Source organism: Equus przewalskii, chromosome 5 (genome assembly GCF_037783145.1).
Source record: "Equus przewalskii isolate Varuska chromosome 5, EquPr2, whole genome shotgun sequence".
Classification (NCBI taxonomy): domain Eukaryota; kingdom Metazoa; phylum Chordata; class Mammalia; order Perissodactyla; family Equidae; genus Equus; species Equus przewalskii.
This window is the reverse complement of record NC_091835.1, coordinates 64434167-64722524: the sequence shown is the minus strand read 5'-3', so window position 1 is coordinate 64722524 and position 288358 is coordinate 64434167. Positions and strand designations below refer to the sequence as shown.

Here is a 288358-nt window from a genome sequence, read left to right as displayed (position 1 = left end):
TAGCAAATCACTTCCTTTTTCTGGCCTCAGCTTCCCCAATGATAAATATTAGGGCCAGACCAGCTGAGCTGTAAACTTCCTTCTAACATCACATTCCGTGGTTTATTGTGTCTAGTTCAATAATATTTTTTAAATTCTCTTGTTTGGGATATAATTAGTTATGGACAAGAGCAATGGCAGAGAAATCCCCAAATCATGATGAATTCAAAGCCAAATAGAAATACGTTTGATAGCAGATTAACGTACACACTTTTGTTCCACTTAGATTATTTTTTTCAAATATTCAGATTTATTTTTAAATTATCCTTTAATTGAAAAATGATCTGTGTTCATTTTTGTTTATTCCGCTCATTCTTAGACTTTCTATTGCTCATTTCTTTGACTTGAGATTCTGTTAAAATCCTGGAATGGAATGATTATTGATTTATGTCTGTCTCTTTCCAAAAGAAGCTTGGAAGTGGCCTCTTGGCGCATGGGTGGCAGTGGTATTGAGAGAACTGGCATTGTTATCCTCTTGGTCCTTCACCTGGCCGCTGGTGCTGTGGGATTTTCTGATCCTTCCCCATGCTCTGTTTACTGTTTATATTTTAACTTCCAAACTCTTCAATTCTGAATTCTTTCTAGTTGATGATCTTTAGAAACATAATTTCTGAACCCATCAATTGCACTCTGAAGATCCAGTTCTTTCTTAAAGGTAGTTCTAAATCCTCTGTTTGATTCAGGTATACCTCAATACAGCGACCCAGAAGAAATGGATCTTCTTTTCCTCTCCTTACCTGGTTTTTAAGCAGGTAATTTTAGATGCTATTAAAATTGAACACACAGATTTGAAAATGAGTGAGCTCTTTAACAAAGAGCAAAATATAGTCTAACAAATGAGACGCAGCATCATGGCACATTTTCTTTATAGCAAAAGATTGGAAATCATGTAAATGTCCAAAAATAGGGACTTGATTAGACAAGTGATGGGACATTTATACATTGGGTTATTCCTGTGCTATTAAAAATATGTTGCAGAAAATTATTCTGTGATGTGAAAAAGTGTTCTAATTGTATTGCTAAATGGCAAAAGCAGGGTGTGTAACAGAATTTACAGTATAAGTCTTTTTTTTTAATTTTAAGATTGTGTGCAATGCATAGGAAAGAAGACTGAAAGAATATAGACAGAAATATTCACAAGGACTGTGTACTCGGAAAGTAGGGAATTCTGAGTAATTTTAAATCTTTTTCATGTTTACTGTCTGCAACTTCCTAAAAGTTTCTACAACAAGCATGTATTATTTTGTGATAAGAGAGGAAACAATAATACAAAAATAAATTTCAGATGGATGAAATAGTAAGTGTAAAAATAAAATAGTAAAAATCTTAGAAGAAAATTTAGGAGACTATTTAAAATGTGGGAACAGGAAGATCCTGCAAACAAAGATAGGGAACCCAGAAACTATAAAAGAAAAGATTTATTTGACTTTATAAAACTTACAATGTTTAGTCTGATAAGAGATGCCATTAAGATAGGCACAAAAAATAGGCTGAAAAAATATTTGCACTGCGTATAGCAGATAATGGGTTAATAGCTACAATATACACAGAACCTCTACAAACACATTAACAAAAGAAATCCAAACAACCCAGTAGTAAAATGGACCAAGCATATGGACAGGCAGACCACACAAGTGTAAAGACAAGTGGCATATGCCAAGATGTTTCATCTTCCTAGTAGGTAGGCAAATGCAGTAAATAAAAATGAAATTTTTGACACTCATCAGAGTGGCAGAAATCAGAAAGACTGACAATGGCTAATGCTGTCTAGATACAGAAGACAATCCTCTCAGTGTTGCTGGTGGATGTGTAAAATGTTTTAACTGTTTTGGAAAGCCATCTGGCAATAAAACGGAAAGACATTTGTTCCAGCAATCTGATGGGGACCACGTTATCTCCGTCTTCTAACATTTTTTCCATGTGGAGAGAGCTCCATTTGAGGACTGATCCTGGCTCCCCTCCACCTCTCAGACTCTCTTCAACAGCTGAGGAGTAGTGAATTATCCCATTGGTAAATTTGAGGATCTGGAACTTGGGCATGTGTAGCTCAGTCCCTCGCCTTCCCTACTGGTAGAGAGCATATGCTCTGATATTTTCTTGGCCACATGGTGAGCTCGAGGTCAAATCTCTGCTCCTTTAGGGGGCCTGAGCCTGGATGGGAGGTGGGTGTGTGGTGACTATAGAGATGAGTTCCTTAGATTTCCCTTAGAGATAACTTGCTGTGAGAAGCAGAACTGGTTGGTTGACAGCCTTTAGCTGCTACATCTTCAGATTTGCCACAGCACTCATGCTCAGGCCATGCTCTCCCCAGGCTGGACAGTCTTTATTCTGGGGCCCTCCAATGACCTGGATGAAACTTTCTCAGTCTGAGACTTTTCCTATCCAGTCCTTCCTTCCCCCTTTCCTTGCACAGATGTCAGACCCATATTACAATCTGAGGGCTGTCCCTGCTTAGTCCTTCTCTCTTTCCCTCTTATGCTTCAGAAGTATTTCTTCCAATAAATTATTTGCAAGTCTAATTCTCTCCTGGTGATGGCTCCGCAGAGGACCCAAACACACAAGTGGTAGCAGGAGTGATTTGAGAAAGCAGGCAGCAAGATGGGGTCGGGCTTGGATCATTTGCTGTTGGCAAGGAAGACCATGTGTATCAGTTTCCTATTGCTGCTGTAAAAAAATTACCACAAACTTAGTGGCTTAAAACAATACAAATTTATTATCTTAAAGTTCTGGAAGGTAGAAGTCCAATATGAGTTTCATTGGGCTAAAATCAAACGTCAGCAGGGCTGTGTACCTGTTGGAGGCTCTGAGGAGAACGTATTTCCTTGCCTTTTCCATCCTCTACAGGCCACCAGTATTCCTTGGCTTGTAGTCCCTTCCTCCATCCTCGAAGCCAGTGGGGTAACATCTTCAAGTCTCTCTCTGACTCTGACTCTCCTCTCTCCCTCTTTCACTTATAAGGACTCTTATGATTACATTGGATCCATCAATGTGTAATCCAGGATAATCTCCCCATCTCAAGATCCTTAGCTTAATCACGTCTGCAAAGTCCCCTTTGCCATGTAAGAAAATGTCTTTACAGGTTCTGTTATTAGGACGTGGACACCTTTAGTGGGGGGAGGCATTGCTCTATTCTGCCTACCATACCATGTAATATATAGGACACCTCTGTATGAGGTGACAGCCTAATTGCTAAAAATTTCACTGTTGGTCACTTGGGTGGGTGGGGAGAGCCTCGATGATTCAGATATTTGAAATGCAGTGGGGAGAACAAATGCATATACGGACATTGGTGTTGGTTGGTGTTTAGAGGTTGTATTAATGCCCCACAGAGAGATAATGAGAAGCTGAGTGCTGTTAATAAACCTCTAAAGGCTAAATGTGAGAGCTGGAGGGCCTCCCTGTAGGGGCTCTCTGGGAGTCTACAGAGGCCCTGTCCCTTCAGTGGAAGCATGGGTGTAGCTGAGGAGCAAGTGCAGGACTTAGTAGTTAGAATCAAGGGGCTCCAGAGGCCATTAAATTCTCAACAGGCAAGTGTGTGGTGCTAAGGGCAGGGCCCTGGCTGGGAAAGCTTGGGACCCCGATATATGGGGTTAGGACATCTAGGTGATGCCCACAGGATTGCAGCTCTGTAGACTCCTCTGAACCCACAGCACTTTCAGCCTACCCTGTCTATGAAGAGTGAGCACTTGCCCCATGTGGGAAGACAATGCAGAGGCCTCGCCTCCACAAGGCAACAGGTGTCCCTCTGGGAAGATGCTCCTGCTGCCTCTCTTGAATGCCAGCATGATAATGAGGGTTAACTCCCCCAGAACCCAGCTGGGGATGTGCTGGGCCGGAGAATGGAGGAAAAAGATTATACCTCAAAGGAATCAGCAAAAACTAACCAGCCATACTGACAGGGGCCAGGGTAGTATGCTGGGAATAAATTTTGATGGAGCTTAATCAAGAAGGCGGAACATAAAACTAGATAAGCAAGAATTCACTAATTAATTAATTAATTAATTTAAGGGAACTTTCTCAGGACGTGCGATTTAATACTGGCGAAGACCCCAGTGTATGGGGCAAACTTGCTGCTTAGGGTGGCTCTTAGAAACCTGGGCTGTGGCCAGTGGCCTAGCTGGCTGGTCAGGGGCCTGGAAGGAAAAGGATGGGCACTATTTCTCAAGGGGACCACCAGTGCCTTGGTGGCAACTGGACTACATTGGATTCCTTCTGTCCTGGAAGGGCCAGTGGTTTGTCCTCACAGGGGTAGATACCTATTCTTGGTATGGGTTTGCCTTTAGTATCTGCAAAACTACAGCCAAAACTCATCCAGGAGCTCTGAGAATGCCTGATCCACCAGCGTGGAATCCAGACAGCACAGCACAACCATGGGCCCCACTTCACAGGAGGTAAGTCAAAACTAGCTGACTTGGACATATTTCTACAATGTATTACGTGCAAAAAGCCAGATCTAGAGAAGTGTATATATAGCATGATCCCATTTTTGGAAAACAGACAATGACAGCCCCACGTCATATGTATATCTATGATTCTGGCAGCATGGAGATATCGTGAAACGATACATACCAGGTAATTAATGCAGGTTACATGTGAGTTGGGATGGAGCAGAGAAACATCCAGTAGAGAGGGGGAAGTCGGGGTCGGAGGAGGTTTTAAAAAAAAGACTGCATTAAAAAAAACTGTCCATGATGTAAAAGAGTATTATGATAGTATCCCATTTGTACAAATTGCATGAAAGATGGCCACTAAAACATGAATAGTGGTTGTCTTAAAGTAATGGAATTCCAGAATATGCCAGATTCTGTCATCATCTGTTGCTTTTTGGCAATCAGTCAGTCTCCTACATGGAAACCTCTGTCCCTTAACCGCTCCGGTTTTCAACGTTTTAATCTGTGGAGTAAGAGAACTGAACCAAGGCTCCTGTGATGTGCAAAGGCAGTAATAGGGTTTCAGTCTTTCAGTTTAATTTAAAACAGCTTCATTCAGCACAGCAAAAAAGCACTGAATGTGTACTGTGTGCCAGGGAAGTCACAGAGTGCTGGCGTGTGGAGATGAAGAGACACAGTTTTACAGTATAGAGGGTATCTTAGTCCATTCAGGCTGTTATAACAAAAATACCATAAACTGGGTGGCCTATAAACAACATACATTTATTTCTCACATTTATGGAGGCTGGGAAGTCCAAGATCATGGTGCCAGCAGATTCAATGTCTGGTGCAGACCCAGTGCCTGGTTCATAAACAGATGTCTTCTCTCTGTAACTTCATGTGGTGGAAGGGATGGGGGATCTCTCTGGGGTCTCTTTCATAAAAGCACTAATCCCATTCATAAGGGCTCCACCCTCATGACCTAATCACCTCCGAAAGGCCCCACCTCCAAATACCATCACACTGTGGATTCGGTTTCAACATATGAAGTTTTTGAGTGGATACAACATTCAGACCACAGCAGAGGATGAATCATATCCAATAACAGATTAATTTAGTATGTGTGGGAAGTGCTGTGATAAGGGTATTACAGGGTGGTATGGGGTCTCAGGGTGTGGTGAGGGGGCAGAATCTAGGAAGGATAAATGACATTCAATAGCTCTCCACCCCCACCTGAGAAAATGTCCATTTTCTTTGCCTTAGGGATATGTGATATGATCTCAACTACTTTAAGAAAAACAGGGCCTAAAATAAAGATTGAAAGGAAATATGTCAAAATCTTGACAGTGGTAATGAAATTATGGGTGGCATTTCCACTCCTTACTCTTTTCTATATTTTCCTAATTTTTCCCAATGAGTATGCAATGGGAAATATTTATCTTGTTTTGGTTGGATTATATCAGCTCAGGATGGTAACACTTCCATCTTACATGCATGAAATGCTCTCCTATAATCAAAATGAGGAATTTATCAATTTTTACTTAATATGGTCAGCATAGTAGCTGAAATCTTTGAAAATATGAGTTCGTGATAGAGAACTAGTAAAACATGTCCTTAATAGTGAAAAGTGGGGAAGCCACCAGACACGAACCCAAAGATGTTTTCTGGCTCTGGGATTCTAGAGAGAAAGCCCCGGTGTTCCTCTACGTGTGCCCCTTTGACATGATCTCTTCTAAGAAAAGGTGTGTTGGGTTGATCTGACAGTTATCCATCGATCTCCCTGCCAGGTTTTCAGGCCTTTGTAGATTCTTCACAAACCTGGAAGCCCACACAGTCATTTTAATTCTTTCCCAGAGCAACCCTAAGAGATTGGCATTTTATGTGTCTGGAAATGGAAAACCAGAGGTCAAATGATTTGTCCAAAAAGTTTCAGAGTTAGAACTAGATACTAAAATTCTTAGTCTTCTTTCATCCATAAGCCTTGAAAATAGCTTCAGAGCTGTTGCTGACAATCTCTTTGCTGCTGCTGGTGTTTCAAATGCAGGTGGTATCCAGTCCAGGCCCTGGCATTACCCATCAAATACCTGCCCCTAACCTCTCTCCTCTGTGAGCTGCATAGCACCTGCTTCCTCTGCCATGATACTCATCACATCTTAACTAGAATTACATACTGTCTATCTTTCCCAATAAACTATAAAATCTTTTTCATTGCTTTTCTCCAATGCATAGGACAATGCCTGGCACAAGTGATAATTAATAAATTGATGTATAAATTAATAAATAAATATGTGACTTTGGGTCACGCAATGGCCAACAAACATTTAGTGTTTAAAATATGCCAAGCATTACTTTAAGTGTTTTACATGTATTAACTCCTTTAATTCTCCCAACAACCCAAGAAGGTAGGTACTATCATTACTCTTATTTTATACATGAGCAAAGTGAAGAACAGTGAAGTTAATTAACTTGCCGGGTCACACAGCTACCATGCTAGAGTGGTAGAGTTGAGGCTTGAACCCAGTCAGTCTGATTCTGGAATCTCTGCTCTTAATCACTATTCCCCACTGCTTTGTTTTTTTTAAAACCTCTCCTAATGACTCTCTTTTATTTTATTTATTTATTTATTTATTTATTTTAAAGATCGGCACCTGAGCTAACAGCTATTGCCAATCTTCTTATTTCCACCCCCCTTTTCTTCTTCTTCCCAAAGCTCCCCAGTACATAGTTGTATAGTCTGCCTGTGAGTACCTCTGGCTGTGCTATGTGGGACGCTGTCTCAGCCTAGCCTCATGAGCGATGCTATGTCTGCGCCCAGGATCCGAACCAGGGAAACCCCGTGCCACCAAAGCAGAGCACGAGAACTTAACCACTCAGCCACAGGGCTGGCCCCTCCACACTGCCTTTTAGCTTTTTAAGTCAGTTAATCTCTCCATATCTTAATGTTTCCAGCAGGAAAATGGATTAAAATATTTAATCACTGGATTGTTGGATGAATTAAAAAACAAAAAGAAGTACACATAAAGCTTTGTACACATTAGGTATTATTACTTTTATAGTCATTAATTTTTTTCATTTTGGTAAGGAAGACTGGCCCTAAGAAGACTGGCCCTGAGCCAACATCTGTTACCAATCTTTCTCTATTTTGTATATGGGACGTCGTCTCAGCATGGCTTGATGAGTGGTGTGTAGGTCTGTGCCTGGTATCCGAACCGGCAGACCCAAGGCTGCTGAAGCGGAGTGTGTGAACTTAACCACTACGCCCGCCATTGGGCCAGCCACTTATTATCATTAATATCTTATCAATAATATTGTTAACCATTAAATATCACTTTTCTACCAAGAAAAATAAAATGTTATGATTATAAAAACATATTGCTGGGTAATTGACAATATCAGTGGATTAAAAGCTGTGGCTTTTTAATCATAACTCTTCTTTAGATTTTCTGACTGACTTTAGGAAAATAATTTCTCATCACTTTGTTGGGTTTCATTCCCCTATCCCGTAAGTGGCATTTGCCGCCTGCTCAATTTTTTTCATCAATTATTGGACTTGATACTATTCAGGGAATGTCTATGGAGCTTTGGGGTGGCGACTGAGCCAGGGGATTTACAGTCTTTCTCAGTGAGAAGGGAGAGAGTCTCCCCCTAGTGTTGGTCTTTGTGCAGCAGGATCTGAACCCACTTGAGGCTCTTCACAGGGTCTTTTTGGTTTAGTATAACTCTCACGACCAGAGTGTGACTTTTGGACCTAAGAGCTCAGAGTCCCAATTCTAAAGCAGCAGAAATGGGGATTCACCTAGCATATTGTGTTTTTTATGAAGTATGGATGAATGTATCCACACACTGGCAAATAGCTATATATCCATAGATGTTCTGCCCAGTTTTCTTTTAATCGTTTAGTTTTAAGATGCCTCACCCTTTATCAGTTCAAGATTAGTGGTAATTACTCTACGATCTGGTGCAGGGTTGACTAGAGCAAGACTACAGCAAGTAAAAAAAAGAAACTAGTTTTCATTGGGTATCTACTGAGTGACTGGTTCCTTAACAACCATCATCTTTTCAATTCACATAATTTTTAAGGCCGGTATTAGTCTACCCGTGGATATGAGGACTGAGGCTCAATATTACACACTGAATACGTGATAAACGCAGTCTTCAAACTCAACTCCAGGACTTGTGCTCTGTCCTTTACCCTCGGCTGCTCCACCTGCTGCCCGTGGCTGCTCAGGGGCCCATGCAGGGGCCTCAAAGTTTCCAGCCTCCACCCAGCAGAGGCTGACACCTCGTGTTTCTCTGAATTCTTTCCTCCCTTCAGTTAACTTACCAGTCCTAGTACCCATAGCTTTCGGGCTCTGTACTTTGATAGTTAACCTGATAAATTGCCAATGTTACTATTCATGGACGCTATTTTGCTTTATGGATAATACTCTGAGAGTGTCTTCACCCAAAAGGGTGGTACCATAGATAGAACTGTAGGAAATTAGAGCTAGATGGGGTGTTTTTGAAAATATCCTTGTTTTAAACAACCTTAGTCTTTGGAGATCACATCTTTCAAAACTAGAGTTTCTAATGGCAAAATAATAAAATGATGCTTGCTGGTGAAAAAGAAGGCCTCTTATTATGTCTTAAATCATGGCTCTTTCATTCTGCAGGTGGGACCTGCCAGGCCAGTGATTTGTGATGGGCCTATGTATTATCTTATATTCTCCTAGCAATTTGGCATTTAACTGGAAGTAGGCAAGTGAGGGGAGAGGAAGGTGGGAAGATGTTTGGCAGTTGGCCAGCTCTGTGAGCAAGTTTTGGGTTTTGTGGTTCTCTAGTTATTTCAGTGAATAAAGTGTCCCATTCATATAGCCTGGACTGGTTATAAGCTGGCATTGAGTGATGGCCAATTACAAGTTATTCACATTTGGATCGATATCCCAGACATGAGCTCATTAACCCCAAACCCTATTATCTCACACATGTGAAGCAGCTTGTTTTTAATGTGACGACATTCTCACTGTCTACAAACCTGAGTTCTGATGTAGTAAAAAGCCTCAGCAGATTAAGCAGAAATAAGCAGCTGTGTTGATATCGACACAACCAGTGAAGTGATATGTGCGAACTGATAGATGTCTGCTTGTGCCACTTAGGGCTGCACTTGAGAGTTGATGACTTTGGTGAATTTCCTCATCTTATTCCCCATCTCTTTGCGATTCCAGCTCTTCCTGGCATCTAGAAATCTCTCTTCTTTTAATGTCTGTATCTTATGAATCCCTGTCTTCAAGTGGTTTCTTTATTTTCCAAGACATTGGTTTTTAGGCCTGTTGGTGCTACAGCTTTTATCTATTTCAATCTTCTTTGCCTCTCTCCATAACTATTTTAATCAATGGGCAGACTTTCTTTATGGATGGAATGCTCATACCTCCTGAAGATATATCATTGTAGCTATGAGAATCATTTATTCACATGCTATCCGGTTTTCCATCTCTGCAAGAGCAGGCACATTTTTCTTCAAACCATTATCTCTACAGCTGATGAATGGAACCCAAAATTAACCCTGAATTACATGGCTACACCTCACACTTGCCTTTTATTTAGGGGATCCTCTTTGAGGCTGGCCGCCTCATCATCCCTTTTGTGGTCCTCAAGTAAGGAGGAAAAGCTTTGACTTTTTACTAAAACACTTTAGAAAAAAAAACAACCCATAGACTAATTTATTCTGATCTGACCCATGATGCCATCTCAGTGGTTCAAAATTTAAATTTTGATTTCACAACATTTAGTATTATAGGATCATCTTTTCCTCATCTATAAAATGGAAACTATCTACTCAGCCTACTCACACAACTATTGTGAATAGTAAATGCATTTGCAAAGTGTAAAATGCTATGCAAAACATAAATATATATACATTTATCAGTGGGTCTCATCTGGGGATACTTATGCTCCCCAGAGAACATTAGCAATGTCTGGAGATATTTGGGAGTGTCAAAACTTGGTGGAGGTAATACCACTGGCATCTAGTAGGTAGAGGCCAGGGATGCTGCTAAGCATCCTATAATAAACAGAACAGCTCCCCAGAACAAAGAATTATCTGGCCCCACATGTCAATAATGTCAAGATTGAGAAATGCTGAATAAAGAGACTATGGTATAAAAAGCAGAAATGGAGTCTTGTTTGACTATCATCCCCTCTCCTGCTCCTCTCCCATGTCCAACTGAACTTATAGATACTTTCCTAACTCATCTTTCTTTATTGTGGGCAAGCTGAATGAGGTAATGAAATGGTAGTGGACTATGCCAGTCCTTCTACAGGTCATTAGGCAGAAGAAGCAAATTTGATAAACACTATTTTTAATTTTTCTTGTTAATTAACAAACATCACGTAGATAACTTCTAGTTGCTGGAAGGATCAGGATGAGCAGTTATTCTATTTTTATTTCCATACTCTAATTCATCTTTAGTGCAATGCCTAGTCATTAAAGAATAGAATCCTACAACCTAGGGTGGGTGCCAGAGATGCCTGTTTCGCCTTCTGTAGGTCAGTGACTCAGTCATCAAAGACAGACGATGTGTGGGGCTGGCCCTGTGGCCAAGTGGTTAAGTTTGTGCGCTCCGCTGCAGGTGGCCCAGTGTTTTGTCAGTTCAAATCCTGGGTGCGGACATGGCACTGCTCATCAAACCACGCTGAGGTGGCGTCCCACATGCCACAACTAGAAGGACCCACAACTAAGAATATACAACTATGTACCAGGGGGCTTTGGGGAGAAAAAGAAAAAAAAAAAAAAGACAGATGATGTGTACTCTTTCTGCCTCCTAACTGCCATCCTAACAACGATAGCCAGCATCTACTGAGCATTTAGAGGCTCAGGCACTTTAATACATTACCTTATTTTGTCTTCACAACAACCCTGAACAATAGATAGTTGTGTCATGCTAGTCAAGATCTTTTTTAGAACTTTTAGAAAAAGTTTAGAAATAGAACTTTCTGCAGATAAAGCTCGCTTCCACTGCTTGTTTGCTTCTCCTAAAAGGCTCAATAAATAAATAAATGTTGACTCAGAACTTCCTATCTGCAGGGCTCTTTGAGAATTCAATGACATTTCCTTCAAGAAATATAAGCTTTAGCTTGAACATTACAACCCCAATCCTTACAAATACTATACAACCAGTAAATGGTCTGAATGTCCACTAATAAGGTAATGGTTATATAAATTATAGAATAGGTCTTTATAAATTGACACAGATAGATGATCTCAATACAGTGAGTTTAACAAATAGGCTGTTTGTGGAAGAGTATGTATAGTATAATACATGTATGTTGCAAATGTATTTACACATTCTTAAAGAAGCAAATTGTTATGTGGGAGGAGTTTTGCCAAATTGTGTATCATGGTTATCTTTGGGGCTAAGATTACAGAGAAACATTCTCTTTCTCTACATAATTTAAATCTTTTATAATGATCATGTGTCATTCTAAACAGCAATCAAGATATTTCTATTTAAAATATACAACCATACAAATTAATAGTAGCTCAAGATAGCCACGTAAAATACAATTTATCACAAAGTGGCAAAAACAAACCAAGTAACAGCTAAAATGAATTGAATGCCTCCTCTGTATCTGGTGTGGTTCTAAGCATTTTACATACATGAAGTTATTTAATCATCACAACAGCTCTATGAGATTGGTCCAATTTTTATTCCTATTTTACAAATAAGGAAATGGAGGCACAGAAAAGGTAAGTAAGTTGCCCAAAGTCACAGAGCTCGCATTTGGTTGAGTCAGGACTTGAACTCAGGCAGTCTGGCTCCAGAGCCCACAAGCTGAATCTTCACCAGGAAGCGCCAGGTGAATGGCACCAGCGAGTGCTAGAGGGCTTTGAAGGGCAAGGGACTTAAGGTCACTCTGGGTTCTCTCTGGAGGTCATCACCAGGTTCCTACCAGATGATAAGCCCCTGCGGGTCAGACCCAGTGTCTGGGCACCTTTATTTTGCCCTCAGCACCCAGAACAGGGTCTTCCCCTTAGAGCCAGCAGGTATTTGACACATGCTTGTTGTATTTAAAGTTTTTAAATACAGTAAGATTAGTCAGTGTTCTGGGTTTGATTAGAATCCATTTCCACCCCTTTTCATAGACAAACTCTTCATGTGGAAAAGGGTTTGGCTGTTTTGTGCGTGGTCGGAGGTGAAGAGGCAGAAGAGGTTAGAGAAGGTGTGGATTTCATAAGTCATTCAACGTGCATTCTTTTTTGTGTGTGTGAGGAAGACTGGCATTGAGCTAACATCTGTGCCAATCTTCCTCTATTTTATGTGGGATGCTGCCAGAGCGTGGCTTGACAAGCAATGCTAGGTCTGTGCCTGGGATCCGAACCCGCGAACCCCAGGCCACCTAAGCACGGCACATGAACTGAACCACTACACCACCGGGTGGGCTCTCGATGTGCATTCTTAAACACTCGCCACATGCAGGCCGTGTTCTGGGAACACACCAAGACTCACAATGTCTTGGTTTTCAGAGAGTTTCCATCTGAGTGGTGAAGGTTGTCAGAAATAAACTGGGAAAACATCGGAACACAGTGTTCGACCCTTCAGGATATCACAAACCCAGGGTTTCAAGAGTTGTATGAAATGTATATTTTGTAATAAATAAAGTCCTACTTTAATAGGTAACTGGTTGAAAAAAGTTCTAATATCAGACCAGTCACTGGTGGTGTATTATTAAAACAAGGAAATTAAACTTAATGGCACCAGAGGGAAAATGGTAAGAATGATTTTCTGGTCACGTGTTATTAACCATAATAAAATAGAGGAATGGTAAGTTGGGGAAAGGCTGGTTTTTCATACCCTCAAGGCAGGGCACAGTTAGCAGGGGACCAAAACTGCTTCTTCTTTCAGCTTAACTCTTTCCTGGGCTTTAGATAACACCCCAAGTATATTGGTGACTTTGGTATTCCTCGGGGACATCAAATCCACCTTAAACAATTCTTGTACAAGCCTCACAGTTACTTGATGTTGTCCTTGGAGACAGAAAATAAGCTTTTACCTCTCTTCTGGATTCATTTTCAAAAATGATTCTTGGAAATGAGTTTTCCTTAGACACATTTATATATAATGACAGGCTAATATCTTACACACCATTACTGTATGTAATAACAGTGTGACAAAACTGACAAGAACTAGACTATCGATGTAAGGCAATTAGCTGCAGAGGGAGAGTTATCCAGCAGAAAGGATGAGCATCATCATGCCGTGTGGTGACTAAGTGATGAATGTGGACATCTCCGGAGGCAAAGTTTCAAATAAATGAAATTTATCCTTATGGCCCCACTTTCCTTTTTTGGCATACGCTTTCCTGCTGCCAAGTCCTTCCTGCCGTGGAGAAAAGTCCTAGCCCAGAGCCTAAGACTTAATAGGTAATCAATAGCTCTTATTGAATGGATGGATGGACTCATTAACTGTGAGGTATAAGGAGCTCATCATATCGCCCATCTGAGTTTTGGACAGTGCTTGTGGCGGGAATGAAGGGTTAATGGTGGGATTGTGGAGATCAGTGAGGAGATGTTTTTAGACAGAAAGGACTTCTTTCTGGTACTCTTCAGGTCCTGGTACAGTCCAGGGGGTGGGGAGCAGTGACTCAGTGAGCAGACTCTGGAACTGGACTGTTTGGGACTGAATCCCAGTCTGCCACTTTCCAGCTACGTCATCTTGGGCATTTTCCTCAGCTCTGAAATGGGGTTAATAATCTTATCTCCCTCATAGGGTTGTTTTGAGGATCAAATGGGTTAATTCACGCTGAGCCTGCCATATAGTTAGAGCTCAGCAAACAGTGGCTCTTCTCCGGTTACTTCCTGTGCCAAGAGGAGCCATGGATGACTGAGGTTCCAAAGACAGGGAGCAGTCAGGTGTGGATGGAGCACCTCCACCAGTGACAGGCACAGGGCTCATGCTGCCCCCTTTTTCCCTCACCCCCTTCCCTTCTTGAGAGCTCAAGGATGGGAGATGGGAGAAACATCATCTCCTGCTTGTCCCCTGGCTCCCCCGGCGCCGGTCACACTGCCTCCTTACTTTTCCTCAGACACACTCTGCATCTCCCGGCGTCAGCCTCTGCACTAGCTGTTTCCGCTGCCAGGAATGCATTGCCCCAGGTGTCCACAGGGCTAATTCCTTCCCCTCCTTCAGGGTTTTGCTCAAACATCACTTCTACTGGAGGCTTACAACGACCACCCTGTGACAGCTGCACCCACCCTCTCATCCTCAGGGTTCCTGATACCACTTAACTCTGCTTCTCTTTTTTTAATATCTTTCCCCACCTTTGAATCCACTCTACATTTACTCATTTATTATGACTATTGTTTGTGTATTCCTCCCCCAACTGGGAGGTAAGCTCCTACAGGGCCGGGCTTTTTGTGTTTGAGGGTCGTTGATGTGTCCCAAGTGCTACAACAATAGCCAGTGATTTAGTAGCCACTGAAGAAATATTTGGTGGCTATATGAATGGTTAAAATGAATGAATAAACTGCAAAGCAGTTGCAAGGATAAATTGAAACGTAAAGACTAATCACCATCCGCCCAATCACCTAAGCTGGAAAACCTAAGAGTCATCTTTGAATCCTTTCTCTCTTTCCTCCTCCACATCCATCAGGTCACCAGGCCCCGGAAATATCCTTCAATCCACACCCTTTTCTCCATCTCTACATCTGCTGCTTCATTAATTCTTACTGAATTCTCTAACGCCAATATTTTCCCTTCTCCTCCAGTCCTTGCTACATCCTGATTCAAGGATTATTTTTGTAAAGTACAGATTTGTTTACCTCACTCCAGTACCTAAAAACCTTTAATGCCTTCCTATTAACCCAGGATGAAATCCAAATGGACCCTAAGCCAACAGCTCTGCCACTAACAAACCCTGTGAGGTAGGTAAAAAATTGCCCCCCACACATGCATGCACACACACACACACACACACACACAATGTCCATCTCATAATCCCCAGACCCTGTGAAGATGTCAGGTTACATGGCAAAAGGGAGTTAAGGTTACAGATGGGATTAAGGTTGCTAATCAACTGACCTTAAAATAAGGAGATTAACCTCGGTTATCTGAGTGGGCCTAATATAATCCACAAGGGTCCTTAAAAATGAAAGAGGGTCAGAAGGAAACATGACCACAGATGAAGGTCAGTGTGATGTGAAGTGAGAAGGACTTGAGCAGCTGGCTCTGGAGATGGAGGAAGGAGGCCACAAGCCAAGGATATGGGCAGCTTCTAGAAGCTGAAAGGCAAGGAAATGGATTCTCCTCTGGAGCTTCCAGAAGGGAACGCTGCCCTACTGACACCTTGATTGAACTGGGTGAGATCTGTCTCAAACTTCTGACCTCCAGAACTGTCAGATTATAATTCGTGTTGTTTTAAGCCACTAAATTTGGGGCAATTTGTGACAGCATCAATAGAAAACTAATACACTATGTAGCTTTTTTGCCTCCTTGGGCCTAGCTCTTTGAGGCTACACTGTAAAACAGGAATAAATGATATCAACCTTTTAAGGACATTGTGAGGATTAAAGATGATATTTGAAAATGCCTAGCCATGCCCCACACGTAGTAGTTGCTGGATAAATAATAGCTCTTAGCTCTTGTCATCATTTCCTTCTAAGCCATGCTGTCATTTCCAGGCACAACCCATCATTCACTCTTTGATATGCCTACAGGAACAACCCAATGCCTGTCTAGTACTAAACTTCTCATCCTTTAAGGCTCAGCTTAATATCCCCTCATTGGACAGGACTTCCCAAATCCCACTCCTATTCCAGGCAAATATAATCTACTCTCTGCTTCCTCAACTCCATGATTCGTACAATAACTATGTGAAGTAGGTATTATTCTTCCCAGAGGCTTGGACGAGGGTGAGGCAAGCAAGGTGCCTAGGGTACAAAACTGAAGGAGGCACTCACTCTTAGGTTTGCACAGTGTCTCACATAACTCTCCTTAGTCCTAGTCCCAGCTAGTCCCATTTTATTAAAGAGGAAACCCAGGTTCAGGGAGATGAAGTGCCTCGCTGGTAGATGGCAGAGGGGACAAAGCCTGTACCTTTACTATCCACAAGCTCCTAGAGCAGAGTCTGGCGCACAGCTGATGCTCAACAATTTGTCAAAAGAATGAACTCAGGTGGTAGGATGGGTAGCAGGTGGGCCCGATAGTTGATATAATAGTAGTAATAATGATGATGATGCTATTTATAAATATCCAACCTTTACCACATGCGTACTATGTGCTAGACACTCTGAGAAGTGCTTTGCATATAACTCTTCTCAATAGCTCTACGAGCTAGGCACTCGTATTATGATTTTCCTTCTAATACGAAGCAACTGAGGCTTGGAGAACTTAACCCACTTTCCTGAGGTCATGCAGATAGTAAGTTTTCATTAAACCTGCACGTGAACATGCGGAATCTGGCTCAGGAGCCCTCAAACTTGATTTCGTTACTTTCGTTTCAAAGGACTGATGGAGTATTTTGTCTCCCTCAGAATAATCAAAGGCTGGTTACCCTTCTAAGGGTTAGCTCTGAAGTTTCAAGGGTCTGCTGGTGTTTCCAAACACCTCTCAGGAAGACAGGCCTGTCCTCTGTCGGCAGGGCCGACGTAGGAATGAGAGATTTAGGGAGGCATTGAAGCTGAAGGAGACAAACTCAGGAGAGCAGACACGCCACCCCGTTCTTGTGAAGTGTGTTTACTCGTCTGTTATGAGCTCACTCTAATGCAACTTTCCTTTCGGTGTAATAAATTGTATTAACTTTATGCTTGAGTGAGTTATCTCTCAAAATAGAAAAATGTGTAGTTCCAGGAGTCTTCTTTCATTTACACACGGAAGTCTACGCGAGTTTAAAAAATGGATTTTAAGAGCCTCAGTGATGGCTAAGAAATTGCTATTTCACTCTTGAAAATTGCCTTTTCTACCAGAAACACTGAGCAAGGAAATCAGACCATCTGATCTTGCTGGATTGGAAAAAATTACTCAGGCACTGAGATGGTCTAAAAAATTTGATCCCTGTCCCCCTTGGCAATATGATAAAAATTAAACCTCAGGTTCCTTCATTAGAAAACCTAATAAATAGCCTAACATAGGTAGCAAAATTATATCATTTCTTTTGATGAAAGAAAGCACCCAAGCCCTCTGAGCCTTTTTTCTCTATTGTGGCAAGATTCAGATAACTCTATTGAAGAGTATGGTGAATACTGGAAGCCTAAATAAACTCATAAGTTGAGTATTAACTTTTTCTACGCAAAGAGCGTAATCTCCCACCGTTAGACCACAGCTACCTTACTTAGGTCTGATGACAGACAGCTGTAATGATTTGGCTTTTTCCCTACAATTTGAGTAGCCCAAGTCCTACAGCAATGCCCAGTCATTCTTATTTTTAATAGCTACATAAAATTAGTGGCGCTCCCCTTTACACATAGCTGTGGGAAGTTAAAGATCCTCCCAAGATTCTCAGTGTGGGAGGAAGTGCCTGTGAGCTCCTGGTTGTTGACCTTCACCCTTGATTGCAAATACCTGCTGGCAACACAATTTTTGATCACTTCTTGGTGATCTGCCAACCCCTGGCCTCTCTTTCTACTGCTTCATCCCAAGCATGTTCCGCTTTCCTCCTTTGCAAAAGCCCCTCCAGCAATGCTATAGAATGTAATGGACTTTTACTGAAAGTTAAGGACTCAGTGGGAAATTAGAGCATAGAGCAGGAAGCAATCCAAAAATAAATATTAGGATTTCTGGTTTCCAAATAGGGCGTAGAAAGCTGGAAAGAGTGTTGCTTCCACCCTACCAACAAGAAAAACTTAAGTAATTGATAAAATCATAAATTTTCTTGAATCTATCAGAAAATTGAGTTCACAGGGAAAACAACTAGCATGAAGTCTGAGGAAAGTCAGGGGTCTCCAAGGAGAGGCAGAGTACCAGCCCTGGCACAGTTCAGGAGCCACCATACCAGCAGGTAAAAAGAATTTGGTTAAATATTTTCATAAATTGCTAAAGGCTAGGGGTGGGCTAGTGCAAGAATGTAGAACACCTGGCAGCCACACAAGCAAGGAAAGTCCACATCTACTCCTAGGCCCTGCTTTACCAGTGTTCACAGTGAAGGTTAGGCAGGTGGGAGCCTAGAGAAAGCCCACCTTAGTCATGCAGGCTTACAATGGGGAAGCAGCTCCTTCTGTAGAAAAGCCATGAAGCTCTGCCTGGATTCTTTTCTCTTTGAAGAATGAAGGCCTTAAGACATTGGACGGATTCTTGGTGGCCCAGGATTCGCTGGTTCAGATCCCATTGTGGACACGGCACCACTTGGCAAAAAGCCATGCTGTGGTAGCCATCCATGTATAAAGTAGAGGAAGATGGGCATGAATGTTAGTTCAGGGCCAGTCTTCCTCAGCAAAAAGAGGAGGATTGGCAGTAGTTAGCTCAGGGCTAATCTTCCTCAAAAAAAAAAAAAAAAAAAAAGACATTGGAGGGAGAGCAGCAAACTCCGAGATCCCTAGGGCATTGTGAAGACCCATGTGGCTGAAGGGTGGGTAAAAGAAAAAAACTCCTCTATTTCCAGAGACGGGGCAAGAAACCATCTGACCCAGGACATTAGAGGTCTCTCACAGCTCTTAAACCTGGGTGAGAGGTAAGATCATTAAGACAGTCTTCTCCCTGAGATCCAGGGACACAGAGCCTGCTTAAGACTAAAGGGCTAAGACAACAAACAGTACCCCTCTCCCTTCCCCAAACGCCCACTCCCACCAAGTTGGAAAGGAGCGAGTAACAAGCATCAACGTTCTTCTTCTGGGGACAAGGCAGGTCCTTTCTAAGGCACAGGTACACAGGTAAGACATAAAGATGAAGATGGAGCAGGGATGTTGAGAAAATCCCTCTGTCAAGCCAGCCTCCACATAAGTCCAAAGTATTGCTAGAGGAGTTTGAAAAACGTGGTGCATTGAAGGTAACCAGAGCAACAACGAAACCCAAACCCAGCTCAACTCCTGACTAGATTCTCTAACCAACTCTTACACCCTCTTGCCCACTACACACACAAATACACACATGCAGACCAGTGACCTAGCAGAAGTAAAGGTGTGCCCATTTCCAACTTCCAGGCATAAATACTGTTTACCTCAGTCTCTATTGTGTTTCATATGATGTCCAGCATTCAACGAAAAATTATGAACATGTAAGAGAGAAAATTCACTCTTAAGAGACAAAATAATCAACACAATCAGACTTAGAGATGACTCAGATGTTGGAACTGTTGGACAGGGCATTTAAAGCAACTATGATTAATATGTTAATGTTACTTTTGGAAAAAATGCACAATATGCTTGATAAGATGGGGGATATCAGCAAAGACATGGAAACTATAAGAAATAGTCAAATGAAAGTACTAGGGGGACAACTGTGGTAGCAGAGATAAAAAATACCTTTGCCAGGCTTATCAGAAGACTAGACACAATAAGGAAAGATACAGTGATCTTGAAGACAGGTCAATAGAAATTACTAAAATGAAACACAGACAAAAAGGGGTGGGGGAAAAAACAACCAACCAGAACTGAGCATTCAAGAGCTATGGGACAATATCAAACAATTTAACATATGTGTTTTTTTGGAATCTCAGAAGGAGAAGAGAGTAAGGACAAGGCAGAAGAAACACTTGAAGAGATAATGGCTGAGAATTTTCCAAAAATAATGAAACATGTCAAACCAAGAAGCCCAGAGAATGCCAAGAAGGATCAATCCACATCTAGAGCACCATATTCAAGCAACTAAAAATCAAAGATGAAGAGGAAATCACAAAGGCATCCAGAGAAATAAAACACATTATATACAGAAGAACAAAAATAAAAATTCATAGATATTTTAGTTTGCTGGGGCTGCCATAATAAATACCACAGACTGAGTGGCTTAAAAAACAGAAATTTATGGGGCCGGCCTGGGGGCATAGTGGTTAAGTTTACATGCTCCACTTCAGCAGCCCGGGGTTTGTGGGTTCAGATCCTGGGTGTGGACCTAGCACAGCTCATCAAGCCACGCTGTGGTGGCATCCCACATAAAATAGAGGAAGATTGGCACAGATGTTAGCTTAGTGACAATCTTCATCAAGCAAAAAGAGGAAGATTGACAAGAGATGTTAGCTCAGGGCCAATCTTCCTCACCAAAAAAAAAAAAAAGAAAGAAAGAAAGAAAAAAGAAAAGAAAAGAAAAAACCCCCCAGAAATTTATTTTCTCACAGGTCTGGAGACTAAAAGTCCATGACAAAGTGCTGGCAGGATTTGTTTCCTCTGAGATCTCTCTCCTTGGCTTGCAGATAGTTGCCTTCTTGCTATGTCCTCATGTGATGTTTCCTCTGTGCATGTGCGTCCCTGGTGTCTCTCTGTGTGTCCACTCTTTCTGTTCTTATAGAGATACCAGTCAGATTGGATTAGGGCCACCCTAATGGCCTCATTCTAAGTTCATCACCTCTTTAAAGGCTCTATCTTCAAATACAGTCACATTCTGAGGCACTGGGCATTAGGACTTCAACATATGAAGTTTGGGGGGCAGAGTTCAGCCCATAACAATAGACCTCATCAGAAACTATGCAAGCCAGAGGACAATGAAGTCTTTAGAGCACTAAAAGAAGAAAAAAGTTCAACCCAGAGTTCAGTGAAAATATCTACCAAAAATGAAGAAGAAAGAACAAAACAAAAACTGAGAGAATTCATTACCAGCAAGCCTGCGTTACAAGAAATGTTAAGTGAAGTTTTTCAGGTTGAAGAAACATGATACCAGATAGAAATCTGGATCTACACGAAAATGAAGATCTCTGGAAATGGTTAAAGTGAAAGTAAACATGAAAGACATTTTTCTTAGTTTTAATTGCTCTAAAAGGTAAGTGACTGTAAGGCAGGAGCAGTATAGTTTGGTTTAAAAGCATGTGTAAGAGTAAGAGATATGAAAACAGTAGCACAGAAGACGGGAAAAAAAATTGGGAGTATACTGTTGTAGGGTTAAGTTCTCATTCTAAACATGAAGCAGTATTATTTGAACTTGTGTATTATAAACCCTACGGTAACCACTAAACGCTTTTTTTTTTTTTTAAGATTGGCACCTGAGCCAGCAACTGTTGCCAATCTTTTTCTTTTTTTATCTACTTTTTTCTCCCCAAATCCTCCCAGTATGTAGTTGTATATTTTAGTTGTGGGTTCTTCTAGCTGTGGCATGTGGGATGCTGCCCCAACATGGCTTAATGAGCAGTAACATGTCTGCGCCCAGGATCCAAACCAGTGAAACCTTGGGCCGCCGAAGCGGAGCACACGAACTTAACCACTCAGCCATGGGGCCAGCCCCTAAACATTTTTTTAAATAGATTTTTTTTAAAGCCAAGCAGGAAGAGAAAAAGCAGGCCAAAAGTCCCCGTAAAGAATAGACAGAACAAACAGAAAACAGCTTGCAAGATGAGGAACTGTAGCCCAATCATGTTATTAATTATATTAAATGTAAATGGTGTGAATATACCAATTAAAAAATACAGATTAGAAGAACGGATTTTAAAAAATGACCCAAATGTCCATAAGAAACTCATTTTAATAATAATGACATAGGTGGGTTGAAAGTGAATGAATGGAAAAAAATAGACCATGCAAATATTAATCAAAAGAAAGCTGGAGTGGTTATATTAATATCATACTAAGTAAAATTCAGAACAAGGATTATTACCAGGATAAAGAAGGACATTACATGACGATAAGGGGTCAGTTTACCCAGAAGGCATAACAATCCTCAACGTGCATGCACCTAACAATAGAACCCCAAAAACTGATAGGACTGGAAGGAGAGATAGACAAATCTACAATTGCTGTTGGGGGCTTCAGCACTCCTCTCTCAATAATTGATAGAACAAAGGAGCAGAAAATCATTAAGAATATAGAAGACCTGAAGAACTCTATCACCCAACTTGACCTGATTGACATTTATTGTACACTGACCCCCAACAACAACAGACTACACATGCTTTTCAATTGCACATGGAAAATGCACCAAGATACATCATATTCTGGGCCATAAAACAGACTTCAGCAAATTTAAAATAATTGAATTCATACAAAGTAACTTCTCTGATCATAATAGAATTAAACAAGAAATCAATAAGAGAAAAATATCTGGAAAATCTCCAAATATTTGGACATGAACCAACACAACTCTAAAGAATCCATGCATGGGCCAAAGAGAAAGTCACAAGGAAAATTAGAAAATATTTTTAATCGAATGAAAATAAGTATATAAAAATTTGTGGAATGTAACTAAAGCAGTATGTAAAAGGAAATATATAGCATGTAATTATCAATAAACATATTTTCCTTTCACCATCATGTTGGCCATGACCACCAATGCTGTATTCAGGAGTAAGGGTAATAGTGGTATCCTTATCTTGTTCTTAATCTTAACAGCCATGCCTTTAAAGTTCCTCCATAAAGTATAATATTAGGAGTTTTAGTATGTAAATTTTACCAAGGATGTTCTTTACTATTCCTAGCTTATTATTTTTTTCATCTTAATAGGCATTAACTCATCAAATGTTTTCTGGCATCAACTGAGTTAATTACATGACTTTTTTCCCTTTAGTCTATTAATGTCACAAATTACAATAATATATTTTCTGATATTGATTTTCTGATGATGTTCCTTACATTCTTGATTATGACATATTATTTTTAATACATTTTACTTCATTCTATAATTTTATTTAATATATTTAACTAACAATACCTTTTACGTGTTAAGCGTATTTAACATTGTAAAATTGATTTGCTGATATTTTTCTTAGGATTTTTGAATCTACATGCATAGGTAAAGTGGAACTATAATTTTCTTTTTGAGTTCTCCTCACTGTCTTTCTCCTTAGCTCTCATCATTTTATTGTGCTCACTTTCTCCCAACAAAGTTGCTTCCCCGTCTTCCTTCTCCCTCAAGTCTAGAGGTCTCCCTTCTGGGAATTTTGATGCAAATGGAAAATTTTTGTTAGTTATTATGCTGAGAAATTTAGTTTCTTTACCCTCAACAGTCTCATTCCAGGATAAACCCAATGTGTTGTCATTCACAGTCAAAACCCCATTAATGTGTTTCCCTGGGTTTCTTTTTTAAGTTCTACAAAAAATCAGCAGCAGCTTTGAAATGACAGCTTTTCTTTAATACTTCAAAATTCAAGATCACATTTTAGAAAGAGCTCAGGTCAGAGAACTTTTGCTTCTCAATCTAACCGATAGTTTCTATAGTGGAAGGGTGCACCAGAAGATTTTGTCCATTCCCAGAGCAAATCCTTGGAGGTGTGGCCCCACCGTTACATCACAAACTAGTTGGTCATCCAAGTGGAAAGGGGGCTACGTGAGGGAAGCACTCTTTAAGGACTGGTTGAAGGACTCGTGCTTCTGCTTCTTTAAAAGAAAAAAAGGAGATATTCGGTCTTCCATTTCTTGAAACTGGTAGTGCGTTAATTCATTTCTTCATTCAACACATATTTTACGGCCCACTATGCATCAGGCGCTTTTCTAAGGGCTGAGGATAGGATGCTAAAAAGCAGTAAAGGAAACAATAAAGGAACTGGCTTAGGGAGTTTAAAATGTAGTGAAAGAGACAGGCTCACATGTATACATAATTCAAAAGCAGGTGGTGATTTTCTTGGGAGAAAAATAATTCAGGTAAAGAAGCAAAAAAATGGCATGGGATGCTATGATGAATTATGACCTAGAAAGGACTCTCTTAGGCCTTCTTTTTCTGTCCTTATTCTACTCCTTATTCCATATCTTTCCTTCACCGCGGAGGAGTCAACATGAATGAAGTGGGGTAGCAGCCAGGCAGACGCCTGATTGAAGAGGCTTGCAGGGGGAAGGAAGAACAAATACTCTGATGCGTGTGTATAGTGGGCGGGTGTGGGGAGCAGCAATGTGGCAAGTGTGGCTGGAGCCATGTGAGTGAGACAGGAGACAGTGCAGGGCGATCGAGTCTGAAACACAGGCTGGGGCCAGATGGCATAGGACCTTGTAGGCTGTGATAAGAAGGTTCTAGAGTGCCTGCTTTCCCTGAAATGCCATGGGGGACTTATTCTTGGACACACACACACACACACAGGCGGGAACACGCCCAAATGTAACTTTCAGTAAGTAGAGTCTTTGGGGGAGACTGCTGGTTTTGTTGTGTTTTTTGTTGTTAGAAAAACCTTTTTGTGCTGGCACAAAGAGAAATTATGCGAGCTGGATAAATCCATTGCTGGCCCTGCAAGACCACAGGGAGGCTGAATAAGACTGGGGTCAATGTAGGGCTGCTTCGGGGGGATTCAGAGACATATCATATGCCTAAGTTCTGGGTGCAATAGCGTTAATGGGGTCACTCTGGTGTTAAAAAAAACAACAACAACAACGCTTTTTTTCCCCTCCAGATTACTACTGGTTTCCCTTTTGTGGCAAAGAGGCATCTGCTTCTATGTATAGAAGAGGCTTCAGGCCCTGAATTATAGTGTGGTAATTCATGCTTAACTGTTTGAATGGCTGCATAGCCGTCAGCTCTGCATCTCCTAATGCACAAGATAGTAATTATTAGGCTATCATTCACACTGTGTGAATTCTTATTGCTTATCTTTCTTGTAGGATACAGATAGCTGGGAACATATAGTGCCTGCGAATGACCAGTATGCTCACTCAAATAAGATTAGGCAGGCAATTCCACATAACAGCGAAGAAGGGAAGAGAGTAAAGAGAAATAACCAAATGGCCTTTGAGAGACAGGGATTATTTTTCACAAAGTGCATTAACTAATTGACAGCGGTAGCAATGGGTACGGCCTGCTCATATGAAAACTCTCTATCAAACCTTTAGTCCCTCTTGGAAGGAAAAACTCCCATAAACTAAACATGCAGCCTTTCACAGAGATTGTAAAAAGCACTGACATTTGCCTGTGAATTTGCCTCTATATCTGACAAAACTTTTGTGATCGATTTGGGAAACCCGTTCTTTTGTCACAGCTTAAGGAAAAACCTGTAGTGTCTTTTGATGGTTCAAGAACCAGAACTTGTGAAACCATGGGAGTAACACAAATTGGTAGAAAACAATAACATTCTCACAGCTGGACCATCTGGTGGGTTATTCAGACATAACCGTGTATATTACTGAACGGCTGCCATAAAACACTAGACGAAGATAAGAGCTGGCATCTACTTCTCATTTTCCAAGGATTAAATTGCCTTTAGTTCCTTAAGTTCTGCAAATGAAGTCTTCATTTGCAATGGTCTCAGCATCTTCCAAAATGTGATCTTTTAAAACAAATTATGATGCTAGGAGACTTCGGGACAAGAACCTTAAACCTTCATTGTCAGTTCTGTGCCAGTAAAGTATGTCTTTCTTCAAATGAATGTCATGTGCTCTACTATACCTGGTCCTGTATAAAAAGCACCTTCTGCTTTTATTTATCTTATTTTTAAAAGCTCTCCTCTCTTTAGCATAGCATAGTATGTACAAGAACACCTTTGATACCATGTTGCCAGTGTGTGAATCCTGGCTCCACCACTTACTGAGTATGAGGCATCTTAGTTATCCTTTTTGGGCCCCCTTTCCAAATCTTAAAATAGGGATAATAGGGGCTGGCCCTGTGGCCAGGTGGTAAAGTTTGACCACTCCACTTTGGTAGCCTGGGGTTTTGCCAGTTTGGACCCTAGGCACGGACCTAGCACTGCTCATCAGGCCATGCTGACGTGGCATCCTACACAGTACAACCAGAAGGACCCACAACTAGAATATACAACTACGTACTGGGGGGCTTTGGGGAGAAGAAGAAGAAGAAAGGAAGATTGGCAACAGATGTTAGCTCAGGTGCCAATCGTTAAAAAAAACAGGGATAATAATAGAGCTTAACTCTTATGGTTGTTGAGAGAAGTAAATAAGTTAATTGAGAGCTTAGAACACTGCCTGTCACATAGTGAGCACTACACAAATATTAGTTCTCATGGAAACAATAATAATAATCATTATTTTCATGGCTAAGTTGAATTGGAAGTAGTCTCACCCTCTGGTCCTTTCTTGATGGCCAGCACAACGGTTTATACTTAAAGAGGTCTCAATAATAGTTAACTAATAAATCCAGATCATATTAGATAAATATGAACAACAGAAACAACTCATTTATTCTGCTGCTATTATGTAGCAGGCACTGTTCTAGATGCTTTACAGAGTCAACAGGTATTTATTGTCTCCCGAATGACTTCAATATTGGGGATTCAGCAGTGAACCAAACAGTCTTGGCTCCTGTTCTGTGAGGTGGGTGTTATTCACATTATTTTGCAGGTGAAGAAATTGAAGCTCCTGGATTTAAGTAACTTGCTTACTACCACACTTTTCGTAAGTGGCAGCTTCCTGAAGAGCTGTCTGACTTGAAAGCCCATGTTCTAACCATTGTATTTTGCTCTCTCCCTCAGCTGAACACATAGTCTTTGAGATTCAATAATACAAGCCAAATTTGTGACATTTTGAGCACCATAAAGCATGATGTTGGTAATGGGTTGTAATATGTTGAATGAAAAAAAAACCAACCCTGAGTTATAAAAGAGGGTGGGATGGAAGAAAAAGAAAGCTCTTCTTTAGCGAAGAATTCTAATTAATATGTACACAGCATGACAATTAGAAAATCACCATTTTTCAACCCACAATTTAATAATCGATTATGGCAAAGATTAATAATAGATCCTAAAACCACTGGATAAAAGTTTATTGGGGATCTAGTTATTCACACAGTCTGAAAGAATCACCCTACAGATTACTTATTAGTTATAAAAGGAAAAGGCATTCTTTACAATGGATTAAATTTAGCATCCCCAGTAATAAGTTCACCTCGTGCAATGCAGTAGGGAATACACCGTGTTGTCTGTGTAATGCTCCTGCAATAATCTGACTCTAGTCAGGAGGAAACAGTCATACCAATTCAGAATGTAGAATAGATCTTCTGTAAGACAATTGGCCTGGACTCTACAAATACAATGTCATGAAAAACAAAAACAAAATAGCAGGCTATTCTACGTTAAAACAAACTAAAGGGACATAGCCAAATACAATGCTAAAGCCTTGATTGGATTCTGGATCAGAAATTACAAAACAGTTATAAAAGACATTTTGGCGTCAAAAGGGAACATTTGAATATGGACTGTATATTAGATGATAAGTTAAATTTCTTGGTTGTGGTAATGCTGTAGGGGGTTATGAAGGAGAATAACTTATTCTTAAGATAAACATGCTAAGTATTTAGGGATAATGCGTCATGGTGTCTGCAGCTTAATGTCAAATGCTTCAGCTCTAAATGCGTGTGTTTATACACATAAGGTATATAGGCACATATATAATGTGTAATATATCCATACATATATACATAATACATGGAGAGAGAGAAAGCTTAAAGAAGCAAATGTGGCAAAACGCTAATAATCTAGGAGAAGGGTACACAGGTGCTTGTTATATTATTTTTTCAACTTTTTGAGTGTTTGAAATTTTTCAAAAATTAAAAGTTGGGGGCCAGCCCTGTGACAAGTGGTTAAATTCGTGCACTCTGCTTTGGCGGCTCAGGGTTTCGCCAGTTCAGATCCTGGGTGCGGAGATGGCACCACTCATCAAGCCATGCTGAGGTGGCGTCCCACATAGCACAACCAGAAGGACCTACAACTAGAATATACAACTACGTACTGGGGGGCTTTGGGGAGAAGAAGAAGAAGAAGAAAAGATTGGCAATAGATGTTAGCTCAGGTGCCAATCTTTAAAAAAATTAAATTAAAAAAATAAATGAAGGTTGGGAGAAAAAAACACAAACACTGAAATTCTTTACAGATGAAGTAAAGCTTGGCAACATAACGCCTCCAGTAGCAAAGCTAAGCAAAGATGAAGTTCTCTCCTCTGGTTCTCGGAAGAAGGTCTACCCCATAATTCCCAAGTTCACAGGTCTTTGCTTCTATTGATGAACAAAGTTTAATTAGTGTCTCTGAATGCAAATTTCTGAGAGGCAGAATCTAGTTAATCTAGCTTTGGTTCCAGTTCAGTCTAATTCTGGATTAATCACCACTGGTAACCAAGGTGTTTGGAACCTTTGAGCTCGCACAAATGTGCTGTGGGGCCTGTCCCTGTGAACAGGAGGGGAGATTGAAGGTACCTGCTGGCCAGACTCCCTGGAAGGGACCCTCTGTGACAGAGGGTGGCTCCTCAGCTATGTCGACACAAAGGATGAGTAGGAGTTTGCCAGGAAAAGACTGTGTAATGAGTGGCACGCTCAGATAGGAATAGACTCTGCTTAGGCGTCATTCTCCGAGGTGGGAGCATCTCCACATTTTAAAAAGATGTAACACACAAAAAGAATACCCATCCACCCATTCAAATGTATGCTGTTTATTTATTAACAAATTTCACATTTATTCTATTTTACTAGTACTTTATATTACAAAACACCCACAAAGATAGAAATTAATATATTTGAGATAAAATTGAATATAAATAAAATTTCACGTATTTTCTTCTCTCACTCTAATATTTTAAGCACTCCATTTTGCAAACACTTCAGTGGCTGTTACCTAACCTGGGACTCTTAGGAACATCTATACATATATTTCTTTACCAATACCTGAAGGTGCTTTTAATTTGATTTTATAAAGAAAAAGGAAAAAATCATTAAAATCTTCAAATCTGTATACTTTAGACTAAATTGTGTCATTTTTTATAAATAAATATTATTTTCCTCTATCAATGTCTTAAGCTCATTAACATCTGTGTCTTTTCTCAAAATAAAATAGGTGCCTTATCTTGCTTTCCTTCCCATTGGTCTCTACTTCTCTCTCCCACCCCCCCTCCATTTCAGTATTCACTATAGTTTTCACTATGTACTTTTATGGATATATTATTTAGTTGTTGTTTAGGCTGGTGATCTGCAAGCTTTTTAAATCATGTGCCCATATTAGTAAAAAAAAAATTGCGCATGCACACACACATACACTTAATTTTAAATTATATGACATACACTATATTAATAAATTATGGACGTTATGAAAGTTTCACTAAGAAAATTTTTAGAAAGGAGATTAAATAATAAATACAGGTAAATGTTTTAATATCTTTCTATAGCACACCACCTGTTTTAATCACGTTTCTACAGAGAAACCAAGAGAGAGAAAGAGAAACTGATTGAGATTTTAAGTAATTGGCTTACACAGTCATGGGGGCTGGATGGCTGGAGACTCAGGGAGGAGTTGACATTGAAATTTGGGTCCAATGGCAGTCTTCTGGCAGAATTTCTTCTTCCTTAGGGGAAGCCAATCTTTTTCTTAAGGCCTTCAACTGATTGGATGAGGCCCACCCACATTATGGAGGGTAATCTGCTTAGCTCAATATCTACTGATTTAAATGTTGATCTTATCTAAAAATTACCTTCGCAGCAACTTCTGGATACATTTGAACAAATATCTGGGTCCCTTTGGCCCAGCCATGTTGACACATAAAATTAACCATTGCACAGCCATAACTCATGTTGGCCTGGCATTCATTTGTCCCACTTTAGAGCCCATTGATTTGACAAACAATAATGTTTACCAAGTTATCAATGCTATTTCTTCCCATCTCTTGATCCTGTCTCTTGGATTCATTTATCTTCTTATTGGATTGTTTCCCTTAAGAGTGCTTGCAAAGTGGGTCATGTGGTAAACTTCTGGATTATGCTTCAGTATATCTTTATTGTGCCCTCACGTTCAAACAATAGTTTATCTGGATATAAAATCCTGGTTTCAGTAAATTTTCCAACAAAACTTTGGAAACGTTACTCCATTACCTTCTTGTATTGAGTGTTGTTTTTGAGAAGTCTGATAGCAACCTGATTCTTGTTCATAGACAAGTGATTTGCTTTTCTCATGAGGGGGCCTTTAGAATGTTCTCTTTGTCTTTGATGTTCTCAAATTTCACCATAATGAATCTAGTTGTAGGTTTTTTTGTGTATGTTTTCTGTGAGTTCTAGTCTCTGTGAGTCCTTTAAATTTGGGGTCTTTTGTCTTTTCATTTTTGGTTATTATTTCTTCCATATTTCCTGCCCTGCCCTCCCATCCCAATCTACTTTTATCTCCTTGTATGGCTTCTGTTATATAGATCTTGACATTTTTACTGCTTTCCTCCGTATCTTTTAAATTTGTTTTTTATGCTTTCTCTCTTTAGTCCTTTCTGATATTTGTCAACCTGGTTTTTCAGCTCACCAGCTTGTTCTTTGGTTCTATTTATTCTGTCATTCAATTTATCGATTGAGTTTATTTTAAAAGCAACGTTTTTTATATCCAGTGTCTCCAATTGGTTTTCCTTCAAATTGCATTTCCTGCTTCATGTTTCTAATATTCCCCCTTCTCTCTCTGAGGATTTTTATTTTACATATTTTAAATTCTTATTCTAGCTGATCAATTAATTCTGCTTTCTCTTATATAAGTTGTTTAATTTGCTGTTTTTCTTTTATGGTACTTGTGCTCCTCAGGTGTCCTATTTATACTCCTGACGGTTCATGGTCGCTGCGGTCTACCAGATCTCTTGGTGGTACTGTGCATGTCGGGCGACAGACAGGCAGAAGGCACAGGTCTTAGTTTGTATCCACCTAAATGAATGGAGGGAAGGCATGAATTAGGATGTAGAACCTCTAGTATTGTAGTCATTTCCTTTTATCTCCCCCTACACACACACACACCCACACACACACACACACCAGGGACCCTGTTCCTTAGGGAACCTCTTGGTAAAATCTTTTCAGTGCCCTTTTTCCAAGGCTACCTCCCCATGTTGTAATGGTCTGACCTGTAGTGGGGTAGAGAAAGAAGATGCTCAGGGGCCAGCTAGCCCACCTGCACCTCTTATCATCCACCCCTCACTCCAACCAGGCTCTAATACTGCCGTGTCCTTACTCCATCCTCTGGCTGGAGTCAGGCTGGTGTTGCTGTATCCTTGCTCTCTGGCTCTCCTTTGTGCTAGGCTCTCATTTCCTCCCCAAACTGGGACTCAATGTCTCCCCAAAGATTTTTCAGTGTCCTTGGATCCACTAGCCAGTCTCTTGCTTTCATGGCATATTCAGAGTTGGGGGTCAGAGGAGGGAGTCAGTGCTTTTTTGCCATCTTGCTTCACTGGTAGCCAGTCATAAATAATCTACATTTATAAGCATAGCATAGGCTAGAAGTATGCTGGGCGTGTTGGTCTGGGTGCTGCCCAGATTCTCTTCCTCCTATGTTGTGCCGGCTCTGCTTCATTCAGGGACTTGTTTGGCATTCCACGCTGGTCTACACAAGGCTGATCTTTTCTCACAGAGCATTATCCATCTCCACAGCCACAGTTGCTCAAAATCTAGTCCTTATCTGGGAGCATTCTTCAATTGTATTCACATTTGTCTGGTTCAAGGGTTTTTATACTGATCTCTGGATAGGCTGTGAATCTCCTAAAGTTATATGTAAAATCTTTGACTGTGTTGAGAGAGTTTGTAGCTTTCCTTGGATATTGAAAGGATTTGGCATTCTTTGAAAAGATAACCGTTAATATTCCAATTACTTCCTTTCCAATTTGCTATTTCATACATGTATTAGCTAGAACTCCTGGAGGTGTGACTCTTCTCTACAAAATGGGGACAGAATAGCCCTGGGACGAGGGAGAAGAGAGAAAAGCGGTGACCAGAGGCAGGGAAACTGGTGGTAAACAGCACGGACTTGGGCACTGGATTCCCTGGGTCTGAACCCTGACTCGGCCATTTACTTACTCCATAACCTTTGGCAAGTTACTTAAACTCAGCTTTTGTAAAATGGCAATGATAATAGTTATCTTTTATATATCATAGAGTTGTTTTGAAAATTAAAGTAAATTAAAAAATAAAAAGCACATAGAATGGCTCCTGGCATCAAGTATGTAATTGCAATTATTTTTATTATTACTAAACCCCCAAGGCTTCTAACTTAGGGGGCTGAGTAGACGCTGATGCCATGAATACTCACCTTTGTATCCTGTATAGGTCTACCCCAGTGCCTTGCACATGGGAGGAATTTCATAAAGGTTTGTTGAATGGGACACAATTGAATCTCTGCGTTGAACTTCTGAAAGCCCATTTCTATCCTCTGATTCAACTTGCCTACCTCCGTCTAGCTTGCTCTCTCTACTTCAGGACACTCTATTGGATCTGCAAGAAACCAGAAAGTTTGGGAATCCAGCATTTAGGACAGGAAGAGAAAAACCAGGAGGTTAATGTCTATGAATTAGCCAAACTGCTATTTTTTAAAACACTTATGGGGTGGGAGAGGAATGGAATCAGTAAAAGTTGCATCCTAAAAGTTTTAAATAGTCTAAGAGAAAATGTACTTATTTCTCATATTTACTAAGTATAAGTCTATGAACAAGTATTTTGAGTACTTCTTGTGTTCAGAAATTACTATGGGGAAAAAAGAACTGAAAGAAGAGAATGTCAAAGAAATTGAGAACTTGGGTTGTGTCTGTATGTGTCAGGGTTCTCCAGAGAAAAATAACCAATAGAATGTGTATATATATATAGAAAGAGATTTATTTTAAGGAATTCACTCACATGATTATGGAGGCTGGCAAGTCCAAAATCTGTAGGGTGGGCTGGCAGGCTGGAGACCCAGAGAAAGGCTGATGCTGTGGTTCAAGTCTGAAGGCAGTCAGACTGAAGACCCAGGAAAGAGTCAATGTTGCAGTTCAAGTTCAATTTCCTCTTGCTCAGGGGAGGTCAATCTTTGTTCTATTCAGGCCTTCAACTGATTGGACGAGGCCCACCCACATTATGTAGGACAATTTGCTTTACTCAAAGTCTACTGATTTAAATGTTAATCTCATCCAAAAACACCCTCACAGAAACATCCAGAATAATGTTTAGACCACATATCCTGGCACCATGGCCCGGCTAAGATACACAAAATTAACCATCACACTGTCTTTAAGTACGTGAAAAGAAAATTGGGGTCACACACAAAGCAATAAAGAAGAGTGAATAAGGGCAGGTTTTAGATTCTGAAGACTTGAGTTCAAATCCTGCTTCCACTCCTTGGTAACAGGGTGGGGACCTTGGGGAAAAATACCACAGATGCTCACATTAGGCAAACCTGGAAATAAAGTGAGTTCTCACTTTCCTAGTAAAAGGATCTCAAAAATATGTTTTTGGTCAATTTAAATATATAAACATAAGAAAAAACATTCAATTGTAAGATATAATTTGTGATATTTACACATTTGGTTACATGTACATTTTAAAAATTCTATTATATATGAAATAACTTATTAGTTTATAAGTATTGCTTTTTTTCGGTCTCATACTTCATGAAATACTTTGGTTTAAATTCTCCCCAAGCTTCTTTGACATCTATGTCTTTGTCGTTTCTTTGGTCACTTGTCTGAGCTGCCTCACACAGCTTTTCAGAGTCTATCTTCACACCATCCAAACTGTGAGAATCCAAACTTTTTGAATCTGTTTGATGCTCTCACTAGAAATTTTATCCCACTCCGTAAGTATACATTTGCATGACATTAGGAAGGTGGATTTTTAAATTCATTAGTGAACAATCATTATGTTTACAACATAACCTCTTAAAATAATTTAAAAAGAGTTGAGTCATGAGCTTTATTAGTTGCCTACTTGGAGTAATTAATAAATTTGTCCTAAATTTCTTTGCCTCTTTTTTTCTAAACCAATGCTACCAGATAACTTTCATGAGCACCCAAAACTGGTACCAGTTATGATCATTTCAGGTAAATACGTCTTCCTCCAGCTATTCTGACGTTCAAAACTTAGTAACTAAAAAAGTCCTCTATAATATGGGAGGACTTTCTGCAGAATTGAATATGAAGCAACTTTTTTCTGATGGATAATTTTGGGAAAATATATATTTGGACATATATGGTATTTATTTTTCTTCTATGGGGATAATGGCAGTAATTGCCTCATCGGGTTGTAATGAAGATTACATGAGATAATTTAAGTAAGTCCATTGGTACAGTGCCAATGCATTGTATGGGCACTAAAAGGCTTATTATTATTATTATTATTAATAAGCAATGTGACAGTATGTTGTAGATGTCCCCTTCTTGCTCCGTCCTATAAGTGAGAAACGAGACAAGATGTGCTTGGAATTCTTCTTTTCTTCTTTTTCCGGTTGTGGATTCGGTGGCAGCCTTGCCTTGACAATGCACCTTCCTCAAAGCTGTCAAAGATTTCACCGGGGCCCAGAATGCGTCATGAATGTGACCACCAGTTGCAACCTTCTGCTTGCATCCCCTTAGGACACTGTAAAAAGTGGTTACGTCCTTCCTTATCTTGCTGTATTCGGGCAGCTGTATTTCCTAAGTAACAGCTGCTGCTGGTAGACAGTTTTCTCAAACAATCCAAAATCAGGATCCTATGAGTATGATTAATTACCATGAAATAGTCTTGTTTCCTTCTGAAAGGGTGTAGACTTCTTTTTTTCATTCAATTTAGCCCCTTAGGCAAAATTGAGCTAGAGAAAAACATCTTCAGAAGTCACTTTTCTTAAAACTTCTCAAAACACAATAAAGAGAGCAAACCACCCTTGAACTTGCTTTGTAATAGCAATAGTAGCAGAGTCATTATTTTAGCACCTCTGTAGTTTGTGTTTCAAGGGAGGGGCGAAAAGCTTGTGTCACTCTGTTGTTCTCCCTATTTTTATCCTGAGACTATGAAAAGACTGGCCAATTACAAGAATAACAGCAAACTTGGAATTTTTCCCGAAACTGTTATCTTCTTCATCCCATAAATTTAAAGATCAATCTGAGAACAACTTGTTTTGCAGTGTGATTCAAGGAAGTGCGATTATGGGGGTGAATCAGGGGAACCTGACAACGTGATTTCTTGTCACATTAAAAAAAGTACTGTCCTTATGGTTCATAGAATGAAGGGTACTTTAAGGCAATTTGGCTCAAGTTCGGAGAATATTTCACTGTGAGAATGGATTTTAGTTTAACGTGGACAGCAGGCAGACAGATGTGTATCAGAAAGCATCTGCAGCATCTCAAAACTAATTTTTCATGACCAGTAAGGTATAAATATAGTAATGTTTCTCATTTTAAATTGTCATTTACATCAATCAAAAATATGCTATATTAGGGAAAAAAATTCACAGTCTATAAATAGTACTGCCTTGGAGTCCTCATCTTACGGGTAGACGGACAGTTGGTGGGGATTCTTTTCCCTGATTATGAGCTTACCTCCAACCGTCCATGCAACATTTAATTTTGGTTGTCTCGAAAGCACATTTTACTCCTCATCCTCTCTCCCAAACATGGTCCTCTTCCTGGATTTCCTCTCTTTGTATGTGGCACCATCATCTATTTAATTGAACGACACATAAACCCAGAAATCATCCGCGACACCTCCCTCTTCCTCACCCCCATATCCAATCCATCTTACTTTTCCATTTTTCTTCCTCTCCACTGAGACCATCCTAGTCCAAGCCACCATCAGAAGTTACCTGTCTTGCCACTGTGGCTTTATGTTTTAAAGGTACCCAAAGTTTGTTTTAATCGGGTATGGTAAGACCTGCAGACACAGAAATGACTGTCATGAAGGAAGAAGTTGATAGTCACAGATCTCTAGAAACAGGAGGCATAGCATGCCACTCAAGGGGCCCACATGAGGAAGCACCAGGATGGTCAGGAGGCAGAGGGAGCGAAGGGAAAATGTGGGCAAGAGCATTTATTATGGTTTCCAAGGGAAGGAATGGGTGAGGCAATGTGAGCAGGCTTAGGATTGGCTAGTTTGAATAATTTCAATGGTTTCTGGGGCATGGGGTTCTCCCTAGTTGTCTGGTACCTGGCTGTGGGGTGATTAGGGCAGGTGGATAGGGGGTCAGAGTATAAAAGCCCAATAAAGGAGATGGTTTAGGATTCAGGCTTTGGATTAGTTGGTTTGCATATGAAAGGAGCACTTGCAAGACAGTCTTGACTATCTCTAAAAATTGACTAGCCCTTGGAGGGGCAGTCTCTCCAGGGCCGGCAAGGCCCCAAATGTCAAAACATCAGAAATGCACAGTTGATACACTTGGAACCAGTCTCCTTGCATCCACTCTCCCTCACCAGAGTGAAAGATCCTTTAAAAATGCAAATATGAAAACATCACTCCTCCATCCTAAATCCATCAATAGCTTCCCATGGCTCTTCCTAGAAGGTTCTGAGTGATCTGGTCTCTACCTATCTGTTGGACCTACCTCATTTTGCACCCTCTTTCCTTTAGAACACCACCCATTGTTGCTTGCTTTCAGCTCTTTAAATGGGCGTGTTTCCTCCCTGGACCTTTACATGTATGGTTCTCTCTGAGTGGAACATTCTTCCCCACTTCCTCTTCCGCATTTTGGTACCTAACTGCTCCGGAGCTATCAGCTTAAGCATCACTTCCTGAGGCACATCTTCTCCTCCATCCCCAGACCAGGGCATGTTCCATTTTAGACCCCCACAGCATTTCGTGATCCTCCTTCAGGGTACTTATTAAAGTTTGTGATTACGTGCTTGTTGGTGTGATTAATTTCTGCCGCCTCACATTGTGTTCCTGATTCCTAGCGGAGTGCCTCAATAAATGTGGAAGCCTTCAATAAATATGCGTTGAATGAGTGAATAAATGCCAGTCCTGGTTTAGGCTATAGACAATATTTTCAACTTAAAGACTGAGTTGGAAAAACAGAAATGGTTTTCCTGAGACTGCTTTTTAGAAACACTTGAGGCCAATGTGTAATTGCTCTGAGCGATGTGTTATCAAAAGTGATGGGAGCCACACCGAACTGTCTCTACTGGGCATTGTGTGTCATGGCAATAAGACATCTGACATGATTTGAAACATGAAGGAAATAGATTGTGAAAAGTCATAAATAAATGGAAGTTTTTCCCCTTCTCAGGAGGATCGTCTGAAAATTGTTCTGAGTGGTCAATGGCATGTTTTATGGCTGACTCTTCAGGGAAGATGAGAAAAGGTGGTGTGTAGGAAGATCTTTTCAGATTTATGTAGAAAAGGAAACTTCGACTTGATTTTCTTTTCATTGCTCTTTATAAAAAGTTATCTATAAAAACATGACACAATATTAACCATTTTCCAGATGTTTATGATGAGGAAAGAATCCAAAAAATACAAGCTTCTATATACTGGATTAGCTAAAATTAAACTTGAGGTCTGGGTACTCTGGAAAGAGTGATCGGATTTCAAATTTTAAAAAAGATGGAGGATGTCAGATGAGTAACCTAGCATAACTAAAGTGCCACAGAACAGAGCAGACAATTCCCTGTCAAGAAATCTCTCCTATCCTAACGGGAGATGTCAAAGCTCTTTCCTTTATATCATTTCTGAAAGCACAGTGGATTTTTAAAGTCTTTTTTATAATACGGCTCTGCACATCCCCACTTCTCCCTCTCTGGGGCTTATCCTCTCTTTGCACAGAGGAAGCAATACAAAAATTTGATCAGATGACGCAGAGAACTGATGTAATAAACCGGATCAGATGTCAGGACTGGATGGTCATGGTAACTGTGGGGTATATTTCATCTGCAGAATACTTTTGTTTGTCCTGCAAAGGGCTTAAAGTTTTATGAGGAGTTTGCAACACTTAAAATTAAGAGACTGCACATTAACACACATCTCTTTAATTGGAAAATGGGACACTCTCAGAGTCCTGAGCCTATGTTCCCACATGACCCTGATGCTCTTGCTGAGCAAAGCCCTTAAACAGGGCACATGCTCTCCAGTGTGCCGGTGCCCGTGCATGGCCCTCGTCACATTTTTATATTACCTGCCTGGCCCCTGCAGGCATTTGACTTTGTGATTCTTAAAATATATGATACAAGCAATTACATCAATTCTCCATTTGCTCTGACTATAAAGAAGGTCTTTTTATAGCCTAATCCACCTAAAGAGCTCCTTTCTGAAATCCAGAAGACTAGCACAATTTACAGTGAGCAGAGTGCGATGACATATCTTGTGGGTCCCTTCTCTATGAAGCTTCAAGTACATAATTCTGTTAGACCTTATTTTCTTAAAGATTTAAAAAACTTACTTCTTACAAAATTGTCAGGTGTTTCCCTTCATCTTTGTGGCAAAAGAAGAAAAGTTATTGGGCTACTCGATTCCTAAGATCTAAAAGACAGAATGCAACAACTGTTGATAAATGTCACTGGGCCAGTACCCTAAGAACCTTAGCTTGTGAATACTATAGGTTGTTATGAGAAAAATCACAAATGGGCATGATACGTACCTAGAAGCTAGTCCACGACTGTTTGCTTTACCTTTCACTTCTAGATTCACCCTCAAATACCTGGCAAAAATTAGAATAATTAGGCAACCTAGGACAAGAAGGATGTGGAAGCAAAATAATGGACCAGGAAGAACATGTACAAGTAAATCAAGAAAAACACCACATTGCAGCTTGTATTCCATGGGGTGAAACTGTTCTAATGTTAGTGTATCCCTACTATTCTTACTCATTTCCATAGTGATGAACAGTTGAATTCTCAAAATTGGAAATTAGATTATTTTCCATTGTATCTTTAGAACAGAGAATAGAAACTAGAACATAATAGGCACTCAAGAAACTAGAAAAGTAAAAGCGGCTTTTTAGACAAAAAAACATACATACACACAAGTGAATTATAGTCATTTTGTGAAGGATAGATCAAGGTTATAAATACTGTTAAACATTGAGGTAAATTAGACTACTTTTTTTTAAAAAAAAAACTCTGAATGTAATGATGTGGTGAATTGGCCTGGTTTGTGTCCTAAAACTCTTAGACTCCTAAAATGGTCATTTCTCCACCCTCATCCATGGACGCTATGGAAAATCATAATGTCTCTCCTTCTTGTGCCATTTTCTTGTTTTCTACCTTAGAGCATTGCTCTGCATTCTCTAGTATCCTTTATCTCAATATTTATTGACTGGCAAACTATTCCCAGCCTATTCCGTAGTACTGTCACCAAAAAAACTGGTGTCGGCAGAACCGCTGACTTGGTTGGGTCCTGCACAAGGATGCCTGGCCACAAACACTTGAAATCTAATCTCTCAGTGGCTGCAGGGAGCCTCACCATCTGATCCATCCTTCTAATTGGTCACCTTCCTCTACTCCTATTTTTACTGATCTTGCACGTTGACCAGCATGGCTGCCTTAGCCTATTTCTATAACTTATTTGCTCAAGTGTCTACCATAGACTTGGGCTTTCTTGTGTGTTTCTTTGTTCAAAACAGAACAAAGACTTCTGTTTTATGGTTCCACATGTAAGGAGCTTGGAAGTCACCACACCATTCCAACAACAACTAAAAAGCTTAACAGATTGAAAAATCAACAAGTCTTCTAGGGTCCATAAGAAAAGACAGGACACAGGGCAAATTATGGCCCCAAGGTTGGAAAGACAGACAGGCAAATACAGAAGGACATGTCTTGCTGGAGCAGAGACTCACAAGTGGGAACTGCCACAGGAACCAGGGCTGGGGTAAGAACACCTGAACTGTTATTTAGAACCATGCTGTTTAATCTCCACTTATTTGGGGATTTTCCAGTTATCTTTCCGTTATTGATTTCTAGGTTAATTCCCTTGTGATCTGACAGCAGACATTGTATAATTTCTACTCTTTTAAATTTGTTAATGTGTATTTTATCTCCTAGAACGTGCTCCATCTTGACGAGTGTTTCATTTGAGCTTGAGAATAATGTGTATTCTGCTGTTATTGGATGAAGTAGTATATCCAGTTGATTGATGGTATTTTGAGTTCAACTATGTCCTTACTGATTTTCTGCCTGCTGTATCTGTCAATTTCTGATAAAGGATGTTGAATTCTCCAACTATGATAGTGGATTCGTCTATTTCTCCTTGCAGTTTTATCAGTTTTTTCCTCGCATAGTTTGGCACTGTTATCAGGTGCACACATATTAAGGACTTTTATGTCTTCTTGGAGAAGTAACCCTTTATCCCTGATAACATTTTTTGCTTTGAAGTCTGCTTTATTTAAAAAATTAGCTAGTCTTGTTTCCTTTTGAACAAATCTCAAGGATTTGAAGGAAAAAAATCTCAAGAGAAATTTTAAAATATATTGGGCTAAATGAAAATGACAACACAAATTATCAAAATTTGTAGGATGAAGCAAAAGCAGTGGTTAGAGGGAAATTAAAAGCAGTGAATGTTTATTTTAGAAAAGAAGAAAAATCTAAAATCAGTCATCTGAGTTTCCATGTTAGGAAACTAGAAAAAGAAGAGCAAATTAAATCCAAAGTCAGCAGAAGAAAGGAAATAATAATAAGAAGAAGAGAAATAAAGGAATTGAAAACAGAAAATCAGTGAAACCAAAAGCTGATTCTTTAAAGAGATCAATAAAATTGATAAGCATCTAGACAGGCTAATGAGAGACCATAGAGAGAAGATATAAATATAAATTACTAATATCAGAAATGAAAGAGAGGACATCACTACAGACCCCATGGACATTAAAAGAATAATAACCAAATACTATGAACAACTCTATGCCCACAAATTTGATAATCTAGATAAAATGGACTAATTCTTTGAAAGACACAATCTGTCAAAACTCGCACAAGAAGAAATAAACAACCTGAATAGGCCTATATATATTAAAGAAATTGAATCAATAATTAATAACCTTCCAAAACAGAAAGCACCAGGCCCAGATGGGTTTGGTGGTAAATTCCACCAAACATATAAGGAAGAAATTATTCCAGTTCTCTACATTCCCTTTCAGAGAATAGAAGCAGACGAATACCTCCTGACTCATTCTATGAAGCAAGCATTATCCTAATACCAGAAGCAAAGACATTATAAGAAAAGAAAACGACAGACCAATATCTCTCATCAATTTAGTTGCAAAAATCCTAGACAAAATATTAGCAAATTGAATCCAACAATGTATAAAAAAAAATTATACACCATGACCAAGTGAGATTTGTCCCAGGTATACAAGGCTGATTCAACATTTGAAAATTAATAAATTTACTCCATCATATTAACAGGGTAAAAAAGAAAAACCACATGATCATATCAATAGATTCAGAAAAAGAATTTTAAAAAATCCAGCACTCATTCATGATAAAAACTCTCATTAAAATAGGAATAGAGGGGAACTTTCTCAACTTGATAAAGAATATCTACAAAAAACCTACAGCTAATATATAATGGTGAAAAACTTGAAGCTCTCTCACTAAGATCAGGTACAAGGCAAGGATATCCTCTCTCACCACACCTTTTCAGTATGGTTACTAAAAGTCCTTGCTAATGCAATAATACAAGAAAAGGAAATAAAAGTGATACAGATTGGGAAGGAAGAAATAAAACTGTCTTTGTTCACAGGAGACATGATCATCCACGTAGAAAATCTGAAAGAATCGACAAAAAAAAACTCCTGGAACTAATAAACGATTATCATAAGGTTGCAGGATGTAAGATTTCTATACAAAAATCAATTGCTTTCCTATATACCAGCAATGAACAGGTTTTTGAAATTAAAAACACAACACTGTTTGCATTAGCACCTCCAAAGAGAAATACATATAAATCTAACAAAATATGTAGAAGATCTGCATGAGGAAAACTACAAAACTCTGATGAAAGAAATCAAATAACTAAATAAATGGAATGATATTTCATGTTCATGAATAGGAAAACTCAATATTGTCAAGATACTCGTCCTGCCCTACTTGATCTATAGATTCAATGCAAGCCCAGTCAAAATCCCGGAAAGTTATTTTGTGGATATTGACAAACTGATTCCAAAGTTTATATGGAGAGGCAAAAGATCCAGAATAGCCAACACAATCTGAAGGAGAAGAAAAAAGTTGGAGGATTGACACTACCTGACTTCAAGAATTACTATAAAGTTACAGTAATCAAGACGATGTGGTACTGGCAAAAGAACAGGCAAATAGATCAATGGAGAAGAATACAAAGCCTAAGAATAGACCCACACACATATAATCAAGTGATCTTTGAAAAAGGCACAAGGCAGTACAATGGAGCAAAGATAGTCTTTTCAACAAATGGTGCTGGAACAACTGGACATCCATGTGCAAAAAAAATGAATTTACCCACAGAACTTACACCCTTCACAAAAAACAACTCAAAGTGGGTCATAGAAGATAACATAAGAGAAAAATCTAGATGACCTTGGGTGTGGCAATGAGTTTTTAGATACAACACCAAGAACACAATCTATGAAAGAAATCATTAATAAGCTGGAAGTCATTAAAGTCTGCTTTGTGAAAGACAATATCAAGAGAATAAGAGATGACACAGACTGGGAGAAAATATTTGCAAAAGACACATCTGATAAAGAACTGTTATCTAAAATATACAAAGAACTCTTAAAACTCAATTATGAGAAAACAAAACACCACAATTAAAACAGGGGCCAAAGACCTTAACAGACACCTCACCAAAAAGGATTTACAGATAGTAAATAAGCGTATGAAAAGATGCTCCACATCAGGGGAATGCAAATTAAAACAACAATGAGATATCACTACACACCTATTTGAATGACCAAAATTGGAACACTGACAACACCAAATACTGGTGAGGATGTGGAGCAACGAGAACTCTTATTCACTGCTCATGGGAATCAAAATAATACATCTACTTTAGAAGGCATTTTGGCAGTTTCTTACGAAACTAAGAGTACTCTTACCATATAATCCAGCACTCGCTCTCCTTGCCATTTACCCAAAGGAGTTGAAAACTTATACCCACACCAAAACCTGTATATGGATGTTTATAGTATCTATATTCCTAATTGCCAAAACTTGGAAGAAATCAAGGTGTCGTTGAGTACGTGAATGGATAAATAAACTGTGGTACATCCAGACAATGGGATATTATCCAGTGCTAGAAAGAAATGAGGTATCAAGTCATGAAAAGACATGGAGGAAACTTAAATGCATATTACTAAGTGAAATAACCCAATCTTATTCCAACTACATGGCATTCTAGAAAAGGCAAATCTATGGAGACATTAAAAGGCTGTCAGAGGTTGGTGGGGAGAGATATGAATAGGCACACAGAGGATTTTTAGGGCAGTGAAAATACTCTATATGATTACTATAATGGTGGATACACGTCATTATATGCTTATCAAAACCCATAGAAAGTACAACACCAAGAGTGAACCCTAAGGTAAACTATGGACTTTGGGGGATTATGATGTGTCAGTGTGGGTTCATCAGTTGTAACAAATGTACCACTCTGGTGGGGGACATTGATAATGGGGAGGCTATGCATGTGTGGGGACAGGGGTTTATGGGAACTCTCTGCACCTTCCTCTCAATTTTGCTGTGAACCTAAAACTACTCTTTAAAAAAAAATCTTTTAAAACAACAACAAACAGAATGCATTGATCTGGTTGGCTCAGATTTCTCAGTGGATCCCTCTTTCTTTGAGTCAAATGTTCACTTCTCACACCTTATGTTCTCGGAGCCCACTGTCCATTCAGCAGGAGTCAAGGGTAAAGCAGGATGTGATGTTGTTTTAGACTGTTGAGGCTACTACAACAAAATACCAGAGACGGGGTGGCTCATAAACAACGGAAATTGATTTCTCACAGTTCTGGAGGTTGGAGTCTGAGATTAGGGTGCCAGCACGATCAGATGAGGGCCTTCTTCCCAGTCACAGACTTCTTATTGTATCCTCACATGGCAGAGAAGGGTAGGAAGCTCTGTGGGGTCTCTTTTATAAGAGCATTAATCCCATTCGTGAAGGCTCTACCTCATGATGTAATCATTCCTCCTAATACTATCACCTTCAACATATGAATTTTGAGGAGACACAAACGTTCAGGCCACAGCAAATGACATAGGTGGAAGTTTGAGCAAGAGGACCACCCTGAATTTAGTCCAGCTGCAGCTAAAGGATGTGTGCCCCTCCAAGGATATAAATGATGGACGATACCACTAATATGGCCCTGTATGGAGCTTGAGCAGCAATGGCAATTCAAGTATCCAACTATCAAAGTTTGGATGAGGCTTCCATTCGCTAGTGGTAGACGGAGCTATAATATTCAGATGAGGTGATGAATAACGGTAGCATGGTGGCACATCAGACCATTAGCACCCAGAAGAGGTGAGAATCATTATGGACGGAGGAAAGGCTCCTCTGCTGTAGCAAAGTAAATGACTGAGGGGATGGAAATTCAAAGCTCAGCAGTTCAGATGCTCTCACTGTGACTTACAGCAGTGCTACACAAAGTGTGATTTGTGAGCTTGATGGAAATGCACATTCTCAGACCTAATGCTGGCCCTAATGGATCAGAATCTCTGGTAGTGAGGTCCTGATTTTCCAGGTGTTTTGGGTGCACACTGAAGTTTGAGAAGCCCCAGCTTAGTGGACAGAGTCTTCCTTACCCAACTGAAGACTACCTAGAAGATGGGGGAAGGAATGAACCTGGGAGAGATGTGAGTGGGTTAGTTCTGCGATTTGAAGAGAGAGAGATCTTTGGGACAAATGGCAATTTAAAAGTTACATCCCAAGATTTGTAAGGGGAAGGCCATATACTCTTGAGAGAATGTTGATGTAAATAAGGAGCTGAGCTTCCGGAAAATTAGAAACTTCTTGAAAAGCACGTCCTTCCTTATACATCTGGAAAATCTGAATTGATGCATGAGGTCAGAGATAATGAAGTCCTCTAGTCATGCCTCTATGAGTGGAATCAAGGAATCAAGGTCATGACTTAGGAATCATAGACCTCCAGACACAGACCTCAAGGATACCACACTTACCAGAGAATGTTCTATGGGGGCCCCAGGTAGGGTTCTCCAGCTATAGCAAATGCTCAAGAATTTTCTCCCCAACACAACTTCTTATGAAAGATTTTGTAGAAAGTAAGGCTATGTTTCTTTTTATAGTTTATGATTATCACGAAGACCTTTCTGATTTTCTCTGGTGGCCTGGGAATATATAGATAAATAATTGTTTCATGACCTGAGTGGATTTTTTTTTAATCTGTACTGGTTTATCAAATAGAATGTGATGATGTCTATGAGCCAGGCTGGGCACTTTCCTAGAAGCCAGGCTACTTGACAGAATTTTTTTTTTCTTGAGGAAGATTCGCCCTGAGCTAACATCTGTTGCCAATCTTCCTCTTTTTGTATGTGAGCAGCTGGGACAGCACAACCACTGACAGATGAGTGGTGTAGGTCCATGCCGGGGAACTGAACCCAGGCCGCTGAACGGGAGCATGCTGAACTTAACCACTAGGCCACCAGGGCTGGTCCTTGCCAGAATTTTTTAAAAGCTGTTGGTTACTGCTATTCTCTGCTTGTATTTCCTGCTCTACCTTACTCCTAAAATAAATACAAAGGACCCCAGATAATGTCCGGTTACCCTTAATACCGTGGAAATAGACAAGATGACCCAAATACTTCCTACACTGTGTGATTACATGAAGATCAAACTGAATCAGAGCTTTGTCATTTCTACTGGTTGCAATTATTATACATATCTTCATCAGTTCTTCAGTAACATTCTATCACGGCTTGGCTAATAAAATTGATGGACCTTGACTTGTAATATTCACAGATGCCAACAGAACTGTTATTATAGCCATGGTTATGATAAATTAGTTTTGAAGATGTATATTTGGAAAGGATGCTTTGTTGTTAAATACTGTACTATAAGTCCAGGTCCACATCTGTCTGCAGCATGGCCTCAGAAAATATTGATTTTAAATTAAGTATGACATTTAATCTTTTCTATCATAACAGAAGACCATAGGAAACCAAAAAGGAAGATAGAGGTTGGGCTTTTGAAAAGAAATGAAAAAAGATGTGACAGTAGCTCTTAGATAAAACTGGGTGACATTTAAAAGGTAACCCATTCATGAATTAATGAACGTAGATGGCATATCTTTTAGAAAATAAATCTTTTTAAATTTTGTGAACAATCTTAATTGATGAGACAGGTTATGGAGAAAATGAAATTGCATTTATAATTTATCATTTGTGTTTCATTGTCCTTAGACAACGCTGTGTGTGAGAGGATGTAAAATTCCACTAATCTCTTTCCAGCATCAAACTGATGGGATCTCAGAGTAGCCACAGACATGGCTGATGGCTGGATCCAGTAGGTCACAGTTATCTCCTCAAATCTACTTGATAGAAACCTGAAATAATAAGTTATTTTACATAAATAAAATCTTCGAGAACCATAGGAAACTTTTCATTCTTCCAGTCAGACAGACTTAACCAACAACTTGCCTTTGCAAATGATGGCTACTCTTTCAAGCCCTGATTCTGGGCTGTGGGTGACCTTCATTAATAATTTGATATTTTAGTGAAGTTATCTGCAACATATTTGAGGTTGCATGACCCTGGTATATTATGTTTTTGGCTGGAATCCTTTGTGTCAGACTGAAGACAGCCGGTGTTGGCCATTTCCTTTTCCTGATAAAGGACATCTGAATGTGAGTCAGGGAACTATGGTGCCCATCTCCAATGATCAATCCATCAGAACTTGCCACACAAATCTGCCTGGGTTTTGGCCATGTTGGTTGTACTAACTTAATTAAATTTGAGAAAAAATTATTGAATTTATACTAAGTGCAAAGCACTGTGGAGGATGCGAATACTAAAATACATAATACAGTAAAACATAAAAATGACAAGTTGTTGTTAGATCTTCATTGTTTCCAAAGGATTGGCACATTCATTATCTCATTTGACCTTCTCAACAACTCTTATCTCTTACACTTGAGGAAACTGAGACCGAGGGAGGTGGAATGACATGCAGTGGCATTGGTGACCAGTCCCTGGTGACAGGACACACTAGAACTAACTCCCACACCTTGTGATCAGAGTTCTCATCATCACTCTTACCTCTGCCCAACTTGCAACACAGCAATTGATTCGTTGCCAGCCCCTCTTTATTGATGAGTACCATGTGGTGGAAAACATCACTGTACACAGGATTTCCTGGTTGCTGAGCCACTCTTCACCCTGGACGTGAAAGATGCTGCCTGCCAAGTGAACCCGACCCAGGAGGCGAGAGGTTTATGGCATTAACAGGTGCACGTCAAGTCGTCATCAATCATCGTAACAGCGCTGCTCTCATTCTTTTTAACCTTGCTCTGAAGTGTGATGCCTTTGTTAAGACTCAATTTTGGATGGAAGAAAAACGTTTCTTTCCCAAAGAGCACACTTACTTTATCAAATGGAGTTTTGGACGACAAAACCCACTCCTTCCTTGACTCTGTGTGCAATCCTCTCCCTACAGCAGACTGGAGATTCTTACCCAAGTCCATCAGACTTCAACATTTAGCTTCTTATTAACATTAGCCCCAAGCCTAGGAGAATTCCATGATACTCTTTTTTCTTTTTTACTTTCTTATCTAATCCATCAGTAAGTTCTCATGGCGCTTTCTCCAAAATCTATCCCTTTTGTCCAACCATGTCCCATCCTCTCCCTTGCTACCAAGTGACCAATACCTCAGCCCGCCCTTCTCTGGTTGGAACTGTCGCTCTAACAACTCCATTTCCTCTCACTCTTGCCCCCATTGCTATCTAGCCTCTACAAGGTGATCAGAGAAATGCTTTTAAAAATGTAAATCTTGTCATTCCATCTTTAAAATCTTTCTCTAGCTGTCCACTAACATTAAACTAAACATCTGACACCTGCCAGCCCTGTCTACCTCTCAGCTCTCATGGCCTCCACTTCTCTCTCGTGCATGCTGCTCCAGCCACACACTCTATTCGAACATGCCCAGCTCCTTCCCATCAAAGGGAGGCTGAAAAATGCTCCCACCACCACATATATCCGTGTCCTAATGCCTGGAACCTGCGATGTTATCTTATATGGCAAAAAAAGGGGGGGGGTGTTTCCCCCAGATATGATTAAATTAAGTATCTTGAGCTAGGAAGGTTGATTATCTTGGATTAGTTGGTGGGCCTTAAATGCCATCACAAGAGTCCTTATAAGAGAGAGGCAGAGGGAGATTAGACAGACACACACAGAGGAGAAGATTTGAAGATGCTGCTCTTGAAGGCTGGAGTGATTCAGACACAAGCCAAGAAATGCTGGCAGCTACCGGAAGCTGGGAGAGGCAAGGAGCAGACGGAGCATGGCCCTGGGAACACCTTGTTTTCAGATGTATAGCCTCTAGAACGATAAGAGAAAAATTTTTGTTGTCTTAAACCACTAAATTTGTAGTAATTTTTTTACAACAGCCACAGGAAACTAATATACCGTCTTTGGGCTTTTATAGTTCCTACTGCCTACAACTTATTTCTATGAAACCTTCTTATATCTGCCTATTTCTTGTTCCTTAGGACTCAGTTGAAATATCACCTCTTCAGGGAGGACTTCCCTGACCGTTGGAGCCAAGGTAGCCTGCTCCAGCCAGACATTCTGTATCATATCACCTGTTTCATTTTCTTCAACATTTTGGGGGAGTTATTTACATATATTTTTTTTCTTTGAGTTGCATACTCTCTTCCTCCAGCACATAAAACAGTATCTGGCATGTAGTAAATGCTTACTAAATATTTATTGAAGGAAGAAGAAAAGAAGGAAATAATACTATAATTGCTTGGTGATAAGGAAAATATTATTTAATAAACATCTGAGCTTTCAAAAAATCTTCGGCTTCTGTAGTGAATGTGTTCTACTACAGATAGAGCTGCCTATGGAGCAATAAATAATTATTTATTTATAAACAAAATACCAGGCACCCAGTTAAATGTGAATTTCAGATAAACATGAATAATTTTTAGTATAAGTACGTCTTAGTGTATAATAACTAAAAATTATTCGTTACTCAAATTCAAAATTCAGATTTAGCTGGGCATCTTGTTTTGTTTTGTTTTTACTTAATATGGCAACCCTAACTGTAGAACACTACAGCTCTGTGTCATAAACAGAGATTGTTATCCTCTCAGGAGATGAGAGGTAAATTTTTTTAAAAACTCCTCCTTTGAAAATCTTTGTCACGCGCTTATTCCTCGAAATCTTCGAACTATACATATATCTATAAGTTTATCCTTTTGTCTTTGAAGGAAAACTAAAGATGTGCTTGTTTATTCACATCAGCCAGGGAAAGGAAAGCATCCACTCCTCCAGAGGGAAGCCCAGATGGTTTCAAGTGTGAATCTGCATGCATGACGCCAGAGCTGGGCATAGGTAGAGTCTACGCTATTGACATGTGTGAACGCAATATGAGTACCTGGGCTCTGTTTTCATTCCCTGCGTAAAGTGCATTTGTCACAAAACTTTGTACATACATCCTTTTACTCGCCAGCTCCCCCACCTTGTGGCTCTTGGCTGGTAAACAGACAAAAGATGGATTGAGAGAGGGGATGAAATATCATTAGGGCTTTCTAGTCATGGCCAACTTGGAGATTGGGACCTCTTACCACCCATCCCAATGGAAGACAGTAGAACTGCAGAGCACATCCCCACTCCATCCGTGAGAGGGAGAACAGAGCCCAGGCGGCCTTGGCAGGGGCGGTCCCTGCTCCCTGTGCTGACACAGAGACCAGACGAGCAACCCTGTGCCTTGAGAGCAAGAGACCTTGCATCAAGTGTGCAGTGGCTCTTAGCATGCCAGGTCCACTCCATAGAGACCGTGGCCTCATGCCTATCCAGTCTGATCAGTCAGACCTCCTCCCATAGGGAAGGGAAGTCAGGGGTAAGTAAGAGGGGTGGACACTCCCTCTCTAGCACTTCCTTGTCACAGAGAAAGCGTATGTGCACATTCCCCTTCCCTTTGGGGCAAGGCAGGAATATGAAAAGAGGAACCTTATTACTTCTCCCTAAACTGCTGCTTCGGGAGAAAGCAGTATTTACAGGACAGAGTTGTCAGTACTGTTGATGGAAATGACCAACCTTTAAGGCTGCCAGCATGAGAGATTCTCTGGGAGAACTAAAAGCTTCCACAGAGAAGCAGAACTGTTTGAATGCCCCCAAAAAGCTTACTCCAATGGCTGTGTTTACCTTGAAGTCCCTTGGAAATCTAAAAATAGGAAGTTCTGTGTTGAAACGCCACCCATCAGTGAGGAAACAGTGGATGCCAGCCATCCAAATGTAGAGCCTCAAACTCTATATCTCAGTTTACCTACAGTCAAACAATGAGGGCCTCAATTCTTCTTGATTGAGCTCTTGATGAGTATGCCCATCACGATATAGGTAAACACTCTCGAAGAAGGAATTCAAATAATTACTAAAAATATAAATCCATCACTAGGGGCATTATTGTTTTCTTTTAATAAGCAAACAAAATTCCCCTCAATCATCTCAGCAGAAAGGGAAATAAAAGAAGTGTCTTACCAAGGATCCACCCCCAGCCTTCACAAATTTCCCTGGAATTTGTTTTTTTAAATAAGACCAGAGATTATCACAAAGACAATTTATTTTCTATTCAACACCAACTTAGAATAAGTTTTGTGATTATTTTGTTTTCTGAAATGCATTAATTTCACATTTTAAAGAAGACACTGAGCCCTAGTGGTTACGAATAGAATTAAGTATATTTTTCAAAGACTCAAATTGCAAGAACTGAGCCCGAGGTAAATTCACTCTTCTGGATCATTGTTTAACATTTCCAACAGGAAATTTGTCCAACTCTGCTCTGATGCCTTAAAGAGATAAATGTAAAACTAGTGGCTGAGTCTGTGCAATTGGATTATTTTATTTGCTTTGAGAAGCCATAAGATCTGGATCAAATTGTGTAGAAGATGATTCTCAAGTTTAGCTTCACAATACTTTTTATGGGCTTCTCCTTGTGTAAATTTCTAGCAATATTTGAGACTCCTTAAAGTGTTTTACATTTGAAAATTCTCTATATGGTATAATCAACTAATTAAAAGAAAGATTAATTGTAAAAAGCAATCTCATAAATTTAAAATTTTTATTGTTCTTTCTAATTAAAAAATAACGTGTATGTTGTAGGGGAGGAAGACAATTCCTCTACCCCCTAGGTCCTTCTGGCTGGTCTAAGAATTAAATTCACATGAGACAGAAAAACAAGAGAAAATCAGACAAAGTTTAATAACACATACATGGGAGAGACCCAGGAAAACTGAGTAACTGACTCGAATGACAGAAGCCTTCCACCTTCAATACCATCTTCAGATAAAGACAAAGGAAGATGTTGGGGGTAGCGGTTTGGGACTCCAGAGAGGAGGAAGGCAATTTACATGGAGATGGAAATGCAAATGTTTGTTAAACAAGAGTTTGCAGGGCCATTTATAGACAATGTGACCCGAGAGACACATTTTACATTATACCACAGTTTTCTTACAGTAATTGCTCCTTCCTGGAACAGGGCTTCTAACTTGAATTCTTTACACACTGAGTGGGAAAGTCAAAGTTTCTTTCAGAGTCTTTGCTCTTAAAAATAAGGAAAGCAAAGAGACACATTTTGGGGTGGCCAATTCTGATGCCCCACAATGTTCCTTGTAAAAATTTCGAAGTGTATAAAGTAAAAAATAGAAATTTCCCCTCCTTCCACTCCAGTTTTATGCTCCAGAAATACCCATGGTTAACAGTTTGGCATGTATCCTTTCAGATTTTGTTTTCCTATGCACATAGAAACATATATGTAAATTTATTTTAATTTACTTTAATCTTTATTATGAAAAATTTCAAACTTGAAAAAATTAGAATATTATAATGAGCATTGGCTCAATATGCCTATTGCCCAACTTCACCTGTTACCAATTTTTAGTCAATCTTTTATCCGTACTCCCACTCACTTTCTTCCATCCCTCCCTGGGTTATTTGTAAGCAAATTTAAGGCATAATAACATTTCATTAGTAAATACTTAAGTATTTTTCTCTGAAAGATAAGGACTTTTGAAAACCATTGCCACACATAAAATTTTCTAAATAAATAACTCTTAAAGAACATCAAATACCTAGTGTTCAAATTTTCCCAGTTATATATATATATACACACAATTTATTTTTATATATATTTATTTATTTATATAAATTTTTATATATATTTATATTTATAAATATTTATATATAAATTTATATATATCTAAATTAAATTGTGTGTGTGTGTGTATATATATATATATAAACAGAACCATACTAGACATAGTGATACATAATTGCAGAAAAATTTAAACTTTAACAAAAGACATTAGAACAAACAATGTTGTTGGGATCCAATAGGACTTTTGAGCTTACGTGTTAGAACCCTCATTAATTTATAAAACCCTACTCATCTGAGGCCAGACTTAAGGCTCCCTTCCTGCATTAACAGCTAGTGATGTCAAACATCTTTTCATGTGCTTATTTTCTATCCATGTATCCTCAGTGAAATGTCTCTTCATGTCTTTTGTCTATTTTCTAATTGGATTGTCTTTTTTGTTTATTTGTTTTATAGTGCAGTTTGAGAGTTCTTTGTATACTAAGATATGACTCCTTTGTCAGATGTGCGGTTTGCAAATATTTTCTCCCACACTCTAGCTTGTCTTTTTATCCTCTTAACGGGCTCTTTCACATAGCAAAAGTGTTTTATTTTGATGAAGTCCAATTTATTGATTTGTTTTCCTTTATGGATCATGCTTTTGGTGTCAAGTCTAAGAAGTCATCACTGATGCCCAAAATTTCTCCTATGTTATCTTCTAAAAGTTTTATCGTTTACATTTTACATTAAAGTCTATGATTGATTTTGAGTTAATTTTTGCATAATTTCTCAGACTTACCATGACGTTCACTTTCTCTATGCATGTCCAATTGCCCAAGTACTATTGGCTGAAAAAGACTTTTCAAAAATTGCTTTCTGCACCTTTGTCAAAAACTAGTTGACAGCCCTTGTGTGGGGCTATTTCTGAGTTCTCTATTCTGTTCCATTGATCTATGTGTCTATTGCTTAATATAAATTTTCTGTAATGTTTCTAAATATTTCCTACCATACAACCTAACCACCTGTCCACGATAATTCATTACGGTCCTCAATCAGGGCGTCTTACTCATTGTGTTCCTGGGGTAAGTTTTTTGGTCTGTCAAGGAGACACAGAGAATCTTGAATATTATTCTGTTCTAATGGTATGGTGTGAATTTTCTTGTGAAAACATTTCATCTCTTTATCAAAATTTTTTGAAATTATCAAGAACAGGAAAATTTCAAGTTCATCCTCATGTCATTTATTATTTGATGTTTATGTAGTCCAAATGTCCCATGTATCATTTCCTTTGAATACCCAAATTTCAGTAACGTGAGTCCCCTTTCCATTTGTCTATAGAGAGTCCATTGTTTGTTTCCCTGAGTGTCTCCGAGAACACTCTCTCATGCTTGCATGTTGCACCTGTATACCTGGTTGGCTGTCACTTTAGCTGACCGTCTGGCCTTGACCTCTGCTTTGCTCTTCTGCAGGCTCCTCTCGAAGCATTGAGTTAGATTTTCTTCCCACTGCTGCAGTTCTCTCTACGCTCCTTTGCTCAGGTGTGGGCACAGAGGTGCAGGCCTGTCCCTAAATTCCCGCCATAGTAGCTGGGACCAGGCTGCCTGTTTAACGAGACCGTTGAAAGCTTGAATACAATGCAGAGGATTGCGGCATAGACTGTTTGAAATCACATATGACCATACTTTCGGGGTCCCAGGCTCAAGCTCCTCCACAGTCCCCCACCAGACACTCTCTTCTGCCCCTGGCCTCATCTGCCCTCAAGTTGCGGAGGCTCCCTGCTCTGATCCCGGGAGTGGTGCCCTTGAGCTTCTCCCCTTCTATACTTCAAGCTGCTGGACTCGTTGAGGCTCCAGAAAAGAAGCCATTTATTTCATAGCACAGTTTAAGCCCCATCTCCAAGTATTTTTTTCCTGAACCAGGTTAACATCTTCCCAGATTGATCGATAGTTGAAATGATGTATTTTTGTTTTGTTTTGTTTTGTGAGGAAGATTTTGTTGGCCCTGAGCTAACGTCTGTTGCCAATCTTCCTCTATTTTATGTAGGATGCCACCACAGCATGGCTTGACAAACAGTGCCAGCTCTGTGCCTGGGATCTGAACCTGTGAACCCCATGCTGCCAAAACGGAACATGCGAACTTAACCACTACACCACTGGGCCAGACCCAAAACGGTGTATTTTTATAAGGAGACCTTACTTCTTACTCCAAGGGGTTGGCCCTGGAGGGTCCACGAAAACAGTAGCTTAGCATCTACAATAAGGAGTCTGACTCCATTTGTTGATGTTTGACTGCAGGCAGTTCTTATGCCTCATCCTTCCTTCTTCCGCTTACACCCCACATCTGGGAAAGCTGATGAGCAAGTCTGAGTGCTCCCTCCTTTAGGATTGGGGGAGGTTCAAACCATGCAAGTCTTTGTCTGTGCAGGGGACCCCACACCCCAGCTGCATCCCCTATCCACAATAAAAACCCAAAGCTAGTCTCATTTTCTTTCTCTCCTGAGCCATTTTGGGCCTGCCTGGGAGGCCTGCCTTGCATGCCCCAGCTTCCATTGTGTAGCAATACATATCCTCTTCATACCCTCTTGGTGTTTGTGTGATATCCTCAGTTTTGACACCCAAAACAAATTTTGGGTGGGGGTCCATCCTGCAGAGGCTGATTCTCGTGTCACAATAATATCAGAATAAGTCTCAAAAACACGTCAGAGGATAGTTTAAGTTTCAGCAGTCCTTGCTCTGCGGGCAGTCCAGTGCTTTGTAGGGTTCCTTCACAAGCAAGAGGGAAAGAGGCGATTTCATGTCTTGTTTTACATACGCAAGATGCACAAACATTCCCAAGAGTAAAAACTAAATTTCAGATATTGTAGCGTCTAAATTTGTATTTAGAATGTACCCATCTTCCTAAGGAAACAGCTGATGAGAATCAACTCTACCCACAAAGAAAATGATCTTTTGCCTTATTATTCAGATCAGAAGCCCTATCTACTCTGGAATATGAACCTTACCTTTTTATAACCAAAAGTCCTATTAAAAGCTTTCCCTCCAAAAAAGAAGTAATCTGTTCTTGAAGTTAAATCAAATTTTTACCTGCAAAGAAATAGAAAAATACCTTACAGCCATAAAATAGCAAGTCCCGCTCTGCCTCTGAGCCTCCTCACCATTGTCAGCATCGCTTATACTGCTCAAGGTTCCAAAAAGTAATGGGTTTTAGTCCCAGAGTGAATTCAGAGTCACAAGGGGAAAAAAACCACCTCCACCAAAACCTAACCCAAAACACTTTCATCCCTTGAGCTTCCATGAATAACTATAGAACCACCAAATTTAACCGAAAATGTTATTTTCTTCCGTGAATCCATACCTAATTTCCACTATGTGAGTTCGCTAAGGGATTGATTGGTCAAGACTTATTTAAGAAGATGATCTAGGTAAGACTGAATTTGTTCAAAGGTAATAGGCATATTACTTTCGGTATTAGTAATAGACAAGAATACTAGAATTCCAGAAACATGAATACTTTCCAAAAAAGCTGGCCTCTGTTAGGTATCATACCTTGAGGACTGTCTTATTTAAGCTTTTGCGTTGTAATTTCACTAGGAAAATCAACTCCCAAGCTAGCTGAGGCATGAGGACCTGGAGTTTAAGAACTTTGCCCATGATTGCCGTTGTCAAGAGACAATAAACAGAAGCAGTAGCCACAGAGAGGAGACTGGGGAGTCTCAACCACGAAGATGAACACACAGCTAGGAATCACTAACCACATACGGAAAGGAACATCGTGAAAGAGACTCACAAAGAAACTTAAAAGTCAACACCTGAGCAAATAGAATTACTAGCGTGCAAAAATATCTTATAAAATGTCGTAATTAATGTCTTTAGAGGGACAAGAAAGGATATTATATCCCAAAATGAGAAGATCCTACTTTTAAAAACAGCCAATTGGGGATCCTATAAATATAAACATAAATATAAAAAACCGTCAAGATAAATAATTAAATGATATATAAACTGATGCGGGGTCGGTGAGCCGAGGAGTCGAAAGAAAGATTTCTTAGACTCTCAAGATCTGGCAGTACTGCTCTTTTATTTAGAGAATAGTATAGAATAGCATGGGGACAGGACCCATGGGCAGGCAGAGCTGGTGTGTGGGGACAGGACCCACGGGCAGTCAGAGCTCCTGCTGCTGCCCCGAGTTGAGGGTTAGGGCTAAATTTAAGGCATGGGTATGTGAGTCATCTCTTTACAAGACAAAGGAAAAAAAGTTAAAATGGTACCAGTGCCGGTAGGGTCCGGCCATTGGGTGGTCCCACAACTTTTAGATAAGAATCAAACAGGAATGAGTAAATGGCAGAAGTCACCGCTCAAATATTATCTTCAGCTAAAGACAAAGGAGGATTTTGGGGTGGGGGTCAGTTACATGAGGTTGCCAGACAGTAAACAACTTAAGTACTTGCCTTCCCCATTAAGAGTTTCCAGAGATAAGGCCATCCCCCCTTCCTCCTGGCGCAGAGAGGGAGGCATGGAGATTTCCTCCACAAATGCAATTGTCTCTGATCAAAGGGCAAGCAAATTCCACTCCTCGGAGCCTGGTTCTCATCTGCAGTTTTAAAATTAAGCAGCCTAAAAATCCTCATCACAAACTGTTTTAAAATTAAGCAGCCTAAAAATCCTCATCATAAACTGTTTTAAAATTAAGCAGCCTAAAAATCCTCATCATAAACTATCAGTAGGAGAAAGAGATAAGTAAAGATCCAATTAGAAAGTGAGACTATTGAAAATTACTAAGGAATTCCTGCAGATTAGAAAGCAAAAGAGAAAAGGTAAAATAGAGAGAAAAACAGAGACACCGAAGATGGCTCCCAAAACTCCCATATCGGTATGGCAGTTGCTGCAGAATGGCAGGTGTTGCAGAAGAGAACACAAAGAATCAAGGAGAGGAAATATCGGAAGAATAACAGAAACGATTCCCCCCTAGGACATGAATCTTCAGATTGATAGTGCCCACTAAAGGCTGGGGAGTTGAAAAAAGACCCAGACAGATACATTATAGTAAAATTTTGCATATCAAAGATAAAGAGAAAAGTCATAAAAGTTTTCAGTGAATGGTGAAAACAAAACAAAGCAAACAAAATAACTGAGGCTCTCTATAAAGAAATGAGAGTCAGGATTTCACGCCAAGGAAGACTACACTTCTTCCAAAGAACTAACTTTTATTCCCCTTTCAGTAAAAGAATTATGAAACCTATCATATTTCCCTTTTTGCCCTGGCTGACAGGAAGCTATAGTGATTAAGCACTGGATCCAGGTTAACTAATAGGCTAGAATATTTTAATTTATTTTATTTTTTGGTTTCTGGCTGTTAATTACTTTGTCTATTTTACTAATATTTTGTATGTCTTTAAAATTTTCAATTGAAGTGCAATGCACGTAACATAAAATTTACCGTCTTAACTTTTTTTTTTGATGAAGATTAGCCCTGAGCTAACATCTGCCACCAATCCTCCTCTTTTTGCTGAGGAAAATCTGCCCTGAGTTGACATCCATGCCAATCTTCCTCTACTTTATATGTGGGACACCTGCCACCACGTGGCTTGATAAGCGGTGCGTAGGTCCATGTGCCAGTGAACCCTGGGCCCAAAGCAGAGCGAGCGAACTTAACCACTAAGCAACCAGGCCAGCCCCCATCTTAACCATTTTCAAGTGTACCATTCAGTAGTGTTAAGTCCATTCACATTGTTGTGCAACCAGTCTAAACAACTCTTTTCATCTTTAAAAAAACTGAGACTATACACCCATAAAGAAAGAACTCCCCATTTCCCCTCCCTTCAGTCCCTGGTAACCTCCATTCTACTTTCTATCTCTGTGATTTTGACCCATCTAGGTACCTCATATATGTGGATTCATAAAGTCTAACAGGATGACTGGTATTTCTTCCTGGTGAATTCGTCATTATATAATGTCCATCTTTCTGTCTTGCAACAGTCATTGACTTAAAGCTATTGTGTCTGGTATTATTATAGCCACCCCTGCTCAATTTTGGTTACTATTTGTGTGGAATCTTTTTCCATCTTTTTATTTTCAACCTATGCATGTCCTTAAATCTAAAGTGAATCTCTTGTAAACAGCTTCTAGTTGGATCCTATTTTTTTTTAATCCTTTCTTCTAATCTATGACTTTTGATTGAGGAATTCAATCCATTTGCTTTTAAATTATTACTGATGTGGAAAGGCTTACTATTGGCATTTTGTTATTTGTTTTCTGTATATCTTATTTTGGCTTTATATTCCTCATTTCCTCCCTTACTGCCTTCCTTTTTATTTTGTTGATTTTTTGTAGTGACATGTTTTGACTCTCTTCTCATTTCTTTTCTGTATGTTCTACAGATATTTTCTTTCTGATTGCCAAGGGGATTCCATAAAACATCCTAAAATTATAATAATCTATTTTAAACTGTTACTAACTCAAATTCAACTGCAAACAAAAAGGCTACACCTTTATATCTCTGCCCCTCCCCACTTTATTGATGCCACCAATTACATCTTTGTATATTGTGTGCCCATTAACATATTTATAATATATTTTATGCTTTTGTCTTTAAATTCTGTAACAAAATAACAGTGGAGCTGCGAGTTAAAAATACAATAGGGGCTGGCCTCATGGCCTAGTGGTTAAGTTTGGCATGCTCCACTTCAGCAGCCCAAGTTTGGTTCCTGGGTGCAGACCTACAACACTGGTCATTCCTACAATGTTGTGGAGGCAACCCACATACAAAATAGAGGAAGATGGCACAGCTGTTAGCTCAGGGTGAATCTTCTTCAGCAAAACAAACAAACAAACAAAAACAATATACAGGCATTTATGTTTGTCCATATATTTACTTTTACCAAAGAACTTTATATTTTCATATGATTTCAAGTTACTGTCTAGTGTTCATTCATTTCAACTTGAAGGACTCCCTTTAGCATTTCCTGTAGGGCAGATCAAATGATAATAAACCACCCAGTTTTTGTTTATCTGGGAATGTCTGAATCTCTCCCTCATTTTCAAAAGACAGTTTTTATGGATATAGTGTTTTTAATTGATGGTTTTCTTCTTTCAACACTAAATATATCAGGCCACTGCCTTGTGGCCTGCAAGGCTTGTGCTGAAAAATCTGCTGATGATGTTATTGAGGATCCCTTATACATGATGAGTTACTTCTCTTTCGAGGCTTTCAAAATTCTGTCTTTGACCTTCAACAATTTGATTATGAGTCTTGGTGTGGATCTCTTTGGATTTTCCTATTTGGAGCTTGTTGAGCTTCTTGTATTTGTGTGTCTATGCCATTCCTCAAATTTGGGGAGTTTACAATCATTATTTCTTCAAATAAGTTCTCTGTCCCTTTTTCTCTCTTCCTTCTGACACTGCCTTAATGTGGATATTGGTCCATTTGATGGTGTCCATATGTCCCTTAGGCTCTGTTCACTTTTCTTCATTTTCCTTTTTTTTTTTTTTGCTCCTTAGATGTGATAATTTCAAATTTTTTGTCTTTAAGTTTGTTAATTCTTTCTTCTGACTGTTCAAGTCTTATGTTGAACCCCTCTAGTGAATTTTTCAATTCAGTTATTATATTTTTCAGTTCTAGATTTTCTGCTTGGCTCCTTTTTATAATTTCTACCTTTTTGTCGATATTTTCATTTTGTTCCTATATCATTTTCCTGATGTTGTTTACTCATCTGTCCAGTTCTCCTTTAGCTCACTGAGTATATTTAAGACAGGTGTTTTAGGGGCCGGCCCTGTGGCCGAGTTTGTGTGCTCTGCTTCAGTGGCCCAGGGTTTTGCCAGTTTGGATCCTGGGCGTAGACATGGCACTTGTCAGGCCACATTGAGGTGGCGCCCCATATGCTACAAATAGAAGGACCCACAACTAAAATATGCAACTATGTACTGGGGGGATTTGGGGAGAAAAAGCAGAACAAAAAAGTTATTTTAAAGTTTTTGTGAAGTAAGTCTGAGGCCTGTGATTCTTTAGTTTCAGTTTCTGGAGTATTATTTTTTCTTTTCAGTTGGCCATGTTTCCCATTTCTTTGTATACCTTGTGATCTTTTTTGAAAATTGCACTTTTGAAAAGACAGTACCTCACCCAATCTTTGTGGATTGGCTCTGTGCAGGGGTAAACTTTCATTAATCAGTTCAGTGTGAAGGCTCGGGGTCCTCTCAGGCCTGTTCTGGGGATATGTCTTCCGGGTCCTGTGTTGGTGCTTTTTACCCAGTTTCCTCTTGTAAACAGCTGCTTTTAAGTGTCTTAATTTCCTATAGTCTCATTCCTGCTTCTTCTCAAGGCCTTAGAGGCTCTGTTGTATTCCTCTGCCCATAATCTCTTGACCCAGGTGTCCACAGGTCTGCAGTCTTCTTGCAGCTCTCATGTGTCACAGTGTGCACCACTGCTTCCAGAGGCCTCCAACCTGATATCCTAACTATACCTCCATTCCTGTCTGTGCCCTGAGTGAGGGGAGACAGAAACCAGTCCCCCAGGCATCCCCTAGATAAGCCAAAATGTGGTAAGCAAGTTCCACTCTTTCTTTCCATCCCAAGGGAGGAACCAGGAATTGAGCATCCTCCTCCCAACATACCTCAGTCCACTGGGGAGGAAGTGGGGCAATGGTGGGCAGAAACACTATGAAATTTCCTACCCTTTTGAGTGTGAGTTTTTCTCAAGTGTTCACTTATTTGCTGCAACTATTTAACTGGCTTCTAGAATTATCACAAAGCTACTTTGGACTATAAGTTGTTTATTTGGAGTTTCTGTGGGAGAATGATGGTGTGGAGCTTACTAGTCTGCCTTCTTGCTGATGTCACTTGCCTGTCTAAGACTTCTGATGTAAGTAAACTTACATCTTTTTTAGAGATATGTCATAAAGAAATTGAATAAATAAAAAAATTCACCTCATTTAAAAGGGAAAGAAATTATGGAATATTAACGTATTTGTGCTTCACATTGTTGAGTAGAAGAAACTAAGATGTTCTTGAGAGATTAGTGCTCAGAGTGAGAGCAAACAAGTGCCAAAGACACAGTGAATGGCAGTGGTTTGGTTTTTTTGTTTGTTTGTTTTTTGTTTTGTGAGAAAGATTGGCCCTGAGCTAACATCTGTGCCAATCTTCCTCTATTTTATGTGGGATGCCACCACAGCGTGGCTTGACAAGTAGTGCTAGGTCCATGCCTGGGATCCAAACCTGTGAACCCTGGGCCGCCAAAGTGGAGTGTGCAAACTTAACCACTACACCACTGGGCCAGCCCCAGTAGTGGTTTAAATAGCTATAGACCAGATGGACCAGAGTTTAAAAAGGGCCTCCAAATAACCTTTAGTTTAACAGAAAGCAGTAAGATACTCTTTAGTGACTGTGCTGTAACATTTGGAGATTACTTAATTGGTGCCTAAGAGTTCTTGTTTTAAAAAATAGGCTTTTTATCCATTAGGTATGTGTTCATTTGCAAGAAAAAGAATATTATCTATCAATGAGTGGTTTAATTAATTTGGTTACTTTTCTCATCTAAGAAATCTAGAGATAGAAAGATTTAGGTGTTGGTTTAGCAGCTGAATGATGCCAGAATGTATGTTGGCATTCTTCTGGCCTTATCCTCATGGTTGAAATTGGTTCCTGTTGCCACACATTCAAAGCAGAAGAGAAAAAGTTTGTGCCTGTTATCAGACCCTTTATCAGGAAAGCACGCATTTCCCAGGAGTCCCTGGGAGACTTCAGGTTACAGCTCATTAGCCGCAACATGGTCACATGGCCTTCTTTGATGCAGAGACTGAGAAAGTGAGCCTGCATTTTTCAGCCTGTGCTGCGGAAGGTGGCGAGAGAGAAGGGGAGGTGGGATTGGCTCTTGGGTAAGCAGACTGAGCCGTGTTTTCCCAGGGGTATTTAATGAGCAGAATCCCACGTGATCCTCAGGTAAGGAAGCAAGAAATTCTAATATTTATTTTTTATTTAATACCTTTATTTTATCACCGACTTCCTTAGTCTCCAGACTATTCAGATAGAAGAGAGCATACACAAAGTATATTCCTCAATAACTATTTTAAGATGAGATTTCGTATTTTGGAGCAAAAGCGTATATTACTTGTTTCCCCTGTTAACAATTTTAATAACATTACGACCTTTTTGTTAACTCATTCAACCGACATTTATTACGCCTCATCTATGTGATAGTAATTATAGTGGATACTGATAATCAGAAATGAATAAGATCCCTAGCCTCAAGTAGTCCATAGTCCAGAAGTTAAACACTTTGGTGTAAACAATTACATACATACAGTTATAATTTGTTTATAAAGAGAGGATTGGTGGGCATATATGGTGATATGTATATCCAGCTCTGATCATATACATATTCTTAGTCTGTGGACAATCTTTTGAGTTTGTCAGTTTTTCTGGGAGATCCAAGGAGATTGGTTTAGAGATAACTCAAAGTTCCTTAAGCAAAGTCACTTTATGATGACACTACCTTTCTTTAATCTTTATATTGTCCCTGAAGTCACTGAAGCCTGTAGTTCTCTTATATAAGGTTAGTTTACCCAACTTGATGATAATACAGCAGTTTGAATTTAGGTACCACTGCTATGTTTGAAAACTGAGAATGTGATTGGCTTTTAGCGTTACATCTTAAAAGGATTGGTGAGTTACTATGCCCAGTTCACCTGATGTACCTGGGTCCTGAGTAAGAAGAGGAATTCAAGTCAGAACTGCAGCTGGCAGACTGAGGCACTTCGCTTTAGGGCCTCTGAGATCTGCTTCTCCCAAACAGACGACATGGAATGGTTCCGCCTTCACTTCTCTGCTTTCAGAAGCTCCCAACTGCCTGGAATCATGAGAAACTTCAATTCCTCTTCTTGGCTAGGAATCTTGTCCTCTTTTCCCCATTGGATTACATAAGACCAGGACATGGCATTAATGCCTGCCTTTCCTTACCTGAACATCGTGACTCTGTGTCTCTGGGGAAAAGTCCCTGGTTTAGGATGGAAGCCTATGACTCCAGCCCATGGCCCTAATACCGTAGTAGTAGAGTCCTTGCGTTAAGAATGGTTTTTACTTTTTTAATTGGTTGAAAAACAAAAGGAGGATATTTTTGTAATATGTGAAGGTGATATGAAATTCAAAATTCTGTGTCCACAAGTAAGCTTTTAGTGAAACACAGCCATGTTACACATCGTCTATGGCTGCCTCTGAGCTACACTGGCAGAGTTGGATAGTTGCAACAAAGACTATCATCTGTAAAGTATAAGATACTATCTGGCCCTTTATAGAAAAATTTTGCCAACCACTGATTTAGAAGAAAAATCTCCACCTCTAGATATAGGAACGTATAATCACACTGATATATGAAATAACCAAATTGAGATTGTATATCACCTGTCAATCCAACAGAGTATAAGGGCATTGGCACAGCACAGTGGTGATTGATATTTTTAGTGACAGAAGTTTTTTCAAATAATTTTATTTATTATTTATTCAGTGTGAAACTATATACATATTTACTACATATAATATGTATATACACTACATATATAATATGTAATATACACACACACACACACACATATTCTGGAATGGTCTCTAAGGTCCATCTGGTGGTCTCTAAAGTTCAGTAGCCCTAGGTTTTCCCGAGTCTCAGCCTCTTGCAGTCTAGGAGTCTATGCTCTTAGTTAGAAGGACTCTGTGTCCTTCCTAGGAGGAGCTCTGTGTGACCAGGAGGTTCATTGTTCCTATCTCAGTAAATGGCACTGACATCTCTACAAACCGAAAACCTGCATATCGACCGTGATGGCTTTTCCTCTCATTCATCCACACACTCAATCCACCACCAGGCACCATCAGGACTATCTCCTAAATGTCCTGCTCAAGTGTCCTTACCTCTCCCTTCCCACCGCCACCTCCCTACCCAGTGTTACCAGCACCTGGACTCCTAGAAAACCCTCCCAATGATATCATTGTTCACTCTTGCTCCCCACAAACTGGAGCTGGGGCAACCATGAAGCAGTCAGAGTAGGCTTTTAAAAGCACAGATCTGGTGTGAGATTCCCCGGTTTGAAGCCCTTCAGTGTCTTCGCCTCGACTGCCTCTTCAGGCCCATCTCTTACTTCTCTCTGCCTAGACCCTGACCGTCTTGGTATCCCCGCAGTTCCTTCGTTGAGCAGTGCTCTGTGCTACCTCAGGGCCTCCACGCCTGCTGTCCCTTGCCTTCTCAACCTCTTTGCCTAACTACTCCTTTTCATTCTTTACTTCTCGGTTTTCATTTACGAAATGGAATCCTGAGTACTTATGTTCTAGATACTGTGTTAAGAGCTCAGAATACAGGTATGGAGAAGACTTAGTAATGTCCCACAGCCCTTATACTTTAATAGGGGATACAGGCACTAAACAAATAACCCTCACATAATGAATTAATTACTATTGTGATAAATGCTAGGAAGCTGAAATTCAGGAAGACTTCAGAGAGTAAAACAGGGGTATTGATCTAATCTTGGAGGCACAGGGAAATCTTTGTGGAAGTGGTATTTAAGTTGAACCTCATAAAGTGAGAAATGATTCTCTAGGTAAGAAAGACAAGAGAATTCCAAGCCAAGGGAAAAGCATGTACAAAGGTCCTGAGGCTGCAAAGAAATGAAATTGGTCCAGTTCCAGAGTGTGAAGAGTAAGAGAAACAATGACTTATAATTAGCTGAAAATAAAGAGTGGGCCCAGATCATGCAGGGTCTCATAGGCCCTGTTGAGCATTTTGGCCACTGAGGAATTTAGGCTTGTGTCCCTTTCTCCAGAAACCTTCCTTCACTCCCCACACTGGGTGAGGCAACCAGTTCCCATCCTGGCTCTGACATCACACACACATCGTTCCATAGTCTCTCCTCTTCTCTCCTGGCCTTATTGTCTTGTCTACTCTCCCTGCTGGTCCGAGAATTCCATGAGAGTAATGGAGTTCTCAGGTCCCACCACAGACTTACTGAAAAAACTCTGGGGGTGCAGCAATCTGTGGTTGAAAGAGCCTTCCAGGTGGTTCTAAAGCACATTCACGTTTGAGAGTCACTGCCCTAAAACATTGCTGTCTTTCTAGTTTAGGATTTTATTTATTTTATTTATTTTACTTTTTTTATTTTATAGAGAAGAAAACTGAGACAGAAAAAAGTTAGGTACTTTGTCTAAAATCACTCAGCTAGAGACCAGAACTTTAACCCAGAGAATCTGACTCCATTTAGCTTAGGATTTTAGACCACATTAAGTTCTGGTTAGTTGTTTACTTGTCAGCATCTCTTTTTAGAATGTAAGCAGCCTGAAGGCAAGCAGCAGATCTTATCTATTTTATCTCCACCACAGCGAAACAAAGCGGCAAGGAAGTACTGGTGTGCTGGCTAGTTGATGCTACTCCATCTATTCCTAACACAATTTAAGGTTTCCTCCTCTGCAAATAAATTTATTTGAAAAGGAGGGAAAATCATATTATATTACATTATATTATATCATACATTATATTACACTATACTGTGTTACATATGTATCTCACTCTAGTAATTAATTCACCTGCAATATTCCTGATGCTGAATCCTGGACTTGAATCGCAGAAACCTGCTAAGAAGAAAGTGTTCTAAGGGGAGACTGATTCATCTTGCCTCATTAAGATTTAAGATTTTCAGCAGTACTTCTCAGACTTTGATGTGGATTTGAGTCACCTGGAGATCTTCTAAACTCTCATTTCCTGATTCAGTAGGTCTGTGGAGGGGCCTGAGAGACTGCGTTTCTCACGAGCTCCCAGGTGATGCTGATGCCGCTGGTCTGAGTGGGCCCGAGAGGACAACCTATCTTCTTGCAAACTGGCTTTGAGGCTTCTTCTAGCACAGGGGCGTTTTGCGTGGGGTACAACTTCTTTGTGGCATTTTTATTCAAGCATGGGTCAGAGGCCCTAGCCAATGGTTCTCAACCCTGGCTGCACTTTTGAATTACCTGGAGAAGCTTTTAAAAAATACCAGTGCCCAGACTCTGCTCTTGGGGAGTCAGATGTCATGAACCACTGCCCTAGGTGAGGAAGTCAAACAGGTGCAGAAATTGCTGCTCCGTTCTGCACAGCAGATCCACGACAAGTCTGCCTTGGAGAAGTTTTTCATCTAAATGGTAAGACGGTACAAGGCATATTAAGGACTTAACATGAAAATTATTAAAAAGAAAACTATAAGACAAACCTTGCTTTTGGTATAAAGTGTAACAGACCGCCTACTTCTTAAGATGGAAACCAGCAGGTAGGCCTGCTAACATGTGCGCCTTTCTCTGGAAACACTCCTGTGGAAACTGTCATTTGGAAGAATAAAAATCTTGCCTACTTGCCTGGATGATGAGGTAGGCCATCATTATTTGTGTAGTATGGCACATTTTTAGATATTAAGCTGGAGTAGATTGGATTATGTTCCAAGTCTATATTCCCTCCCTTGTTATAGAATTACAAGACACCCGTGCCTTTGTTATATGACTTTGTATTGCTTCCCATAAGAGCAGAGAGAGTATATTGCCTTGTCTCAATGATGTTGGGCTGGGCCAATGGAACGTCATAATACTTTCAAAGTTCTTGAGTGATTTGCTCGGCTCCTTGTACTGCTGCCATTCCACAATAAGATCACACCCAGGAAAGCAGAGCTTCTGATTCTCCCAGCAGATCTGGGGTGCAGCTCAGACATCTGCGTTTGTTAAACATTAAACAGGTAATTCACTGACTTCCCAGTTTAAAGGACTAGAAAATAAAACAGATAATGTAGACGCATTTTATCCAATACATTTAAGTTCTCTTAATCAGTTAAACATCTGAAATACACCTACCTGGTTTCATGATTTCTGTAAAGGAGTTGTCACTGTTTGATTGTAAAATAAGGACACAGTGGTTAGTGTTTCATAAAGTCAAAGTATTTAATATAAAGTCTTTATTTTGAGAATGTGATATTTTCTCTTTTTGGTTTAAATTATTTTATGAAATCATGGTGATAGTTGGTTAGCTATTTTTTTCTTAGCAAAATAAAAAGTTGGAAATTGAAAGCTGAAAATCTTATGCATGTTCCTAATTTTGGTGGAGTACGGGGGTAAGTGCAGAGTTTTCGTGGTATATGAATCCAAAACTTTTACAGTCTATTAACTTCACTCAACGTGGATAAATCAAACTGAGAAGATGAATATTAGCTCAGGATTAAACCAACCCGTAGTCTGGGGTCCTTCACCAGTGGCTGACAGGACAAGCAAATATGCCGTAAGAGAAACCCATCCTAGTGAGGTGTTATCCCTGAGGGCCATATTTGCCATCAGGTTGTTTAGTGTGTGTGAACTTCATCTTCAGTTGGTGAGGCTTCTCTGCAGAAATTGAGGATGGCTAAAACAGATTTCAGTCAAGCAAATGCAGTATTTACAACCAACCATGCCTAGTCATATAAAAATGTCAAAATCGCTCTTCCCAATAGTGTTATAAGGTGTTCTAAAATGATACGCTGTTAATTCCTCTTTCTGGGCTTTCTAGCTGACTGTCAAAATAATGGTAATATCACCTGATATCTTTTCAATATTAAAAAAAGTGGTAATATCTTGACAAATATGCAGTACTGCAGAATTGAGACAAATTGTACCAGTTGGCTCTGATTAGAGTCCTCTATTCATTGTTTGGAGGGGTATGAACACCTTCGCACCCATGAGGCAGTTGCAATGTGGCAAAAGCACACTGCTTGGGGACAGACACAACCTGGCCACCTGTGTGACCTTGAACAAGCCATTTAATCTCTCTGGGCCTCAGTCTGTTTATCTACAAAAGCAAGGGTTTAGATTAGGTGGTTTTTAAGGAGTTACCAGATAGGAAATTCTATATTATTTACATTCGTGTAACAACAACTCCAAATGAAGAGAAAAAAATGAGGTTAGTTTGGCCAAGTTATTCTTCACCATTTTCTTGGTAACGCAATGTTTTTGTAAACAGGAAACAGAGCCGCAGAAGGATTAATTAACTTGCCCAAAATCACATAAATACTTTACACTTGATCTTTTGAATTCAGAATTTTAAAGTGTATATAGATCTATTTTTCCAAAAGAGCAGCTTCAAAAAATTCCTATTATCTAGATTTTATTTTGGGCAGATGTTAAAAATTATTTTTACCCTTTTAAAGTGGATTGTTACATCCAAGGGAAATTTTCTGACTTACAATAAAAAGTGAATTATTTCTAAATACTAAGTGCCCTGACTTTAAAAAGTCATTAATCTTCCCTTTAAAAGATAAACAAAACCTGGGGCAGCCCCGTGGCATAGGCATTAAGTTCGAGTGCTCCCCTCCTCTGGCCCAGGGTTCACCAGTTCGGATTCTGGGCACGGACCTACACACTGCTCATCAAGCCATTCTGTGGCAGCATCCCCCAAAGAAGAACTAGAAGCACTTACAACTACATACTGGGACTTTGGGGAGGAAAAAAAAAAAGAGGCAGATTGGCAACAGATGTTAGCTCAGGGCCAATGTTCCTCACACACAGAAAAAAGCATACCTTTTAAAAATAAATAAAAACCAATTCAATAAACTAAGAAACTACTCCTCATTTTTTCCTAGTTGTTATTGCACGTGGGTATATGTGTATGTGAGTGTGTATGTGTGTATGTATATGTGACAGAGAGGAAGAGGTTAACACACAATCTTGTTTTCCCCCACCACTTTTTACTCATGTTCATTATAATATAGGAATTATCTGAGCTCTATAAAACGTGGCCCAGACGAAACCCCACTATCCTCAGCTTTCAGATAAGGAGTTTGAAGCACAGAGGTGTTAATTGACTTTCTCAAGGTCACACAGAAAATTACAATCAAGGGGATTAGAATGTAAGTTTCCTGACCCGGCTGTGTTTCTTCCATCAGGCGGTTGTTCTTTCGCAGAGTCTGTTTAGATTACCCATTCCTTTGCAGGACTTAGGGGCTCTTAAGAAATGCATCATCATTAATCACAGCATCCTTGGTCACGGGTACATGTGGCATTCCCAGCTAACAGATGATGTGTTTGAACAGGAAGTTAGAGAGCTTATAGCATAAAATCACAGGAAAATAAACTAAGGTGTGAGGACAGCCTGGACTTTTACTAACAATCAAGCTAGGGCTTTCTCATCGAGATTCCATTTTTTCCCCTAGGCTGACCACTCCACTTCTACCAAACGTTTGTTTTTAATCTGGTGCTGTCCCTGGGACTATATTCAACGGCATAAAGACGTTGTCTCTTCTGTTTGATTTTTTTTTTCTGCTTGGTAAAAGCAGATTTCAGTGTATTTTGTAAGAACTCCTTTGATGGTACTGTGCAAATCGTTTTCAGACGTTTCCCCAACCCTAATTAGAATATTGTTTTATTACACTGCACATTTCCTAAATCTCACACTAATTAAATGTATATTGTACTTCATTATTACCAACAAACAACTATCTGTACTCAAGATTTAGGGTTGTGTACTGCGGTGGTTGACGACTGTATCAGCATTTCAATTTCAAATGCGTTTCAGAGGTTTAGAGCTTATCTGGAAAATTAATTGCAGCTGAAAACCTGGCACAGCTTGTGCTTACACAGACCAGCCTGGGGCCCCCCTCCAGCTCCCGGCTCCTTTTCCTGGAACAGCTGCCAGGGGAGTGGAGTGAGGAGTGGAAGAGAGGGAAGTAAAGGGAGGACGGATGGGGGAGAGTGGAATGCCATCCCTTTCTCAAAGCTTTCCCACTGATCACTGGAATCTGTCTGAAGGGGAAATGAAAATTCTTCTCTGCCTAATGAACAGTCAGTGGATGAGGTCTGTGTTCCCAGCACTCCATTAGCAAGCCAGCCAGGTGTTGGCTGTGGTCAACACTGGCATCTTTTTCTTTTTGCTTATTATTTTTTAGGCAAAGATTTCAGGGGTTTTTTGTTTGTTTTTAGTTGATCTCAGCTGCAGGTTTTCAAGATAGGGATGTATTTGTTGGCTTAGAAGCAGATGGATGACCCTTGAAGGCAATTGAACTTTTTCCTGCCAGCTTGTCCCTCAACTTTTCCAAAGGGAGGCAGGGAACAATAAGACAACTACTCTCGCTAGTGGCCTTGCAACCCACGTGTTCAACATTTCTGCTTTGTGAGTTTAATTGAACTCCGCCTAGAAGCATGAAAGAGCAGCTTTTCAAATAAATAAACCAAGAGTTTACCTACTTTTGTTTTTGTACTAGTCTACCAGGAAGTTCCTGGTAAGAGACGAGGAACTCAGCTTATTCTGAACATTGAAAAGCCAAGTATCCCTGATGAACTCAGGTGCCGTTTGGTTGCAAGGAGAAGAAACAAACACACCCGTTTCAGCATAGGGAATCGAAGAGCTGGAAGCCCAGCTGAACCTCATGGGAGTCTCAGTTGTAACCTGGGAGTCTGTAGGGACAAGATTCCTGTTCTTTTCCTTTCTCTCTTGCCCATGCTCAGCTTCTCTTTCTCTTCGCGGTGTATTTCATTTCTGCCTCTTTTAGGACATCTGCTTCTCACTGTGGTATCGTTCTCCTTGCTTGCTCATTCATCCACACAGTCTCCAAACTCCCAGCCTTGAAGGTGTGTGTGACTCTCCAGTTCCAGTGACTAACACCAATAACTACAGTTTTGTTATCTCAGTTTAAATTATTAAGAGAGAGGCTCTAATCGACTCAGCTGGGGTCAGAGGTCCAGCTCACACCGAATCAGTTTTGATGGGGGTGATGGCACCATGTCCACTAGATACATTACTTTTGCCAAGTCTCTGAGAGCAGCATTGCTAAAGAAGAGGGTGTAGGCACCCATCCCAATTATGGTATAGTAGCACCCAACATTATACACACACATAGGAAATAGCTTAATGACAAGCAAGTAGTATCATATTTAAAGGTAGCTAATATAAAATAGTTTAATTCAATAGTTCTTAAGTATTAAAGGGCTTGGGCCAGCCTGGTAGTGGTTAAGTTCACATGCTCCGCTTCGGCAGCCTGGGGTTCGCAGGTTCAGATCCTAGGCACAGATCTAGCACCATTCGTCAAGCCGCGCTATGGCAGCATCCCACATAAAATAGAGGAAGCCTGGCACAGATGTTAGCTCAGTGACACTCTTCACACACACACAAAAAGGATTAGAGGGGCTAAATACCCTTGGAGGTCTTCTTAAAAATGCAGATGCCAGGGTTCCTTTCAGAGATCTGATTGAGTGGGGTGGCAAATAGGAATCAAGACTTTTTAATAAGCCGTTCAGCTGAGTCTGGTGAAAGTGGTCACATACCTCATTTTGAGAAGCCCTGGTTTCTCAGCTGAGTCTTCACGTGTATTCAGGTGTAACAAGTGATTAGCAGTGAAGAATTTCTTTGATGATACTAGTCATGGTAGTGCACAAGGACTTCTGACTCCCCCAGAGTGACTGGAGCAGGTTAGGTGGTGAGAGTGAACTGGGTCCTAGATCTGAGCCTGGAATGGGATTTAGTGATGTGGGCAGATAAACACTTCAGGAGCCTATTCAGAGAAACCCCAAGTGCTTTCGTTTTACAAGACGTAGTTCCTGTTTGAAAAATAAAAGGTAAGTTAATTATGAAATGACATGGTCGTATTAATAATGCCACGCCAGTCAGCGCTACAGTGAAACATGCCAGAGGTGATTACGTCAGCCCGCCTGGGGGGACTGATACTAAACTGTCAGGAGTGACATGAAAGACGTTGTAGTGCCATTACTCCTACCTCACAGGAACATCATCAGAGAGGGTAATTTAATTTCTTTCATCCTTGTTTCCAGGGTTTCATACCTTCCTGAAAGTGCTAATTTTAAAGAGCACAGATTTATAATTTTTCATCCCCAAAGTTAAAAATACACTCCACCTTTGCCAGCTTGCTGTTTCATGTGTGTTTCAGAATGGTTTCAGGTTTGCTGTTGGGCCAAATATCTACCTTGCAGCACCCAGCGTTCCGCATGCTTTATTAGATGAAAAAAACAAAGCAGTTGAGGAAGAACGAAATTAAAAAGAAATTAAGATATGAGTTCGGTACAGCCAAGACATCATCTTCTTTCCACATGAGCACAGGGGGTGCCCTTCCAGGCGCGCACAGGCGTGTGGCACCTGTGTTCACTTAAATGATTACACATTCAACAAAATTTGAATGTGTGATGTGCAATCATTTGAATCGCTCATTATACATTAAAATAAACTGACACAAACACAACTCGTTCTCTGCTGCTTTGGAGAAACTAAGTAAATTAAATGAAAGAGCGAAATGAAGGTGATGCTAGGCTGAAGATCCCACATACAACAGAGGCAGAAAATTCAGAATTCTGTCTTCAACCGGGAACAAACACCTTTCAGCGTTGTGTGCAGTTGGTGAGGCAGCAAAAGGATGGAGGATGTCTGCTCCCTGCCCTGGACCACCACACCTGGGGCTCCCAGGCCACTTCCGTCTCACGGGACTTTGGGCTCTAGCCCAGAGGACCACGTAGCACAAAGGGAAACAGAAGGAAAAATAGTGAAAAAGGCAAGTGGAAAGAATGTAGGCCTCAGGGGAAGTACAGGTGTTTTCCCCAGCTCTCCCATTATAATTGTCTATGATCACTGTCTCTTTTTTTTATGGCTAACGATTTCTACAATCCGCTTGAATGGGCTTCTGACCCCGTCAATCCACTGAAATTGTTTTCACGATTTACCATCTTGCCAAATCCAAACGTCCCTTCTTTCTTCCTTTTCTTGACCTGTCAGCATTTGAGATGGATGACCCTCCCCTCGCCTGAAGCATCTTCTATTGCCTTCCACAAGAACACACTGCTCTACTTTCCCTCCTTCCTCAGACAATGCCTTCTGAACCTCCTCCTCCTTCCCTGATCAATGTTGAAGTGATTGACAGGTGCCAGAGTTTGGTTTGGCGTGATCTTTTCTCTCTCTAGGAGATCAGATCCAATCTTACACATGCATGCAGCTGAGTCCAAGCTTACATATCTAGGTCTCAAGGCAGCCCTAAGCTCCACATATATATATCCAATGCTCACTTGATATCCTGACTTGGACGTCTTATTAAGATCTGAAACTTAACATGAAGAAAACAGAACGCTTAATTTTATACTGACTTCTTCTAAACAATATCATCTCCATCCACCTACTTGCTTAGGCAAAAAAATATGAGTTATTCTCAACTCCTATCTTTCCTTCTTTTCATCTCACATCCAGTTTGTTAGCAAATTCATTCAAGACTACATCCAAAAAATGTTTCCCGAATCCATCTGGTTCCATTATCCTTCATTTTCATGACTGATAGCTGTCTAACAGCTTGTGCCTATGTTCTGGTAGTAGCCGGGATGTTCTTTTTCCCCAATTTTCTCTGTCTTTACTGATATCACCCTTGTCAATCCACCATCATATTTTTCCTGGCTAGTACAACTGCCTTTGAACTGATCTCCTAACTATACAACCAGAGCATATCTAAAATACAAATTTATATCTAAAAATACAAGTCGGATTTGACATTTCCTACTGTAGCTTCCTATTACATTTAGAATATAACTTGAGCTTATCATGTATACAAAGCTTAAAAGATCTATTCCGGAATTCTATGGTCACATTTTCTACAATTCTTAATTTCACAAAATGTTCTTTTAAAACTTAAATCAGATTCCGTCATTCCCCAGATTAAAAACCTTCAAAGTCTAGTAATCTTTACCACATTGTACAATGTTATGTCTGTTAGGAATATTTTTGGCTCCAAGTAATGGAAAAACTGATTAATGGTGCTTTGAACAAAAAGGGATTAATTTTTCTCACAGAACAAGAAATCCTGAGGAGGCGGTTGGAGGTATTGGCGCAGCTGTTTAACAATTCCATGAAGTAATCTGATTCTTTCTTTTTTTTCCAGTCATCCTTGGTATGTTGGCGTCTGACCTTATGCTTGTTGCCTCATGGTCTCAAGATGGCTCTTACAGCTCCAGACATCACATCTATATCATCCACATTCAAGGTAAGAAAAAGCTAGATGAGAGTTTTACCAGCAAGCTCACTCCTGCTCTAGAACCTTTGCACTTACAATTTCTTCCAGCTGGAATGAGTTTTCCCAAAATTTTTGTATGGTTTGCTCCTTGTTAACAATTCAGGTCACAGCACAAATGTCATCTCAGAGAGATGAGTTACTGATTCCAAGTAGCACCTCCTAGTGTTCAGGATTATTATTTGTTTGCTTTTTTCCTTATAGAAATCTGTGTTTGCTAGGGCAGCGGTAACAAAGTGTCACAGACTGTGTGGCTGAACGTCTTAGTTCAGGCTCCTGGAACAAAAATACCACAAACTGGGTGGCTTAAAGAATAGAAATGTATTTTTCACAGTCCTGGAGGCAAGTTGATTCCTGGGAGAATCCTCTTCCTGGTTTGCAGAGGGACCTTCTTGTGTCCTCACACGGCGGGGAGAGAGAGAGGGAGCAACCTCGCTTGAGTCTCTTCTGTTTTGTTTTTTTTTTTTTGAGGATTGGCCCTGAGCTAATATCTGTTGCCAGTCATCCTCTTTTTTTCCTCCCCAAAGCCCCCCAGTACATAGATGTGGGTTCTTCTAGCTCCTCTATGTGGGACGCCCCCTCAGCTGACTTGATGAGTGGCGCTATGTCCACACCCAGGATCTGAACCGGTGAACTGCGGGCCACTGAAGCAGAGCACATGAACTTAACCACTCGGCCACGGGGCTGGCCTCTTGTGTCTCTTCTTAAGAGGACTAATCCCATCGTTGGGGGCTCCACTCTCATGACCTAATTACCTCCCAAAGGCCCCATCTCCAAGTCCCATCGCGTTGGAGATTAGGGTTTCAACATATGAGTTTCGGGGAACATAATCAGTCCACAGCACTTAACAGAAATTTACTGTCTCACAGTTCTGGAGGTTAGAAGTCTGAGGTCAAGTTATCAGCAGGGTTGGTATCTTCCGAGGGCTGTGAGGGAAGGAGCTGCTCCAGGCCTCTGTCCTCGGCTTGCAGATGGCCGTCTTCTCTGTGTCTTCACCTCATCTTCCCTTTGCAAGTGTTCATACCGAATTTCCCCTTCTTAAAAGGACACCAGTCACATTGGACTAGGGTTCACCCTAATGACCCCATTTAACTTGATTACCTCTGTAAAGACCTTATCTCTGAATAAGGTCATGTTCTGAGGTACTGAGGGTTAGTACTTCTACATATGTATTTGGGGAGAGGGCACAACTCAACCCACAACAAACTAAGTAACTGTGTGCTGAATGAATGGATGGATTTTAATCACAGCCACTATTTACTGAATGTTTACAATGTGTCGAGTCTCCATGGAGCCCTCTCTCCTATCTCCTTTGATTCTCACAATAACTCAGTGAAGAAGGTACTACATGTATTTCCTTATACAAATGAGAAAACTGCAGCTAGAAATACAGTGAGTACTATGGTGGTAGAGAGAGTAGTATAGCGGTAGAGGGGAGGCAAGGAAGAAAAGAGAGGCTAGGATGTCTCCAGCAAAATTGTGAGGAAAACATCCTTTGAGACATCTTCGTTACATTTGATTGGTCATATTGGATTATGACTAGACAAGAAAACTGAAATAGAGTGTTTAGACGGGTCAGCAAACTTGTTTCTGTAAAGGGCCAGAAAACATGTTTTAGGTTTCCGAGTTGTATGGTCTCTGTCACAACTACTCAGCCCTGCCATTGTCACGTGAAGCCGCGTAGATAATGCATACACAAATTGCTGGGACTGTGTTCCAATAAAACTTTATTTATACAAGCCAGTGGCTAGCCAGATTTGGCCCACGGGCCATCGTTTGCTGAAGCCTGCATTAAGGAAATTCTCATGTTGATTCTTTTCTTTTGTTTTCCTAAAAGTGAATTAATTCTATGAATGCAGAACAACTGTGCTGACCTGTTGTCTTTGAGACGCCCAGCGCTTGCTTCCCTCTCTTAGATAGGGTTGTAGTAAACCATTCAAAACCTGAGAGAGACGCTCAGAAAGTCCACAAATGTCCTCTGTGATGTTCTCTCCTCTGGGAAATTCTGTGCCACTTCATGGTACAGTGTGAACTTATTTCCTTAGAGATGGTGGAGGAGAGCCACTCGGGACAAAGGGACAGAGGTACAGAGCCTGTCAGTCTTGAGTTTCATTTCTGGCTGAGAGATAGAGATGGACAAACATATCACTTTGGTGCCAGTTATTTAAATTCTCCATGAGTTGTTTTCTTTCCTGATGAGGTCAGAAAACAAAACTTATTTATCTAAGAATGTAGTCCTTATCAAACCTTAGAGGTAATTTGGATAAACATACTCGATAAATAGGCAGGGTAAGAGTAACCCATTTAAGGATGCTGAAGAATTCTCCCCTCTTGCCTGAATATTTATGTTTTCAACTTGTGAGTTCCTGGGCCCCTTAAACCTTTGATGAGTTTCTTGTATTTTCTCCTGATTACAGGCCTTAAGGACTCAGCCTGATTTTTTGTTTCTCTTCTCACTATCTGGCCTGCCCCAGTCTAGTTCTTGGAGTTCTTTGCTCAGGTCTAGTCTCAGAACAAGCTGGAGTTTCCCACTGCCCCACGCTCCACACCCCGGTAGCAGTATACTTATGGACCCATGCCCATCTCCTTTTAAGTAGTTTACTGCTCAAGCAACCTGGGAAACGAAGAAGAGCTAAGAGAAGTGAACACAGGAGTTATATGTCTGATAAAGATTTTTCAGTGGTGCACCCTCATCTAAGACTCCTCTATGTTTTCATTTTCTTTTTTAAGGAAAAAAACATTGAATTTTTTTCCTTATTACAACAGTAACACATGGGCCTATAATTTTGGCAATGTGATGGAGTAAATAGCCTGAACAGCCACCCAATAGAAAACTCCTAGGAATGCTAGATAAATTATAACAAATATCCTTTAAACACATAGCTGAAATCATGAGATAGAAAAATCTTCAGGAGACAAAATGAAAGAAGGAGCTGGAAACTTGTGAGGCAAGTTCATCCCGCAGCACCGACTTCCCGGGGAAACATTCATCAATTTCAGTAACCAAGAGGCTTTCATTTTAGTGGTAGAACAGGAGATAGAAGCCAAGGCTTTTAGACCCAAGCAGGATGGGGAATTGGAACTTAGAGCTTCCTCTAAACCCAAGATCTCGAGGGATACATTCTGAATGAAAGAATGGACTAGGAAAAAATCCACCAGCTGGCAAAGAGAAATGACGAAGACACTTGCTTATCGTGGCCTAAGCTCCAGGTTGAAAAAAAATGTCTCCCCTGATATAAGGGAGGCCTTCCCACTGTGGGCTTGGGATTTGACGTTACACTGCCTGAACGTCTAGGAAACCCTAGTCTGAGGAATTAATGTGGTTCTTGTTTGAGAAGATGCCGGGGCCCCTGGCAAAAGCAAATGCCCATCGCCCATAGCGCCTTGTCTCCTTACTCAGGCTCTCCAGGACTCTTATGATCAAACCCCAAATAAGACTTCACAGTTCAAAATTTCAGAACACGTAGGAAATGACCCATTATGTGTGATGATATTAGCAGAAACAACAAAAAGCAAAATTAGATACCCAAGACCTTCTGATGTTGAATTATCCAATACAGAACATAAATTTAAGTAGATTTAATGCGTCGTTGGCCAGTACCATACTGATTACTGTGCCTTTAGAGTTAAATTTTGAAATCAAGAAGTGTGAAAGCTTGAACTTTGTTCTTTTTCAAGATTGTTTAGGCTATTCGAAGTCCCTTGATATTCCATATGAATTTTAGGATGGATTTTCCTATCTCTGCAAACAATGTCATTGGGATTTTGATAGAGATTGCATTGAATCTATCGATCACTTTGGGTAGCAGTGATAAATAATAATAAGTCTTTCAATTCATGAGCACAGAATGTCTTTATTGGTGTCTTCTCTATTTCAGCAATGATTTGTAGTTTTCAGTGTACAAGTCTCTCACCTCCTTAAGTTTATTCCTATTTTATTGGTTTTGATGCCATTGTAAATGGAATTTTCTTACTTTCCTTTTCAGATTTTTCATTATTAATGCATAGAATGCAAATGATTTTTGTGTGTTGATTTTTCTATTCTGTAATTTTTCTGAATTTGCTAGTTCTAAGATTCTTTTTGTGTGGAATCTTTAGGATTTTCTAATATAAAATCATATTTTCTATGAACAGATAATTTGAATTTTTCCTTTGCAATTTGGATGCCTTTCATTTCTTTTTCTTGCCTAATTGCTCTGGCTTGGGATTCCAATGCTTTGTTGAATAGAAGTGATGAAAGTAAGCACCTTTGTCGTGTTCTTAGAGGAAATGCTCTCAGTCTTTCACTATTGAGTATGATGTTAGCTGTGGGCTTTTCATTTATGGCCTTTATAATGTTGAGGTAGTCACCTTTTGTTCCTAGTTTGTTGAGTGTTTATATCATGGAAAGGGATTAAATTATGTCAAATGCTTTTTCTGCATCAATTGAGATGATCATGGGTTCCCCTACTCCCTTCTTTTGTTAATGTGGGTGTATTGCATTGATTAATATTTGTATATTGAAACATCTTTGCATTCCAGGAATAAATCCCACTTGGTCATGGTATATAATCCTTTTAAGTGTTGTTAAATTCTGTCTGCTAGTATTTTCTTGAGGATTTTAGCAGCAATATTCATCAGGGATATGGTTTGTAATTTTCATGTAGTATCTTTGTCAGGTGTTGGTATCTGGGGAATGCTGACCTCATCAATGAGTTTGGAAATATTCCCTCCTCTTCAGTTTCTAGGAAGAGTGTGAGGAAGATTGATGTTAATTTTTCTTTTGTGTGTTTCTAGAAATTTGTCCATTTCATCTGGGAAATTCAATTTGTTGGTGTATAATTGTTCATAGTACTCTCTTATAATCCTTTTCATTTCTGTAAAAATCTATTGTAATGTCCCCTCTTTCCTTTCTGATACTAGTTATTTGAGTCTTCTCTCTTTTTTTAGTCACTGCAGCTGAAGTTTTCTTGATGTTTTTGAACAATCAACTCTTGATTTCATTGATTTTCTCTATTAGTTTTTTATTCTCTATTTTGTTTATCTCTGGTTTAATCTTTATTATTTCTTTCTTTCTGCTAGCTTTGAGTTTACTTTCTTTTTTTTTTATTTCCTTAAGGTAAAACTTAGGTTTTGCTCTCAGATTGTTCTTCTTTTTTGATATGAGCATTTACTGCTAAGAATTTCCCAGTTAGTACTGTTTTCACTGAATCTCAAAAGTTTTGGTATGTTGTGTTTTCGTTTTCATTTGTCTCAGAATATTTTCTAATTTTCCTTGTGATTTCTTCATTAACCCAAAGTTGTTTAGGAGTGTGTTGTTTAATTTCCGCATATTTTTGGGTTTTCCAGTTTTCCTTCTGCTATTGAATTAATTTCATTCTTTTGCTATCAGAAAAGATACTTTGTATAATTTCAATCTTTTAAATTCATAAGACCTGTTTGTTGGCCTGATGTATGGTCTATCCTGGACAGTGTTCCATGTGCGTTGAGGAAAATGTCTATTCTGCTATTATTGGGTGAAGTGTTCTATGTGTGTCTGTTAGGTCCAGTTTATGATGTTGTTCAAGTTCTTTCTTTCTTTATTGCTCTGCAGCCTGGCCTTTCTATCTGTTATTGAAAGTGGGATATTGAAGTCTCCTACTATTTTTGTAGCACTGTCTGCTTCTCCTTTCTATTCTGTCACTGTTGGCTTCCTATATTTTGGAGCTCTGATGTTTGCTGCAAATACATTTATAATTGTTACATCTTCTTAGTGAATTGAAAATTTTGTCATTATATAATGTCTGTCTTTGTTTCTTATAACAGTTTTTGACTTAAATTCTATTTTGTCTGATATTAGAATAGCATTCCCTGCTATCTTTGAGTTACTATTTGCATGGAATATCTTTTCCATCCTCTCACTTTCAGCTGTTTGTGCCCTTAGATCTAAAATGAGTCTCTGTATCATTCTGTCTAGCTATGTCTTTCGATTGGGAAGTTTAATCCATTTAGGTTTAAAGTAACTAGCGATAGTGAAGGATTTACTATTGTCATTTTGTTATTTGTTTTCTGTATGTCTTATGGCTTTTTTTTTTTTTTTTTTTGCTGAGGAAGATTTGCTCTGAGCTAACATCCACTGCCAATCTTCTTCTATGCTTTGTATGTGAGCCACCACTACAGTATGGCCACCAACAGATAAGTGGCATAGGTCCATGCCTGGGAACTAAACCTGTGCTACTGAAGCAGAGTGCGCCAAACCCAACCACTAAGCCACCAAGGCTGGCCCTGTGTGTCTTAAAGCTTTTTTGTCCCTTATTGCCTTCTTTTGTGTTTAGTTGATGTTTTGTAGTGACACATTTTAATTCCCTTTTCATTTTCCTTTGTGTATATTCTATAGATATTTTCTTTATGGTTACCGTGGGGATTACATATAGCATCCTAAAGTTATAAGTATTTGTTTTAAACTATTATCAACTTAAGTTCAGTTGTGTAGAAAAAATCCACTCCTTTACCTCTCTGCTCCCTTTATGTTATTTATGTCATAAATTACACCTTTATATATTGTATGCCCATTAACAGAGATTTATGATGATTTTTTGTGCATTTTTTAAAAATCCTGTAGAATAATAAAAAGTGGATTTATGAAACAAAATCATGATAATACTGCTTTTTATATTTGTCTATGTTAACTTTGGCAGAAAACTTTACATTTTTGTATAGTTTTGAGTAACTGTTTGGCGTCCTTTCATTTCAACTTGAAGAAGTCTCTTTAGCATTTTCCTAGGGCAGGTCTAGTAGTAATGAACTATCTCAGTTTATATTTATCGGGAAATGTCCTAATTTCTGCCTCATTTTTGAAGGATGGTTTTGTCAGATATAGAATTATGTGTTGACAGTTTTTCTCTTATAGCACTTTAAACGTATCATCTTACTGCCTTTTGGTCTGTAAGACTTCTTCTGAGAAGTCTGCTGGGAATCTTGAGGGTCTAGTGTAAGTGGAGAGTAACTTTTTCATTGCCCCTCTCAAGATTCTTTCTTTGTAAAGTCATTAGACAACTTGATTATAATGTGTCTCAGTGTGAATCTCTTCTGGTTTTTCCTACTTGGAGTTCATCGAGGTTCTTGTATTTGCATATATATGTTTTTCCTCAAATTTGGGAAAATTTCAGGCATTATTTCTTCAAATAAACTATCTGACTTTCTTCGCTTCTTTTCCTTCTGAGATTCCCAGACTGTGTATATTGGTCTGCTTGATGGCATCCCATAAGTCCCTTAGATTCTGTTCACTTTTCTTCATTTGTGTTTCTTTTCGCTCCTCATCCTGGGTAATTACAAATGACCTATTTTCAATTTGCTGATTTTTTTTCCATCTACTTATTTGGGTCTGCTAATGAATCTCGCTAATGAATTTTTCAATTTAGTCTCTGTGTTTTTCAGCTCCAAAGTTTGTTTCTTTTATATAATTTCTATCTCTCTGTTGATATTCTCTTTTTGTTCAAATATAATTTTCCCGATTTCTTTTGGTTCTTCATCCATGTTTTTCTTTAGCTCTTTGAGCATACTTAAGACAGTTGTTTTAGTCTTTGTTTAGTAAATCCAATGCCTGTTTTTCTTTAGAGTTGGTTTCCGGAGATTTATTTTGTTTCTTTGAATGGTCAGTGTTAACCTGTTTCTTTGTTTTTCTGTGTTTTTTTTTTCTTTATTACATCTGTCTTTAATCACTTCTCTATATGATTTATAGAATGGTCAGCACATCCATTTGGAGAAATAAGTTATAAACATGGCAAGCAAATAACACTCCTAAAAACATCTCTGTTGTTTGATTTTAATTTTTTCCAGCTTTATTGAGATATAAATGACATAGAACATTGGGTAAGTTTAAGGTGCACAATGTGTTAATTTAATACACTAATATATTGCAAATTGTTTGCCACCACAGCGTTAGCTAAACCTCCATCATGTCACATAATTACCATTTCTTTTTTGTGGTGAGAACATTTAAGATCTATTCTCTTAGCAACTTTCAAGTGTATAGTACAGTATTACTAACTGTAATCACCATGCTGTACTTTAGATCTCCAGAATTTATTCATCTTATAACAGGAAGTTTGTACTCTTTGGCCAACATCTCCTTATTTCCCCCACCCCCAGCCCCTAGTAATGACCATTTTACTCTCTGTTTCTATGAGTTTGGCTTTTTCAGATTCCACAAAGAAGTGATATTGTACAGTATTTGTCTTTCTCCTTCTGATTGATTTCAATTAGCATAGTGCCCTCAAGGTCCATCCAAGTTGTCACAATGGCAGGATTTCCTTCTTTCTTGTGACAAACAATATTCCACTGTATCTATATACCACCTCTTCTTTATCTATTTATCTGTAGAGGACACTTAGGTTGTTTCTGTACCTTGGCTATTGTGAATAATGCTGCAATGAACATTGCAGATATCTCTTTGAGACCCTGTTTTCATTTTATTTCAATGTATACCCAGAAGTTGTGTTGCTGGATTATATTGTAGTTCTATTTTCAGTTGTTTGAGGAAACTTCATACTGTTTTCCATAGGGGCTTCAGCAATTTACATTCCCATCAACAGTATACAGTTTCCCTTTTCTCCACATCCTCTCCAACACTGGCTATTCTTTATCTTTTTATCATGGCCATTCTAACAGGTGTAAGGTGATATCTCATTGTAGTTTTGATTTGCATTTCCCTGATGATTAGTGATGTTGAGCACCTTTTCATGTACCTGTTGGCCATTTGTACGTCTTGTTTGGGAACATGTCTGTTCAGGTTCTCTGCCCATTTTTAAATCAGATTGTTTGGGGTTTTGTTGCTGTTGAGTTGTCTGAGTTTTTTATATATATTGGATATTAACCCTTTATCAGATATATGATTTGCAAATATTTTCTCCCATTCCATAGGTTGCCTTTTCATTTTGTTGACTGTTTCTTTTGCTGTGAAGAAACTTTTTAGTTTGATGTAATCTCACATTAATTTTTGCTTTTGTTGCTTGTGCTTTTGGTTTCATATCCAAAAAATGATTGCCAAGATGATTATCAAGAAGCATTTTTCCTGTGTTTTCTTCTAGGAGTTTTCTGGTTTCCATTCTTATTTCTAAGTCTTTAATCCATTTTAAATTACTTTTTGTGAACGGTGAAAGATGGGGATCTATTTTCATTCTTCTGTATGCGGTTATCCATTTTTTCCAGCATCATTTTCCCCATCGAGTGTTTTCGCTCCCTTGTCAAATATTAGTTAACCATATATGTGAGGGTTAATTTCTGGGCTCTTGGTTCTGTTCCAGTTGGTCTATGTGTCTATTTTTATGCCAGGACCATACTGCTTTAATTACTACAGTTTTGTAGTGTAGTTTGAAATCAGGAAGTGTAATGCTTCCAACTTTGTTCTTTCTCAAGATTGCTCTGGCTGTTTGGGGTCTTTTGTGATAACATACAAATTTAAGGATTGTTCTTTCTATGAAAAATGCCTTTGAAATTTTGATACAGATTGAATTGAATCTGTACATGTCTTTGAATAGTATGGACAGTTTGACAATATTAATTCTTCTGATCCATGAACACAAGATATCTTTCCATTTGTGTCTTTTTCAATTTCTTTCATCAAAGTCTTTTAGTTTTCAGTGTACAGATCTTTCACTTCCTTGATTAAATTTATTCCTAAGTATTTTATTATTTTTGATGCCATTGTGAATGGGATTGTTACTCATATTTCTTTTTCAATTCATTCTTAACGTATAGGAATGCTACTGATTTTGTATGTTGATTTTGTTTTTTTTTTTAAAGATTTTATTTTTTCCTTTTTCTCCCCAAGGCCCCCCAGTATGTAGTTGTATATTCTTCATTGTGGGTCCTTCTAGTTGTGGTATGTGGGACGCTGCCTCAGCGTGGTTTGATGAGCAGGTCCATGTCTACGCTCAGGATTCAAACCAACGAAACACTGGGCTGCAGGCAGTGGAGTGGGCGAACTTAACCACTCAGCCACGGGGCCAGCCCCTGTATGTCGATTTTGTATCCTGCAACTTTACTGAATTCCTAGAATAGGTCTAAGAGTTTTTTGGTAGAATCTTTAGAATTTTCTATATGTAATATCATATCACCTGCAAATAAACTCAATTTTGCTTCTTCTTTCCCAATCTGGATGCCTTTTATTTCTTTTTCTTTCCTGATTTCTCTGGCTAGGACTTCCACTATTATGTTGAATAGGAGTGATGAGTGTGGGCACCCTTGTCTTGTTTCTGATCTTGAAAGAAAAGCTTTCAGTCTTTCACCATTGAGTATAATGTTAGCTGTGGGCTTGTCATATATGGCCTTTATTGTGTTAAAGTACTTTCCTTGTATACCCAATATATTGAGAGTTTTATCGCGAAAGGAATGTTGTATATTGTCAAATGCTTTTTCTGCATCTATTGAGATGATCATATGATTTGTATCTTTCATTCTATTAATGAGGTGTACCACCTTTATTGATTTGCTTATGTTGAACCATTCTTGCATCCCAGGGATAAATCCTGCTTGATCATGGTGTATGATCCTTTTAACATGCTGTTGAATTCAGTTTGCTAATATTTTCTTGAGAATTTTTGCATCTATATTCATCAGGAAATTTGGTCTGTAGTATTCTTTTCTTGTAATGTCCTTATCTGGTTTTGGTGTCAGGGTAATGCTGGCCTCATAAAATTAATTAGGGAGTGTTCCTTCCCTTCAATTTTTTGGAAGAGTGTGAGAAGGATTGGCATTAATCCTTCTTTGAATGTTTAGTAGAATTCACCAGTAAAACCATCTGGTCCTGGATTTTTCTTTGTTAGGAGTCTTTTCATTACTGATTCAAACTTCTTACTCATTATTGGACTGTTCAGATTTTCTATTTCTTCGTGATTCAGTCTTGGTAGGTTATGTATTTCTAGAAATTTATCCATTTCTCCTAAGTTATCCAATTTACTGGAGTATAATTGTTCATAGTAGTCTCTTATGATCCTTTGTATTTCGGTGGCATCAGTTGTAATGTCTCCTCTTTCATTCATTTCTGATTTTATGTATTTGAGTCGTCTTTCTTTTTTTCTTAGTCTAGCTAAAGGTTTGTCAATATTGTTTATCTTTTCAAAGAACCACCTCTTAGGTTTCTTTATCTTTGTTGTTTTTCTGGTCTTTCTCTCATTTACTTCTGCTCTGATGTTTTTATTTCCTTCTGCTAACTTTGGTTTTAGTTTGTTCTTTTTTTCCTAGTTTCTTAAGGTATAAAGCTAGGTTGTTTTTTTTTTTTTAATGTAGCTGTTTGTTGCCTTAAACTTCCTCTTAGAACTGCTTTGCAGCAGTTTTGATATGCTGTGTTTCCAATTTTATTTATTTCAAGATATTTTTGGATTTCCTTTTTTTCTTCTTTGAAAAAAGTTCATGAGTGTATGATTTAATTTCTACAAATTTGTGAATTTTCCAGCTTTCCTCTTATTGTTGATTGCTAGTTTCATACCATTGTTGTTGAAGAAGATACTTGGCATGACTTCAGTCTTCTTAAATTTGCTAAGACTTACTTTGTGACCTATCATGATTTATCCTGGAGAATGTTTCATGAGCACTTGAGAAGAATGCATTCTGCTGCTGTTGGATGGAATGTCCTCTATATATCTGTGAGGTCTTTGGTCTAAGAATGGTTCAAGACCAATGTTTCCTTCTTGATTTTCTGTCTGGATGATCTATCCATTATTGAATGAGGGGGAATTGAGTCCCCTACTATTATTGCACTGTTGTCTTTTTGTCCCTTCAGATCCTTAGTATTTGCTTAATATGTTTAGGTGCTCAGATGTTGGGTACGTATATATTTATAATTGTTATATCTTCTTCATGAGTTGACCCCTTAGTCATCATATAGTGACATTCTTTGTCTCGTTACCATTTTTGGCTTAAAGTCTATTTTGTCTGATATAATTATAGCTACCCATGCTCTCTTTTGGTTTCCACTTTTATGGACTATCTTTTTCCATCCCTTCATTTTGAGCCTATGTGTATCCTTAAAGCTAAAATGAGTCTCTTATAGGCAGCATATCTTTGGATGTTATTTTTTCAATCTATCCTGCCACTCTCTGTCTTTGGTTTCAGAATTCAATTCATTTATACTTAGAGTAATTATTGATAGGTAAAGACTTGCTAATGCCATCTTATTAACTGTTTTCTGTTAGTTTTGTTGTTCCTTTCTTTCACTCTTGCTTCCTTTTGAATTGATGATTTTTTGTAGTGGTATGCTTTGATTCCCTTCTCTTTATCTTTTGTGAATCTACTGTAGGCTTTTTCTTTGTGGTTACTATAAGGCTTACATAAAATATCCTATATGTTTAACAGTCTATGCTAACAATTTAATCTTGATTGCATATAAATGTCTACCCTTTTACTTCTCCTCCTTTTATGTTTTTGATGTCACAATTTATCTCCTTTTACATTGTGAATCTGTTAACAAATTATTGTAGCTATAGTTACTTTTAATATTCTTGTTCTTTAACCTTTATACTAGAGTTAATTGGTTAACACTCTACCGTATTAATGTATTAGAGTATTCTGAATCTGACTTATACTTACCTTTACCAGTGTATTGAATATTTTCACATGTTTTTGTGTTACTAATCAGTGTCTTTCCATTTCATCCTAAAGAACTCCTTTCAGCATTTCTTGGAAGGCAGGTCTAGTGGTGATAAATTCCCTCAGCTTTTGTTTGTCTGTGAAAAGTATTTATCTTTTCTTCATTTCTGAAGACAGCTTTGCTGGGTAAAGTATTCTCTGTTGGAAATTTTTTTCTTATAGCACTTTGTATATATCTTCCTGCTCTCTTCTGGCCTGGAAAGTTTCTGCTGAGAAGTCCTGTGATAGCCTTATGGGGCTTCTCTTGTAAGTTACAAGCTTTGTTTCTCCTGCTGCCTTTAAGATTCTCTCTTTGTCTTTAATTTTTGATAGTTTTATTATAATGTATCATGGAGAAGGTTTTTTTAAGTTGATTTTGTTTGGTTATCTTTGAGCTTCATGGATTTGGATATCCATCTCTCTCTCCAGATTTGGGAAGTTCTCAGCCATTATTGCTTTCAATATCCTCTGCCCCCTTCTCTCTCTCTTCTCCTTCTGGAACTCTAATAATTCTCTATTTTTTTCTTTGGATAGTACTCCACAGATCACTGTGTAGGCTTTCTTTACCTTTTTCCATTGTTTTTGCCCCTCTGATTTGAATAATTTCAGTTGATCTATCTTTGAGCTCATTTATTCTTTCTTCTGCTTCATCACGTCTGTTGTTGAAGCTCTCTGTTGAATTCTTCAGTTAAGTCATATTCTTCATCTTCAAAATTTCTGTTTGGTTCATTTTCTTGTTGTTGTTGAGGAAGATTAGCCCTAAGCTAACATCTGTTGCCAATCTTCCTCTTTTTGGCTTGAGGAATATTTTCCCTGAGCAAACATCTATGCCAATATTCCTCTATTTTGTATGTGGGTCACCATCACAGCACAGCTGATGAGTGGTATAGGTCTGTGCCCAGGATCCAAATCTGCAAACCCAGGCCACTGAAGTGGAGCACACAAAACTTAACCACTAAGCCATGGGGCCAACCCCTGTTTCGTTCTTTTTTATGTTTTTTATATTTGCTATCTCTGTTAAACTTCTCATTTTGTTCTTTTATTGTTTTCTTGATATTGTTATATTGTTTATCTGTGTTCTCTTGTAGCTCTTTGAGCATCTGTAGAACAATTATTTAGAATTTTTTGTCAGGAAACTCCTGGATCTCCATTTATTTGGGGCCAGTTACTAGAGGTTTACTGTATTCTTTTGGTGGGGTAATTTTTCCCTGATTCTTTGTGATTCTTGTGTCCTTGGAGAGGTGTCTGCATATCTGAAGAAGCAGTCACCTCTTCCAGACTTTATGGGCTGACTTCAGTAAGGAAAGACTTTCACTTGAAGGTGGGAGCATGCTGGGGTGTGCTGTGATCACGGGTCTAATGGCATAGGGTGCCATGTGTAGGGGCATGTGGTGGCACTGGGCCCCAGGGGGCTTGATGTCTCTTCAGCTGAAGCTGCTAGGGTCCATAACACTGACAACTGTGTGGTACTTGGTGAGCACTGTGGTGGTCTGCAGTGGCTGCAAAAGCTGTTGGGGTTCTCAGTGGTGCCTTCTTGTCCAGTGGCTAGGGACCAGGGTAGACAGCAGTGGTGACTAGAGCCAGTGGTGTGCACACACTCAACTACAGGGACCAGCTGCAGTTGAGCATATAATGTCAGGGGCCAGTTGCAGACACACATGTAGTGATGGGGGCTAGAGCAGTCAGCAAGGGCCTGGGTCAACTATAGGGTCACTGGCAGCTGTGTGGCTCTCGCTGTCGGTGTGCTCTCCTGTGGCTGTACAATCTTCCCCTGGGCATGTGCACTGCAGTGGAGTCTGGTGATGTGCATCAGGCCAGCAGTGTGCAAGTGCACAGCTGGAGGGGCTAGCCCCAAGTGTGTGCATGGTGGTGGGAGTCAGCCACAGAGGTCTAGGCTGGCATTTGGCACTCACGTCTAGGCCTGCTGGTGTGGTTCCTGGGCTTTGGCTGCTAGGGGGGCTGATGGGAGTAGGGAGCAGGCAGGCATCCGCAAATGCAAATACCTATGGGGTGAAAGCTGGTGAAATCTGCAGGGGACCCACAGGAGCTGGGCTGGCCATTGGTTCCTTCTTCTGCGGTGCAAACTGCTGAGTTTATCTGTAGAGCAGGTCACTGTAAACCATGATCACTTCTGTTGTGTGGCTGCCCCTGTAGTCCCTGCTCTTTGTCCTTGTTTCTACCCATCACTATACATCTCAGCTTTGCCCATCTGGGTGGGGTGAAATTGAAGTGGGATCTTCATGCAGTCTCCCAAAGAGCTGGGGAAGCTGGATACTCACCCCACTCTCTCTTTGCCAGTGAGGGGAACTCTTTCTAGGTGTGAAATTCCCTCTTGGGCCTGAGCAATGCTGACTTGGGGGAAAGGGATGATGCAGACAAAATGAAGCTGGTTGTCTTCTCTTTGTGTGCAGTTATTCTCAGGTTTTTTGGTCCCATTGTGTTGCTGAAGTTTCTTCAGTGGACTTCAGAGCTCCCTCAGAGCTGGTTTTGTCCATGGACAGCTGTTTAATTGTTGATCTTTGTGGTGGGAGGATGGAGGCTGGGGTCTCTTACATCTCCCTCTTGGGGATGTCACCTCCCTGGTTCTTTGCATGCCTTGTGATCTTTTGTTGAAAACTGGGCATTTAAACAACAGCCACCCCTTCCAGTCTTTGCTGACTGGCTCCACGAGGAGAAAGATATCCTCTAATCCAGCCAGTGTGAAGGCTTGAGGTATTCTTAGGCCTTTTCTGGGCATGTGTCTCCTCCAGGCCTGTGCATGTGCTTTTTCCCCCAGGATCCCTGTATACACAGGTGCTTATAAATGACTTAATTTCCCTAAGAGTCTCACCCCTGCTTCTTCTCAGGGCCCTAAGGCTCTATTATACTCTCTTGTCACCCAGTGTTCGCAGTCTGCAGTCCCCTTGCACTTGTTTTTATGGCCAGGTGCCCAGCACTGCCATCCATGGCTTTCAACCCAATATCCAAACTTGTTATTCCCCTCTGAACTCTGGGTCAGGTGAGACAGAAACCAGTCCCTTGGACAGCCAAAAGACAGGCCAGAATGTTGCAAACATTTTTCCTTTTCCTTCCTTCCAGTAGGAGGAAAACTGGAATTGGGTACCAGTTCCCAACCATGCCATGGCCCATCAGAGAGGGGGTGGGACAAGGTTGAGCAGAAACATCACAAAATGTCCTACCATTTCAAGTGTTGCTTTTTCTTGATGTGGGTGTTCACTTGGTTGCTGTGGATCCTTGACTGGTTTCCAGAGCTCTCCGAAGCAATTTTAGTCAGTCTGTAGTTGTTTATGTGATGTTTCCTTGGGGGAATAAGGACCTGGAGCCTCCTCTTCCATGATTGCTGATGTCATTTGAGAAATAAGTTTTTTTTTTTAAGATTTTATTTTTTCCTTTTTCTCCCCAAAGCCCCCTGGTACATAGTTGCATATTTTTAGTTGTGGGTCCTTCTAGTTATGGCATGTGGGACACCACCTCAGCATGGCTTGATGAGCAGTGCCATGTCCACGCCCACGATCCGAAGTGGTGAAACCCTGGGCTGCTGCAGCAGAGCGCTCGAACCCAACATCCAGCCACAGGGCTGGCCCGGAGAAATAAATTCTTAAGTACACATAGAATATTTAAAAAATATCTTAGATATCAGTTTAAAAGTAAAGTCTTGACAAATGTCAAAAAATAAGTTTCACAGCATAAGAAACTTTTCTTGCTATAATGTAATCAAGGTCAGACTCGATAATATACAGGAACTGTTAAAAATTTCAAATCACACAGTAAAATATCTCTTAGATAAAAAGGAAATTAAACTACCTTTTAAGAATGAAAGTGACATAAAGGCATTTCAGATTAAAAAGCAAAGCAAAACATGAACAAAAATTTTAAATACTTAGAATTTAACAACAAAAGCTCTAAATATAAAAGCTTGTGAGTTGCATTTAAAATGGGATTTAGAGGGAAATTTACCATCTTAACCGCCAATATTAGAAAATTAATGAGCCATGCAACACTACTCTATCTCCAGTATGTAAACCAATGCCTGCCACAAGGTAGACACAGAAATATTTGTTGAATGAGTTGTTGAATTTGTTGAGTGAATCTAACTTAAGAAATTAAGTACATAAAGAATAATACAGAGTAAACCTCAAAAAAATAGTAAAGAATAAAGTAGGTATTATGGAATAGAAAGTAAAGACATAGTAGAGTGAGTCAGCAAAGTCAAGAGTTGGTTCTTTCAAAAGTCTGATTTCATGGAAAAACCTCTGTCAAATATGGCAGTCAAACCATATCTTGCATATTCTGGTGCTTATTGTTTCCAGCAAGGCTGAATGAAAATGAGAGCCAGCATTTACCTGTGAGTGTTTGTTTAAAGGCCCAAATTCAAATGCCCACATGCCCAGACAGACTCCCTTTTACTTCTCTTATGGACGAGGAGTAACAGGACACCAATATCGTGATGGCTTTGCTCAATCTGCCTGCCAGTTGGGTCTGTCTCCAATTGGAGGAACCAAGTGAGAGCGAGTCATGAGTACCAACACAGCGGATGGGTTCAGGAGTTTGTTCAGTGCAGCATTTGAATATGGGAATTGAGAGCTTCAGAGTCCCAGATCCATTTCATTGGCCTTTTACATTGCCCTGTGACAAAATCATTGGTAACCCATCTCTGAAGGCAATTATAGCTGCATATGGGACCGTGACATACTTCAGTGTTGGGCTGGTTGTTGGTGGCTGGCAGAGAGCTGTCAGTGGTGGCTGGAGAAGTAGCAATGTCTGCAGTAAAGAGATATAGGACACAATTCCTCACAGCTCACATCAGGACTTCTGACCACCTCGCCATTGTACCAAACCAACACCTCTAGCTTTAAGCACCTTGATTTGGTATCTTGAGCTATCAGTTGTCATTTCCATTTTAACATTATTCTACTTTCCTGGGTACACTTCCTAAATCTCTTGTCTGGAAAAATCTGATATTAAGGAAGGTAAGGCACGCATTCATTCAAGAAGTATTTATTGAATATCTACTCTCTGCCAGGTCTCCTATAGATACAACAGTGAAAAAATATACTATCCTCCTTGTTTGAAGGAAATATCTTTAATGAGATTGCTCCCTGCATATGGCTTGCAGGATCAATGGACAGCCATGTTTTTGTATTGGGCCCCTAAATGGCACTAGGATTTGCAGTTCTGACCACTTTTTGCATGCTAGTCCAGTAATATTGCTGGTCACATTTCCTCCCCTGAGACCCCAAGATTTCCAAGTAAAACAGCTGGAATCCAAAATATATACAAGATTATGTGCTAAATGTGGCAGGATACACAAAAGAAACCATAGTAGGCCTCATCAAGTTATGCAGCCCAGGGCAGACAGCCGGGAAATAAAAACCAAGAGCTCAGCAGGCATCAGGCACCCATGAGAGATTTGTCTGAGCAGAAGCACAAACACAGCCCTGGTGTTGGAGCCCGAGCTTCAAGAGAAGTCATTGACATTGATCAGAACATGGATTTCACATGCATCGAGAGTGGAAAGGGCTCAGTGGTTTTCTCTGCCACCCTCACACTTGAAATTTTACTGTCCGAATCAAACATGAATGCCGTGGTTGGCTCTGGTTCAAATTCTTATTATGATAAGCAGTGGTTCTCATGCTTTTTGGTCGCCAAACCCCTTCATACTCTCACGAATTATTGAGGACCCAAAACAACTTTTGTTCATGTGCATCATATTTATTTAGTGTATTAGAAGCTAGAACTGAGAAATGTAAAACATTTACTTAATAATTTTAAAATAATGACAATAAACCCACTGCATGTGAAATATAAAATGTTTTAATGAAAAGTAAGTGTCATTTTCAAAATGTGAGAAGAGGGAACTGTCTTATATTTTTAATGTCTGGCTAAAGAGAAGACAGCTGGATACTGCTAACTGCGTCTGCGTTCAGTCTGGGGCCCCATCCCGTGTCATGCAGCCTCTGGAAACTCAACGGTACACTCAGGAGAGAACGAGAGCGAAAAAGGCAAATAATGTCTTCGTATGAATATGAAGATAGTTTTGCCTTTGTAGACCTCCTGAAAAGGTCTCAGACCCTCCCAAGGGAACCCAGATCACACTTTGAGAACTGCCGTTCTAGAATCTCATGGCTGACCAGGTGCTTTCAACATAGGTCAATATTGCTCAGACTTTCCCACCCAAGATCCAACGAGGAGAGGAAAACAAAGGTAGAACCCAGGGGTCTGGAGAAAACAGCTCATCCTAAGCATGGAACTGCTTTGAAGATTGTTATATGAAAACATTCATTCACATTTTGCCTTCCATTCCATAACATATCTATGTTTGTTTTAATATGACCATTTCTCCCCTAATTATGGAAACACTCACCTCCAAACCCCTATTCGTCCTGTGGTCTCTTATACTCCCTGGCACACTGAACCCAGTGTGAGACATTAGGGACTTCAAACTGACCCTGACTGGTGGGAACCATTTAGTCCCATTTTTGGATTAGGAAGCTAGAGCCTAGAGAGGTTACATAACTTAGTGGAAATAAAGATTAACCAAATGAGAACAAGTCAAGTCTATTTATTCAGAGCTCCTATAGCAAAAGAGTCAGTCACCCTCACTTGTGTTTTGGCAGAGACTAAAGGCAGGCAGAGGAGTGGGAAAGCTTTATAGAGGAAAAAAGGGAAGGCTTTCAGGCGTGCCCTAATGGGAGGCTGTTGGCATGGGGAAACTGAGGCAGGCTAACTAGAAGTGGGGCTTCCTGTGTGATTGGTTAGGGGAGCATATTTGGCTTCCTCTGGTTGGTCCTAAGTTGGAAGTTGGGATAAAAATTAGGGAAGCTGTCAGTTATTGGTCAAGTCGTGCCCATTTGGGGCTGATGGTTTCAGGGGTTATGATTTGACTCCCTAGACTGTCACTAGAGATAAAACAGTCTGACTTCCTACAAGTCTGGCTGGTTTCCCGGTCTGATTATGGTTGATGAGGGCTTGGTTTCCTGGGCTGGTAGCTGCAGGTTGTGGGGCAGCGTTCTATTTTTATATATAGTCTGGCCATTGTTCACTTGTATAGTCACTTGTCTCCCTGTAACGGAGGGTGACGGGGAGGACATGGCCTAACTGGCTTCGTGAAAGGTATCCTCTAAAGAGAAGAGCAGGACAAAGAAGAGTGTGCCGTTCCTCCCCTTACAGCTTCTTGGCCACAGTTGGTGGGACACTGGAGAACTTGAAAAGGAAATGGAATAGACAAGATTTATAATTGCTATTTCTGATATACTAAAGCATTTCATTAAGTTTGCAAGCTGAACCAAACATTCAAAGGTCCCTTAAAAAGTGGTAAAAATTTGCTAGACTTATGAAAAGAATGGGATTTATGAAAAGAGTAGGATTTGGGCTGAACTTAAAAGCTTAAGGAAAGAACTAGCTTGTCTCGTCTGCAAGTTTAATACACTGAATATACTTTTCTAAAACCAAAGCAAATCTCTCAAGTCTCTTTTGGGCAATAAGATTGCCTTGATGGCTCCAACTACCCTTCCCTGGCCCTCTGGGGAGTGGCTGGGCTGGCGCAAGGGCAGGACTTAGGTTTCCCGCACAGCCCTTTCGTACAGCTTGGGATTTCTTAACATGTTGCATTTCTTTCAAATTCATATACTTCTTCTATCATCATTTTTTTCAAGCTACTTAAGGTTTGTCTGCACTAAAACCATGTTGGCAGTGAGATAACGTGTAAATAAACATTGGCATGGTGCCTGGTGGGGGTCAGATACATACCAATTATTGCAGATCTCAGCATTCCCCTCAAAGGAGAAAAGGGTACTTTGCTTAAGAAATTAACTTCTAGTTGCCCCTTTGCTGGACTTAAAATCCTCGAAGGGAAGAATAGCATTATTAATACCGATCCCAACAGCAGCATTTAGGGATCAGAAAAGGCTTCTTCCTGTTGGTCCAGTTATGGATTACATTTGACTTAGTTTTATTGGAAGCCTAATGAGATATAAGCTGGTCAAAAAAAAAAAAAAAATCAAAGGATGGAATGAGTTAAAATCTGGATTATATGTAGTCCAGGATAAAGAAAAAAAAAAAAGGTTGATCTTTGTAATGAGATTTTCCTTTATATTCTTCTCCATAATTTCCTCTTTCTATACCCAGGGCCATGGCAGGTCCAAACAGAGCTTTTCTGAGACTTATTAGAGACTTGCCCTCTCCGGGTGACACTGCTCCCTGTGATCTGGCTTAGCAAGCAAAAGCCATCTTTATGAATTAAAAGCCCCTCTTCCTCTCATGGATGCAGCCTGACACTAGGGCACCTGGCGTGGCGAGCAGAGCTGGGCTGGGCTTCAGCTCCCACCTGGTCTCAGGCTCTGTGCCCAGGACAGGGCTCAGTCCCAACAGCTGGATGCAGCAGCCCTGGCAGAGACCCCGTCCCCAATTTCCCCAGAAAAATCTTTCAAAGTCAGTGTAGGCTGTGACAATACAATTTTAGATATCATCTACCCAAAAGTGCACGTTTATCTAAATGATAATTGGTAAATGGATAGATTTGCACTCTTTCTTAAAACCTTTAAGAAAATTAAGTACTGAGTAGACCACAGTATTGTTTTTAAAAATGAATTTATTACAATGTTCATAATTATAAAAGAACATTAAAATGCAGAAATTCACAAAAATTGGAAACTTTACATCTTATGCCATAGTGTATGAAAAGCATCATGAATGTTGTAGTTCTCCTTTAGTTAAGCCGTTCATACATTGTAACTTTTCAAACACCTTAAAATGTAATATGAACATGGGAAAATGGTACAAGAAGTGTTTCAACAGCAGAGCACATTCTGCCCCCCTATTGTGAATTGATGCTTTCTGAAATTCACGTGCAATTAAGAGAGAAGACTTTTGGTGACCAACAGTTTACAAGATGGCTTTGTTTTGTTTTCAAACAAAACTGATAGCTTTCCCTTTCTATTGGCGTATCTAAAACATCCGAGGGACGTTAAAGAAAAATCCCCTGAGTATTTTCGTCCAATGCTCAATCCATTAAAATTCACAGGCATTACAACAGAATATAAAACTACACGTCTCTAGTGGTTAACACTGGGCAGGTCTAGGGCCAGATTTTCCCTTCATAGGTCTGCTGCCACACCCATCCTTTTTCCAGGGGTGCTGCCCCTGCTCACATTTATAGATCCAGCCCACAACTGCCTGCAGACACAGCCCCACATTTTTCAGCACTGACAAGTCAGCACTAGACTTACATTAACACTGTCGGTGTCACGGGTGACCCTGGGTCCCTCACTACAACGTAGCTGTTTGGGAATATTGGCAGTGTCATACATCACACTGCTGCCTTTAGAAATGTAGAGGTTTTCCCCCTCCTGTCCACAGAAGCGTATTTTAAACTATAAAGACGATTTATGAAAGGTGACTTATGAAAACACAAAGGCACAATTCTTTTGAAGTTCTATTTTATATACAAAGAGATAAGGCAAAAACATTTCCTTTTCTATGTGTCCATAAAGAATGAATAACTGCGAAATCCAACACTAGGATATAGTCATACACGTCGGAGAAGAGAAGAGGTAAGAGGAGAGGAAGTGAGGCCACTTCCAGGAGCAGTATCAAAGGTGAGCAGGAAGGAGCAGTAAGAAATGGCTTCCCCGCGGGAAGAAATTCATTTCTCACTCCCCGTGCAGTCAGACCTCACACGGCCTGTCATGAATGCACTCTCATCATCCTGTTATCATTATCAAGAAAGTTAGTGGAATGTCGTCCCTGATCCACTGGGACAATTCAAAAGTCTAGAATACTGCTTTGATGAGCCCTACATAAATACTGTTTTGTCTTGTTTTGTTTTAACATTCATGGCAGGCATTTAGAATTGTGACCTGGAGTTAAGCTACTCTACTATAACAGACCTCTAAATCTCACCGAAACGTGTTTCATTTTCCTTTGCTGCTGGGATTCTGAGTGGCTTGGCTCCTGGGGCACCTGAGCATTTAGCAGCATCCCAGTGGGTGGTGGCCCATCTAGCAAGAGCCTGGTGCAAAATGGCCTCTCCTGCCCCCAGCATGGCCCTGTTACAGTCAAGGGTGAGGCTGCGGGCCCTGTCTCTCCTCCAGAGCCTACCAGAGGGCCTGGCACCTGAAAAGGCAGTGAAGTGCAGACAAGACCGATGAGCTGAACAAATGAGGGCTAGATACACATGGTGGCAGAGGAAGTTACCTCCAGCTGGTGGCAGGGTTTGCGACCAAACCATTTTCTTTTGTTACCCTTCATGGCCTGACTGGCCTTAAGGGAAGCTGGAAGCTCAAATCAAATTCATTCAGAGTCACTTGTCTTGATTGGGAATAATCTAGGTATGCTCCTGTCTCTCCCCCTCCCTCTCCACACACACTCTCCTGGTGCAAACATGCAATTACAAACACGTTACTGGGCTGGGAACAAGAGAACGGAGGGTGCACGGAGCTGCCTTCCTTATGGCAGATGCTTTGGAATGCTGATCACCTGGACAGGAAGAATCCCTGCCCAAAAGCACTCTCCACACAGGAACACGGGTGGCTCACAACGAGGGCACCCTCTGTTCTCTTAATCATGTGCAGCACCAACAGGTGACAATGGCTGTGTGGTAAGCCATTGATGATGGTGCTTGTGATCTGTAATCCTGGACCTCCTGTATCTAATGAATAAAAGGCAACTGGTGGGAAATTGATGGGCTTATCTTTTCTGGACCATCATGTTGATAAAAATGTAATTTAATCACTCGATTTCATTTTTTTCAAGAAACTACACATCTTTAGAAGAGGTAAATTAATTATCCTAATCAATATGAGTTACAGTTCTATTTGAATCTGTACCTTTCCCCGCTTTTGTCATCTAGTCCCTTGAGATTTGCAAAGCAGTCAACAGTGATTAGGCATAGAACATTCTAGGAGCGCTTCTGGAAGATAAATGTGTCACTGTGGATTAGCATAAATATGCCTCAGAACCTTGCGATCTTTACTCCAATCATTAAGAGTATTTCTCTACGACGGAAAGACAGGCCAAAATGAAGACTGAAACTATTTCCTCTTATTCACTGAGGATTCCTTTCTGTAGGGATGTGATAATACACCTAAATACTGTGAATTCTTGAGTCTGTCTGCCACTTAATAGAGCATTCAAACTGAATTCTGAACTAGCTATTTTTAATCACACAAAGCTAGCATGTCTAGTTTTTAATGATGACACTGTAAGGGAAAGATAACTCGGGAACAGATCTGGCCAAGCGAAGAAACGAAACCCTGCCTAACAGTAAGAGATCATGTGCTTGAGAATAGAAGGGCATGAATGTGATCAAACGGAGGGAAAAAGGAATCCATTCGAGAAGGAGTGGTTTTGAAACACACTAAGAGACTTTTTCTGTTATTGAAATTCCAATCTATCAAAAAAAGGTCATATTTTTGGTTTTCTAGGTGATTGGCATTATGGTCTTCTTGATCGACGTTTTATGTTTTCCAGTTCCTGTATCACTAGCTGAAACTGAAAAACAATCTACATGAAAAAGGCAATAGTTAAGACTCATATTTGCCAAAGTGATTTCACTTAAACATTCTCATTAGTGATTTATAATATATTTGGACAGAGCTAAATTCTTTAAAGTGCTTCTCAGAACATAAGCTCTTATTCTACTTTTGGTCGTAAATTGTTATCTATTACTTCTCCCATCCTCTCAGCTATGACCCCGAAACTTTTTGTCATATCTTTGAGGTGATTCTCATGAAGGAGCTTTTGGGTTAGGTATTTTTCTCTCTTGATCTTGCTCTTTGTGCTTTTCGATACGTCTGGAATTGCATATGAAATGAAAAATTTCACAGAGTAGATGAGATGCTGAAAGAGAGAAGAAGAAAAATGTCAATCACAGAGAAATGGAGGGAAATACAGAGTTCCTTTCATTTATTTTTGCTGGTCATTAGGGCAGTATATGTGGGCAAGGTGGTGGGCATTCTACATGTACATCCAATCTCTTCCACCATAATGTGGCTCTGCCAAGGAGTTACTTTTTTTTTTTTTTGAGGAAGATTAGCCCTGAGCTAATGTCTGCTGCCAGTCCTCCTCTTTTTTGCTGAAGAAGACTGGCCCTGAGCTAACATCCATGCCCATCTTCCTCCACTTTATATGTGGGATGCCTACCACAGCATGGCTTGCCAAGCGGTGCCATGTCCACACCCAGGATCCAAACAGGCGAACCCTGGGCTGCCGAAGCAGAACGTGCCCACTTAACTGTTGTGCTAAGGGGCCAGCCCCAGGAGTTACATTTTGTTACTTTATAAATTTCAAGAATACTATTTGATACGTAGAAATGAATATATCTAATATCTCTTTCACTTGCCATGACCTTGACAATGCTGTGGTATTTTTTGTGTGTGTTCCTTTCCCACCTCATTCCCAGGCTTCTTCCCCAAAGGTAAAACACTATCCTATCTGTGTGAGTATATGTATATTGTTTCTTTTCACTTCTGTATAATATTCCACTGTTTGAATATGCTATAATTTATTTGTTCCCCTATCAAAAGGTATTGGGCTTGTTTCTAGTTTTTGTGTTAGAAACAACGATGTTGGGAATGTTCTTGTGCTTGGATTCTGGAGTGTATTTGTGAGAGTTTCTCAAGAGTATGCACCTAGGAGTGGGACTGCTGAGACCCTATGTTTCACGGATGTTCAATTTTTCAGGATGGTACCAAAGTATTTTCCAAAGCAGTTATACAGCTTACACTCCCAACGGCAGCATGTAACAGTTTCTGCTGCTCTGTATCCTTGACCACACTTGTCATCAGACATTTTTTAACCAACGTAATGATTATGAAATCAACTTGCACTTTGGTCTGACTTTGCATTTCCCTGATGACTAATGAGGTTGAACACCTCTTCATTTATTCACTATTTAAATATCCCTGACTTAGCAAGGGGATCGAGATAATATACAAAAAACATAATTAAAAACAAATAAATTATACATGGTGTTAAAAAGTGATAGGAGTTATGGGAAAACAGTAAAGCAGAGTAAGATTATTGTGAGTGTTATGGTAGAGGTGAATTTTATATAGATTTTATATAGATTAGTCTGAATATGCCTCATTGAGCAAAGACTTTAAGGAGGTGAGGAAATTAGCCATGCTGATATCAAGAGGAAAGACATTCTAGGCAAAGGGAATAGCCAGTGCAGAGTCTATATGGTGGAAGCCTGCAGGATGTATTCCAGGAATGGCAAGGCTGGAGTGAAGTAGCAAGGAGGAGAGAAGTGACATCAGAGAGGTAACGGAGTACGACTAGATTGCGTAAGCCCTTGTAGGTCATTGTAAGGACTTTGGCTTTTACTCTGAGTGAGATATGATGACAATAGGGAGCCCAGTTAAGAGACTGTTGCTGTAATTCAGGAAAGAAATGATAGTGGTTCCAACCTGGGTAGTAGTGGTAGAGTTGGTAAGAAATGGTCAGATTCATGATGTATTTTCAAAAGGAAAGCCAACAGGACTGGATGTGGGATAAGAGGAACAGAGAAAACAAGGAGGACTTCCAGAATTCTGGTCTGAACAACTGGAGATGGAATTGCCATAATTGAGAGGCAGAAGACTGACTGTGATTGGAACAGATTTAGGGCAGAGTTGGGAGAAGACTATTATGAGTGGATTTAAGAAAATATGGGAATTTGGGGCAGTAGATTTGAGATATCTGTTAGATTTCCAAGCAGAAAGTTCAAGTAGGCAGTTGGATTCATGGGTTGAGTTCAGAAGAGAGGCATTCTGGAGATACCCATTTGTGAGTCATTGGCATACAGATGGCATTTAAAGCCAACGGATTGCATGAGATCACCAAGGCTGACTGTAGAGAGAAAAGAAGACAACCAGAGAATGAACCCCAGGATCATTAAGGAGAAGGGAAGGAAGGGACTGGCAAAGAAATTAAGAAGTTAAAAATATGTCTTCCTGGAGTCAAGTGAGGAAGAGTTTCAAGGAGGAGAGAGCGATCAGCTGCGTCAAATGCTCCTAAGTTAGGTAATGTGAGGGTGGAGAATATTTTGAGATGAGAGAGAGATTAATGTTTGAATGAGGAACATTACATAGTAAAGAGGCAAAAGTAGTTGTAGGAAATAGAGCTTTGGGTTTTTTCCCAACTATTTCTGAGGAAGGTAATATTTAGAGATATGTGGATTTTCTATATTACGCCATCCTTCTATTTCTGGGATAAAGCCAATGTGGTTTGATGCCATCTCTAAAAAATAATTGCTAGATTCAGTCTGCCCATTTTAAAAAGATCTTTGCATCTAGGTAATGAGTGAGATTGGCTTATAATTTTCTTTTCTCTTTCTATCCTTGTTTGATTTTAGGATGTAAAAGGAGTGGGAGAGTATTTCCTTTACCTGACCTCTGGAAGAATTTGTCTAAGATTAATCTGTTGTAGAAAGTTTGGGTATCACTCTCCGAGAAAACCATATGGCCTGGTGTTTCGTTGTGGAAGGATTTTTCAATTACTCAAAGTTTTCCTATAAGTCTAGGTTTGCAGCTCCCTTCTTTAGCATTTTGAAGAAACTAGACAACTCTCTTCTGGCTTTCACTGTTGCTGTAATATAGTCTACTCTCATTCTAATTTTAATTTTCTTTGTCCGTCATCCATCTTTTTTCTCTGCTTAATTTTAAGATCTTATCTTTGGTGTGCTGCATTTTCCTTACAATGAGTGTAAATGTGGACTTCTTTATTCTGTTTGATATATATTGTGCTTTCTGCTCTGTGAACTGATATCTTTCATGTATTCTGGAAATATTTTAGCTGTTAACTCTTAAAATATTGCCTTTCCTCTATTATCCATTTTCTTCTTCTATGATTTTCTTCTTTTTTTAAAGATTAGCATCTGAGTCAACATCTGTCGCCAATCTTCTTCTTCTTCTCCCCCAACCCCCCCAGTACACAGTTGTACATTCCAGCTGTAGGTCCCTGTGGTTGGGCTACGTGGGATGTGTCCCCAGCATGGCCCCACAAGTGGTACCATGTCTCCACCTAGGATGTGAACCCATGAAACCCCGGGCTGCCAAAGCAGAGTGCGTGAACCCAACCACTTGGCCACAGGGCCAGCCCCCTTTCCATGATTTTTTTAAGGTAATCCTTATTCTTTTTTCCATATAGCTTAACCTCTTTTTCATATTTTCCATTTTCTTATCTCTCTGTGATGTGTTCGGGCAATTTTTTTCAGACCTATCTTCCAATTCACTAATTCTCTCTTTACATTTGCCTAAACTTCTGTTTAATCCATATTTTAATTTTTCATTTTGACAATATATATTATGTCAAAGTTTTAATTATTTTTCAAAACTGCCTTGTAATTTAATTGTTTCTTATTGTTTGCTCATTTTTGATTCTGTCATTTATTTGTTTAAACATTTTCATATATAGTTAATTTATATTCCTTATCTGATAATTCAAACTCTTAAAGTTACTGAGGGTCCAAATCAGTTGTTTTTTTCTGCTGAATCTCATTCATGGTTTTTTTTTTTTTTTTTGAGGAAGAATTAGCCCTGAGCTAACTGCTGCCAATCCTCCTCTTTTTACTGAGGAAGACTGGCCCTGAGCTAACATCCTTGCCCATCTTCCTCCACTTTGTATGTGGGACGCCTACCACAGCGTGGCTTACCAAGCAGTGCCATGTCTGCACCTGGGATCCGAACCGGCAAACCCCAGGCCACCAAAGGGGAATGTGCGAACTTAACTGCTGCACCACCAGGCTGGCCCCTCATTTTTCTTTTTAAATTTACCTTTGTCATTGTTGATCTTTGATTGTAAGTTCATATTTGATTATCTCAATCTGAGAAAAACCTAGGATCTAAATTGAAGAGACTTTTCTCCAGAGAAGGTATGTATTTCCTTCTCCTCTGAGGCAAACTTAGCCTTTTTTGGGTCCCTGGATGAATCCAAGAGTCTCAAGTTCAGCTCTTCCACCTCACTTCTGACCAAAGGCTTGGTCTCCTTGAGCTTTTAGATGGAGGCACTGACAATAGCATTTGTTCTCAGAGCATTTCTATGTTAGCCCATCACCGTTTTTTCCCCCCTTTTGTAGATTCTCCTCCCTTCTAGTGAGCTCAAAAATGCAAAGGAAATTATGTTTTAAGTTGACTCTAAATGTTTTGTAGTGGGATGGCCCCTCACGTATCTAGTTCACCATGATCTCAAAAGCAGAAGTCTAAACACTTTGGCAACTACACATTTGAATATAAGCTCGTGACTCTTGCTGATATCTCAGATACTGTACTTCAGGAATCCACTTACGATGGTGAGCTAATGATGAATTACTTTCTTCTGTTACCGTTCGGTAGCTATGTAAAAACTACTAGAAAAATGACCCATCCCACTTCTTTCTTGCTAACAGATTCTGATTGTATTCAGAGCAAACCAAATACCTCCTGTCTCAGCCTACTTCGCTGCTGGGAGGAGCCCTGTCCTATAGTTCTAGCCAAGGAGATGTAGGTAGAAGCCTGCTCTGGGGGCTTCGGCAAAGCATTTTCTTTCCCGACAAAAGAAACAGACATGGCGAGCATCGCCCTCCTCCTTCTTCCTGCCTAGAACATAAATGCGTTATCTGGAGGGGGAGCAGTCACTTCACAACCATAAAGTGACACACAATGAGAGAAAATCTAGAGAATCAGAGATACCATCCATCTATCAGTGAGCAGTATTGATTCAGGAGCAACCACCTACTTCTAGTGAGCTTTGTTACGGGAGAGAAATCAACCCTAATTTTTTAAGCCACTGTAGATGGGCTTTCTGTCTCTTGCAGCTAAATGTAATCCTAACTGCCCACCCCAATCAAACAACTTCTGAGGCTCTGGAGTTTGGTGGTAGTTGTCACGCAGTGTAAGAAGGAAAGTTGGCCAGATCAATTTCAAATTTATAGCTGCTTTAGCTATCTTTTAGAGCTAGTTAACTTTAGGGATATAAAAAGCTACCGTAAAAAGGTAGACTATGAAAATGCAATAAAAATACCTAATTCAAATTAAACTATTCTAGTGATAAAAGTTTCAAGGGCAGAGATCACATCTTATAGCCCCTTCACAGTCTAACATGCAGCCCAGTGCTCCAAATAAAACAATGGCACTCAACACTGAATTGAAAGGAACCAAATCCCCCTAAAACATAACATGCTTTTAGCTTTTAAAGCTGATAACCAACTTCATTTAATTAACAAGAGCATGATGGGTATCCTCAGGTCAAATCTGATTAATAAATGTCCTAAAATAATGACTAGTAAGAGATAAGTACAAGTGGTACATTTTAAGTCAGAGTTGGCAACACCTGAAGCTAGTAAAAGGTCTGCAAATATACTATCTTACAAATGATTTCAAGGTATACTTCTCCTACCTCCATGACAATGATAAAAGCCAACTTGGCTGCGATCACGTGCCAGTAGTAGATGTTGTGTTTATATTGCTGTGGGTGTCCAGGAGGGTACCGGAAATCACGATACCTGGAAACAAAATGGAGGCATGTCAGGAGATTGTTCTTTTTGATCAAATACTGTAACCAAGGGCCCATTGAAAGAGGGGTCATCTTTAATGCAATGCTCTGTTAAATCGGACATCAGTTACAGTTTCTCCAAGAGTTTAATTTGCTGACAAAACCGTGAAATAACTATTCCAGTAATACATCATTTAAAATACAATAGAAAGATGATGGTAATGACGGACTCCATCTTTGTAAAGAAGAACCAAAGTATCTCAAAGTTTTTTGCCAGAGTTTTATCCCTGCTTTCTCAAAAAAGGATAACTGAAACAATTTAGTGTATTTTCAGAAATGTGTCTGTAAATTTATTTATATAATGGTGTCATCAGGGTCCACTCAGCTATGGGGTTCTCTCTCCCTAAAGAGAGTACTACGAACTTGTTATAATTTTTTTACCTAATCATTTTGCTGTCAGATGTCATGTGCCATTGTTGTTAGTGTATTCCCCTCAGGTAGCATATCTCTAATTTTCTGCCTGTAACTATTAGACCTAGAAGAGTTTAATTACTCTTTAGAATTATCTAAAGTAAGATTCACAAGCAGATTCAATGTGGGACTCTGAAGAGAATCTACTGTGTGTAACTTTGAAACACTGATTTGGGGCTTATTTCTGGTTTCTACATTGCATTGTTGAGAATTTGAATCAGAGAAGGCTTTGAGTTGAACTATATAAATTTTAAAGCCTCCTTTAGGTTTAAGACTGATTAATAAAGAAGACTCCATGACCTATGGTCAACAAACTATATCAATTGGGAATTTAGTTAATGTATACTGTCCACAGTTGTAAGGATACTTACCAGCCATTAAAATCAATGCAGACAGCTTTGGAATATTTTCAGAGAATACCGCCAGGCTAGGCTGAAGTATTTACATCTCCTGTCTTTGTATTTCTTTAAGTGAGGAGGCTACTTTGTCATCATTCAGTATTATCAGGTTGTGCTTGAATAACCTACTCGTCAGAACAACTGAATTATTTTGCTTCTTGGAACTCTGAGAGCTTCTTCATTTCTAAGATACAAGACTTTTCTCTTGGACCAGAATCCCCGTAATCACTTGAAACTCTCATCTTTAAATGTTGCTTTATGGTTCGACTTGAATGTTCTAACCCCAGTCCATATTAATTTTTATATCTTATCCTTTTTAAAGTTTGATTGAAAAGAAAGTTAGGCAAAAATGTCTCTAGGAACCTTATTTAAATGATACCAAATAGAATTACATTACATTACAATAAAAAAGATGAAGTGCGTTTTTAAACATGGAAGCAGAACTTGCCTGCATGTGGTATGGTCACCAAGGTCGGAGTCTAGATTTTCACGGCTTCTCTCTGTGAAGTCCGAGGTGTTGAAGATGGAGAGCGTATTGTTGATGTACCCCTTCATGGTGTAGTCAGTGTGGTTCCCATAAGGAGGCACAGAGAAGGACCAGTAATACACCAGGCGGGGGATCATGTCTGACGTGAAAGCAATGATCATGGCCTGTGTTGGCAGGAAAACAATAAAGGTGGCATTAATTTAGAGCCTTTACACCTATAGTTAACAAATATGCCAGAACGACATTTTCATCATTAGATTTTTTTAAAATTAAAGATTCAGAAACCTTAATCCATTTCTGTCAAACGGATGTAAATAGTGAATGTCCTAAAGTCTTTGAGCAGCTGCTTTAAAGGGGAACAGTTGCTTTCCTCTTGGTCTTCAGTTCTAACCAACGTCCTGAAGTCCACTTGCAGTTCAAAAGCAAAGCCTAAGAGCTGCCTATTATGTTTCTTAAGTACGATAAGAATAATTGTACACTAGGGTATTGTGGATGACTCAAGAGTTGCTTTCAGATATTGTATGTAAATTGGTATTTTCAAAAATTAGAGTATAATAAAATTCAATCAACTATGGAGTTCTACTTGATACAATTTTAATCTTTTATGATTTAGAAGGCCTTTTTGTATATGTAATACTAAGGTCAATATTATGAAAATAGTTTGTCTTTATATAATTCCCTTTGGAGAGTAAATAATTGATATAAAACTCATTTTTTTTTATCACTTGCCTCTTAAAAATAGAAAGTAAACTCCATAATATATTTTCCTTGATCAAAGTAAATAATGTCCTTCAAATGCATACTTTTTTCTCTATACTATCTTGACTTATTTAGACAAGTCAACCCTAGTCTGATTTATTTCAAACTCTGCATATATATTTATGGATGTTGCTTCATTAAAGAGCAATAATTTTTTATTAATTTTAATAAAATGTAGGTAGCAGGAAACTATATTGGAGTTGTTCTATTCACACAGTCTAGCAATGATGTCTCTTTTGTTAGATCTAGTGTCTGAGCCTCTGAACTGCCAAAAGATTAGATGGATAAAGTTATGAACATAATAAATTATCAAATAACAAAGAAAGTTTAGTGTGTTCCCAGATTAAAGGAATAAATATGAGTCAACCTTAAACCTGGGTCTGAGTCAGGCTGACATCTATTAGCATGTAAAGCTATTGTGAATTATGTGAATTTTCTCTAAAGTTCTTTAATTTCGGCTTTAAACTCTCCAATGAATAAAACTGGTTTGAAGGAAGGAGAAAGTGAAGAATATACCTGAATCCAAATTCTATGTGACAAAACAAAGCTAAATGATTCAGTCATTTACTGAAACAGAAGAACAGACATATTTTGGGCACAACATAATTTTTTAGCAGTAGTCATTTGAACACATGCTTTAGACACAGTGAGACCACACGCCAACCAGCAAGATCTCAGGCAATGCGAGAAAAACAACTAAGGGGCTTTTCTATTGCGAAATGCCACCCCCCACCGGAACCAGCTTTGTCATTTCCTCTGAAGTGAATTTTGTGTGTGTGTGTGTTTGAGCGTGCGTGCCTGTTTATCAGTGGTGGTGGTGGGGGGGGGCGGGTAAAGCAAGAATATTTCACTTTCTCCAGATTTCAATAGATTAAAATCTCCTGTTATCACTTAACTCAACGAAAGCTTTTTACAGAAGCACCTGCAGATGCGCTTCAGGAAGCTACAGAAATTCCAACAAGGAAGATAATTCTATTGTCTCCTGACAAGATACCTTTTCCTCCTGAATTGAGCTGCTCTGAGACACGCTGCAAGAATACAAATAAATGCAGTGGGCCTCATTTCCCATGCTGTTCTGAACACAATTTTCCATTTATATCAAAATAAATTAAAATTGGTCTTCAATAGCAGATGCTCTGGCATGATACAACAACGTCAATTCAGCTTATTTATTGAACAAGCAGCTTTAAAACGAATGATTTTTACATCAAATGCCTGCTGGATGTCCATTCTCATCTCTGGTGGCCATTCTCTTCTTCCTACAGTTAAAAGTTCTCCTATTATGGAAAGTTAGCCTTTTTTGTGCACATTAGATTGTGGAGGCACACCTTAGGTATGTGAAAGGTTAATATACATGTTTAATTCTTACATACATGTATACAAAATATGCAGGAACTGCATCTTGGAAGCTCTAACGAATCCTAATAATATGGAAAAAAAGATTGTCCATAGTTTAATCAATGATCTAATAAGCAGTTTTCCTTGAGTATAATAAAACGATACCTAAGTTATAAGAAAAAACGACGAATGGATTAAGAACCAGCATGACCAATTAGCGGGCGTGTGTGTGCCTGTGTGTGTAGACACACACACATACGCATAGGGTAAGCTTGGAAACACAGCCAATACTCCGTCTGTGCTAATGGAGTGGAGCCATGCTGGGGGGACCAGGAGAAGGTGCCTGACACAATCAAAGCAGAACGTTTGAGGAATGGGGAGTCTGAGTCAATTGAATTTTCTGGTTAGCTGAAGGTCAAAGAAAAACCCTTTTAGTTCCCAACCTTGTTGCTTAAAATTTTCCTAAAGCACAGAAGTAGACGTTCCTGCCTTGCTTAATGTTGTATAGCATATTGAACATGACAGATTCATCCTTTTATGACTGTGCGACATGAAAGGCCTCAGTCTTCATGTTGCAGCACAGTGGATGTTGAAGGAGTGGGCTATTGGGTAAATGGAAACTGACGTGATCTGCAAGCTGTTTTTTGTGTGTGATCTGCAACTTTCCCCAAAAAGTAGGGATAGCATGCAATTCAAATAAATTAAGCATTCTTGGGGGTGGGGGTGGTGACAGCTGGGTTCCAGATAACTTGTTTTATTTTGCAAAACTGTAACCACGGTCCAGACAGTGACACTTTGTAAAATTCTTGTGCCCCTAGTTTGGACACCTGTCAAAGTCTACACAGAGTCACTGTTAATGATGATGAGTAATGAAGATGATAAAATAGCAGCAGCTGACATTCCATGAGGACCAGGCTCTGTGTATTCTCTGCATTAACTCACTGAATTCCCTACCCACCCTTTGTGGTATATAATATTCTTAAAAGATGTGATAGGCAATTATTCAATTTACAAATGATAAAATGAAGCTTGGAAGTGTTAAGGCCTGCCCCAAGATCATGCAGCTGGGAAGCGGCAGTGCTGGGAGCTGGAGCTCGGGTCTGATGCCAGAGTCTGCAGGGCTCAGCAACCTCCCGCATCCAGGGGCCTGACCCAGACAGACACTGCCGAGTTCTCTTCTGTTTCTACAAGTGTTGATGGGAAAAAGCTGGGGACTCAGGACAAGTGTGGCTTGATTAAGAAATTAAAACTGGGATATCCCTTTTTTTTTGAGGAAGACTGGCCCTGAGCTAACATCCGTGCCCATATTCCTCTACTTTATTTGTGGGATGCCTACCACAGCATGGCTTGCCAAGTGGTGCCATGTCTGCACCCGGGATCCGAACCCGAGAACCCCAGGCCGCCGAAGTGGAACTTGCAAACTTAACCAGTGTGCCACCGGCCGGCCCCTGGGATATCATTTTGTTAGGGACTGTGACTGGGGCGTGAAATTGGCAGTGAAAAAAGGGAGGAAATAGCCCTGGTTTTAAGGGTACTTCTAGGGAAGGAGGTCCCCTGATGGGCTGGCATGGGAACTGCTCTGCCTGAGAGCTCCCTGTTGGCCTGTGCAAAAAAAAACCCCCAAAAGACTGTTTGCACTGGTCCATAATCAACACAGGTTATAAACAACTGAATTCTGTTCCCTCACAGCTGGGATATATGCAGGGTGTGAGGCTGCTTGGTTAAGGAACAGAAAGCGGTTAGCAAAGACCAACGAGTGGGGTGGGGAGGAAAGACAGGGCCAGCTCTAAACCCACCTCTTTGCAGAACCTCAAGCGATTTGAAATGCACAATGTTTATACTTCGTCATCAAATAATTCATGTTTTAAGTTGATAGTTTGAGATATATAGTAAAATATGATGGAATGACAGCTCTTATTCTAGTCATAAAACTCTAAATGGATGGATTTCTCTCTGCATTATAAAAGCACTACTGGATAACTCCTTTTATAGTCGTGAGGATTGAAGAGTTAGGACTTATTCTTATTACTATTACAATGTTTCTATTGAATAAAAACTCTAGCAAATGAGCAACAAAAAAGGATAAATGGTCACTCTTAGCAAGGGCCTCTGTAAAAGGTCTTGACTTTCTAAGTCAAAAATAATAATAAACAAACAATTAAAATACATTAAAAAAAGAATAATTACAGTTCTAAGAACTATGTCATGTAAATGGACAACGGTATTGGCATCTTCCTCTCATTTTAAAAAATACCAAACATTTGTTTCTTTAAACAGCAACCCTCATGCATTTTTGGACTTTCCGAGGTCTTCACCCTGTGAAGCCTAGGTTTACTCACATTGGTCACCACAGCCAGAATTGCTATTCCTTGCATGATGGGCTGCCATGCTCCGATGTCTTGGGCTTTTTCTGGCACCATGCGTCTATACTGGGTAGTCATTTTCCACGCGTCCACTCTTATTTCCAGTATATTGTTCACCAGAGCCAACAGAGGGGCCAGTGGAAAAGAGGCCACAAATAAGGTGACGAACCCAAACTGAATAACTGTCAATGGAATGGACACACATCATGGAGTGGTGGATGGATGGAAGGACAACATATTTTCCTTTACTCTTATAAAGAAAGAGAAGGGCAAACAACAAACTAAATCCCAAAGAGAAAAGACATCCGGGGTCATAATAACATTCAACAATAAAAGAATCCAAACAAAACACAAATATGAAATCTCTGGAAAGAAGGCTAATTATAGCCTGCTTCTTTCACGTGTATACACTTAATAGGAATAACATATTTAAAAATTTTCAATCAACCAAAGTTATTTGCTGGTAATAAACTTGGGACACTCTAAGCACATTATTCATTCTCAGTGTTGAAATAATAGAATGTTGGAAGATTATTTGTGGTTTAGGATTTTAAAAAAAGGAATATTGTGGAAGTATCTAACGAGTTAAAAAGAAATAAGAAATGTACCTCTGGGAAGGCTATGCTTAGAGAATGTTGGAGGAAATATGCTGAAAATAGGCAAGTGAGCCAGCTCCCCTGAGTCTGTGAATGCGAGGGCAGCACATTCAGAGAATTTGTGGTATTATTACAAATCACGGAAATGTACGTGATAAAAGTGTCTTAACAAGTCAAAACATAATCCTTCTTTAGGAATTTTTATCTTAGAGTTGTTGCAGTCTATGTGGTCAAAGGACGTCAAAATTCAAGTGGTAGCTTAGGAGTTCTTTTCTCCTTGTCTGTAATTTATTGGCCTCACTATATATATGGGGCAGCAGAGATGTGGGGTCAGCTATACCATGGAGAGGTAGAGGTCAGAAATGATCAGGCCAGAGATTTAAGAAAGAAATTTTTGCATTGTAGACCCCTCCCTCCTAAGTCGCAGACCTTTAAAGTAACCTGGTTAAGGTACATAACTAAGACTGGATGAGAAGAAAGGTTACAGCCCCGTAGGGCTAGTGCTCAGACCAGGGACAGGGACCCTCTGGCCAGGAAGGGCAAGACTGTGGAGGGGGTGTCTAGGTAGGAGGAGCCAGCATTTGCTTCAGGTCTGAGACTCCAGGGTGTGTGCTGCACAAGAGCAGACAGAGCTGGAAAAATCTGGCAGGTCCACAGGTCAGGCAGGAGTCATTGTATTCAGGAAAGTCAGACAGGCAAGGACCAGAGTTAGTGATGTCATACAGTCAGCGGCACAACACTGAGCAGTGAGGTCAACATCTGCGTCTATGACTCATCCGACCTGAAATAAACTCATCTGTCCACAGGGGCCAGGCAAGTTAGAGAAATGTGTGGAATGGGTGCAGTGAGTTGTGGTAAACTGGCAAGTGCATGTCCTAATGAAAGGGAACACTCATAGTCGCCATCTTGGAATGAGGGCCCAATGTTGCAAAACTCATTATTCGAGAGAAGCCAGAAATTAGGACTATATTTATTAGCAAAAAACCCAGTTAAAAATCCCAAAGAAAAAAAAAGATACCATTTATAATAACAACAAAAGCACACACCATTTAGGAAAAAATTAGAAATGTTAAGACTGTTATGATAATTGACTTAAAAAAATAAAAACAAATGATGAATGAATGAATGGTAGGATGTACTATACTCTTAATTGAGTAGACTCAACTTTGGGGACATATCAAATGTTTTTTCTCTAAAATATAATTTAGAATTCGAATGCAAGTTTAGTTAATAGTCCCAAATGGATTTAAGGAAAAAAGCTGAAAGGCGATGCTAAAGTTCTTCAAAAAATATACACAATGACACAAGTAAAATAATGAGGAGGGATGTCTGAATTGACAGTATTAGGGAAATTCTGAAAAAGGAGAAAATGAGACCAGCTCTAGGAGATATTAATGCATATTATAATGCTATGGTTTTTCAAAGAGTTTAGAACTAATGCATTAATAGATAGTACGAATTAAGCAGAATAGACGTCAAGAATAGACGCAGATGCTCATGGGATTTTAATATATTATAAAAGTGATACTTCAAATCAGTGGATTCAAGTATTGGAGCAATTAGCTAAATCACTGGAAAAGCTGGTCTGCTGTCCTCACTTTTGACACCAAAATAAATTCCAGATAGATTAAAATTTTTTGATTAAAAAATAAAGCACCAGAAAAAACCAACATGGTATAATCTGTTCTGATATTCAGGTGAGAAGAACTTTCTGAACAACTTTTGAAAACAAGAACAACAACAAGAAAGACCTATTAATTCAGCAAGACCAAAAACACCCAGGGTCAAAACAAAGATAGCCCTTGCCTGGGACATTTTCATGACCCTATATTGTGCTCTCATACTTTTTATGCTTTTCTCCCCGCTGTACAGTCAAGTTTGTTGAAGTACCTACACTGATTATTTCTCTACTACTCACTCCCTCTTCAAGGCCCCATGCCCTGCTGTGGTCCCCACCACTGCGCTGAAACTCCTCTCGTTAACTGCTAGTGGCTGCATATTCCAAAGCCAGTTTACATTTTCAGTCCCCATTTCTTTGATTACTAGGCAGCTTTTCATATGGCCAAACATTTCCATCTCTGTGGAATGTTTTTCCTCCCTGATGGTTTTACTTAATTTTAAAAAGCCTAGATGGGAGTGTGTGTGTGTATATAAGCGTATGTATTTTTTTAAAGGCTACTTAGCTACAGCGCTTCTTCCGCTTTCCCCCCACAGTCTAAGCAAGTAAATGTGGGCTCTAGTTCTTGCTTCCCCCATGCCCCATATTTTTCATCATGCTCCTTTTAGTCAGTGTTCAAATGCCTGTTAAGCAAAGTTATTGCCTTCTAAGCCTTCTCTGTATTGATACAACTAGCTAGATTTCTTCCAACTGTTCTGCTATTCTCCCTTCTCTTTGTGGATTTCTCTTGCCCCATTCACCCTTTAAATACCCCTTTTCCCCATGGCCTCATCATCGATTCTCTGCCTGGCATGTCTGAATCACCCCCAGGGCCTCACCCACAGCTCCTCTGAGCTCCTAACTGGCAAATCCAGCTTTCTAATGGACAGCGTCTCTCAGATGTCCCATAGACACCTCACACTCAAGATATCCAACACTGAACCATTTCCTCAAAACCAGCTCCTCTCCTTAATATTCCACCTGGCATATTTAGGCTCCTTGAAGTTATCTCAACAATTCTATTCCTCACCTGCCATACTAGTTACCTCTTTAACACCTAGCAAATGTGTCTCCCTAGCTCTACTCCTATCCTCTCAGCCTTGATTTAGGCACTTATCACTTGTAGTCTGAGGTACCTAGCGTTAGCCTCCTGAAACAGCCTCCTCCCACGAAATATAAACTCTACCCAAAATATCATCTTTCCTTCTGCTGCCAGAGGAATCTGACCTTCTTCAACATAAACGTTACACAATTCTCTTGCTTACAAATATTCTTATGTATCATATTTCTTTAAGGATCAGTTTAAGTCCCCTGGCTAAGTACACAAGAGCCATCATGACACAGCCCTTGCTTACCTTGTATTTCCACCTATGGATCCTTTGTTCTAGCCATATTTACTCGCCATTCTTGGACCTGGCCAAACTGTTTCATGTCCTCGTACTTTTAAATGTGTCCACCTCTCTGCATGAAATGTCCATTTTCCCCACCATACTTTAGGCAGCTAACTTCCATTCACCCTTCAAAATCCAGTTCAAATGTCACCTGCTCTAGGAAGTCTGATTTGCATTCACTTTCCTAACAATCCACCAAGTACTCTCTACCCCTCACTTGGCTCTGTGAGGGCAGGCACCAAGTCTTACTTGTCTTGGTATTCCCAGCAATTGATACAGTGTTTGGCATAGCAGGTGCTTAATAAATGTTTACTGAATGAATGAATGAATGAATGAGTAAAGAGATAGGAGGCCTCCAAAGCCCCCCAGTTACCTAATTGCCATTTTGGAAAGCACATCCTGCAAAGATGAGGAAACACCATTGCACGTGGTGAGCAGAAACAGAGCAGAGATGAGGGAGGAGGGGGATGGCAGGCCTGAGTGCTGGGAGTGCAGGGGTGGGTGCAAGGAGATGTTGAGGAACAGTTGATATTAATTACAGTAAACTAATGGAGAAAATTATATATGAAGGCCACTGCTTTAACAGGTCTTTAAAAGTGAACTTGGGGATGAAGGAAGGCAAGGTCAAGTTAACATGGCAAGGGTGGAAGAGGCAGAACCAGAGACAAACAGGGCCCACTTCATCGCTTTCAAATCTGCTCTGAGACCGCACTTGAATTATGGGCCCTGGCCCCTGGGAAGGCATCACCAAGTGCTCAAGAGACTGGTGTCGGTGCTGTGTGGTGCTCTAAGTCTAAAACGGTACCTTATGGCTTCCAGATTTTAAGACTGATTATTTCTCTTATGTTCCGTGTCTGAGTTCTCAGAAGTCAGGACCATACACTTAGGGAGGCAGTTTTGGTTAACACCCCAGGGTTACTCTAATAATTTCAAAGGATGGTCAGAAATTCACTAAATAACATAAAAAAGAAATTTTACTCAGTAAAAACCCAAAACATATATGCTATATAGAAGTTGGTGGGGGTGGCTGGGGCAATGTTAATGTAAACTCAATTAACAGTTGTATGTGTATGCTGAAACTTCAAACTCAAGTCACTTAAATAAATATTTATGAGTACTAGGACCAGGCTGTGGTGCTCCAGTTGAGGACTGAAAGATGCAAAGGCCTGGGCAGCTACCTCTAAAGGACTAATCTAGCCAGGGAAAGACGCATGCACACCATCACATACCATCAGACAGGACTCAGGTGCTGTTAATGCCTAGAGAAAAGAGCAGCAAATCTGTGTGAAGGGCTGAGGGTTCCTGCTGAGGCTTGGCAGGAATTCCTCAGGTAGAAAAGAAGAGAAAGGTATTTCAGGCAGAGGCAAGTTCTAGTTCCCTCTGTGGGCAGAGAGGAACAGAGATGGTGGCTGGGGGCAAGGCCTACGCAAGGGGGAGGGCTCCAGGGTGGTCTGTCAGAAGACAGTTCCCTTCAGCAGCTGGGAGGCTGATTAAAAAGGTAGATGGTGGCATCATTAATGAACACGGGAAAAACAGGAGGGAGGAAACCGTGGCGAAAGGAGCTCTATATTTATTTTAGAAGAACAAAAATAATTCAAGAGGCACTTGAAAACTCTATACGAACTAAAAGAACAAAAAATAGATTTCACTCTGGTGCTGAATACAGAATAACAGACTGCCTGCTCTCAGAAAAGGATTAATTCTTCTAATTCCACATTATTTGGATAATAGAAAAACAATTTAATAAATCTAAAAAATATGTCTCTAACAGTTGTTATTCCATCCTTTCTTGTAGGGTAGGGTGAGGCCAAATTATTTACTTGGTAATTATTTTCATGAGATAATGAAACTCTAAAAGTCATATTAACTTCTCCCCAAAGCATGACCATATAACTTTTCCTCTCCGTGCCATTTATTTGACTGATCAAGTACAGAAAAATAGCTTTTTTCCAAGGTTTTTTTTTGTGCTAAAATAACAAATGATATTCTGCCCCAGAACGTCATTATTACTGATGCTGATAATAGCTCCAATAAGAAATATTTACAATTATGACTCATTTTGGAATAACAGGTAACTGTAGTCTTTTTGAAAAGAAACAGAACAAATAAATAAATAAATATAAAGCCTACATTATGCACTGAAGCTACACCCTTAATCGAACCTGGTCATGAAACATTAAAAAAGCAAAAATGAAATTCAAATCAGACTCCAGGCTGCAAAGTGTTGTTGACTGAAGAAGCTAAAGAGGAACCTTTCACTCACCGAAGGAAGCAGATGTGTTTCTACATATAATGTATATTTTTAAAAGCAATTATTTTATATATAGAATGCGATTTAATAAAAACCACCCTCTATCTGTAGACTTGTAAACAGGAACCACAAGGGGGGTAGCCTTTGCAAACACGCCAACCTGTATGCAGAAATGCAAGGCCTGTCAACCAAGGTGTTGTACTTCCTGTTCTATTCTCCTAAGTTTAAAAAAATTGTAATTTAATGCAACAGTTAGCTGAAAGGGACAGATGCAAAACACGTAAATTGTTAGCCTTCTATTAGATAGAAACGTGTCATGCGTAATAGAAAAGATGGTGTTTTCCTATGAAATCTATTTTGAGATGTATCCATTTAAAGGCAACTGAGAGCTCAAAACCAAGTGCAAGTGAAGAGAAACAGAGCCCAAGCAAATATCGCACAAATGGGCAAAGACATTCAAGTAGGAGGGGAACTGTGCTAAATCGTAATTCCAGACCAGCAAAGAGGTTTTGAATTCAAGCCAGTGATTAACCATGAGGTCACTCAAGGAACCAGGCAGAAACCACTGGCCAGAAGAAATAGATAGCTATTCACACCTCACAGGCTGTCAAAGGCAGGTGTGAGGTATGAAAGGGGAGACCCTGTGATCATTTCTGCCACAGAGCAGCAGGCTCCTCCAGGCTTTCTGTACAGGCTTACTTAAACGACCCGGTTCAGAAGTGTATCGGCCAACAGCTGCGCCTGCATGGACTCCAGCCCAAGCTGAATCACATCTAACAATAGTTCTGAGTTCATTTTCAGACAACACTGCTCAAATGCTCTGAGAAATAATGGTGAATGTGTACTTCAATGAATATTCCATTTCATTGCTTGGTAATAAATCTTTAGCTTTCTACAACATAAATATTGACAAAGATACACACAGTCACCTTATTGGAAAGCCTGACTGTATAATTTTGTCTAGTGGAGAAAAACATACTCCTCTTCATTTCAATATGCTGGAGAATTATTTGGCTCAATAATGGGTGCTCTTGGGATCCCAAACATGCTCCAATGTAATTTATATCACGTAAAACTTCACAAAGGACTTACTCATTTCAAGATATTCATAAAATAACCCCAGTTTTCCCATGAGCTGCAGGTGGTAGTCCTGTTCCCATCGTGGGGTCTTCTTTTCTGTGCTCGAAGCCGTGAAATACAGTCTACATATATTCATGACCCAGCTGCCAAAAAAGATCAAATTATACATCAGAACATTATCAGACCAAGGTCATCAAAGTATTTTGCTGATATCTGAAGCTGAATACATAATCTTGTATGTATATAACTACACAAACTTCTTGTTTTCATGCTAAATTTTTTATTTCTGCCTCTCTACCCCAAAATATTTTGAAAAATAGTACTGACTATACACCTGGGTCTATCAAAATTCTAATTGCTATTTTTTCTCCTACCTCCTCTCCATGGGGGCAGGTTGATTTTTAAAAGATATTTTCCCCCATTTGATTTAGTTTTTTTTTAATTTCCATCTTATTCAAAATGGTCTTTCCAGTAGGAAAATCAGCAGAGAAAATAAAAGACAGACATGGTATGTGAGCTGGTGACAAGTGCTGTGCAGGAGAATAAAGTGGGGCAAGGAAGGGAGAGGGTCTACATCTGCGGTGGGGGGGGGGGGCGTGGGGGGGGACGGTGGCAGGGAAGGCCTGGGTAAGAGGGACATTCCAATAAGGGTGTGACGGAGGCAAAGGGGTGGAGGGAACAGCACTGAAGAGCCCTGGAGGCAGGAGCAGGCAGGCCTCCCACATTTGATGGACAGCATAGAGGCTGATGTGGTCCAGGGCCAGTAGGGGGTTGGGGCCTAAGAGATCACTGTGAGGATTGGGGCATTTTTTACTCTGAGGGAAGTGGGGAGCCATTGAGGGTCGGTCACTGAGAGAAAAGTGACATACTTTGACATTAGATAAAACAGGTCCAAGACCCTATTTTAAGCCGAACAAATCAAGGACCAGAGAAGTGAAATGCCTCCTCAAGTCAGAGTGAAGAACCAGAAGACACAGCCTCAAATGGCGGCCCGGCGCTCTGCCCACTACTGGATACTGCCCCCCCCAGAGCTGTCTGCTGTCTTTCTTATGTGTTATGTTTTTTCCTTTCTCAAAGCCTAGCGTCCCAGATAAATGCTTTCCCCTTCTTTACAGCCATTTGTCCTGAAAAGGAATCAGCGTTGGCAGTGAAATGAAGTGTGCACCTGTAGCCTAAAGAACCGTTGTCCCCTAAAGCAACAGCTGGCTTGTGGTTTACTCGTGGAGCTCATCAGAAGAGGCACAACAACAAACAACTTCAAATACAGATAGAAACATCTGGCTAAGCTTTGGCTGATTAAACACCACGTTTGTATGGATTTCAAATTCAGACAATGAGAAGGCGTCACACTCCTGTCAAGACGGTTGTGTACGCTGCCTACAGGCACATGCACCGTGTAAAATATGAGTTAGAGAGAGCTCACTGTGCTGGGTTTCCCACTGCTACTGACCTCAGTGTTAACGTATCACTGACCTCTCCCCAAGGTTTATTAAGGGGAGATTTCTCTACAACGGAATATGCCCCTGGCTTCACAATCTTTCTCCACTTCTTCCTCTTCTATGACATTGGGGACACAGCAGGAGACTGTGGAAAGTGGACGGGATATGGACTCAGACACTCCTCAATCTGGACCCACACTTCATTGCTTACTTGCCATTTAACTTTAGTCAAGTTCAAATGAAGTTGGGGGATAAAAACCTGCACTTCCCAGGGTTGCTGTTGGGATTAAATGATTTAAAACAGGTAAGGTATTTAGCACACTTCCTAACACATCAAAACCCGCTGCGTGGAACTTTTCTCTTGACCAATACAGGCTATGCTAGCTGAAGCCAACCAGAAATAAGGCTTAAGTTACTTAGACTCTTGGCTTGGGGACACAGTGCTGTCTGGATTGGTGGATCCCACATCAGCACCATCAGAATGACATGCAAGGCTTGTTGATAGTGCAGCATCCTATACCCCAACCCAGAGCTCTGGAATCAGTCAAGTCTGAGATAAGGCCCCAGGTGCCAGATACTTCTTCCCCCCACCAAGGCCAGCAGCTTCCTCCCTTTAGCAGGGGTTACAAAATAATTTTCTTAGGAATTTACCATGCATATTAACATAACAGCAGCAGAATAAGTTGCCCTTCACTAAGTACTTGTTATGTGTAAAGCACAGTGTGAAGCATTTTACACCTCATTTTGTCTTTGTATCTACATTATCATGCTTAATCCACACCCTACAGATAATCACCATTCCTGTTTAGGACATGCTACAGTATTCCTACTTGCTAATTTTGAATACAAGCATCCTTCACTAACTGAATCTATTTCATTCTCGAGTTTACTGTTCCAGAACTTACAGAGTGAGTGTGGATAGTGAGGGGGACCTGTATTTAGGATTTTCTTATTGTATGTCTCTGGTTCATCCTCTAGCCAAATCATATCTTGAGAAGGGATATTTTCTCTCATAGCAGTTCACGTTTTCTTATTATATAAGTAGTGCAGTGCATACCCATTGTAGAAAATACAGAAAACATACCAAGGAAGAAAATTACAGCCATCCATTATGTAAACACCAAAGGATGATGCTCTTGGCATTTTGGATATTTAACTCTATTTTCCTTAACTATTTTTTTTTTTTGAGGAAGATTAGCCCTGAGCTAACATCTGCCGCCAATCCTCTAATTTTGCTGAGGAAGACTGGCCCTGAGGTAATGTCCATGCCCATCTTCCTCTACTTTGTATGTGGGATGCCTGCCACAGCATGGCTGGATAAGCAGTGCATAGGTCCGCACCTGGGATCCTAACTGGCAAACCTCTGGCCGCTGAAGCAGAATGTGCAAACTTAACCATTGTGCCACCGGGCCGGCCTCTATTTTCCTTAACATTTTATCATAAAAGTTTCTCTCTCTAGAGCGAGTTGCTTAATGCAGGAATTGTACCAGCCTTTCGTCAAGTACAGAATAAAATTCCCAGGAATGCTCAAATATCAAAATACTAAGTGAGGCTGGGAAGACCAAAGAGCTCTGTGGTCGTTCTCTGGTTTCTACAAACAACTCTATTAATTTACTGATGTCATGTATTTGAAGCATGTGAGTCACTCCCTCCCTCCAGTGCTTCTGACTGAGTGCCCACGCAATGCCAGGTACTGCCTTCGGTACTGGAGAGAGCTCAAAGGGAACTGGATCACAGGGCCAGACAGGCTTCTTCATTTGCTCCAAGAATCCTAGTCAAGGACTCCAAGTCGGGTCGGGAGGAGGAGGAAGTAAGTTGATGGTGAAACTCACATCACTGTGTTCCTTTTGAAATATTTAAATGGCATGAAATCAGCCCTTGACTTATAAGGCTTGTCTCTCCCTTGCTATGTATTTTTGGGATGGATACAGTTTCAAGTAGCAAGAGTGACTGATACATCTTTGGCATGTTAAGATTTTGCCTGAAAAAAGGAGGAAGGAAACCAGCATTTATGCAAAGAGAAGAAGCAGTGGAGAGAAGAGCGCAAGTCACTCTCTAATTTGGCTAACACTTAGCATTCCCAGCTTTCAAACAAGGGAAAGATAATTCAAAACCACATTGCCTAATATTTTAGGCCAGGGGTAGAAACAACTGAAGGCAAAGTTCAGGTCACTGTAATTTGCCACAATGGAGTAATAGAACAATTTTACTTGAAGGTACAAACAGACCATGGATACGATAACACATCCTTTATTTTAAAATATTTCATGTGATCAAGTTTCATTTCATATGAATTTCTCAGCACCTGTTTAGGAAATATACCCTCCACACCTAATTTTTTAAATCAGAAAATTGCTCACTGACAACCAATTAGTCATGAAAATTTAGTGTTAAATAATTAACCTACTTGCTTCAGAAAATGCTTTTTAAAAATCTGAGTTAAGCCTTTCCTCTATTTATTTTCATATAGAAACACAGTGTTTGCGCATGACCTACCTTTACTCATCTGGAAAAATCTGAATATGAGCTCAACAAAGGTAAGGGACACAGTAGGGTAAAAAAAAATATTAACTTCACAGCTAAGATCAGAACCTTGTTTTGGGAGGAGGGGGATGTCTTTGTTTAGAGACTGACCCTGCTAATTCACCTTGAAGATGGACGATGAAGCCCTGGTGAAAAAATATGAAAGGACACACTGAAATCCAGAGATTTCTGCTCTATAAAAATAGGAAGAAAAGAATTTCACTGCTCTACAAAGAGAATGAACAGAAACTTAGTAATGGGGAGAAGAGAGAAGAAGAAAGAAAGTGAAGCTGTATGTGGTAGAGGGAAGACAAGTAAAATGGCAGGAGACTGGAGCCTACATAGACGGGTGATAAGTTAAAAACCAAACCAAACCAAACCAAACCCCAGTTGTTTAGTGGGATGAAAGTCTTTAAAAAGATGGAGGTTTTTTTAAATTTCAAAATTAAAGTTTTTTGAATTTCTGCCTCCGTGCCCCAAACATCAGTAAAGCATGCTTGTGTGAGTGGTTGTGGAGGATGCTAAGGAGAGGGGCTACACTCTACATTCAGGTTGGCCCAGAGTAGAGAGTATAGATGTGGGAGCCAAGACAGAAGACAGATCAAAAATTTTGTGAGAGGAGAAACTCAGAGCCAGAAATTATCTTGAAAAGCTAAGTGTGACAGGCAGAAAAATGCCCCCCCCCCCCAAAGATGTCTATGTTAGGTTATGACGTCTATGAATACGTTAGGTGACATGGCAAAGGGGAATTACGGTTGCATATGGAGTTACGGTTGCTAATCAGCTGACTTTAAGAAAGGGAGATTATTCAGGTGGGCCCAAGGTAATCCCAGGGTCATTAGAAGTAGAAGGCAGAAAAGAAGGGAGAGGAGGGGAGATGTGACAGAGCGGAAGAGTCAAAGACATGCAACGTTGCTGGCTTTGAGATGGAGAAAAGAGGTTACATGCCAAGGAATGTGGACGGCCTCTAGAAGCCAGAAAAGGCACAGAAACAGATTCCCATAGAACCTTCAGGAAGGAACCCAGTCCTGCTAACACCTTGACTTTAGCCCAGTGAGACCTGTGCCAGACTTCTGACTTAAGGAACCATAAGATATTAAATCTGTGTTGTTTTGTGGTGGGTTTTTTTTTCCCTCCTATGACCATTAAGTTTGTGGAGATTTGTTACAGCAACAATAGAAAACTAATACTGAGCTCCCAGAAATCGCAGGTGGCATTGGACCTTCCACTAATATGGGATCAGGCTTAAACTAAAATTTAAAAGGACAGTGTGACCTTAGCTAACATACGTTCTTCTCAAATCTTCATTTGCAAAAGGGACATTAAAAATAAGGATAGTTTGGAAGATTACGTGAGATATATATGATAGTGACTAGCACATCCTAGGAACTCAACAAACTACTATTACTTATTTTTAAAGATTTCATTTTTCCTTTTTCTCCCCAAAGCCTCCCTAGTACATAGTTGTGTGTTTTTAGTTGTGGGGCCCTCCAGTCATGTGGCATATGGGATGCCACCTCACTGTGGCCTGACGAGCGGTGCCATGTCCATGCCCAGGATCTGGACCGGCAAAACCCTGGGCTGCCAAAGCGAAGTGTGCGAACTTAACCACTCGGCCACGGGGCCAACCCCTACTACTGATTTTCAAATGCATGGTATAAAGGGAGGAGAAAGTTGTGAGAAGTTGTGGAAATACTTAGTTCACGGCTCTAACAAGGGCCACCCCTCAAAGGGCTACATCAGTCAGCCACCAACAGCTAACAGGGCTAATAGGCATAAACTATAGCAGGTGGGGATTTAAGGTAAATATAAAGAAGGAGTTTTTAAACTTAATAATTAAATGCTGGATTTAATGGTGTAAACATATTTACACCATTGGTTGGGATCACCTTGTATGGAGACCTTTAATAACCATAGAGTCTACTCTATTTTAACATGGTTTTTTTAAAAAATTTTTTTCTTTTTCTCCCCAAAGGCCCCCGGTACATAGTTGTGTATTTTCAGTTGCAGGTCCTTCTCGTTGTGGCATGTGGGATGCCTCCTCAGCATGGCCTGACGAGTGGTGCCATGTCCGCGGCCAGGATTTGAACTGGCGAAACCCTGAGCCACTGAAGCAGAGCGCATGAACTTAACCACTTGGCCACGGGGCCGGGCCCCAAGTCTACTCCATTTTATTTTTTTAATTTTTTTTTTAAATTTTTTGAGGAAGATTAGCCCTGAGCTAACTACTGCCAGTCCTCCTCTTTTTTGCTGAGGAAGCCTGGCCCTGAGCTAACATCATGCCCATCTTCCTCTACTTTATACATGGGATGCCTACCACAGCATGGTGTGCCAAGCAGTGCCATGTCCACACCTGGGATCCGAACCGGCGAACCCCGGGCCGCTGAGAAGCAGAACGTGCGAACTCAACCACTGTGCCACCGGGCCGGCCCCTCTACTCTATTTTAGAGGTGGGCATTCCGCTGTGCGGAGCTGTAGGTAAATGACTTGCATGGGTGGGCTGTTTTATCACTTGTCCTATCCCCAAGGTCACACAACTTAATACTCACGGAAATACCACCTCTAGTATGTTATTCCAGATTGATTTTCCTCCCATGATTATTGTCAGCTGCGTTGTCAATTCAAAGAGACAGCCACCTGGATCACACTGGAAATGTTAAGAAAATCTCATTTAAATTTTAGACGGGTCTAACATGAAATAGCAATTTTATTTTTTCTGATATTCTGTTTAGACTAAAATAAAATCTAAGGAATATACAATGAAAAAACTGTTCATCGGGAAACTGAGAGAAAACATGAAGCAACTTCGATTGTCAAGAGAATACAATTCTATATTCATACCTCTTCATTTCTGTATTTTCCCAGCCAATAAACTGGATCTCCTGGATAACCCACAAATTTGCCCTTAAAGAATGCAATGTAGAAACATGAAGAGTAGTAGTTGACAAACTGGAATAAGAACATCTTCATGGTTAGGCTATTCTCATAATCAGTTTGGGTCCTTGGGAGTTCTGTAATTAAAACAAAGAAAAGTAGGATTTCAAAATTGTCAACAGCTTTGAGATCCTAATCAAAGACACTGATACATGAGTTAACATGTTAAAAAAAAAATACAATTCACAGTTTCCCTTAAAGCTGTTTTGAATTCCTTAATATAGCTACTGTGTTACTTCCAAGTTCACACATTGTTCTAGGAGTTCCCCCGCCCCAGGAATATAATAGCCCCACAAGGCAGAAAATATTCAACTCTTCCTTAAAATTTACAAGCACAATGCTATCAAATAAATTGACAGAAAGTTACTTTTGAATAGTCTGCTAAATGTATTCTCTTGTCTTCCTGAATTGCAGTAAGGTCGATCTGTTGAAGAAAACAAGCAAAACAAGGGGCAACTTACTCGAAGCGTTTGGGGAAGATAAAATGGGAAATGGGTCATCCTCCTAGTTTAGGATTTAAAGCGGTCTGATCATTTTTAGGAGATGACCACCAAGCAGACCATTTGGAGAACGACCCAGGCATATGCAATGTGTGGGAAGCACGTAACTCAGGCCACTAAGCAGCTGCCTGGGATACAAGCCAGAGAGAAGAAACATTTATTACAAAAGCCAGCGCTGATGAGAATGGATCTATATTAAAATGAACAGCATGGGGGGGGGGAAGGCACGCAACAGAGTGATTACTTGTCCTCTCAGCAACAGAGGAGCATATTTGCCCCTGGAACCATGACACTATTCCACTTATTTGCAATAAAGAGACCATTTACTTTCAACAATAGGGTACATGATCTAATGTAATTGAAAATATTATTCAGCACTGATCTGTTTACACAGAGCTTGGACATTATAATGATGTCTTTGCTTTGTCCCTTTTAGTAATGCAAAGCTGTAGATAATTCATTTCCTATACAAGCTAGAGAAAATATGTTTACACTTGAAATTTGCTAAAAATTCTAACATCCTGGAATTAAAATGCCTAAAAGATACAGTCTCTATTTTTACCAGGTCCTAAAAATGTCTTAGGAATGACCTAAGCTATTGTAGGACCTTACCAAAGTTAGTAATCATGATTGCCACTTTTTCATACATCATGTTCAGAATCACGATGATGATGAAGCTGATGATGGAAGCAGTAATGGTCGTGGCTGTCTGTGGAGTCAGATATTTCTGGATTGGGTCTGTCGTATTAGAGGCCTTGGGAAGTTTTGCATAAAATACTATGAACACCGACAGCCTGTAGACAATGATCCCAATAACTGAAGCGATGATCAATAGGACCTGAAAACACAAGAAACACAGCAGCATGAGACACAGCCATAATCATATTTCTATACTTAAAAATTGGCGTCACACTTAAATGGACAAGGTGCATGTGTGAAGTGATGTAAATTTCATATAACTGCCACAAGAGAGATGCGAATCGGGCATGTTAAATTCCAAAGAAAGGAAAAGGAATGATGGAAGTCCAAAGAGAGTATACCCACTCAAGTAAGATGTTAACAATAGGAGAAATTGTGTGCAGGGCGTGAGGGGTATATGGGGACTCTGTACTTTTTGTGCAATTTTTCTGTAAATTTAATACTTTAAAAAAGAAGGTCCATTAAAAAAAGAGAGAATGTATCTTCAGATAGCGTAAAAATGGGATTAATGGTAGCAGGTTCTGGTAGAAGAAAAAGGTTTCTGTATAGCAGAACCAGTAAAAACATCGCTTCTATAATTACAGATTTAGGTTATGAATTAGTGTTTTTGCTCAGTTATAATCTATAAAGGGGATATGTTTCCTTCCAACAGAGAACTCATCGCTGGTTCAAGGGTCAGCAGCCGCTAGCTCTTGTCTTAACAACCCGCAGCAGGTGAGGTTCTGAAGGGGACCAATGAAGATGCAGAGGTGCCCGAGGTCACTGCTGGAATGGCAGCAGGTCTCTGCTGATAAAAGCTTCACCCATTTTTCACACTTGGATCTTAAGAGTTTAAGCTGGCAGTTATTCATATGTGACTTTGCACAAGATTCATTTCATTAATCCACTGTAGTTTTGACTGCACACACCCAGTGTTGGTGGGGGCGTCCGAAGCATAGTTTGCACGTGGTAGAATTTCACTGCCCCACTCGGTAGGTTTTCTCTGGCCACTGAACAACACAGATTAAAGGTCCCATTTTGAAACTGTTAGCCCTGCATCTACTTTCTTGGACTTACTCCAGAAGCAGGTACTCGATGTGTCCGACTGCTCGTGATAACTACCACAAGAGAGAAAAGCTGCGAAGAATGTGAAGTTCAGGACCAAGTGAAACATGTCATGTTGTTTACAGTCACCGCGGGAGGCCTGCGGAGAGCAGTGAAGGGGGTGAGTCCAACCACAGTCCTGGAGCCTTTGAATCCCAGCTCTGCCACGAGCTGTGGGACCTGGTGCAAATTACTCACCCTTTTGGGCTTTAATTTCCTCATCTGTATAATGCGGGGATAACAACAGCAACTACTTACAGGACTGTTGTGAGCATTCAGTGAGTTACTTTGGGTAAAAACATGGAGCACATTAAGCCCAGGCACATGAAAAATACCATATAAAAGTTAGCAATGATTTTGGCGACCAAGTGTTAGCAAGATGCTTTTCCTACTTGTCGAGCCACCAGTTTGTAGAGAAGGCATTATATTTCCTCCTCTAATCTCTCTCATCTCCTTTCCTTCATAGTTAAGGCTTAACATTTGCGAAAGGAATAACATTTTTGTGTGTGCATGAGTGTATGTGAAAATTAGCCAAGGCTGACAAAAATGTGCTACAAGAGAAAATATATCAAGTCTTCCTCACTCAGCACAACACATACAGGCCATTTGATGGTATGTATTTAAAAAATTATCTTCATAATATTTCAAGTATTAAGTAATTATAGTCATTAAGATTTTGTGTGTGTGTGTGTGTATGTGTGTGTGTGTGAGGAAGACTGGCCCTGAGCTAACACCTGTGCCCATCTTCCTCTATTGATGTGGGATGCTGTCACAGCATGGCTTGATGAGCGGGTACTAGGTCCGTGCCTGGGATCTGAACTGGTGAACCCTGGGCTGCCAAAGCGGAACATGCAAACTTAACTACTATGCCACTGGGCTGGCCCCTCTTAAGATTCTTTAAATGTTTACTATTCACCTCAGTACACATCTGTTTTTTAAATCCCCACAACAGCCCTGTGAGATAGGTAGTATTACACCTCCTTTACAGATGAGGAAATGGAACCACAGAGAGATTAAGCCCCAAATTAAGCCAATAGTAAGCGAAAGAGCTGAGATACTCAAAGGTTCCAAAGACACGCTAACCTTGACATGGCACTGCTCCCACATGGTTTATGAAATGAATTCTAATTCATTTCAGAGCTTTTACAAACTCGACATGTTTCCATACTTCTTTGGGGCACTTGATAGGTTCAATATTTCTTCATAGGAGGCTGGGAAGCTTTTCATTCTCCTTCCTCAAGTTTCTTACATATCTTTTCTGATTATAACTTTAAAATACTTTTCTGATCATAACTTTTTATTTTTTTGAGGAAGATTAGCCCTGAGCTACCATCTGCTGCCAATCCTCCTCTTTTTGCTGAGAAAGACTGGCCCTGAGCCCATCTTCCTCTGCTTTATATGTGGGACGCCTGCCACAGCATGGCTGGATAAGCAGTGCATAGGTCTGCGCCCAGGATCCAAACTGGCAAACCCTGGACTGCCAAAGTGGAGTGCACGAACTTAACTGCTACACCATCAGGCTGGCCCCCTGGTCATAACTTTATTGCATGCTTATTAAGGAAAATTTGAAAGTACCCTGTAGTGGATACTGCTTGCTTTTGCAACCTTGGATCTGTTCCCAGTCTTAGAAGAGGACCCAGTTTTTTTTTTTTTGTTTTTTTTTTTTTTGGTGAGGAAGACTGGCCCTGAGCTAACATCTCTTGCCAATCTTCCTTTTTTTTTTTTTTCTCCCCAAAGCTCTCCAGTACATAGTTATATACCCCACTTGTAGGTTCTTCTAGTTCTTCTATGTGGGATGCTGACCCAGCATGGCTTGATGAGCGATACTAGGTCTGTGCCCAGGATCTGAACCAGCAAACCCCAGGCCCCCAAAGCAGAGCATATAAACTTAACCACTCGGTCACAGCACCAGGCCCAGGATCCAGACTTTGCTTCCAGGGAATAACTTCTTCTCTACTTTCAGTCCTGTGGTTTGGGCTGGACTCGACTCTGGGCTCCAGAGGTAGATCCTGATTGGTTTGAGACAAACAGGTGTTTCATCCTATTGGCCTCAGCAACTGATTCAAGGACTGATAATATAAGAGCCACTGAGATGTGAGGAGATATCTGCCAGCTCCCATGGGGAAGAAAAGCTTCCTCTGTCAATAGAGGAAGATGCTAAAAGAGACCTCTCTTGGCTTGAATATGATGTGAGATCTGGAATGCTGCAGCCATTTTGTGACCATAAGGGAGAGCCTTGAACCACCATATTGGGAGACCACTAGGAACAGAATGAAGACAGAACAAAACATAGCCGTTGATGTCATCTGGGCCGCAGCATCTGTCCTTGACTGAAGCCATACCTCAAACCTGGGATTTTCAGTTACAGGAACCGATAAATCCCACTCACCCCCATTTTTGTTGCTGTTGTTTAAACCAAGTGGAGATTGATTTTCTGTCACCTACAATTGAAAGACTCCTAACTAAAAAAAAAAGAGAAATAGGAAAAAAATGTATCTACATCTACATATAGGCATAATTCCTTCATAACATTTTTACACGGCAAAAATTTTTCATGGACATACTTTTCATGGCCACACAATACCCCACTGTATGAAGGGTTGGAAGTAGGATATTTTGGCTGAGATGTAGCTGAATTAGTGGATTAAAGCATATGAATATATATTTTTTTTTGAGGAAGATTAGCCCTGAGCTAACTGCTGCCAATCCTCCTCTTTTTGCTGAAGAAGACTGGCCCTGAGCTAACATCCATGCCCATCTTCCTCTACCTTCTGTGTGGGATGCCTACCACAGCATGGCTTGCCAAGCAGTGCCATGTCTGCACCCGGGATCCAAACCAGCGAACCCCAGGCCGCCGAAGCAGAACATGTGCACTTAACTGCTGAGCCACAGGGCCGGCCCCAGCACGTGAATATTTTTGCCTCGTGATATGTACTGCCAAACTGCTTTCTAAGAAGGCCAGAGCACTGTCAAATTCCAATAGCCTAGGTGTGAGAGGAGCTCATCAATACACTTCATCCTCACACACACTGAGCCGTATCACTTCAGAAGTGAAAAACTGTCCTTCATTTTAATGTGCACTGATTCAATTACTATTGAGGTATGACACATGCCATGATATTTTTTTCTCTTCTGAATGTCTATTCATGTTTCTCTGTCTCCTTAGCTCCTGGGACCTTTGGTGTTATCTTAGAAATGCTCTGGACTCTATGTATTGAAGAGATTATCCCTTTGCCCTATTTGTTGACAATATTTCTTCTGATGTTTTGTTTAAACTTAGGAAGATTTGGATGTATGGAAATCTTTAAATATTTCCCTCTGAAATTTTTTCCATTGCTATTAAGTTTAGAAAGTCTTTTGACATCTAGAGACTGTATAGTCACCAATATTTATTTCTAGTTTTTTATGGTGTGACTTTTTTTGAATGTTTCTGGAACTTATTACAGTATGTGGTTCATAGTATGGTTTCAGTCTTTACTTTTTCCCTCAAATAGCTAACAAGTGTTCCACTACCATCTATTGAATAATCTTTACTTATCCCACTGATTTATAATGCCTCCCTTCTCATTTGTTAAATTACTATTGATAACAGGGCCCATATCTGGGCTTCGTGTCCTATTCACTAATCTGGCTATTCTTGAGCCAATAAACTCTCATTATATTACTAATTATTATATGACTAATATGATTTTACCAATAATAAAAATTAATTTCATAAATTGCGATATTTTAGAAATAATGTCTTTTTATCTAGAATCATTTGTTTTAAGACTTCTTTTATGTCTTTCAGTGGTTTTCATGTTTTCTTTGATAGTTCCTATTATCTTTTGGTTAAGGCTATTCCTAGACATTTTAATTGTTAATTAATTAATTTTAATTGTTACCGTTGGAAAATTTTAGAATTCTTACTGCCTCCCATTTGGTCTCTTCCCCAGAAACTGGAAAATCCCAAAGCATTGATCTGATTTAAACAAATGAGGTGAAAGAAATTCAACGAACCACTAAGAAGAGACGGATATTTTGAAACCTCAAGAGTAGCTCCATGTGGTGGCTAAGTAGTTCTCTGGAAACAATTCTCTCTGAGGCTACATACTTTCCAGCTTGGCTTTTCGTTTTTCTTGACATTTAAAATTAGATATTAAAACATCTGCGACGGACTCTTACCCAGAACAAGACAGCACTTGCACACACGGTCATTCGTATACATTTTCCGAAGGCAGTAAACGGAATGCGTTCCTCCTCCTAATTAAAACAAAAAAAAGAATTTTAGTCAATCAAGGGATTCACTCCAATGAAATGATTTTTCTTCTGATCAGTCACTAAATCCTAGGCTTCGTGTTTTAAAAAATTAGTTTTCAAACATAGCCTCCTTACTTTAATTGCGTGTTGTTTGTTAACAACTTCAAACAAACAAACAAAACACGAGCAGTGTTCATTTTCATAATATTTTCTGAAAATGTAAGCGTGAATAATAAACTGTTTATTTGCCATGACCTGAGCGCCAGAGTCTGGTATCTGACAACGCCAAGCTGTAAGTACACTCCTGAGCTTGTCTTGGATTTTAGAAGTGGCTACCATGATAGCACAGGGCCCATGCAAGACAAAATATTTCATGGCTGTCTGCAAATACCAGGTCTCCATTAGGTGTTTCTTAGTTGAGCTTTATATATTAATTTGGTATAGCTATGAACTTTTAGAGTTTCCATTTTATAGTTTATTATGACTATATTTAAAATTTTCAGAGAAGAAATCAATACTTCTCAAGATTTACCAGGATTGTAAGAGTAGCTATTGTATAATAATAGCTGCCAGAACTTACACGGCATTTACTCTACGCCAGGTACTACTCTAAGTAGGTTCTATACATTAAGTCAATCAATTCTTACTAGCATCATGTGAGGAAGCAACTCTATTATTCCCATTTTACAGTTGAGGAAACTATGGCAAAGAGAAGTTAAACAATTTGTCCAAGATCATTCAGCTAGTAAGTTGCTGTGTTCAGATGTGAATTCAGACAGTTTCGTCCCCAAGACTTCACCGGCACACTACAGGCTTCTCTAAACCAATGGAGGAGGCATTAGCAACAAGAGTAAAATGAGGAAGAAAGATCAAGAAACTTGAACCTTCATCTTCACTTTTTTAACAAGCAGTGTTCCAATGGAAATTTGACTCACTAGTTGACAATTTTAAATTTAAACTTGGCAGGTTTAAATTACCAGTTGACTTTTCTTCAGTATTTTACCTACATTGCTAATATTATAAGCTTTTGTTTTTCAGTACTCAAGACATTATGAGCATCTAATTTTGTCTAAGTTTCAGCCTTTATTTCTGAATGTACAATCTTTCAACAACATACGCTTTGACTCTGTCTTCCGTAGTAAACAGTGGGAACTACTCATAATGGGGATTATTTAAAGCTTATTATATTGTAAAAGACAAGTGTCACCTTCTGTTGATAACCTCATTTTTTCCCATTTATAAAATGAGGAGGTTGAACTGTTCCCTCTAGTCCATTTTAGAGCCAACATTCTGTAAATCTGTGATTCAGTTTATAAAATCTATAGTTGGAGACATTTTCAGATGCTCTTGGTAAAAGCATTTTCTTTCCAAGAGTTATTCGTATTCAAAACCTACTGTCCCTATGCTGATAACTGCAAGTACAATCAGCTCTACATTTTCTGTTGATGGAGAGAAGCAATAATGCAGATGATTCGAAGATCATCTTTCAACTGGCTTTGGAATATTTATACAGAGAGATATATAGTTTTATTTTTTATTTTGCAGCAGCAAATTTACCTTTCCCATATATGAAATGTCTAGTACAGTGCCTGAACATAGTTAGACCTCAAAAAATGCTTCCCTTCTTCCTCCATCCTTTCTCCAACCTCAGGAGAAAAGCCACACTATACTGTGCACGTCCCAACCGGAAGGTGGAGCAGTGACTGAGGCTTAGTACAACATAAAGGGGCATCTAGTCTAGGATGAAAAAGAGGCTGTAAGAACGAAGGTGCATGAGAAAAAGTGAGAATCAACTATGAAAACCAATGCTCTTTTCTTACACATCTATATGTCATAGAGTCTAATTTTTTTTGCATTTTTTACTGGTATTGTGAAAGAAAGGACATAAACCAATGCATCTTTTCTTAAGCATTTATGTCAGAGTCGAATTATTTTTTTTCATTTTTACTGTTATTATAAAAGGAACCTCATTTCTCTCCCATGTCCACTGTTCTGAGCAGTGCATCTTCACCTTGGCTGCAGATCAGAATCACCAGAGGAGCTTTAAAAAAATCTCTCTGCCCAGAACACACCCCAGGCCACTAAGCACCATCAGAGTATGTAGTGATGGAACCCAGGCATCAATATTATTTGAGGTCCCTGGGTGATTCCAATGTGCAGCCAAGGCTGAGAACCACTGCAATAAACAGACTAAATTGCATCTAAATCACATCCTCTTTACCTGAGTAATCTCATTGATCACCACGTGAGTACACCGTGCCTCATATTCCGGCCGGGGTTGTTCTTCCTGCTGTAGCTCAACAGTGTCCCATTCATACTCAAGCTCTGCCTGGCGCCGCTTCCAAAACTCCAAAAACAAAGTGACTAGTGAAGAGAAGGAACAGCATCATTTGGATCTTCAATGATGATTGATGGCTCAGAAATCTGTACTGAATTAATATTAGTTATCCATAATACTTTTGCAATATGGTCAATAAAATCTAATTAATAGATGCTACTAATATTTAAAAGAGACAAATGAGTTAATGTTTATTCTTTAGAAAATGATGATAATAATTATTCAACTTGGGAAAACAGACTGTAGCTTATGGGAAAGGTAATAATGTGATGGTCAGACGGCATGCGAGTATGTCTAATGCTAAAACATCTGCTACCAGCACTTTATTGCCAACTAAAAAACACAAATAACCATCATAATTCAAAAGCCGTTTATGGTCCCTCCTCCAGTCTGCTCTTGCCTACATCCCTCTCCGTCTCTTCCCTCCTAGGGGTCTGGCATGGGGGATGCTTTAGTAGACACCAAATCTCTATGTACCACCACTCAAGCCACCCCAAATTAAAATAATTATATTCTTAAATATGGAAAATTGATATTTTTCTCAATGGTGTAAAGTATGAATACAATAATTTTTAGAAATCTTTATTTAACACTTGCAACTTACAATACTAAAAAAAGACATTACAAGTTAACTGAAAATGTAGTTTCAGATTAAACCCCTTGGCCCTTCTTCCAAGCAGACTGCTACCGCTAAGCTCTTCCTCTACAGAAATTCAGGAATTACCACTGTTTCATCCACAAATAGTTTCTGAGTCTCTACTGTGTGCTGAGAAGAAAGAGAAAAAAGACACAGTCCCTCCTTGAAGAAGCTCCTAGGTGAAGCGATAGGCACAGTTGAGGGTTATGATAAAGGTAAGCACAGGTTGCTTTGGGCAGACAAAGCCAGAACACGGAACCAAGGCTCTCCCAGAGGAGGGGACCACTGCGGTGACTTCTGAGATGACTAAGAGCTGATCAAGTCAAGGTGGAATATTAAGGCCGCTTCCCCCCAGGGAGCTGCAAGTGCAAAGGCAAGGAGGCCACAGAGAGCCTAGTCCTTTCCAGGAACTGCAAATAGCCTGGAAGTGAGCACAGGGTGTGATGAGGAGGGTGGGGCAGCCAGGTGGAGAGAGCCACGGGGGCACATCACAAAGGACCTTGCGTGCCTTGAAAGGAGTTCCGATTTTAACTTAAAGGAGGAGGAGACGTTGAAGGTGGTCTAGAGAGACCTACTGGCAGGTATGCGAGGAGGCCTGCTTTGGCCGGGAGAAGGGAGAAGATGGCATGTTTAGCAGGTAGGGGAATGGATGCAGGTGTGATAGAAGCAGGGGGAAGAGGTCAGCTAGGTTTCTGGCTTGGGCGATGTCCGAAATTCTAGTGCCATTCCCTGAAAGAACAAGGGCAGTAAGGGAAGAAGTCAGAGAGGACAACTGGTTCAGTTCTGATCAGCTGCCTGTGGGCCACAGAAGAGATGTCCAGTAGGCCCCAGTACTGGATGAGATCAGTAAATGAGCCGTGGAGGGGTAGTTCTCACCCTGGCTGCACACGAGAAGCACCTGGGAGCTTTTAAAAAACACTGAGACTGGACACCACCTGAGATTCTGACCTTATTGGTTTGGAGTCAGACTTGTGCCTTGTTTTTTGTTTTTTTAAAAGCCCCACTCAGCAGTCAGGGTTGAGCATCACTGGCGTAGAGAGCCAAGAGATGCTTGCCTGAAGTTCTGCAGAGCCTGCAGCGGGCAGCCTGGGATGCAGGAGCAAAACCTCAGGACACGGCCGTGAGGAGCTTGAACTCAACGCTCCCAGTGGCGAAGACAACGGAAATGTTTACAGCCCCCACTCCCAGCAGTGTTTGTTTTGGCTTTACTAATTCCCCCATAACAGTGAGTGAGAGTGGAAATAACCTGGACATTGGAAGTTCAAATTCTGGTTCTGACAATTATTAGATGTGTGACTACTGGATAAAATGTTTCAACTTTTTGAACCCCCATTTCCCTCTCTGTAGAATGGTGGAAACTGAGCCTCCCTCATAGGCTGTGGTGAGCTTAATGATATGGTGTCTGTCATAAGCCTCTGAGGTAACTGTATCACCATCCCCGATTTAGACACCAAGAAACAGAGGCACACAAAGGTTCAAATACTTGCCCGAAATTACAGTGTTGGAGTCAGGAATTGAACCCAGGCATTCTTGGCTCTGGAGCCCACGGTCTTCTTACTATGTGGTTCTGCCCTAAGCTACCTGTTCCATAACCCACCTTCCTTTGGCTCTGTACCATGGCACCCACTCTTTGCTTAGATGTCATCACTGCTCACTTTCCCAGTGTCTGATTCTGATACTCGTCCGGGACATAATGCTAGTAACCGCCCTCTGTCCCAGGTGCTGTCTCTGTGGGTACACCAACCCTCACGATGCCATTGCTGTCGCTACCCAGAGGTTTACAAGGGAAGATAGGGCTACAGATGCTGCTGTTAATGGAGGCACAGAACTCACCGTTAGTGGGAGAGACCACTTCTTACCTCCTACTGGGCTGGGGAGCTGGAAGGAAGCTAGTCCCCCTTGTGCAACTTTGACACCCAGTACAGGAGTTACGTGAGGCCTCCTAGCCTCTTTACAGAGGAATAGATGCCCCTCCCCCCCAAGCTGTAGTTCACATTGTAATCCATTGGCTTTACGATGGATTTATCTGGCTTGCCTGTCAGACCCCAGACAGAGGGACTGATTTGGCTGCTCTGCTCTCAGGAAGGTCCTCTTTCTCCTTCTGCATGCCTGTGCATCCCTCTGAGCTTGTGGACTTGGCCTTAGCACCTCCTTCCCAGACTGAAAGAGCCTGTTCCTCATTTATGGGTAAGAGAGTACACGTGCTCTCTGAATGGAACCTTCAAAAAAAGACCTGTGAGAATGGAAGTGTGCCGCCCACGTCTCATTAACTCAGCTATCCCACCACGTTGTCTAGCCAAGGCCATAGCCAACATTGTTGAGTGTTCAGTATGGAGAGTGATGCCTCTGCCACTGAGAAAGTGCCCAGCCATTGGTGCCCTTGTCCCCACCAAGGGGGAAATGAGGTATCAAAGGGATGAAAGCCTTGAGGGCATTAGGAAACTCTGTGACCCAGCTGTGACTGGCTAGTCCTGCTCCCCACCTGGCCCATGCTGGCCTTGTATGGCAGATACTCCCCAAAGAGACCCCTGCTGGGGCAGTGAGTCACCCAAGAGCCAACCCTCGTTGGGCTGCATATGAAGCAGCACAGTATACACCATCCACTTACTAAAGGCTCAGCGGCTCCGTGATAACCGCCATGCATCCCCATCAAACAGAACAGCCCTACTTTTTACCTGAGAATTCTACCACCAGTATCGCAGATACCCTCCGCCCCTGAAGTTCTTTTGATCTGTCTCCCACTCTGTAACTATGAAATCAGTCCGGTGGTAGTGTACATTCTCCCCAAAGGGGCACACTTTATTCCCTCTGCTGACCTCAATTTCTGTACTCCAAAATTGACAGCACTCATGCATCCTGACCTATATCTGCTTCTGTGCTTATTGTTTATCAGGCCCACTAGAACATCACCTTCTCGAGGGCAGGGTTTTGTTTTGTTCACAGCTGAAACACTACCACGCAGCAGTCAGTGAATAAACTTCAGCTGAATGAAGTAACTGGAGGACCCCCCCACCACCTGGGACCCGTGAAGGACAGACTCATGCACTTAGAGGGCCCAGCTGACTCCAGCTGCTCCTCCCTGTGCCTAACCATCCACTTCCCACCACTCTACTCTTCCAGTCCACTTGGGCCCAGAGAGCCTGAGGTGAAGAACAAACCATGGAGATGTGACAGTTTATTGGTGAGGTCATGATAGTTCTAGCCCTTTGACTGCTGGCGGGAGTGCAGGATAGACAGACAGAAGGAGTCATCACGTGTACTGTCCTCACCTCACAGCTCACTCAAGGCACTAGGACCACACACCAGGGGGAACTCTGGCCCTTCCCAACCTCAGGAAAGGGCCTTTGGGTGGGAAGAGGTGTCTGGCCCATTATGGCCTCTTTATGAGCCCAGCCACCTGGAAAAAGCTCCCTAAAGCCACTCTAGATATCTTCCTGTGTTCCCATAATCCCCCTAAATTTTGCAATTTTAATCTAAATATGAGAAATATAGATGTTTTTGAAATTATTTTACTAATTTTCAATGGAGAAAATCTTCAATTACCTTCTCTACAAAGTAAAGTTACTTTTCATTTTATTAAAAAAGCAGCTCACCTTCATGAATTTGTATCTTCAAACATATCTGTTTTTAAAGGAAATTGTGATGGACATCAAAGTCCTGTGCACTGTGGCACCTACAGGCAGGTATAAATGAAGGAACCAGGACTCATCTCCTAAGCCTGTTAAAATGAGGCTGGGAGCCTGGTGCTCCCTTATTCCTGTTACAGAAAGAAGGATCTATACCTGTGTCAGGTGAGGTAGAACCGAGGAAGCAGAACCCACATTTTCTAACCCATTTCTATTTTTCAGAGCAGCAGACAAAAGAGTGCAATTATATCAATCAAAATAACTATTTCTGTATCTTTCTAAAAGCTTGCTACAACTATATTAACATACGCTGCTTTTTGTCAATGATCTAAAGGCTGATGACAGCCAAATTATTTGCAGAGCTCTTATTCATGCTTGTCGCTTTGGGGCCCTGGGTAATTTGCTTAATCTCTCTGAGTGGCATTTTCCTCATTATTAAAATAGGAGTATAAGAGATATCTGTTTACTCAGTATCTATCTGGCAATAGCATCAACAGGAGATGATTTATGAACACAAACTTACTTTTCTCAGAAAAAGCAACATAAGCAATTCTAACCAGTGCTGTAAGGGAAGAACAAGCGGATACTCTTCCCCTTCCTCCTTTTCATCCTTTTACATAAGCGGTAAAATCCTGAACTTTACTGTTTACCAAATCCTGAACTTCAGGAGCAGTTTTGCCAAGGAAGTGATAGGACTGCCGTGCAAACAAGAAAGGACCTGATGAAACAGAATGAGTTGTAAGCACATCCTCAAGCTTGAAGGTGAAAACCCCGGGAGAGTTGCAGGAATGGGTGGGAGTTTCTTAGTCCCTCATTTCACACAAGCCAAGGACTTTGCAGGGTCCATGGAAGACACTGGTAGCCTCGTAGAACCAGCCACCGTTCTGGAGTACTGCTGGGCTACGTCACTGCTGCCTCCCATTGCTGTGTGCCCCAGGACCTGAGGTGACTGTGTATGGTGTCAGACAGGAATTTCCTGTTCTGTATCTTTTGCTCTCTCCCTGCAAAAGACAACTGGTAGAGCTCCAGTGGGAGGCACTGCACTTCTGTTCTCTGGCAAACCACACGTCACGAAGCTCCAGTCGATTAGAGGGACATAATTAGGACTCTCACATCAACATATAATGAGAGAAGAGGGAAGGCTGCCTAGGACCTAGGAATCAGCAACAACTTGTCCTCTTAATTATGATATTATTACATTTAGAGAAAGTATGCATCAGATGAAGAGAGGCCCATACACAGTCATGCACCACATAACGACATTTCACCAATGACAGACCACATATACGACGGTGGTCACATAAGATTAGTACCATATAGCCCAAGTGAGTAGCTGGCTGTACCATCTAGGTTTATGTAAGTACACTCTATGATGTGTGCACAACAATGAAATTGCCTAACGTCGCATTTCTCAGAACATATCTCCAGTGTCTAGTGATATATGACTGCACAAAAGAGAGGATCTGATCAGTCAAGCGCTGGTAGATATATCCAGCAACACCTAAGGAGAAGAGGCACACTGTGGTAGATGGGAGTGTTCTGGCTCCTATAAGAGTTTGCTGCTGAAGGGCTGGGACTTTTTATTGGGCCTTGAAATTATTCAGACCTCTTCACTCACAAAGGCAGATAAGGTAGATGAGCTTGCTCAGCTTTCATTCCCACTTTCTCACTGAAAGACCACAAGGTCAAAAACTACATTTTTCAGACTGTCTTGCAGCTAGGATTCCAGATAGGATTTTTTAGATGCCCATCAAATACATCTGTGTGTCACATCAGAAACCAAGCTGAATGGAGGCAGAGGTGGTTGTAGGTAGGACATTTTGCTGGTGTGGACCCAGCAGGAGCAGCAAAGATCTGAATGAATAGTTGCAATAGTCATTTCCTGATCCCCAAGTGCAGATAATGAGGCTTCCTGATTCACCCTCTCCTACCCTTATGAGCCAGGAGTCTGGTGTTTTTTGGGAAACCACTAGGCCTAGCCTAGAACTTAAAGGTCAAAATTAAAAATTGCCATCATGCAACCAAGAGCCTGGAGCCAAGGAGAATCAGATAGAACTAGCTAAGAAGCAACAAGGATGAGGAGAGGAGGATACGTTCAGAACCTTTACTTCAACCAGAGGTTGGTGTTTAGGACTCTATGAGTCTGTATGCATGGGCGAGCTGGCTTGGCCTAAAAGGGTGGACGGACGTTTTTCAGGTAAGTATATGATTTGTACTACATTTATTATAAAACATTTTCTACCCTCAACTTATAATTCCTAGGGAGGAGAAAAATACTCTAAGTGCCACATACATCTGGGCACACAAGAGGTGGTACAGGAATATGATGATGGTGATATGAAAAACTCCAATGATCCCTGGAAATTCTGCAATTTCTGACTCTCTATAAAGAGGCTCACAGCAGTAGTTCTCATTAGGCAGAGGTAACAAGAAAAGCAATATAAGACACTTAAAGACTTCATCATACATATCCTTACAGATACACATATGGTGCTACAAGCAGTGCTGAAACGTTTTCTGCATTCTAAAATCTGATGAAATAAAATCATCAGCTCCAAATGCTTAAGTCAGTTCTATAAAGATGGTGTAGTTAATGATCATAGAAAGCAAAGTGAGCTAGGAAATTTGAGGTTTGTTTCTTCAGTGTCAAAATTAATATATATTTTTGCTTCATTTAGAATGTCTTTTTTAATTAGGGCTACCAGCATCTATTAGTATATGGAGTTCAAGTGACGTGTGAGAATTTATAGATTATGAATGAGTGCTGAGACTAAGGTTAAGACAATAGTTAAAAGTGCCCACCACCCATGTGTTTGGGACCTATGCTCTTGCTGGGTAAAAAAAATAATGTATATTACAATGCAGGAGTACAGAAGATCTTAATACATGAACTTGATCTTTATTCTTCTGTGTGTCAAATATTAGCCAGTGTTTGGTCTCCAGCCAACACATGCTAAATGTCTGAATGACAATGTAATTTTTAGGTAAGTTTGGCCATCTTACAGTTCACTTTATTCAGGTCTGGCAACTAATGTCTCTGAGGTGTGTCCAAAATAATTGGATTGCCTGTTCTGTGATGCATTTGGTGACCTTTCATAGGCACAACCCCTGCAAAGAGAAACACTGCCGAGGATACCTGTAAAGAACTGTTTCTGTGAGTCTCACATGTTGATGTGTCATCATCTCAAAAATAAGAGACCTGGTTCAGTTTCTTCCCCCACCTATCTAAAACCTGACCTCTATTTCCCCTTGACTTACACAATGAAATTGGAAACACGTTTATCTCTGAAAATGGTAATTTTTTTCTTCTATGGTAGAATATTTACATTAATTAAACATTTAAAAGTCTGCATTTAAAGAAAATAATTGTCTCATTACATTAATGATGCTATTCAAAGTAAACAGTATAGATACAGTGTTAAAGCTTCTATATACAAATTATGTTCTTCAGGATTATATCTCTTCTATTTATTAAATGGAATTGTTATTATAAGAGCAGCACATATTTATTAAACACACACTCATATCGAGGTGTATAAAGAAGAAAGCTTACCTGTAATCTCTGTGTTGCTGCTTCCCCCAGACCATAACCTCATGCAAGCCAGGCTGAATCACAGTTGTGGGGATTGTTACAATAATGGCTCCCCATGAATCATGCCTCCCTGTATCCAAGCCCAGGGGCAGTCCTCCCACCTCTTCACATTGTTGTCGGCTTGGCCATAACTTGCTTTGGCTGATGAGACATTCGCAAACTTGATGCAACTATAAGCTTAAAAAATGCTTGCGCATTGGGGCTTGTCCTCTCTTGCTTCTCTTTGGAACCCTAAAAGCACCATGTGAAGAATCCTGGGCTAGCCCACTGGAGGACGAGACCACCTGGAGCAAGGCAAGCTGGCCCAGCTGGGCCCCAAAGACCAAACCAGCCTGGCGACAGCCAGATAATCTACACCAGTGGAGCTGCCAGCTAACTACAGAGACCGGCTGAGCCAGCATGTGCCTGAAGAACCTCTCAGCTGATGCAGAGAACCATAAGCAGCAATAAATGTGTGTTTTAAGCCACTACATTTGGAGGCAGTTTTTTATGCAGCAACTGATACAATGGCCTTAAAAGTTATAAATGGATCTCTAGGGGGGCTGAGGCTTGGACAACCCAAGTGCTAAAAGTGATAGCCTATGTAAAACTGTAAACTGTCATTAAATTGGGTGCTTGAATGATCTTAGGGTTTTTGGATTTTTTTTTTTATGTTAGAGGCAAAAGTAAACCGAAAAAATTAAAATAACTTACCCCATATCCCCATAAATACTGCAAAGACTAGGGTTCCAAAACTGTCAAAGATGCACAATTTCTGGAAAATACAATAATGACATACAAATGAATCCTGTTCTCCACTTATGCAATGCTTTGTGTATTCTACAGTTTAAATTTCCTTTTAAAGTTGATACCTAGTTTAACAATCATTGTATCTACTACACACTTATTGATGGGATTTCTCATGCTTTTGAAAGCAAACAGCCTTTGCTGTATTTAACAGTGTATTTTCCAATGGAACCTTTTGATATTATGATAGAGAAACAGGAATACTTGCTAAGATTCCACTTTGTTTAAAGCCTCTGTCATCTCTTTGAATAACAGCCTCTTTTTACGAACTGTCATAGTGAATTGAGGAGGTAGTATGGCCCTACAAATACAATCAACTCCAAACAACTTTTAGATTTATAATTTGCATCTTATCATCATCCCACCAGGTCAGAGAGTAAGTTCTTGAATTCCAGCTGTTCTTGTTAAGAGAAGTACAAAGCTGGGGTTTATTCTGAGATGGCTCTCCCCCAGGGGAGCTTTGTTCCCTCAAACCCAGTGATGGCTTTTCTACCTTCACTGACGGAGGCTTCCATTAGATTAAGGATGCACAGGCTTCTGCTGACATTACAGTGGGTACAATAACCATGAATGAATAAATGACATACTTATGCAAAGGAGGCTCTATTCACTTGTTCTGCTAAGTTTCACCTTTATGCTAGTATATACATAGTCTAGCTCCCTCTATGAATTCCTGGAAAATCTTTCAATTAGTTACTAATTTTTCATTAGTGAGCATTTTTACATCTCCCCCTCAAAAATCAATGAAGTTAATAGCAAAAGTGGCAAATCTATAATATCAACTTTATGATACATCATTTGAAAAGTAAAGAAAACAGGTAGAGAAAGAAGCTATATGTTAAGAAAAAAAAAAAGCAAACTTTCAAATGTTAAAAGAAAATTCCAAACTATTTCTAAGGAAAACTCTACTTGGTTTTAGGTAACTTTTTGAGTTGCCCTTTATCCTGATGTAAAGTGAGTAAACTGTCATCTGTGTAAAAACATTAGTTATGCTATTTTCATAAAAAAAGTTTCCACCTAACCATCTTCTCATACATCTGTTTTCCAAAGAATATAGAAGCCCCTCAATCATCCATATAGACCCTGATCAGAAAGCACAATCCCAAATTGTCTGTCATGCAATTATTTCTCTCAAAACTCCAGCTCAAGGAAAACAGAATTAGTAAATGAGTGACAGCTCTGGGGAGCAATGCTCTTCACCTATTCCTCTAGTCCTGGAACTCCACGGACCACATACTTCAAATCTCTTAGCTTTGACTCTTATAGAACCATCTTCTCAAAGTTGTGTTTTAATGTTCCGCCTTATCCCTTATTGAACATTATTATAAGAAAAGTCCTATGAAAAACAGTTCTGCATGTTATAAGGGATTATTGAAGATCTTGCCCAATGTTACTCCTCTTTTAGGACTCAGTGCAAGCTTCCCTCTGATAGCTCCTTACTTGCCCTGACACCTCTGTCCACCCACTCCAGAAAGAAAAATCCTACTTGTGAATTCTTCGCCCTACTATGCTGAGAAAAAGCCCCTAGAAGCACATCTGTCAGTGCTGGAGGAAAAAATAGGAGCACTGAGAAAAAACAAGTTTGCTAATGCCAAGATGGCCCCAGCTGACTAAATCAAGACAAGGGATGTGCCTTGTATTCCTATGAGAGGGAGTAAGGGGGCTTGGAGGAAGCTACCATTTTTGCCACGTGTGTAATAATCAAGGATCCAAGAGAAAGAATAAGAGGGCTGGCCTCTCTGCTCTACATGCCCAATGAGCGACATGGAAGCAGGAAGTAGAGGAGGAGGTAAGCAAGGGGCTTCATTGGTAAGAAAGCTTAGCCTAGCTTGCTTGGCAGGACAGCACAGAGAGGGAACAAAAGCTATGTTAAGAGCAGCCCTAAGTCAGTATACTGCTTTAGTCACACGGAGCAGGAAAGACAAGAGAGCTGCAAATGCAGACAGGATGATTTTAAGCAGAGGAACCAATCAAAATCTAGAATGGTGACCATTAGTTATGTTAGGTTGTCTTCCCGCAAAGGAACAGAATCAAAATTTTATAACAATATACTTTTAAGAACAAAATATTATAACTTACCATGTTTCCCTTTTATCTCGCCAGCCAAAAAGCAAAGAACCTTATTTAATGCTCAATTACAAACACAATATTAATCCTGATTATTTCCATAACTTTTTCTTCATTTCCTTGATCCTGATTTTATATTTCTATTTCTAATTTGTTAACTCTTTTAAATACATGTCAATTAGTGAAAACTCCATCTCTTTTCAGAAGAAAGAGGCAGAAATGAATATATAGATAAATGTATGAATGAAGAATTGATTGAATTAACCAACAAACAGGAAAGCATGAAAAGGTGCTCTCTTTTTCTCCTTTAACTTTTTTTTTTTCCATTTAATTCTTTTATATGCTTCCTTCCCTTTGTAAATCACTGACACACTCAACAGAGCCTTCAGGAAACTGTCTACAATGAAAGATTCATTTTTTCCAAACAATGAAAAACAAATATACACAGGGACATATTTGAAAGGCATGTGCTTAAAGATGGGTGGGTGAAGCAGAAGATATGAAAGAAGAGATGGGAGTAGGCTGTGTGAAAGAGAGAATTTCTTAAGGAAAATGGAATTCCCAATTGTAGTCTGTGGAGTATAATTTGCCTCCGGTATTATTGGTGGCATTTGCCTTAAATCCAGTGCCTGGAGATATGCACTACCTAGTGATCTTCATGAGCCAACATCACTGGACAGCAGCTTCCCTCTTACTAGCTTCAAGTCTTTTACTTTGTGCAATCTACGACAGATATTTATAGTCTAGAATTTGTAGTGGTTTGAGGGGGTGGGACAATGAAATATACTTTAATTCATAAATTAAGCATAAAAATCCATGTGTTGACAATACCCTGTAATCATCTTACTTAAGTAGTGGAATAATTTTTCAAACATAAGATCTCAACTTGTGAGTGATGTGCCTGGTACTACTGTCAGCTGATGAGGAACACAGTAATGGCAAAAAATGCAGATTTGCTGTCAATTTCTGGCTTTATCAATTACTAGGTGGCTGACTTTGAGCAAATTTATTTAATCTCTCAGATCCGCAGTGTTTTTTAATCTGTAAAATGGAGATTATACCTGTTCTGCCTGTCTCACAGGGTTGTTTTGTGTGTCAAAAGTGATAACATAAGTACAAGAACTTTGCAAATTATAAAATATAAAGTGACATCACTATAATAGCAAAGTATTCAGTTAAAATAAGACTTACATGGAGCAGATCAGAATATTCTGAAATCATATAAAAATTCCTAAACTTTCCTGGCACAACAAGGAGACAGAGAAAAGATTAAGAGAAGGGAAAATAACATGTCAACGTTGTCAGGAAAATTCTGCAAAGTAAGCTGACCATCTTTCTTCTTGTCTAGAGTTTCTGGAATGCTTTTCAGTAAGCTCCCTCCAGTCTCAATGCTTGTCCTCAATCTCCTGGATTTTACAAAGTCATATAGGTCAAGACTATCTGCACATATAAGGGGAACCAGATGTGATTTGTGGGAATGTTTTCAGACAAAGTATCTGTTAGCATTTATATACAAAACCTTTCTTAAGCATATTTATAGATACAGTCTAAATTCGACCAGCAAGTTCTTTAAAAATCCAAACAAAGTTTCAGTACACTTTAAAAGTTGGAGGAGGTAACGTCAGCAACATGGCAGAGTGAGCTGCTCCCTTTCTCTCTTCCCCTTTTGAACTACAACTAAATGTACGTTCACTGGCCAACAGAGAAAGCCCACACAGCACAACAGGACACCTGAGACATGCAGCTGTACATCTGAGGAGGGATTGAGTGGCCTTCTAGAAAGCAGTGGAGATAGGTGAGCACTCCCTGCTTTTCCCAGTAGCCCTGTGCACCTGTACAAATGCTTTCCAGCCTGAAGCAAGTGCCCCAAAAGTCGGAACATGCAAGGGTGACAGGAGGGAGAGGCGGCAGCCCTTACCCTGCTCATTATCGCTTTCCCAGCGTGGGGGGAGCTCTCCATGCCCCTGCAACTCAAATGAGTGACCCTAGCTTGGTCCCAGTGAGGAAGTCCCACCCACCAACCACAGAAGCAGGTGGACCGCAAGCAGAGACAGCAGCAGATACACACACTGGGGCAAGTGCATCCCAGGCTCATACAAGTGCATATAGTACCACTGAGCCCTGAAAGAGGGAACATGCCCTGAGGCAACTGTAGGAAGAGACAGTGGCAGACCTTAGCCAGCTTGTGATCACTTTCCCTGAAGAGGGGAGCATACCCCTGGGCTTGGTCCTGGAGGAAGCCCCACCCACCAAGCACAGTCCACACAAGTCTGTGAATGCTGTTCAGGCTGGCACAAGGGCCCAGAGTACTCCCACAGCTTCCAGCAGATGGGGTGGGACAAGACACTCAGCTCCTGTTTCCCCCTAGCGGTAGCAGGTGGAAGCTAATAGTACCACAAATGTCCCTTCAAAACATTAGTTCATCAAACATAATAAGACACCGCAGCAACAACTAAGATCAGAAGGAAAATGACAATTCTCCAGAAACCAACCCTGAAGGCACAGAAATTTACAATCTAAATGACAGAGAATTCAAAGTAGCTGTCATAAAGAAAAGCAATGATTTACAAGAGAACACAGAAAAACAGTTCAATGGGCTCAGGAATAAAATGAATCTCTTCACCAAAGAGATTGATTGAAACTATAAAAAAAACAAGCAGAAATTCTGGATATGAAAAACACAATTAATGAAATAAAAAATAATCTAGAATCCTGAAAAAATGAGCTTATATTAGGAGGAAAGAATTAGTGATTTAGAGGATAAAAATATAGAAATTCTACAGGCTGGAGGAGGAGACAGAACTAAAATTTTTTTTAAATGAAGGAATTCTTCAAGAAACTATCCAATTCACGTAAGAAAAGCAACATAAGGATTATAGGTATTACAGAGAGAGAAGTGAAGGAGAAAGGAGCAGAGAGCTTGTTCAAAGAAATTGTAGCTGAGAACTTCCCAAACCTGGGGAAGGAAATGGATTTACAAATACAAGAAGTTAATAGAATGCTTAATTACTTCAATGCTAAAAGACCTTCTCCAAGGCATATAATGTAAAACTGGCAAAAGTCAATGACAAAAAAAAATATTAAGGGCAGCAACACAGAAGAAAATAACCTACAAAGGAAACCCTATTAAGCTTTCAGCGGATTTCTTGGCAGAAACACTACAGGCTAGGAGAGAAGGGAATGAAATATTCGAAATACTGAAAGACAAAAACTTTCAAGCAAGAATACTCTATCCAGCAAAACTTTCCTTCAGATATAATGGAGATACAAAAGCTATTCCAGATAAACAAAAGCTGAGGGAGTTCACTGCTACAAAACCTCCCCTACAAGAGATAATTAAAGATGCCCACACACGAGGAAAAAAGGGCAAAGTTCTAAAAAGCTTTGAGCAAGGAGATAAATAGACATAATCAGAAAACTGCAGCTCCCTATCAGAACAGGGAGGCAAATACTCAATTATAACTTAAAAGATAAAGGCAAAGAAAGCATCAAAAGTAATTATAAACACTGCAACTTAGTCACAAACTCACAACATTAAAAACAGAATAATTTGTAACAGCAATAACTCAGAAAGGTAAGAGGAGAGGGATGGAATATGCTTAGGTTAATACAAGTAAGAGGCTACGAGAAATTGGACTATTTAATCTACGAGATCTTTTACACAAGCCCCATGGTAACCACTAAACAAAAAATCTGAGTAGAGCCACAATTCAGGAAAAGAGGGAAAACTGAGAAAAACCTCCTCAGAAAACCACCAAAATGAAATGGCAGTCAAAAATACAAAGGAAGAGAAAAAATAGAAACACAGAACAACCAGAAAACAAGAGAGAACATGACAGTATTAAGCCCTCATATATCAATAATCACTCTAAATGTAAATGTATTGAATTCTATAATCAAAAGATGCAGAGTAGCTGGATGAATTAAAAAACAAGACCTAACAATACACTGCCTCCAGGAAAAACATCTCAGTTCTAAAGACAAACATAGGCTCAGAGTGAAGGGATGGAAGACAATACTCCAAGATAATGGCAAACAAAAGAAAGCAGGTGTTGTCACATTTATATCAGACAAAGCAGACTTCAAGTTAAAAAAGACAAGGAGAGACAAAGAGGGGCAGTACATAATGATAAAAGGGACATTCCACCAAGAGGACATAACACTTATTAATATATATGTACCCAACACAGAGGCACCAAAGTACATAAAGCAATTATTAACAGACTTAAAGGGAGAAATTAAGAGCAACATAACAATAGTAGGGCACCTCAACACCCCACCCACCTGCATGAATGGACAGGTCATCTCGCCAAAAAGTTAACAAAATAGTAGATTTAAACAAAACACTTGATCAGATGGACTTAATAGATATATAGAGAGCATTCCATCCAAAGACAGCGGAATACACATTCTTCTCAAATACACATGGATCATTCTCAAAGATAGGGCATATGTTGGGAAACAAGGCAAGCCTCAATAAATTCAAGAAGATTAAAATCATCTCAACTATCTTTTGTGATCACAATGCTATGAAACTAGAAATCAACTACAAGAAAAAAACTGGGAAAGGCAGAAATATGTGGATACTAAACAACATGCTACTGAACAACCATTGGATCAATGAAGAAATCAAAGGGGAAATTAAAAAATACCTGGATACAAATGAAATGAAAATACAACATAACAACTCTTATGGGATGCAGCAGAAGCAGTCCTAAGAGAGAAATTCATAGCAATACAGGCCTACCTCAACCAACAAGAAAAATCTCAAATAAGTAATCTTAAACTACACCTAACAGGGCTAGAAAAGGAACAAACAAAGCCCAAAGTCAGCAGAAGGAGGGAAAATAAAAATCAGAGCAGAAATAAATGAAATAGAGACTTAAAAAACAGTAGAAAGGATTAATGAAACTAAGAACTGGTTCTTTGAGATGATAAACAAAATTGAAAAATCCTTAATCAGACTCACCAAGAAAAAAGAGAGAAGGCTCAAATAAAGAAAATTAGAGATGAAAGAGAAGTTACAACAGATACTACAGAAATGCAAAGGATTAAGAGAATACTATAAAAACTATATGCTCCCAAATTGGACAACCTAGAAGAAATGGATAAATTGTTAGACTCATACAACCTCCCAAAACTGAATCAAGAAGAAATAGAGAATCTGAACAGACCAATCAGAAATAAAGAGATTGAAACAGTAATCAAAAACCTCCCAAAAAACAAAAGTCCAGGACTAGATGGCTTCTCCAGAGAATTCTACCAAACATTCAAAGAAGATTTAATACCTATCCTTCTCAAACTATTCCAAAAAATTGAAGAAGATGGAACGCTTCTGAACTCATTCCATGAAGCCAACATTATCCTGATACCAAAACCAGACAAGGACAACACAAAGAAGGAAAATTATGGGCCAATATTGCTGATGAACACAGATGCAAAAATCCTCAACAAAATACTGGCAAACTGAATACAGCAGTACATTAAAAGGATTATACACCATCATCGAGCGGGATTTATTCCAGGGACGCAGGGATGGTTCAACATCCACAAATCAATCAATGTGATACACCACATTAACAAAATGAGGAACAAAAACCACATGATAATCTCCATAGATGCAGAGAAAGTATTTGACAAGATCCAACATCTATTTATGATAAAAACTCTCAATAAAATGGGTATAGAAAGAAAGTACCTCAACATAATAAAGGCTATATATGAGAAAACCACAGACAACATCATACTCAATGGGGAAAAACTGAAAGCCATGCCTCTGGAACAGGAACAAAACAAGGGTGCCCACGTTCACCACTCTTATTCAACATAATACTGGAGGTCTTGGCCAGAGCAATTAAGAAAAAAAAAAGAACCAAAAGGAATCCAAATTGGAAAGGAAGAAGTGAAACACTTGCTGTTTGCAGATGACGTGATTCTATATATAGAAAACTCTAAAGAATCCATCAGAAAACTATTAGAAATAATCAATGACTACAGCAAAGTTGCAGGGTAAAAAATCAATTTAAAACAAAATCAGCTGCATTTCTATACACTAAGAATGAACTAGCAGAAAGAGAACTTAAGAATACAATCCCAGTTACAATCGCAACAACAAAAAAATAAAACATCCAGGAATAAACTTAAAGAGGTGAAAGACCTATACACTGAAAACTCTAAGACATTGAAAGAAATTGAAGAAGACATAAAGAAATGGAAAGATATCCAATGCTCATGGGTCGGAAGAATAAACATGGTTAAAATGTCCATATGACCTAAAGCAATCTACAGATTCTCAGAATCCCAAAGACATTCTTCACGGAAATAGAACAAAGAATCCCAAAATTTATATGGAACAAGAAAAGACCCTGAATAGCCAAAGCAATCTTGAGAAAAAAGGACAAAGCTGGAGGCATCACAATCCTTGACTTCAAAATATAATACAAAGCTATAGTAATCAAAACAGCATGGTACTGGCACCAAAACAGACACATAGATCAATGGAACAGAACTGAAAGCCCAGAAATAAAACCACACATCTATGGACAGCTAATCTTCAATGAAGGAGCCAAGAACATACAATGGAGAAAGGAAAGTCTCTTCAATAAATGGTGGCAGGAAAACTGGACAGCCACACACAAACGAATGAAAGTAGACCACTATCTTACATCATATACAAAAATTAACCCAAAATGGATTAAAGACTTGAATGTAAGACCTGAAACCATAAACCTCCTGGAAGAACATATAGGCAGTACACTATTTTACATGAGTCTTAGCAGCATCTTTTCAAATACCGTGTCTACTTGGGCAAGTGAAACAAAAGAAAAAGTTAACAAATGGCACTACATCAGACGAAAAAGCTTCTGCAAAGCAAAGGAAACCGTGAACAAAATGAAGACAACCCACCAACTGGGAGAAAATATTTGCAAATCATTTATCTGACAAGGAGTTGATCTCCAAAATACACAAAGAACTCATACAACTCAACATCAAAAAAACAAACAGCCAGATCAAAAAATGGGCAGAGCATACGAACATTTTTCCAAAGAAGATATACAGATGGCCAACACATGAAATGATGTTCAACATCACTAATTATTGGGGAAATGCAAATCAAAACTACCATGAGATATCACATCACACTGGTCAAAATGGCTATAATTACCAAGAAAAAAAACAACAAATGTTGGAGATGATGTGGAGTAAAAAGAATCCTCACGCACTGACGGTGGGGATGCAAACTGGTGCAGCCAAGATGGAAAACAGTATGGAGATTTCTCAAAAAATAAAAAATAGAAATACCATACGATCCAGCTATTCCACTGTTGGGTATTTATCCAGAGAACTTGAAATCAATAATCCAAAGAGATTTATTCACCCCTGTGTTCATCGCAGCATTAGTCACAATAGCAAAGATGTGGAATCAACGCAAGTCCCCTTCTATGGATGAATGGATAAAGAAGATGTGGCACAGATATACAATGGAATACTACTCAGCTATAAAAAAAGACAAAATCGTCCCATGTGCAACAACACGGATGGACCTTGAGGATATGAAGTTAAGCAAAATAAGCCAGACAGAGAAAGATAAAAACTGCGTGATTTCACTCATATGTTGAAGATAACAAATACATGGATAAAGAGAACAGATGAGGGGTTTAACAGAGAGGAAGGGGGTTGAGGGTGAGCAAAAGGGGTAAAGGGGCACATATGTATGGTGTCAGACAAAAATTAGACTACTGGTAGTGAGCACGATGAAGTATAGTCAGAAATTGATAAATAATAATGTACACCCCAAATTTTACAATGTTATAAATCATTATGATCTCAATAAAAAGACTAATAAAAAAAGGGGAAAACAGAAGTACAAATTTCAGGTTTCTACTCACTTGAATTAAGGAAAACACTGATAATAGTAAACCTGTTAAATAGTATTCATGAGATAAGCTGGGTTTGAGATTTCTGCTTTGATTACTTGAAATACTCAAAGAGTTTCAATGCCACATTCCTCAGTGACCCTCCAGGAGATTTTAGATAAGGCTTTAATCTCAATTATTTGTAAAAGAGGATTAAACACATTCCATATCTGCCTTTTAGAATGAAGGTTTAGCTGAAAATTACCTTTCTGAATTCCTCAGAGAAAAAAATAATTTCTATGTTGTACGAAAATTATTAAAAGAAAAGACATCTTTCATCACTTGTAAATGTCTGGAACAACAAAAATTACCTTTGAGGATTCGCAAGTAATATTCAGTCTCCAGAATGGACAACCCTTATCGCACTGAGGACACATTATGATCTCGCCGCCAATTCTAGGATCACAGACTTCTTTGCTAAAGAAAAGAGAAAAATAAAATTTAATTTAAAAAATTTTAACGAATACGACTTTCTTTTCTAGCAGCATGATAAAATCCAACATACATTCATGATAAGAAAATGAAACTAGACTACTGAACTAAACTCTTATAAAACTCAGAATGGAAATGAACTTCATTAACCTGATAAAGGCTTGCTACATAAAACCTATAAAAAACATTATACTTAATGGTAAAAAGCTGAAAGTATTTCCTTTAGATCAGAAACAAGATGATGGATCCTGCTATCACCTCTTCTTTTCAGTGGAGGTCCTTGCAGCGCAGGAGGATTGGCGAGGAAAAAAGAAAATGCTATTACTAACAGATAACATGATTGTCTATATAGATGACTCAGCAGAACCTACAGACAAATCATGAGAATAAGTGCCTTTAGTAAGTTTGCTGGACACAAAATCAGTATACAAAATATACACAGATTCACAATAAGGAATTGTGTTCCTACAGACCTGCAACAATTAGGAATTAATTTTAAAAAAAGCATTTTTCAACAGCTTAAAAAATATAAAGAATCTAGGAATAAATCTAATTCAAGATGTATAAGATTTAAATAGAGGAAATTATAAAACTGTTCTGAAAGAGGGAAGAAGCCCTATATATATGGATATGTTATCATGTTCACAATTTGGACAAAGCAATATTTAAAGATGTCATTTCTCTCCCATTTAAGGTGTAAATTCAATGAGAAGAGCAAAGGGCTCAGAACAGTCAAAACACTTCTAGTGAACAGGTGCTATTGGCATAGGTTAAGAAAAACTGACCACAAGAACAAAATAAAGAGCTCAGCAAGAGACCTCTGTTTATACAAAAACTGACTCATGACAGGGCTGGCCCAGCAAATCAGTAAGGTGAGAAGTGACATTTCAATAAATAGGGCTGCTGCAATGGAATATCCATATGGAAAAACATGAAATCGAACCCCTAAATCCTATCATATACAAATCAATTCCAGGTAGAAAATGAGAATGCAACTGTACCAGCTTATTAGAAAAAAATAGGAGAACATCCAGATAACCTTGGGGTAAGGAGAATTTCCACACATGAAAAACCAAGAGGCATAAATCATAAAGGAAAATATCGATACACTCAAAATCTTTTAAAAATGAGAACTTCATTAAAATACACCATAAAGGGAGGAAAAAAAGAACCAGCTACAAACTGGTAGAAGTTTTGCAACACATAAAAATGACAAATGACTATTCACTGGAGCATTTAAAGAACTCCTACAAATTAGTAAGAACAGGCTGCACACTGTCCCCTCTAGAAGAAGCCATTCAGAGGGACTCTCACGTGAATGGGACTGGAGTTGTATAATTAGTTGGTCTTGCAAATAAGTCAGTTAAAGACAAATGGGCATGGGAAGCACTTTTAGAATATCTGAGCAAAGATCCTGGAAAATCTGCTCCTCTATAAAAGCAATAAGAACACTGGTGAAATTCATCAAAATTAACCTCTGCAGAACTCTGGAAATTAAACAAAGGCCCATAGCAATTTGAGAAGTCTATTTGAGGAAAAATGGCTCATAGTAGTGAGCTTTGTGGCATTTTAACTTGACCTTGCCCCATCCTCACATCCTCAGCCTCATGGCAGCCTTAAAACCACACAACCTTAAACCCTCACAACCATGCTACCCTAGAAGTCCCTGAAGGGGGCAGAAGTGGTTTGAAATTACCCAAAAAATCCATCCCCAGAGAACTGTCACTATTTGATCAGTCTAGCAGGTCCCTGGTAAAGCTCCATTCTCAGGATTGTCATTTTTTGACCTGTCCTAGAGTTCACACTGTGCCAACAGTCCCCAGAGTGTCTGCTGAAAGCAATTAGCAGAAATTGTTCAACATTGCAACCACTTGGGGCAATGATACCAGTAGGGGGCTAACAAGACACTGACCAAAAAACTCAAAAAGAACAATTGGGGAATGAGATGTCCATAGGGGGCTTTAAAAAGCTCCAACATATTATTCCTAGGATTGTAGAAAGCCATGTGCATGTGTGGAATAGTACACATGGCCAGGAAAGACCTGAGAAAACTTGAATCCTTCACCTCTGGCTGACCTTGAGGTTCTGCATAAGCAAAAAGTAAAGAAGAGGGAAGAGCTGCAAATTGCCTGCTGGACTGGTGAAGGCATTCCCAACACAAAGACACACAGCCACTTGGCAAAAGCACAAAGAATGACTTGACTCCAGGCATATAAAGGAATCACTGTTCAATCCGCCGACAATTAAGTTTAATAAACACAGACTTCAACGGCCACACACAAGAAAGAAAACAGACTTTAAAGAATTAGTTCAGAAAACTAACTAAATGAACAGCAGCAGCAGCAGCAATGACAGCAACAAACAGAAGCAACAACAAACCCTGAAAAGGAGGAAAATCTGATTTCCAGATCTGCCACATTATAATATCTAAAATTCCCAGCATTCAACAGAAAACTATAAGATACTTAAACAGAAAAGTGTGGCCATGACAGAGGGAAAAAAGGCAGTTAATACAAACTGACCCTGAGGACACTCAGAAGTTGGACCTACTAGATGACAAAGACTTAAATAGGCAAGTATGGACATGTCCAAAGAACTAAAAGGAACCATGCCTAAGGAGTTAAAGTAGGTGAACAACTTCTTACCATATAAAGAACATCAATGAAGAGATACAGATAATTAAAAAGAACCAAGTGGAAATCTTAGAGATGAAAAGTATAATAACTAAAATGAAAAATTCACCAGAGGGGATCTTCTGCAGATAATGAACTGGCAGAAGAAAAAACTCAGCAAACTTAAAACTAGGTCTATTGAGATTATCCAGTTTGAAAAACAGAAAAAGTAATGAAGAAAAATGAACACCACCTCAAAGACTGGCGAGACATCAACAACAATGCCCGTATACATATAATAGGAGTCCAGAAGGAAAGGAGAGAAAGAAAGGGGCAGAAAGAATATTTGAAGAAATACTGGCCCAAAACTGCCCAAATTTGATGAAAACATTAATTTGCACATCCAAGAAAACTCCAAGCAGGATAAACTCAAAAGACATCTAAACATAGGCACATCATACTCGAAGCATCAAAAGACAAGGACAAAGAGAGAATCTTGAAAGGGAAAAGCGATTCAAAACATACAAAGTCTCTTCAATAAGATTAATAGCTTACTTCTCATCAGAAACTATGGAGGCCAGAAGGCAGCGGGATGATATGGTCAAAGTGCTGAAAGGAACAGACTGTCAACCAAGTATTCTATATCCAGCAAAATTATTCTTCAAAAATGAAGGAGAAATTAAGACATTCCTAGACAAATATAATCTGAAAGAATCAGTTGCTAGCAGACCTGTCCTACAAGAAATACTAAGAAGAGTCCTTCAGGCTTAAAGGACATTAGACAGTAACTCAAACCTCCACGAAGAAATAAAGAGCACGGGCAGAGTAACTACACAGGCAAACACAAAAGACAGTGTAAATATATTTTTGCATGTAATTATTTTCTTTTCCTAGCTGATGTAAAAGACAATTGCATAAAATAATTATTATAAAAATGTGTTCATGGGTTTATACTGCATAAAGATGTAATTTATATGACAATAACAGGACAAAGGGGGGTGGGGGGAGGGAACAAGACCTATACCAAAGCAAAGTTTTTGTATACTATTGAAATTAAGTTGGCCTTAATCTGAACTAGATTGTTTTAACACACACCATTATATATAATCTCCGGGGCAACCACTTAAGAAAATAACTCAAAAAACTAGAGTAAAAGAAGCAACAAATTAAAATGGTATACTAGAAAATATTTATTCTATACAAAAAAATGTGGTAAGGGAGGAATATAAAAAGAAGACATACAGAAAACAAATAGAAAAGTGGCAGAAGTAACTCCAACCTGCTAAGAGATTACAGTAAATGTAAATGAACTAAACAGTCCAATCAAAAGGCAGAAATAAATAAAGAAGAGAAAAATCAACAAAACCAAAAGTTCTTTGAAAAAAATCAACAAAATTGACAAATCTTTAGCTAGGCTAATCAAGAAAAAAAGTGAGAAGATTCAAATTACTAAAATTAGAAATAAAAGGAGGGACATTAATACTGACCTTACAAAAATAAAAGGGATCATAAGGGGATACTATGAATAATTACATGCCAACAAATTAGATAATCTAGATGAAATGAACAAATTTCTAGAAAGACATAAGTGATTAAAGCTGACTTAAGAAGAAATAGAAAACCTGAAGAGACCTATAACAAAACACTGAATTAGTAATCAAAAACTTCCCAGAGAGAAATGCCTAAACACAGATGGCTCATGGGTGAATTCTATCAACATTTAAAGAAGAACTAACACCAATGCTTCACAAGCTAATCAAAAAATAAAGAAGAGGGAACAATTCTCAATTCATTCTATGAGACCAGTATTACCCTGATACAAGGCATCACAAGGAAACTACAGACCAATGTCTCTTCTGAATATAAATGCAAAAATCCTCAACAAAATACTAGCAAATCAAATCCAGTAACATATAAGGAGGCTTGTTATCAAGAGTGAGGTACCCAGAAATACAAGGATAGTTCAACATACAAAAATCAATTCATGTAATATGCCATACTAATAAAATAATGGGCAATAACTAGGAATAGAAGAGAAATTCTTCAATCTGATAAAGAGTATCTATGAAAACCCCACAGCAAACATCATATTTAATGGTGAAGAGTGAATGCTTTCCTCCCAAGATCAACATTGTACTGGAGGTTCTGGTCAGCTCAACAAGAGAAGGAAAATAAATCAAAGGCCTCCAGATTGGAAAGGAATAAGTAAAACTATTTCTATTGCAGAGGACATGATATTGTATATTAAAATCCTATTGAAGTCACCAAAAAAATTTAGAGTTAATACACCAGTTCAGCAAGATTATAAGACAGAAAGTCAAAATACAAAAAAGCAATTATATTTCCATACACTAGCAATGAATAATCCAAAAACTGCAATTAAGGAACTAATTTCATTTACCATAGCATCAAAAAGAATAAAATACTTAGAATAAATTTGCAAAAATTAGCATGAAACTTGTAGACTGAAAACTACAAAACGTTGTTGATAGAAATTAAAGACAACCTAAATAAACAGAAAGACATTCTGTGTTCATGGATTGGAAGAATTAATATTGTTCAGATGGCAATAGCCCTCAAACTAAGCTGCAGATTCAATGCAATTTCTATCAAAATCCCAGCAGGCTTTTTTGCATAAATTGACAAGCTGATTCTAAAATTAATATAGAAATGTAAGGGACCTGGAATAGCCAAAACAATTTTGAAAAAGAAGAACAAAGTTTCCAATTTCAAAACTTACTATAAAGCTACAGTCATCAATATAGTGTGGTACCTGCATAAAGGACAGACATATAGATCAATGGGAAAGAACTGAGAGTCCACAAATAAACTCCTGCACTCAGGGACAATTGATTTTGACAAGGGTATCAAGAGAATCCAATAGGAAAAGAATATACTCTTTTCAAAAATGGCCCTGGGACACCTGGATACACACCTGGAAAAGGATAAAGTTGAACCCTTACTTCATACCATTTACAAAAATTAACTCGAAATGAATCACAGACCTCAAACTATAAAACTTTTAGAAGTAAATATTGAGAAAATGACTTTGGATTACAAATGGTTTCTAAGATATAAAAGAAAAAAGTTAGGTAAACTGGACTTCTTTAAAATCAAAAACTTTTGTGCTTCCAAGGACATCATCAAGAAAAGGAAAAGACAACCCACAGAATGGGAGAAAATACTTGCAATATATCTGATAAGGGACTTTTATCCAGAATATATAGAGAACACACAATTCAACAATAAAAAGACCAAATAACACAATTAAAATAGGCAAAGGATTTGAATAGATGTTTCTCCCAAAAAGATATACAAATGACAAATAAGCACATGAAAAGATGTTCAAGATCAACAACATATCACTTGAGACCCACTACAGTGGCTAATATATATATTTTTTAAAAACCCCTATAATAACAAGTGTTGATGAGGATGTGGAGAAACTGGAATTATCATACATTACTAATGGCAATGTAAAATGATATGGCCACTTTGGAAAATACTTTGGCAATTCCTCAAAATGTAAAATGTAGACTTACCATATATCCCAGCAATTCCATTCTTTGGTATATTCTCAAGAGAACTGAAAATATCAGTCCACACAAAAACTTATACATGAATAATCATAGTAGAATTATTCATAATAACCAAAAGGTGAAAATAACACAAATGTCAACTGACAAATGGAAAAAAAATGTGGTATGTTCATAGAATGGAATACTATTTGGCCACCAAAAGGAATGAAGTACTGATACATGCTACAAGGTGGATGAGCCTTGAAAACATTACACTAAGTGAAAGATGACAGTCACAAAAGGCTACATACTGTATGGTTCCGCTTACAGGAAATGTCCAGAATAAGCAAATTCATAGAGACAGAAAGTAGATTAGTGGTTGCAGGGGCTAAAGAAAGGTGGGTTAGAGAGTGACTGCTAAAGGGTACTTGTTTCTTTTTGGGGTGATGAAAATGTTCTGAAATTAAACAGCCTGTAAATGTACTTAAAACCACTGAATTGTACATTTTCAAAGGATGCATTTTATGGTATGTGAATAAGATCTCAATAAAGCTGTTATTTTGAAAAGGGGCATAAGCTTAAAACAGGAATTTTATATAAAAAGAAATACCTACAGTATCCTCCATTTATGCATAGACGTTTTCAAAACACACAAAATGAAACATATTTTGTGTGGATACAAATATACGTGATAAAGAATACGTAAAGGAATGTTAAAAATCAAAAGTTAGTACAGTTGTTATTTCCAAAGGGGAAAGTGGAGACATAATTGAGCAAAGTACTTCCCAGGTAACAGCATGCTCTTTTTCTTAAATTGGGTGATGGATCATTATTCCTTATACCATAAATACATGTTCTATTCTTGTGAATCTATTCACTATGTAATAAAATTAACTGAAAATTATTTAAAATGCATATATTTTAAATATTTAAAAAATACATAATAAATAATTAAAGCCCTCATAGTTTTGAGCACAGGGCGTATATATCCCAAGACCCTCCCCCAGTGTTCTGTAGATTAATCTGTGGGGAACAGTAGGAAATGTGTGGTGTGACTGTCATGGTGATTTTATAAAAGGAATTACCATGAGAACCACCATGCAAGAACCTTATAAAAATGCTAGTTGTGCACTGTGTGTGTTTTTGAAATGCCTTTTTTTGGTTGGAACAATATACAAAACGATGGCGAAGCCAAAGACAAATTTAGGCAAAAGCATCAACATTCAGCCTCTGGCCCTAAACTCTTTTCCAGTGAAGAGAGTAGAGGACTTCAGAGATTATCTGCAGCTTTCCAGCCAAGAAGCCGTAATGGGTACAAAACACTCAGAATCCTCTATTAAACAGAATGGATAATTATGCTTATACGTCAGGCCTGCCATGTAAGCTTCCTGCCTCGGGAGCTAGGCTGATATGCTTGGGGCTAGAAAAATTGGTTATCAGCTCATCGCTGGTGCCCAGAAATTTGACCTGGCTGTCAAACCTGGATAGAAGCCAAATTAACAAGAGAAAATGCCTGGTTCAGGCCTGCATCCCTTCTAGAGGTTGAGACCACCAAAAGCAGAGGAATAATGACACAATTCCAAACAGTGATGGGGAAATTCAGTGTCCCGGCACCCAGGTATTTCCCTTTGGACAGCGCAGCTGGTCTCTGAATTCCAACATCGACCACAAACTAATTCTCTATCCTTTTCCCTAACTTTGTAAGGGCTAATTTTTTTTAAAGTAAAGCAAAACTATTGTTTACTCGAGTTTTTAAACATATATTTCTTAATACATATTAAGAAGTCATTTCCAAAAGCACAAAAACACCAATTTTACCAGTTTTGCCGTTGAAACCTTGAAAAAATCAGAGCTGCTCCTGGCCCACAGCCTGCAGGGGTAAGTGAAGCATTCCTCTGGGGGCCAGAAGTTCAAGGATAGTCCTCCCTTCAGACCGCCTTTCTTTTTCAAACAAAGTACTGTCTTAAAATATTGGAGTGCTTCCCAAGGGTAATATTCCTGTCAGAGACTGGGCTGCATTATCTAAGGAAAAATTTTTCCACTTCACTTAGTTATTATACTCAGAACAAAAGGGGTATATTATCCAAAGTGGTAAGCGTTCTGTGATGAGTCTTTTTTTTACTAAATCAGTCCAAGACCTTGAAAATAATTTCAAGTCTAATCAACTTTTCGGCATGGTAACAAGGAATAAACAGAGCTTACCTCCATGTACAGTTATCTTGATTAATATATCCGTAGAGAAAGCAAGCCACTCCAACTACTGCTGCCAGGAGAAGCATCTTCGTGTAATAGCCCAGCCAAGCAAAATAGATTCCAATCTTTTCTCCATAATATTTCCTGAAGAAAGACAAATTATTTTTAGAAAATAGACACAAATAATCACTCTGCAGCTTCATCCTAATATTAATTTCTGATTTTAAATAAAGGAGGCATTAACATTAAACTTCTGACCTCACTCACACTTAAAACATGTTCATTTTCACAGCCGATTCCAAAGTCCTCTAGGAAACAAAAAGTATTTTACATATCACGGAAGTACTGATCACTGGTTAGCCTGCAGAAGTAAAGTAAACCAGAATAGAGCAAAGGACGGAAAAATGCTGAATATGGAGCAAACAGAGAGCATCATCATCATTCTTTGTAAAGACCAGCACAGTGACACATTCTCCAAAAGACCATTCTTAACATGCAGAAAACAAATCAGCACAGTCTGCTACAGTTACTTGCTTTTGTTTGTCTAGGGAACTTCCTTGGAGCAAATGTAAGGTAACTCACAAATAATAACAAGAAAATGACGGATAATAATAATAATAATAATTAGTAGTGGAATGTCTCTCTGACCAAAATATTTATAAAGTTCACTGGGAGAATGGGAGAGGGCAGGATGGATAGGGCTGAGGAATCCACTGTCCTGTATTCCTTGTTTCTGACACTTTTTTTCCAAATTTTAAAAACTGATCAGTGGTGTGCTCTGGGGTAAAATGGACGAGATCAAGTAGACAAGATTGGAAGAAGCATGAAGCAGGCATGAAGCAGTGCCTTACTGCTCCTGAAAGGGAGACAAATACAGCTAGGCAGAAACAAGGGCTTAGGGAGGAGGAGAAAGCAAGGAGTGATGGTTGAGGCGACTATGCTGTTGTTGATACTTTCCTAGACGGATTCACTCCTGGCTCAGTGTTGGCTGGTAGAACGTGTAGATTTACTTAGATCTGAGGCCTGTGTGAGACTTCTGGCTCAGTATGGAGCCGGGCTGAGCTCCTCGGGCTTATCCTAGTGGAGACTTAGCTCTGAGAACAACCTGGAGGCCTGGGGGACTTCAGACAGGAACATCCCTGGGCTGGACCAGCGCTCAAAGGGCAGCTATGAGACCAGCTCCACAGTCACAGGCCTGGGTGTAGGCCACATCCACGGGAAAAAGAAGAGATAAAACTAACGTGCAATAGGAGATGGGAGGAACAAAGTACGTCAATTTTCATGTGATTGGGGCTTTGTTGTTTGGCTCATGGAATGCAGGCAAATGGCAGGTGCAGGATAATGCCTGGGAGGGAAAAAGCTTAGCAATGGGATTACGATGTCTTCAACTGTTTGCTGTTAAACTTTCTGTTGTATGTTCTTATTAACCATCCACCGTGGACGTGCCCCATTTAAAACTGAAAAGACTGTTAGAAGTTGCCTGGTCCAACCCCCCAGTAGTAAAAAACATCCTGCTATATGTAGAGAGCCAGTCGGGCAGTCCCTGACTGGATATTTACATTGACAGGGAGATCATTATTTCCAAAGGTATCCTGTTACACGGTAGGCAAGGAGGTCAGAAAGAATTTTTGAATCTTAAACAGAAGCCTGCCTCCTAGTTCTTGCTGAAAGGCTGGGAATAATGAGGTCTCTTCAAACATGATATTCTGTCTCTCTGCTGAAAACATCCCAATTCTTAACACCAATTTTTAAAAATTCAGCTTTGATTTTTTAATCAAAGTTATAACGATACATTCATTCAATAGTCAAATAGTTCTAGAAGACTGATTATAAAAAGGAGCAGTCCCCAACAACGTACCCCATTTCCTGTCGCCCAGAAGCAACTTTCAAGTCAAAAGCTGATTCTTGGAATACCTACCTCAATATCTCTAAATAATTATACTTGCAGTGTAGCTTATTGATTTTTCAGTTTCATGTATCATCTGTTGACTTCCCACCTTAGAAGATGAGGATTGAGCTCTCTTTCAACCCCCCGTCTCATCTACACATCCACACCTCCACCCTCTCAACATAGTTACATCATAATTTTGTTTAGATCAAGATCCTTGGCTCTACATTATTTTGACTCTGTAAAGACTACGCACCACTGAATCTAGTCATCTGCTCAGCTTACTTTTTCGTTCCTGCCCAATATTTTGTTTTCCCTGGAGTTAGTAATTGTCTTGGTGGCTCATTGCTTAGTTTTCTGTGTACTTAACAATTCAAGCCCAGATTTTCCCCCAATATATAACTTCCTTCTAACACATGAGGTAGTCTATTAATTTCATCTCCTGGTATAAAGCCCTTCAGGTCTCCTCAAACCTGGATTAATGACTTGCTGGGCCTGCCACAGAGCTGTCGTCTGCATCTCTCAGTCCCTCTCTCGTGCTGGGAATCCCTGTTTATTGAATCTATGTCTTTCTCTGTCTTGGGGGAGCACCTCCCCCACTGCGCCTTACGTATTTAAACTGAGAAAATTCCTCACCCTTAATTAGCAGTCTGTCCACATATGGAATTGTAAATTGAAAAAGCACCTCCCTTAGAAATTTGAAGTTACTTCTCTTTTTCCACCTTGCAGTGCTGTTGAAAAGGTCAATGCTATTCTGAGTCTTGCTCCTTCACATGAAGCCTGTTTTTCTTTCTGGAGGTTTGAAGAATCTTCTCTTTGTCTCCAGTGTCCTGAGATGTCATGCTGAGTGGCCTGATGGCTCTGTTTCCATTGTCCGGGAGCGCTTGGTAGACTCCTTCCTCCGGAGACACACAGAGTTCAGTTCTTCAACACGGTTCTTCAGACGCTCTTCTTGAAGTATTTCTCCGATTTCCTCCCTCCATTTTCTCTGTTCTTGTTTCTCCTACTCCTATTATTTGTTCATTGCACCTCCCAGACTCATCTTCTAGTTTTTATCTTTTCTGCCTTTTATTTCCTGTCTTTATATTTTTGCTCTACTTTGTGCACAATTTCTTCAACTTCATTTTCTAACACTATTGTTGGACTTTTTCTGTTCTATCACATTTTTCATTTCCAAGAGCAATATTTTATTCTCAGAATGATCCTTTTTCATGGAATCCTGTCCTTGTCTTGTGGATACCATATCTTTTCTTATCATTCTGAAGAAGTTTTTTGGGAAAACTTTCTGTGTTTCTGTGCAAAGTCTGTTTGCTCCAGATTGCTCTTTCTGGTTTGTTTGGTTTGCTTTTTGGGAAAGAATTCGTTTTCCCTCTGGTAATCCCTGGGAACCACAGATGAAGCTGTAACAGCCAGAATACTCAAGGGGTTACTAGTGGAACACAGCGAAGGGAACATGTGGACCAAGGACAGGAAATAATTAAATCTGTTTCCCTTAGCAAAATATACTTGAAATATTGGGGAAATTTTTTTTTTTTACCAAAGGAAAAAAAAAACCAATCAACCCATAAAAAATGATTAAGAACGCATCAAAAACCTATCGCCCTGTCAACAGATGCTATATAGGTTTAACATAAAAGGAAAACCTCACAAGAATGTCAACTTCAAATATTTACATATATACAAACATCCTCTTTTAAAATTTTATTCAACAGGATAACAAGAGTTAATGAGAGAAAGTGCTTCTTCATGACTGTAAACTAGCTAATAAATGAAGGAGGACATCAGAATATGACCAAAGGAAATATTAGAATAAAATCCCGTATGAAATAATAAATCTAGGCAACAATCATTAATGGCTGCTATCAACACCAAAGAGACAGACAAGCAGAGGCTGGCCTGGTGGCATAGTGGTTAAGTTCACATGCTCCGTTTCAGTGGCCCAGGGCTCATGGGTTCAGATCCCGAATGTGGACCTACACACTGCTCATCAGGCCATCGTATGGTGGCATCCTACATACAAACTAGAGGAGGATTTCCACAGATGTTAGCTCAAGAACAATATTCCTCACCAAAAATAAAAGAGAGAGAGAGACAACTGGACATTATGTACCTTCTCACAGAAGTACAAAACTCCACATGTCAAGTATTCTTGCATAAAGTCAAACCTCAAATCAGGCTCTTAAATGAGGAACAAATTATTTAGCTAATCTTTTTTATGGCTGAGTAGTATTCCATTGTATATATATATGCCATATTTTCTTACCCATTCCTTCCCATTGATGGGCACTTATGTTGCTTCCAACTCTTGGCTATTGTGAATAATGCTGCAATGAACATAGGGATGCATGTATCTTTTCGAATTAGCGTTTTTGTGTTCTTTGGATAAATGCCCAGAAGTGGAATAGCTGGATCACAAGATAGTTTTATTTTTTATTTTTTGAGGAATCTCCATACTGTTTTCCATAGTGGATGCACCAGTTTACATTCCCACCAGCAGTGTAAAAGGGTTCCCTTTTTTTCACATCTTCTCCAACACTTCTTAGTTCGTGTCTTTTTAATAACAGACATTCTGATGGGCATGAGGTGATTTCTCATTGCAGTTTGATTTGCATTTCCCTAATAATTTGTAATACTGAACATCTTTTCATACGTCTGTTGGCCATCTGTCTATCTTCTTTGGAAAAATGTCTATATGGATCCTCTGCCTATTTTTTAATCAGGTTGTTTTCTGTGGTTGTTGAATTCTATGTGTTCTTTATGTATTTTATATATTAACCTCTTATTGAATATACGATTTGCAAATATCTTCTCCTAATCGGTAGGTTGTCTTTTTGTTTTGTTGATGGTTTCCTTTGCTGTGCAGAAGCTTTTTAGTTTGATGTAGTCCCAATTTATTTATTTTTTCTTTCGATTCCCTTGCCTGAAGATTTGCAACAACATGGATGGACTTTGAGGGTATTATGCTAAGCAAAATAAGTCACACAGAGAAAGACAAATACCATATGATTTCACTCATATGTAGAAGATAAAACAACAAGAAACAAACCCATAGATAAGGAGAACAGATTGGTGGTTACCAGAGAGGAAGGGGGGTAGGGTGAAAGGGGTACAGGGGTACATTTGGACAGTGATGAACGGAAACTAGACTTTTGGTGGTTAACACGATGTAGTTTACACACAGAAGTCAGCATACAATTATGTACACTTGAAATTTATATAATGTTATTAACCAATGTTACCTCAATAGAAAAAATTACTTAGCTAAAGCAAATACCTAGGACAGAGGAAGTTTTAATACCACCACACAGGGGAGGATGAAATCAGCAAAACAGAGAATGGAGAAACCCCTCAACAATTGCAAGGAAAACAAGAAACAGAGGAAATTATAGATTAGAAGACAGCTGAGAGAGATGTTAGCTGCGACATCTGGACCTTGTCTGGATCCTGATTTGAACCAAAAAACTATTTAAAAATACTTTTTTGTGACAATCAGGGAAATGTGAACACTGATTATTACATGACTGTTTTTTAAAAAAAGTATTCTGGTTGTATTGAAAAGAAATCTTGTCATTTTACTAATGAAATGATATTATATTTGATATCTTCAAATGTTTTCTTCAGAATGAAATCTTTGTTTTCTTCAAAATGATCCAGTGGAGGAGAAGGGAAGGAGGTAGAGATAAAGATGAAACAAGATTGGCTATGAGTTTATAATTTTCAGAGCTGGGTGACAGATAAATGCAGGTTTGCTGTACTGTTCTACTTCTATATATGTTTGAAATTTCCCCTAATAAAATGTCAAACAAAACAAAGCAGAAATTATTCAGCGTTTTAAAACCCTCACTTTAAAGATTAAGAGATCTTCCCAAGTAGGTGGGCACCTGCATGGGGCACTGAGATATTGTAGAAAGAACAGCCTCTCGGCTCCAGGCTTACTTGGGGAACGCCTTGACTCTCTTCTTCTTCTCATCCTCCACATCCAATCCATAACCAAGTCCTGTCAACTCTACTCCTAACACACCTTCCAGATCTGTTCCCACAGTCTCTCCTCTGGGCCACACCAATGGCTCCCACCTGGTCTCCCTGCTTCCTCTGCGCCCTACTCTCCGTTCTCCACACTATCTTTGCAAAATGGGAACAAGATAAAATCACTTGAATGCTTAAAATATGACAACTGCTTCTCATTGCACGTCAAGTCTAAACTCCTTTCTGGGCTCCAGCTATCCTTCCAACCTCGTGTCTCCTCATTCTCTTTCACATCAGCACTTCAATATGAGTCTCTGATATTTCCTCAAACTCGCCAAATATATTTGTGCCTTGGGACCATTTTACAAGCGCCTTCTATTCCTGGAATGACTTCTTCCAAATCCTCAAAGTACTGGCTCCTTTTTACTATCCATGTCTCAGCTCCTCTGTCACCTACTCGAGGCTAACTTTCTTGACTCACTTCCCATACCCCTCCATCTCATCAATGTGTTATGAAACTTTCCTTTTGATCAGAAATTGTGTTTACTTATTTGTTTGCTCATTCTTATTTGTTTGTTTGTTTGGTTATTCTTGGTCTCTCTCCAGCAGCCTTGCCCAAACAACATAAGCTTCTGGAGAGCAGCAGACACTGGTGCTCTGAGAAGACAAATGCCGAGCTTGACACTGTAGTCCCATGATACAGTGAAACAGAACCTAACAGCAGATACAGAAAAGCAGCGACAATTTCTCTCTCTTATCATACCATTTAAGCTAAATCTAACATTTATTCTTGTGTAATGAAGAATTTGGTGGGTCTATGGTTCCAGTTCCTTGAAGGCAACCTCTAAACCCTTGGAATTTTCCAAGATAGGAGTGTCTTTGTTATTCATGGTGGACTCCTAATGGTTTGTGCTAATGAGATGACTCAAGATGGGGGCTGGCCACACCAGAATGACCACCGATGTGATCAGAATGTTGGGGCTTTGAGCCATGTGATCATGGACCAACTTCTGAGAGAGAAAGGGGCTGGAGACTGAGCCACGAGAGCAATGACTCAATTAATCATACCTATGTAATGAAGCCTCAATAAAAACTCTAGGCAACGAAGCTCAGAGGTCTGAGCGAGCTTCCCTGGTTGGCAACACTCTGAGTGTTGTCAAACTTAGATGCCATGAGGGCAACCCTGAGCCCTTCCCACTGGAGTGCCTTCTACACCAACTCACCTGATAAGATCCAAGGGCTGCTTTTTGTAGAAGCTTCGAGGATGAGCCCATTCCCTATACAGAAGGTACCGTTCATTAGGACAGCTGACATCTTGTGATGGCCAGCTGAAGTGGCACTAGGAAGCAGAAGCAAATAAGTGAGCATCCCAATCATCAGGTGTTCACAAATCTGTTTATTAAATATGGTACTAAGACTTCATAGTCATTTGTGGATAAAGGGCCCTTATTTGCTGAAAGGGAGGAAATACCATGTAATTTTTACTGATTCTCAACCGGGGGTATTACTAACTCCTTGAGAGCCATTTGTGAACGTGGGAATGCTTAGTTGTTACAATCCTGGAGAACAGTTACTTGGTACTTGGTAAGAGTCCTGGGGATGCTTACTGTCCTATAAGTGGGCCAGTCATTTTCATTATCTATAATGAAAAATTGGGCTGCTCAAGTGCCAAAACTGCCACAATGGAGGAAGACCTGACGGTCCAGCTCCATCCTTGGACACCCAGGGGAAGCAAGGCCTTAACTGGTTAGCAGCACGGTCAATTCTAAAACTCAGGCTTCTTTGTCCCCAAATTCAGAAGTTATCCTGTGACCACATGTAGAATACAAACAACAAAGAAGCTTGATAACATGTTATACACTTTCCTTATTCAAGAAACAAAACTTTCCTGCCTCTGCTTAAATTTAATCGCTCGTCTTCTCACCTGACTCATTTTCCTTCCTCCTATACTAGAACCAGGTTATCACCCAGCCAAGCCTTAACATGGGTCCTAACTTCCACTCACCTCCCTTCCAAATACCACACGAGACCATTCTTTAGCCTGGATGTGGGACCACTGCGATTACAGGAGACTTTAGAGGGAAAGAACTGAGTATAGGCAGATGCCAACTGAATACTATAGAATCTTGGCATCCCAGATTAATATTCATGACAACTATTTGCAAGTGTTCCCAAGTTCATGTCATGCTATAACTGCTCATTTTGCTGGAGCATAAATATAAAACACGTGGACTGTCAGGCTGGACTGCTATGTTGGATCTCTTAGCCAGGAAGTTCAGCGTCTGCTTCTCCACTCAGCTCCCTATCCTCTATTCACGCACGTGTATCAAGCAGTTGTTGAGTGTCCTAGTTTTATTATCTTGTATAGTACATTTCAATATTGTCTTCATCCACAAATACATGTACTACACAGTAGCGATTATCATTCTCAGTCTCTGCTTTCTTTTGTCTTAGAGATTCAGATAAATTGATAGTGAACGTAACAAAGTAACAGCGCAATATAATATAGTATTTAATTTATTTCAATGACAAATTTTTTTTAAAGAGCTTAGATATAACATCCCTGCATTTACCGAATCATTAAGGGTCTGAAGCAGTCACATTTTAAAAATTACATTCATGAGAGATATTATTGGCTAAAGAAGTGCTCTTGAATTTAAGGAATTGCTGTCATCTCAGAACATAGTCCTTAAAAAATGTCGACACTCTGCCGTATTGCCATTGTGACAAGGACCCTCACAGGTGCCTTTTTAAAAGCCCTGTGATATTCCAGGGCATAGTTTAAAAGTGGTATTTCAGAAAATGATATGGTCTAAGACGTATTTTGCTTACAAAGAACTAATACTTTTCTGGTTGATAATAACATCTGTCAGTAATTATGAAAATAGCTAACACATATATAGTACTACTTCCTACATGCCAGGGACTGTTCTAACGTTTAACATGGACTAGTTAACCCCACAACTCTGTGAGGTTGGTCCTATCGTTACCCCCATTTTGCTGATGAGGAAAGTGAGAAACAGAGAGGCTAAATGACTTTCACAAGGTCATCCACCAGGAAAGTGACAGAGCAGGCAATTTGGCCCTAGAGTGCATGCTCTTACCTGCTAATCTACACTGCTTTACACATGAACTACGGGAGAGCTACTGCTCATTCATTCGTTCACTCACTCATTCAAACGGAGGGCATTCACTATGAGCGGGATTCAGCAGTGAACAACAGAACTTGCTTCCTGCTCTGAATGAGCTTGTCATCTTGTGACATATTATCTTCATTTTACGGAGGAAGAAACTTAAGGTCAAGAAGATTAAGCCCTCCCTATTAACAGTAGAGTAGACAGTAGGTATTCTATTTCACTTCTGCCATTTGACTTACATCATGGAGAGGAAAGGCTGCTTTGTAGATTCCAGAGTTGACAAGTCTGTTAATCCCAAACTTTTTCACATTGTCCTTCACTTCATAACTGACCCGAGAGAGGATGAAGTAAACCTAAAAAGATTCCAAAATAGACTGTGTGGTTTATACAGCATAATTAACCTACCATTGTTTACTACTGTAACAGGGATCTGCAGGCATACTTCTCTTCTTTTCTTTTTGGCAGCTTTACAAACAAAACTAAACCAACCAAACCAAACCACTAATTACTCAACAGCAGGTTCCAAATCACCCCAAGACAGCAACTAAATTTGACTTAGACTTACAATGCGGCTTCTGGTGGCTGGATTGAAGAAGGTATCTCGATCTTGAATATAAAAATCATTCATCCGGTTCTTCTCAAATGGAGCAGTGAAAAACTCTTGCTCTGGCTTGATGATATTTTCATCCACTTGGAAGAATTTGGTGAACCAGTTGAAATTACCGAAGGCTGAGGACCGGGTTTTCAGATCATTGGGTTTCAGAGGTAATTTGATGTGCATTATCTCAGCATATGTACATAATACCTCCCACGGGGCATGTACTTTTACAAATACAAGCTTATCATCCACAACCTGTATTTGAAGAATTAAAAACACAAACTAGGAAACCAAACCAACTACTTTCACAATTTTAAAACACATAGGTTTTTCTTATGTTGCTGGTAGTTAAAACACACGCGTGCATATAAACACACACACACACACACACACACACACACACACACACACACAGAGGATGCTAGTAAAAGGGAAGATATAATAAAAATAGATTTGCAAACCACGATAAATTTTTGCCTTAAAGATAATTTCTTGGTTCAAATTATTGAGAAAGTAATTAAAATCCTTATCACAGTTCTTTCATAAACGTACTAATATTTTCAATAAAGAACAGCAAACTTGTTAATTTGCCTATCACTCCATTCAAATTAGTGAGCAAAAATAAAAACACTAGAAAATTCATTGTAGTGTTACCGTAATGACAAATTTTAAATTTCTTAAACCTAGAAGAGGACTGTTTATTATATATCTGTGCAATAGCATATTATGCTGTCATTAAAAAGGATGTTGAAGAATTCTATTTATTGATATAGAAAGGCATTTACTATGTATTAAAGGGAAAAAAGCAAATTAAAAAACTGTAAAATAATAATTCTCCTTTTTGGAAGGGAAAAACATAGATAATTGAGCAAAAAAAAGTTAAGAAGGACTACACGATTATTTATGATAATTAAGATACAGATGATTTTTATTTTCACTATTCCTACATTTTGTAACTTTATTTTGTAAACTATGGTTGGTAAAATTTAAAAAATCTTTAAAAAGGTTCTTAAAAGAAGAACACGATAATTTATACATGGGTTTATGATTACATTTTTGGGCTCTTAAAAAAGATCTGCTCACTTTGATCAGAAACAAATACAGTCATGCCCCAGATAATGACACTCTGATCAACAATAGACCTCATATATGATGGTGGTCCCATAAGATGAGTACCATATAGCCTCGGTGTGTAGCAGGCTATACCACCTAGGTTTGTGTAAGAACATTCTATGAGGTTTGCACAACCACAAAATTGCCTAACAATGCATTTCTCAGAACATATCCCCATTGTTAAGGGACATGTGACATATGACTACATACATTCTATAATGCAGATTTTGATTGACTCCCCTCCCAGCCTACAACTAAGGCGTGGCTGAGGTTACACGTTTCAAAATGCCACTCCGGCATTCCAAGCGACATTCAGGTTCCCAAGAGCAATGGTCAGCCAAGGGACGGAAAGAGACAGACACTTACTGATCTTGTTGCTTCCAGCTTCAGGCCATCACAGATGAGGTTAGATTCATATGCTTGTCTTTTTCTCTGTCAAAAGAAATTAGGAAATATGTTAGGCCTTTAGTTTTACTAAGGGAAGAAAAAGGTTTTTTTAAGAAAAAATAAACAACAAACCAGTGTGAACCTGACGAAGAGATACATTTGCTCAAAATGGCACAGAAGCAATGAAAGTGCCTGAGTATTGGTGATTTGTGGGTGTCGGATTCCTCAGATGAAATGCCACGGATTACACCTGGATTCCTTTAGCACTCTGGAAGGCCCTTGGTTGTCCCATGGGTTCTCAGCCTCTCAGTCTCTGGCTTTGGCACAATTTCATGGACTTTTTTTGGCTTATCAGCAATTTTACACACAAATGAAGTTTTATGTCATTTATCAGAGTTATAACCCAAGATGCGACATTCTAGATTTTAAAAATTTTATTTCCATACCAGACATTCAAATGGTTCAATTTTGAATGTGTCTATTTCACCTCTGCATGCCTTGCCCAAATCAATAAAACAACACAGACAATCTGGGCAAAATTTAAGGGAATTCTTCTCTCTGCAAGACTGAAATGTTTGCAAAGTATAAAAAACATCTAAATCTACAAAAATAAGGAACTAATTAATTGATAATACACCTGTCCATGCTATGTGGCCATTTAAAAAGATACAGAATATACTATATTTATTGACATTAAACTCTATGTGACGTGGCTTTTGCCAAGCTGTGTCCTAAGTTGTAAAGGAAGTATGTAAAGGTAGAGACTCGTTTGACCTTTTAAAAGAATGCTTTTGACGATGAAGCAGTTAGACTGCCTTATGAAAGAAGAAAATAGGTGGACACAGCAGTTAGCACACAAGTTCTAAAACCAGACTGCCTATGTTCAAATTCTGGCGCCATTACTTATCAGCCCTTTGACCCTTGGCAGGAAACTTAAACTCTCTTGCTTCATTTTCCTCATCTGCAGAAGGGAGAAAACCCCACTGGGTTGGTTCCTTTTTAGGTTCTCACGAGGATCATATGATTTAAACCACATAAACTAGAATTTCCATTTCTAGTAATCACAGGAGGTGAACTGGACCAATTCTCCACTGAAGACAACTGGAAAAGATGGATTAAAGTTTGTTTTTTTGTTTTTGTTTTTTTTAACTTCAGCAGTTGATAAGACAGAGAGGAATTTCTGGGTCAAGGCCTAGGCAATCCACCAGCTGTGGCAGTCAGGCCACTTTGCCTGGGGAGCACATTCATGACTTGCCAACTGCCAACGGGCAGAAGAGGCGCGGAGCAGCTGTAGTGTAGACAGTGCCAAGAATAAGAAAGGCACCTAATAAATGTAAAGCAGATGCTGTATGAAAAAGGCCAAAGGTCAAAAGGTGAAAAAAAGACACCTGGCATTTGGCTAAATGTGAGTCTAAGTGGAATCTCTAACATATTTTGTGGAAGTATCAGAAACAGAATATTACTTTATTTTCATATATTTACTAAATGGTTATATAGTCCTTACAACATGCCAGATGCTGTTCTAAGAGCTTTACAGATATAACACATTTAATTGCTTGTTGTAATTGAAGCATACAATAGTCACTTAAGAGAAAAACCAGCAAGTTCTACAAGCTCCCCTAAAATGAACAAGCAGCTTGCCTAGAAATGCCTGAGTCAGATGATAGCGAGAAGAGCTTGGGGTGCAACTGTCCACTCTGCGTGCCTCCCACCTCTGCCAGCTCTGCAATTCACCCCATAGTCTTTCAGCCCTTTCTATCCCTGATGCACCATATCCCCAACCTCTGCTTGGGAAGCTGATTCACACTTACCCTACTTCGTATCTAAGCAGTATTTCTTCACTCTAGATCTTAATCCTCATATTTTGATCCTTGCAAAGTATTCCAGTTCTTGCTCCTGACTGCTTCTTTACTATTACACACAAGCATTTTTGGTCTTGCCAACAATACTCAACATAATGCTTAGCACAGAGTATATGCCCAATGCATGTTCGCTGAAAGAATATACTCAACAAACACTTATTGATTCATTCTACAAACAAGTTTCTGAGGACATCCTGCAAAGTGCTGAAGACTCCAAGAAGAATTTAAAATAGTCTGCAAGAGAGGCACGATGGAGAAACTCAGCCTCCAGTGACCTAAGACTTTTCACCCAATACAGAAGGACTGAAACATTTATTCACGTGTTCCATGGCACTGTAAAGGACATGTTGTTCTTGAAGGCCACCCAACATTTCAGCTCCCACCAGAGCCCACGTCCACTACAGCAGATAAAAATGCAGACTTTGTCTCCTGTGAAGCTCAGCTACTGGCACATGAGCTCAGCCCTATTAATCAGATCTCTCACTCCAGACTCTGAATCAGAAGCTAGTGATGCAAAGAAGTCCGGCCAAGCAGAACCTATTCTGGGGTGTTTGGGAGAGCGAATGCCAGTTCCACAGATAGCAGAGGTTTTGGCAGGAGCTTTTGGGGACCACTGCTGGTCAGTGGTACCAGAGGTGCAAGTCGCAGCTCTAGGCCCAGGGGAGCAACCATGCTTTCCTCCCAGACGGGCTCTGCAATGGCATGTGGGGCAGTGCTTCTGGTAGCCTAGTCTCCAGGCTTGTTTGTTCAACCCTTCAAAAGAAACTGTGAGCTCCCTAACATTCTTCTAATAAACTCCTTGTCTGCTTAAATCAGAGCTCATTTCTGTAAATGCCAGCAAGACTCCTAACTGATAGCATAGCCACAAACTAGGGAAAACATGTTAGCCTAAAACCTAAATCAGTGTATGGTGGAGGGAGCGAGTTTTCGGAGCAGATGGGCCACTGTGACTTCCTCTCCTTCAGGGGAGACGACTCGCTCTGAGGCTGTACAAGGGGCAACCCAGATGGCCTCACGAGTAGGTCGTAAGCAGGATCCATGACTGTGCCTTCTGTATCCTCTAGAAGCCAGTCAGGAATAACTTCAGTTCGGATGTGAAGGCTCAGACCCAAAGATTTTAGTTCTTGTAGACAAATGCCCTTCTAATTAGAAGGAAAGAAGAATCAGTCAAAAGAGGAGCTTTTCCTGTGGCTTACTGGGTATGTTAACAATTTAGTGCTGGTAAAAATAAATCACAGAACTGTCTTAACTGGCCTTACGAGAAATTCACGGTTCCCACCACAGCTAGGCCCACCATGATGTGCAGCCTTCTCCTTCCTGGCCCCTCCTCATCCACCAACCAGCTGTTCCCAACTGTCAAGGCGCTCCTCACACTCCCCACCTAACTCCCAGACCAGCAGACTCTGCGAGTGACCTTGCCTCCTTCCTCACAGAGAAAACGGCAGCCACTCACTGTGAACTCCTGCAGGAGTCTTTCCACCTATCAACAGCTGGACGCCATCTCTCCTCTTGCTGTAGAAGGCTGAATCCTTTTCCTATCTCTTCCTGAGCTTGCTTCAGCAATACCTTCTCTTCTCTCCATTCCTTTCTCTTTCTTGCTCTTACTCAGCCAACAAACACCTTAAACGTTTCCCATCTTTAAGAGTATTAAATCCTTCCATAGCCCAGCCTGCTCTTCATTTACCATCTCTGCCCCAGAGATGTTTGTCTTTTCATCTTGATAATCCTTGCCACTTAGAACAGGCCTACCACAGAAGAAACATGCCATAAAATGTCTGATGAAGGAACGAATAACTCGAGTGGACGGCGGCTCAATGGTTGCCTGTTACGTAGGAATGGACTGAGGAATACAAATGACTGCAGTGTAGCAACTGGGCTCCCCTTTCGTGAGCCCCTCAAAATGTTCCATGAGCTTTCTCTTATGGGTATTATAGGATATGATGGAGGAGAGAGAGAGAGTTCAATTCTGGAACGTACTAGCACAAAAGAGCTTAGGGCCTCCAGAGCATGAAGTGATTTCCAGACATCTTGGAGTCTGAATTACTAGATGACAAAAGGGGGATGGTTCAGAGAGCTGGGAATGAAGCAGCCCCACTAGAAGGCAGTTCTATCATCAAACATACCAAACACAAACCACTCCTGTCTTGGTTGTATCAGCTGTGTCAACACGACTGCACCACGCTGCATGGTGCAAGTCACACACGGTTCCTCCTCTGTGGAATTTCTACCTTGAGGCTGTAACTCCTCCTCCCCTGCATGGGACTCTCTCCTCTCAGATTTCAGTCTAGCAAACGGCCCCTTTAGCTCTTGTGGTTTGAGTTTTCCTTTTACTCTTGGGCATAATGGTTAGATTCAGAGTCAAAATTCAAATCCTGGTTCTGCCATTTGCTAGCACTGTGATGCTGGGCAAATAAACTCTACAAGCATCAGCAGCTTCGTTTCAAAAAGAGGACAAGAAATAGCTTCATCTTGGGGTTTTTTTTTAAGGATTAAATGTGATCCTGAGTATAATGTCCTCAGCATGATGCCTGACACATAATAAGCCCTGTAGACATGTTAGCCCTCATTATCCTCTTTCTCTGCCTTCAAACACGCTCAACTTCCCTTATTCCTTTAAAAATAAAAAAATCCACTCTACCCCACAGGGCTTAGAGGCTCACCTTTCCTTTTTAATGCCAAACATCTAAACAAAAGTAGGCAACGCCAACTGACTTGGCCTCCATACTGTGCACCCAATGACACCTTAACCCCAGTGGGACACCAATGACACGATTTTACTAGAACTGCAGGAAATGGATCTTAATGCTGAGTCACTCAGCTCCGCCTCTCCTTGACTCTTCTATACCACTTAGCTGTCCTGGTCCTTGGACAGCCTTCTTTGATATTGGATGGATTGATATCCTTTTCAGTCTCTGAAGGATGCAAACACATCTCTATATCTCCTCTCTTTTGCTTCATTTTTGTGTATAATAAAGGAAGTCACTAATAAGAGTGTACAGCACATGCGACTATCATAGATGTAGAAAACCTTCAAAATACTTCTCTTCAATCTCATTGTAACAGCTTGATATTCTCTCAGAGAGATGTACTGTAACTTATTTAACCAATCTCAAATTGTTGGATATTTAGGTTGTTTCTAAGTTTTCACTATTATGAAAATCCTTGTAGAGCAATCTTTGTGCATCCATGATTACCTCCTCAGGATAAAGTCCTAGAAGCAGAATTGTTAATCAAAGAGTATATGCAATTTCAAATTCTTTAATATATATTGCCACACTGCCCTCCAGAAAGGCTGAACTAATTTATCCTATTTTAGTTCTAATGTAGTTCTTTACAAAGAACTCCTGAGATATGTACCTGATTTCTCCCAAGATAATTGGTAGACCTTGGAGTTGGTTTATAATGCCGTCTATGTTACCATAACTATAAATACTTAAACAGTTGAATCAAGGATAGGACATTTATATTTGCTTAAACATGATAATATGTCACCTTGGTGTTACTTTAATAAGACAGTTCTTGTTATTTTCCCTTGGCATGGCAATTCACAAAGAACTAGTGGAATGTTTTTAAAATTGATCAAACCAGTTTGCATGGTTTGTCAGGTAGCTGAAGTAAATTAGCATGCGTGCTATATTTGTCAAATAGGCCTATATCAGGAAAAGACTTGCTTACTTAAGAAAAGATTGCTTAAAGCTATTTAATTTGAAATCATCATCTTTACTTCTCCGTAGAATTTACACTTGGATAAGTAACAGTGTTCTTGACATTTAAAAAAATTAGAGGAGAGCCGTCTTCCATGTTAAAAATGAAAGAAAATTAATATTGCATATTGCCTGACACAGCCATTGCTCAATAAATATTTGTTGAATAAATGAATATGTAATGCGACACAATTTTTAACTAAAAATTATCGATGTGCCTTATTGGAAAAGTTTACATATAATAACCTACACTATGTTTATAATCTATGATCTGTATTTGGCAGCACAAAATGACTAAACTAGACTCACTGGCTCTCTATCTGTGGGGGAGCACATTCGTTGGCATTGGAACCCGAATCTATCTTGTTTTTACTTATTTCTAGTAAAGCCAAAGTGACTATAATCATTGAGAACCTATGTACATCATAAAAAGATGCATGTGAGGCAGCCCAGTGGCACAGTGGTCAAGTTCAGGCACTCCACTTTGGCAGCCTGGGGTTTGCCAGTTCAGACCCCCAGTGTGGACCTGCACATCACTTATCAAGCCATGCTGTGGAGGCATCCCACATACAAAACAGAGGAAGACTGGCACAGATGTTAACTCAGTGACAATCTTCCTCAAGCAAACAGAGGAAGATCAGCAAGGGATGTTAGCTCAGGGCCAATCTTCCTCACCAAAAAAAAAAAAAAAATATACATATATATATATATATATGTGATGTGTGTGATTCTATGACTGTTGAATAGTGTAATAGTTGGGACTGGTGGTTCAAAGTGAAAGAGGACAAGAGCACCTATCCCACCCCAAAAACCAGAATTTTATTCAAACCTCTTTGAAGAGGTTAACAGAGCTGTCAGAGAAATAAAGGATAAAGCAATCAAAATCACAAAGGACAGGCTGTCGTAATTAAGAAAGCTTTCTGTCCCTGAGCATCTCAGATTACACATCCCATTTGGCTTAATAAAGTCATTGTTGGGAAGGATTTGCTTATGAATTATACAGTAATAATACTGATTGTAAACACCAATATTTACCATTTTCTTTATGTCACCCAGCTTTTTCAGCACAAAAAGCAGGGATTGCAATGTCTCAGAAGTAAAATTACTGAATACGCTGTGATGATAAGAAAGCATAAATCAGTTGGGATTAATGAAACGCACACACAGATTAATTTTGAATATTCTTACAGCTTTGCTGGCAAAGTACTGATGGTGCTGTCACTATATTTTTCAACTTACCAATCTTTATTAAGCTTACAAAGATGGATGAGAAAGAAGTCAAGGGACTTAATTTGTGCAAAAAATTACTGTCTAATTACTCTAAGTGCTATTTATTAGTTATATATCATGTGCTCAAGAAGGTTTGGTAAGCGGAATAAATTATTTAATTGAGACTTAATTGAAATTCACACATTGGTGATAAAACATTTAATGTTAGTAGACCAATCTGATGAGGACTTCACTCAAGAAAGCAACGTGTGTTCACTAAGTAAGGGGACAGGGATAGACGAGCATTCTAAGTGATAAGCACAAAATGGAAGTGAATATCTAGCTCAAGTTCACTTCCAACTTTTCTTTTCAAATTAACATTTTTGGTGCAAATAAATAGTAACTTAGGAAACAGAAATTTTCCAAGAAGAAAAAAAATCATCTATAATTGACTGATGAGATAATTACCACTGTAAACATTTTAGGGAAGTGTTTTCCAGACCTAACCTGCTTATATGAACAACCTGGAGTGCTTACTCAAAATGTAGGTCATTGGGCGCTTCTCCTGGAGATTCCAACTAAGCAGGTATAGGATGGGGCCTGAATAATCTAGTTTTAACAAGCAAAGCAGATGACTCATCATCAGACAGGTTTAAGAAATACTGTGTTTTAGGACACCCCTTTTGTGTGCACAGAAGCAGCCATTCTTTTATGATTTTTTATCCCCTTCAAGCCTGTTCTATATGGGAAATCAGTACAGTTGATTTTTCCGACCTGCTACCCTCTTACAGATGACCCTTTAAAAAAGCGAGACAGGGGACCGGCCTGGTTGCCTAGTGGTTAAGTTTGGCACACTCCACTTTGGCAGCCCAGGTTTGGTTCCTGGGCACAGACCTACACCACTTGTTGGTGGCCATGCTGTGGTGGTGACGCACGTACAAAATAGAAGAAGACTGGCACAGATATTAGCTCAGGGTGAATCTTCCTCACCAAAAAAAAAAAAAAGTGAGAAACTGTTGACTGTCAATACCAAGGCAAATAACAGCTTCTTCATTCAAACCTAAGGCCAGACCTCAGAAGGACCAATTGGAAAAAGGGTTTTCTCTTCTCCACATCTTTGTGAGATGAAGTGAAATAATCAGATTTTACTTTTCAGGATTTCACTGTCCTCTGTTTGTCTGTTTTAAAGGATTGGGCCCAAGGACACTTCCCATTTTAGAAATAAGAAGCAAGATTTGGCTTCATTGCTCCTGTGCTGAGCACTCAAAAATAAAACCACACATGCTTATACCAGCAACACATTTTGTAGCTGCAATTTGAAACTGCTGATTCTAATTTAATTTATTCCTTTTAACCTACAATCACAGTAAAAGCAAGTGGGTGTAAAAGAAGGAGATAAAAATATAAAGAAGAGCTCCCTGCCTTCATCTGAAGTATTAAAGAGTTGAAGATAGATCTGATTTCGCTCCCTACAAAAGACGACAGAACACCTACGAAAAGTGATCTGAAAAGATGAAACCCCCAACACTGGTTGCCACCATCTCTTCTCAACATGTCTTAATATGAGCCTCAAGTTTCCAATTTATGGACTATCTATGGCAAATATGTCATTTCCAGGAAATTTCTTATACCATTCTGATTCTTCATAATCCGCTTCTGCCCTCTCTTTATTTCTTCAATGTAGAGAAGGTATGCCAGTGTAAGTCTATTCAATCTTGCCTTCCCCTTTATGAGGCTTCATGGGATAAATTCCTTTCTGGGGGATCCTCAGACCAGAACATTATACTTCTTTCAAATAATCAGTTTTGTTTTTATTGTGTTGAAACTTTAGACCACGTTATTGATAACATCCCCTGTTTCCTTTGGCTACACGGAAACTCAGAGGCACATTTGCAGCTGAACTCTAACTTCTAAACAGGACCTTATGGTTAACAATAAATCATTTTGTTTATTACTCTGACACATGGCTTCATTTTACTTTTCTGGCCTTTATATTTCTGTCTCCCTGATTTCCTCATCTAATTACTTTTAGTCTTGATATATTTCCATAAGTGACCTCAAACACTTTTTAATGAATTATAAATAAATAAGCTATGTTAACATAGTGTTAGCATAAGTAGGGAGATAATGACTATAAAAATTATACATTGCATGTTGAAGCCAAAAGCGAATGATTTTTGAGTTAGTTATCATCTTATTAGCCACAAATAACCATACACTTAATGTACATAAGACAATGAGAAATAAAGCCATGTGATCACCTTGATAGGAAAAAAAAAAGCACTTGATAAAATTTAAAATCCAATTATAAAAACTCTTAGCAATCTAGGACTAGAAGGAACTCCTTTAACTTTTAAGAAGAAAACTACCAAGAATTTATAGCAACTGTGATATTTAGCAGTCAAATTTTAGAAACATTCTCATTGAAATCAGGAACATTACAATGGTGACTACTATATGTTACTGGTTTTATTCAAGAGGTCTTAGCCGTTGCACTTGGACAAGAAAAGGAAAGAAGTAAAAAGATGGGAAAGATAGAGCAAAACTGTAATTTGTACACACTATGGTCTTCCTTTGAGAAAACTTAAAACAAGCTTTAGAAACTATTAGAACTAAAAAGAGTTTATCCTGATGACCTCATTAAGCCAATAAATTATCTAACCCAGAAATGGTCCTATCTCCAGGCTACTTCTTAAATGGGAAAATTATTATTTCCTTTTAGCGTTTAAGCCATTTGAGTTTGGTTTTCCAGTTACTTGCAACAGAAAACATTCAAACTGATTCTGTGCCAAGGATAGTCCTGGATAAATGAGTGTTTATTATTGAAACAACTTATAATTATCTCCATGCATAATCTAAATATAAATGGTTTATGCTTTTTAAAGGAAAGTGTGAAGTTTCCACAATATTTTCATTGATATAAGGGGACAAAGTTACATGCAATTTGGAGGTTTGGTTAGAAAAATATTTTCTCTTTTATTCATGGGAACATGCAGCCTTGTACTCCTCTGTTTTTAATGTTTGTGGCCCCATCACTTCTATCTTTCTCCATCTTTAAAAAAGTATTTAACAATACTCTTTAGATCAGCCCCTGGCAAAGTCAACCTTGATGCTGGCTTTAGGAAATTAATATAATTTAGAAATAACTTTTTTTTCTCCCACAGAAAACAGGATTTTGAAATTGCCTTTCCTCGGTGTTGTCCTAAATCCTGAATAAGCCTAACAGAGAGCATGACAGAACTTGCAAGTATGATTCCAAGTAATAAAAATACGATTCCAAGCTGAGCTTTGAATTCCAGTAGAGTCTAAATTAAGTAATATGTACAAATATAGACTCAAAATACTTCAAAGCACACCTTATAAAAACCAACATCATGGTACATCTACCCATGAGTTCAGGGATTGCCAAACTAATGATGATTTTTTTTTCTCCTGATTTATGAGAGTCACCCTGGGACCTAAGTTTCTGTGTAAAGCAGATGCAGAACCTATTAATAATGTAAGCAGCTCGAGGGCCCCTTCACCACGGCAGTGAAGCTCTTGTTTAAAACCAGAACTGTCTCCTTTAATACTTTAATGGATTAGATTTGTTCAACTTACTTTATATAGTGCTCAATGCAGTTCCATTGGCATATGGATGCTTAATAAATATTTGATGATGGTGACTGACTGCACAGAATATATCTTAGTGTCCACAGGAAAATGATAAAATACTCTAAGCTATTTTATTTACTCTAGTGATAAAATTATATAATAACAGAAGGAGAGTCACGCCTTTTCATAGCAGCGCACTGTTTTAAGAAAACTCCAGAAAAAAGGGAAGGTACAGGAATTAACATCTATTATCTAATAGGTGCTGACAATTTATATAACATCTTTATATTTTATTTAACCCTAACCATAATCTTATGGATTAGGTATTGGGATTCCCATTTTCCTGATTCTAAGATGCCAGTGACTGTGTGATGAGACAATATTTTATATACCAATAAGAAAAAATTCAGCCAATGAAATTATGTGATACACCATTGGTAAGATGTACCCTGATTTGAGATGTCAAAATGTAAAAATAACATGTATCTCAAAAATAGTAATAAAATACCATATTGATAAGAAAATTCACTCCAAAGTCACATAGCCAGTTAGTAGCTGTGGCGAAGGCAAGCTAGCTGTCCACCAAAGATTCGTGTTCTCCCTCCACAGCACAGGGTTCCTACTGAGACATGGCTATCCAACCAGAAACTACACTTTCCACCTTCCTGAGTTCTGACCAATAGAACGTGAACACAATTGATGTTGTACTCCCAGGCTGAAGTTGTAAAGAGCCCAAGTACTCTCTCCATCCTCTCTCTTAACCTATCTACTATTTCTGTTGGTGCCTAGGATGATCTTAGAAACAATCTACTGAATATGGCAAAGCCTCTGTGTCACAGCCTGGGTTCCTGCCTGACTGCAATGAACATAGTCCCACCGGTACCCCCAAACCATCGTGCCTAGGTGGAGTGCCACATTTGACTTGACATGAGCAAAATCTAAACTTTTATTGTGTCAAGCCAATGTAATTTGAGGCCAGCTTGTTATATCAACTAGAATTACTCCAAATAATAGAGAGGCAGAATAAGAATTTGAATGCCAGGTTCCAAAGCCTGGGCTCATTCTGTGACACCATGCAAATACAAACCTCCAAACTTACCCCTTCCAAAACAAACAAAAACCCAAAATAAAACAGGACTGATTGCTTCATTTTAAGCAGGTTTCATCACTTGATTTGGAAGAAGGGACAGAAATCATTACAGATTTAAGAATGATATATTTCAGAGAGAAAATCCAGAGAGGGACAATTCAAGTGGTGTGTGTGTAACAGCACAGATGTAAGAAAAAACAAAGAATGAGGGAGTGATTTTCAAGGTGAGTAAAAGTAACACTTACATGTATGCTCTCTGTTTTTGTCCTGTTTGAGTTTAATACAGTTTGGGTTCAGATAAAGAAGATCCAAGCAGTTGTTATAACCCCAGCCTATTAAATGGTTTCATATCTCAATATAAAGATGGCTCTCCTACCTGAAAGAACTTGAAGCAAAGGAAAAGGATGAAGGAGCAGCTTGACTGGCAATAGATAAAAAAAGGAAGGAAGGGAGGCGACAGAAAATGGAGAAGTCTAGAGAGCAGGTTCTAGATTTAAGTCAAGAGTTTGAACCACGGTTCCACTATTTCTTATACTGTAGTCTGTGACCCTGGGCAATCAACTCTGTCGTCTGTAATGATATAATAGAAGGCACCTCATGGGTTATTATAAGAATTCAATGAGAAAATGCATGCAAAAGGCACATACCATCCGTGACTGAGCACATAGCTAGCTGTTATTACACTTGCTGTCATTATTAATCATTAGCCTCCTTTCCCACACAGTCGCACATAGCCAAGTGTGCTTTTAATGCAAACCTCTTCTACAGATAGACAGTGCAATTCCTTGGAAGAGAGTCTGGTTTCAGCTGTAAAACCAAGTGACGTTAAGAGCTTGAGGAAGTTTCTTGTTCAAATTTTTAAAAAAATTTTTGTTAACATGCCTTGAGAGAACGATGAGCAGAGCAAATATGAAGACATGTTTGGCATATGATATTTCAAACACCAGTTTCACTTTGTTGCTCACATTTTCACAATATGATAAGGAATAAAAAGAAAGAAAAAATAACATAAAAACTTACCCTTTGTTTTACATTTGAACCCTTTTTATTGGTCTCTTTTCTACGTTCATCTTCATACACTAGAACAAAGTCGATTCTTCGCTGGCCATCATTAAAATAGAGGGCGTCAGACTTTCCATTAAATTCTGCCTGTGTGGAACAGAAAAATTAATTTTAATATAAAATTTATAAATGTATATTTTCTAGCCTTAACAGGTACATTGATATGTATATAGACAAAGAGAAATACATCCATTGTTAGTTACTTGACCGAGAAGAGGTCATGGTTACCATGATCTTTGCAAGCACAGTCTATTCTTGGTGAAAGGAGTCCTTGAATTGAGCAATTTAGCATTACTCTACAAACCCATGGGGAAAAAAATCAGCATAATGTATGTAACACAATCATCCCAGAATTATTTCAGCCTCAATCGCAAAAGGAGTATCAAGTTTGGAAATGAACACAGTAACCAGAGGTGCCTATCTGAAGGGCTAAAGTTCATTTAACAAGAAGAGAAATCTGAGACAAAGCACTGTTTATAAAAATCTCATCCTTCTTATGTCGTATTTTCTAACCTTTTCATCATTTTTCATGACTTCTCTCTGGACCTCACTACTTTATAGAAGGTATCATTTTATAACCTTAAACAAATGCCAGAAGATGCTTTGATATATACAAGAGCTACACTGGTTATTAGTATTTGTCCCCAGATCCACAAGATAAACCCTTACTCCTAGCAAAATAAACAAAAAAAAAACCAGCAACAACAACAAAAAAATGAGCCTTTAATTTAGAGCCTAAATGCCTTATGGCTTAAAAACGAATAAACAACAACAGAACACAGACCGAATACAGTTTAAAACAATCTCAATTACCATATGGATTTGGATAGAATTGTTTTAATTTGACCTAAGGAAAGATTTGAGTATGTGTTCCTCACACAGCTCGTCACGATGCTCAGGAGAATTTTGCTGTTGTTTAAGAATCAGACTGCTTTTTAAGTGATAAATAGTATTTTCAAATTTTCCAATTCTTTTTTGTTACCAACTGACAGAGAGATTGCATTTTGCAGTCGTATGGCAGAACCACTTAATCATTAAGTGTGATTAATTCTCCTCTGCATTTTGTACAAGCATCACCTAATTTTACTACCACTTCCTCCTTTTCTTCACACTTTGGAGAAGATGTATTTTTTGCTAAACATAAACAATGCAACATTTGTCATTTCTTTCCTCTGTTCCACCATGGAGCATGTGACGATTTATTAGTAGTACTTGAAGCTTCTCCCGTTTGGCGGGTTCTTCCACTTGCAGAATGCAGGCAGCCGCATTTAACCAGGGATGCTAACCACAACAATGTCATTTTGCCTAGAGACCTTTCCTAGCCAGGGCACTGAGGGGCCTGGAAAACAAACACATCAATGTCTTAAGCTGATGCCACTATCCAGCTCTTTCATTTGGAGTTTAGCTATTTAAAACCAATAAACAGTATTTAAAGCAATACAAAAATGCTAAGCCCTGTCATCTTCTTTTCAGCTACAGAGTCCTTGAGGCCCCTTCAATTTCCCTTCCTTGCAATGAAGATGTTACTATTGGTGACAACCAGGGCAGTTGCTAGAGGAATATTCCGTATAGAGGGAAAAAAAGAAAGAATTTCTCAGAATGGCAAAGAGGCGGTGAAGCAGGGTGGAATATAGTCACGAAAACCTGGTCATCATTACAGAAGTCTGAAAAGGGCACAAAAGCAACTTGATCCTGTAGTTCACATTCTGTTGCCTTTGGTGGCATTCAGCAGGAGTTCGAAGCTGAGTTCTGAAGAATTAGGCCTGGAATGAGAACCACTCCTACACATGGCTCCGGGCACTCCTCCTTGCACAAACATTGCTCAGCCACACAGGTTGGCAGCGGGCTCCCAAGTAATCTGGTCTGCATGTACGTCTCTCATGTGTGATAGAAGATCATGGCCCTTTGTTTGGCGAAAAGCCCCACGGACTTGGCAACAGCTGTCTGTGTGAAATAACTAGGTCAAACTCTGATATGGTATCATTAGGAGGCAATGCGAGGGAAACAACTGCCAATTCTCTAGTGTTGTGAAATCCAGGTTTACCATCTCTTGGCAGAAGAAACTCTACTAGGCAACTGGGAAGAAAAGAGAAACTAAATGCTGGGCTGGAAAGAAGAGGGAACAAACAAGGGAATTGGCCTGAATAAAAAAGCTTGATTTATGAACACAACTGTGCTGTTTAAAAAAAAAAAAAAAAAAAAAAAAGCCTGGCTATTTCAGTAACAAGTTCCACTACTGGCCTAATTCACCCAACAGGACGCTGAAATGACAGAAAACAAAAAAAATAATTCCCCCCTAAAGTTGTGCTTTATATGAAGTAAATTTCAATAATTTCTCAAGATAAACACTGATAATCTTCTTTAAATGAGTGACTATTCAGAGATATATTATTCGAGGCCTGACCTCTATGCCTTCTCTGGGAGTCCACTCAAAATTTGATCTTTAGTCTTTTCTACCAAGGCAAATGGCACCAAGATAAAATACAAGAAAACCTGAAACCCAACTTTCCTTGTTCAACAGCTTAAATTTAAAAACACTTGAAGGTTTAAAATTTATCAGGTACAAACATTTTAGAGCTCAGAGCTTACGTACGGTTACTGACTTTCTCATCAGGGTAACTTATTAATTGTTACCCTGACGGTCTTAGGAAAATGTCTCCAACGCCAAGGGAGTAAACAGAGTCTCTAGCTGTTGATATTTCTTTCCTCCTGGGAAAAAAAAATCAAGTAAATTTCTAATTACAGTTTGGAGTCTATAATATGTTATATCTATTCATACCCATTGCCCTCTCTGGTCCTAAGAATACTAGAGTCCACCAATCTAGCATCATTTACTCATTTGTGGCAACCAGACCTAACATGGCACTAAAAGTTAATGGCTGCCATGGTTAAAAAAACTACCTATGTTCATTTGTCACTATATCCAAATAAGCCAAAACAATGCAGCCCACCATTGTGGAATAGCAACCTGACCACCTCTGTCTCTGGCCGTCGGCATTAACATTTCACACTTGGGATGAAAAGGAGACACGCTTGGTCTGACCACGGAGAGATCTGAGAAGTGAGAGCTTGGCCAAGTAGTGCAGGAGAGAGAGAGAAAGAAGGGAGGTCAGGTGCCATTTAAACAGTGATGTTTTCCAGGCCTCCCTCCTCTCAGCTGGTTTCTCTCCTCCTTTTATTTGTGGGGCAGCTCCTTCAACCAAAGAGCCCAAGAGGACAGGGTCCTCCTGAATCAAATCAGAATAAAAACACAAGCAGCAAGATTCCTCTGCACCGTGCTTTCAAGCTGGAGCTGTGAGTTCGAGAACATGAAAAAATATGGTTTTTTTGCTATTGGCTAGAAGGACGTGTGGGTACCAGTCCTGTCCCCAGAGCTGGTTGAGACTGCTGTTCAATAGGACGAGTGGGTGAGAAAGAATCTCCTAGTGGACAGAAAGACAAATCCAAAGATGAGTATTTTCTAGCAATTGCCTGGTAGGAAAATTTCTCATAAGCAATCTCTGAATAAAATGAGGCTCTGGATTTCTCCCTGAATATGATGCTTCAGACATACGAACGGTTACGTTGATTACATCTGTCTTCTGGGCGGAGAAAGAAGGGCTGGGGTGTGAGAGCATCTGGGAAACTGCTGCCTGAGTGTTAACTGCCCTGTGGCATTTGGGTCAGGTGTAGGCGAACAGCCCCTCTTACCCAGCACCCTCCTGGAATCCTGGCATCAGCACTTGGTGAGTCCACGAAATAACTTGCTGCTTACTTAACATTTGTCCAGCCTTACACTTCTCAAGTGTCTACGAAAGGAGTCCTCAAATAACCCCGCAAAATCAAGATCCTAAGTCCCATCTCACAACAGCGGCATCTACTTGGAGAGTTTAAAATGCTGAATTTAAATGATTTGCCTGAAATCTGGATAAAAAGTGGTCAGATTGGGATCTGTGCTCAAACTCTATGTGTCAGGGTGTCGGAACCTTGCTTTGGACAGTAAGTGATACTGTCTGACGGTACCTCTAGAATTTCCCAATAGTGTATTCCTGCCCTGATATGGCTTAATTTACTACAAGATTGGAGAGTATTCCAGGCTTATTTGGGTTAATGGTCTTGACCTTTACCCAAAGCAGGATGCAAGAAAGTTTCATTGTCTAACAACAATAGTTGAGGAATTAACACCACAAAAAATATCAAAACACTTACATAATCAATTTAAAAAGCAGTTGATATGTGAATGCAGAAAACACATGTGGCTCTCTGCAGTCTGTACAACTAACAAAACAAAGTAGGTAATTCCAAGAAGAACACAACAGAACAAAACAAACTTTAATCATAGCAGAAAACTAAAGTGAAAATATACGATCTCCTATTTTTCAGTAAACCCTAAATCCATGCACATAGCAAGTTCTAGGGAAACAAAAGTTTAGAAGCAAAAGACTTGGGTTCCAAGAACGTCCCTTGGTGGTGATTCTGTGTTGATCAAAGTGTACTCAGGAATGACCCAGAATGACTTTTGCATAAATCACACCGTCTCCTTCCCCATTCTATTAACTTCTGAAGGCCAGTGGCGAGGTCGTGTTCACCCTCAGTTCTCTGCTGAGCCTTTGCATGTAGCGGGAGCTCCATTCACTTTTTTCCTAGAATAAAAACAGACTTTTTTCCTGATGATTAAAGTAATATATACTTAGTATTAAAAAGTTCTGAAGATACAGAAAAGTATAAAGGAAAAAATGAAAGTCATAAGTAATCCCATTTCCCAAAGATGAGCTGAGCTTCTTCATATCTGAGTACATCCTTTTGGGTTTAAACACACACACACACACACACACATTAACCAAAACGGCAGCCCTCTATACATACTGTTTTATAAAAATCTATCAGACATTTTTCTAACTTGATATAAAGCTCTGCATCATGTTTAATAGCTGCACTATAATTTAGTTAAACAGTTCCTCCACCGATGAACACATAAGTTGTTTCCAATTTGTTGCTTTTATAAACATTGCTGCAGTGAGTATCCTTGTACATATCTATCTGTGCACATGTTCAGTTACTGCTTCCTTAGGCTAAATTCTAGAAGTGGATTTGAACTGATGTGGCCTTTTTAGAAGCTTTTGATATACAGGTTGCTAAACTGTTATCCAAAATATTTATAAAAATGAACACTTCCACCAACATAGTATGAACGTGCCCCTTTTCTACCTTCACTAGATACTGGACTTTTTCACTTTTCCCATAGTAGGCAAAATATTTTTTTTTTCATTTGCACTTTTTAATTAGAGAGCTCTAACATTTTCATGGATACTGCCTAATTGAATTACTGCTTTTGTGAAATGCCAATTACCATTCTCGATCTAACTGAACTATCTTATTATTTAATCCCTTTCCAGTAGATTATCTTAGGTTTTACTGATGAGATCCTAAAGACCACACAGGCAAATGGGGCAAGCAGTTGGAATGGCAATATAGAAGAGGCCCATAGGACTATGAAGTAAGTCCCAAAAGGGAAAGGGAGAAATATTCTAGGGCACGGTCAGCCAGCCCTGGGTTCAACAATGTTGATGTGTTTTCTGAAATGCAGACATTGAACTGGAATGTGCAACACTAGTTTTAGAGGTCAGGGTGTCCCCAGCTGACATACTTTCCTTTATAGTACGCATGCCACCTGTGTAACTACCAAATATCAGTTATATATTTTGACTCATATTTTTTTTAAATTTAGAACTTACCACTTACTCAGTTTATAAATTATTTCTGTTGCAAGTTAACAATTGTTATGTATAAATTCTTTAAAAATCATCCTGCTATTTTATCTTGGTAAATGGCTATAACTCATTCCCACATAGCTGAACTTTTTATTTTCAGTCATTTTTCATCAGAGATATAGTTCACTTATAAATATCATCAGATTGTGCCATGAAAATCATCGTCTTCTTCTTTGTTATATACACAAGGGAATGTTCACATGCCAACGGCCTCCCAATTTGGAATATGCATTTTGCCTTTGTTTCTCTTTGCTTGTGTTAAAATAAACTCTCCAGCTCTATTATTAGAACATCCCATTTCAGATGCCGGATGAGGATGAAGACATAATGCCTGGAGCATTAAGTGTTGTTAAATAGTTCCCTCTAGTCCATGCCGAAGAAGCAGTTTCATCAAATGCAGTTCTTGTCTGATTTTAAATATTCTTAAAAGTTCTGTACGAGACTTGAGGAAACATGAAAATAGAACTTTTAATGACCTTTCAATTAAAGCTTCCTTAAAAGAAGTTAAGTAACTAGGCTAGATAATAAGCTTTCTACTGCAGGAAGATGCTGAGTTCAGAGCTCTCTCACAGGGGAGGCACGCTCACTGAACTTTTTCCTTCCACCCACACCTAGCATTGCCATTCGGATTTTCATTAGCATGACTACAAACTTTTTTTGCTTTCCTGTTTTCCGACAGGCTTTCCACCATTTTAAAACCTCCATTTAAGCCTTCCTTAAAGGTAATCTGCAGAAAAGAAGAGAAACAAGGAAAGAAGAGTCAAAAAAGGAAAAGAAAAGGAAAAATGGGAACAGGTCTCTAGAGGTTGTTTTCATACTTTTCCTTTTCTAGAAGAAGCCATCATCTGTTTGCACTGTTCTCATCTGGCAGTGGGAACATTGGTGAAAGAAACGCGGGTCAGCTTAAACTGTAAGATATTCTCAATAAAGTCTTAGGAAACACAAAGTGATAGATGTAATAAAACAAGACCAGTGGTACAAGAGGAGGTTTGGGAGGCAATGGTTATCCTCCTGGCAGACAACCTCTTGAGGTTTCAGCATCCTCCAAGTGTCTTCTTTGCTTTAATATTCCATTATAGATGTAACATTCCTAAAACTTTTTTGAACCTATTAGCATTTTCAGTTTCTACAACCTCCTGAGGAAGAATGTTCTGTAGGTTTTCCACCTAGGCAGAATGGTTGTCTTAAATTACATTTTTGGACCTTTAAGAAATAGCTCCCAGTCTTATATGCTGGAATCAGAACCAAAATAATATCGCTTTATGACTTAATGGACTTTTATAACTTAACGGACTTTCACAATATTCTATCTACAACTTTATTTTAAGATCTTAGTCTTAAGGAAAAATCATTTCAGCGTGACTTCAGGTTCCCCTCCACCTACCTTCTTGTTTCTCTTAGTTAACCATATTTCAACTGTCTTTAGCATATCTATTTTCAGTTCTTGGGAAACTGGTTATGGCTCAAAAATATTTACTGACAGTTCTCATTCACCAAATCCATGGCTCTGAACTTTCCCCCTTTTCTCAGTCACCTGCCACACAACTGACCCAGGTTACCAGCCTCTGAAATTCGATGCTTTTGAATGAAGAGCTGATCTCATAGAAGGTGATTATAATGCGAGAACGAAAAGAAAAGGGAGTTTCAAGTTACAGCCACTCAGACTGTTGGGCTGAAGAAGACAGATAAGGTGTAACTGAGGGTGTAGCTAAGGCAACAAGTCTTAAGCTCTTTGCTAGGTTCCCATGTAATTCTTCTTCCGACTCCCTTAAAGTTACAATCCGTCACTCCCCGAGAGTACTTCATCTTTCACTGGAGGTTTCCATTTCTAGTTGAAGAACTGCCCTGAGTTATTTTTAACTTTTTAGCTGCTCAGGGTTTGCAGCACAAGAGTCCTGTCATCAACTGTAAGTTCCTCACTGGACTGTTATGTCCAGTCCTTTGGCCAAAATCTCAGACCACTTCTCTGAGAACTGATGTTTGTAACCGGATTCAAAGCAAGAGGAAGAAAAGCAAATCAGAGTATCTAGTGCCCAGCAAAGCTAAGGATTGTGACAACCCCTTTCAGTTGGTAATGTTTATAAAGATATTACTTTCTCTCCTTTAACTCAAGAAGCAGTTTACAAGAATGGCTGTTCTTTGTGGTATGAAAATGAGGATGCAGAGATGTTTCCAAAACAAAATAAAAAACCCAAATGATTCATTTAAAACAATGGCCTAAAAATGTTTCAGACTGACAGCAGATAATAAATAAGACCTTATAAAATCCTCTTCCCGTCAATTATTGGGAATTTTCAGGAAATAAAGTGCTATGAGGAAATGAATTTTCAGATAAACTTTATATCAACTAAAAAAAGGTTACTTCATGGGGGCTGGTCCATGGCATGGTGATTAAGTTCGTGTGCTCTACTTTGGCAGCTGGGGTTCGGATCCTGGGTGTGGACCTACCCCACTTGTCAGCCATGTCGTGGTGGCGACCCACATATAAAGTGGAGGAAGACCGGCACAGTTAATAGCTCATGGCTAATCTTCCTCAAGCAAAAAAAGAGGAAGATTGGCAACAGATGTTAGCTCGGGGCTAATATTCCTCAGCAAAAAAAAGAAAGTTACTCAAAATTGTGCTCAAAATTTTCTCAAATATAGTACATAGTATTTTTTGATTTCTTAAAGAGAGAATATTGAACATAACTTAGCTGCTATGATTATTACTATTAAGGAGGTAAAAATGAAGGGAGCCTAAAATAAGAATAAAGAACATGGGTTTGGCATCTGGCAGAGCTGGGTTCGAATCACAACTCTGTACAACTAGCCATGTGCCTTTGTGTATATATTTTATCTCTTTAAAACTAAGTTTATTCTTGTGTAAAAAGGGGGAAATCGTAGAAAGAAATGCAAAGATATTGTGAAGATTAAGTGACTGATGCATGTAAAGCAAAGCACAGAGCCTAGATAGAACACAGTAAAAGCCCAACAAATGTGAGCTGTTGGTATGGTCCAGTTTAAGACATCACAGTTCTTTATTGATTACTAGCTGTGATGGGTGCACTCACAGACTTTATTATCAATAGGAACTTCCAGCTACATCTTGCTTTTCCCCTCTTCCATTATTCAGGTTATGAGGCGTCACTTCCTTTTGCTGTCAACTTACCTGTCTTTAATAGGTATTGCACTACCCTTTTATTTCCTCCAACCAGATTAACTGAATTTGTTGAAATTCTTTGAAATTAAGCGTTGGTGCTTTGGTTTTGGATGTCAGAGGTTTTTTTTAGCTTTATCCAAGTTTTGAGTAAAATGTGATTGAAGCAAAGGGCCTCATTCCAGAAATGCATAAAATATGGCAAGGGTTAATATATCATCCTTAAATTGTATTCTTCCCCTCCTCCAACCTCTTTCAAAAGAAGTCTTATGACATCTGGCACCAAATATAACGAAAACAATAAGATTAATGAATTGTAAATAGAGAGAGAGAATCCGAGCCAGAGAAAGGAGGAAGAAGAAAATGTACTAACCACTGAGACAACTGTCATGGTTGGAATTTTAACATGACATTTGGCACAAATGCTCCTGGTAGCGGGACAAAAAGGAAATGTGTTCAATGATAGAGTTCTTGTTATCAGAAAAAAGGAAGGTGAATTGACAGACAGGACAGCTGGGTCCAAGGAGACCGACTGGGGTGTTAATTGTAATCTAGTTAGTAAGAGTCAAGAGTGCAGACTAGAGTGATGGCAATAGATGGAACAGAGTGAAATGGAGACTAATTACTCCAAAGGTAGAAGTGATATGAGAACTAAAGACAAAAAAAGTCAAAGGTTACTGGTATATTGTATTTTATAACCCCAGTTCCTTGCCAAGGATATTGTTTGTTAGAGACGTGGACAAAAACTGGGTGTTTCTATATATATGCTGCTTTCTGCCTCTACTCCTTTGCTCAGGTGATTTCCATTCCTGAAATCTCTTTCCCTCTCTCCTTACCACCTAACCAAATCTTACTTCTCCTTTAAGGTCCAGCTCAGTTTTTCTCTCATGAAGCCTTCCTAACAACTTGGGTTCATGCTTCTTTCTCCCTCACTATACTGCCTATGCCAAGGGAGGCATGTTCCATGGGCCTCTGGGGATTCCTGACACACTTTCAAGGGGCCCATGGGGTCACAACTATTTTTATAATAATACTAAGATGTTATTTATCTTTCTCATTGTATTAACATCTCCCATGATGGTGCATAAGTAACGGTGGGTAAAACAGCCAATGTCTTAGCATAACTCGGCAGTGGTACCAAACTGTACTAGTCATCATTGTATTTTTGACATACGGTAAAAAATGTCACTTAACAATGTTCTTGATGAAGCTGTAACCGTTACTCATTTTATTAAATCCTGACCCTTGAGGAAACAGGTTTTTAATATTCGATGTGAAGAAATGGCAGTGCTCATAAAACATTTCCACTGCACACTGAAGTATGATGATTGTCTTGAGGAAAAGGGCTTACGCAATTTTTGAGTTGCCAACTTTTTTCCACAAACACTTTTACTTGACAGACAACTGACACAAAGTTCAGTTATACAGACTTGGGTATTTAGCAGATATTTTCCCCAAAATGCACAAAGTGAAACTGCCATTTCAAGGAAAACAACTGACCATATTTATTGCTAACGATAAAATTCGAGCTTTCAAGCAATATTAGAATTTAGGACAATTTGTATTCACCACTGTGAATTTGACAGCTTCCTAATATTCAGTGGCTTTCCTGATGAGAATGCTAATAAACATAGTTTTTCTCATATTGTATAATAAAATGGGTTGATCTTTGTAAAAGCTGCTTAACTCAGTGAACCAATATTTTCCAACAGCCCCATGCAGGGTGATAAAAATCAAGCTTGGGGAAAGATCTATTCAAAATGCAAGATAGCTTTTTAATATACAAAAAGTTCAGTGATAAGGTTTTACATTCCACATTGCAACCAGCCTTTAAGAAACTATCATTTGTTGAGTTTTAATATGGTATCAAAGAAGAATATCCACAATTACCTGTAAACGCTTTAAAATAGTCCTCTTTTCTGACTACCTATCTGTGCAAGCTGGATCTACTTCATATACTTCAACCAAACAACATACTGCAACTTTTAACTGCAGAAGCAGATATAAAAATCCAGCTGTCTTCTCTTAAAGAGATCTATAAAATATGTAAAATAATGCCACCTTACTTTTTTGTTTTAGAAAAGTTATTTTTCATAAAAATATCTTACTTATGTTCATGTGTATTGAGTTTAGTATTGATTATGTTTAAATGAATATTTAAATTTTTCCAGTTTTAAGTTCTAATATAGTAAATATCAATCAATATCCCCACATAAAAAAAGCTCTTTGGGGTCAATACTTTATCAAGAGTGTAATAAAGTGTAATATAAAAAGTTTAGAACTACTGTTCTATACCATTCATTTTGGCTCTTAATTTCGCCGAATATAAATTATAATAGTATAATATAATCCATATACATTATAATGTCATCTCTTTTATGTATACACACTATTATTATAGTTTGATGAAAACAATGAAGTAAAAAATCTGTTTTTGTTTTTTAACCTATAACACCTAGGAAAGTAACCCAACAGAACTGCTGAATTGACTTGAGACAACATATTCAGGTCAAAGTGTTTAATAGAAGCATCTTAGTCAAGTTTTATAAAGGTTCAGTCTTGTTGGTTTCCAAAGGCTGCTCCAGATGGCTTGGAAAATTTAAGACCACATTCCAGCCCGATGCAATTGTCAGTTTCTATATTCCATTAACGTTTTTAATGGTTACATTGTATTCAATCTAAGTAAAGTATTTCCCTCCTCTCTTCGCAGTTCCCACTTCCTAGAATCTCCTCTGACTTTGCCTGGCCAGCTCCTCTTTATGGAGCCCTTCCTTGACCTGCCTGATTCACTTAGGTCTCTTCCTTATATACTCTCAGAGCACCTTACACTCAGTTCTTAAATGTGACGTCTCACAACTTTAATTATCTAGCTATTTATGTATTTGATTGTCTGTCTGTCTCACTAGAGTATATGCCCTAAGGGATATATTTCAGTGATATTTCCCAATAGTACCAGCTTAATATGGTTATAGAAATATTAAATGGATAAATATTATTAAATAAATCAACTGAAATTAATTAATCCTTTATCCTGTGACATTTTGTGACACGATAGATAAAGCAACAAGAGGAAGATTTCATTACACATCACAGAAAAAAATGAAATGATCTGATTTCTGTTTTTAAAGGAATTGTTTAGAGAATAGAGAGTGGGTGGCAAAGTGGTCATGGGGAGACTGCACGAGTCCAGAGAAGAAAGGTGGCAACCTATTCTGATGGGGTAGTAACAGGGATGAGAGAAAGGGACAGATAGAAGCTGAACTTACACTTAGAATCAGCAGATCAGAAACAAGGTGTCAGGAGGATTCTCATGTTTCTGGCTTGTGCAGCTAAGAGGATGACGATTATATTTATCAAAATTCAGAAAACTGGACGAGAAATATGACTGGGAGGGGACCAGTAAGAGTGTGAGATTTCCAAGTGGAGATATCAGGGGTCTGGGGTTGAGAGGGAAGATCTAAGACTATAAATATGAACTTGTGAGCTGTTAACAGAGAGCCTGTAATTGGAGCTAAGGAAGTGAGCGTAAGAAGAACGAGAAAAGACGAGCTGGGATGAGCTCTGAGGAAATCTAACAGACAGGAAGGGCTTGGGTGGAAGAGGAGGGGAAAGCATAAAGGTAGAGAAGTGGTAGGAAAGACAGAGAAGTGGCCGGAAAGATAGAGAAGTGGCCAACCATAAGGTTGTCTTTGATTCCATTCCCTACTCCCTCACTTCTCATCTCTCTTCCTTTCCACTTCCTCTGTGTCCACACCCCCTACACTGGGACTATAAGCATCGTCTACGTGGCCTGCTTGCTTTCTGGTTGTCCTTCCAATGCATCCTGTATACTCCTGCCAGACTGATCTCTCTATAGCTGCACTGTCCAATACAGTAGCTAATAGTCACATGTGTTATTGAATTAAATACATGAATTAAAACTAAACAAAATTCAAAATTCAGTTTCTCTGTCTCACTAGCCACATTCTAAGTGTCTCCACAGCCACGTGTGGCCAAGTGGCTGTCGTGCTGGACAGCAGAGTCAGAACATTTCCATCATCAGAGAAAGTTCTGTTGGACAGTGCTGCTATAGCATTGTCTTGTCTTTTCAGCTCAAACGTCCCAACCCTTAGTCCAACACTTCTACATTAGACCCTAAACTATCTTTCTAACTTCATCTCCTCCCACTCCCCTAGAGCAACTCTATGCTCAAAACAAACTGAGCACCTCCCTCGTTTCCACTTTGATTTGTTTATGGAATGCCATTAGAATACCCTCCTGTAGCATATCCACTGTGATAGTTAGGTTCATGCATCAGCTTGGCTAGCCTATAGTACCCAGCTATTTAATCAAACACTAATCTAGGTGTTGCTGTGAAGGTATTTTATAGATGTGGTTAACATCTATAATCCATTGACTTTAAGTAAAGGACACTATTCTCAATGATCTGGGTGGGACTCATCCAATTAAATGGCCTTAGTGGGGAAATTGAGGCTTCTCTGAGAACAAGAAATCCCACCTATAGCCTGCAGGGTCAGTCCCTGCTCAAGGGTCTCCGGGCTGCCCTTCCTGCCCGTGTGCCCTATGGAGTAGACCCCACAACAGCAGAAGCCAATTCCTTGAGATAAATCTCTTTAATATCTTCCTCTCTCTGTGCACACTCACAAGCATGTGTGTACATAGCTACAGATATGCACACATACATATATATACACATATGTGTGTGTGCACGTGTGTGTGTATATATATCCCACTGGTCCTGTTTTCTGGTAAAACCTTAATTGGTACAGATTTTGATACTGATTTCAGTACCTATTGAAATGTACTCTTCAAACTTGAGCTATATACCACCTCCTTCAAAAATACAAATCTGATTTTTCAGAAACAGTGATTCTTAAACCTGGCTGCATATTAGAGTCACCTTCATAAACTTTACATAGACATATTCACGTTCTAACCAAGACCAAGGTTAGCACCTGAAGGTGGAGCCCGGCCTTCACTCTTTAAGAGAGATCTTGAGGTGATTCTGCCACACAGCAGGGGGCTGTGAACCGTGGTCATAACCTGAACCCTTCTAGCGCTTTCATTCTAAGTGCCGTTGGAACTCATCCCACACTGCACACTGCCTGACATTCTTTCATTCAACCATCAACTAACCAGCATCAACTGCATGACTGACATCTGTCAGATAATAAGACAATGTGCAGGAGATAGAGGCAACAGTATACCCACTCTTGGCCCTGAGGGTAAACACTGAGATATGCTGCTTGGCATTCCTCAAAGCATATTGATTAATAAATATTAAATGACTGAATAAATGAAAATTTTACTGCAAAATTTAGTGACACTGCTAGTGGTTTATTCAAAATAGTGCATAATTTAGATAGCTCTTATTTCTAGTTCAATTGAAAATTCTATTAGCAAGTGTTAGTAAGTGCTCAACGTATTTATTTATTGATAGCAGTGATAGCACTGTTGGCATTTTATAATCTTGCTGGGTATGATTATTTCTCAACTCACTGATAATCTGGTGGACACCTAAGTGCCTGTATCTACTTTCTCAGGAGCCTAAGTCACAAATGCTCCTGTGTGCTCTTCTAAGGAGAATAGAAGCAATTCCTGCTGCCAACAGAGTCTGATTTCACTGAAAAGGGGATGAGAAGGTGGGGCTGTGGCCACTTCAAGGCTGGCTAGCTCCACGCCTGCAATGTGCTTTGTCAACTCTAAGCACCCATAAATGTTAGATAAGACTTCTCACTGTATTATTATTTCATGAGTATGCTTTTAAGAGAGTTGAAATGCTTTTCAATCACAGTGCAGTCACTGAACAACACCCCAGCGATGAAAATGTGCTGATTTTTCTGTTTTTTATACATGAAGAGATGGAGGTCTTAAAAGGAAAAGCGACTTGCCCACAGGGGACCGAGAGCAGGGCTGCGTAGGGACAGAGGGCTCGCAATTCCCTGCAATTCCATCTTACACTCAGCTTCCTGGAGGGAGTTTTAGAATGACTTTCCCTTACCAAAAGAAAAAGTAGAAACACTTTTCAAAGTCTCAGAAGTACCTCGTCTCATTCACCTCTCTCTTCTTCAATCTTCTTACTTTCCTATTTCACAAGACAGTCTATTTACTGTTTGAAATGCTGGTACATCATTAGCATCACTGAACGATCTGTCCAAATTTGCATTATATGTTTTTATTTTAAGGGATGTGGGCTTAGCAGTCAAATTCTACTCCAGCTCCAAGGACGGTCCTGACTTGACATACTCTAATTCCTACTAACATCGTAAAGATCCGTATTACTGGTTTGCCCATTATAATTAATGAAAATGCTCTTTGCTAGTTATTACAATCTGTCAGGTCACATTTATCTACATTTCAGAAAGTGACTTGGGAGAAGGAACTATAAACGCATTTTCTTTTTGAAGGAGCCATTAGAGTTTTCCAGGTAAAAGTATATTTATAGTTTGTTGGGTTTTGTTTTAACCAGAGATAGACTTAAGGAATACATTTGAGACTTACAGTAAAGATGCACTTTTTATTATTATTCGTTGAAATGAGCAAAACTACAGTTAACTAGTGGGACTTCAGAAATAAAAGGATTTTAAATCATCTTTCCAAAGCCCTTAAGCCTTCCAAATTAATTAAGAGTTCAGAATATGGGAGGAACAGCTACAGTTGAAATCCCACTGGTCTCTCATTTTGAATTTTCCAGGAATCCCGTGAATTCATATCGTGTATACATTTCCACCAAGTTCTGTGTTTCTCTTTAAATTTTTATTACAACTTTTTACATTAAGGCTGTTTTTTAGGTCATGGCACGGTCAGGTTATTTACCAGCAGACTCTCAACTTTAACTCAATTCTTTTGCTTCTGTGGGCTTTTTTGGCCATTACTGTGATATGCTTCTAGATGACTTATAATCAAATGAGTTCCATAGTAAATACTGATAGCACATCTTTGTTCCGAATGCCCAGGGCTCCCTGCTTTCCTCCCGCATGTTTTTGTCAAATTAATCTTGACATTCCCCAGATAATAGATAGCTTGTTGAATTTCAAATGGGATCCTTTGTGGGGCAGGAGTTCACAAAGCATTTTACAGTCAAGGGTTTCTGAAAATAGGGGAATAAAACCAGGTAGAATGAACACTGTCATATGGAGGAAAGGGTTTTAATTAATTATATAATTTGACTGATGATGATAATAAGTTGAACGAGGGAAAAAAATAAAATGAAAGCAACTCAGATTCATCAGTGAGCCACATATAACTCACTGGGGTGGTATATTTCCAGAAACATCCTCTTTTTCTCTCATTCCCCACTTTCTATCAGCTACCAGGTCCTGCTACACATAACACATGTACGCCCTTCCTTAGCATCCCCACGGACACATCCTGGTTCAAGCATTCATCATCGCCTGCCTAGATTGTTATCCGGTCCATCTGAATTTGAACTACTCCAAGGAGTTAAGGTATTTGAATTATGAGAATGTCTTTCTACTGAAATGACATCGGTCTGCCTATATATACCTTCTATTCGTGGGTCTTCGTAATATATTTTGCAACTCCATCCACCAATTATCATTATCAAATATTTAAACTTGTTGTGATGTTCTTGCCTGAGTGTCAGGATCCACTACCATGTTGACCCTTTTCCGTTCAACATGCTTCCCCTTAAAATGCAGCGCCCATAATGGGAGGTGCCTTTACCAATACTGAACAGGAGAAGCCTAGTTCTTCCTTTGTTCTGGACACATAGGTACAAATGCAACCTAGATTTGCATTAACTTTTTTGACACTGTTATTACATGTTCAATTCATACTGAGTTTAATTAGCCGAATACCTAGGCTTTTCACGTGACCAGTCATTAGCCTCAGCCCTTAGGATCTTTACTTAAGCAACTGATATTTATGAATTAGGAGCAGGAGCTTACTTTAATTCATATTGATTTTTGTCTCCTCTACAAATTGATTTCTGTCCATTATTCCACAGTCTTGGTAAGGGCAATTGCCCAGAAAAACACACTCTCACCAGGCCCACATTTCTTCATTCCGTATTTAAATGCAATTTTTCCGTATACCTTGGTAAAATCAAAACACGCAAAAACGTCTGTGGCTTTCTCCTGTTCTACCAGTCTAATAGCACCTATTTAAAAAAAAAGTAATGTGCTCAGTTTGACGTGACTTATTTTTATTGAAGTCTTGTTGGCTCCTGATGACCTTTTCTTTTCCTAGCATTCACAAACCATCTGCTTAAAAATCTCATTCTGTACTATTCCCAGAGATTAATGCTCCAGCTTCAATGTCTCCATTTATCAGAATTTAGTCTATGCCCAACTTTTACCCTAACCCTGCCCCTTTTTGAAAATTGTCACATTTGTCCCCCTATACTATTCTGCCACCTGTCCCAGTTCCCATATCAACTCAAGATTACCAACTGTGGTTCCATGAGCAAATCTACAAGCGCTTTTAATACCCTGGCTGATACATAATTTTTCTAGCCAGGAATTTAAACTCATTTGGAACAATTATATATCCCTTTCTAAAATATCCTCATGCAGCATGGGCTTCTATAGCCCCTCACGAGGGCTTGAATCATTTCAATCTAAAGTTCGCCTTCATTAACAGAAAAGACAAAACAATAGAGAAGCTGATAAGCTCGTCTCTGTCATCTCTGTCGTCTTCAAGTTTTGGACCAATCACTTGCTTCTTCAGGGTCTACCATAACTCAAAATCCATCAATCTCATCGCACTAAATATTTTTTCACAAGTGTCAACTCACTCACTCTAGACTTTAGTTTCACTCTCACATTTTTTAGTAATAATGGAAAAAATAAGATTGGAGTGTTCCAGCGGATTATTAGTACAGAATGATAATTTGCTAGCACTCTGAGTTAAACTGACTTTAGTGGGTGTGGCCTGGTTGGGCCTAGAAGCCTAATCACCATTTATGACTGTTTCTCTGGGGAAATACATTCTGCATTCTAAAGAACTGACTCAGAAAGAAATTTGCGATGGAGATCTTGGCATATTAAACTATTTTTGCTCCTACCCCCCAATCCTAGAAATCCACAAATGTAGCTCCTGAATCAGCCACATAAAACAAATGAACAGGTCCCCATTCCTCCATATTCAGGCAAAGTACACATTCCATCACTTTTTGTTCTTAAACGCACAAAAGGCTTTCAACGTTGATATGCCCTGTGAATTCCTACCACAGCAAATGAGCCAATTTAGCAGTTCTTACCAGCCAGTTTATCTGTGATTTCATTTCCCCTTTCAAGAGACCTTTTGCCAAGCTAACATTCCTATGTTTGGTTTTTTCGGTTGAGCTTCTTTACTCTTTTAGATTGGTGAATTTAGTGCCAAAAGCTACAAGGCAAAGCCACTCTATTTCTCTGTTTAGAGAAGGCACACGAGTGCAAGTCAAGAAATGCTTGAACGGGAGGGTGCCAACTTATTCCCAGTCTTCAGGAATGTGAAGATCCTGGGAGCTGGAGGCTGACCTTGGGATTTAGTTGGGTTTGTGGGATTAGCCAGAAAGACCTTGGACTGACCATAATCTCTCTTAAGAGGTCCAGCACCAATTCAGTTGCCTCAGGGTCATTTTGACTAGAAATAACCAAAACGAAGTCTGGATTTCGGGGGAAAAAAAGGAACACTAAAAAGGATGCTTAATGTACTTTGAAACAAAACATGACCAACCGCTTTGAAACAAAAATCTGCAGACCTGTGGGCAGCTGGTTTTGATTATTCTCTCACAGCTTTCACATTTCAAGACAAGGAAGTAAGACTGACATTCTCTGTGTTCTCTGTGTCACTTCCAGACCATTACTCCTCAATGTTCTTGGGGGAAGATCAGTTCCTTTTAGGTCCATGCAAGTAAATATTGTCCAGGGTTTCCTAGAGCCTATCATTTCCTAGTTCCCAGCTTCCGTTTCTGGTTCATTGGAAATTTGGTCCCTGGTTCACATTTCCCTGTCCAGTCGGAGTCCTCTATCACACCAGAAGGACATCTGAATCCACAGGCATGACCAGTGCACCTTGGCCCCTCAGTAACTTGACTTCTTATCACCAATGATCTTCTCCTTTTCATGCACTAACTGCCATGGTCCCAGCCTGGACCTTGCCATCATTTGAAAAATTCCCTTTCCAAAATCACTTACTCAAGAATCCCTCTTTCTGACCACAAATAATATCTAGTGATTTCACAATGAGCTCTAAGGCCCCATGACTCTTTCTAATCAATCTGCAGATCCTTTTTTTCCCTGCCCTCCTTTGTAAGGTTACATTTTACAGCTCATCACTTCAGTAACACTTTGGCCAACTCTACTCTTTCCATCATGCCCATCTAGCAAAGCCCCAACTCTGGCTGAAGCCTGCCATTTGCTTTTTCTGTGTCTAAGTGCCGCTAGAGAAAGCCATAGAAGGGCAGTTTGGCATCATTGTAAATTAAGGCTTATCAGCCCCACACAGGCCCTTACCACTGCCCAGAAAACCTAGAACTTTTTCCAGGTTTTTCCAGGTCAGTTTGGTCTCCTGCTCTCCACAACACTTCAAAGTGCCAACTCCTTCAGTGTTCTCTTCACTCTCAACAGCTAAAATTGAAGCTGTCGGATGGGAACTCCCTCAGCTTCTCTCCATCAAATCCACAGACCAACAGCATCAACTCTCTAGGAGTATACCTTAGGAGACATTGCTCCTATCTAATGCTCCTATCTAATGGTGATTCCTTCACATGTGCTTGGAAAGCCCTTTTCAAAGCTACTCTTCTCTAGATTCAATTGTTCCTCTCATATAGATCCTTCTTATAAATATTTAAACGTTTTCAAGGCTCTCCATCTCACGGAAGGAAATCATCTCTGGCTCTCCTATTCTCCTTCAGTTCTCTCTCCCTCTCTCATCCTCCAGCCCTTCCTAGTCAAACTCCTTGAATGAGAGGTCAGTATTTTCTATTTTCTTTTCTTATGTTCATTCCATAATCCACTCTAATCTGGATTAGACTGGCATCCCCAATACTCTCTAGAAATAGCTCTATATAAGGACACCAGTGACCTCAATGCCTTTTCAGTATACACCTAACTCAGTGGTTCTCAACTTGGGGCAATTCTGCCCCAGGGGACATTTGGCAACGTCTGGAGATATCTGGTTGTCACAACTGGGGAGGGGGTCCTTTGCATCTCGTGGGTAGAGGCCAGGGATGCTGCTGAACATCCTACAATGGACAGGACAGCTCCCCACAACAAAGAGGTATCCAGTCCAAATGTCAGTGGTGCTGATGTTGAGAAATCCTGACATGACTGAGTCACTACGCAACCCCCAAAATTACTCACCACTTCTTCTGTTTCTCAGTTTCTATCTGCCACTCTCCAGATGTTCCTCCTACCTCTCTGGTCATCTCCTTTTGTAGCCATCTACTGCTCCTAACTTACTGCCCCCTCACTCTTTGGAGATTTAAGTTTTGACTCACTGTTATTTCTCCAATACATTACTCCTGACATAATTCTTGGGGATTTCCATATCCACACATGTTATGCTTCCAACACCCTGTCTTCGCAACTCCACCCAGCCTCAGCCCCTCATTCCGATGTTCATATCTCAGACCCTGTCTTTACCAGTTACTGTAATTCCTCCCTCAATTATAAACATCTGACTCTTCAACTACCAACTCATTTTTTTCCAGTTCACTCTCTCCAATACCTGATGCCAAAAACTATCAAACCCCACTAGAGTCTAAACCTATTGATCGTATTGCCTCACCTTCCTCATGTCCATGGTTCTCTACTCTCTTGCAAACACCAGTAACTCTCTTACCCTTGTCTTGCTTTGCTGAAGTGACTTGGGGAAATCCCCAAATGGTTATATCCAACTCCTTGCCTGTCCCATACCTGCTCCCCCAAGCTGGACTTGAATGGGAAAAGCACACAACCATCATGCCCACCAACCTCAAGTGGGCTCTTAGGGCTGCCAGACAATCATATTACATTTCCCAGTGCATTTACTCCCAGATAACTGCACCATACCTTTTCCTCTTTCTCCCTTCCTCAATCTAAGCTAATGCCTTGCTTCCCATTTCATTGCTAAATAAGAAGCAATCAAGAAAAAACTTCAACAAATTCCTACTAGAAAATCTACTGATCTAATTCCCCCTGTGCTCCAATACTCTGGCTTCCTCCTACTTCTAAGAATGAATCATCTCTACAGCTATGGGGGTAGGCCAACCCCTCCACTTATGGACAAGATTCCATCCCTTCTTCCTTCTCAAGGATGTCATTCCAGAAATTCTTCCCTCTCACTCTTACATCTTCAGATTTTCTCTCTCTATTGGAATATTCCCATCACCTTACAAACAGTAATTCCTGCCACCTTAAAACTAACTAAATAAAGCAAAAAACTCTCTTCACCCTAATCCCCTTCTAGATAATATCTCCTTTATCTGCATTCTTGTTCAGGAAAAAACTTTTGAAAGTGTTATCTAAATTCCATGTATCTAATTCCTTTTCTCCCCTCCCATTATGAATCGTCTCTACTCCCTCCACTTTATACTTTCTTTGTTTGGCTTCCAAGACTCTCCTTGTTTCCCTCCTAACTCACTGACTCCTCCTCAGCCTCCTCTGCCAATTCTTCCTCACCACCCTGACCAGTAAAACAATGGAGCACCCAGGGCTCAGTCCAGGACCTCTTCCTTACTCTACCTCTCTCACTCGCTTGCTGTTCTCATTCAGTCCCACAGCTTTAAACATCAGCTGTATGCTGACAATTCCCAGATCTCTAGCTGGACCCCTCTCTTTGACTCCATACTCATACATCCAAATGTATACCAACATCTCCACTTGGACATCTCCAACTTTACACACACAAAACAGAATTTTGATTTTTCTCTGCATACTCTTTCTTCCAACTGTTCCTTCTGCAGTGGTCCGGGTCAAAACTTTGGAGTCATTCTTGACGCTCTTTCTCACACACCTCACATCTGATCTGTCAACAAATCCTATTGGTTTTACCTTCAAAACATACTGAGAATTTGAGTATGTCTCCCTACTGCCATAATCAACACTCAGGACCAAGCCAACACCACCTCTCACTTGGATTCCTGAAAAATCCAGTAGGCCTCCCTGCTTCTGCTCTTGTTCCTCCATAGTCTATTCTCACCACAGCCAAAGTGATTCTGCTAAAACATAGGTGAGGTCAGAGCAAGTCATTCTTCTGCTCAACAACCTCCCCCCATCCTACCCCCAGTTTATCCTCCAAAGGCTTACCCTCAAATAACTTCGTAACTCAGAGTAAAACCAAAGTGTATACAATGGCCTATAGAGTCCCTACTATCTACTACTTTCATCATTCTTCATTCTATCCAGTCACGGAGGCCTCCTTCCATTTCCTCAAACATATCGCAAATTCCCACCTCAGGACCTTTGTCTATGCTATTCTTTCTGCCCGGAATGCTCCATCTAAATTTCCAAATAGTTTGCTCCAGCACCTCTGCCTTCGGGTCTTTTCGCTTGTCACCTTCTTGGTGAGATATGCCCTGAACACTCCATTTAGAACTATAGCCCCCCCCCCACAACACACACACAAACAATCCTTACTTTATTTTTCCCTGAAGGACTTATCATGTGACATGTTATGTATTTTATGTCTCCTCCAGCAAAATGTAAGCTCCACAAGTGCAAGGATATTTTCTGCTTGTTCACTATAGTGCTTAAAATAGTAGACATCAAGTAAATATTTATTGAATGAATTAACATTTTAATTCTTTCTTAGGGATCGCACAGATTTTCACCTCGTTAAAGACAATCAAACTTGAATTTCAGGGAATCAACAGTATTTTCTACAAATTAGTATTGTCCCTCAAAAAGGGAGCCAGTTACACAAAATCCCAAATGGGATAACTATGCTTCAGACCTCCTTCTCTCTGCATACCCATGTGTGCTGAACGAAGGGGACATACATTTGCTCCACTTTAATCCTCATCTTCCTGAGTCTGTTCTTCTAGTTTAGTCTTTCTAAATCCTGTATTTTCTCAACATCTTCCCTGGTTTATCCTATTGTAATCCTAAGACTCTTTTCCCAGCTGTAACTCTTTCTTATTATTTATTCCAAATTTGGTAGAAGCTAAACAAAGGAAAATATCATCAACTGGCATGAGACATAGATGATAAGAATCTTCCTGCCTCTAAAAAGCCAGGAGAGTTATCTATAAACCTCGAGTCCTGGCGAGATCGGAAAAGGGGGTATTACTAGCGAGACTTAGATCATAAAATGTAATTCCTTAGCCTTCTCTTTCCTTCCATGTGTTTTCATGTAGACCACAGCCTGGTTTCTATCCAGCTGGCTGCAAGCACATTCACTGCTGCTAGAAGGAGTTCTTGCCCACACATATCCCTCACCCCATGGGTACTCAGGCAATCAGGCCCATTTGAGTTCCTGGGTCAGTTCCAACAGAGGAAGGGTTTCTAGAAAGAGCTTTGACCACTACCCAACCTTTCCTCCTAGTGACCCCTCAATCCTCAGTTTTTTCCCCAGTCCTTGGGGCTTGGAATCAATCTGGGGTCTGCTGGGCCAATCGTGACTGCTGAGCCCCTGCCCTGGCCCCTCAGATCTCATTTGCTCTTAACCAGACCTGGGATTGGAAGCACCAGAGGGGAGCCTGGGATGCGCTGTACCTGCATGCTACCATATTGCAGAACCACCTGTATCTGCTCCATCGCCACCGGGAGGACTCTCTATCCTCGGTTCTAACCAGACTGCCTAGTTCTGCAGTCTCTGCTTCTAAGCCTGAATTCTGCAAGGTGATCTGGGTCTCTGGTACTCATTCCCCAGTCTCACTATGACTGATCCCCTTCCCCAGACTCTCATACCTATCATCATGTACTCTGTCTATTTTCAGGGTCCATGTCCCAAAATGATGGTCACCCATCACATGGTTCCAGACAGCCATGCCACCATTTCCCTGATTAGATTCCCCTTCAACTAACTGCCTTGAAAATTACAATGTGATGAATTATAGTTCTTGACACAAGGGAATACATAATGTTAGAGAAGATAACAATAATGTCAGAGGAAAAAACAGCATGGGAAAATGTTCAGGATAAAATGTTAATAAAGCAAGTTATAAACCAGATTTTCATTGTGCTTAAATAAAAAAATTGAACTGGGACTGAGATGGCTTCCCAGCACAGTGAGATCACCAAGTGACTCTCTGTAATATCAGCATTTAGCCAGGTCCCTTTCACCTTGACCCCCACCCACACATCCACCTCATCTCAGAGCGGGTCTATGTCTACTTTCAACACATTCCCAGTTTCTCTGATGTTTCTGGGGGTAGCAAGACCACACACGCCTTATGTCCACATCTCTAGTCACCCCTTAACATTTCAGCATCGTTTGGCTAAACTCACTCGCCTCAGTCTGTAAAGTGGAATGAAAGGTGGAGAGGAGCAACATAGGTTCGCAGATGACAGATCATCAACGGACAAACTGGCGAGCAGAGAAGGAGAACCAGTGTGGGCCTTGCTGAAGATAAGGTGGGCTGCTGTCTGCAGGCCACACGGCGGGTTCACAGCAGCATTTATTCACCCATGATTTACATAGACTCTACAGAAAGTGCTAGCTTTGCCTGACTAGTCACATTATAGACACCTGAGCTGTGAAAGAAAACGTTAATGTGCTTATCAAGCTGGTAACCAAGGCTACTCAACCAGCACTGCTCTCTTAGGCCTTGATTCCAACGAAAGGAAAACAGAAATTCTGAAGGAAACAAACTAATAATGATAAGCATTTTGTTCTCCCTGCTGGCCAAACTACATAAATCACCTGTTATATAAAAACACCAGGCTCTTGATCCTTATAAAATCTGAACTATTCGAGGATAAGGCCTGAGTAAACATGGACTATGCCTCGCTTTGTTTCAGTTCAACTCAGCAAACTGCAGCTGGACCTTCCAAAATGCCAGATGCAGGAAAGGAGAATACTGATTTTTCAGCTCCTTTTCTTCTCAGTCTGTTTCCATTTTGCTTTGCCTTTCGGTTCTTTCTGCTCCCAGGTTAGTACTGCTACCCCTATTTCTGATTACAATTTTGCTTTGGATCAACTTACCTGATTTTGTCCTGCCATTTGCCCAACCCACCTGCCTCCAGGACCAGAGCCACCCATTTTCACTGATGCCGTAACTTTCTGCCCACAAGAGAGGTTACGCTTAAATACCATGTCTGCTTCCCTTGAGTACCCTATTCTCAAGGCGCCTTCTACACCTCCCGTTTGTTTACCCTGGAGACCACAGTTTGCCGAATATTCACTATGGAATTGGGAGTACACAAGCTATACTGATGTGAGGAGAAATACAGGCAGCTATGCACACTCTCTGCAAAGATGTGGCATGCGATGAGCGTCAGATCGGTCAAATCCATAAAGCAGAGGAAAATCACAGATTCCTTCCTGAACAGGGTATGAATACTCAGTAAGAGAAAGATAACAGCAGGATATAGAAATCCGACATCAATCATGCACATAAGGAAATGGGGATTCACAACTTCAGCTCCACCAGTGTGGCCTAAAGAAATGACTCCAGGTACTCTTGAGGTGTAACAGTGAAAAACAGAAATATGCAGATTTAGCCTAAGAATCTCCTTCCACCTTGAACGTTCGCAGACTCATGGGTAAGACAAGTATCTCAAAACAATAAATGTATTCTGTGACCCTCAAGTTCCACGTGTGCACATTCTAGCTCAGACTCACCAGTCTTCATACCTTGCAAAGGGAAAGGTGGCAGTCAAGATCTTCCACTGAAGGTGGAAGATCGTCAGTGTAATAACCAGTGTAGGCTGTCTGTGGCAAAGACACCACAGACGCATGCCGATCTCCAACATCATAATACACTAAAACCTGTTTTTGAGAAAAATACTTTTATTTTCACACAGGGAATTGGTGTGAACCATATATATGTTTACTAGGCACACAAACACCTTATTGTGCACAGTTCTTTTCAGATTAGATATGTTGCTCAAAGATGGTCAGCAAAAAGCAGTTAGAAAGTAACAACAACAAAGGTCCAGCTCCACGAGTCCATACCAGTATCATCCTCAAATGTGAAATATCTGTGTCCATTCTGCTTTGGGGCTCTAACTGCAGAAGTCAGAAAAATCACAAAACTATTCTGCTCCTTTAAGATGCAGGAATATTGGTGAGCATTCATAATTTTCCTTCACTGAAAATCTCACTGAATATAATAAGGAAGTCATTGAATACCGTGTCTTTCTATTACATCCAAGTGATTTTCACAGTAGGCAATCTGCTAGAACACCACAGGAGTCCCACACTTTGAAATAAAATGGCACTGTGGATACAGTTTTATGTGCGATCCTTTTTAGTCTAGAGCACTGCCTAGTTTCCTTACTCTTGGCTGAATTGAGTGGGCAACCCATAGTGAGTGAGTGAGAAGAGAAAAAGTATATAATGAGTTCTCTTTTTGTCTTTATCGATAATACAATTGTGCTCTGCCAATTACTGGAGTGGCGACTGTATATCACACTTTGAAAAGAAACCAAAAAAAGATTTTTGCGCTGCTAAAGTGGTAGACATGCCATTTGCGGCAGGGGGCAAAAATCAGTAAATCTAGGTGGCTCTTGGCATGCTTTTCCTACACATCTGGTGCAATAATATGGTACCTGAGTCAGAGAAACACTTCTTCCCATCCCCCTCTCCAAATGAGCCTAATATAAAATCTATTTAGTAAGGACATTCTGCACAAGGCCTCCTATGTGCTTGATTCTCTTTAAACAAGGCATTAATAAAATCACAGTGGCATCTAATAAGATTTTTAATTCCTTGAGGGTAGAAACCATGGATAATCCTTAATGAGTCTAATTTAGTGGGAGCATTTAGTTCACCTCTTAGTAGGAACAACCAATAGAATATTCCTACACCTAGAAGATATATTTATATAGGTTGTATTACCAAAGGCTCCACAATGAAATGGGAATCAGACTGGTCAATGCACTGCCTGTGCTCAGTAAAGATTGGTTTCCAGAATTACTAACAGCAGAAACTGACAGCAAGGGTATCAATGAATGAAAGGGGAGTTTCAGAAATATGATGCTGTTTTATTGCAGAATGAGTTCCCATTTGTGATTACAAGTAGTCTGAAGAGCAAGTCTACATAGAGCTTGATGCCAAGACGCTGCAGTTCCGTCACCTGTTCCCCAGAGAACCAGAGCTCTGAACACACAGTCGCCGCCAGCAGGACCTGCGCCACATCTAGAGCCACAGAAGGCAAGAATCCATAAAAAAAACCTTTATCTCCATTTTGTGAAAAAACCCCTAGCTAACCGACACAAATTTAAGATACAGTAGCAGTACTCACAGTCTCTGGGGTTCGGAAATTATGCTGACTTTCCAGGTTTCCAAAAGTGGGGACAATCGTCTGTTCAAGGTTTCCCAACACTAAGAATAAACAAATGAATAAATACATGAAGCACGAACTTTCATTGGCTTATACACTTTTCTTTTAAATCAGCTTACCAACTATATTGAGCATTTGTGGCAGACTTGCAGGTGTATCTTATTCAACACTTTCAGCTTTCAGGGACACTCAAAATCTTCAGCAGCTGTTCCATCTATCGGACAACACCATGCTTGTAGGATATTAGGGCTTAAAATGCTCTAGGCTAGATCTACCATGGAAAAATCACTTAGCTTCTACATGAAAGGACAAGCAACTAAAAGTTACAAAACTCTAGCTAAGGAACACTTTAGCCTATTGATGCTCTTTTTCCTCCTACATCTCAGGGAATTGATGTGGAGTCATTTCAGGGAAGCAATGTTCTGTTTCAAGATCTGATGAACAGCTATCTGATAGAAATATACTGGGAGCCAAACAAAATTTTCTAGTACAGCAGTCCCCCTTTATCCGTGGGGGATATGTTCCAAGACCCCCAGTGGATGATTGAAACCTCAGACAGTAGCGAACCCTATATATACCACGTTTGCTCCTATACATACATACCTATGATAAAGTTTAATTTATAAATTAGGCACATTAAGAGATTAACAACAATAACTAATAATAAAATAGAACAATTATAACAATATACTCTAATAAAAGTTACCATAGATTTTAGCAACCTCAGCATACAATTTTTTTCTTTCCTTATTAAGTTGAGAACTTTCACCTTTTCACTTAAAGGAAGCACTTTACAGCTTCTCTTTGGCATACCTCAATTGCTAGCATCACTACTCTTGGGCTTTGGGACCATTGTTAAGGAAAATAAGGGTTATTTGAACATAAGCCCTGCCATACCGCCTGACAGTCAATCTGATAACAGAGACAGCTACTGAGTGACTCATGGATGGGTACCATACACAGCATGGATACACTGGACAAAGACAGGATTCAGTCCCAGGTGGCACACAGCGGGACAGCATGATATGTCATCACGATACTCAAAACTGCACACAATTCGAAGTTTATGAATTATTGCTGGAATTTTCCATTTAATATTTTTGAACTGTTGTTGGCCAATGGTAACTGAAACCATGGAAAGCGAGATTGTGGATAAGAGGGCTACTGGAGAAACATTTAGAAAATGAAAAAGAAACAGGTAAAATTTATTTTAATAATATTATTTATTTATTTTTAAAGATTGGCACCTGAGCTAACAACAATGGCCAATCTTTTTTTTTTTTTTTTCCTGCTTTATCTCCCCAAATCCCCCCTGGTACATAGTTGTATATCTTAGTTGCAGGTCCTTCTAGTTGTGGCATGTGGGACGCTGCCTCAATGTGGCCTGACGAGTGGTGCCATGTCCCCACCCAGGATCTGAACCAGTGAAACCCTGAAACCACTCGGCCACGGGGCTGGCCCATAAAATAATTTATTTAAATTGTTATATCCAGATTATCATTTGAACATGTAGTCAATATAAAAAATTAGTGAAATATTTTTACATTTCTTTTGTCCTAAGTCTTAGAAATCCAAGGTGCATGTTATACTCCCAGCACATCTCAATTTGGACTAGCCACATTTCAGAAGCCCAACAGCCACATGTGACTAGTGGCTCCTGCACTGGACCACACAGCATTAGAGGGATACAGGAACCAAATCCAGAAGGTCAGTCATTCTGGAAGACACTAATCTCATCTTCTCAACAAGTTCCTGAAAGGAACAAAAGTGATTGTTGAGAACAAAACAACCATTTCTAGTGTGTTGTTCTAGATTAGATCATAGTTTTAAAAAACCAGATGTAAAAGACTTAAAAATTTTTTTGAGAAAATGTGAATATTGATTAAGTGTTGGATTATATTAATAAATTATTAATATTAAAAAGTCTAACAACGTAATTTTGGTCGTATAGGAAAACATTCTTAATTAAATAAACTTAAATATTCTTAAATATTTAAATAAGTTTAAATAAAGATTAAATGTTGAAAGACAATTAAATAAATATTCTCATTCACCAACTGGTCCAGCCTCTTCAACAAATCAATGACATGAAAAACTCAGACTGTTAAAGACTTAAAGAGCCCTAAGGAACATAACGCCAATGTGTGTTTTTCCCAACACAGCAAGAAATTAACTCACTTCTGACACTATCTGTTTGGAGATGGATAGTCACACCTCAAGGCCTCAGTCCCACAAGTGCCCTCTCAGTTCAGAGGCCAATCACAAGTCCAGGTTGTTACCTGTGCTTCTGAACAATTGGCTACAAATCAAAGGTTCCCACAACCCATTCCTTGGGTTCTATTAATTTGCCAGATCAGCACACCGAACTCAGACAAACGTTTACTTACATCTATCAGTTTATTATAAAGGGTAATATAAAGGTTACAGACGAATAGCCAGATGAAGGAGTACATGGGTCAAGGTATCAGGGAAGGGATGCAGAGCTTCATGCCCTCTCTGAGTGCACCATCTCCCCGAGTTCACCAATCGGGAAGCTCTCCAAACCCAATCCTTTTGGGGTTTTACGGAGACTTCACTACATAGGGATGACTGATTAAATCACTGGCCATTGGCAATTTATTCAACCTCCAGCTCCTCTCCCCTCCAGGGAGGTCAAGGGATGGGACTGAAAGTTCCAACCCATTAACCACAAGGTGGATTCCCCTGGCAACCAGCCCCCATCCTTTGGCTATCTAGGGGCTTTCCAAAGTTGCCTCATTAACATAACAAAAGACAGCTTTATTGCTCTTGTCCCTTAGTAAATTCCAACAGTTTTAGGAGTTCCGTGCCAGGAATGGAGAAGACCAAATATATATATTTTTCATTATAAGTCATAATATCACAACAACCATTAGCAATATGTGGTACTCAAATGGATCCTACTGAAGCCGAGTATCTGAGAATTACTGTAGATAATTCAATAAGCAATTTGTTGTTTTCCTGTTTAACTTGAGGGGTGACTCTGGTTTCAAGGATTTGTAACCTTGTTTTGCAGAAGATTTGTGAGCTTGCTTTGCAGAAGAAAGAGAATGCCTTCTGGGCAACTGCAATCACTGGATGGCCAGCCCTCAGCAGCCACTGAAGCCCAGAAGTCAGATTGCCCAGGGGCTTATCAGGAGTGACCCCTCTGTTTCTCCAAAGCTCCTCCTGGCAAGCCCCTTAGCTCTGTAAAACCTCCCTGCTTGTTAAGGTGGATTTGAGCAAACTCGTACTCCCACCTTCTCATTTTGGCCAATTTGAATAAATTTTTCTCCATCTCCATGTCTCCACCAATGTCTCAGTGTTTGGCTCCTTGCACATGAACTTGAGACGAAGAGGTTTGCTATCACTGCCCTGGACAAACCAGCTGTCAAGGACATATTTATGAAACTGGGGAGATTGAGTATGGAATAAGCATCAAATTATGTTAGAAATTACTTTTAATTTTATCAAGTGTGATGTTATCTTGACTTTGCAGTGACTTTTTTCTTAATGCATAGCATTTTTTTTTTAAATCCATTAGAGGCTTTTATGAAAGAAAAGGCTGAGCTCCTATCAATCCCTTCAGTGGCCCAAAAGAAAGCTGGGCATGTATAGGGGAGATTCATAAAACATCTCTAAGTGATTGTTCAGCAAAACCAAAATATCAGCCAACAATTCAGCTATCAAATACTGAGTTTTGGCACATCACTAAGAAACACGCCAATATCTGGATTTTAGATTCACTCCGAATCTTGTCCACTGAACTCATATCATTGTATGCCTATGAACTAAAAGGAAATGCCAGTAGAAATAACAGCACAAACAAGTGATTCTAAGTCAAATAACTGAGGTCACAAAGGTCCTCCAGACGTGAACTAAAGCATAAACAGGAAACAGATGAGGTGAGCCAAGACTTGCAGGGCTGCAGCCAAAGCTGAAATTAAGGTGCTTGCCTCTGAGAACTCCAGAAGAGTGACAGCAATTACTGCAGTCACTTAGAGAACTGTAATGTAATAAGTTGTTTACTCCAATATCAGAACAACACTTGTCCAAGATAATTACATTCCTGCAGACCACCTTTAAAACTTGCTAAAATGTGTTTATATACCTGGCCCTTGAGAGTGTTTTAAGTTGGTGTTTTGCAGCTTGGTTTACAATAGGAAAAAAAGACCTAACCTTTTTATAGCATTAAGATAGATATTGAAGAAATTATATCTGTGGTATTTAGGATACATTGTTTTCTGGCAGAACTAGCAAGTCAATGAAACAGAATACTGCAGATATGTTTTAAATGCATGTTGTAAATCTGACAGAGTGACCTGACTTTTGGATTTTATCTGGATTCCTTTATAATTAGATGCCCAATTTATCTAGTATGTATCTGGGGTCAACAGATGGGACCGAGCTGCTATCGCTGATTCTTTTCTCTTTAATGAAAGGACAGACTTAAGAAAGTATGCACGTTGCCTAAAGACAGAGGAGAAACAAGATGTTTTACCCAGATGTTCTATCAAATTAAAGGCATCTATGCGTCTTGAAAGGATTTGTGAGAGAAAATATAGAAATATTTATAGTTTTAGTTATTCTGCTGGTAATGGAAACTAATAGATTCACTGGTTAATGTCAACACAAAGGAGAAACTGTAAATGTGAGTGAATAAAAACAGAAACGGTTTTATTGAAACACCATCTAGGTAGAACAAAGCTGCAGCTGTTGCTCTCATGACCTAATATAGTACTGAGAAGCAAATGATTTATGATGCTAATATGATAATTATACTTCCACTACTGACGGGCTCCAGTTACCATTTGATATTCTCATTTCTGGTAATCTAACACAGCTGAAAAAGTTCATTTCTCAGCAAAACTAAATTAGTCAAATTCAAGGTGACACTTTGAGGGCTTTTTATTAAAACAGGGACAGAATCAGGGCGAAAAACAATCTAAACAGGCAAACGTTAAATTTTCTTTCTTTACATAACTCATTTTTCAAATGTAATATTTTGAAATATATTTTTAGTATTGTCACAAAGCTTCACTTTATACTACAGAAGTACCACCTTGAATGGCATCACGATTAGTTCATTAATGTCTGCACTCGGAATGTAAAAAGTATCTGGGACCTCAATGTTACCTGTTCATCAAAAAGCTGACTAGACAACTGAAAACTAGTTATTCTAATATGATGAAAAAACTTCGGTCTTGACATGTCAATGGAACTTTGTATGGATGCACAAGGAAAGTGCAATGGAAAGTCAGGTTCCACAAACATCCATTGCCTACCTTGTATTTTGCACAGTCACTGTGTTACTAGGCTCTGGGGATACCAAGAAGCACCAGATAAGGCTCCTTCTTCTTGAGGAAAGGAATTTGAGACATGATAAACGTCCATTTTAGCATAATTAGTAAGTGCTAGGCTAGACAGACTTATGGAGTACTGCAGAGAGGAAAACACTGTACACACACATTATCAGTTGCTTTACTGTAGGCAAAAACCAAATAATCGAGGATTTAGGTCAAAAGAAATCCACTAAGCATTTTTCTTTCCTAAATTTGATAGTAATTAATCACATAACAATTACTTAAAAATGAAGCAAATAGAATGCAGTTAGTACAGTAAGATTAGAGCAATAAAGTCGGTGGTGGTACAAGTTCTAACATACTTAGTTGGCAGTACAAAATGAAGAGCCCAAGAGAAACGTCTAGAGGCGCAGTCACATTAACAGGTTAATAACGGTAAAAACAGAACAGTGGAAACCTCCCCAGAAAGTTGCAGTTCACATGATTACTTGTCTATCAGTTAGAAATGGAGTAACTAATACTTATTATCCCAATTGCTAAACAGAGAGAGAACTTCTACCCAAGGATGACTGAGACTTACTTAGACTGGCCAATAAAAAGAGCCATTATCTACAATGTTATCACTTAGATAATCTATTATCCATCAGAACACACAAAACGACCTCTCAGGCATGGGTAAAACCCAAAGTGCCTGATAAGTAGTACCCTAGCAATAAAAGTAATCAGAATTAGGCATCCACACTTCATCTAGCTTAGAGCACCAGCAGGGCAGGTGGTTGGGTACAAATGACGTATTTATTATGGTGACTGGTTGCCAGTGAAATGATTGGAGACATCGTGAGCATAAGAGAGACAGCAGGTAAAAACAGACCACAGCCTGGTGCAAAGGGCACTGGGCATGGATTGAGGGGGCTGACTGAGTTCAAGCTCTGACTCTGCAACTTACCTGCACAATCCTGAGTAATCACTTATTCTCAGTTTATTTATCTGATGCTAGTGATAAAATTACGTTTCCCTGGTTATCTCAGAGTTGTGCAAGATACAAATGACAATTCAAAAGGATGCTGTAAAAAAATAAAGCACTATATAAATATAAATTAGGTTTGTGTACACAGACCCAGTGATATGAAGAAATATAAACAGAAATTTCCTGAGTGTGCCATTTTGTGCCTGGCACTTCTAAATGTCTGATCTTATTGAATCCTATTTTTATCCTCGTTTTCACAGAGGATAAAAACTTGGAGGTTATAAGTTGCCTGAGGTCAACCACTAGGAGTAACAATGGGAATCTCAATCTGTCTGATTCCAAAATTGGACATCTTTTTGAATACACTAATGTGTCTCCTGAGCTGCTCTGAACAATTCCATGTGGCCCTCTGATGCTAAATATAAGCTGATAAGGAATTAAAATAGCACTATGAGTACAAGGCAAAAAAGTATTGACAAATAACAGACTAACATAGCTTGAAAAACAAACAATGAAAAAAACAATGCAGTGAAATGTATTGACATAGGGTTCACGATGAGAAGAACTAATGGAAAAACTCCACAAAATAAACAAACAGATACAATATTTTGGCAAGTGGCTAAAGATATTCATGTGCCAAGGATGGAGCTAGGTGATATAAGTACAAATACAAGATAAAGAGGGTATATAAACTATCCTCAGGAATTCCATGATTTAGTGGATGTCCAACTAAAAAAAAAGTCAAAAGGATGGCCCATATCACCTTGGGAATGAAGATGTGCTCACATATCCAGATGGCAGGAAATCTAGTGATCTGCCAGGCAATCCTGGACCTAAAACTCTCTTCTCGCAATTGACTAGAAGTCTCTGAAAACTGGATCTCAGCATACATCTGATGTTTGACCTGAATGCCAGCACTCAACAACCACCATTTTCAAAGCAACCACATACTTGAGCCACCATTTCCTGTCACTCCATACCTTCCAGATACTATGTGGAGACTGCCCAGTCTCACTCCCCACGTCACTTACTGCTGAGCCTACGCCCCAGGTCTTACACCATCCTATGGTAGTCAAATTTGGTCTCCAGGTTCCAGTGTCTCCTTCTCTGGCCTCAGTTTTTAACAGGATCTACTGTATTTTGGTGGCAATTAGGTAGGGAAAAATCTATTTCCCATATTATCCAGAGGTAAGCCTGCAGATTACAGGCCCTATAATATTACAAAGAGATTCTAAAATGGGACCAAAAAGTCATTGTTACTGAAAAGAAAGTTAATAATGAAACATAAAACACAGAGACAGGAAAATTTCTTTAAAGGCTAAGATGGCTGTGTTTCACCACACAGGGCAATGACCTTGAATTGTAAGATCTCCACAAGGTACAAACCTGTGGCTTCAGGCAAATTCCTTAACCCTATATCTCAGTGTCCTCGTCAACCAAATATAGGCTATAATACCTACATCAGTAGGCTATTGTGGAGAATAAATTAACTGACACATATATAAAAGTGACTTGAAAACTGTTAAGTACCATATAAATATAAGCTATTATTTTTTTACTTCCATTTTCAATAAATTTGGCGTCTTTGACCTTGTTAAGCACCAGTTTTTCCTTCTGACTTCTTACCTGGCTATCCCTGCCATTCATTCCCTTTTTTAATAATAAAATAAATTTAAACATAGAAAAAGATAACATTAATTCAGCAAATATTTTTGAATGACTTCACTGTCCTAAGCACTGTTGGCTACTACTTTCATGAAAAGAAATGTGAATCAGGAAATGTTTCCTCACTTTGCTGAATCTGGACTGACCTCTCTCTTACCCCAGCTTGTTACTGGCATACAAACTCAATGACTGTAATATTTAAATGAAAAAAAAAAATGTGGCATTCTTCTCTAATCATTTCTGGAATACAAATTCTAAATTCAAGTTGATGGTTTCCATTAAAGTTCTCTGGTTTTCCCATCTTGAGAAAGACAAAAGCACTCTCTCTTTCTCTCTCAGATAATTCTGGAAGTGGAAGTAGGACAATAAAGGGAAGAAGAAAAAATGTCATTCATGAAGATGTCAAATTTGTTAGGGTAAGAAAATTTTTGACTCATGGCTGGAACCCCGTACTATCCATCAGGCAATTTAGAAAATTCATAAACCTTCTCCCAACATTATGGAAAAAACTTCCTTGCCCCAAAGGTCCCCCTGTTTCGCTTGCCTTCTTGATTAATGTATTAGCATCGAATCACCTACCTCAGCCAGAGCTGGGGCCATTCTTGACTTTTCTCTTTCCCTTAGTCTCGACATCTGGTCAATCACCAAGTTTCATCCTTTTTATTATCAACCTCATCCTAAGTATATTCCATCTGGAATGCACATCCCCTCACCCCCCATTTTACCCTTTCTTTAAATTTGTATTTCAATGTCACCATTTCCATACCAAGTTAAGTTACTTGCCTCTACTCCTAGAGCGCTTTGCGTGTCTAGTAAAACCTGTCATATCACTATACGAGGGGTTCAAAACTCAATTGTTGCATCACTGCTTACTAAAATACATTATTTTTCAGTTGGTCTTCTAGTTAGAGTGTGGAAAAGAAAGAAAGAAAAATGAGTGATTATTATAAACAAATTTGCAGCTTACACTGAGCAGAGTCCCAAATAATCACATGGTAGTTAGTTACTCTTTCACAACTGGCCCCCAGGACAGAAGATGAAATCTGGGAAAAAGATAGGTGTCCATCCGCCTTATCACACTGTATGGCCATGACTGGTTTTTTCCCTCCACTGGTCCATGGGCTCCTGGAGGGCAAGCCACTGTCTTATTCTACTTTGTCTCCTCAGAACCTGAAACAATACCTAGCATATCACTGATGTTCCATAAGTGGGTGAATGAACAAATAATAGAATGAATTATAAACTCTTTGTCACTCCAGAAAAGTTACTAGTGCTCTTCAGTTCCTCAGAATGCAATTTAATTACCTACATAATAATAAAAGAATTTTCATATTTCCAGAAACATATTTCATTAGGCCACACTAAGATATGTCCACACACAAAGCAGATAATATTTTTCAAATATGTGGACAATATTTATAAAAAGGACAGGCTCAGCCTCTTCTCCATCCTGCCCACTGGTCCAGCAACACATCAAACAGGAAGCTGCTCCTACCCGCAGCACAAAAGACGCCACAGCAGAACAAAAGGGGGGACAGTTCAGTGCGTCCCTTGGGCATCTCATCCTCCTGGCCCTACCCCAAGTGGTAACTCTAAGGATTTCTTCCATCTACGCATAACAATACCATCTCTAAGAAGAGCTCTGGTAAACATAATTTTCTCCATCTTGTTACATTTCCAGTGATGCTTACTGTTGTTTTAGCTCTTATCCACTGTCTTTCCCTATTCCCGCCATCCCTCCCCAATAAATCAGCTCTAAAAATACACCTAGAAGTTAAACATGACTCCTTTTGAAGAGCTGGGAACTATCATCACATTATCCATTCTCACATCGCAACCAGATCAGGTAATGCCTTTATAGAAAAGTCCAATGTATACTACAAACCTATCAGATCCCAATTGAATTCATTGGTTCCTTCACCATCTTAAAAAACTTCTTTACTGTGACATATATAAAACATAAAAGTTGCCAATTTTAACCATTTTTAAGTGTAAATTTGGTGGCATTAATTCTGTTCATGATGTTGTGCAACCATCACCTCTATTTCCAAAACTTTTTTTTTTTAATCACCTCAGAGACTCTGTAACCCTTAAGCAATAACTCCCCACTTCCCCCTCCCCCTAGTCCATGGTAACCTCTAATCTATTTTCTGTCTCTATGAATTTGCCTATTTTAGATATTTCATACAAGTGGAATCATACAACATTTGTCCTTTTGTTTCTGGTTTATTTCACTTAGCATAATAATGTCAAGGTTCATCCATGTTGTAGCCTGCATCAGAACTTTGTTCCTTTTTATGGCTGAATAATATTCCACTGTATGTGTATACCACATTTTGCTTATCCATTCATCTGTTGATGGACACTTGGGTTTTTTGTGCCTTTTGGCTATTGTGAATAATGTTACAACAACTAAAGACATACAAGCATTTGTTTGATTCCCTGTTTTCAATTCTTTGGGGTATATACTTACGAAAGGAATTACTGAGTCACATGGTAATTTTAAGTTTAGCTTGTTAAGGAACCACCAAACTGTTTTCCACAGTGGCTGCTGCGCCATTTTACATTCCCATCAGCAAAGCATGAGGTTTCCAATTTCTCCATATCCTCACCAACACTTGTTATTTTCTGTTTTTATGAAATTCTAGCCATCCTGGTAGCTATGAAATAGTGTTATGGGGTTTTTCCCCCTTCTTCTCCCCAAAGCCCCCCAGTACATAGTTGTATATTCTAGCTGCAGGTCCTTCTAGTTGTGCTATGTGGGATGCCGCCTCAGCATGGTCTGATGAGTGGTGCCATGTCTGCATCCAGGATTCAAACCAGTGAAACCCTGGGCCGCCAAAGCAGAGCACATAACTTGATCACTTGGCCACAGGGCCAGCCCCAGTGTTGTGGTTTTGATTTACATTTCCCTAAAGGCATATGATGTTGAGCATCTTTCCATGTCCCACTGGCCATTTGTATATCTTTTTTGGAGAAATGTCTACTCAAATCCTTTGCCCATTTTTCAGTTGGGTTGTCTTTTTGTTGAGTTGTAGGAGTTCTTTATATATTGTGGATATTAAAGTCTTATCATACGTGATTTCCAAATATTTCTCAAACTCTGTTAGTTGTCTTTTTCAGTTTCTCAATAATGTCCTTTGATGAACAAAAGTTTGTAATTTTGAGGGGTTTAATTTATCTATTTTTTTGTTGTCATTGCTCACGCTTTTGGTGTTATATCTAAGAACCCATTGCCAAATCCAAGGTCATGAAGATTTATCTCTCTGTTTTCTTCTAAGAGTTTTATGGTTTTAGCTCTTATGTACATGATGTGAAGTAGAAGTCTAACTTCATTCTTTTTGTGTGGAAATCCAGTTGCCACAATGCCATTTGTTACAAAGACTCTGCTCATTGACTGTACTTGGCATCCTTTTCAAAAACCAATTTGCCAGAGATATATAGATTTATTTTTGGACTTTCAATTCTATTCTATTGATCTATATGTTTACTCTTATGCCAGTACCACACTGTTTTTGATTACTGATTTTTGATTAGTGTAGTTTTGTCATAAGTTGTGAAATCAGGAAATGGGAGTCCTCTGATTTTGCTGTTCTTTTTCAAAAGTGTTTTCGCTATTTGGGGCCCCTTGCAAATTCAATGAATTTGAGTCAGTTTTTCCATTTCTGCAACCCTTACTATTTTAACAACTTAATAATTTAAATCTAATAACTAACAATTATTGATGATATAACAGAAAAGTATTTTTATTTAATTTTAACCAATTTGAAGTTGTTTTTTTAAAAGCTTGGCTAAGAACAGCTGATGTTCTATAAAGGACAAATGGTATTAATTATAGAAATATGTTCCAAAAACATCTTGGAAAGCTATCACTTCACAGTCCAACTGGTTCAGGGCTCCTCAGACCCTCAGGGTTCCCAACTGAACACCACCCTGAGTTTGCAGTTGGCTGTGGCTCAGCTGAAACTTGGTTCTAGTCACTGACCTGTCAGGACCCAGATTACAGTGATTATACATGTCCCGGGGATGAAAAAAGACACCACTCTTCAATTCCTATTGTCTTTAAACTCAAAGTACATTTGACTCATAACTTCATGCTTAACTACCAGAGTAGGCCTAATTTCAAAAGCAGTTTTTGAAGCCCAGGAGGGAAGAGAACAGGGAAATCCAAGAAGGAAAAAAATTGATAACTATAGGTCCACATTCTCTTATCCAAAACCTTTGATGCGAAAACTTGTGTTTCAGAGTTTTTCAGAATTCAAAAAGAAAATAGCTCTTACACACATATACCGTATAATATGATGCACCCCTTACTCAAACACATTCATATTTTGTAGCCAAAAATATGAATAGTCATTCTAAGTGGGATAAAGGAAAAAAAACATAAGCGGTCTCCTGTTGGCCAAGGTCAGGTTTCTCCAGCAGATGAGTTCAAATTTTTTTTCAACACTTTTTGGATTTTTGAACTGTAAGTAAGGAACTGTGAAAATATAACTAGTAAGAACGTATTCATCACACAATAACAGAACTTAAATCCCAATTACAGCAGCTTGTCACATCCACACAGAGCAAAAGGCTCACAGGAAAGACCAAGAAGGAAGGGCCCAGAGATTGCCACTTCCCACCATTTCACAAGTTGGATGTTTACCAAGTCAATCTTTCCCCTAGTAATCAGCCACAAATAAACTCTAACAGAGAAAGCGAACTCTAAAATTTGCGTAAATAGAAAACCAGAATTGATATACCATTTTTAATGACCAAATTGACAGAAAACAGTGATTAATACCTAATATTAGGAAAGATGCAGAGAACACATAGACAGTGTCAGGTTGTATGAGTTTTCTGGGTGGCAACTTGGCAAATGCAGCCAAAGCTTTAATATTAGTCATACCCTTCAATCTTATAGTTCTATTTCTAGGAAATAATATTTGATGGCTTAAATCAATTAGGATACAGCTATATGAGAGTACCTATTTAAAATAATTTTGTAGAAGAATATTCATGACAGAAAATTTTAACAATATATTTCAATGTGAAAAAGTAGATTATAAAACTATATATAGTATATACCCAAAAGAAGTGAAAGCAGGAACTCGAACAAATATTTGCACACCCTACTCACTGCGGCAATATTCACAATAGCCAACAGGTGGCAGCAATCCAAGTGTCCATCAACAGACGAATGGATAAGCAAAACACACAATGGAATATTAGTTAGCCTTGAAAAGCAAATTCTGACACATATCACAACATGGATGAAACCCAAGGACATTACGCCAAGTGAAATAAGCCAGTCACAACATGGCAAATATTGTGTAACTCCACTTATCTTAGGTGTCTAGAGTAGTTCAATTCCTACAGACAGAAAGCAGAATGGTGGCTGCTAGAGGCTGGGGGAGGGAGCAATGGGGAATTATTGTTTAACAGAAGCAGACTTTCAGTTTTGCAGATGAAAAAGTTCTGGAGATGGATGGTGGGGATGGTTGCACAACAATGTGAATGCCAGTGAACTGTACACTTAAAAATGGTTACAATGCTGGGCCAGCCCCGTGGCATAGTAGTTAAATTCAGTGCACTCCACTTCAGCAGCCCAAGTTCACAGGTTCAGATCCCAGTCATGGACCTACACCACTCATCAGCCATGCTGTGGTGGGGACTCACATATAAAGTGGAGGAAGACTGGCACAGATGTTGGCTCACGGCTAATCTTCCTCAGGGGAAAAACAAAAATGGTTACAATGGTAAATTTTAGGTTATGTGTATCTTACTAAAAAAAAGTAGTTAACAATATGCTACTCATTGTGGGTTAGGCTGTACCAGGCAGCAGTAGGTGGGGTTTCTTAGACAGATGAACCCATTTCATCCTCACAACAGCCCTATAGGGTAAAGGTAAGTATCATAGTCACCTTTACATCACTGATGAAGAGGCACAGAGAAGTCAAGTATTTTGCCCAAGATCCCACAGCTAATGAGCAGGAGAACAGGAATTTGAACCCAGGAGCCCACAGGCCAAGATTATAACCACTATATTACACTGCCCCCTGACCTTAGGTAGCTTGCTCTCTTGCATTATTCAAGTCTCTGCTCAATCCTTGCCTCAGAGAGGCTGTCCCTCAAAAATCCACCCCCAGGGTAGAGCCACTATTCTCTGTCACCTTCTCCTGCTGTCCTTTCCTTTAGCACTTAATAATTACTTAGTTATATATATTATGTGATTTCCAAGAGGGCAGAGATTTTGCCTTATTTGTAGCTGGATCCCAAGCACCTAGAATAGTGTCTGGGCCACCCCGTGCACTCCATGATTATCTGCCGAGCGACTGACCAAATGGATGCACAACTTCTCTAAGGCTGCTGCTGGAGTCAGACAGACCTGAATTCAAATCCCAGACCCACCACCTCCAAAAGGTGTGACCCTGGGCAGCTTATCCAACCTTTCCAGGCCTCAGAGTCCGCACCTGAACTATGGAGTGAACAGCACTTCCTTGCAGGCTTCTTTTGAAGATGAAATGAGCTGTGGCATGTGAAGTGTTTAGCATGGTGCCTGCACATAGGAAACCTAGACAAACATTAGCTACAAGGATTACATAACGAGAGGGGAAAAAATGTTGGCTGAATCTCCCTGAAGTTCTTCTCATTTTTGAAAGAGGGGTATAGCCTTTGGAATATGTTGAGAAATAAAGACGTCGACAGTAGTTTATTAAATGATCTATTACTTCAAAAATCAGGAGAGTATCTATAAATTCAGTCTACATGGAAAATGAAGAGAACTCAAGAAACACATTAGTCTATTTCATCCCGTTTTTATGCATTCTCTACTGTATTATTATTTAGGTATTTCTAAATCATGCCCATTGCTTAAATTTTGAACGTATGAATACATTTTTTAAGCCGTCGTTAAAAATAGACTGAGATGACAAAAATTCCTTTTGAATGGATCAGTTCTGACAGTTCAGCATATTATCTTAGGCTAAATAGAATTGAATGCCTATATGGTTGAGGGGATTCAAATTTATATTCGGTCACCACCCCCTGTGCAGCCGCTGCTCAGCGGTAACACAATGAGAGGCAAGCGGAAGGATGGCAGCAAAAGCCTCATCCTCCTCAGGTGACTTCTGGGAAGTGGGGCACCCAGAGCGGGCCCCAGTCACTCCCTCATGCTGCAGGACTGGCGTAGCCATCCTAACTGCGGATGCAGCAAATGTGCTGTGAATAGGTAACTGTTGAGAGAAACTCAGACCTCCGGTGGGAGGAAGGGTCTTGGCAAGAAGCATCTGGACCCTGCCCCGGGGTGCTAATCTCTTTATCCAGCACTATGACCCTCACAAATGCCTCTCTAGACTGTCCCAGGGATGTGGAGGAGTCCTGTCAATTACTCTCATTAATCGGACCACAACATTTTTCAGCTGCAAATGTAACGCTTTAGAAGGTCTGAACCCTTGCTGTTTGCTCCACAGAAAAAAATAACCAACTCTTTGGGGCTCTTCTTTCATTACACTTTGATTCTATAACTTGAAACACTAGTCCTGTCGCCAGCTGCTAAAGATCTCCTACCACTCTCCCCAGTAGATGGGGGCGGGGGCATGGTGATGGAGGGGAGGCAGGCAGATCCCAACTGGAACATTCCATCCCAATTTGGGAGCTCTTTATTTAATGGGTTGGAAGGTCATTTCTTTTTAGAATCCCATCAGGGACTTCAATTATGTGATTATCCTCCAGCTGGCCAGATGCAGCCAAGGAGGTTCAGGCATTTCTATTCTAGAAAATACCACAAAGTAGTTCTTTAATTGAGATTTTAAAAATAAACAGGTCATCTGAACATAGGTAAATCACCTAGGAGATGCAAGGTATGTAAATTTTCTCAAAATATGCATTTAAAGTACTAATTACAAAAATAATAATACAAATAACACTTAAATCAGATTGCCTCTCCCCAAGGAGTAATAATCCTGAGGCTTTGTTCCAGGATCAAATGTCTTAAGCTATTGATCCTTTGTGAGTTCATCTCATGCCGGTTTTTGTCCCTGTCCTTCCTTCCATGTACCAAGTTTATGTAAGCATCAGACTTTCACACATAAAATAACACCCGTTGGGGCTGGCCCCGTGGCCGAGTGGTTAAGTTCGCGCGCTCCGCTGCAGGCGGCCCAGTGTTTCGTTGGTTTGAATCCTGGACGCGGACATGGCACTGCTCATCAAACCATGCTGAGGCAGCGTCCCACATGCCACAACTAGAAGGACCTACAACGAAGAATATACAACTATGTATCATGGGGCTTTGGGGAGAAAAAGGAAAAAAATTAAAAAATAATCTAGAATTTAAAATAATAATAATATCTGTCACTTATTTAGCACGCAACATGAGGTAAACACTATAGTAGGTCTGAGAGATGTAAAAATGGCCCTTAAGACATTTACATATGAAGGCTTTAGGTAAATAAACACAAGTGACCATCCAGGGAGAACAGATGCGTGCACAGGGCTGGGGAGACAAAGAAGAGAGTCCTAAGCCAGCCAGGCTGGGGGTGGAGAAGGCGGCCCCTAAACCGAGTGCTGAGGGATGCACAAGAGGAAACAGGGGCCCATCGAAGAGGCTGCTCTCATAAGGAAATCCAGGCTGGAACCAACGTAGTGATGGTGGTAGTGGGAATGAATAGAATTAGATGCAGTCCAGTGATCTCAAGGTGTTAGAATCAACAGGCCTTGCAGGCTAACTAGAGAGGAAGGTAAGAGATGCCTAAGCTAGCAGCCCTGTTTGACCTGGCCACTGGGCTCATTGAGCAAGAAGGGCCTTTCAAATCTCCAACCCCTCCTTCACCAGTTTCAGTAGCACATCTTAACCTCCGATTTTGTAGAGAAAGTGGGAAAACTAGATGCTCTCAGCTGGAAAAATTAAGTTCTATTGCCAAATCAGCCAAACTACATTCGTTTATTCATTCAACCAACAAGCATTTGGTGAGTGCCTGCTATGCACCAGGACTGGGCAAGGCTCTGGGGATGTAGCAGTCGCTGTGGACCCTGTCCGCCGCTTCATCTGATCTCCCTTCCTCAGCCTAAGGCCTCCTTCCATGCCTTGGTTTCCATTCCCACTGACCTTCTCCCTTATCGGATATTCAGCACTTTCTCCTGTGACTTCAACCTACTCTTTATTTGCCCCTCATCGTGCTCATATTTCTTCCATCTTAAAAACAAAACAATCCAAAAAAAGCCTCCCCTTGGGCACTGCAGCAGTATCAGAATCTCAACAGTCACGCCCTGTGACTCACAATTCCACTTTAGGAACTCGCTGCACAGCAATTCCTGGACATATAGGAAAGGAATGCACAAGTACGTTCAGTGTAGCATTATGTGAGAGAGCAAAAATGTCTGAAACAAATCTCCAGAGAATACTACAGCACAACAGAACACTTCCCATCTGCCTCATGCAGTGGGATATCTGAAATACGCAGGTGAAAACATAAGCTTTAGCAGACTATACGCAATAAACCCAATTTTTGTAAAGTAGATGTGTCTAAGTGTGTGTTGCGGTAGCATGTGCACAGAAAAATCTTGAAGGAAGTATCTCAAATTATTAACAGTGGTTATATACGAGGGAATGCAATTATGGAGATTCCTCTCGGTTCTATTTTTTAATGTTTAAAACTTTAAGAGCCAGCTCTGATGGCCTAGTGGTTCAAGTTCGGTGATCTCACTGCTTTGGCGGCCCCGGTTTGCTTCCCAGTCACGGAAGCACACCACCTGTCTGTCAGCTGTCATGCTGTGGGAGCAGCTCACATAGAAACTAGACCAACTTACAACAAGGACATACAACCATGCAATGGGGTTTGAGGAGGGGAAAAAAAGAGGAAGATTGCCAACAGACGTTATCTCAGAATCTTTCCCTGCGAAACAAAATTAAAATAAAAAAATAATAATAATGGGGCCGGCCCAGGGGCGTAGTAGTAAAGACCACATGCTCCACTTTGGAGGCCCGGGGTTCACAGGTTCAGATCCTGGGCGCAGACCTAGCACTGCTCATCAAGGCACACTGTGGCAGCATCCCACAAAAACAGAAGAAGACTGGCACAGATGTTAGCTCAGTGACCATCTTCCTCAAGCGAAAAGAGGAAGATTGGCAACAGATGTTAGCTCAGGGCCAATCTTCCTCAATAAATAAACAAATAAAATAAAATAAACTTTTACAATGAGTATATAATGATTTGGTAATCAGAACAAAACAATAAAGATAAGAGGCTACCATAAAAAGGAAAAACAACTTTATCAGCCTTTTCCACTGCATCTATTGCATTACAACACAGTCCAAAATCCTTAATACTCCTGCCAGGGCTCTAAGGGAGCCGGCAACTCTCCAATGGGGATTCGGCCTCTACCTCCCACCGTCCAGGTCTGGCTAAGGTCATCCATGACTTGCACACTGCTAAACCTAATGCCCATTTTACATTTCTGCCTTACTCGACATCTCAACCACCTTTGACACAGCTGACCACGACTTCTTTTGAAGACTCCCTTTTCTTGCTTTCCTTCTCTGAGAGGTTCTTCCAGCTCTCTGGTATCCTCTGTGGACCTTTACGTCTGAAAATATTCAGGGCTCCCCCCGAGGCCAGCTCCTGTGTAATTTATCCCACGGCATCTGTTAACACTTTTAGATAAAGGTTCCCAATGCAGCGTCCATATCAGATGTCTCTTTGAGGAAGGTAAATTTTGTTTGTGGTGCCTTGTTTTCTAAGATGAAATATGTATTTATATTACATAGTCAGACACACACACACAAATGTTGATGGAAAAGAATAAAAGAAAAATACATAGGGGGGATCACTGATGTAGAGAGACATATGTAGAGGGGTAAACCTCAATCGGAAAAGCAAAGATAAGTGTGCATTATACACACACACACACACAACCTTTTTTTGAGGGAAGGAGAGAAAGGAAGTTGAGGCAGTATCCCCTGAAAGTTTCCATTCGTCTCTCATTTCAGAAGCAAGATGATCCATAAAGAGTGAGGGGAGAGGATGCAGAGCGGAGACTGAGGAAGGCGGTGAGAGTTTGAAATCGTTGCTGCGATGGATTCGCGCATCAGCTGGCTGCTGTGCTGGGTTCAGCGTCTGTCCTGCTCTTTTCTCCTGAGTTCTGCAAATGCTCACAACTCTGATTTTCTTTTTAGCCTCCTGTCCCTAAGAAGATAGTTCCCCAGAGTCAGCATAAGGAGCCAACATAACATCATAACCTGGGGAACTTTCACAAAATGATTCCTACACCCCGCCCACCGAGTCTGGTTTAGTAACAGGGGCAGGGGTGGCTCTATTGTGCACCCCAATTTGAGAAGCAGTGCCCTTAGGAACCTCACTGCGGTCTCTGGGCCACAAGGTCCCTGACCTCAGAGATCACATTTCTCCTCAGTCATTGTACTGACCACTGCTGAGCACGTTGGGTTGGTAATCACCCCCGCCAGTCAAAACCACAGTGACATGCAACGTCCACACTGTCTTTCCATCTCACTGAGAAACAGCAAGGTGGGGGAGGGAGAAAATACAGCCGGGCTATTATCTACTCACACGCGGCATGGAGGGGAAGGCCACATCCACATAGGGTGCTACCAGGATGGCCATCCCTGCCAGAGGGGAAAAGGCAAAAAAATAGACCTCTTTCTCTATTATCTTTCCTGTTTTTCTGGCTCAGAACTAACGCTTTATCTAGCTATCGAGAACATGAAGCCAAGTATGTTTTGGAGCTGAACTGCGATCAGCTGAAAATAGCCCAGAGAAAAAAATTTCAGAATTTTTAACCTTTTAACAGTTTCTTGTTCATGAAATGTGGGTTGCAATTTTACTTGAGACTTTAAAGATGTCAGAGTTACAGAGACTGACAAATACAAGGAGAAGCTTAAATTTTGCATTTCCTCAGTTGGCTGCTACAGCTCTGTTTCCTAACCTGGTGTTCAGTTACACAGGATTATCTTAACTTCTTGGAAATAAAATCAATCTATGGGTACAAAGAGATCTTCAAATCATCTATTTCAATTGCCTGGTCGTATAGATGAGGAAATAATGACGAGAGAGAATGTCCAGGATTAAACAGTTTGTAGCAAATCTAGAAATAGAATCCAAGTCTCCTAACTTTCAGCCCAGGGAACTTTCCACCATACCTCACCCCCCCCCCATAAGTAGGAAAAGAAGTGAAGTTGGTGAAAATGGAGATTCACAACTTATACAGAAATCTGTTTCATGATCAAATGCCTCATGAACTGAAGTGCAAACAAGCCTCATAAAAATTTAAAACTCATGTCAAGTGAAACTTTTCCGTAAAGATGGAGTACTGAATATGTGCATTTAGTTCTACCCCTCCTCAAATACTAACACAAACAGATAAAGACAAAGAGCACAGAAGAAGAGATAGTAACACAATTTTGGAAGATGGAGAGAGCAAATGGTCTAACAGCAACTGGCTTAGCCAACTGGAGAAAGCTCAATCCAAAACTAGGACCACCTAGAAGCAACTTCATTTAAATTATAAACCCCCATGAGGCTGAGGGACTGGCAGCACCAGGTTCCTCTGGAAGTGGGGGTGAAGGTGGGGTGGAGAATTGACTGAAAGTCTGTTTAAGAAGTAGTTAGAGCCCCAGATTCTCTCCCTCACTCCTTGAAAATAAGTGATTGCCTCCAAACCCCCACGCCCCACCTAGGAGAAGACTGGAAATGTGTTCTCTGAAAAGAGTCAATAAAAGATCAGTCAATAAAAAAGTCAACAAAAGTCAATAAAAGACTCCAGTCTCTACGTAGCTTTCTGACTAGTCATATTTTCTCTGGGGAATCTGATCAGCTTAAAAAAAAAAAAAAAGACCTAAAAATACTATCAGGATACCCTAAACAAAACAAAAAGAAACATCCCAGCCAGGTCACCCTAGAAGGAAGCCCAGAATTGCCAAACCCCGTCCACTATCAAAGAACTTCCAGCCATCTTTTCAGATAGTTAATCTAAAACAAGAGGGAAGAGCAAGAGTTTCCAAATATTAAGGAAAGTATCTAACAGAGAAACAGCAAAGCCACTTGAAGAGAGAGAAAAGAACAGGAAGAAGAAATTTAAAAAAAACAAAGAACAGGGGCCAGCCCCATGGCATAGTGGTTAAGTTCAGCACGCTCTGCTTTGGTGGCCCAGGTTCATGGGTTCAGATCCTGGGCATGGACCTACACTACTCCTCAGCCATGCTGTGGCAGTGGCCCACATATAAAGTGGAGGTGGGCCGGCCCCATGGCCTAGTGGTTAAGTTTGTGTGCTCTGCTTCTGAAGCCCCGGTTTTCACCAGTTCAGGTCCTGGGTGTGGACCTAGCACTGCTCATCAAGCTATAATGAAGCAGCGTCCCACATATCAGAACCAGAAAGACCTACAACGAGAATTTACAACTACGTACCAGGGGACTTTGGGGAGAAGAAGAAAAAGAAGAAAAAAGACTGGCAACAGATATTAGCTAAGGTGCGAATCTTAAAAAAAAAAAAAGAGTGAAAAAAAATGTTAAGTGGAGGAACACTGGCACAGATGTTAGCTCAGGGCTAATCTTCCTCAAGCAAATAAGAAAGAGGAAGATGAGCGAGAGATGTTAGCTCAGAGCTAATCTTTCTCAGCAAAAAAAAAAAATTTAATTAAAAAAGAAAAAGACCAAAACCCCAGCATCTTCAGAGATCTGAGAAAAATACATCCATGAAGTAAGAACAAGATGTTATCAAAGAGAGAAAAAGATTCAGAAAATAAAAAAGAGCTCTTAGAAATTAAAATGATGGCAGATTAAAAGTTCAATAGAAGGCGAGAAAGATACATTTCAGGAAATGTCCAAGAAAGTTGAACAAAAAGACAAAGAGATGGAAAACACAAGGAGAGTTTCGGGGCCAATTGGGCATAGCCAGTATCCAAATAGTAACAGAGTGTTCATTATCAAAGAAAATGGAGGGGAAGTAATTGCCAAGGAAAGAAGTTTCCAGAACTGAAGGACATTGTTCCCTTTAAAGAAAGGACAGGGGTGGGGTGGGAATAAGAGGGATTCCACAGTGAAAAGGCCAACAGAGTTTCTAGTATATTAAATGCAAACAGATTTCTCTACACCAAGGTACATCATTATGGAATTTCCAGGAAGAAAGAGTTTCATACAAAGGATTTTAAGTTAGAATGGCAGGAACTTCTCAAGAGCAACTCTGGAAGATAGAGGCTCCAAAATTCTGAGAACAGACAATTTCTACCTTAGAATGATAAACTTAGTCAAGCCATCAATTAAAAGCCAGGGGAGAACAAAGGTATTGTCACACCTGCAAGTCTCAAAAAACCTCTCTTATACCCTTTCTCCATAAGAAACTGGAGCATGTGCTCCACCAAAATGAAGTAGTAAACCAACAAAGAAATAAGTCGTAAGCTCCAAAGATTGACAGCTGCAATACCAGAGAGGCACAAGGAGTCCTCAGGAGGGTGGTGAAGGCAAAACCCTAGCTGTTCGGAAACCAAAGAGCAGCCTAGACAGAGCGAAGATCAGAAAGCTCTGGTAGGAATTTCCCCCAAAAGATGACTGTAATAGATTCTCTAGGTGGTTGACTAATTAAGAGGAGATTACAACTCAAGCAGAGTCTGAGGCTGAATATTCATAAGTACATCAAAAACTAAGAGAAAAAAATCAATATCTGCTGTGTAGTCTTGAGAGGAAAGATAATCAAACTATATTACAGGGCTCTTGTGTGGAAAATATTACACAGTTATAATAAAGTAAACACTGCATATTGATCTTACCAAAATTACAATACAACTACAATTAGGAGGATGGGAAAGTTGTGTGAGAGGGGAGGGGGCAGGGAAAGACGACAGCAAGCTACTCACTTTTACATCAATAGACAACTCCTAAAACTAAAAAATAGATAAGCAACAGTACAAATATGTTCATTAAAGTTATAAAAGTAATTACTAAAAATAATCAGCTAAAGTTGAAAACACTTGCCTCTGGGGAACAGAAAATGAAAGGGGAGATGCTGTTTTTCGTAACAAATCTTATAGTATTATTTCATTTCCTAATTATGTAAACTTTATAAACTAATTATACAAAACTTTGACAAAAACTTTTTCCCTTTTTAGAAAAATGGGGGTGAGGATTCATGTCAAGCATCTCACAACACAACACATATAAACATAAGAATCCCCATTCTGATACCTAGATACAGAAGATGTAACAGTTAACAAGACAGAAAAAGTCCCTTTTTGGGGAACTTATATTCCATAATAAAAACTAAAAGTAAATACTTTTTAAAGAACTGCCTCTGCTTAGTGACAAGAAGGAAGTACATAGGTTGCTATGATAGAGAATAAGAGAGGGAAGTATTTTGGGCAGTGTGGTCACAGGAGGCTCCCTGAGGGGGGATGTTTAAGTTGAGAAGTAAAGGATGAAAAGCATTTGGCCATGCAGGGCTAAAGAAAGAACATTCAAGGAAGGGGAAAAGCAAGCCAATGGTTCTGAAGCAGAAAATATCTTGGTGTGCTCAAGGATGTGATGGAAAGAGGTCAGTGTGACTGGAGGGGAGTGGAGAAATGAGGTTGATGAGGAGGTAGGCACCGTATTACACCGTGCGTGGACTGTAAGCAGTGTGTGGCATCACAGAATGACAGAGCACTCTGCTGTGACCAGAGCAGAAACAACAGACCAGGTATCAGATACTGTTGAGGTCCAGGTAACAAAGCTGGCCCAAGAGAGTAGTAGTGGAGACAGAGAAGACAAATTCAAAATATATTTTGAAGGTAGAACTAAATTACTGGGGGAAGGGGGGGGCATCAATAAAGGAGAAACCAAGGATGACACCCAGATTTCCAACTTTGGAAACGGGGAGGATGGTGGTACCATTTACTGAGATGGCAAAGACTGGATGTGGAAAGGCAGGTTTGGGTAGACGGGATATAGAAGTGAATCAAGAGTTCCTCCTTAGGCATGAGACGTCCAAAGAGACATCAAGGAGGCAGTAGGATGTAGGGTCTACGGCTCAGGAGAGGCTAGTGTTGAACAAATACACTGGAGAGTCATCAGCTCAATGATGCTATTTAAAGCCCTGGGAATAGATAAGTGCGTAGAGCGAGAAGAGAGCCTAAGTCACACCCTGAAGAATTCTCAACATTCAGAGGTCCCAAAAAGAAGGAAATGCCAGCAAAGGACCAAGGAATGGCTAGTAGGGAAGGGGGAAGCCAAGTTAAGAGGAATTTCAAGAACGGAATGGAGGGGCCACCCAGTGGCACAGCAGTTGGGTTTGTACATTCTGCTTCTGTGGCCCGGGGGTCACCGGTTTGGATCCCAGGTGTGGACCTATGTACCGCTTGGCAAGCCATGCTGTGGCAGGCCTCCCACATATTAAGTAGAGGAAGATGGGCACGGATGTTAGCTCAGAGCTAATCTTCCTAAAAAAAAAAAAAAAAAAAAGAACAGAATGGACAACTGTGCTTAAACCTACTCAGAGATCTAGTTAAGACAGGATAGGAATGTCATCTATTGGAAGCAGCAACACACAGATTTTGAATGACCCTGATACATTTCACAAGAATGATGGAAAAGATGCCAGATTGTAACAGGGTGAAGAGGAAATGAGTAATGAAGAGCTTATAGCACATCTAAGTAACATTTCAGAAATTCTGCCTTAAAAGGGGACATAAAAATGAGGTGAGATGGAGAGGGATGTTAGGGTCTAGAAAGGTGTTTGGTTCTTTAATTTTTGTTGTTGTTTGTTTGGGTTTTTGTTGTTTTTTCGGTTTTTTTTTGAGGAAGATTAGCCCTGAGCTAACTGCTGCCAATCCTCCTCTTTTTACTGAGGAAGACTGGCCCTGAGCTAACATCCATGCCCAGCTTCCTCTACTTTATACGTGGGACACCTACCACAGCATGGCTTTTGCCAAGCAATGCCATGTCCACACCCGGGATCTGAACTGGTGAACCCCAGGCCGCCGAGAAGCAGAACGTGTGAACTTAACCGCTGCACCACCCGGCTAGCCCCTGGTTCTTTCATTTTTAATATGAGTACCAGAGCATAAATTCACTTATTCCTTCGGTAGTTCAAAAAATATTTATTGAGCACCAGAGCAATGTCTTTAGTGAGCTTATGATCTACCAAGGCACAGAGGCAATAAACAAAAACACACAATTTCAGGTGGAAACAAATGCTTTGAAGTCAAATAAAGCAGGTCAAGGGGATAGAGAGTAACAGTGATATTTTTGATAGGTGAGTCAGAGATGCCAGATCCGAGGGGGTGGCATTTGAGGGAGAACTGGATGACGTCAGGAGCAAGGATCCTAGACAGGAAGGGATTGGGAGGTGAAAGGAGATGAGAGCAGGCTGAGAATAGTGTTCCAGGCAGGAGGGCGGTGAGTCAGGGGACAGTGAGAGGCCGGTGTGGCTGGAGCACCTTGAGAGACAGGCCGAGCGGGAAGAAGGAAGAGACGGGGACAGAGAGGCAGAAGGGGCCTACAGTACAACGTGGCTAAGAGTCTGGACTTTATACTGTTTGTAGAGAAACCACTGCAGGCAGTATAAAATTATCAAGCAGAAGAATGACTGTGACTATTGTGTGAACTCAGCCCTGAGGTACATGAGTGGAGGGAGGAAGATGGCTTAGGAAGCGACTGTAGAAGTCCCAGCCAGACGTGGTGGCGCCTGGGCTCGGATTTAGGTGTGGGGGTGGGCAGTCAGGAGCACTTGGATTTGGCATAGATGCTAATGAACGGAATATGAGCAGCGAGAGAAAGGCAAGAATCAAGGAGGACTTCAGGTTTTTGGCTTGGGCAACTGGCTGGAGTCACTGCTGAGATGAGGAACAAGGGAAGAAGTCTAGGTTTAGAAAACAAATCAAGAAGTGGGTTTTGGACGTGCTACATTTGAGACGTCTATTAGATAACCAAGTGGAGAAGTAAACAGGGAACTGAGAAGCAAGGGAGAGATAGGGACTGGAGATAAGTATGTAGAGGTCACCAACACATAGAGGGTATTTAAGGCTCTGGAAATGAATGAGATGACCTAAGGAGTGAGTTGAGATGGGGAAGAGGTCAGAGAACAAAGCTCTCGGCACTCCGAAGTTTAGAAGGCCAGGAAGAGGAAGAGAAGGATCCAGCAGGGGAGCCTGAGGAAAAACCAAGTGAGTTGTGAGCAGAATCAAGATGGAGGAGCGTCACAGAAGGCAAGTAAAGAAAGAATTTCAGGAAGGAGGGAGTGGTCAACTGTGCCCAGTGCTGCTGAGATAAGCATCAGCTCCAGGACAAAGTGCCAAGGGCCTCCGTGACTCCTGATGAATGAACAATGCTCTGAGATAACATTCCTTACCCATAAGTGTACTGGACTACTTCGTTTTTCATCTAGAACACCAACACTCTGTTGCCATGAATGCCTCAGCACATGGCAAGCCCTCCCTCAGGATTCTCCCAGGAAGCAACCCAGGAGATCCCTGTGCCTGTGAAACAGGAACAGCTCTAACAGGTACGCTTAAAAACTGGGGAAGCAGACCACTGCTCACAGAAAAGAGCATCAGACAGGTTACGCCAAGACACAACGAGTCTATAGGTTTCTACATTTTTCCAACTCACAGCCTGTGAGAGGAAAATGGATGAAATCCTTCCTCCCATCTTAGACATCACTGAAACTGCAGAACAGCTGCAGTTTCTGCAACTTCAGACTATTTACCATTTCTAATCCCTTTTTCTCCCACTCTTCTTTGTTCATATTGCAGCATCTGACTTTTTTTTAATCGAGTTTATTGTGGTTTAACAGTAAAAATTTACCCTTGTTAAGTCTGATGCGTTCTGACAAATGTATACAATCATGTAACCTCGACCACAATGAAGATACAGGCTATTCCATCACCCTAAAAAGTGGCCTCTTGCCCCTCTGCAGTCAGTCTCCTCCGCTCACTTCCAGTCTTTGGCAAGCAATGATCTGATTTTTGTCTCTACAGTTTTGCCTTTTCAGGATGTCATATAAACAACACCAAATAGTATGCAGCCTTTTGTGTCTGGCTTCTTTCTTTTAGCACAATGCTTTTTAGATTTATCTATGTTGTTGCCTGAATCAGTAATTTGTTCCTTTTTGCTGCTGAATAGTATTCCGTTGAATGAATGATGAATGTAGCACAGTTTATCCACTCACCAGTTGGTGGACATTCAAGTTGTTTCCAGGTTTTAGCTATTATGAACGAACTTCTATGAACTTTTGCTAAAAGGTCTTAGTGGACACTTTCGTTTCTTTTGGGTCAGTATCTAGGAGTGGGATCCCTGGGCTGTGTACCATCTAGCTTTTGTCCACTAAGAATAGCTAAACCTTTATGGAGCATGAACTTTGCATCACATGATGTTCTAAGCTCTTTATACGCCTTATGTTATTTAATTCTTAAAACAAACAACAATCGAGTTATTGTTGTTCTCATCTTACTGATGAGGAAACTAAGGCACAAAGAGGTCAGGTGATTTGCCTGAGATCACACAGCTAGTGGCTAATAGAGTCAGGATTCTTAAACCCAGGAATCGCATGGCAAGGCACAAATGATCAACCACTTTGCTCTGTTCCCCACTCCAAGTCAAACGCGTGATGTCTGAGAGACATATCACAAAATTCTACCTGACCCTATGTCTTTTGACCAAAAATGGCCATTGCTCACTGTTCCTTTCCTCCCTTGTAAATCATGACAATGAATACACTGGAATCCTCTGAGGGTCACTGCAATAACAACGTGTCATTCTAAAGTCAGAACTTCAGACCATCATGAGAAAATGCTTTTAAGGGTGTCACAGAAGTTTATAAATGTTAACTGTTGGTGTTAAATAACAACTCTAAGGGAAGTTAAAGTCAGTCCGCTTCTACAACTGTGGCAAATACTCAGTTAATAACAAGTCTCTTCTGGAGACTTCTCCAACCTCATGACATACGACACCATGTTTGGGTGGAAAAATACAAGGACTTTGGAATCAGACAGACCTGGATTCAAATTCTGGATCTGCGCCCTAGCGGACAGATGCATATAACCTCGTCACATGTAAAAATTGGTGTGAATAAGTCCTAATTTGCAAGGAGGTCGTAAAGATTCGACAGTATATCAGACTTAAAACACTGAACACTGTGTCTTACGTAATAAACCCTTCCTTTCTCTCCTCCTCCTTTTCTGGAATGTACTGCTGAGCCTCTGAAATTAGTGTAATAGAAGTTGGTTACTTAGCAAAAACTTATTGGTTTGTTAATTTTTCATCCAAATAGCAGCAAAGGAGAGAATGGGCAGGCAGTTCTTTTTTCTTTTTTAAAGATTTTATTTTTTCCCTTTTTCTCCCCAAAGCCCCCCAGTACATAGTTGTATATTCTTCGTTGTGGGTTCTTCTAGTTGTGGCATGTGGGACGCTGCCTCAGCGTGGTTTGATGAGCAGTGCCATGTCCGCGCCCAGGATTTGAACCAACCAAACACTGGGCTGCCTGCAGCGGAGCGTGCGAACGTAACCACTTGGCCACGGGGCAAGCCCCAGACAGGCGGTTCTTTAAAATTTCATATTTTATCTTAAAAAAAAAGTCATGCAAACATTGTACTTTATATTTCACAATATAATTCAAAAATATTTTAATATAAAAATGTTTTACATCTACCTCCAGCTAAATGACTTACCTTTCTCTGAAATTTTTAAGAATATTTGTTCTATGGGGCTGGCCCGGTGGCACAGCAGTTAAGTGCACACGTTCCGCTTCTCAGCGGCCTGGGGTTCGCCAGTTCAGATCCCGGGTGCGAACATGGCACCATCTGGCACGCCATGCTGTGGTAGGCGTCCCACGTATAAAGTAAAGGAAAATGGGCATGGATGTTAGCTCAGGGCCAGGCTTCCTCAGCAAAAAGAGGAGGATTGGCGGCAGATGTTAGCTCAGGGCTAATCTTCCTCAAAAAAAAGAAAAAAAAAAAAAGGAATTATTTGTTCTAGGAAGATTTCCCCTGATATACAGTGGCTTCCCTTACACGCTGCCACATCGCCACTTTCCCAATCACACAGCATGAAACTATGAAGTCCTATTAAGACTTGAAAACGATTTCATACACTCTGGTCTTTCTTCTCTCCTTTCTGCAACATCCTAAAACCATCTTAACATCTACCCTACAACTCAGCTGAGTTTGCAGTCTTGGCTCTAAAAGCTTTAACCCTGAATTCTCCAAACAAAAAAAACAGCTACTTTCTGTCCCCCTTCTGTGGAGCCCCCTCACCATGTGTAAGCTAGAGACACTGGCTGCAACCTGCTCTCTGAGACAAATCTCTGTTATAGCGACGAGAGTAAACACAAATATTGCGAATCTGGAAATATTTTTCAAATAAAAACAGGACACCGGCCAAGCATGACCTTAAGTAAACTGAGATGACAGAAGATGGATAGTGTTTTTTTTTTAATCAATTGAAAAGATTTTAACGTATTAATCCAGAGAGGCTGAAGGATTTAATTCAGCTGTGCTCACGGAATGTGGCTGCTCAGTTATATATGCAGTACAATAAAGGAAATAATTTAATCCTTAAAACATATTTCCATAAAATAGCATTATTTTCTTCAGCCAACTTTTTGCCTGAGGGTAATGCCACATGCTCCCTTTCACTTATACCACATGCACGTTTCCTTTTTTTAAAGATTTTATTTTTTTTCCTTTTTCTCCCCAAAGCCCCCCAGTACATAGTTGTATATTCTTCGTTGTGGGTCCTTCTAGTTGTGGCATGTGGGACACTGTCTCAGCGTGGTCTGATGAGCAGTGCCATGTCCGTGCCCAGGATTCGAACCAACGAAACACTGGGCCGCCTGCAGTGGAGCGTGCGAACTTAACCACTCAGCCATGGGGCCAGCCCCAATGTCACGTGCACTTCTAAGTATGATATTCAAAAATCCCTGGATGTTGGAAACACCTTGAGCAACACAGAAGGTCACTGAAATCATGTTCCATTGTTTGGTCATCAAAATTTCCTGAAAAACATTTTTCTTTCTTTTTTTTGCCAAAAAAAATCTCTCTCCTGGAAGGCAGGGGTGGGAAGTCCTTGTATGGGACCTTGACCCAAAGTACAGGGGGCTGCAGACAGGTAAGAAGGAACTTTTGCTTTCAGAAGCTATTTTCAGAAGCTGGCATATAGAAATAGATTATTTTTAGCAAGCCCTGTGGACTATTTGATAAATAAAAAATTAGGGAACTTCAACAAATGTTTTGTGGGACTCTACTACATGCCAGCAAGTTGTAGACAGGATAAAGGAGCTATGGGACCTCTCCTCCTGGAGTTGACAGCCCAGGGGAAGGGTAAGTAAAGTTTTAAACACAAAGGAAGGGCATCTTACCCTGACTGGATGGAAGGAGAGCGTGAGGAGTCAGAAAAGGCCTCTTGGAGGCAGGATCATCACCTGAGGGATGAGGAGGCATCAATAAATACAACAGATAAATATACGGGGGTGGTGCTAGGCAGCAAAGAGACGAGTTGGAGGCATCAGACCTGAATCCCAGACCTGCTGCTGCAACAACTAGGATCTGACTGTGAGCGAGCCATTTGACCTCTCTAGTTCTCATTTTTCCTTATCTATGACACAGGGTGGCTAGATTACGTCAGTTGACCTTAACCCTTGCTGTGCATCAGAATCATCTGGGAGCTTTCTAAAAATACTGGGTCCCTCCTCTAGAAATAGGGTTTCAACCGGTGGGGCATCGGTGTTTCTTGCAAAAGCTCTCCAGGCAATGCTAGTCTGCAGCCAAGGCTGAGAACCCCTGGAGGAGATGCTCTCTCAGGTCTGTGGTTCTCAACCCTGAGTGCACAATATCATCCCTGCGAGGGAGCTTTTTTAAAAACCCCAGGGCAGGCTGCATTCCAGACAATTAAACCAGAATCTCTGGGGTGGGACCCAGGCATCAGTATTTTTTAAAGTTCCCAGGCTGATTCCAAGGTCTAGCCAAGGTTGAGAACCACTGTTATAGGCCCTCTTAATACTTCAGTTTCCTATACCAAGCCAATGGGAAAAGGAAGGAAAGAGAAACTCTAAGTTTCTCCCTCTCTCTCTCCCTCACGTCAAATTAAAAAGAGAACAGAATGCCAAAGGCCACCGATGAATTTTAAATGGGGTTGTACCACACTGTAGGGTTGATTTGGGGCATATGCACAACTCATGTTGATGCATGAGAGGTAGAAAATGCCCATTCCAAAATGCTCTCAGTTCTAAAATTAAAATTCAATAGAATATGTCTATAAAATAACTCCATGGTGTGTTCTCTGCAATACTTGGTTAGAATTTGATGTGCATGGTTGACTGTAATATGAACATTACATTCCCTACCACCAAGGTTACTTAAATCCACTTATTAGGCAATGGAGAACTAAACAAACAGTAATTAGAAACACTCCAGACTACCTCTTAAAGCTGTTCCTAAATTATATTTTTCCTGCACCAAAGCCCATACACACAGCATGTCCACAAGCATCACGAAACCAAAGCCTCAGAAATATTCGCATTAATAAGAAAGTAAGTTACCTCTGGGCCTTCACACTGGATTCTGCGGGGACGTAAAGGCTGCCTTAGAAGAGGACTGTTCATTACTGTTATTTCTCACATCTGGGTAAATAAAGCACTGCCCACATGTGGTTAGAAATCCCAGGAGAAAATGAACTCTCCGGGGGTCTGGAAATGAAGAACACCTCTGATAGACCGCCTCATTTCCTGAAATGAGTCAGAAATGCAAGTAATTCTTCAGAAAAGAACATCTGTACCGTGGCACAGCTTATAAAATAATGCCAGATGATACCTGTGGCGAAGAGGCTGGGCCTGGGGAAGGAGGGAGGCCCGAAGGACAGGATGGGGCCTCTGCACTGCGCTTCATCTCAGAGCTGCATCTTAGCTCAGAGGGTCTGCAAATCCAATGAGTAGCGGGCACCCGGGTCTTGGCGGTAAATCTTGATTAGTCAGACTGCTCACATTCCATTAGAAAGCTGGCCCCTCTCCAAAGAGAAGCAGCAGCCAGAAAGGATTCATGTGCCGTCGTGGGCATGGAAACAGCAAATCTTACAAGAAAAACTGTTTTACTTAACTAAAAATAGTCGATGCCTGCTAATGATTCGGAGGGCCTTTCTTCCCGAGGATGGACTGCTGCACAGAGATGACCTGAGGCCGCCAAGGGAAGCCCCTCCTTGCACATCAGGCAGGAAGGAGAGGCACTGGCAGATGGTCAGGTACCGGAGGCTAAGAAAGACTGAAACACCTTTCACAACAACTCTAAAGAGGACCAATAAACAGGAAGGTGAAAAGCAGAGGCTGTCTTCACCAAAATTGGGGGCTACTTATTTTTGTTAGGGGGGTTGTCACTATTCTTTCCATCATGAGTATTAAAAGGAATGCAACTCCATTGAAGGGAAGGGGAGGAGGGGACCCCGAAACAACCTAAATGCCCACTAACTGGCGACTAGTTAAATTAAAATCTGGTACACACACACAATGGAATACTACGTAGCCATTTAAAAGAAGGCCAATACGGAGCACAAGCCGATACAGAAAGATCTGTATTCTATAATAAGACATGAAGACATGAAACAAATGCACCTGGTCTCTGTATGGTAAACATTGTGTAAATGTACTGAAAGAAGTTGCCTTCCTGTAGGAGTAGAGGGTTAGCAGAGCATTATTTTTCCTTTTACATCCTTCAATACAGTACGAACTATCTTTTCATGTACTTATACCCTCCCCTTTTCAATAATAGGCATTAAATAGGTGAATGGCTATTTTGGGGTTCTTCTTTATATTGGTCTTTCTGTTCACAATTTAAAACAAATGAATGTTATTTTAAACAGATGTTATAGGCTGAATTGAGTCTCCTAAAAATAATATATTGAAGCCCTAACTCCCAATACCTCAGAATGTGACTATGTTTGGAAACGGGGCCTTTAAAGAGGCGATGAAGTTAAAATGAGGTCTTTGGAATGGGCCCGAATCTGATCTGACTGGTGTCCTTATAAAAAGAGGAAATACGGACATGCAAAGAGACGCCAGGGATGCACACACACAAAACAGACCATGCGAGGACACAGAGAAAGTGGCATCTGCAAGCCAGGAAGAGAGGCCTCCGAAGAAACCAAAGGTGCGAACACCTTGACCTTCGATTTCCAGCCTCCAGAATCCTGAGAAAATAAATTCCTGTTGCTTAAGCCACCCAGTCGGCAGGTGTTTTGTTCCAGCAGGCCTTGCAAACTAATACCACATATAAATAAATACACAGATGCAATTCAACTAACAACACAGACAGGCACAGAAAAAGTCTTCAATGGGTCCAAACCCCATCATGTCCGTTGTAATACAGATGGCTTCATGCGACATGTGAAGAAACTGGGGCTCATGGTGCTTCTGACTAAGTCAGGATCACCCCATTAAGTGACTTGAGCCAAGACTAGAATATGTTTCCTACCTCCTGATTCAGGACTCCTTCTGCTCATACCACTTATCTTTTATGGTAATTTAAAGAAATCCCACAACTGGAAGGACTAGAGCCCAAGATATTTTATTTATTAGTGTCTTTCTAAGGCTTGGCTTATATTCAAAAGGCTTTCTCCCTGTGCTGATAACTAATGAAGATGAAGGTGTCACAGTAATATTAATTCAATCCAAAAAAAAAAGACTTGGCACCAGGGTTTTAAAAAATCCACGAAAACAAACCATATTTGTGTGCCAACCTAATTTTTTATACTTTAATACACGTGGTCTCAGACCACAATGGAATATATTAAAAGTATGGTAGTCCAAGGCTAAAGCTTATTTATGAAAATTTTATAGATTTTTACAAATTAATCAATACTCTCTTTAAAAATTAGAGTTTAGAGTTCAGAGATATAGTAAAACCACAGACTTTGCCTCTCGAGTCTATAACCTAGAAGTGGGTTAAGACCCAGGCACGTGAAAAGAAGATCAAAACTTGAAGATAAATACTTGGTACAGTCAGTCCAGGCTGCATTCAGAGGACGGGGGAATCACTTTTGCCTTGACTGGATGGAGAAAGTTTCACCAAGCACAAGAGCTCTAAACCAATCTGGGACTAGATACACAAAGGTTAAGGAGAAGTGATTTATGTCCAGGTCAGTCTTGCCACTGAGTACAAAGTTATGAAGGCAAGAACTATCTACCTAAAATCCTAACACAGTGCCTGCAAATTGTAGGCATTTGCCAATGTCGGAGCAGGGGAAACAGGTGGAGAGGACACAGCACGTTCACCTTAGGGTAGGTCTGAGGTGCAGGTTCTTGTAAGGAGGTTGTGGGCTATCAGGTTAAAGAAGTTGGGCCAACCTGCACCTATACTGAACTTTGGGCTTTATCCCTATGCAGTGTGGAGTCTTTGAAGGCGTTTCTGAAGGAGAATGTTATAAACCACAGGGATGGGACCAGCAGTGATGTGCAGAATGGACTAGAGCTGGTAGGGAAATGACAAGAAATCAATCAATCAAGAGGCATCGGGAGGTCAATCAGGTGATCAGTTGGGAAAGGTCTCAGCTTCTAAATCTGTAAAATGGGCATCATACTGCCTATCTTCATGGGGATCTTATGAATACTAAATGGGATTTAATACATGGCCTGATAGTAAGCACTTAAGAAATATAATAGCTATCATCATTATCATTATTATTATTTCACACTGAAAGATACAGAAGAAAATGAGTACAAGAACAAGGGAGAGGTATAGAGCCAGGGTATGTCTCCTTGGGCTCTCCTCAAGCCCCTTAACAGAGAATGGGAATGGCTATCCATCTTCTGAGGAAGTGAAGTGCGCTGTATTTATTCCTTAGTGCTATGGAACTTAATACTGATTCAGTAGACCCAACACAGGAGGAACAGATGTCTCAAGTCATCTTTAAAATCAAGACACCCCAAAATGAATTTTTAAGTTGCTTTTGTATAAAAGTAACTCTTCAGGCTAACGCCAATCAGTTTTGAAACACTACATTAATGGACTCAGCTATAAACCCAGGAAGACCATTTTCATCATGAAAATGCCAATGCTTTTTTAATTAAGGATGGAATTGCCAACACAAAAGACTTAAGATAAATGAGGAGTCATTCCTCTCTCTCATAAATGAAAGGACCTGGTAACTCTGTGAATTATTTTGAGATACTGATGACCAGAAATTGTTTGGAATCTAAGCCACAGGATTTTCTAACTGCATCATAATTACTTCACGTTGGGGCTGACAGCCTCAGACCAAATCTGGTGCTCTGCCTTTTTAAGTTGCTTTTTCTAATTATTATCGGGGGACCCATGGTCCCACACTTAAAGTCCTTACGTAGAAATGAAGCTCTCCTGAAAATAAATTTGGCCTTAGAAGCAAGAGTTACTACACATAAAGTATACACACATTTACACAAATATATACATGTGTACTCACGGTAAAGCTTTACCAACTAACCCTTATTTTCTATCAGCCATCATGAAATTAACACAGCAGAGATCTGTGCTGATTCCTATTAATTCCTATTCTCAACATGAATGACCTATTTAAAAATTGTTTACTCTGTGGTCCAAGACAAGGTTCCCACATTTACCACATCACAGGAGCGTGTATTACTTCTTAAAATTAACAAAAAGCAAAATCCAACAAAACTACCGAAAGGGACTAACACAAAGGGAGCAGAGGGGGCAAAATAAGACAACTGGTAACATTTGCCAGAGTCAACAGAAACTTTCCAATCAACAATGAGGCCAAGATGGAGAGACAGTCAGCAGTCAAATTAGTAGGCTAAGGACCAGCACAGAAGAAAGCTTGCAAACACACCAGCACGCAAAATCACCCCCATGATGACTGTCGATAGACATCAGCCAGCATGTATATGAATTTAACGCTGAAAATGCATAACATCTTTGAAGGAAACAGCAGAGAACAAAATCAGGAATTAAAAAGTGGGAAGAAGAAAACAATTCCTGTGAGAAGAACAAAGGCTAAGACGACTTGGGGCGGACAATGGGATGAGCGCCAGATAAACGAAGAGACACGAGCTTTCAGTCCTCTTCTACATCTCCCCAACTGCCTTCCTTCAGAACGCTGCTTGACTTTTCGAAGCCTCAGAATCTTCCTCTGTAGTCAGAACAGGGAAGAGTATATGATACCCAAAGGTCTCTCCCAGCTCTGATAATAGACGAGGAGTTTCTGTTAAGATGATAAACAGATACTGTTTTTTTTTATAGGCTACTTTTATTTCACAACGGACTTCAAGTTCACGAGTCTGGAATTTCACAGAAGGGAGCCAAGCAAGCTCTGTCAGCACGCACATGGAGCACAGCCCTAAAGCATGAGTCAGACCAAGGCCTCTGAAATGAGTACAAAGAGCTGGACAGTTCGCATGTTAGCTGTGACATAACGTCAACCTCAGCCACGATCCCCTTGCCTCTGCCCTCCCTAACTCTTCCCAGTTGGATACACTGAGGTCTCAGCCCCAACTCTTCACACAATCCTGCCAAAGGCAAGTTAGATGCACGTTTATAAAAAGTTAGTAATAGGCAATGGAAATGTCTGGTGGCAGCTCCTAACCTTGAGAGCAGCACAGTGAGTAATAATAACCAGCGTTCTAAAAGAACTCCTCTTACTGCCCTGTTACAATGAGTCGTCCAACAGTTCCACTTTTTAAAATCTTCATAAAATAATCTGAAATGTGAATATTTATAGCAACAAATATCTCAATATTATTTAGAACAGCCCAAAATATCTGATACACACTAGATCTGCAATAATCAAGGAATGATTATGTAAATTACACCTCAAGTTCAGTTCTCCTATATGCTCCCATGGCCCCTGTGCTTACCACCCTCTACAGGACTCAAACTGCCCGCTTATGGCCGTTTCCTCCACCAGATTTAAGGTCCTGGAGGGCAAAAAGCACGTTTTCTTCACTACCTTAGCCATCAAGTCCATCTCAGAGTAAGCACAAAATAAGCATCTGTTGAATGTTTGCTAGAAAACACTTTCAAGTAAATTCTATATGGTAGAATACTATTTAGCCATTAAATGTGGTTTGAGAAGTATTTTAAAGTAGAGGGAATACTGTTGATGAGAAAGGTCTGGAGGTAGATAGGGATGATGGTTGTACCACATGGTGAATGTACTTAAAGCCACTCAATTGTACACCTGAAAATGGGTAAAATGGTAAATTACATTATGCATATTTTATGACAATGTAAAAAAATCAAATAAATATTAGAGAATGCTTATTAGGCAAGTTAAGTGAAAAGGCAGGAGGCTGTATGTCTAAACCATACAAAATTACATGTGCATTTTTAAAAGGCTAGAAAGAAGCACACTAAGGTATTTGTGTTTGGTTTATCTTTGGGCAGTAGCATGATAGGTGATTTTTGTTTTATTTGCCATTTTCAGTGTTTTCCAAAATTTCTACAACAGCCCAGTATAACGGTTACCATCAGAAAAAGACAGCCCAGCAGCTATCAGGGACAGGAAGGTCTGGTTCCAGCAAGTTTAACCTAGATGGGAATCACTCACCTTGCTCTGATCCTCGGTGTACTTGTACACTGCACACCACCAGTGCTGGCCTTCACTGTGAAGACAGCCCAAAGGCATGCCATTTGAGTCAAAATTTTATCAGTACTATACTGAAAAGTATTTTTCTTCTTTTTTCTTTTGTTATGCCAGAGAGCACACATTACAGATTTGCTGCTCCAAAAATATGCTTTGTCCAGCCTAAGAAGCTGCAATAGATGGTTGTTTTGTACATGCAATGCCAAACTGCATCAAACACACAGCTGTTGGCAGAGATGAAGGCTTTCAGGACCCGTGATGGGCCAGTCAGGAAGGCTTCAGAGAGAATGAGGCATCCAGACGGCCTCAGTAAATGTTAGAGTCATCATATTTACGGATAAATTGGAAGAAAGGCCTTTGGAGTCACACAGACTCAGGACTGAAGTAACATATAACATAGACCTAGGACTGTCACCTATGCTTGTCCTCGAGTGCCCCTGGCCTCAATTTCCCCACAAATAAGTGGACATAATAATACCTACCCTGTGGGTATTAAATGGGATGTCTGCAAATCAGAGATGTAGGAAAACCCAGAGCCTGCTGTCAGATGCTCAATCAATATCACTAGTTTCCTTCCCTCTCCATCTGTACACCAAGTGTGGCTAATCTGAGAAAGCACCGGGGTAAATGATTTGAATGTTAAAAATGGCCAACTACCTATAACTAATAAAACTAATATGATAGAAGTATAGGAAGATATTTGCAACAATCTTCTAATTCACCCCATCAATTCAGAAACCCTCATGATACCATTCCAAACAATTTTCCTGTTCTTTGTTTCTCAGGAAAAGGAAAAGATTAATCATTATCTTCTGAGCAGTATTTTATACACCTGAAATCATGACACCACCCTTCTCTTCTGCAACATTCCCATTGTTAAGTCTTTATTTTATGGCTCCTCTGAGCCCACTGCAAGCTTCCCCCGCCCATTCTGTTAGCTGGGGATCCTCGAATGCCTTTGAGCAGGAGCCTAATTCATGCATCCCAGTGTTGAGCTTTGAAAAATAGATACAACTAATCATTATGCTTCTGAAGGTTACTTGACTTTGGGCAACGGATTGGGGTGTTTGTGTGTTCCTAAAACGAATCCGAGTGTGACCCACAGTGCCCTCCACGTCCGCTCCCACACCCTTTGTCCTCCGCTTTGCCTTATTGGTTACCAAATTGTGTAGCAAGCTGATCGTGTCCGAGATCGCATCAGATTCAACACGGCACCAAATCCCTCCACTCAGCAGAGCAACTCCTATCTCTGCAGTCCATCTGCTCCCTCCCTTCACTAGCTCTTTCACTCCAGTCCCTCCCTGGGCAAAGGAGAATGGAAATCTTCAGCTGTATGGGGTTTGCTTTGTGCAGGCTCAACTCCGAACTCCACCGTCTCTCAGGCTAGAAAGCTCGAGTTCACTCTTTCAACCCACATGTACTGAGCCCCGCCCTAAATCCTGGGCATTCAAAAATGAGCCAGTCCTGCCTTATGGAAGAAAAGAATATCAACAATTACACCACAGTGCAATACGTTCTAGAACAAAGGTTATGTACAGGTATTATTACAGCTGCACAGAGGGACAGAGGAGGGGGACACTGGATCTGCTTGGGCAGGATTCTCAGAGTTGGATAATTCACACATCTCTTTATCGGCCGCTGAGGAATGAATGAGCTGACCCAGTGTCCCTGAAGGGTTAATGCTGTTGCAGACTTTTCATGCAGTCGTTTAATACCACTGCCACTGAATTGCTTTGGTTGCTGTATTTGCTTTCTTGCTCTCCTCACACCTTCACCTCCTTACTTTATTTTCAGAATAAAACATATGATGCTTCCATTCTCTCCCCAGTCTTTCAACCCCATGATGTTTCCTGCCCTGGAGAGCTGCTTTGACTATCAGGGAAAGAACACTGTAACAGCTTAGCTGGAGCAAACAAAGAGACAGGAATGAGCCTGCTTGCTGAAAGGAGCTGGACAAGCGTGTGTGGAGCCATTACCAGAAGGGCCCATTGTGACCAGGCCCTCAGTGGCTCCAGCAGGTGACTAACTGCCCTGTGGATGCGATGCCCAGGTGCACCCCACCAGCTGCAGCGAGGGACTGTTCATCTTCAAATCATTTTTTATCCTCTGCCTCTCACCTCACTCATTTCTATTGAAATGACAAACTGACAAAAGAGTGGTTTTTAACCTTTCATGGGCCATGCAACTCTGGGGACATCTGATGAAATGCAAGGATCCTCTCCCCAGAACAATTCTTAGAAGCAAATAAACATAAAATATTGTATACACACTGTCGGTGGGAATGCAAACTGGTACAGCCACTATCGAAAACAGTATGATGATTTCTCAGAAAATTAAAAATAGAAATACCATAAGACCCAGCCATCCCACTACTGGGTATCTATCCAAAGAACTTGAAATCAGCAATTCCAAAAGTCCCATACACCCCTATGTTCATTGCAGCATTATTTACAATAGCCAAGACATGGAAGCAACCTAAGTGCCCATCAACTGATGACTGGATAAAGAAGATATGGTGTATATATATAATGGAATACTATTCAGCCATAAAAAAGGATAAAATCGTCCCATTCACAACATGGACAGACCTTGAGGGTATTATGTTAAGTGAAATAAGCCAGATAGAGAAGGACAATCTCTGTATGACTCCACTCATAAGTGGAAGTGAAACACGTAGACAAAGAGAACAGATTACTGGTTACCAGGGGAAAGAGGGGTTGGGAGGTGAGCACAAAGGGTGAAGTGGTGCACCTACAACACGACTGACAAACAATAAGGTACAACTGAAATTTCATGAGGTTGTAAACTATCATAATCTCAATAAAAAGTTAAAAATATATATATATTGTATACAATTTCTGGGGATTCACAAACCCCTGAAGCCCATATGCAGACACCAGGAGGGGGCATACTGTTTAGGCGGAATATTTTTGAGCTTCTACCATGTGCCATGCACCAGGGCAACGCCACCTCAAATTCAACTCGTCACCATTCTGAAGGTTGGACCATTCTCCCACACCCTGCCTGGAACACTCGTCCCCACGTTATCTGCCCAGGAAACACCTGTTCAGCAGCACATCGTCTCTTGAATGAAAACATTCAGAACCATTTACCCTAATTCACCCACTCCCCCCAAAAGGACCAACTGTGCCCTTCTTTCTGTCCTCCTACGCTCTGCAAGCACTTGTATCTGAGATCCTACAATGTTTAGTACCTTCATGTATTCACATGCCCTTTTCCTTCTGCTAGATTAGAAAAAGCCTGAGGGCAGGCACTGTAACTTTATCATCTTTTATTTCCAGCTTCTAGAGAAGTCCTTATTCTGGAGAAAAACATTCCATTAAGGGAAATAGACACAAAATCGGACCGTTTTAACAAAGGGATCTTAATGCTCAACCTGATGAGTGATTTTAAGCGAAATCTTCAGAGGAGGAGCAGCAATAAACTAGACAACCTTAGGAGCGGACATTACAGGCAGAGGGGACAGCAAGGCATGCAGGAAGGAACCAGTGTGTGCAAGGAATAAAGAAATTCAGGATTCCCGGTGACTCTTTAAAACGGTAGGCAGGAATTGTACGAGATGAGACCAAAGTACAGAGGGATGAGGTTAAGGGCACTGAATGAGGTGCAAGGGAGCTTGCATTTTATCGCGTAAAGGCGAGAAGTCACTGAAAGACTATTTTTTTCTTTCCTACTTAAAAAGTAATAAATGATAATTATAGAAAATGGAGAAAAGGCACAAACAAGTGACAAGAGATTTTCATAGTGAGCTATATGAGGTAACCATTCAGGTTCAAAACTGATTCGGCTTGAACTAAGCAACCTGACCTACGGCCTATCAAACACACATTGTACAAGTGCTTAACCACTGAAGTAAAGAATGCACTCCCTCGAGATATTCTAGAACACATACTCCCCTCCTACACCTACCGGTAACGCCCTATTGGTAACACCCGGATTAGTCCCTTTCCTGACATCTCGGTCATGTTGATCTGCTAATTTGAAACTGAACAGCTCTTTGAAACTCTGATGAAAATGTATCCTGAGTGTGTTTAATGTATATTCTTGTTAGAAAAAGACATAAGACTATACTGAAACCCATGCTTCTTCAGAACACCTTCTAATGCCTTGGTGGGTTATAATCCTCACTCTGGCTCATAATAAACTCACCCCAATTTTGATTCACAGATTGGTTACCGATTATTTGCGTCGACACAATAAAACAAATTTATAACCCCACCACATAGAGACAACTACTATTACAATTCTTTCATCTTTACCTATTACACATACATGCACGTATGTGTGTGTGACTACGATTTTCATGTTACTTTGACTCTGCTAACAGTTATTAAGCATTCGTTAGATACCAGACATTGTGCTAAATGCACAACATGCATTCTGTCATTATGTCAACTTAATCCTCACAACAATTCTTAGAGGTAGTTACTATTGTAATGCCATTTTAAAGAGGAAGACATCGGGGCCCGGTGGCACAGCGGTTAGGTTCGCACATTCCACTTCAGCGGCCTGGGGTTCGCTGGTTCAGATCCCAGGTGTGGACCTACACACCACTTGTTAAGCCATGCTGTGGCAGGCATCCCACATATAAAGTAGAGGAAGATGGGCACGATTGTTAGCTCAGGGCTGATCTTCCCCCAGCAAAAAGAGGAGGATTGCCGGCAGATGTTAGCTCAGGGCTAATCTTCCTAAAAAAAAAATAATAAAAAAATAATTAAAGAATTAAAAAAAAAAAAAAGAGGAAGACATTGCGAAGGGTGAGGAGAAACCGTGCAAGACCACACAGCTATTATGTAGTGGAGCGGAGATTCAACACCAAGTTTTCTTACGGCAAAGACCATACTCTTTCACTTCAATTTTTCTTATTTATTCTCATTCATTTAATTTATACAAGTGAATCATTTTATGCAATTTTCTCAGGAAATTCCCTTGGGATCTTGATTAGCATTGTAATAAACTGAAAGAATAAACCTGGAAAGTATGAACACTTTACTGTGTCGTCTTTCCATACAGGCAGCACAGAAAATGCCTCTGGCATTTAGTTCAATCTTTTTACAGTGTTGGTAAGGTCTGCAGTTTTCTTCACTGAAGGCTTGTAAGTTCAGGAGGATGACAGGTTCTTAATCTGGCAACAGTATGAAGAAGGATGGATTTGAGAAGACAAGATGGGAAGGCTGAAATGCAAACTAAGGAATATGGTCGCAGTCCAGGGGAGACACACTAAAGCCTAGGACCCAGGCAGGGATACTGGGGATGGAAGGAGGGCATGGACTCAGAAGGCAGAATTTAAAGGACTGGATGTGGAGAAAAAGCAGCAGCAGGGTGGTGTGAGGAGAGTGAGGAGGTAGGGAAGACTGGACGGGGGATGCCATTCATTGAGAGAGATGCATTTTTCAGTGTGTAGGGGGGATATTAAGTTCAACTGCAAACGTTAAATCACTGAACGCATTCTGAGTGCCTCCTGTGTGCCAGGTTCCTTGCCAAGTGCTGGGGAGTCAGCGTCAGACCAGACTGAGGAGGTCACAGGCAGGTGGAGTGGGGGTAACAGAGTGATTGAGAAAGGAGAAAGCACAGAGGGGGCTGCATTCTGCTGGAGATGGCCTGGAGGGGCATCTGAAGTCCAAGAAAAGGCCAGAACCTATAAACTGCAAGTGTGAGTGAGAATGCCCTCAGGAAACACGTACAGCAGAGCAAGAACAGAAGTGGACTGAGGTTGGCGGTCTAAGCGACACCAGTGGTTTAAGTGGAGCAGGGGACCGAGAAGGTACCGTCAGATGCAGGAGAAGGGCCAAAGGGCCCACATCACAGAAGCCAAGACAGCAGTGGAAGGAAAACCATCGGGACCATACTGCCCTTGGACTTCTCAGCAAGAATGATTTTTTTTTCATCATTCAAAGGCCACTCAGTCGATTTTAAACATTAAACAAAATTCCATAAAAAGTCCATGATGAGGGTAAGAATTTACATCTCCTGGCTGCCTCTCAGAGCTTTATCCATCAGCCATATGGAGCTGATGATTAATATTCAGTAGGAAGTGAATTTATAATCATGTGCCTGCCATTCAAATGTGAAAAGAAATGTTTTCTGCTCAGTACACCCAGTAATACATTAATATATCTCCAGTTTAAAATACATTTATGAATAATTTTGTACATTTTATAAATTTCCTGGCAAGAAGGATAATAGAACAATCTATTTTCACTGCTACATAAAACAAAAAAGAGGAATGAAAGGTTCAGTTAATCAAGGAATTTAATATGCTTTATAATAAATATCAAACAGTCATTACTTCAGCGATACAAAGGGTGGCAGAGGTCAAAAGATGATTATAATAGCAAGAGTTTGTGCCCATATTTATTCTCTGTCCGCTGCTTACATTTGCATAAGAAGTTTCCTCTATTCATGAATTTTTTTAACCACGTTAGAATGCTAGAAATAAAATTTATTTTTCCTGATTTATATATGGGCAGTAATAAGAAGATTTTGTAATGATTAACAGTAATAACAATCTAATAAATGGAAAACACTAGCTCTTCCAAGGTACCAAAGCATCAACAGACACACAGATATGAAAGCAAATTACCTTCACTGCTTCGGGTAAATGTGGCTTAGAAAGCTAGGAAAGAACCAGAATCTGAAACGATTACTGTGATGGTGTTTGATAAAGCCAAGAAAGGCAAAATACTGTGAATTCATCTTTTATCATCTTTATCAACAGTACATACACATGTGTATGTGTACACACATGCACACTCAAATTGACTGCATCCTGACCATAAGAAGAGATGCGCTCACTTCAAGATTACAGTAGAGGGACCTGCGCCAGGAGATGCATGATCCGCCCATCTAGGAGGAGCTGATGGAGCCATCATTTCCCCTCCTGATCACCACCCAGAACTTGGAGTCAAAACTAGTAGAGACTATAATTTAATAAAACTGTAATTTAACAAAATGAAAATGACTTTGGAACAATTATTCCCAAATTGAGGAGAATTCTATGATTCCCTGATGATTCCTTTAGGAAAAATATCCAAGGAGCAATGTCCATTATGGCCTCCTCCAGCAACATGTCTGCTTCCATTGGAGGAAAGAATTCCAGCGAAGAGAGAGAATACAGCAATGATGGCTAATCCCGAAGCAGTCAAAGACGACCAAGATTAAGGGCTTCTAAGATGATAAACAATAAATACCAGAACAATGAAAGTGGGGAAGCAAGGAGAGAGGAAAGGGATAAATGGATAAATGACAGAAAATAAGACGCTATAAAATTAAAAACAATCTCACAAACAGGAATGAAATTTGATGGAGTTTGATCATCTGGACATACAAAAACTATGGTGACAATTTTTTCGCGTTTACAATGTAAGAGACATTTACTTACATATGGCAAATTTATGTAAAAAACTAGCTTATTCTCAATTATAAAATATGCAAGGAAGTTAAAAATTTGATGACTCAAATCTTGATCAAGGTTACTTTAAAATGTGATTATTTCATGGCTTTGGCATTCAGACAAAAATATATAATATCGGGCCGGCCCGGTGGCGCAGCAGTAAAGTTCACACATTCCACTTCAGCGGCTGGGTTTGCAGGTTCGGATCCCGGGTGCGGACATGGCACCACTTGGCAAGCCATGCTGTGGTAGGTGTCCCACATATAAAGTAGAGGGAAATGGGCACGGATGTTAGCCCTGGGCCAGTCCTCCTCAGCAAAAAGAGGAGGATTGGCAGGAGATGTTAGTTCAGGGCTAATCTTCCTAAAATATATATATATATATGAAATAAGATAACAGAACCAGGAAACTTTGCTTTTATGCATTCAAATATATTGAGTTTGTTTATAGAAGAAATTGGCTATAAGGCATATTCTCACTTCATTTTCAACTGATAGGTCTCACCTTATGTATTAGTAATCTTGGGAAATTCCCACAATTCATTTAATCACATGCGTATCTAGTGAAAAAAGTTAAATGCCACCATTTTATGTTCACTCTACCAAAGTGTGATTAATATTCGAGTATCCAAACAAAAAAACCCCAAATTATTGAAACTAAGCTGTAATTATTATTTTCCAAAAACAAACTTAAAATGTGACAATCAAGAGTTGGTTCTATAAGCACAAGCAGTTGTTAGCATCTATGATACCTTCAACAGACTTGCCCAGCCCCACGCAGCCCTGTCTTCTGGGAGAGAGTGCTGTGTAGTGCTCAAGAACACGGACTCTGGAGACACATGGCCTCAGTTCAATTCCCAGCTCAGCCATTTGACAAGTTAGTGTTTCTTTACCTGGAAAAATGGGATCATAACAGTACCTACCAACCAAAGTTGTTGTGAGGAGTCAATGAATTAATGTTAAGCACTTGAAGAGCACCCGGCACACAGTACATACTCAGTGAGGATTCGTTTATTACTATGTTCTTATCATCATGATCATAATCATCATCATAACTATCATGTACTTTGTGGGCTTTCCACGAAACAAAAATCAACTCAGGTCTAACTAATAACCAGTTACTTACATAATAGCATATTGTCAGCATACCATAACTAAAACGTAAGATCTGTGCACGCTCTGGGGGAAATAGAAAAGACAATTATCAGGTAAAGGCTAGTGACGGGGAGACACAGGGCTGGACGAGGTATGCTGACTCACACTGATGCTCCTCTTCTCACGCTGGCCTCTGACCTGGGTAGGCTTTCAGTAAACGATAGCAACAGGTACAGAACTAGGGCCATAAACAAATAAATAATCCAACAAGTTAAATATTTCCTCATAGATCACAGGGAAAACAAAGGAGATATATTCAAGACATCCAATTGCACAGTTTTGTGGCCTAGACTCCTTGACCACATGTGATAGCTGTGCGAAAACACGGCAGGAAAAATAATCTTCACTGGGCCAAAGCCATGATCTGGCAGGTACCGCCTTCCCACACAATAATCACCACAGCGACATCCCCTCCTCCTCTTTCCCCCTACTTCCCGGCCCATCTTCAGGAGATGTGGACAACTGTATTACAAATCTGGGTTTCCAGAATCTTGGAGTAACCTTCTCCTGGCTCTCCAAACTGTCAACTCATAAGTCTTTCCCCACTGCCTTCCTCTTTCAGTATCATCCAGCATCCATCAACCTTCTTATCCACAAGACTGGTGAACTTTCTGGAACTATTACACGGAGAGTCCTAAAGAGTTTTTGCAAATCTAACGCATAAACCAAAAATTACTGCTTCATTATAGGCGTTATTAATATACAACTACGGAATCAGTAAGCTGGGAGGAATCTTGGGTATAATCTAGTCCAAACCTCTTGTTTTACAGATAATGCAACTATGACACTGGTGACCACCTATAACTAAAATAACATCTGACTCAAAGTAATCTAATGCATTCAGATAACTTCAGCGAAACACCTTAGACATTTTCATGTTTTACTGTTGTAAGAGGTTAACTATCTAAAGCCAAGTCGTTAATGATACTGTGTATCTTCTAACTTGTAATCATGTGCAGATTTAGAGGCAACAGTTAAACTCTCTAAATCATGTGCTTCCTTCATGGCCCCCAATTTCACATTTCATTGTTATTAATGGCTTCACCGTGCCTCTTATAAATTATTTCAAACAAGGAATAACTTTATATATTTAAGGATTTCTGAATTTTATTTTTTCTCCTCTGCAACTTGATTGGTGGAGGGGGCCTGGAAGGGGATGAGAAGCAAGCCCTGGACTCCCAGTGACTTCAGATGGGAAAGCCCAGTGGGAATGAGCAGAATAAAGATAACCCGTAAGGCTGCACTTCTCTCCCTAAGATGTGCTCTGCTTTGAAAAAGATGTACGTATCACCTTCCATTTACCAAATGGAAATCTCCCATTACTATATGTTTAACAAGCCAGGTCAAAAGTAAATTCATAAACAAGTAAATAATCTTATTTTTCAATCCTGTGGACTCGACTTCTATTGCTCATACATAAAATTAAATTGCTGGAATCAGCCTACGAAAGTCTATTCCAGACAGTTTATGAGGGCCCATGGTAATAAAGCTAATTGTTTAAAATATATGGCATGTCTATGCATGAATGGGAAAATATCCAGAGAGATACAATCCAGGACCAATTTTAACCAGACAGCACGTGTTGTGTAAGGACGGAGTCCATTCTGATTAGCTGGTGGCTGCTAAATATTTTTTATTTCACTCCTGATATAAACCAGAATGTTAACAGTCATTATTCGGCACTATCACTTTTGTTCTTCCTCTGTATTATTCTCATTTTCTTCCACTAACAATGTCATACTTACTCAATAAATAAATGTGATATTAAATAGCCAGAATTATGCTCCCTACTCCCTGTAAAGACCTTGATTTATGTTATGCTGGTCCACAGAACATCTCACTATCAACAAACCAAAGAAAAATTTTTTTGACAGAACAAGGAAGTGTGGCCAGTTTAAAAAGTAGACACAATAAGCCTTTAATAACACAGTGCTAATTATGTGAGCATGTGCAGAGAGTAAGCAAGAACAATACAGTGGTAACTTTTAAAATATATCGACACCCGAATGAGTCAGGAATCACAAGTCCATGTTGGGTGAAGGTTTCCACAAATCTCCAAAGCTGACTTAGAGAAAGAGACTATAAAGATCATACCCTTAGTGTAACTTGCCCCTCAGAGCCAAAATTTATATTTACATTTATGTGTATCAATAACCAAACCAATATACATAAAACGTAATGAGATGAAATACATTTTTTTTAATAAAATAAATGCTGATTTTCCCCACTACCTCCTTACGGTTAACTTTGAGTCTCAGAAAAATGTGAGAATTGTTTTGGCTTAATAGAGGGTAAACTGCCCACTGTGAAAGCTGTTCCTAACCTGTGTGCAAATGCACCACTTTACGATTGATTTTGTGTTCCAACAATACTAAGCTTTACGGGCCTGAGTAACAAAACTCCTTCACAGCGGTGAAATAAGTATTTAATGAGAACACTAATTGTCAGCTGAATTTCCGCATGTGCCCTTGTCTAAGAAACAATGGAGAGACATCATTTCTTATAAACTGTAGCTAATAAAAACAGTATTTTTTTTTTTTTTTTGAGGAAGATTAGCCGTGAGCTAACATCTGCTGCCAATCCTCTTCTCTTTGCTGAGGAAGACTGGCCCTGAGCTAACATTAGTGCCCATCTTCCTCCACTTTATATGTGGGAGGCCTGCCACAGCATGGCTTGACAAGCAGTGCCTAGGTCTGCACCCGGGATCCCTACCAGTGAACCCTGGGCCACCGAAGCAGAATGTGCGAACTTAACCACTGTGCCACCAGGCCAGGCCCTAAAAACACCTAGAGTTTTAAAAAATCACCTAGAGTTTTAAAAAAATGATTAAGCATCTTCTGGGATACAGATACATTTGTGTTTAGAGCTTTCTGATCACTGTCCTGAAATATTTGCTTAATGATTTCTCTGAACTCTTTCCAACCCCACCTGTTATATTCAGGATATACACAGGTCTCCAGGAGAGACGGATGCAAAGTATTTCATTTAACTTCCAAATTGTGGAAACATGATGCATCAAACCAGGCAGTTTGGTTGTTTAATCATAAATTACTCTCCGTTTTCCAACTGTTGAAATGATTTTTTTGTGATTGTTGTGTGCTCCGCCAGGTGCAGCTGGCACTTCAAGCCACCACTTACTGGAATTGAACAGGTTAAGAAGTGGCCTGTGCACTTCATCCAAGTCAAGCCTACGGAAATGCTCTCCAACTCTGCTTTTCAAGATCTCAGTAATATCTATATTAAATAATAATTTAAAAAAACTTAAGCAGTTGTTCAGGGACCCCAAGATGGAGGCTGAACAAATAAAATATAATTTTAAAAAATTAAATGAATAAGCAAATACTACAGGAGAATGGGCAAGAAAGAAGGACTGGAGAACAGGGTGTTCATTTCGGTCAGCGGCATTCTCTCCTACGACATACGCTTTTCTGCCTTGTCAAGAGTTTGAGAAGGCTAAATTTAAAACAGCAAGTTTTACCATAGTGGAGCAAACTTTACCATATATGGTGAATGGGACCACAGCAACTTTAAAATATGGCCATTAATCCGTGGAAACACCTCTCATTAGGTAGTAGAGGCTATGTCTCCTCCCCTTGAATCTGGGCAGGCTTGTGACTGCTTCCTCTAACCGAATATGATTGAAATGGTGCTGTGACTTCAAAAGCTAAGCTGTGGAGGCCAGGTAGCTTTCTGAAAACCATCAGACCAATCACTGCTTTGTTTAGTTTTAAACATTCTTGGGGAAAAGTCTATACCTGGACCTCATCAAGGGTTTAACAATCTATTCTACTAGCTTAATTATAAGAGTGAATTCCTTAAATCCACTAGGATTCCCTCTATATCCATTCCCACAACTGGCCTCCCTACATTATTACAGGCTACTGGTCAGCTTTTTTTCTTTTTTTCCCCAAAGTCCAACAACCTCAGCCCCATTTCTCTTTCCTCACAATGTTTATTTTGACTTGAATTCCCAAGTGTAGAAATATTTCAGGCACTCTACTGACCCCGGTTAAAAAAATTCCAAAAAACTCAAAAAGGATTACACTAGAAAGTGTAAGAAAACCAAAAACCACAAAGTAAACTTTCAATAGGTTTCAGTCTTGTACTCACTGGCTCCAAAGAATGTCACTGATTCAACAATTCTGATCGGAACTATTTACTGCAGAAGGTAAAGGAATATACTCATTTTTGTTTATTCCCATTATATTATGAGAAGTGAGCCCCAGTATAAACAGAATAAAGTCACCCGAAGAATAAAATCAGTTAAATACGTACTGTGTACTTAGCCTCAGACAGTCTTGGAAATTCAGTGTAAGCTAATTTCCCTCTTGATATTTTCAGACCTAACTCAGTAACACAAGTAACGCTTATTAGTAATATTAATGTACCATATGCTATTTCTGTCAACTTAATAATCTTCTTGGGTTGTTTTTTTTCCTACTAAAATGTCAATCTAATTTCTGGAGTCCTACCCAAGAGAATCCATGCAAAATTACAATGAACAGATTCATTCTATACGCACAGTAATTAGCCATGGGCCCATTCCTGAATGCCTGTAATTAAGTTCTTGTACATATTATAATCATTTTATCTGAAATCATGAGCTTTGCATAATTTGGCTAATATAAATAGCTACTAGTCCTAGGCACTGTACTAAGCCCTTTAAGTATATTATCTCATTTTATCTTTATAATGAGAAAAAAAATGGCTCAGAGATTCAACAACCTACTTAAGGTGGCACAACCAGAAAGTAGCAAAGCTTTTAATTCAGTCATTCTAACATCAGAAAACCCCTCCTGGGGCCGGCCCGTGGCCTAGTAGTTAAGCTCGTATGTTCGCACTCCACTTTGGCGGCCCAGGGTTTCGCTGGCTCGGATCCTGGATGCAGACATGGCACCGCTCGTCAGGCCATGCTGAGGCGGCATCCCACATAGCACAACCAGAGGCATTCACCACCAGAATATACAACTATGTATTGGGGGCTGTGGGGAGGAGGAAAAAAAATATTGGCAACAGATCTTAAAAAAAAAAAAAGAAAGAAAGAAAACCCTTCCTGATGAGCCTTTTCTACTGCTTCATACTAGAGAGATATTTCAGCAACATTTGCAGTAACACAGTGAAAAAGCAGATTAAGCCAAGGAAATATCTTTTCTATCAAGAGCCACCAACACCACCAACCCAAGGAGAGAGAGGAGGGCTCTCATGAAAGCCCCCCCAAAAACATCAGGTTTAATTTTTCATTTTTAAGACAGAGCAATAAAAAAATCTATCTCCAATTTTTGGATTAGGAAAAGCAAACATAAAACTATTCGATTATGGATATTAAAAATTACATCTCAGTACCTTGAACTGACAGATTATTTCACTGCAGCTTTCATTTTAGAAGGTAATAATACAAATGTTCAAAAGAAATATACACATTCCCCATTTTCATGTATGTGGCTTAAGTAACTCCACTCTCATCTAGGGCTGATTAACCAACCCTATAACTCATGTCCACAATGGTGTTTCAGGGATGGGCATATGATCCTATCAGAGCTATTTGCTGGGACTTCTAGGAAAGAGAAGTTACCAGAACTTGTTCTTCCTGTGGATGCTGTGGTGAAAAGGGATTCACAAGGGGGAAACCACCACTGCCTCTTAGCTACAAGACAAACCTACCTCTCAACGTTTCTGTTATTGCACTAATAAATGCCCATTATTATCCAGGCCATTGATTTGGCTTTCTGTTCCCTATAACCAAAGATTCCTAATTAAAACAGGAAGTCAGGGGCTGGCCCCGTGGCCGAGTGGTTAAGTTCACGCGCTCCACTGCAGGCGGCCCAGTGTTTCGTTGGTTCGAATCCTGGGCGTGGACATGGCACTGCTCATCAAACCACGCTGAGGCAGCGTCCCACATACCACAACTAGAAGGACCCACAACGAAGAATATACAACTATGTACCAGGGGGGCTTTGGGGAGAAAAAGGAAAAAGAAAAAATTAAAAAAACAAAAAACAAAAAAACCAGGAAGTCAAAAGTCGAGAAATAAAGAACAACAACAACATTCTCTATGCCTTCTCTGATCTTTCCCCAACCTAAGGGAATCCACTGTAGTGCACACATTTTAAAGCAAGTGGATCTTATGAAATGTCCATGTGGAAGCTGATGATGACAGCACAGGAAAACAGATTTTCTGTTTCAATAGGCAGTAGTGTTGGTTAACAATTTTACAGACCTGTGCAGCTGACAAACCTTAACTCCTGAGTTATGTATCATAATTGCTGCAGTTTTATTAAACTGGCGATTCAGTCCTTTGGGTTCAAGGAGCCCTTAAGAATCTGATGAAAGTTATGGATTCCCTTTGCCAGAGACCTGTAAATATGCAAATAAACCCATTTCCCCTGTGGTTTAGGGGATTAAAGAACTCTCCCAACCCCAAGCTCACCTATGGAGATCTACAGACCTCAAGAACCCATGTAGTACCAGTGCTCGGGCAAAACAAAAATGCAGCCACTTCCTGGGCAGTTTCTCAAAATCGTCATCCACTATGCCTGAAACTCCCACAAGTCTCCTCAAAGAGGTCTCATAGATACTCTTTTTTTCTTGAGGAAGATTAGCCCTGAGCTAACAGCTGCTGCCAATTCTCCTCGTTTTGCCAAGGAAGACTGGCCCTGAGCTAACATCCATGCCCATCTTCCTCTACTTTATATGTGGGACGCCTGCCACAGCATGGCTTGCCAAGCGGTGCCATGTCTGCACCCGGGATTCAAACCGGCGAACCCCGGCCTGCAGAAGCGGAATGTGCGCACTTAACCACTGAACCACCTGGCAGGCCCCACGATACTCTCCTTGAAAAAGCCATTCTGAATCCCACCGACCCGGGAAGGCTTTCATTCACTCACCTTCTAATGGTTACAATAAAAATAAGACAGGAATCACAAAGAACATAAACAGAAACTTTTACTATTCTGTCATCCAAAATCAAATAGGAGTTTATATTATTACCATATTTCCCTCTCCAGTCAATTATTTAAGCGTCAGGGAAAGGCTTACATAGCATTTATATTAGATTAAATAAAGCATTAGTAAATTATTTCTATAACATACAGGACAAAAGGCTCTTTGTACAATCTCCCTTTGTATACTATTCCTACGAGAAAATGAACTTCGATTTAAGTATTTCTCCCTAGTGTACATTTCTGGGAGGTAACTTGCTGTAAATGAGAAGGCAATCTGTACTGCGTCTGAATCTCTCCCATTTAATTTGCAGTAATTAATGACACTAAAATATTTATCCATAAACATCTCTCATAAGACCAAAAAGCAAGCAAATTCAATCAAAGCTCTACATATCAGGAGAGAGATATGCAGAACAATTAAATGCTTTATTCCAGGTTGTCATGGCTAGACAATACTAAGAAAGCGGTGCTTTTAACAGTTCAGAATGCATGGCCAAGGGGACTCCTATGTACGATAAACTCATTTAGACTTCAAATAACTACAAAGCAATTTATCACAATTATATTATTATCCAAATAATCTCTCAATATGTGTGGACAAATAAAGTCACAATTAACACGATATACAGCATAAGTCATAGGTAAAGTATATTAATATTTTACAAGTATTATATGTAGAAAATTCTAGTTGCCGATTAAAAGTCAGGAGTCACAATCAACTTTTTTCAGCAGCATGTGAAACACAGTAACTTTATTGTACAAAATAAAAAATTCAGACGGAAACCTTTCCCAGTCCATTTTGAACTTCTCATGTGAGAGCTCACGAAGCTTAATAAAACGAATGGCAATACACACTAGTGCTATCGGAAGTCTGACAATAAACCTTACAGTTTAGCTATTCACAGAATTTATCTGTTTTTAATTAAAATTTGAACCAGACGTCTTCCAGGTTCCGTTGCAACATAGGACAGTTTAGCGTGTGTATTCTCTGCTAATTTCCCTCACCTAAGGCAGACGAGATCCTTCTTCCCTTCACATACAGCCTCTTTCATTTCCAAAGACGGTCAGCCTGGCCCAGGAAAGATCCAGGCTGAGGCTCTGGAGGCTGCCTGGGAGGAATGAGGCCTGCCTCCACAGCGGGTCAAGTGCCAGGGAATAAACCCAGTGCGGGCAGCAGCCGGGAGGAAGCCACCTGAGAGGATGTGGTGACCCAGCACCGCGGAGACAAACAGGCACGTTGGTTCAGGAACACCACAAGCATCAGGGAGGGAAGGAACAAGCCAAGAGTGGTTCTCAACTCTTTGGATTCCCAGCACATCTTTTTGACTAGGAGACTTTTCTGAAAGCTGTATGCACAAGACTGAGGAAAATACCTGTTTTCCATATGAAGAATGGGGAGGGGTGGCGTACAGCCATCAGCGCTCCTTGCTGAGTGCTAGCTCTGCTCAGATATCCTGCTGCTCAACTAGGTCATTCCTCAGCATCAGGAACTGCTTTTGAATAGAACTGTTTACTGCCAGGCACTGATTTCTGCTATGCCCAGGAGGTGGTTTTCCCACATTCCAGTAAACACTGGATCTTTCTTAGGTGCCAGGCTGAAGCTAAGTCTCCTATCTCCTACTGCGGGTAACTGTAGCCAACTCTTACTCACAGCCCCACTCACGGCAGCCGGCACGGCATGACTAATGAAGTGACCACAGTATAGGGCCCACGATTTGCGGTACCACTGGTACACCAGCTAAAGAAGGGAACAGAGGTACAGCTCTTGTTATTCAATCTGGGGACGCAGGCAGGCCATCATCAGGGTCTGCTAATAGGCAGGGGGCAGGTAGCACCACACAGTGGGAGGACGGGCTTGATTTCAAGGGCATGAGAGCAATCAGGAGACAGTGACAAGAGTAAGCCAGGACCTGAAGAACTAAAGAGACTGGGGTCCTAGGCATGTTTCTGAGACGAGAGTTGAGGCAAAAGAAAGCCAAGGGGCTGGCCAGGCAGCACAGCGGTTAAGTTTGTATGTTCTGCTTCAGTGGCCCGGGGTTTGCCGGTTCAGATCCCAGGTGCGGACCTCTGCACTGCTTATCAAGCCACGCTGTGGCAGGCGTCCCACATACAAAAGTAAAGGAAGATGGGCATGGATGTTAGCTCAGGGCCAAAAAAGAAAAAAAAGGAGGACTGGCAGCAGCTGTTAGCTCAGGGCTAATCTTCCTCAAAAAAAAAAAGTCAAATCGTCAAAACTGAAACACAAGGTTAATGCTGGACTGATACTAAATGCTGAATTTTAAAATCCTTCATGGTTGGAATCAGAATTGGTTCCAGAGCCCTTGGTGCAACTGAGTCAGGAGGTAAGAGTCACGGGGGTGGGGACAGGGGTCTGTAAAGGCTGGAATCCAAGGCCTGCTTTAACCTAGCAGTGAGGATGACTAACAGTGGAAACCAGACTCAAGAAATCATGAGTCATCCCTAAGGGAAACCAACGTCAGCGTCAATAACTTCTCTGGGAACTTGGAACACATGTGCTTGAACAAATATTTTGCTTCTAATATCTCGCACCAACATTGAGGCACGCCTTCATTTTGGATAGGTCAACTTTTCCTTTTCTATTCTCAGAGCTCTTCGGTTACCACCTGAGGCTAATAATATCTGTTTAGAATATTTTTACCAGTAAAAAACATCAATAAGAGGTGACCTTTTGGAAAAATGAATTATTACACTTGAACTGTTTACCCTGAAGGAAGGCATCCATAAACAGTCCACTCTGGACGCGAACGACACTCCTCTGGGAAACCGTCAGTCGACCAACGCCCAGAAGGAATGTGCAGTTTGGTTTCACAGTCACAGCAGCACAATTAAAACTTGAATTTCCATCAAATGAGATGTGCGTTCACTTTCCTCACATATTCCAACTTAATATCTGCTAAATTCTTACTATAGGCAAGGCATTGTGTGAGCTGCGAAAGGGATTACAAAAATAACCAAGACCAGAAAATACTTTAAAGTAAAAAACAGAATTAAAAGGTTAAGTATTGTTAGTTTGCTCCTTCTCAGAGATGTAAAACTTCAAGATTTAATTCAAAATATTTTTCCAGATATTCTTATAGTTAAAATATACTGGACAACTACTGATACCCACAATAACATGAATGGAATTTCTAAAAATATTATGCTAAGTGAAAGAAGCCAGACACAGAAAAGATTGCATCCTATATGATTCCATTTATATGAACTTCCAGAACAGGAGAAACCGACTTATGGTCGTAGAAGTCATTAAGTGTTCGCCTGGATTAGGGGGAGAGGCCTGACTTGAAAGGATGATGGAAATGTCCTTATCTTGTTTTGGGTGGTAGTGCTACAACCGTCAAAACTTACCAAACTGAACAGTTAACTGTGCATTTTACTGTATGTAAAATACGTCTTTTAAATGTTAAAAAATACCACTGGACTAAATAAACATCACTATGCTCAAACAACAGATAAAAGCATTGCAAAGGGTTAATGGTAGGATCTCTCACGCTTAATCTCAATGGCACTTATGAAGAAAACAGTCCCAATCTGGAAGGGATTAGATGCAATGGATATAACAATACTCTTAATAATATAGTCATATTATCTGCTAGATTTCAGTCATGTACGAAAGATCCTGACAGAGGAAGTAACCAGATTTTTGCATAGCAAATGAAAACAGAATTTGCATCCATTTCTTTCTGCCTTATCCAGTGAAAACAAAACAAGTTATAATTTGCATCATCTTACCCTATTACCAGGGTACTTTGGGTATTCACAGGAAAAGAATTCTACAGAGCGATTCTCTAGTACTAGGATTTCTCAAGGGGAAAAACCTCGAGGGAGCACATCAGTGTCCCGGTGGGGCTTTTCCACCCTCAGTCAAATTCTGATTCAGCCTTCAGGGACCTGGTGATGACTCCGAGCCAAAGTCAGTCACTTCCGGACAGGAATGAGTCACACCCTGCCACCATTCAGGGCAGGAAGATGAGAGAACCCGGTCCTGGCCGAGAATTCAGGAAAGGGCCTCTTTGCTAGCTCCCCACCCCTTTCTAGTCAGGAGAGAAAAAGGTGGAGTGCGGCAAACAGATGGACCCGCTGCATCTCTTTTTTCTCTTCCTTTGTCAACTCAGGAAAGCTACAGAATTGCTTAGACCTAACCTCTCAGTTCCTTTAACTTCATTTAGGGAGAAGATTATGCTAAATTGAGCTACAAAGGAAGAATAAGGGAACTGGGAGTACCTGTCAACTTTTGTTGCTTTCCAACCCAGCACTAATATTTCAGCCAACCTCCCCAGGAATAAAGGGGCATAAGACCATACAACAACAATGCTACTTGCTCACCTTCGCAAGGTGCATGAACAGCTATAGAAATCAGTATAAACAAAGCTTCCACCTGGAGGATTCGCCCAGTACAACTGGAATTGGGAGCCTGAAAACATTTGTGGTGTTTTACATGGTAATCTAACATACATATCTTTTTTTTTTTTTTCTTTTTAAGATTTTATTTTTTCCTTTTTCTCCCCAAAGCCCCCCGGTACATAGTTGTATATTCTTTGTTGTGGGTCCTTCTAGTTGTGGCACGTGGGATGCTGCCTCAGCGTGGTTTGATGAGCAGTGTCATGTCCGCGCCCAGGATTCGAACCAACGAAACACTGGGCCGCCTGCAGCGGAGCGCACAAACTTAACCGCTCGGCCACGGGGCCAGCCCCTCTAACATACATATCTTGAGCCTTCTCCCAGACTCGCTTTTTAAAGCTTATGGTCTAAGGCCACATTATTTTCAGAATTATGAAAATAAGAGCTGCACTTGTCAGCCATCCCCCAGTGAGGGCCGTTCCCTTGAACTGGCTGTGGATACACTCAAGTTCTGTTCTCAGCTGTGCTATCCTGGCTCAGTCTCTTTTCTCACAATCTTTAAATATAAATTGCTGGTAATTTGTTGGCAGGTTTGTCTTCCCTGCCAGTCTGCCTACTTGTTGAGGGCAGAGCTATCTCTGCCTTGGGTACTGAGGAATTTCTAGTGCTGAGCACAATGCCCAGCACAGAAGGTGCTGAACAGACATTAGATAAATGAATGTATTTCTGCACGCGTTTTTGGTTTCTATTTTATCGCTTATTAGAATGTAAGCTCCACTGAGTGAGACAGGAACCAGTTTAACAAGACAGGGCCATCTGCAAGGCCCCTGGCCTAACAAGATAAGGTCCCTAAGCAACGGGCAAGCTAGGAGAATCAGACAGAGACCACCAAGATCCACATGCCACAGCCTCTGGACATTCCTGGGCGTACGCATGCGCCCTAGCACCCAGGAGTCCACTGAAGGTGGCCCTAGCCCCATCAGCATAGTAAAAATCACACGCAGGGGTGGAGAGCTAGCATGCTACTGATACATGCATCGTACGTACTAGCATGCTATGTGCCAGCACAGGCGCAAGCACAACCCCACCTCTACATGCCCTGACAAGGCCCTCCTCCCCAGCCTTTGCCTAATAAAAGCCCCACAATCCTGTTCCCTAAGGAGCCGGTCACCTGTCCCTTTCCTTTCCAGACCTGCTCCCTTGTGCCTCTCCTGTGCACAAGCTAATAAACTTTTACTTTTCTACTCCCGTTTGTTGTCTCTCTTGATTTCCATCCTAGGGGACAACAAGAACCTATGTGCCAGTAACATGAGGACAAGTTCGTTTCTATCTGGTGCTGTATCCTCAGACCTTGAATAGCACATGACCCATAGGACGTCTTCAGAAAATATTTACTGAATTAATAGTCTGTGAGACAAGATCAATCCAGTGCTCTGAGCGAAACGAAATCTCTATGCACATGACTTTTTAAAACAGCAATAGAACTAATTCATGAAGGCCATTGCCGGCAAATTCCACGGTCTGCTTTCAAAGGGATTTTTTTTTCCCGCAAATAAGTTAGTTGAGACTGTGACTGAACTCTTCAAAATAAGTACTTCAGAGTATAAAACAAGCCACTAGCCACAGTTTAGGCAACCGTAATGCTCAGGAAAACCATGATTACCCCATTGCTCAAAAGTCGTTCGCTGGGTTGCTTACCCTTGGAGCGGATGACAAGGCCTGTGTGGAAATGTTCACGTCTCCTCTGTGATTTGTACGCTGTGATATGCCCGTTATAGAAGCATATACCCAGTGAGTTCTAAATGCTATTTAAATTTAAATGGAGGCAGGAAATATGAGACAGTCTGGCAATCTTCTGCATGGAGTATAGGTCGAACCCCAGTGGACAGGCAGCAAGAACAGGAATTCCAAGTGCAGTAACTGAAGGATGGAATTTTGGCTTTTACTGAAAAGTCACTTCTATGAAAGGCTTAAGTAGAAAGCAAATAATCTTAACCTCTACCTTATTTGGGGATGAAACCAGCCTTCTTTCATTTTGCTCTCATCTACCCAAATGGAATGGAATGTCTGACTTTTCTTAGGTCTGATGCTGCTGAAGGGGGCCTGGCAGCGTTTCAGTTCTAAATATTGGATACCGGCTGCATCGTTCCCCAACTCCTAATATACAAAATGAAAAACATCATTTCACTTATCTGTTCTGTAAACTAGATAGAGATTAGTTTCATTTTTCATATCACGAAATTCAAAACAATCCAAAAGCTCAGGGGAACGATTTCTTTGTGTGTTCCTATCTTCACTTTTATCGTTTTGCTCTGTACCACAGTCATCTCTTTTAACAGGTTTATTTGACCTCAAACCATTCAGTAACACTCAAGGAACAGAGATTTTAGCCTCATGGGCAAATTAAACATTTTAGAGTTTTTCCATTTAAAATAACTGACCACTCAACTGATAACTACAAATATACTTTTATTAAAAGTTCACATGATCAATATCAAGAACACTACTCTCTAGACCTTCATACAAGATACTTTAAAATCTTAAATTTCCTAGATTAACAAATACTTTGGGGGCCGGCCCCACGGTCTAGTGGTTAAGTTCACGCACACTGCTTCAGCAGCCCAGGTTTTCACTGATTCAGATCCAGGGTGGGGACCTAGCACCACTCATCAGGCCACGCTGAGGTGGCATCCCACATAGCAGAACCAGATTTGCAACTAGAATATACAACTACGCACTGGGGGGCTTTGGGGAAAAGAAGGGAAAAAAAAAAAATAGATTGGTAACAGATGTTAGCTCAGGTGCCGATCTTTAAAAAAAAAAATGCTTTTATTTCTTACACATTTTCTTCAGTGTAAAGGCTAGCAACTGTCACTTATTATCTCACTACGAATCTTTACACTATATTCTCTTACCTTTCTTACTAAAATTATATATATATATTCAAACAATGATAGAATTCTATTGTGAAATGCATCTACTGGAAAATCCAATTTAGGCTACCTCAGTCACTTATATTTCTTCATTTTTAGTTGTTTGTTTGTTTGAGGAAGATTAGCCCTGAGCTAACTACTGCCAATCCTCCTCTTTTTGTTGAGGAAGACTGGCCCTGAGCTAACATCCGTGCCCATCTTCCCCTACTTTATATGTGGGACGCCTACCACAGCACAGCTTTTGCCAAGCGGTGCCATGTCCGCACCTGGGATCCGAACCGGCGAACCCCTGGCCGCCGAGAAGTGGCACATACGCACTTAACCACTGCGCCACCGGGCCGGCCCCGTTAGTTGTTTTACAATGACTGCAACTATTATTTACTGGTCTACTACAGGCCAGGAACTGTCCCTCATACTTTGTATATATTAATATATTAAGCCTTATAACGAATCTGTAAATTATTGCTACCCCTTCTGTATTATTATCGCTACTACATTTTTCTGATATAGAAACTAGGGCTCCAAAGTTATAAGAACCTGCCCAAGAGCTGATCTATATCCAAGACCCTATCAATCTAATCATGCCACAAGGCTCTGCAATAATCTCTCTCATTCATTTACTCATTCACGCAAAAAGAATTTACTGATCACCTACTATGTGTCAGGCACTATGCTGCTCACTGACACGACAGTTCTCAAGATGCTCACAGTTTAATGAAAAAAAAACAAAAAGTGACAATGAGCTGTATAAACGGAAGGTACAGCCCTGGGAGAAAGGCGAAATCTCTAATAAAAAATGAAAGGGGTCAATCTGGGTTAAGACATAGGTAAAAACAGCTACCTATAATATTAACAACTTTAGCTCATGACCATGGAAAGCTTTTAGTGTATCAGACACCACAACCCTGAAAAGTAAGGTTTTTCTAATTATACCATTTTTGTTACAATCACCTCAGAAGTAGGTTCTAATATCGGCTTTTACGTAAGGGGAGAGGTACATTAATGACTCAAGATCACACAGCTGGTGGATGTCTGAGCTAGAATTTGAACTCAGATCTGTCTAAAACTCAGGTTTAAGTAGAGTGCTCTCTCTGTGCAGAACCAGGCTAAGTGTCTGATGAAAGGACTGAGTCAGAGTTAGGACAAAGGACTCTGAGAAGGATGATGGGCAGCTGCAGAGCAGGAAAAGGAGTGGACGTGGATAAATAAAAAGGACCACAGGCCAGCAGAGAGGCCCATGTCTTCCTCACCATAGACAGCCGCTGGACAGCAGGATGCCAATCCACATCCTTGGCCAAGGGGAGACCATCTACAACAGATGGTGGAAATCATCTTTCAACACAGGGATGAGTCATCATTTTCTTTTAATCTCCAGTATAAGTACCACTAATCAAATTCCGGTTTTTACCTGCAAATCCAAACCTTAAGAAAAGATCACTTTCACCTGACTGATCCCTAACACCTACACTTATCCAGGGTTTGGGATCCCCTCAGAGAGGGGAACAAAGGGCCTAGGGTCTCCTCTTCCCCTCCACATCCAAGTGGATGTAAATTCCCAAGGCATCTCCATAGCCCCCTGAGAGTGGGGTTTGGTTGTGCAGGTTAACAAGATGGCTGAGAAGATCCTCTCTCACCATAATCTCCAATTCAGAGAATAAGGGACCGAAACTGACTGTCTGCATACACAATGGTTAAAAACCAGGAAGCGAGTGGTGGGAAGAATGCGCAAGTCAAATAGGTTAACATCAGGTCAGCGAGTGCTCCCCTCACAGGCTGCCTGACTGCCCTCCCTCCGCTGAACACCTAACTCTCTGGACGATCCTCCATGTTCCCACATTTCAGCAGTAACAATGGAATCATGGAGAATCCTCACCATGGAGAATCTCATCATTACTCTTTCTCTCCCCCATTCTCCCATGATATTCTAAAGGCTCAATTTGTAATAAAAGCTATCCATTTCTTACTTACATGTCTCCTGCCTCACCTGTTGTGTACACAATTGTATGGTAACACACGGGAGCACACATACTATGGTTAGAACTGTCTGACAGAAATTGGAAGAATGGGATGAGCCACAGGCCTACCAATGGAAATCCAATCCCCACATTTATGAGCCGTTTATTGGGAGCCTGCTAAGTGTCAGCCCCCAGGACCTTCTGCTAAGATTCCCTGTAAGAGATTCCCCCTGAAATAAGTTTCCTAGAATTTGGAGAGCATTGTCAGTCTATCTGAAGATCTGTGCGATTATAGGAAAAACACACACAATAATTACCTCTGTGCAGAAACCGCACGCTATTCTGCAACTCCTTTATCTTTAAATACATGTGTCTGCAGCACAGCCACTGTCTTGATCATCCTTAACCTGACATTTAGTGGGCAGTTCCTGCACCCATAATGTGACACAGAGCAACAGCAGACTGACAGCAATGTTGGAGGGGAAAGCACTTAGAGACGGCTGAGGTTAAGAGCAGCAGTTCCCATGACTGCTTTCAAATAAAAGAACGCATCAGGATGGTGAAAAGGACGCATGAGGATGGTGATGCAACTGCCACTTGTGGACTGTGAGTGAAAGGCCCCACCCAGCACTGTACATACCACCTTGCATTCTCTCAGCTACCCCACAGGGCTGAAGAAACAGGCTCAGAGGAGCCTAGAAACTTGCCTCAGGTGATAGATTCTAGGTGACAAAGCCAACCACAAACTCAGGTCTTCTGACTGTAAGTCTTTCTTCCTGGCTCTTGACCACTCTGCACCAACACAGCCTTCACCGGCTCCTTCTTCTTTTAACATTTTTTCCCCTGTCCTCTTTAGGGATGAACTGACCCCAAAGAAACCAAGAAGTTCTCTCTTTAAAATCTTCTACTTTTCCTAAGTAGTATCTAAGATCAGTGAAGGTATTCGGTTTCCTTTACTATTTGTCTCACTTAGAAACAATGGTGAGTTTTGTTGGTTGGTTTTTCTTTTTTCAGAAAGAGTATCTTATGTTTTATACAAATTAAGCATTCAGGGCTTGTTTAATAAGGAATAGAAGACACAAGTAGAAGAACTTGATACAACAAATGAAGGCAACTGTTTCAAATCATAATATAAATGATAACAAAACAATGTTAAGGGTCTGATTGAGTTTTATACGTAGGGAGGGTGCATTTTTGTTTAGAATTTAGCGGGGAATAATTTTTCGTAAAAACTTAGCACAGGGGCCCGCCCTGTGGCCTAGTGGTTAAGTTGGTGTGCTCCGCTTCAGCGGCCCAGGTTTGGTTCCCAGGCACAGACCTACAACCAGTCGTCAGCGGCCATGCTGAGGCAGAGACTCACAAAATAGAGGAAGAGTGGCACAGATGTTAGCTCAGGGCGAATCTTCCTCAAGCAAAAAGAGGAAGATTGGCAGCAGTTGTTAGCTCAGGGAGAATCTTTCTTACCAAAAAAAAAAATTAACACAAATCAGGAAAAAGAAAAACATGCTTAATGTTGTGTCTTTGTGATACCACAAGTTAGCCAACATTTTGTCACTGCAAAGCCAAAAATTATATTTCAAACATCCAGAAAGAATGTCTGGAGAAATCATAAAAAAATTCAATTATGTAAACACAATCTTAGTTGATATAAAACAAGCTTTATAAACAAGCCTATAATTTGCATAATTACAATTTGTGAAAGAACATCTATTTACATGACTTTGGCCTATGACTAAAGTTCTGCCAAAGTTAAAATAAAAATTATAGAAAAGAGAATTTTAAAGACCAATATCCTTTTTTGTCCAATTTCAAGTATTTGTACTTTAAAATAGCGTGGGATATAGTCGAGTTGCAGTGTCCTAGACCGAAAGCATTAAATATAAAAGCAACATCTGGACTTCACAAAAGAATATATTTTCTTTCATTTGTATTTTTGGCTGCGGAATAACTTATTGCAGCAAGTTCTTTCGATTAGTATTCAGACATGTAGCCAGGGTAGTAATAGATACTACAGGCAGAGAAAATTGCCCATTACCCCTCAACTTGTCTTCTATGCAAACGTTCTGTTTGATGTTTTGGCTGAATAGCATTTGAACTGCTCGTTGGTACACGTCCAAAACATGCTATTGTTGACATTTGCATCTAGTATTCTTTAAACTCACTGCTTCTTGGGATGGATGCTAATTAATTTGAGTTGCAGTATTAAAAGGCAAGTCAAAACCAAAGGAAAAGCAATAATATTAATAACAACAACAATAACGACTTAAGACAATCACTTGATTGTGTTCACTTCTCACACTCTCTATCCTTACATGTGAGTTACCAATCAGTCAAGAAGTACATTTCCTTGGTTGAAGGTAATTGGAAATGATACTTTTCAGTTCTACAACTAGTGATTTTTTGCACAGACGCAGCCCTAAATCCATTATATTAAAAGCAGATCAAGCAACATAAATCTTATGGCATTCAAGGCTTCCATTACAATCTAAAAAACAGTCCCTGAACAAATGTTTCTTGAGTCTCTACCATGTGAAAAGCCTTATGATACACATGCTGGGGCTACAAAGGTGAATAAGATATTGCCTCTCCCTCCAAGACCACAAACTTTTTATAAAGCAGTAGTGAATCAGCTAGAATACAAAATGCAAACTGATAAGTATGATGACAGAAGAAAACCTAAAATATTAGCTAGAGTGGAAACTTTTATTAAAATATCATCATTTAAATCTAACCTGCTATAAATGCCACTTTGAGAGTTCAAGACCATCCTTCAACTTAAAGCTAGCTCGTGGGATTCTTGATACATTATAATCTCTCCTCAAGAAAGTCAGAATTTAAATAGTATTTCTGACGGAAACTTCTGCAGGAACTTTTGGCCTAAATTTCGACTTCTAGAAGGAAAAAGAAAGAAACGTTCAGCAATCAAAATATGTGACTGCTGTAACCCCTTCAGAAAAAAAGAAAATAGTGTGTGTGGATCTCTTTTAGAACCGTGTTTGTGTCAGATCCAAAGAACAATGGGAATTCTAAGAGGAGACTGGAGAACCTTTTGGAAAGCAATTATTTGACTTGAGAGTTATAAAATGGGAGAAAAACTGTGATTATGGATTTGAAACCGAAAATAACAAAAGCTTTATGAAAAAGGGCAAGACTGACTATGCTCAAAGGGAAAGATTTTGAGGATAATTTGCCTTGTTTTTTTAGCTGCCACACCCCATACCCCTAGTATAGAATGAATACACATATATTCACACACACACACCCCCCATAGCGAATAAGGCAAGAGCAACATCAAGGTTTATTTTTTGAGAAATTATGGTACATTTAGGAATGCTCAGGACACTCCACTGTCCTAGCCCCATCCCCTCACCTATCTTTTCATCCCTTCCAGGGCTGCCACTGTAGAGCCCTCCTGGATTCCCCTAAGCAAGGTTACATGCTTTCTCCTTGAAACCACCACACACCCTGGTATATATCTTGATTACAACATTTCACAGATTACTGCAATTACCTACTCACATATCTGCCTACTTCCTAGATAGTGAGGTACTGGAGGTCAGGGACCCTGGAATCTAGCAGAGTACGCACAATCAACTTTTTTTTTTTTTTGGTGAGGAAGATTGTCACTGAGCTAACATCTGTTGCCAATCGTCCTCTTTTTGCTTGAGGAAGATTGTCACTGGGCTAACATCTGTGCCAATCTTCCTCTATTTTATGTGGGATGCCACCAGTGTGGCTTGATGAGCGGTGCTAAGTCTGCACCTGGGATCCAAACCTGCAAACCCCAGGCCACCAAAGCATAGCGTGCAAACTTAACCACTACACCACTGGGCCAGCTCCTGCACAATCACCATTTTTATAACAGCTGACTGAGGGTATCTCAAAGTGCAATAGAAGAGAATTCTGCTAGGGCCATACACCACTAACCACTCTGTTAAGCAAATTATTTCAAAAGAGTAATTCATTTATTCATTCTTTCAACAATGACTTGCCTGGCATCTATGGACTATTAAGCACCATTCTAGGCACCAGGGGCATAGCTTAGAACACAAAGCACACAAGACACCAGCCTTCAGGGAGCTTATGTTTTAGAGGGTGAGGAAGAGAGAATTTTTTTTTAAATATAGCACTGGAATGTCTACAACATCTGGGATGTTTTGCATGATCTCTCAAAGATCCAAATGACAGAGTCCCAGTCCTCATGAAATTTACACTCTAGTTGCGGGGATAATTAATGCAAAATTAATGAACAATCAAGACAAAATACAAGGTGGATGCTAATTGTATAGAACAGAAAAATAAGGGGTGTGAGAATTCGTTGGTGGGCACTTGAGCTAGGAGGACCATAATAGGTTTCTGAGTTGGTGAGGGGCTTAGAAGGGGGAGCTACTGAGAACGAGAGGAGGTGAGTCTGGATGTTACCAGAAGGGGAATGAAAGCAGGGGAGAAAGCTGCAGGACTTGTTGGAACAACAGAAATTCTCCTCTCCTGCTGCCACTTTCCACCCAATCATTCACCTCCAGTCCAAGTGTCATCCCCGGCTCCTCTTGCTGACTGGAATCAATCGGTCTCTGAGACCTTATAGATAGATGCTGCCTCTTTCATAAGCTCAGACCTACTCTGAGCTGTGGGGATCAGAGTAAGCTCTAGCACAGACAGACCGGAAATCCACAGCAACCAAGCATCTACACAAAGAACTTTTTGCCTGAACTATCTGACTTGCTGTCAGTGCCAACGAGTTGATTCTGACTGCCAGCTACCCTGTGCAGAGCAGGAGAGAACCATGTCCAGTCTTTCCGTGCCATCCTCTCACCTCCTGGCACTGGGTCAGACAATGCTCCGCTGCTATTCACAGGGTTTCCATGGCCAAATTTTTCCCCCGGAAGTGGGTGGCCAGGTCCTTCTTCCTAGTCTGTCTTAGTCTGGAAGCTCTGCTGAAACCTGTCCACCACGGGTGACCCTGCTGGTATTTGAAATACTGGTGACAAAGTTCTCAGCATCACAGCAACATACAGCCACCAGAGTATGACAACTGACAGACAGGTGGTATGGTTCCCTGACCAGGAAATGAACCTGGGCCGCCGCAGTTGAGAGCCCTGAATCTTAACCACTAGACCACCAGGGCTGGCTAGTGTCTGACTAGTTCCTGATAATTTCCTTCTTTTATGAGACTATTTTTCCTCCCTCAGCAGAGTTTGAACCATAGCAATGTAAGAAACAAAACAGCAGACGAAATATAATTTCTACATTGGGCTGCAAAAAATATTCCTATCACTTTCTACATCAACAGGAAGAGATGAAGTCAATTCACTGATTAATTGGGGGGGGGGAACGTTCCCCATGGAAGCAGAGCAGCCAGCGCTCCTCTTCAGCACACAGAACCTGCCTCCCCAGTGCCTCCAAACCCAGGGATCTCCACCCACCCGGCTGCAAAAAAGGCCACAAGCCAAGTATTTCCTGCCTGGATGTAACACCTGTGGTCGGTTGTTGGCGCTGATTTAGAAAGTAAGCGGCCTTTTGCAAAAATGCTCTCATGCTTACAGGTTGCTTCATTAGTAAGCTTTTGAGCACAATTTCTGGTGACCATGCATTAGGCAAATGCAGAAAAGACGCCCATGGTGAGATTTGCCATCTTTGATTCTCTAGATCAGTGCATCCCAAAAAAGGAGGCAACCCTGAGACTTAATCACTAAACAGTGCTTCAAAAGTCAGCAGAAACGCTCTGCTAAATAAGGCCCTCAATCCCAGTAGACTAGAGGGCACACTTCCATATATGAATGCGAAACATCTCTAGACGTAGCCAGGGACCACATCTAGTTTAAAAAGTTTATTTTCCTTTTGTCTCTTGCAAATTAGCTAATGCTAATGTCAGATGTTTTACCCAGGAGCTTGTGTCTAAATAACTCCCTGCTCTGAATTATAAATTCAAAAAGGGATTTCATAGAAATCGTCAGTACCTGCATGGCTTTTAAATGATTATACAACTATTAGTAGCGATAATCAAGTACGAGGAGAAATGTTAGTCAACAGCTTTAACACAGCCCTACATTACAAAACTAGAGCAGAGGTTAAAATTATAACATCATTTCACCAGAGTCTCCTCTCCCACAGTTGGAAATTATTTTGTAAAAGCCTGTTTACCATCAGCCTACTTCCGGTAATCTTTTAAAAGACTTATTATTTTACCATGACATAAACTCCCCACTGATGTGGTAAACATTTTCTCTCGATATAAAATCACTGCAACCCACATTAAGTTTGTATAACAACCAAAAGTTGCTGAGACCTGTTAAATGATATGCCTGACATAAAATACGCTGAATTGGCCCCTGTATACACTAAAGTATTAATATCAGTAGCCCTTGCAGGGTGGGGAGAACAAGGGGTAGAGATATTTACCTTTTTCTTAAGTATATCAACACTGCTTGAGTTGATAGAACCAGCTTAAATTACATCTGTAATTAAAACTAAGAGCCTATTGGAGCCAGCTCCGTGGCCTAGAGGTTAAGTTGGGCGCACTCTGCTTCAGCAGTCCAGGTTCCTAGACCATTTGTCAGCCATCCTGTGGTGCAACCCACGTATTAAAAAAAGTAGAGGAAGACTGGCACAGATTTTAGCTCAGGGAGAATCTTCCTCAAATAAAAAAGGAGGAAGATTGGCAACAGATGTTAGCTCAGGGCTAATCTTACTCAGCAAAAAAAATTCTTAAATAAAAAATAAGAGCCTATTGCCACACACTTAGAATGAATTTTCTGATGCCTCATCAGGTAAACACAGACTACACCAAGTTAGTTTTCTTTCTAAATTGAGATCTATTGTTGGCACAGTGGAAAAATAAAAAGCTCAGACCTCTTGCTTACTTCAATGTCCATTCGAGTTTTTAACCCTCATTTATTTACAATTCTCAGTATAAACAGTGACACCTTACTATAACAGACAAGAGTATTTTCCCATGAAACAGACAGTGCTAATTTTATTACAACTTTTTTAAGTTTGCCCCTATGATTTATATTTATATGTAATCATAATTTACTACTAAAGCCTGCTAAATAGTAGTATTATACATTAGCCGATAGCCGGAGGGACCAGGTGGAAAATGCGCTCATCTCCACAGGTCTAGCAAGACAGGAAACCTGGGTGTGAATCTTAATTAGCTCTCTGAGAAGCTAGGGAGAGGAACCTGGGAGCTTCGGTTTTCTCTCCTATAAAAAAAAGACTACCACTATTTGCTCCCTCCATAGGAAGGAAAACTAATAAACTGTTCTCAAATGAATGAAGGGTAAAGCTAAACCATGGAGTATCATCCCCTCTATTCAATTCGTCCCTGGTCAACAAGGAAGTTATCCATTCTTTGGATTTAAATGAGCAGTGCCTACTATAGGCAAGATAGGAAAACTACTTAAGGGTCCATCTACGGAGGAATGAATCAAGAGAATGCGGTATATATACACCATAGAATATTATTCAGCCAGAGAAAGAAGGCAATTCTGACATTTGAGACAACATGGATGAACCTTGAGGGCATGACGCTAAGTGAAATAAATGAGACAGAGAAAGACAAATACCGTATGATACCACGTAGACGTGAAATCTAAAAAAGCTGAACTCACAGAACCGGTAGAATGGGGGAGGGGGATGGGGCGATATTAGTCAAAAGGTACAAATTTCCAGTCATAAGACAAAAGAGTTCTGCGGATTTAACGTACAGCACGGCGATTATGGTTAATAATACTGTATCACATGCTTGAAAGTTGCTAAGAGAGTACATCTTAAACAGTCTCACCACAAAAAAAGAAATGGTGACTAGGTGAGGCGATGAAGGTGTTAGCCAACGCTAAGGTGGTAATCATCTTGCAATATATTTACAAGTGTATCAAACCAACAGGTTGTACACCTTAAACTTACATAGTGTTCTATGTCAACTATATCTCAATAAAACTGGAAAAACAGAAAATTTAAAAATGAACAGTGCCTAAAGACTGAAAGGAAGAAAAACCACAGCTAACTCCTAAAATTAAGTTACTTTAAAGTTATTAGAGAACAGGTTTTTAGGACATGAGGAAGAACTGTTGTTTCAAAACTGATTTGGCGTCCAGGAAACCGAGTCTGAGTCTGAACAGACCAGCATGGTAATTCGATTGCCCGTCTTCTGGAGGGACCCAATATGTCATCATTTCCCGACAGAGTTCTCTTTAGGGACCTCATATTTCTCCCCCCTCCTCCTCTTCCTCCTCCATTCCTCTTCCTCTCCTCCTCCCACCCCTTTTGTTTGCTTTTTTGCGCTTTAACAGCTCTCTCAACAGTCCGTCTACCACTTCTACGCATGGTTAACTCTAACTAGAAACCGGGCGCCCCAGGCTTTCCCCTCAAGCTCCAGGGGCCCCACAGGCCGAGGAGGAAACGCCCCGCAGCCTACCCTATCCAGGGCTTCCTCTTCCGAGCACTTCCCCCGCGAGCTCTGCGGCTGAAAAAAGGATCCCGCCCGCGCCCGGCGGCCACAAATCCGTTCCCCGGGTCGCCCCACCCAGCCCCAACCCTCCCTCCCAGAGCCCGGCAACCTCTTTCATCTTAAAGGCGATTCAGGTGGGCCACACCCCTGCGCTGCAAACCCGGGCCGCTCCCCGCCTACGGGCTCGCGGGCCCCCGGAATCCCCAGCGCTAGTTCCAGACGGAGGAAATGCCCCAAAAGTTGTTGCTTCTGAGACAAGACTGCTGCGCGCGAAGGCATCCTCCGGTCCACCGTGACTGTTCAGGGGCTGCGTCCCCGCCCGTCCAGAACCTGAGCTGGAGGCCCATGCGCGCCCTGCGCCTCCCCGGGGCCCGCCGCCCGCCCGGGGCTGAGCCGGGAGGCGGTCGGGTCGGCAGCGCGCGGGGGCCGCAATGCGGACGGAGCTCGGCGCCGCCGTCCTTCTCCCGGTCCCCGCGCGCCGCTCGCAGCCGCCGCCGGTCCCCGCAAAGCGCCCCCGCGGAGAGTGCAGCGCCCCCAAGCAGTCGCCCCACTTGTTCCCGCCTCGGACCCCTCGCTCACCGATATCCCCATCCTCGTCGTCGTCCTCCTCCGGCTCCATTTCTAGCAAGACGTCCCAGGTCATCATTTGCATGGCTCCCCCCGAAGGCGGCTCTGAACTTGGCGCGAAGTTGGGGGCTCCCGGGTTCCGGAACGACGCGGCTCTCGCGGGGCCCTGCGCCCGGCCGGGGACCGCGGGCCGCCTCTCGCTCGGGCTCACGGGCCGCTGTGTCCCGCCCGCGCTCCGGGAAGCCGAGCCGATGCGATAGCCTAGCCGAGCCCAGCCCCAAAGGCCACCACTCGCCACTCGAGCCGGACCTGGCCACTGAGCATGCCCAGTGAGCGAGCCGAGGCTGGCTGCGGAATGATTGAACTTCCCTGGGTTTTATGAGGCGCTCAGAAGGAAGTCGGGAGACCGGAGGGAGTCGCTGGCGTTCGCGTTCTGCACACGGGTGAACTCGCAGAAGAGGGAGGCGGGAGCACGCGAGCGTGGGAGTGGACAGGGTTCCCCAAACGTTGTCCCCAGGCGACGCAGCATTCTCTTCCAAGGTCATGTATGGACACACGCCAAGGCTGGCGTTCTTGGACGTCTCTTACTGGGGAGGGGGAAATCCTGCTGCAGCTCCCATGAAGAAGACTGAAAGCGAGCACGTCTGAACCGGTGGTTAAAGGCGACGTGAAGCCAATGGAGGACCTTAAAGTATCAATTCCTCTGACTCCAGAGTGGGGGAAAGTGTATTCTGGGGGGGAGACAGTGAGATTACAGAGAAAAGAGGCAAAACTCGTAGAAAATAAGCAGCAGAAGACAAAGATAAAACAGAGAGATCTTAAGAAATATGTTTACAAAGGCGGGAGGATTTCCACATAAAGTGAGGTTTAGGAGGCGAGACAAGCGCCCTCTGGCCCCACCCGCGTGAGCACGCACAGGGAGTGGTCGGAAGGAAGATGATCGCTGAGGGAAGCAGCTCACGTGGGCGATGGAAACAGTCCTCTGTGTCAGCAAAGCGAAAGGAACCAAAGACCGCCGCTCTGGTTAGGCGTAAGCTCTATTTTAAAGCAGCGTGAAAAGTACTATAGTGACCAGAGGAAACAAACAAAGCAGTGAAACAAAATTAACCCAGAGAGTAAAAGAATGCATTCCTGGAGACCAAAAGGAGCAGTAGGGCAGATACAAAGGGATTTCTACTTTGAAAACACGGGGTAGTTTAAACTGCAGGTTCCTGGGATTGTGTGTCTGCAGAACTTTTTTCGAAGGAGCTGGTGAACTCGGGTCAGTTTTGGCTTCTCAAAAGGGCTGGAAGGTGTTTGAACATCCTTGTGATATTGTCTCTCTAACACTTCTCATTGATACTTTTTATATTTTTTCCACTGAAGTACCAGGATTATTACAGTAACACTAAATCTGTACATTTTATTCTCCCAGGTACTTATTGTTGATGTTTTCATATGAAAGAAATAAAACATTGAGACCAATCATAAGTGCGAAAATAGCCATGAATATGCATTCCAAGACATGAGATTACTTTTCGGAAAATAGCCAGGAAACACTATACTTACCTTTTTTTATTTTAAAGACTGGCACCTGAGGTAACATATGTTGCCAATCTTTTCTTTTCTTCTTCTTCTCCCCAAAGCCCCCCAGTACATAGTTGTTTATTCTAGTTGTACGTCCTTCTGGCTCTGCTATGTGGGATACAGCCTCAGCATGGCTTGATGAATGGTGCTAGGTCCATGCCCAGGATCCGAACCTGTGAACCCCTGGGCCGCTGAAGTGAGTGCGCAAACTTAACCACTGGGCTATGGGGCTGGCCCCTATACTTACTTAAAGAACTTTTTTGTAAAAAGAATATTGTTTTTAATATAAAGAGAAAACAATACAGTACTCTGAAGATGGAGGGAGGAAGAAAAGATGGGAGAATAAAAATGAAAAAAATGACAAGGAGAGGCAGCGGCCCATGGCACAGCAGTTCAGTTCACATGTTCTGCTTAAGTGGCCCAGGAATCACCTATTCACATCCCTGGTGCAGATTACACACTGCTTGTCAAGCCATGCTGTGGCATGAGTCCCACATAGAAAGTAGAGGAATATGGGCCAATCTTCCTCAGCAAAAAGAGGAGGATTGATGGCAAATGTTAGCTCAGGGCTAATCTTCCTAAAAAAAAAAAAAAAAAAAAAAAGACAAGGAGAAAAGAGTGTTTTCTTTTGATGACTTCTCTCTTGAAAGCTTATGAGACCTACTAAAGTAGAAATTCCAGCAGTATTTTGGTTACACGATCAGTTTTTCACCATTTTCATTCAACAAGCGTGTATATAGTGCTTTGTACGTGCTAGGCACAGTTCTAAATGTTTTGCATTCAGTCATTTAACCCTCATAACACCCCTAGGAGTTGTTACTACTCTTTTACTCAGGCATGGGGGTGGGGGTGCAATTGAATAACTTGTCCAAATTCACACAGGGAGTGGGTGGCAGAGGTAGGATTCAAACCCAAGCAGCTGCTTCCAGAATCTGTGCTCTTAGCTGCTTCTTAAACCATCTCAGAGACATTTCTGAGTCCATTAAAAAAAATCATTTTTTCCCACCAATTTGAAGTTCTCAAAGTCTCATCAACTCCCTGCCACGTGTCTCTCACCAAATGGTCTGGTTTTCATGGCCTAAGACTTTGCTCCAAGTTAATTAGTAGTTAGAAAACTCCTGTGGTTGATTTTGCAACAGGTTTCAATGAGTCATCTCAAATTCTTCACAGATTTTACAGTTTACATTTTTCTTGCTTGATAAATGTTGCAGAGAGGCATTGCCGGCCTTATATGTAAAGGCGACGGTTGGTGGAAGGGAAATGAATTATTTACTTAGGTTAGCTGTGACTCTTTTATTGGTAAATTTCATTCTTGCATTTATTCCATTTATTTCCTGTGGCTTCTCTCATGCACTATTTTTTTTTCAATTTGAGTAATCTATGCTTCAAAAATTATCAAGGTGATAGGCCTATGTAAGAATCACACCCTTGACCCTGAAAAATTAACATCTATATCATGAATAGTTTGTGAAATAAAATATGCCTAGCCACATGTGGCCAAGTTGCTATATTTGAAAACTTTTCCAAGTTGGGCATCATAAACCAAGTATTTTCTCATTCTTCGGTCTTCTGATGGCCACAGGATGCTCTTTCTCTGTCCATCCCTTAAAGGTTGGTGCTTCTTGGGCTTCAGTCCTTGGGCTTCTTTTCTTCTCATCTTTCTTTATTGAACTCATTCAGTCTTATAACTTTATTACCTTTTCTATGAAGGACCAGTTTCGTGGGCATACAAACAGTTCATTCACACAGGGTCCTGCACACAGAAGGGCATAATGCTTGGGGTCTTAATGCTCTGCATTTACTGGCTTGAAATTCTTAATAACCTTATCTTTGAATTTTTGTTGTGTGAGTGAAGTCCAATCAGTCAATAGAGTGTGCCTCATTCACAAGCTGTCCTGCCTCCAGCCACCTCTCTGCTGCCCTGAGACAGGTTCTCAGCTGCCAGCTCCCCCCATTCCTTGGCACCCCAGCCCTGCTGCCCTCCTCCTCCTCGCCCCACCCGGGACCAGGACCATCAGATCCTGGAACTGAGGACCAGGCATGGCGGCAGCTGTCCCTGACCATGGTGGCAGCCATAGTGTGTTCAGTGGGCAACTTAGTGGGGATGAATCTCTTGCCCATCCTCTATGTGAGTGCATCCTGGCAAGGAAGTTTCAATCTCTTGTAGGTTGTCCCTTCAATGTGGGTTGGAGCATAGAGTCCATGAGAAGTAGATACCTGGCCCAACTTCCCTGCTCTCAGTCAGAGCGTGGTTTGTCAGTCCTACAAGTTGGTGGGAGGGAGACATGGCTTCTGGTAGGCCTCATGTGCTCTTTGAACAAGGGACCCTGCATTTTCATTTTACACTGGGTCCTACAAATTGTATAGCTGGCCTTGATTCCAAGATCTTTATTGCCAGCACAGATGTCTCTTCTGTGTTATAAATGGTATATCTGCCTGCACGCTGGACATCACTTGGATATTTCTTAGACATTTCAAATTCAACAGGTCCAAAACCAGATTTATAATCTCTGCCCCAAGCTTGTGTCCCTAAATCCAGGAATGGTACAAACTAGTTATACAAGCCAATAGTTTGAGAATCATTTTGTCTCCTTCCTTTCTCTCTTATCCCCCATATCCCATCAATTGCTAAATCCTGTTGCATCTGCCTCCTGGATATCTGGCACACATCCTGTATTTGTTATCTACTGCTGCATTGCCACATAACTGCATAGCATGACATTTTAGCAGAGACCTGAAGGAAGTAAGAGATTAAGACGTGCAACTCTCTGAGGGAATGGAGTTTTAAGCAAAAGGAAAAGCAAGTGCAAAAGTCCAGGGGAGAACCAACAAAGAGATCATGGCAACTATGGCGTAATAGATTATCCCACAATTTAATGGCTTAGAGCAATAATAAATGTGTAATCTCACACAGTTTCTGTGTGTCAGGAATTGGGGAGCAGCATAGTCAAGGGGTCTGGCTTGGGTTCTCTTGATGTCATAGTCAAGACATTGGCCAAGGCCATAGTCACCTGAAAGCTTGACTAGGGTCTGAGATCTGCTCCTAAGATAGTTCTGTCTCAAGACAGTTCACTCTCAAGCACCGGTGCTTCTTAGCAGGAGCTCTGTTCCTTCTGGGCCTGAGTGTCCTCATGATACAATGCTGACTTCCTCCAGAATGAGCAATCCAAGAGAATGGTGAGGTGGAAGCCACAACATCCTGTATGACCTAACCCTGGAGGTCACACATAGTCATTTCTCCTTTGGTTGGACAGGTCAGCCAGCTCTACTCACTGTGGGAGGGGCTTATACAGGAGCGTGAAAAGCAGAGGCAGGAATCATTGGGAGCTTGGAGGCTGGCTGCCACACAGCTCCACTATTACCGTTCTCACACATACGGCCATCATTTCTCATTCTTAGTTATTGAGAACTACCTATATGCTGGCCACTTTCCTGGGGGTTGGGGATTTAATAGTGAAAACAAAAAACAAAGACAGACAACATCCCTTCCTTCATGACCTTCCATTTCAGTGGATAGAGACAAATGGAAAGTGCATGTCAGGAAATGATGAGGACTCATGAGAAAAATGAAGAAGGGCAAGGGCAATGGAGAATGATGGTTGTGGGGGACAGACTTTACACAGAGTGGTTAGGGAAAGCCTCTCTGATAAGGTGACATTTTAGCAGAATTCTGAAGAAGTGAGGGAACAAGACCCCCTGAGGGAATAGAATTTTAAGAACAGGGAAACGCAAGTGCAAAAACCTTGAGGACAAGCATGCTTGGTGTCTTCAGGCAAAGCAGAGAGGCCAAGGGGACTGTGGCATAGCGATGGGGGTGGGGAGCGGTAGGAAGGCAGGGCTGGTGGGGGAGGGGAGTGCTGCAAATCACTTTTGGCCATCAGAAGGCCTTGGGCTTTTACTCTGAATAACATGGAAAGACTTTGGAAAGTTTTGAATAAATGGGTGGCATAATGTAACTTATGTTTTAAAAGGATCTTTCTGACTGCTTTATGGAAAATGGGCTAGACTGTAGAAGAGCAAGTGTAGAAGCAGGGAGGCCAGTGAAGAGACTAGGTCTTAAATTCAGACAAGGGAGGATGGTTTCAAACCAGAGTGGTAGTGGTAGATGTGGATTACAGATATAATCTTTTATCTATAATAAATAAGAATAGATTTTTTTTTGAGGAAGATTATTAGCCCTGAGCTAACATCTGCCAATCCTCCTCTTTTTGCTGAGAAAGACTGGCCCTGAGCTAACATCTATGCCTATCTTCCTCTACTTTATATGTGGGGTGCCTGCCACAGTATGGCTTGATGAGCTGTGTGTAGGTCCATGCCCAGGATCTGAACCCGCACACCCTGGGCTGCCAAAGTAGAGCCCGAGAACTTAACCGCTGCGCAACCAGGCCTGCCCCTGTTCAAGAGTTTTTATAGAGCCTAATCT

At 40.2% G+C, this 288358-nt stretch overlaps 1 protein-coding gene and 1 long non-coding RNA gene across 9 annotated transcripts; one reads left to right on the top strand and one right to left on the bottom strand.

Moving 5' to 3' along the window:
- Positions 1-62115: 62115 nt before the first annotated feature.
- LOC139083558 (uncharacterized) lies at positions 62116-118880 on the top strand. The gene is made up of 3 exons (XR_011540390.1): positions 62116-62242; positions 74182-74283; positions 118253-118880. It is a non-coding gene; the product is annotated as an uncharacterized lncRNA (long non-coding RNA).
- On the bottom strand, positions 95468-283366 carry ANO6 (anoctamin 6). 8 transcript variants are annotated; one of them, XM_070621112.1, is made up of 22 exons: positions 270164-270380; positions 242572-242757; positions 241393-241455; positions 211105-211184; positions 183840-183968; positions 171340-171405; positions 169828-170115; positions 169502-169615; positions 167349-167464; positions 160281-160415; positions 151828-151933; positions 141441-141501; positions 132776-132918; positions 130480-130557; positions 125146-125371; positions 123941-124110; positions 123649-123746; positions 117150-117280; positions 110139-110344; positions 105664-105866; positions 104251-104356; positions 95468-98733 (listed from the first exon to the last, which is right to left on the bottom strand). In XM_070621112.1, exons 7-22 carry the CDS (start codon positions 170041-170043, stop codon positions 98527-98529), a joined length of 2316 nt encoding a protein of 771 aa, XP_070477213.1. In that variant the 5' UTR covers positions 170044-170115; positions 171340-171405; positions 183840-183968; positions 211105-211184; positions 241393-241455; positions 242572-242757; positions 270164-270380; the 3' UTR covers positions 95468-98526. The 8 variants fall into 8 exon arrangements, with proteins under 8 accessions (XP_070477213.1, XP_070477208.1, XP_070477214.1 ...); XM_070621107.1 differs by lacking the exons at positions 242572-242757; positions 270164-270380 and adding an exon at positions 282382-282999; XM_070621113.1 differs by lacking the exon at positions 242572-242757 and having other exon boundaries at positions 270164-270383.
- Between the last annotated feature and the right edge of the window lie 4992 nt (positions 283367-288358).

Bases quoted from the DNA above. Each gene is read 5' to 3' on its own strand.
- ANO6 (XM_070621107.1), bottom strand. From the start codon at position 282,454: ATGCAAATGATGACCTGGGACGTCTTGCTAGAAATGGAGCCGGAGGAG. The intron at 130,558-132,775 runs GTAAAGAGGATG...TGTTTTAATTAG, and splicing joins TGATCAATGAGATTACTCAG to GAGGAGGAACGCATTCCGTT. The intron at 105,867-110,138 runs GTGAGTAAACCT...CTGCCAACACAG, and splicing joins TTCTGGCTGTGGTGACCAAT to GCCATGATCATTGCTTTCAC.